General features: G+C 38.4%; 10 protein-coding genes and 1 pseudogene across 14 annotated transcripts; 5 read left to right on the top strand and 6 right to left on the bottom strand.

Moving 5' to 3' along the window:
• Positions 1–3,079: 3,079 nt before the first annotated feature.
• On the bottom strand, positions 3,080–101,385 carry abca12 (ATP binding cassette subfamily A member 12). The gene is made up of 71 exons (XM_088353015.1): positions 101,182–101,385; positions 97,396–97,473; positions 97,211–97,304; positions 93,131–93,275; positions 92,008–92,129; positions 91,803–91,876; positions 91,459–91,629; positions 87,599–87,792; positions 87,294–87,412; positions 87,100–87,200; positions 85,918–86,064; positions 85,662–85,813; positions 85,426–85,559; positions 83,795–83,925; positions 83,237–83,401; positions 82,947–83,158; positions 82,736–82,869; positions 82,476–82,590; positions 79,031–81,652; positions 77,487–77,599; positions 77,307–77,362; positions 76,989–77,116; positions 76,782–76,912; positions 76,454–76,596; positions 74,924–75,088; positions 73,702–73,919; positions 70,362–71,291; positions 70,167–70,273; positions 67,738–67,844; positions 66,978–67,177; positions 66,799–66,875; positions 66,456–66,586; positions 64,193–64,363; positions 61,082–61,246; positions 60,810–61,002; positions 60,597–60,736; positions 58,865–58,984; positions 58,683–58,773; positions 57,680–57,859; positions 55,787–56,075; positions 53,708–53,822; positions 51,946–52,275; positions 51,780–51,849; positions 51,563–51,697; positions 49,707–49,865; positions 49,299–49,482; positions 48,715–48,933; positions 46,998–47,194; positions 43,890–44,047; positions 41,807–42,040; positions 41,585–41,729; positions 38,671–38,917; positions 34,177–34,266; positions 30,893–30,980; positions 30,100–30,227; positions 29,896–29,983; positions 29,689–29,797; positions 28,789–28,843; positions 26,396–26,573; positions 26,165–26,280; positions 23,271–23,433; positions 21,682–21,941; positions 20,247–20,448; positions 18,848–18,957; positions 16,486–16,636; positions 13,011–13,145; positions 11,785–11,888; positions 11,542–11,634; positions 11,292–11,397; positions 4,732–4,869; positions 3,080–3,665 (listed from the first exon to the last, which is right to left on the bottom strand). The coding sequence occupies exons 2-71, from the start codon at positions 97,459–97,461 to the stop codon at positions 3,549–3,551; spliced, it is 13,377 nt and encodes a 4,458-aa protein (XP_088209141.1). The 5' UTR covers positions 97,462–97,473; positions 101,182–101,385; the 3' UTR covers positions 3,080–3,548.
• Positions 101,386–103,581: 2,196 nt separating this feature from the next.
• Positions 103,582–116,548, bottom strand: pofut2 (protein O-fucosyltransferase 2). Its single transcript, XM_088352635.1, has 9 exons — positions 116,342–116,548; positions 114,939–115,192; positions 114,669–114,813; positions 114,439–114,549; positions 113,625–113,691; positions 113,417–113,542; positions 110,591–110,771; positions 110,335–110,458; positions 103,582–105,453 (listed from the first exon to the last, which is right to left on the bottom strand). The coding sequence occupies exons 1-9, from the start codon at positions 116,500–116,502 to the stop codon at positions 105,300–105,302; spliced, it is 1,323 nt and encodes a 440-aa protein (XP_088208761.1). The 5' UTR covers positions 116,503–116,548; the 3' UTR covers positions 103,582–105,299.
• Positions 116,549–121,708: 5,160 nt separating this feature from the next.
• LOC148352628 (tubulin alpha chain) lies at positions 121,709–128,809 on the bottom strand. Its single transcript, XM_088352245.1, has 4 exons — positions 128,658–128,809; positions 124,292–124,514; positions 124,064–124,212; positions 121,709–122,781 (listed from the first exon to the last, which is right to left on the bottom strand). Exons 1-4 carry the CDS (start codon positions 128,658–128,660, stop codon positions 121,807–121,809), a joined length of 1,350 nt encoding a protein of 449 aa, XP_088208371.1. The 5' UTR covers positions 128,661–128,809; the 3' UTR covers positions 121,709–121,806.
• Positions 128,810–135,413: 6,604 nt separating this feature from the next.
• LOC148352627 (tubulin alpha chain-like) lies at positions 135,414–141,582 on the top strand. Its single transcript, XM_088352355.1, has 4 exons — positions 135,414–135,440; positions 138,394–138,616; positions 138,703–138,851; positions 140,573–141,582. The coding sequence occupies exons 1-4, from the start codon at positions 135,423–135,425 to the stop codon at positions 141,545–141,547; spliced, it is 1,365 nt and encodes a 454-aa protein (XP_088208481.1). The 5' UTR covers positions 135,414–135,422; the 3' UTR covers positions 141,548–141,582.
• Positions 141,583–146,018: 4,436 nt separating this feature from the next.
• On the top strand, positions 146,019–149,227 carry LOC148352626 (tubulin alpha chain). Its single transcript, XM_088353597.1, has 4 exons — positions 146,019–146,121; positions 147,622–147,844; positions 147,925–148,073; positions 148,155–149,227. The coding sequence occupies exons 1-4, from the start codon at positions 146,119–146,121 to the stop codon at positions 149,130–149,132; spliced, it is 1,353 nt and encodes a 450-aa protein (XP_088209723.1). The 5' UTR covers positions 146,019–146,118; the 3' UTR covers positions 149,133–149,227.
• Positions 149,228–149,401: 174 nt separating this feature from the next.
• LOC148352625 (tubulin alpha-1C chain-like) lies at positions 149,402–154,970 on the top strand. Of its 2 annotated transcripts, none has more exons than XM_088352191.1 (4): positions 149,402–149,676; positions 150,314–150,533; positions 153,444–153,592; positions 153,673–154,970. In XM_088352191.1, exons 1-4 carry the CDS (start codon positions 149,674–149,676, stop codon positions 154,648–154,650), a joined length of 1,350 nt encoding a protein of 449 aa, XP_088208317.1. In that variant the 5' UTR covers positions 149,402–149,673; the 3' UTR covers positions 154,651–154,970. The 2 variants fall into 2 exon arrangements, with proteins under 2 accessions (XP_088208317.1, XP_088208318.1); XM_088352192.1 differs by lacking the exon at positions 149,402–149,676 and adding an exon at positions 149,745–149,843.
• A 1,131-nt stretch (positions 154,971–156,101) lies between these two features.
• On the top strand, positions 156,102–171,415 carry dnajb2 (DnaJ heat shock protein family (Hsp40) member B2). Of its 4 annotated transcripts, none has more exons than XM_088352680.1 (11): positions 156,102–156,345; positions 160,063–160,159; positions 161,566–161,675; positions 161,746–161,799; positions 161,890–162,006; positions 162,912–162,983; positions 163,071–163,194; positions 165,675–165,745; positions 167,403–167,768; positions 170,965–171,029; positions 171,143–171,415. In XM_088352680.1, the coding sequence occupies exons 2-10, from the start codon at positions 160,095–160,097 to the stop codon at positions 170,991–170,993; spliced, it is 1,008 nt and encodes a 335-aa protein (XP_088208806.1). In that variant the 5' UTR covers positions 156,102–156,345; positions 160,063–160,094; the 3' UTR covers positions 170,994–171,029; positions 171,143–171,415. The 4 variants fall into 4 exon arrangements, with proteins under 4 accessions (XP_088208806.1, XP_088208807.1, XP_088208809.1 ...); XM_088352681.1 differs by having other exon boundaries at positions 170,965–171,034; XM_088352683.1 differs by having other exon boundaries at positions 156,104–156,345; positions 167,403–167,687; positions 170,965–171,034.
• Positions 171,416–174,667: 3,252 nt separating this feature from the next.
• On the bottom strand, positions 174,668–210,184 carry ptprna (protein tyrosine phosphatase receptor type Na). The gene is made up of 24 exons (XM_088353131.1): positions 209,876–210,184; positions 205,350–205,400; positions 200,941–201,051; positions 200,750–200,855; positions 200,549–200,675; positions 198,989–199,184; positions 198,792–198,926; positions 198,593–198,721; positions 198,146–198,180; positions 196,479–196,726; positions 196,328–196,414; positions 194,319–194,398; positions 194,159–194,223; positions 188,800–189,009; positions 185,868–186,128; positions 184,422–184,569; positions 184,275–184,348; positions 183,795–183,872; positions 181,310–181,429; positions 179,486–179,652; positions 178,936–178,989; positions 177,157–177,221; positions 175,494–175,567; positions 174,668–175,413 (listed from the first exon to the last, which is right to left on the bottom strand). The coding sequence occupies exons 1-24, from the start codon at positions 209,949–209,951 to the stop codon at positions 175,342–175,344; spliced, it is 2,769 nt and encodes a 922-aa protein (XP_088209257.1). The 5' UTR covers positions 209,952–210,184; the 3' UTR covers positions 174,668–175,341.
• A 14,313-nt stretch (positions 210,185–224,497) lies between these two features.
• LOC148352622 (U2 spliceosomal RNA) lies at positions 224,498–224,627 on the bottom strand (annotated as a pseudogene).
• Positions 224,628–228,221: 3,594 nt separating this feature from the next.
• Positions 228,222–234,385, top strand: desma (desmin a). The gene is made up of 10 exons (XM_088352633.1): positions 228,222–228,860; positions 229,312–229,372; positions 229,592–229,687; positions 230,220–230,381; positions 230,489–230,614; positions 230,692–230,802; positions 230,989–231,098; positions 232,233–232,285; positions 232,567–232,658; positions 234,001–234,385. The coding sequence occupies exons 1-10, from the start codon at positions 228,298–228,300 to the stop codon at positions 234,040–234,042; spliced, it is 1,416 nt and encodes a 471-aa protein (XP_088208759.1). The 5' UTR covers positions 228,222–228,297; the 3' UTR covers positions 234,043–234,385.
• A 1,877-nt stretch (positions 234,386–236,262) lies between these two features.
• tmem198aa (transmembrane protein 198aa) lies at positions 236,263–262,183 on the bottom strand. Its single transcript, XM_088353113.1, has 6 exons — positions 261,989–262,183; positions 258,222–258,460; positions 256,081–256,293; positions 250,545–250,668; positions 241,831–242,120; positions 236,263–239,787 (listed from the first exon to the last, which is right to left on the bottom strand). Exons 1-6 carry the CDS (start codon positions 262,125–262,127, stop codon positions 239,638–239,640), a joined length of 1,155 nt encoding a protein of 384 aa, XP_088209239.1. The 5' UTR covers positions 262,128–262,183; the 3' UTR covers positions 236,263–239,637.
• Between the last annotated feature and the right edge of the window lie 14,808 nt (positions 262,184–276,991).

The following is a 276,991-nucleotide window of genomic DNA, read 5'->3' as shown; positions in this document are numbered from 1 at the left end:
CACTAAAAATAGCCTTCTCTTTCGGGTGCCAAACGACTCTTCAGGTTATTTTTGTTTTTTAAACCCCTACATCAGTGTTTTTCAACCCTTTTTGACACAACACACACTTCCTTTCATGGAAACAAATCGGAGGCACACCTTCAGTAGAAAATGTTTAAAGATGAATTGCCAGTACCAGTTTCATGTTGCTGATTTTTTTACTTAAATTATCATGTTGCCAAAATGACAGTATAAAGTATAGGTATAAGCACTTTGGTACACTGAAAGGACTGTTGTAAAGGTCTGTGTAAATAAGGCACTGTGCAGTTACATTTTTATCATCATTTGTGGTCACTGTAGGTCAGGAGGTAAACCAATTTATTCATTTTGGTTAATAATTTTGCTGTGATTTGGGATTGTATTATATGTTTCATCTGTTTAAGTTTAGCTATATTTTATGCTGTTTTTCTTATGTTGACATTTTTGAGATTTTCCTTGCCCTAATGTAGGTTTTAGATCAGGGGATGCTGTCATAATAGTCTGTAGTTTGCTATAATCTGTGGTCTGTTCAGCCCTTTGAGAATCTTTGTGATTAAGGGCTATACAAATAAACATGACTTGACATAGCATACTCTCGCTGTAATACACTGGAGCCTCCACAGACTCTGCTGCAAATGACGCTAGCCTAGCGAAAGAGGGAAAGCGGAGGTGGCGAGAGCAGTGCTAGGAATCATAAAGACTGATCCATGTCAAGGCCTTGGAGTATTTCCGATACTGACTTGACTTCCATCAATCCACTATCTGCACCGCTTATCCTCAGTAGGGTCGTAGGGATGCTGGAGCCCATTCCAGCCATCTTCGGGCAGTGGGCAGGGGACACCCTGACCAGTCGCAGGGACTGACTTGACTTATATTCTTATAAAACAAATCACACGATTACAAACATTTAAAAACACACTAAAGAAAACATAGTTGTATAAAGAAAAGAAAATACAGCCTTAATCAGAAAAAAAAACTGACCTTTCTGCCTCTCCCTGATGCAAAATCATCGATTAAAATCATCACAAGTTATCTGCTCCCCTATTTCCTGATTAATGCTGATGAAAGCAAGGACAGTGAGCCGTTCCTGAGACATGGTTGACTATAGATACGACTTTATCAACTTCCGATTTGAAAAGCTTCGCACTGCTCGAGCCACCGTGACTGGCAGAGTGAGAAAAATGCGCAGCAGTTGGCCTGTGTTATGAATAATGTGGGTTATTTGGAAGACATGAGCTGCCAACTATTTTTTAAATGTATATTAGTAATACAGAGAATATTCCTCATCCCCCAGTCAAAGGTGAAGTGTCCCCCAAGCTGCCCCTCCCCTATGCTTTTCCTCGTCCCAGCCTCAGTCTCTCCGCACACCCTCGCAGCAAGCCCATTCGACTTTAGGCATATTTTTAACAGAAAGACGTTTTTTTGGTGCACATTTATTGTAATTGTTTTTAATTTTTTAGGAACATCTTGTGCAGCCCCCTCATGTGTCATGGTAAAAATGCCACCCCAGAGGCTCCGATGTAATACAGTGAGAGTATGTTAAACAGTGGTTATTTTGAACAACTCTTTTACCACCCAATACAATTGCTTCGTTATCATCAACAGATATTAGTCCTCATTACAGCTGCATTGAATCGAATGCAACAATAATCGGCCTAGTTTAATAGTAATAGTGTTTCTGCTAACCGCAAAGTGTAATGTGATGTTCACAAATGTGGAGTGACACTCCTGGACACTGTTAAAAAGGATTTGGGTTCATTTGAGTGAAAAAAAAGTCTTAACCACTGAAGACGAAAGACAAATCCGATGTCTCGCCGTGTGTTTTTTTTCTGGAACCAGAGCTATATTCGGTCTTTGGAAAATTAGAGCTGGAGAGAAGCAACGCAGTTGAGGACATTTATTATGTGTCAAAATAAATATAAAACAGAGTGCTCTGGGCCAGTCTGATGAGTCAAAAGGGCCTCGGACATTGTTGACCAGTTTCTATCGGAAAAGAAAGGGGTGCCGATTTGCAAAATGTACCATGAAACTAACAGGCTGGGATCTCGCCTTACAAGGCAAAAAAAACTATCTCAATGAACAAGAGACTTCTGTTAAAACTTCAACTAGCTGAATTTTAAAGGTTGCATGATCATTGCTGTGAAAGTACTGATACGAAAGGATACAGCAAGTAAATGCTTCAGTCAAATATGTGGATGAACATAAGTGCATTTATAACAGTAAAATGAATAATGTGATTATCAAAGTAATGCTCTGATGATCAAATAGTAAACCTTATATAGCTGGAAAACATCTCATCTCATTAGCTGCACCGCTTATCCTCAGTAGGGTTGCGGGGGTGCTGGAGCCCATCCCAGCAATCATCGGGCAGTGGGCAGGGGACACCCTAAACTGGCTGCCAGCCAATCGCAGGGCACACAGGGACAGACAACTCGCTCGCTCATTCACACCTCGGGACAATTTGGACCAGCCAATCCACCTGAAATGCATGTCTTTGGAATGTGGGAGGAAGCCGGAGTGCCCGGAGGAAACCCACGCAAGCACGGGGAGAACATACAAACTCTGCACAGGAAGTCTGGTAGCTGGATTTGAACCCACACAGGAGGTTCCCAAGACTGCGACGCGCTAACCACTGCGCCACCGTGGTGCGCGCTGGAAAACATGTTATCGGGAAAACATGCTCAGTCAACCATTTGAATAATCTAACACCACCTAGAAATTCTGGGTGTTAAGCACCCTTATAACGCTCGGGAAAGTCCGGAAGCGCGAAGTTATTCGATGCAGGCTTCTGATTACCTGCGAGTATGCAAATTCCCTTACCAGCCGAAATTTCCAAACCGAACGGAGATTTCGAAATCTGAATAAAGCAAACTTTTGATTTGAAAAAAAAAAAAAAAAAAAAAAAAAAGATTTTTTTGAAAAAGTTGTCGGCCACCCGGCCAGACGTTTTGTATTTTATACGCCCGACGTAAAAGATGCACGCCCCGGGCATCCGGCAGACGTTATTTCAGACACTGGGTTTACCTTTAGATAATATGAAAACCTTTATCGTTCAAAGCAATTGCTTTAAAACAGTTTTATTGAATCATGAAAACATATGAATACATTCAAGACCATAATTAAAATGGCCCAAGAGAGCACAAATATTTTGATCATTCTTTCTTGATAAATCACAGGCATTAAGATAAAAAAGTGCACAATACCCATATCTTTCTTATTTTTTGTGTTTTGTGCATATAAATGCTATTAAGAAACATTTAAATCAAAAACAAAAGGATATAATTTTTCAGACAACTCCGAATTACCAAGTGAACTTTAAGGTGGGCAAAAATAAGGGTTAATAAATATGTATCTGTGCTGGCAAGTAAAGGTGTGAATTAAAACGACATCAAAATAAGAGTCACATTGAATCTTAAGAGAGTTGCACTTGATTGTCATGTAGCCCTCTTCTTTCATAGCAACTACATAAAAAAGACGTAGTACAAGGATATACGGTTCTCATTTCACAGCAGAAAGAACATCAGTCAGCACTATGTGTCCCAGTCTTTGGTGAAGTCCAGGTTGTCATCATCATCGTCATCATCTCTTTTGTTCCCAGTTGCGATGGAGTTCATTTTAAAATTTCCCATGGCAAAGTTGATGAATACCTGAAGAACAAATGATTACAATATTAAGAATGGTTTACTGTATTTTTCGGACTTCAAGGCGCACCAAAAAACCCCAAATTGGCCAGAAATGTGAAAGTGCGCCTTATAATTGGGTGCGCCTTACATACCGCAGAATACAGTGGCTAAAAATGGGAAAGGCATACAGTAATAAAGGTGTACGTTACTACACCGGATTTTAGGGCATACCACCATATTTGTGCAATAATTGATCAATCGATAATCATTGCTAATTCGAAAAACATAGTATGCAACAGGATTTAAACCCAGACACTGTCATTGAGAGCCAGAGGTACAGATGACATACAAAAAGGCATTGGGGTTTTACACACGTTTTACATTAGGAGCCAGAAACATTGAATTGCATAATGCATTGGGTTCTCCATTAGGATAGGATACACAGTTTATCCGATTCTGACGAATGTTGGAGAATGGAGTAAAGAGAAAGTTATGAGTTCAATCAAATATAAATCTTTTTAATGTGTTAACATTTTTAGACTTTTGAAAATTGGATTGAAGACATTTTAGTGCCATTTAAGGCTTTATTTTTAGAGTAAGGAATTCAATTCCTTTTAAGACTTTTCTAGGATCTGTATGCCTTTTTCTATGAAAAACAAATGACAAGAAACTATTTTTGCGGGGTGCACCTTATAGAGCAAAAAATACGGCTTTGAATTCCCAATGATGGCCCATTTTCTGCTTGGCTTCTCTTCACTCCCTCTTTTTTTCTTTTTTTATTCTGGTATATTCCATTCCCAGAGGCCCCAAAGAGCAGATTGTAGAAAATCAACACTGGGTGCATAATTTTTTCTTCCCGACTCATATAGCATTTATTTTCCCTCAGGCGTGCCCTCCAACCTGCCAGCTTCCCTCTTGCCTTAATTTTACATTCCTTGCTCTTACTTCAGCTCTCCCTTTGTATTTCTCGACGTCCCGATTTAGCTTCTGACCACTTTTCAGAGACTCTGCGGCATCTTTTACTGCATGGACCATAGTTGACTCAGTGCAGCCCGTACCCCCGACCCATCCCACCTTGACCCAACCTTACCTCATCCAAGGTGGTCTGGCTGACGGAAAAGTGTTTGATTTTCAGCGACGTCTTGTTGCGCTCCAGCTGCTGGAAGATGTCAGCCACCCCCCCTGGTGCCGCAGGAACATGAAACTCAGCCATGGAGGAGTGCTGGTCCTGAAAAACAATGAGAAGAACATCAAATGTCTGTAATTTTAACATTCTGACACAACAAAATCTCAGAGAGACATACAATTATTTGAATGCTGTTAAATTATGACCGATAATGTTTCTATAAACAAGTATGAAAACGGGTCAGGGTATAAATTGCTGAGAACGGTGTGGAGGTAATAAGCATGTCTCGGCACTCTGTACAAGCCTGTCAGGACCAGAACAGAAACAGGACCCAATTGCGTTACGTTTCTCACAAGTTTCAATCGATCCGGTGTTCGCTAGGCGCGGGAAGCAGGTCACTCTGACCGCGGAAGTGGATCTTCCGTGGCGAGCGATGGCGATGTCGGGAACGGAAAAATGGGACAGTAGCCGGGACGGGAGAGCAAAAACATGGTCGGGGTTGTAAGCGAGTTGTAAGCCAGGAAAGGAGAGACGACGTGGTCGGGGACAAAAAGAGGTCAAAAGCCGGGACGGGAGAGTAGACGTGGTCAGGATCAATTACAGGTCGAAGCCGGGGGACAGACGGGATTAAAAAACAGGTGGAAGTCAGGGTCGAAAAAGGCTTGCCTGGTGTTAACTGAGGTTCGCAGACGGACTGAAAAAAGGTGTCCCCTTTTAGGAGTGGGTTTAAATAAGACAGGGAGCCAATCAGAGTCCGAGGCACTTGGTGCCAAAGGAGCAGACACAGGTGAATCACATTGGTAATCATGACACAAGCCAACAAAATATTGAGCTCTGTCAAACCACACTGTCTTTCAGTGACATGCAGGAGGCACCACCCAACCCCAAATAGTCACCCATAACTCCCACCAACCCTTACCACCCCCCAAACACCTACCCGCCGGCCCATCCCATTATTAGTTATAACAACCTAGAAAAATGCAAAGAAATGCATATTAATCTCCACTAGAGTTAAGATTGGGTTTAAAAAGTTTAGCCAGACCTGACCCGAGTTGTGGATATATATACCTTCCAAACCTGAATTATTAACTTGATTTGATAAACTTACTTACGATTTTGCTCGTAATTTGGTTTAGGGAAAAAAGGTGAATCATATTTATTGTATCTGTTTTTAAACTGCACAATTCTTTCATTTGATACATTTAAGAAATTGACATGTTGTCTTGATTTGTGTCCCCACTAGTCATTAGGGTGGAATGGTGAACCCTGAAGTCAGACCAGTTGAGTAGAGTGCACACATTTGTTCAGACTACAGACGCTGCCCTACTTACAAACGAGATACCTTCTGGACGATCGTTCGTGATTTGAATTTGTTCGTAAGTTGCTTCATATTTTGTATGGAAGGGAGGCATTAGGAGGTAGAGCTCGTCTTGGGATTAAGAGATCGCAGGTTCGATTCCCTGCTCCTCAGTGTTATATGTCGAAGTGTCTTTGGGCAAGACACTGAATTTCTAATGCCCCCAATATGCAGGTAGGCACCTTGCATGGCTGACTTCCTATTGGTGTGTGAGTGTGTGTGTAACCCCAACCCTATTGGTGTGTGAGTGTGTGTCTGAATGGGTAAGTGCGAAGCACATTGTAAAGCGCTTTGGGAGGTCTTCATTGACTTGAAAAAGCACTATGTAAATGCTGACCCTTTGCCAATGTATGTTTAAGGTTTATATAAGTATGTTTAAGGCTAATAAAGATTAAACAAAAATAATATGCTCAATAAACATAAATAAAGTTAAGTTTAACCTACTTTTGGAAGATGAGCATTAAGAGGTAGGTGACTTCCTCCTCTATGATGGAAAGTGGCCGAAAAAGCGATCCAACCATTTTCTCAACCGCATCAAGCTTTCCTATTCCACTTTCATTTCAAATGAAACTGCTCACCTTTTGTTTACACTTTACACCAAACATATCGAATGGATGCACAAGATATTAAACAATGAAAATGTCAAAGTTCTTAGCGCGCTGGAGATACAGCACAGTATGTTTACACACTAACTCGGAAGAGGAAGCCAGATTTCTTCTTGGGGATGGATATCTGGGTGAGCTGGCGGAAAGGCGCACTACAGTACTGCCCTGTACTCGGAAAAAGGTGCATACAATACAAAATCTAACCTACAGCAATGTGCGGATATTTTTCGAAATCTCGGAAAAAGCGTTAGTATGTACTAGAGGTAAGATCGGGCCCAAAAAAAGCACCCGAACCCGACGCAGGCCCGAGGGGTATTAAACCCGACCCGGACCCGACCCGACTAATTAACTGGATTTGCAGGCCCGGCCCGAGGGGGCCCGAAATTACATATTTTATTTATAAGGAGGGGTGATTTATGATAACAAATTAAACTCTGCCTTTTGTTACAACATCTAGGCCTAAGTTAAATAAAACTGTATAAACATTTACATCTTTTATATTTCTGTGTCTGCACTGCAATCTGTCATTGACGGGTTTTTTTTTGAGATAGCGAAAACATTTAAAGGCGTCCGTCATTTTGACGACTTGATCATTGGGCCATATTCCACAGCAGCAGTAGTAGTACGCCTTTAAGATTTTAGCGCGGCACTTACATTGAGAGGGGGTGTTGACGTGTTGTGTGCCCTTTTCCGACTCCTATGCAAATTAGCCCCCCCCCCTGATCGTATTCTATATAAAACGCTTATTAAAACAATAAAGCGAGCTAATTATAATCATTGGGAGATCACGTTTATTTAAACAATAAAGCGCGATCGTATTCTACAAATTGCGTTTTTTAACGCGGATGAAAATCTCACCAACGTCAATGTACGCTTCCGACAAAAGCGATCGTATTCTATATAATACGCTTTAAAACAAAATAAAGCGAGCTAATTATAATCATTGGGAGATCACGTTTATTTAAACAATAAAGCGCGATCGTATTTTACAAAATGCGTTTTTTAACGCGGATGGAAAAGTCACCAACGTCACTGTACGCTATGATTTCCGCAATCACAACTAATTGTACACAAATAATATTTATTTGATTTACTATAATATCCGTATGTAATGTCTTTTTTATTGTGAATGAAACCCTGGTTGCATTGGATCCCGCGGTGTAAACAAATTGTTGTTTTTCATTTAAAATCGGTGGGTGGGTGGGCGGGGGATTGGATAGGAGTCGGAAAAGGGCACAACAGGGGCAGAGCAACAAAGAACAGAGACGGGAGTCGAAGGCAGAGTGTCAAATAAAGGTGCCAACGGACGCTGCTTTAATAACATGTAAACTTGCGATAACCAAAACAAACACCCGAGAGTGGCTAGAACCGGTCGAATTAAGAGTCCCCCTAGGAACTCGCTAACTAAACAATAGTTCCGTGGGTGAATTATGTACAACCCACTACAGTATAATATATTAGACAATAGACAGAGACAGGAATGAAGAAGTTCTTTGAATTGTCTTGAGTAGAGCGCACGCATTCTGGCATCAGACACTGCTGCTGGATTATCAACTGACGTGGTTTAAATGTGTATTAGTTAGCGATTTAGACTACGAGGTCCTGATTTATGATAAACATTTTTATTTATTTTAATTATTTGCATCAGAACACACAAAACAACCTGCTTTAAGGAGCATTGAAACAAAATAGGTCTAAGTAGGACGAATTTCAGGAACACGCTTTCAGAATAATTTAACATAAGAAGCACGCTATAAAATAGAATGTTACCAATTTAAATAAATAAATCAGCCAAGGGGAAAAATTTAAGAAAAACACTATAGTGTTTAAATGAAAAGCAAAAACTTAGTGAATATGTAATACAATAAAAAACTACAATAAAACATTAACAAACAAATAAACCTTACAAATTGCGTAAAACATGAATATAATAAAAGTCTTTAAGCTTCTGCCTGGTCATAGTCGGCAAATTTCGGCCTCGTGTCTCTTGCTCTCCTGTAAAATAAATAAGGGAAATAATTAGAGCCTCAGAAAATAATTAAAATTGTGATTTGAACAGCAGGATATTACTTACGCTGTTTAGCCTATATTCAGTGGTCATCATGCAGGAACAAGATCGCGTCCACTGTGTTAGGTTTCAATGTTGTTCTCCGCTGATCTATGGTGCGTCCAGCTGCGCTAAACACTCGCTCGCTGCTGCTGCTGCTTGCGGGTATGCACAACACCGATCTGGCTAACTTTGCAAGCTTCGGGTATATACTGGAGTTTATTCTCCACCAGCCAAGCAAATCTCGATCATCAGCCATTACATGCCTTTGACTAATGTACTGGTTAACCTCATCTCGAACAGAAGCATCATCGTTGTCATCCGCGTTTTCCCACTCAGCGAAAAAAGAACTTTTTCGTTTTGCTGCAGGCGGAGAAGGGGTGCTGGTGGTGTGAGCCTCCTCCTCATCCTCGTTTTCCATAGGCATAGGGTTGGCTTCTGAAGATGAAGATCCTTCATCTTCTTCCAGGAGTGTGCGGACATGTTGATGCACCTCTGACACTTCTGTCGGTGTCATCATTTTGAGTCTGTTGAAGGTCGGCCACAGGAACAGTGCAACTTTGTGCAAAATATGTATTTTGATTTTTTGATCCAAAAATTCAGAATGCCTGTGGCGCACAAACGCCTGCTCGGGATTATCTTTAGAACTGGGTTGGCAGTGCTTTCTCAGCTTCTCATTCCAGAGGCAAACTAAATTCAATGTGGTATATTTATCTCCTCCCAGCTCACGTTGTGCTGTATAAAAAGGCTCTAGAAAGGAGATCAGAAAATCCAACACGTCTGGCGCAATGTTGTCCATGCGCCCCTCCTCTCCACGTAACTGCAGCTTCTCACACAGCTCAGTATAGATCTCCTGCACAGACTTGAGGGTCAAATAAACGGTGCTAAATCTGGTGTCGCCCATCTGCAGCACTGTTTTTGACAGCTGTGCTGCCAAACCAGACTGTTTGGTGAACCGGACAACACTCTTGGCTGCGCTTATGGTCTCCCCAATCTCGGGTGCGTTTTCAGACAGTGCGTCCTTGTCCAGCCCATGTTTGAGTACCGTGTTTAACACGTGGTCAAGGCACGCGAGGCGTTTGTAGGGCTCCTCCAACGCTTTCACCATGTTGCTGCCCTGATCTGTAACCCACACTATTCTGGCTAAATATGACGGTTTCAAACCAAATTTAGTGACCAGAAGCCGGACCAGTTCTCTCCGTATGTTCTTGCCCGTTTTGGCGTCTTCTGCTGGAAATAAAGCAGTGGTGAGGGTTTTTCCAACCAAGTTGAAGTCCGTTCCAACAAAGTGACACGTTATAGCAAGATAACTCATCTTTCTGAAGTCATCCGTCCACATGTCGGTACTCATGGCAACGCCACACCCACTTGCCAGAGCTTTCTTTACGCGCTCAATCAACACGCTCCTTTTCACCTCAGCCTTCTCGGTGCACGCCTTTGACACCGTGGTGTAGTGGGGCAGAACTGAGTCGACAGGTATACGGCCAAAAGTTGACCCAACATTGATTAATTCTTGGGCCAAACATTTGAAACCTTCGCCACTAACTACTGAGAAGGGTCTGATGTCTCGACAGCAAAAGTCTACACACTTGTCTGTGATGGCTTGCTTAGCGCGAAGAGGGACTGTCTTTGGGACGAATGATAATATAGATGTCTGACGTTCATTACTTTTGCCAGGACAGCTTTTTAAATGTCTGATTAGCGCCGAGGTCCCGGTCTTTTTGCTATCGTATGCAAGCAAATTGCCACATTGACACTCAACGAAGCCAACGCAAGTCCCCGTATCATTTTCTACTATCAATTTGAAATTGCTCCACACTTCACTCTTACCAGAGTGGATTTTCCTCGTCAGTTCTCCTCTATTGAGTTTGTGCTTTACTTCTTGTTGGTTTGACTCCATATCGGGGACACCAGGCCAAAATCACGCGAATTTGCGGAGGGGAAGATTATTAAGAGGACAGCAATGCATCACGTCACGTCACGTGCACAGAGCAATTACAGCTCCTTCTCCGTTTTATCCAAATTATTTATTTTATAACAAGTATTCCTTGGTCTAGTATCCATACATAGTTTAAGTATATATTTTTAATGAACATTTAACACATTATTAATTAATTTAAAAAAAAAAAAAAAAAAAAAAAAAAAAAAAGCCGGACCGAACCCGACCCGACCCGACCGTATGACTGACATTTCAGGGCCCGACCCGGCCCGAAATTGCCTCGGGTTCGGGCTCGGGCTCGGGCTCGGGCCGTAAATCTTACCTCTAGTATGTACCGATTTTCACAACTCGATTGTTTGTTAGTAGGGGCGCGTCTGTATATAACTTGCATTAGCTTAAACAGTATTAGGTAAGAAAAAAATCCCATTTCTTCATGCACAATACACAATACTAGTATTCCACATTTTACATTTCTAATTCACAGTAGGCCAAAAATGCAAAACGCAGTAGGGAAAAAAAACATTCATGAATCGCCAATGGAGTACATGTGAACAAAAAACCTCTCACACAGATTACCTTCAAATAAGTAGTGGGAAATTGTCTCTGCATGAATCCTGTGATTGCCTCCACATCAGCGGCAGACTCTGCCAAGTACATTTTCACAGTGAACCCGCTGCCGAACCTGCACGAGACGGGCCAAGTGTTAAAGGTTTGAGCGGCGGGGGCACGTTTAGTCAGATGAGGAAATAGCCACGGCAATTTCAGAGCAGGTTGTGGAAAAGGCAGTACTTGAATATGAGAAGAAGAAGGTTGAGGGGCAACCAACCTGTTCTTTATATGCTGCAAGGAGCCCAGGCAGCGGAATTGACCTTTCACCATAATGGCCAGGCGGCCGCACAAAGCCTCGCACTCTTCCATGCTGGGAGACGGACACAAAGTGAGAAGTTAGAAGGTTAAGTTTGGACTGAAAATAGGGCATAATATACATTGAAGCCCTTTCTTTATGAAAGAAAATCTCTTGAATTTTTAACAATGTTCCTGACAGGCAGAAATGAGGCCATTCTCTTACCTGTGAGAGGTGAGGACCACTGCGGACTTTCCTTTCACCTCTTCGGAGATGATTTTCCACAAGTGTCGCTTGGTGCGAGGGTCCATGCCTGAGCTCGGCTCATCCTGATGTGTGAGAAATGGACTTTATGGAGGGCTGGGACTAACTATTATTTACGTTTTCAATAGTAAAGATCTCTATTTTTATGGGTAATAGGGACCAGAACCCCCCACGAAAAGTCAAAATCCACAAAATAGTGTCACATGGCATTTTAAATTAGTCTGTTTATTGTTTTGAGGCGCACCCTCCCGACTTACTGACAGAGAAAGAGAGAGAGAACAAATCAAATTTAAATTAGTCAATGCTTTTTTCGGGCGGCCGCTTGATTAAAAGCCTTACCGACTGAGTGAGAGAGAGTGAGAGGTGCAAACAAACTCTCAGCGAGATGCAGGGGAACACAGAGCAGGTGTCTGATCACAGTGCAGTCTAAAAGACCCTATGATATGAATTGGCCAATCGGCTTCAGAGATCTCAAGTCAAGAAGTGCTGGCCTATCAACGTAAATCTTCGCTTGACTTGAAAAGCGCCAGATTATAAGTTACTGACCAATTTGGGTTTTCTTGCGTGCGCCTTATAGTCTGGAAAACATATAATATTTGATTATCGTTATATTTAATGAATTAGACGCCATGAAAAAAATATTCAAATATCAAAAATAAAATTGAATGATAAGAATGAAAATGTTTCTTTTACCAAATTTTGATTTTTAAATTTTGGTTCCACTAAAATTGTTTGATCTTGATTTGATGCAAAGATAACCACTTTTTTTTATTATTAAAAAAAATAAAAAAATAAGAATAAAATTGCCGAACATTACGTTTTCAGAAGCGACGAGGGTTTCTGATCCAAAAGGTATTCAAACGATTAGAAATCGGCATGTCCAATTTAGATTTTTGAAGTTATTCGTACTCCTACATGCTATTTATTGACATGACAGCTACTCATAAAGATAGTGGTTCCTAAACAAAAATAGCCAAAAATACTAGACAAAAATGCCATTATTTGCAATTAATTTGTCAATAGTTCAATTATTTGCTGTACCTCTAATGCCACTAAAACTCAAATCAAGCTTAAATGTTCCTTTTCTAATGATCAGATGTTGAAATAGTGCTTTCAAGGCCATATGAAAAGTCAAAATGGGAACAAATAATTGTTCTTTTTTTCAATGAGACGACGTGTGTGCTCACCAGGAGGAGAATCTGTGGATGTCCGATGAGAGCAATGGCGGTGGAAAGCTTCCTGCGTGTGCCGCAGCTGTAACCACCGGTGGATATGTTTCGGTGGTACACAAGCTCCAGCCTTTTTAGTAGGTATTTCACCACCTGCAAGACCATAAGAGGGGATTATTCTAAAAAATTCCAAAAACTAATGTTCAAGAAGCATGTTGCAGGGCTGTCATTTGAAAGGTTTCTATTGTTTTATTTTAATCCTTTGTAATTCTTTGCTGCTTTGCGCTTCGTGGCCTCAGTGTATCCTAGGATCGTATCTTGCTGAGAGTTGCTGACAGAGCACATTTTTGGGGGACTGGCGGCTCGTTTTGCCTTGCTGTCAACCAAAAAGTGAACTGTACTCCATTATCCTCGATCCCATACTGCTGGGAGCTAGGACCGGCAGAGTGCACTTTTGTTGGGCTTTCCGGCTCCTTTTTGAATTTATTTCCACTGAAATGAACTGCACTCATGGGGCCACAATCTGTTATCCCCAATGCTATATTGCTGTAAGCGGGGGCCGGCAAAGGACAATTTTGTTGGGCCTGGCGGTTGTTTATAAACCACACTTCTACCACGGTCATTAATCCTTGATCGCATATTCCTGTGAGTGGCGACTGTCAGAGTGCACTTTTGTTGGGCCCGGTGCCATTTTTTTGTCTTTAATTCCAACATTATCCCTAATCCCATCCTGCTGCAAAAGCATGGTCAGCAGAATGCATTTTTGTTGAGAATGGCGGCTCTTTTCGCCGTGCTGTCAAGCAAAAAGTGAACTGCACTTGTTAGTCCGCGATCCCTTACCTTCAATAACATATTCCTGTGACTGGGACCGGCAGAACACACTTTTGTTCGGCCTGGTGGCTTTTGTTTTCATTTATTCCTGCTCAAAATGAACTGGACTTTTGTGGCCGCGATCCATTATCCCTGATCGACTACTACTGAGAGCAAAAGCCAACAGAACACTTTTTGTTTAGGTTCAGGACGCTGAAGTATGCCATTGTGCCCCCCCCTAAAATGAACTACACTGTTTTGACCAAGATCCATTATCCCCAGTCCACATTAACTGAAAACGGGGACGAGAGGGCAGATTTGTATCATGCGTGACAATATTTTTTCTCCCGTTCTTTCTACCTAAAATTAACAGCACCAATGCAGCCACAATCCATTATCATCAGTCGATTATAGTTGCAAGTGGGGACCAGCAGAGCGCCTGTTATAAATGGGCCATCTCCAAGGCCTTAAGTAGGGCCTATCAATGTAAACGTTTCATGGGTATAATTTTAAAAGATTTGATTTTTTATTTTTTCCTACATGACAGCAATGTCTGCTCACCCAGCCCATGAAGCCTGACATAAAAAACACAGCATTGTGAAATGACTCCATTAAGGTGCTCGTCATTATCCACAACAAAGGAAAGGAGACTGTCAGTGGGGGACAAACATGACAGGAACTCTTTGGTCAGGCCTCATCTTCATCTTTGTTTATTAGGGCCATCATCATTTGGCCAAAGCAGCGTAATAACATCATTGGAGACTTCCCGGGCGAGACGGAGCCTTTTGCCATCATGTCGCCTAAAATGCGTGTCACGTACACACTAGCTGTGGTTATAAGCTAAGAAGTCTACACATCCTGTAATCTTTAGCATGATAAGAAAACTACTTTCCTTACATATTTCTTTTCATTAATGAGATGATTACACATTGCTAAATTACATCTTATTACTCTCTATATGCACTCCTCTGAAAAAGGATGATTCAAAAAATTATTTACAAAGTCTCTTTTGAGTAGGAATTTGGAAATGTATTGACGACATGCAAAACGATCGTGGCTGTCGTATAATAATATATTAAAACTATCAAAATACCTTTTTTTTTTTTAGTTCAACAACTTTTTCTTCCCTTACAGCACTTTGTGTCAATGAAAGGTGTAGTATTTCTCTCTTTTTACATAATATTTTTAACAAAACTACTGTATTTTTTATGATTTTTATGATCATTTACTAAGTAAACATGGCAAAAGACCAAAAATATGAGATAAATATTGTTCACACAACAGTAATGATAGTTTTGTATGTGACCGATAGAGTTCCAAATTCCTATTCAAGGGAGGCTTTGTTGAGAATTTGTTTCATCATCCTTTTTCAGAGGAGAGAAAGAAAGAGAGTAATAACATTTGATGTAGCAATCCATCCATTATCTGCACTGCTTATCCTCAGTAGGGTCGCGTGGCAGTGGGCAGTGGACACCCTCAACTCGTTGCAGGGCACACAGAGACAGACAACTCACTCACACCTAAGGACAATTTGAACCGGCCAATAAACCTGAAATGCACGTTTTTGAAATGTGGGAGAAAACCGGAGTGCCCGGAGAAAACCCACACAACCACGGGGCGTACATGCAAACTCCACACAGGAAGGTTTGATCCCATGACCCAGGGATCAGAATTTTCCGCGGATCCGCGGATTTCCGCTGTTTTTGAACCCCAAAGGCATTCCGACTTTTTCACTTTTTCTCTTGCGTAGCAAACAAATTCAAAATCCGACTGTCTCACTCTTTCCTTTATTGCTCTGGCGCACCCTGGCGGCCGTTAGAAAAATTGGCCGCATTGTTGCTCAAGCTGCAGGGACTGAACTGCATTTGAACTTATCTTGCAGTATTTACAAAAAAATCAGTTATGTGGGAAAATTATTTTAATCTTCTAAAAATGTTACTTAAATGATAAATATAAGCATGGTTTTGGACAAGTAGATTGCGTAAAACCCAGGAGCTTGGGGGGGGGGACGGTGCTCCGCCCTGCTTTATTCCTGGACCCTGGCTATTTCAGCTGAAAATGAAAATCTCCATTCTGATCCCTGCATGACCTCAGAACCGTGCCGCGGACGCGCTAACCACTCAGGCACCGTCCTGCCCGCAATGAAGCCATGTGTTGAGATAATCTTTTGAGGTTTTTGAGTTTGGAAAATGCTTAAATTCTAAATAAAAGAAATATGTAAATTGGAATTTACACATAATGCTGGATGAATGAATAATGCAATACAAGAAATATGAATACAATAATTGAGATATTTTAAATAAAGAGAAAATAAAAGTAGAAGAATTTACAAAACAAGCACTAATCATGTTTAAACATCAATAAATGCATTTAATTTATATTATACAATTTATAGTCATAAAATAGATTTGCATACCTATCTATATCTTACTTTATTTATAGGTTGATTTATTGAGAAAAAAACACCTAAGCATTATTTACATTTTTCTTTTTGATTAGTGGATTATGGCAATGATCTATTTTTTCTTAGGTGTATTGCACTTTAGTCAACTGAAAGCCACTTTCGTCTTCATCACCAAATTCTCTCATTGGCATAATCTATTTCACTTAAATTGCATCAACTGGTTGAGTCAAACTATTGTCAAATTTTTGAGATTTCCAATCAAAAAGCTTTTACTCTTACCCTGTCTATTTCTCTCTTTGAGATGCCTTGTATGCGGGCGTAAAAATACAAGTGCTCTTCCCCGGTGAGCAGATGATCCAGTGCGTCCACCTGAGGACAGTAGCCGATGTTAACTCCCTTGTGCCTGCACTCCATAATGTCTACCAGACTCCTGTGGGAACACACAAGAAATGCAAAAAGACGTTTTTGACAAGTAGAAGGAAGTCCAATGGAACAGACAATTCTCAATCCAAATTTAGCTATGAATTATGAGATTTGCTTTATAATTTCTACTGTTGTGTATAGTCACAAATCAAAATGGGATGAAATGTAATTACTGTATCACTGTTTATGATTTTCAAACCAACAAAGCACTTGCTGAATTCCTTCCCTCACAAAGGTTGATCTGTCCCTTCTCATATTTTACATAATCTTCACCACAAAAACCTCTATCACGTTTTTGTTAATTTCAACAAGGCGTTTGACAGAGTATGGCAAGCCGCTTTGTGGGCCACCATGCGGAAGTACAACATGGGCCAGAAACTGGTTAAGACCATTGAACAACTGTATGCCAATGCCAACAGTGCGTTACTGATTGATGGTTTCATTCGGGCGTGGGTTCAAACCACAGTTGGTGTGAGACAAGGCTGCATTTTCTCTCGAACTTTATTCAACATCTTCCTGAGAAGGATCATGACCAAAGCATTCGACTAACATGAAGGTAGCATCAAGGGACACAACATCAGTAAGCTCCGTTTTGCTGATGATATTCTCGGAATGGCTGGAGAAGAATAAGGACTCAGAGACCTGATCAATCGGCTGGATGAAGCATCAACCCAGTATGAAATGGAGATCAGTACAAAAAAAAAAGTAACAACCCCCAAGGTTTTATCATAAACATCAAAATCAACCATCAAGAGCTTGACCTGTCACTAAATTTGAACATGTTAGGCGGCAGTAGTTTAGCAGGTTGAGTGAACCAAAGAGGTCGCTGGTTTGATTTCCAGCTTCTCAGAGTAAATGTCGAAGTGTCTTCAAGCAAGACACCGAACTCCTCTAATATGCAGGTAGTCGCCTTGCATGGCTGACTCTGCTATTGGTGCGAAGTGTAATGTGAAGCGCATTGGAGGTCATCAGTGACTGGTAAAGAGCTATATAAATGCAGTCCATTTACAATCTTGGACCTATCATATCAAAAGAGAAACTAGAGACCATGGCAAGGAAAGCTCAAAACCCAGTTGCACTTGCCTGATTTAAACCCATCTGGAGGGACACTATCATAGCTCTGAAATCAAAGATCAGACTCAGGCAAGTTACTTTTATCTTCCTCTACGTTTGCGTGACATGGACTCTCACAGCAAAACTGGAAAAGAAAATCCAGGCCATGGAGATGCGATGCTACAGGAAACCTCTAGGCTTTAGCTACTTAGCCCATGTGACAAAGGAAACACTGCACACCATCAGAGGGCACATTGGACCCACCAAAGAACTGTTGGCAACTGTGCACGGACGAAAACTTCAGTGGTATGGCCACTTCACAAGATCATCAAGACTGACCAAGATAATTCTCCAGAGCAGAGTCCAAGGGGGGCAGGAGGAAAGGAAGACCAAAAAGAACTGGGCCGACCACATATAGGAATAAAATGGTGCCACGACCCAAGAACAAGCCACGGATCGTCAACAGTGGGAGAAGGCTGTCCAGAGTTGTATCCTCATTGGTGCGACGACGACCCATGCGGTTAAGGGAGCGGTAAACCGTGGTGTACTAATATATTCATGTATAAACATACACAGTATATGTCGCCTGCTTGTAAGGCTTATATAAAGCTTTACATATTTTGCGGCCAAAAACATACTGTATGTTTTTTTGGGACGGGGTCCAATATGACTTTTTCAACATTTTTGGTTGTGGGTTGCGTCGTGGTTGACAAACACGCTCCCCTAAAGGTGCCAATTATTGAAAATAATAGCTAACTAAACCAGGGGCAAAAAATCCCTGTGATGAAAGCATAAAGTATAAAGGGGCCAAATGCATTTGGGTACAATGGACCAAACACTGTGTGCAGTGTAGCGTGAGGATCGACATAAATTAGCTTTAGTCTTTGTGACCTAAGTCTTTCCAGTACATTCAAGGTGGCAGCTGTTACATCCAGCTATTGATCGGAACACGCTGCGTTCATGGAATAAATTGTTATTAGCATGAGGTCACTGTACACATTATCCGGCTGACACTGGCGTCGTCTTCCAACAACAAATTGCACAAGTGCTAAAACGTTCATCATCGGAAATGATGTGTCAGCGCATTTGCAGAGAGCCATATGCTTCCATTTCGCTTGCCCGGCTGTGCTTTTAAAAACTAAAAAATAATGAATGAGAGGCTTACCCGTCCCAGTCCCTGATCTGCGCCGTGCCGTCTGTGGGGCTGACGTCTCCGGTGAGCATCTTGAAAGTTGTTGTTTTGCCAGCTCCGTTCACTCCGAGTAGACCGAAGCACTTTGGAGAAAGGATAAATTATTTATTGACCCAGTTGACAAAAAGTTCATTATGCTGGAACTTTTTAAATTACGCAATTCAAATAAATCGATAGAAGTGCAACAACTAATCAACAACTAATTAAAGGTGTGGTGCATTTGAGGTGTCTTAAGAGTTGAAAGTACAATATTTTCTCTATTAATTATGTGTTAGCAATGGCCAGCTGAGTTCAAAGAGCATATATAGAGTATATATATATATATATACATATATATATATAAAATTCATTTTCCACCGCTCTTATCTGCTTTTTTCTTTGACCACCGCTTGTTCGGGACTCGCAACACATTAGGAGGTAGGAAATGGGGCAGGGGTAGGAAGGATGGAGAGTGATTTAATGTTCGTTCCCGGGTGTTTTTGGATTTTTCATAACTTGCTTCTCTTGTAAAATGAGAAAAAAATATATGACCTTAAAAATAATCAAATTGTACGGTGTTTTTTTTAATCCAGACACAAATACAATTTAAATATACAAAATATGTTTTCACTATTATTTCATAAGATTTTGACCAGACGTTGGCAATTTTACTTTAGATAATAATCTGCTATTTTCTCATATATCATTTGGCAAAGCAGCAACTTAATTGTATTGCTTTTTTTTTTAAAAATATTAATCCAAAATATTACATTGCTAAACCTATGAACTATCGACAGATTCCTCAAATATTAAAATAATGATTTGTCAATTTGTGAATTCCTACAGCCATTGCCTGTTGCTCATTTATGCCCAGAATATTCCGTAAGTAAAACCTTTGAAGAAATTGCTTATCTCAAACCCCTCGTCTCATAACGCGGATATAAAAAACGAAATTGGGGAGGCAAAAAAAAAGTTGTTCCTCAACCCAGCTCTAAATATAATACTTTAAATACAATTGAGCAAGAACTAGAAATATATATTTATGTAGTAATCAGTTAAGGGTCTTCAAGGTTTAGCTGGTCATCATCCTAATTATCAACTCGATATATATCTTAATTGTATCATATTAAGTCTTCTGATTGCTTTCCCATAAAACGTGAGAAAATGGGGAGGCAAAAAAAAAAAATGTTCCTCAACCCAGCTCTAAATATAATACTTTAAATAAAATTGAGCAAGAATTAGAAATATATATTCATGTAGTAATCAGTTAAGAGTCTTCAAGGTTTAGATGGTCATCATCCTAATTACTCAACTCTATATATATCTTAATTGTATCATATGAAGTCTTCTGATTGCTTTCCCATAAAACGTGAGACCATGCCGGAAAGATTACCTCTCCAGCCGGAATTCCGACGGAAAGCCTTTTGACTGCATGGACATTTTTGTTGAGATGCTGATAAATTTTTGTAAGCTGGTTGACTTGTAGGATGTCTGTGCCTGCTGCCCCGCTGGCCACACGCCAGCGCTCAGCTGCAACATCTTCATCCTCATTCTCGACCATCTGGGGCACCTTTTTCCTTCCCAAAATTGCATGCCTGTGAAGAGAAAATTGTTGACAAGATAATGAACATCACATTCCGGGTCAAAACATTTTGTTAGACAACATTGTACCATTAACTCATTTGTTGCCAGCCTACTTGAAAGGAAATTCCACATCTTTAGCTTTCAATGGCTATAGACATGAATACTGTATTTTCCTATAAATCGCTCCGGATTATAGATTGCACCAGACTAAAAATGCATAAATGAGAAGGGAAAAAAATATACAAGTCACACTTGGAGTATAAGTGACAGTTTTTGTGAGGAATTAATTTGATGAAATTCAACACCAAAAACATGAATGTCATCTCGAAAGGCCATTTAAAATTAAAATAGAGAACAACAGGCTGAATAAGTGTAATAAGAGTTATTCAGTTCACTCTAGCATACTGGTCATGCTTACCAAACTATCACTTTCAACTTCAAATCTCTAAACTCAATAAAATCTTCATCCTCTGTGTCACTTTTAAACAACTCCACCGCTTCCTGTTCTACTTCGTTTACGTCAGACTCATCATCACCTCCACCTTTTACCAGTCCTTTAAACGTTTCTCGCTAACTCCAAACCATTTTCGGCTGCATATTTCACTATTTGCATCTTTTAATCTGCAGAATGTGATTTTCTTTTCGGTGCCATTTTTGTTCAGCTCTTCTTAGTTGTCTTTAATAAATTACCGGCAATGTGGAAATTACCAACACATGCCTAGAAAGCCCTCTCGTGATTTAATGTGAAAATAACGTGTGATATGACTTAATAATGTGTTAACATTTTCACACATTAAGTTTAGGAGGAAAATAACATGAAATGAAATGAAATGATCTGCATTTATATAGCGCTTCCCAAAGCGCTTTACATTGTGCTTCACATTTCCCAATAGCGGCCGTGATCTGTGCAGCCATGTAAGGCGCTAAACTGCTTATTGGGGGTATTGGGGGTTCAGTGTCTTACCCAAGGACATTTCGGCATGTAACACGGACAAGCCGGGATTCGAACTGGGATCCCTTAATCCTAAAACGATCGCTCTACCTCCTGAGCTACTGCCGCCCCCAAACATGAGAAATTATATAATAATGTCGCCCCCCCCCCAATTAAAACTATAAAAACATCTGCAACTTATAGTCCGGAAAACACAGTAATCCTTAAATCATTCCCCGCCATCGACAGCTAGGGATGTTAAACTTCCATTTACGAGTTGTGTTAACAAAAATCAAAATTGTATTTTGCCAACCTGATCTTGCGTATGATGGACGTGTTCAGTAAGAGTCGCAGAGCAAAAAAGAATAGGCCTTGGATGATGGAGGAGATGAACATCCAGCCAAGAACTTCTGTGGAGAAGGGATTCTTGTAGGCCTCAATTCCGTAGCCACTGAGGATCTGAACCTCAACATTCATTCTGGCCAGCTTCATCAGTCCATTTCCAAAGTTGAATTGAGGGAAGATCAAGAAGGCATTGCTCAATGCTTCGAAGATACTCAGGATGTTCTCTTTCTGAGGGAGACCACAAATAAATCATTATATAAGACAATAGCTTGAACTATACTGACCTACCTCATAATTGATGACAAGACAATGGTAGCTAAACTACGCCACTAAGGCCAAAAATAGCTTAATTATTTTTTCTTAATATATTAAATTTGTTTTATATACCGCAACTAAATGGTTTGTTCCAATTAACTATTCACAGTCAAACGGGTAACAATGATACTGATTAACACATTGTTTTTGATTGTATACATTTTATTTAGCCTATGGAAGATAAGTATGCTCATTTTTCATTTAATTATTGTATTTTACATACTTTTTTTTTTTCAACTTTTTATCCAATTTAAGCAGTATTTTACTTATTTAACTACCTGTATATTTAAAATTGTCTTTCTCGTTAAAGTTACTTACAAACAAGAAACACATTGTTCTTTGTAATTCTCTAGCTGATCCATTGGCAGGTAAATATGCTAATTGTATATATATATATATATATATCTCATCTCATTAGCTGCACCGCTTATCCTCAGTAGGGTCGCGGGGGTGCTGGAGCCCATCCCAGCAATCATCGGGCAGTGGGCAGGGGACACCCTGAACTGGTTGCCAGCCAATCGCAGGGCACACAGGGACAGACAACTCGCTTGCGCATTCACACCTAGGGACAATTTGGACCGGCCAATTCACCTGAAATGCATGTTTTTTGGGGGGAATGTGGGAGGAAACCGGAGTGCCCGGAGGAAACCTATACTGTATTCCTTTTTTTAGCAACACACTTAAAAAACAATATATTCAATTTATTATTTTTTATTCTACTTGGTTTCAAATGGTCCAATTCAAGTGAAATTCTAAATTAGATCAAAACTTTTTGTATCATTTTTAAATGTAATATTTATATATTATTTCATAAGAGCACTATCATTTCTGCTTCAAATACTCTTAACTTGTTATTCAAGTAAAATAGGAAAAACAATACTTAAAATGAGCAAGATTATATGTTGGTAATATAATATCTTGTTATTATTATATAATCTTATTTTAAATGAATAAAAGTCGAGCTAAATAAGGAAAACAATAATTAAAATAAGATACAGTAGCCACTAATCTAGTAAAGTTGTGTGTATTTTTCTACTATTTGCGATCTTAAAGAAAGCTCTAAGTTAACATATTTTGGCATTGCAACACACTTAATTTAGTGTGCTGAATAAAGGAGTTGAAAAAAAATCCACATGGACCTTCCATTATTTGAGTAATCAGTTTGATAAAGGGCATTACAGTTCCCCAGGGTCATTAATTAATCATGAACATCATTACATTCATTCCACAATTAATGCTGACCTCTAGAGCCTTTGTTGTACTTTGAGCCAGAAAGAAAACGATGGAGGTGGACATGATGGTATTGGTGCTGATGAAGAGGTTAATGCACACGTAGGAGATGAAGGCTGTCTCTGTGTCCTTGAAGACACCCGACAAGAGATACATCCACGGAAAAGTGGCGAACCTAAAGAGTTGATGAGAAAAGAAGTTGACATTAAAGGTCAATATTTTAAATGCCGTTCTTTTAAGACACAATGCTACAAAGAAGTGCAGGAACTGACAAACACTCAGGCTCTAAAAACACTGACAAGATGTGGAGGGTAAACACTGAGTCATGAAAACAGAGGAAGATTGATTACTTCTTCCTTTAAACCCCCTTCCACAAACCCTTTTTTCTATCCCCCTTTCACATAATCTGTTTGTTTACTTGATTGGCTCAAAACAACACAAACAGAGCTTGAAAGCGTGAAAGAAAGGAAAATAGATTAAAAAGGAGGAAAAGTAGCACAGCACAACAAATAGAGATCAACAAAGACGTTGCATCTGGGAACCGAGCCCAAAATCCAAAAAAAGGTGCTGGGTAGACACAGGACGAGTGCCAAAGCGTCGCAGTGAACGGCAGCATGACGGCAACGGACCAGACCAGGTGGATTTGTCTGCCAGATGGAGGAATGTGATTATTCATTGCTTGGGAGGGAGACATCTGTCTGATAAATGAGTCGCACAGTGCTGACTCGGCCCGCTGAGATCCAGTGCTCGTTGGCAGAGGAGCGAAACACAGGAGGGTGAACAGTAAATAGTAGAATTAAAAAGATGTAAATATTGCAGAGGACTGACAGATGCCATGCTAGATTCGAATGCAACGGAGAGGAACGATTACGGACGTTAAAGTGTTTTACAAGCCAAAGGATAAAGGATGACCTTCAATTGAAATTGCTATCGTGTCGGTTTTCAAATCTTGGAAATTCAGACACAACGTTTATGTCCACTTTAATAGGTGTTACGCACACTTTGTTCAAGGGCAAGAAAATAAAATATGTATTCTAGCTTTTCTCTTAATTCTGTATATAAAATACTTAAAAAGCGAACGTGAGATAGATATTAAACTTCAGTTGTGCATAAAAGCAGGGAGACTTGGAGTTTCCAGATGAATAGACTGTGACTCATCCCTGCTGTTGTCTTCGGGCATAATGACCCGCCACTGTATTGTTAAAACCCCAGGATAAATCCTTTAAATGATATTTTATTTAAAAGTTATAATATATACATAATGTTATATATATATATATATATATATATATATATATATATATTGCTCCTTAAAAAATGAAATGATGCTCCATAGAATGAGGAAAACATAAGGGTTAAGCATTGATCTTGATATTTTAAAACAAATTAAAAAAAAAACATGGAATAGGCATAGCCAGTCAAAGGCTTCTGCTTCAGTCTATTCCCTTTGGACACATAATTATGTATTATACCATTATATTGTACAGCTGATTTTGTTCGAATATGTAGATGTTTCCTTTTGTCAGTGGTTGACAATTTTGGTGTGTGTGTAATTTCTAAATGGGCAGCAGTGGCTCAGGAGGTAGAGAGCTCGTCTTGGGATCAAGCGATCGCAGTTTGAATCCCAGCTCCTCCATGTTACATGTTGAAGTGTCCTTGGGTAAGACACTGAACCCCTAATGCCCCCAATAAGCAGGTTAGCGCCTTACATGGCTGCATGGCCGCTATTGGGAAATGTGAAGCACACTGTAAAGCGCTTTGGGAAGTCTTGACTTGAAAAGCGCTATATAAATGCAGATCATATCATTTCATTTCATTTCATAAATCAAAATGTAAAAATATATATAGTAAAACCTTTGACCCAAAGAAGAATATGTTTTCTTAATCAAGATATTGTTTTTCATATTTTGGTACAAAGCAATGTTAAAATAAGCAAAAGTATCCAACAAATCAGATCATTTTGATCTTTAAGTATCTTTCTTATTCATTAAAAAAAAATAATACTTTAAAACAATGTAGTTAAATAAAGAATTCCTAATATTCTCAAAATGCATTTATTATTAATGATAAAATAATCAAAATACATGTACTTTATTCATATTAATTTTGACATTTTTAACAAATAAATATATATCACAGAAAGTACATGATTTAGGCAAAAATAAATTAAAAAGTATTGATATTGGAGATTATAATATGTATTCGTCTAAATCTGAACGAGAAAATTCAAAAGCATGTGAATTATGACGGTTTCATAAATGTTCAATACACGCACCACCTACATCGTGGCATATGTCAAATTTGTAATGCAGCTCCTGCCAAACACGCTGAAGCATATCTTGGGTAGCCGTCTCCATCAGATTACCATTATTATTTTTTTAAATACAAATTATCTGCTCGTTACTCAGTATAGGGAAATACATATATCATACCTCGGTTATCATTTTTTTCTTAAACACCCTGTACACTATATATATAGCTATTTAGCTAATTTTATAAAAATGTAGGACAATATCCAAGCCTGAGTGTTTTTCCCTGCATACCCTTTCATGTTTTGTTCAGTTAGAACCAGTACGTATTCCAACATATCCTCCGTCTTCCCCCTGTCACGTTCCTGTATGTCTTTTTGTAAATTGAATGGTTTTATACGGCACTTTGAGTTGCATTCTCGGGTCTGTTAAGTGCTATAGATATACATTTTGATTTGATTATTCTTAAAATTATGTTATCCTATTAGATATCATTTTTTCTCAAGTGGAATGTTTCAAAAAGTAAGTTTTTTTTTAACCGTATAAATACAACAAAATCACAAACATAAAACTTAAAATTCGCTTAATTATCTGCAAAGTGAGAATTTTTCTCTTTCTTTGACTATGTTTGTATACTGACGGAAAGGCTCAACGCACCCGAACAACACCAGAAGCAGCGAAACGGCAGCCAAATTTTGACGGTCAGTGAAAGACGGAACCTGGAAGGCCGCGACCACAGCAATGGTCAAGGCGACAGGAATCAAATAGATGATCTATGGAAAAAGATCCAGGTCGTTACTCACTGCTGGCAAATTATTTGATAGTATCGGTTATTAAACGGATGAGGTGGAATTTGTGTGATTTATGGACTGGGCAATTAGCTGTTACCATGTCATAAAGGAAGTTAATGGCCCAGTATAGTGGCTCACTGATGCCCGAGATGTGCTGCAGCCTCTTGGAGCCGCTGTGATGCTCGTCCACGACGTAGATGGCGAAGCTGGCTGTGGTTATCGAATAACCGGCGAGCACACACATAGCCACCAGAATCTGGAGCATTCCTAAAGTTCTGCGAAGATGAAATTGGAATCATTCAGAAGAGCGCTCTCATGAACAATATCACAGCATTTTATGAATTGATGGGCCGAGTTTGTTGCCATCTAATGATGAACACTAGATTTTGCGAGGCTGCTGTTTGCACTTTCAATTTGTTTTGGTCTGGCTGCACACACATAATGCTATCATGGTGCTTACTTGTTTTTCACAAAAGTTTTTAAACCCTTGACTCTTTCAACCAAAAGAGGCCCGGCCATCAAATTAGCCTTAGAAAAACAAAACAAAAATGACAGAGACAATATGACAGATTACTTGATACTTAACATTCACACGACCACAAAAATAAAGTCAGAAATTTCTGTCTTAAATATTAACTCATTCAGTGACATTGATGACTATACCAGTAGAGGCCATATAAATTTTTATAGCAGTGAATGAGATAAATTAAGTTATGTAAAATAGTCAACATTTTTCAACTTATTAGTGTATTATTGTTACTTTTGGAATAAAATTGGCAGATTATTTTAAGTATGGATTTGACTTAAGATGAGGTGGCCTGGCAGGGCTTGCAAGGGCTTTCTCTGCTGGCCTAAAGAGATCTGAATCATGTGATTTTCATCATATTTTGTCCATAAAAACTTATTATATAATTCCAAATTGTCCATCAGTTTCCTTTAATTGCTTTTCCCCTGGTTGTGCTGCTTCCAGATGTGTGGTTTCATAATTAAGTATTTAACCAATAACAATTAAGCCAGGACTTGTTGCCAGGGTCATAAATCTACCCGAGGGCCTTCACAATCAACTCTGCAGGCCCTGAGGCATAAAAGAAGTGACGAAAGATGTTAGTTTAGCCAATCAGATTCAGAGTTGGCATAGCCAGGGCATTCTACCGGGCTTCAAAAAACATTTTAATACAAATGTCAGCCATTTTTTTCAGAAGTAAAAATGTTATATACTGGTAGAGTATCATATCGTCCTTCCACACACACATCTGGAGGAACGAAAGCATGACCAACTTGGATTTTGAGGTGCTTAACTTCTTTGGGTGTTTGGGCATTTGGGTTGGCCGTGGTCCAAACATTTTTGTGTGTTTTTTTTGCTACTTTTTCCTTTTCTTTTCTTTTCTTTTCTTTTCTTTGTTTTGGTGTATGTGTTGTCTTAATGTCGGTCACCCCTCTATTGGGATATGACCAGGGTAGATAGATGGAGTATCATATATATATCCGACAATATTGATATGAAAATATCCATCTAAATAGACGTAAGCAGATTGGTATTGATTAATCTGTGAGCTCAAGCATGATGAATTGCATCCAGAATTTCCTTTTGGGAATCAATAAACCATCTACTGGTCCTATTTTTGTGAAGGAAAATGGTAAAAATGTATTCCTCTCAAAAGTATCACACAGTTGATCAGAAAAATCCTTATTGATTGCAAATATATTGAGTGCAAAATCCAACTCAAAACACGTTATCTGTTAAAACATTTTTTCCGTCATCACACTATGATGGTTTCCTTTGCGACTTCTCCAGCCAGGCCAGAACAATCGCTCTAATCAGCTGCTTGCAGCTCGAAATGGATAAAGCCAAAGCTGGCTGAGTGACCAAGTGGGAAGGAGTAGAAAAAAAAGGAAGGAGCTTTAAGGAAGCCCCAATTGCGACACATAGCCAGCAGCAAATGATCAGGCTCATTATCAGCATAGGCAAGCTCTTGCTTGGGCTTCAGTGTGAACCCCCCTGGGCCACCACACTGTGAAAATCGTGATTCAGTATTTTACTGTATAAGCCAGCTGCATCTTTAAAATGTCTGAGGGCAAATCAATACATCAATATTGGCACGGGATGAGGAGCTTGCCCTGCAGTAGCCTGCCAGGCTTGCAACTTCAAAAAGCTATCAATGGATACAAAACTAACTAAAGGTCAGAGGGTTGTGCCATAGATGGAACAAACTAAGCAAAATGAATTCTTTATTTTATACTCTGAGTTTTCCGGTTGATATGCGACCACCCTGCCAAGACATCATTAAAGCGGAACTTTAGTCTATAGCGCAAGTGCGAACCACTTATAAAAAACAAACTTCAGTCTTTACATAACCACTTAGGATGAACTGAGCAATAATGAAGTGGATTTTCTATTGAGTGAAGCCAAAAACAACATAATTACACCATAATAGCTTTTTGCATCGACTGATGTGTTTTGTTACTCAACAAGTAAAAACATTAATTTACATTGAGTCATCGTCATCTGTCCGGCCAAAGTAGGGATGGCTGTATGTTGAAATTGCTGCAACAAAAGAGGAACAAATGATTAGTTACATAACAAAACCAATTACAATAACAACACATTGACAATTGCAATTATCAATTATCTATACACTCAGATCCAACAAGCTCTGAGTTACAGTGTTTTAGGTGCACAAGAATGAGATGACGCATCACTGGGCAGGTTCCAAACTTGAGTGGGAAGTCTATTACATAAGGCTAAGAACTTTTCTGTCCAGAGCCAAAAGATCATTACTGTCAAACCCAAACTCCTGGGAGCTCAGGGATTATGTATTGCAGAACAATTGATGCACTGTAAAAACAGTGGTATTGACCACTTTTAACAAATTGATCTATCTTTCTAGTCACTTTGAACAAAAACAAAAATACCTATTTTAAATAAACCATATGATCTTTGTGAGGTTAAGTTATTAAGTAAAAAAAGCCACATTTTGCATTGTTTAAAAACAAATAGGCCCATGTTTTGTTATTTTAAAGAGAACGACCCTTTTTCGGGTGAAAGGATATATAAAACTACCCAAGACTTTTATGCTGTTTTATACAAAACAACTACATTTTTGAATTTGTTTTAAGCTGAACTGTTTAGTGTTGTTTGTGCAAAATAAAGAAGAAATCTAGAATCAGCATGTGCACTTTTGACCTAAATTGGGATGGTTTGGAGTGTGTTATATCTGCGTACAATTACTGTAGATTTAAAATAAAATGTTGGATGTGATATGTATAGTGGCACAATGTACGAAAGTGTTAACATCAGGTTTACTTAAGCTACAATATCCCCTAGATACATGTGATAAAAACAAGAACATTGAAGTTCTTTATTTATTACTGCTTCACATCATTAGGTACCATATTTTTCTGCATCTTTGTCTGCTGGAAGTTTGGCGCGTAGGATGATATTGTTGAGGCTGTTTAAATATGCTGGCATTGTGTGGTAGCCTTCAGGGTTGAACCAAACCTACACACACACACACACACAAGCAAGATTGTAAGACAGTCTTAATAAATAGTTTTTCGTCAGCAATATAAATACAATTAAGTAGAGGGGAACATCACCTTGGCTAAAGTGGTGTTATCAGACTTGGCTTGAAGATCCATTTGCAGGTCGGATGGGAACGGCAGTCCAAACTCAAAACCGCCGTACCTGAGATTAAAAAAAAACTGTTTAGGGAATCTATCTTTTTTCAATGCCTAACCGGGAGCGAAGGATATGTCCAGGTAGGGACGTTAAGAAAAAAAGGGTCGGTATTCTTCCATTACCTGTCCCTGATAAAGCCATCAGCCGTGGTGAGCAGGTAATTCTCTACATTGATTCCACTTATGTTGTAAACTATTTGCGAGGATGGGATCTGCAAACTTGCTGGCTGGAATCTTTCCCCATGACAAATCTGGAAATTTGAAACAAAAAGAAGAAAACTATGGTGACGGTGGGGAGAGTAATGGGATGTATTACTCACTTTGTTACCTTGTGAAAATAAAATATAAACTTTATTAGAGTGTCCTATACCATAGAAAGATTCTGGAGGGTCACCAGGGTTTAATTGGTCTCATTGTCTTATTAAAAAAAATATATATTTTTTTCAATGGATATAAATGAGAAGTTAATCAAAATAATTCTTATATTTCTCATGACATAAATGATCTGCGAACAAACACAGCTCTATGAGCCGTCTGTTTGAACTGATCGATGAGAGCTGGCTCCTTTTGTCTCACGGTCTCTCTCTCGATGTATCTCTCCCTCAGTGTATCTCGCCCACAGTGACTCTCTCAGTGTCTCTCAGTCTCTCTCTGTCCCTCTCGTTCTCTCTCTCTCTCTTCCTCCCTATTTCTTATGATTTAATACTTTACAAGGGCAGATATTTATCATAGATCTAACTTGTTGATTTTCCTCTCAAACTGCACCTAATCAATGCTTTTGAATTTATAATGTACAATCTTTTTATTCTAAGGGGGCATGCTGAGGACCTATATAGATTGTCCATCGACCAGGGTCTCACAAAATTCCATGGGAAACACTGACTGAATATATTATTTTTTCTTTACTGTGCTCTACCTGTTCCTTAATGGTACACTTGCAGTTGCTGAATGATGTAGAACTGTTTCCTTCCGCCGTCCAACTGTTTGTTTGGCTCTGGCAAACCCTTAAAAAAAAAAAAAAAAAAAAAAAAAAAGATTTTCAATGGTGAAATGGAGGTTCAGAAAGAACACGAGAGCCAGTCACATATGCCGATAAGTAACTTCGCAAGACTTCATGTGATGGAGTCGAGGCTAAAAGCCCGCACGCAGGAAGGTCGAGAGCAAAGCACTCGGGCTCTCGCTAATGCAGTTAGTTGAGGAAGGCACTCAAGACTTGACTACCTTTATACAAGCTAGAGAATAAGACCCTGAAATCTTTACTGTGGCTGCGAGATATTTATTTTGCAAGAAACTCTGGATCATAACTGCAAAACATTGCAATCAAATGTTTTGTTCAATTGGAAGATAATTATGCAAATTTAAAATAATATATTGGATTAAAAAATATCAAAACATAGAGATAGCAATATTTTTTTAAAATGTTTTCTAATAAAATGAGAAAAAAGTATTCAAAAAGAGAAACTTCTCTCCGAGAGGAAACAGTTTTTTGTTTTTGCGGGGAGTTACAGTGATTATTTGAAGTTTTAAAGAAAAATGTTAATAGTTTGTCTCATTTAAAATATATATTTCGAATTATTTCATTTATTTTGGGGGTAATTTTTCTACTAATCATGAAGTAGTATTTCTCATTTTACCGTACCAAATTTGAAACAAAGACGTTATCTTAAAATGCAAAAAATAACACCTAAAAATATCCAATTTACCTGCATCTGTTTGTTTTTTGTATTGCAGAGATTAAGTGCAGTTTTTTTCCAACGTACAGGTGATTTTGCCTCAAATAATGTTTTTTTTGTACTAAGAGCATTTTTATACTAAGTTCAATCCAGCATTTTCTAATGTATTTACATTCCTAACGGTTTTATAGTAAAATAAAAATAACAAATGAATAGAATATTGAGGGTAAAACTCTCGAAAGATTGTAAAGTTATTTGATGTCGAAAATACAAAATTGTACAAAAGCAATTGAGAGGGATCTTGAAAAATGGCCACATATAGTATTATATACAAGTTCAAGAATAGAGGTAGTTAAGGTGGGTGTTTTGACATGCTCTTTTACTATTTCCAGTCCCTCCTATTATTGGTTCCCAGATGACAATTCATTAAATGGGATAAGTGGATATCGGGGTTTATTTGGGGTGGGGAAAACCCCCCAGAATTATTCAATACTCTGCAACTTCCCAAAGATAGATGGGGGTGGCTTTGCCAAGCATAGAGGAATATTTTACACGGCACAAATTAGACCCTTGATTTATTGGTGTTAAGATGGTTATGTTGCAAAATGGAAAAGAATAGAATTAGGGAGGGCCAACATGGAGGTACAAAATTTAATAGCATATAAAAAAATGTTCAAAAATGTAGGTAACCAGCAAGGAGAAATAACTAATAATACAATTCAAATATGGAGTAAGATAGTTAGGAAATACAATTTGGAAAGGGAGGCAAGAATTCTGACCAGGTTTGCCCTCGACGACAAATTTATCCCCGGACAGAATGATAAAGGATTCGAACAATGGGCATTCAAAGGTATTAGACCAATATTTGTGATGGTTGAAAATGGCAAGCTGTAGAGTTTTGTGGAATTAAAAACAAAATTGAGGTTACAGGAAAGTGACTATTTTTGTTACCTTCAATTAAAAGACTACTATTGAAAATAAATAAAATTGGTGACTAGTCAGTCATGAGTTCATAAACATTTTTGAAAGAACATAAAACTTTTAAAGCAATTTCTATTTTGTATGAATGTTTAATCGCATGTAGTGGGCATTCATCACTCTATATTAAAAGAAAATGGGAAAAGGAGATAGATTCAAAAATAACAGAAGATGAGTGGCAGAGTTTAAGTAAAACACAGTGCCATCCACCAACTCCCGGAATCTAAGGGACTTCACCTGGAAAAATGTTGTCAGAATTTTTTATTGCCCCCAAAATCAGGAGAGGTTTTTCCCAGGTTCAACAACCACGCTGGAGAACATATGGACCACATCCATATATTCTGGGATCTCATGCTTTATAAAAAATTTTGGGATATGAAATACCTAAAAAAAATCAATGTTCTCTATTTAGTACATTTTACAGAATAAATATTACAGAGAAGGGATGAGTACCTGGTTAAAAAATTACTGACAGCTAGCAAAAAAGCAATAACAAGAAAATGGCACAAACAAGATCTCCCCACTGTGGAGCAGTGGGTGCGCACCGTGTAGGAAATATTTGTGATGGAGAAGACCACATTTGGAATAAGAGTACAGGAGACCCAATTCACAGACAAATGGGGAAAAATTGATAGACTATTGGGAAAATAAGGACACCACTTATGAACAACGAAGACTGGACTTTGAAGAATTACTTGAACATCCCCAACACCGCAATGTTATTTCGGTTTTTGTTCGGGCTTTTTTGGGATAAGATTATGTTTATTTGAAGATTTTTCATGCAGACCCTTTTGCCAGGTATGATTGCAATCATCAAATCAACGGTAAGAATTTAAAGTAAAGTTATGATAGCTTTTGCATTATGTATTGTGCTTGGTCACTCTGAAACTGTCATTGTCTTGATGCTAGCAATTTCAAATTTCTTTGTGTTGAAGATAGCAGTCTCTAATAATGCAATATTAATGTCTCACCAGAGATTGTTTATTGTTGTCCTGTCAGAAGTGGTGCAAGCTTTCTGACCTGGACCAGCAATATGTGAGTTTAAATCTAGCCGATATTGGGTGCTTTGTTTCTCTAGAGCGGATACACAAGAATGGATTCAAATATCGAATGTCTGGAGCAATGCGTTTTCTCTTTTTTTATCTTTCGCTATTTGAAGGCAAAACATTCAATCTCTATTGCGCCGTTGCATCTTTTTTACATTCCTTCTAGGGAGCTTTAAAACGGCACTGAGGTGTACTTCATGAGTCTCAACACTGTGATTCAGTGGCAGTAAGGGGAAGATCTCTGCAATAAACGGGAGGTGTTTATGGAATACAAATTATGCTATTGAGCTGCAAGGCTCTGCTGTAGGCATTCACTCACATACAAAGCGGGGCTGAGAAAAAAAATAAATAATAAGCACCATGCAAGAGGACTCAGTCGTTGAATTTAGAAGGAGGCAGACTAGCAAAATGAAACAAGGTGGAGGCAAGGATGGAATGACAATGAGTTTAAAAATAAATTGCAGTTAAATGTGGAGGCTCGTGTGTTGCCTGTGTTTACATACGGGTTGTTTGAATGGTCAAGGCAGCTGTTGTCCATTCCTGGGAATGACGTCATTGTATCCGCCAGGTCGCTGGATTTTGCATTCTGGTTGCTGTGGAAATTCAGAAAACAAATTAAAAGAAATTGCCACATTGGTATCCCAAAAAAAAAAAAAAAAGAACAAAAACAAGCTGCGATTTCAAACAGACATACTCAGCATTTATTCATATATTGTATGTGTGTGTGTGTCTACTGTACAGAGATATACAGAGAGCCTTTCATCTGGTCTCTGAGACATTGTTAAGAGAAACACAAGACAAAAACTGACTGCATTGCGTCAAACAATAACTTGCAGTTTTGAATATGTCCTAAGAACAATGCCAAACGTAGAACAATGAGGAAACCCATCCTGAGACACAGCCACGTCGTTTAGGGCAATACAATAAAACAAACATAATTATTTGTATTTGCAGAAGGTTTTTTTTGTGATTTATATGAAATCTAACAGCAACGTTTCCATATTCAGTTGCATATTTTCAGTAATTAAAAAATGAATAAATAAATAAAAATAAAAAGAGCAGATAAACGTAGTACATTGCCCCGTGCCCACAGCCAGAAAATAGCTAGGATGGGCTCCAGCATCCCCGCGACCCTAGTGAGGATAAGCAGCACAGAAAATGGACGGATAGAACATAGTTAATTATTTAGAGAGAGATAGAGATCGAGACAGCAAAATCAAGAGTGAAAGAGAGAAAAAGAAAGAGAAGGAGATAGAGATATAGATATAGATGTGGAAAAAGAGAGAAAGATAAATAAAAAAAGAGAGCAAGAGAGAGATTAAGATGGATAGATATAGATTGAGATAAAGAGAGACATAAAGAGAAAGAGCTATGGGAATATGATCAATCAATAGAAAGATAGAGATAACTGGAGAGTGATAGACAACGAGAGAGATAGCGAGAAAGACAGAAAAAGAGACCGACAGACAAACAGACATAATAGATTAAGTCATCTTGCACTACAACCTGAAAAGAACCAGACATGAACTTTGAATGGTACCCCAACATTTTCTTCTATATCCTCGATCAAATAGCGCCAATCCTCAAGACAACCTCCCTTTGCGCTTTTATTATTATTCGCTTTAATCGTGCATTGCATGGACACATATTTTTATTTCCCTGTCGGAAATGTCTGTCCTTCAAAAGACCTTACCTTTGCGATACCTGAAAAGTGATGAAGGGGACATGCTGGACCAATTCAAGCAACGACATGCATCAGCCCTCATTAATATTTCATCAAAAAGAAATTTCCTTGTCGCAGAATGGGCTGTATTGATTTTGGTGCCTCCGAGAGGTTTATTAAACAACCGCAAGGTTGTCGCACGGAACTTGTTGCAATGCCTGGACATCAGTTTTTAGTTGTACCTGCTCCTCTACAGTTGTAACATCAGAGTTGACTGTCAACCAGTTTAATTAGAAATTGTGATTACCATTTAACAGATGATTAAACCATTATTTATCTCCTTTCACTGGGGTGTGTGTTTCTTCCTTGTCAGTTTCCTTAGCTTCTGCCTAGTAATGGGAAAAATGAACCACAGCTTCGAAAATTGTGTCGATTAAGAGTGGGCGTGACAAATGAAGTCCCGATCAAAGCGTGTGTCGGTGACAAAGCACCATTCTGGGCACATACTCTGCGAGCGGGTTTGGCTGGATACCAGGCCCGACCAATCGCTCACCCTTGCAGACGTGTTACACAGGTAGAGAAAAGACTTAAATCCGGGGCCAATGTCTAGTGAATAGGGATGGAAATTTTGGCTAAGCTAAGCACTAAAAACAGCAGGCTCTTGCAACTCCCAAACATATTTGTTTGATGCTTTAATCCATATACAGTATTACTAATAATTATGTGAAATTTTGCGCAAAAAGGATTTTTAAAAAGGACGAAAAATAAAGCAAAACTAAAAAAGAAAAAGAAGAAAAAATAAATACAAAGAAAAAATTAAACAAATTGTTATTCTTCTAAATTATAATACCATTCATTTTTTCACTCTGCAACGAACTTTAAACAAACTTTTGAACCTTTTTTTACGATGAAAATTTAAAGTCAAGGAATTCAATCTCTGAAAAACAAACAACACAACAAAACGAAAATTAAGAAGATGTACTTTTCAGTGCAATGACAAATAAACTAAACTATGAAATACCAGAACACACTTTACATTTTTAACATAAAAAAAGGTAATGGTGAAACACATTATTTCCATAAACATGGTGAACAAAATATTTTCTGATCTAAAAAAAGGTACAATAGAAAAATATGTAACTTTTTATAGAATATATTAAATTAAACACAGAGCCCATAGGAAAAAATACATATTGACAATTTAAAAGAGAAAAAAAGTGTCTCAAAGAGAACAGGCTCATGATTGGTGGGGAGCCAGCTCCTGTCGTGCAATTCCAAAAACCGTCAGCCATATTATTCCTGAAGGACACAGCTCTTATAGCAAGTTGAAGTGTTAAGGAAAGACTGATACAGCGAGAGTATTGTTTTTTTAGTTTGTTATACTTAAGATAGTTAGTTAGTCATTCATTCATTCATTCATTCATTCATTCATTCAGTTAGTTAGTTCATTCATTAATTCACTCTGTTTAGGCTAGAGAAACCTTGTCCACAAGATGTAAAAGATTAGGTCCCGAGGCATTGAATACAAAATTTTACTTTAATAAAAAGCCATAAGAAGTTGTTTTTAAAATTATATGCATTCATTGATGTTTTTTGTTGTTGCATAAAAACAAGTTATCAAGATTTAATATAGATTTTTCAGGACTTGGTTGCTCTACTCCAGCAAAGGTCAGTAAGTAATGAATCAGACATTGAGTAGTGAACCAATGTGTGACACATGCCACCCAATGTCTCATTGCTTTACGAGGCTTCACTTTGCCCATCACAACGTCTGCCCTCAACTTGTATTTACTCATGGTAGCATACTATAAATGTTGGGGGATATGCTTAGATTCACTAGCAAATAACATCGCGAAGGAGCCGCTACAATTAGTGGCACGGATCTGGCCGCCAGCCTTATCTGCTATAATCGCTTAAACGGTCAGTAAGAATAACCGCTGGTCTTGCTAACACAGCTGTTAGCATCACTGACGCGGATACTAGTATCAACCTCTTGCATCTCCAGGGATGCTGGCTGTTGTAGCAAGCATACAAATGTAATATTACAGCGGCTGTGAAAGTGCCTAATCCTAATCACTGAATTACCCGATTTATAGATAGATAGATAGATAGATAGATACTTTGTTCATCCCCGAAGGGAAATTCACATTTCCAGCAGCATCCCTGAGCTGAGAACAATCGAGAACAATCGAAAATAACACGGGAGCTGCTGGAGTGGCTGCCATTCGTGACGGCGCCGGAAGAAAAGATTCAATTTGAATCATTTACAAACAAACAAACAATTGAATCATGTACAAACAAACAAACAAAATATTCATGTTTCAATAAGTGGAGTGTTAATAAAATATTTCTGATACTGATATAACCAGATAAAACTAATTTTAAGTTACCTGTCCAAATGAATGTTGTGCCATCTCACCTTTCCCACTCTCTCTCCTGCAGTTGACTTGCTGCTGCTCGCTCCTGAAACTAATACTTACCTCTTTGTGTATTGCCTGCATATTGCTGAATGATATTGAATATCGATTCAGCAGCTTTCTCCGAAAGACATTCATGGGGAACATTTCAAATTTAAACAATTCATAGATTGTAGCCATTTAAAATTTTCTATTTATGTTGACAATCTGTGTATCATTTGTCCTTGCAACATCTATTGCAGCCTGGTCATCCTGGGAGGGAGATTTTATAGATGACTTTTGAAAAGGCAGTAGGTTTTATCCCACTATCACATTATTTTAAGTCGCGGTACCGGAGATGAATGTTAATTTTATTGTCCATTTCACGTATCACAAATGACAAAAAAGGTATTGACATTGTAACATGTGAAATGCACAACAAAATTAACATTTATCTCTGGTACCATGACTAAAATAGTGTGATAATGAGATGAAGCCATTTTTAATATACTGTATATCACTGGTAGTCTAGTGGTTAGGATTCCGAGCACTCAACATTCAATGTTCTGCGTGTGGGCAGCATACCTGTCAAACTCCACGGCTCCAAGCGATTTTCCCGTACAAAATAATCGTACACTATATATATTTTTTTTCTGAATGATGCACGATGGGAAATCCCCAGGCTGCAGACACATGCGACTGACAAATTTGCGTTTTTCCGTACAGATTTCCTTGTACGCCGTACTCGTCTTAAAATGCATAAAAAACGTACTTTGTACTGCAAAACCGTACAGGTTGACAGGTATGGTGGGCAGCAACTTTTGTCTGATCAATCAGTAAAACCTTTTGTAAAATGTACGCCCGAACTTTAAGTTATTTTTTATACACTAATAAATAAGGTTGAAAATATAAATAAGCAGACGTGGTTAGAGACTGACCTGAAAAATGAGTAACTTGGTTTGAAGTTGTAGAGTGCAGGGCTAAGCTCCATCTCGGGATAATGCCACAGGTCGTTTCTGATGGATCCCAGGCCCATTGCAAATATTACAAAGACGACAGGAAGTAGGATCTTGGTGAGCAGGCCTTTGTAGTCTCTGCGGCTATGATGGAACCTCTTGATCAGTAGAGCTTTGATTTGCTGCAACGCAAGGGCCATGCCTTGTGCTCTGTCTGAACCAGTCAATTCTAAACAAGAACAAGAAACGATAAATGAAACCAAAAACAGGTCAAGCATGGTATTTCGAGGCTGGGTTTGTTATATTACAAAACTTTTTATAGATGATGTACGAAGGTCATTTTTTTCATGTTTTATAGAAATTAGAAACTACAGATTAGATCATAACAGGATGTGTGCGCATTGTGGACCCCAAAAAGTGTTTGTACGTAAGAATCGCAATTTCAAGGAACAATTTTTTTGTAATTCCTTGTGGAAACAAGCCTGTTCAAAACTACCGTAGGAGCCAGAGGCAGCAAGCCATTAAAATAACTGACTGGCTGGAGACATCATTAGGAAGCCCTTATTGTACCAACCCAAACAAAGTTACAAATTTCCACAATCTATGTTATATTCCTAAGTGTACTGTAACAAAGTTCAATGCTAAGCCAATTCGACCCAACGCACGAGATGTTATTGTTAAACCCAAACCAAGGCTGTGACTTATCACTTTTTATGGTATATCCATTTAGTAAAGTTTGTATTATATACTGTACAAGATTATGTTGATATAGATTTTCTCTGAAGTGTTCAAGATTATTTCTCTTATGTGATGATGAGATGTGATTTATGTCACATATAAACACTTGTTATAAAGATGAGATTACATAATTGGATTAATGTGAAAAATGTTTGGATCGTCAAAGGAACAGAACCAAGATAAGCTTTGGCTTTTTCCCACCAGCTCTTTTTTCCCTTCTGTTTTGTTTATTAAAGCTGTTGACAGAATCTCACGTAAAAGCTCTATGCAGGAAAGGACAAAGCCGACTGTACTTCCTCAGAAGGCTGGCGTCCTTCAACATCTGCAAAAAGCTCCTGCAAATGTACCATGAGACTTCTGTGGTAAGCGCCCTCTTCTATGCGGCAGTGTGTTGAGGAGGCGGCGCTAAGAAGAAGGATGCCTCTCGTCTTAATAAACTGGTGAGGAAAGCGGGCTCTGTTGTGGGCACAGAGCTGGACAGCCTGACAACTGTAGCTGAGAGACCGGCACTGAAAAAGCTGCGGTCAATCATGGACAATTCGTCACATCCACTACCAAGCATCATCTCCAAACAGAAGAGCAGCTTCAGCGACAGATTGCTGTCACAGTCTTGTTCCACGGACAGACTGAGGAGATCATTTCTTCCTCATGCCATGAGGCTCTTTAACTCCACCCGGGGGAGTAAAAGCCCACATTAAACCACACCCCCACATTTGCACATTACCCTATTTTTATTACAATGTGTATTTTACATAGCACTATTTAAATACTCTATATCAACATGTTATATTGGGTATTTTTGTATTCTATTTCTTTTATATATTTTATTCTTCAACACAAGGATACTGCTGGAAGTGTGAATTTCCCTACAGGAGATGAATAAAGTATCTATCTATCTGATTTTCAATTCATTGTAACCTTGTATCTGATAATCATGTGTTTTTCCTCAATGAAAAAAAGTCAGTCAATCAATCAATCAATGTCCGCCCATTTCATATCTGGTAAATTTTTGTAGTGTTCCAGGTTCGGATTCACTTAAATGGCAAATGCCTCAGTAAGTGTAATTAGCTCAGCTAATATACTGTAGACTAATTCTTCTGCTACTATTGCTAGCCAGAAGATTTTATAATAGTTTATCAATAATAACACACATGAATAATAATGTTAATAGTATTTCATATCACACATATTAAATAATAATGCATTATTATATTGTTATATAGAATGTAGTTATTATAGAATAATTGTTGTTATTATTATTATAATTGATTCCATCATCTGAGACACTATTTTCGTCAAGTTCACTAGCTAATTTACCTAAAAGCTAATTAACTTTATACTTACCTGATAAGAACCGGCGGTGTGTACGAGGCGAAAAAGTAACACACAAAAGCTCCACAAAGTGGCTTGCACAATCTTGAAGCGCCGATCAAAAAAACGTATTTTTGGGGGTGACTTTGATCACTAAAATAAAGTTGTCATCTTGCTGTTTGCATATACTATGAGCTTATTTAAGATGTAAGTATCTATTTCAAATGGCTGGTATGAACTTAAATAAACTTCGCCTTTCTGCCTTAACAATGCACGCACAGCTCGGCTGTGTCACACTTGTTAACAAACACGGAAAGGGGTCTATTGTCATGATGACTGATTACATTCACCTGTGACTGCTTGTTTGGCGCCAGCTGCTGCTGGCTACCTGATTGGTTCCCCGTCCTACTTAATTCACTCGCCTGTTGTCAGTCCGTCAGCGAATCTCTGTTTCCACAAGCCAAGCATTTTTGACTCTGACTCCCGTTGGTTCCCGTTTTCCCCGTTTCTCTCCTGCTACCACCCTTTTTTGACCCCGACCACGTTTTGATCTCCCGTCCCAGCTATCGACCCGTTTTTTTGACCCCGACCACTTTTTGAACTCCCGTCCCGGCTAACAACCTGTTTTTCCGTCTATTACGCTACGATCTCCCGCTCTGGAAGATCCACTTCTGCATTCGGAACTCGTTCCGATTCTGTGAGCGGCTTGCTTCCCGCGTCCAGCGAGCACCTGATTGTGGGCGCTGCCTTTCCTCTATATCTCAATAAACTTGTGATTAACGTTACGCATCTGGGTTTTACTTACGTTCTGGTCGTGATATCTATAAAAACAGATACAAAAACATACTCATTTGGTCAGAACTGAAGGTCATGTCACTTGGATCTGCAGGGAAACTGTCCATGGAGCCGGCATCTGAAATGGTCTCAGAGATAGAATAAGGTCTGTCCTCCAGCACACTTTCCCTTTTTTCTTCAGTCAGCTGGAGGAATACCTAGAAAAAAAAAAGTCAAGTATACTAACAGTGGGTGTCTAAGATATAAAAGAAATATTCGATGCAGGTTAGCTTACTTCTTCCAAGGTGGTATCAGATATACCGTAGCCTCCCAGCTGCAGATCATCAAGGTTAGCATCCAGCGCCGTCAGGAGGGAGCTATACGAGGGGGCAGTGGATGAGGTGAACGGGGGCAGCGAGTAGACCAAATCACCCCCATGGGCCTCTTTTAGCCGCGCTTCAGGTACATGTGCTTGGATGAAGGCCTTCATTTCTGCGTCGTCAAAGCTCGCAGATTCCGAAACCTGCACCTGTAATCGATATAAAATAATGTAAGTATTAATATTGAAATTGTTTTTTTTTACAGGGTAAAATTGAAAACAATTCAGATTCAGATTCAGATTCAGATCTACTTTATTGTCATTCTAGTACACGTGTATACAGAACGAAATGTCGATGCATCTGACCCCCACAGTTTCCTTGAATGTACAGATATAAATAAAGTTGTATTGTAATTGGCTACGTATAGTATTTTACCATAGTGCCGATAGTGCAAGAAGAGTAGCTAACCAGATGTGCAAAATGGGCAGTCAGGTTAACAAGTCAGGTACACAGTAACATTAACACTGTAACAATAACGCTGTAATTACCATAGTGCAGAGAGCAATGTGCAATGAGTGGCAAGCTATAAAAAAACTGCCAGTAGTGCAAAAAGTCAGATTAGCAGCCGTTTAGATTTAAGTTAACTATATGTTAGATTGACCATTTAACAGTCTAATGGCCAGGGGGACTAGACTATTGCGGAGCCTGGTGGTCCTGCACCGCACACTGCAGAACCTCTTCCCAGAGGCTAGCAGAGTGAACAGTCCATGATGGGGGTGAGAGGGGTCCCCGGTAATGTTCTTAGCATGGCTTTTATTGGCTTTTATCTTGAGTTTAAGTGTTTATTGGTTGCAGAATAGCAGTGTGGGGAGATTTCAAGCCAATCATTATGCCGATCATTTTTTAAGAGGTGAATGCAGTCAACTAAAATAAATCATGTACAGTTTGAAATGTTACAATAGCATTTCTAGGAAAAATGACCTTTAAGTATGAACATAACCTATACTTGGGAAATATAGTATTTATTTAGGCCAGGGTTGTCCAAACGCTTTGATTAAGGGCCAAATTCACAAAAGAGGAATGATGCAAGGGCCATTTGAAAATATGTTGTCTTTAAACTTAAAACAAATAAACCTGTCGAGAAAGCAATAATCCAATTTTCATATAGTAAAGTTTAAGTTAGGGCTGACAAAATATACAGCTTAAAACATTTCACTCAGAGTATATAATATTTGCTTTATCTCAAATTAAATGAGTTAAATGAGCTCCAAAGATTTAACTTATGGGTTTGGGATCATTTCAAACTTTTCTAGACAAATAAACAATTTTTTTCTTATATGTGGTAGTTAAAGTCAGTGCTGAAAAAGAATTATAGCTAGAAAGCTTTACTTTAGAGTAATATTGTCACACGCCGCTGCTCGTCGGGCTCATCTCTGAAGAGCTAGATGATGCGTTACACCAAAAACAACGGCAACCAGATGATGAAGGTGCTGATCTAGTCAGATCAGGAGGCTTCTCCTCCTACTGGTAATCATAGAGACCAGTACTATCTATTTCATGTTGGGGAGCAAACCCCTTCCCCAAAAAGAAACGCCTAGAGAGTGATGGGTGCCACCAGGGTGTACTCGCCCAAGAGACACCACAGGAAGTGGAGCACCAATGACCCTGGTGGTTAAGGGCTCCGTGATCGTGAATACTGAGCTATGTTTATCTTAAACTCAAAAAGGAACTTGAACTAATGTGTAAAATCAGCTTCCAAGATGTGATGTAAGGATTTGGTAGGATTTAAAGCTCTTCTATATAAAGAAACAACTTTTGATCAGGCAATCTAATTTATACTCACCAAAGTAGTGAAAATATTGATATTCACTTTTTATCTTTTGTTCTTTTTTTGAAAACTAGCAATGTGAGACCTGTCCAAATTTAATTTTGTTATTCTCTGTGAGCCGCTGAAAAATGTTCAGCAGCCCAACAATAGCCTTCAGGCCTCTGTTTGGACACGGCAGATTTATGCACTTGAGACACGTGAAAATATTTACAGTAGATCATTAGTATGACCTTTTTGGTGAGGGTGAGTTTGTAGCCTTGGCCCAGTTTATCTTTCAGGTAGAAAGGGGAGCCGCAGCATTTTAACCCTCCGCGTTCCAAGAAGGCAATGCGGTCACTCAGCATTTCAGCTTCATCCAGGTGGTGGGTGGACATGATGATCGTGTGCCCTGAGAAGAAACGCAAAAATAAATACAATTATTTGTGTATGCGAGTATCTGAACACCCAAGAGCAAAGCGCTCAGTCTTTGCCAACCTGACTGCGTGGGTCAGCGAGGTAGTAACAAAGGTTTACTCTAACTCTTCGATTAAAAAAAAAAAAAAAAAAATGCATCTGGGCTATAAAAAAAAAAGAAGCGCACAGAATTTTAGTGCTTGTTTACCGCAAGAAAAATATCTACAAAAAGTTATCCTCAGCTCCTATTACTTTAAAGCCAGTGAATGTGAATGTTAGAGAATAAGAGATAAAAATGTTACTTCAAATGAGCAAAATTCTTGTTACACTATATATTTATATTACTTTCCTGGTAAAACAAGTTGGATATGATTTCAAAAATAATAATAAAGCGACAAAATAATAAATTCTTACTAGAAAAAAAATAAGGTACTACTTTTCTTGCTTACAATACATTTGATTCTATGTTTATCTAGTAAAACAAGAAAATCAGTATTTGTTTTCTTATATTACGATTAATTTCATTGCTTATTTTGATCAAAAGTGAGACATATTCCTTCTTATAGTGAGAAAAGTGATGTTCGCTGCCTCAAATATATTTTTTAATGTAAACTATTTTCTTTCCTATTTCAACGGAAACAATAAGTTAAACATATTATGTAGTAAAAATGAATCAGTTAAAAAAGTTAATCATATAGTAAAATTCAAATAAAAAATTTGAGGCTCATAACAGATTACTTTGTTCATTTTAAGTGTGAATATCTCATCTCATCTCAACAGCTGCACCGCTTATCCTCAGTAGGGTAGCGGGGGTGCTGGAGCCCATCCCAGCAATCATCGGGCAGTGGGCAGGGGACACCCTGAACTGGTTGCCAGCCAATCACAGGGCACACAGGGACAGACAACTCACTCGCTCATTCACACCTAGGGACAATTTGTACCGGCCAATCCACCTGAAATGCATGTATTTTAGACTGTGGGAGGAAACCGGAGTGCCCGGAGGAAACCCACGCAAGCACGGGGAGATCATACAAACTCCGCACAGTAAGTCCGGTAACTGGATTTGAACCCACACAGGAGGTTCCCAAGAACGTACAACTGTGCCGGACACGCGCAAACCACTGCGCCGCCGTGCTGCAAGTATGAATATATTTCACTTTAATTGAAATCATTGAAACAATAAATTTCAATGAGACAATAATACTACGTATAATAAGGACGCTAATATTAGATAAAATCATAGTCAAAATGAATCTTAAGAACATTTTAAAAAATAGTAAATAACTGAAATAAAATGGTTAATGTCAAGTAAATATGAGTTGACTTATTTTATGAAAATTTTCAACTTGAATTAGTCTAGTGGTTCTCTAGTGGTTTTTACTGTCCTAAAATAAAAGGAAATGGCACCTTCACTACATTAAGGGACAGTGGTGCAATCATTGTCGATGTTTTTTATTTTTTAGCATTTAGCATCCACAATTTACTCATAGCACAGAGTTTGAGTATAAAGTTTAGACATGAAGTGTAGCAGATCCTCAAGTGACCCCAAGAAAAACATTTAACAGTGAGGAGGAAACAAGAGAAATAAGACAGATAAAGAGAAAAACGAAAGCCACCCAGAAAGAATTTTGTCAAAGCACTGCAACCACGGTGGAAGAAGAGGAAAGATAAGTGTGCTTGCTATGTTTAAAAATGGTGGCAGTAGACAACAAGACACCAAATAAATTAGGCCTCCACTAAAAGATATTAACCCCAATCATGATGATAAAGACGGCAGCACGGCGGCGCAGTGGTTAGCGCGTGTGCGGCACAGTTCTGAGGTCATGAGTTCAAATCCAGCTACCAGACTTCCTGTGCGGAGTTTGTATGTTCTCCCCGTGCTTGCGTGGGTATCCTCCGGGCACTCCGGTTTCCTCCCTAGGTGTGAATGAGCGAGTGAGTTGTCTGTCCCTGTGTGCCCTGCGACTGGCTGGCAACCAGTTCAGGGTGTCCCCTGCCCACTGCCCGAAGATGGCTGAGATGGGCTCCAGCACATCCGCAACCCTACTCAGGATAAGCGGTACAGATAATGGATGGATGGATTGATGATGATAAAGACGCTTTAGGTTTTTTCAGTGAAATCATGCTGAACAAGGGCGTAGATTTTGCATATATGTTGAAGTGATGTGCTACTACCAATAACAAGCAATCATTGTTTTGTCCCGAATAATCTTATGGATTCTTTAAAAAAGGAGGTTTCCTTTTTCCATGACAGAAAATAGTTGAGAAGCCCTAAATTAGTCCTAGATTGTCCTACCGCAAAGTTCATTAAGCATTATGGTGTTATCATATAAGTTAGTAGTCTAGTACTAATATAGCCTTGCTTACTTCACCTTTTTCTTAAAAAGAGAGCAGTTAAACCAAAATAGCTATGCATGCCTTAGTTCAACAGACTCTTCTATATGTATGTAATATTACTGGGCAGTGTTAATCATCTCAAGTAGGTATTTATATGTGTCCACAAAATGTCAAATGCCAGATTTACATCTTATTCCATAACTACTTGGTCCCAAGTGTTTTCTAGCTGACTCCAGTTATTTAATCAGTATTCCACATTGCATTTAGGTGTAAATGTATTGTCAATGAGGGAAACAGAGTGTGTTGTGATTCTTGTTGGCTGTGTGATAACTAAAAGATGATCTTTTCCTGTACCAATTTGACATTCAATTTATTTTTTACGTACAAGGTAACCTCACCACCTGACGTATCGGTTTTGTTCAAACATTTTATAATCATAGAGTTCAAAATTTGGCGTTTTTTCCTCAAATGGAATAAATGCAAGCGCACATTTTTTTTTAGTAATTTCATTGATACGATTCAAATCGGTAAGTCCACTCCATGTACTGAGGAAACACTTGAATTTAGCACAGTTGTCCAAAATCACTCAGCCAAAAGTAGAGACTTACGCTTTTTGTTTTGGATAACAATGTCCCAGATGCTGCGCCTGGAGCATGGATCGACGCCTGTGGTGGGTTCGTCCAGCACCACAACACGGGAACCGCCGATGAATGCGATGGAGATTGACAGCTTGCGCTTCATGCCGCCTGAGAGAGTGCCCACCCGCTTATGTCTGTGAGCGTACATGCCAGTCTCTTCCAAGATTCTGAAAGACCAATCATTTGAGATAAGTCTGACTGTAACATGCATTTAAATACATTCTGGTTCTCCAGGGGAATTGCTGTCCACCTGAAGTACCCACCCCAAGGACCATGAGACTCACCCCTAAATCAACTCAACTCTATCTATAAAGGCATTTAAAACAGTCCCAGGTGAAAACAAAGTGCTGTATACAAATGAAACATAGTTGACAGAAAAACCTTTGTCATATATTTTTAATATATAAGGCGCACTGGACTATAAGGCGCATAGAATTAAAATTACAGTAAGAGCTACCATATTTATTAGTGTGTAGCCATTGCACATTTTATACACCTAAATGTATATATTAATACACCAGTAGTTATTGATCAGTCAAGAATATCACTAACCAAATTGCAAAAGGAAGCAAACCCAGGTCGTGGAGATAAAAACGGTGGAACCTAACCATTAGACTACCAATGATACAGATGACAGATGAAAAGGCATTTGGTTTTATCCTATTATCTCACAATTTTTACTCAGGGGGCCAGAGACAAATTTTATAAAATAAAAAAAAAGAGCAAGGCATCGTAAAAGCCATAAATAAATGCAAAAAAGCATGACGAGGGAAACAACTCTGGTGTATCTGATGTTGAACTGGACTTTGCTTATTTAAATCTTCCATGATGACTTTGCTTTCTCCATTCTGTAACATTTGTCTTGGGTACAGTTAGTAAAAAAGAGTGATAATGATACAAACACAAATGCTTTCGCATGTATTATCTTTATCACTAGGGGTCTAGTGGTAAGGATTCAGCTTTCTCACTGCTGCGGCCATGGATACCATTGCAGTCAATTTTTTGCAATTTTGGTGAGCAATGTTTTTGCAAAAATAGGGTAGCATACCGTAAAACCTCGTGTACTAATGCACACAAATAAATACTGTATTTTCCAATTTTAGTATTTTCTGGTATGTAAGGCGATTTTCAAATTTCTGGGAATTTTTTAGATGCTCCTCATAATCAAGAAAATATGGTTAAAGTTTAAATAAAACAGACTAGAGAAAAATGCTCACGACACCTAACCGGCATTAGTATTCTCTTTGTGCACCTAATGGCCTTATAAGTACCTCATAATATTGCCCTGCTCTTCAGATCTTAAATCGAAATCCATATTTCAGGAGTAACAGGTGGAACAATTACGTTATCTTTACCGCCGGAGATGCATATAAATTAAGTGTGGCTATAAAACGTGCTTGACTGCGGCCATGTTTAACTTTTTCTCCAGTGTATCGTTGGCATTCAATTCTAGCCACGCTAACAACTTCCCGCATTTCATTTTTATTAGGGGGGAGATACTGTCAATGGAGCGAAGACCACTGTTTCACCACGGCTGATGAAAACTAAAGGTGGTAAAATACAATAGATTACATTATTACATCATGGGCTAGTCAAAACATGATCCTTAGGGTCTAGTCCAACCTAAATAAAAGCAATATAATGTAATTGTAGGAATTCATTGAAAGGTGAATGAGACAACACTTACGTTCGGACCTGCTCGTGCAATTCCTTCTGGGACCAATGCGGGGCTTTTATTTGTCCGTAAAGCAGGAGGTGCTCTTTGGTGGTCATGTGATCGAAGAGAACGTCGTATTGCATGCAAACGCCAAGATCTTTGCGGATGTCATCCAGGTTGCTTTGCATGTCTTGACCATACACTTCGATGCTCCCGGATGACGGAGGGAAGAGGCCAGTAAGGAGGGACCTAGCCACCAAGAAAATGTCATATGGGTTACTAATTGAATTATTGAAAACTGTCTGTGACATTTTTAGGCAGATTTGTTGAGAAACATGGCACGAATTTCAAGCATCTAAAAGCGCTTCACCCTAAATTCAAGCACTTTTCAAACCTTGAAAACACTACATTAAAGTTCATCCATTTTCAAGAAATTTCCAGCACCCGTACAAACCCAGTTTTATCGGCTCATACCTTATTGAGAGATTTTGTAACAGACCAGTTCATCCCACCCAAAACGCCTACTACAATTTTTTTTATCAAATTAGGTAAGTACACATGCAGTAGAATCAATACCCCAAATTGATAAGAGGGTGAAAGAAATATTTACATACATGGTAGTTGTCTTGCCAGCACCGTTGTGACCGAGCAGAGATGTGACATGGCCCTCATAGAAAGTAACGTTCAGGTTTTCAACGGCTACCCGGTCACCATAGATCTTTGTGAGACCGTGAAGGGCAACACCCACCGGAAGATGAGAGAAGTCCTCACCCGCCTGACAGAAAAGCTGGCTCTGGCCTAAGAAGAATGGACGAATGCAAGCAGTAAATCAAAGAACCAATGCACAGGACATAAATAAAGAGAGTGGGAGAAATATAGTTGGGTGGAAAAATGGCTGACCATGAAAAGAAGTGCGACAAGACAACAAATGGAGAGACAATCCTCAGGAAAAGAACAGTGGACAAGCAGTCTCAGAGGATGTGTCTCTTGTAGTTGTTACAGTGTAATTGCTTTTTCCGTACCTTTCCCTTTGTCATCAGGCAAGCTGGGCCGGTTTATATTCATGGTGTTGATGAACAGACGTCCTCTGTTCCCCTTCTGTGACTTTACACAGCAGAAAAGGTCAGCCCAAAAGGAGGTTGTAAAGGGAAAGTACCACGGAGCCGGAATGCCATATTTCCCTGTTTGAACAATCGCAGACACACACATACAAAAAAGTGTTATGCAGGTAGAAAGAAATTATTTTTTTTCAAAGAACATTCATTAAGTAAAATAAATCATCTCCAATTAAACTCTTTAACAGACTCAAAATGTAATCAATACATTTGTCACTAATCTGAAGACAGATGTTATTAGCAATTTTGTGTTTATAGAGTGTATTAAAAAAGCAGTCATTCATACTACTCAATTGTACAGAAAAAAAGTACACTGAAAAACACAATTTAATAATAGCTATTTTTCCAAATAAACAGTTCATTTTCTATAGAAAAGTAATTCAGTTAAGGAGTTTTGTAGTTTTAAAGAGGAAGATTTAAAGTAAAAAGATAAACAACACTAAAACATAACTCAATAATGAAAAAATACCCAAAAAAGTAAAAACATTTTTGGTCCAGTAAAAATTAAACTAATATTTTACCAAGATAAGATCAAATATTAAAAACATAATTCAGGTAATAAAAATACAAAACAGTTTGCGGCAAGGTTTTCTTGTTGCTGGCAGATACCACTTTTGCATTTATCAAATATCTTTATAGTTTTACATGTAATTTCAGAAATATTTTAGTAAAATTAGCAAAACAATCTGCCATTAGTCACTTAAGATATTTTCTTAAGTATCTACTTTTTCTTAAAGTAATAAACATCTAGCACTGATATAAAAGTAAAAAACTGATTATATCGATTATTTGAAAAACATAAAATAAGCAAAATGATCTGATATAACAGCTAAGTGTGCTGTATTAGTCGAATCTATTTAGGGAGAAAAATACTCTCAATAACACTAAATATGTTGATGAAAGCAACATATTTATCTGAATAGTTTTACAACATTTGTAACTTTGATAAAATACAAAATATAAGATTTAATAAAAGCAGAAATATGAGCCTTACTGCTATACTATTTTCTATTCTATCTATCTATCTACCTTGGTCATATCCCTCAAGAGGGGTGACCGACAGCAAGACACACACATACAATAACAAAGAAAATAAAAGGGAAATAAATAGCCCAAAAAAACACACAAACATTTTTGGACCATGGCCAACCCAATTGCCCTAACACCTAAACAAGTTAGGCACCTCGGCACCCAAGTTGGTGATGCTTTCGTCCCTCCAGATGGAATGGGACACCAGAAAGCGGCCATGTCACTCGGGTCAGGGTGACACAACACACTCTTTTGTTCAACAGCAGGGCCCGACAGCTTTCACTGGTTTACCCCTGCCGCATCATACGGGTGCCCAGCCCATCCTTAAGAACGCGTCCACAATCCCACTATCCTTTCACAACACCTCTCCACTCCTTTCTATCACCAACAAGAGCTCTAGCTTCCATTATATTTAGACCTCTTTCCTGCAGTGCACTCATAACACCAAACTATTTTCTAAATATCAATTATATAAGAAAAATTAAAATAAGCAAAATTATATATCACAGAATGAATTTTTTTATTATTTCCTATTTATCTACAAAAAGGGTTGATCTGAACAAAATGGCCAAAATGTAAAAGCGAAGCTGCTACACTATTTTTTCATAATACTTGAATTATATGCCAACAGAATCATTCTTTTGCAGCGAGTTTTGAAGAGAATGTTGACTACTCATCTACAACATTTGCATACACATGACTCTCAAGTTCACAAATTCTATTGAATACTTTACCAGGGAAGACCATGCGGATATACGCTCCGACAGTAAAGTAGATGAGCGAGTCTATGAGCATCATCCAGCAAAGCCAACCAAAGGAGGCTGTGTCTCCAGATAGGGGCGATGTATAAGAGTTGCTCCACTGAATTCCTAAAAAATAAAGCACAATCAAACATTTTATTGTTTGCATTGTCCAATATATCGGTTTGTAATTGAGGTGAGGAATTCATACCTTCTCCTCGGGTTTCGTATATAGATATGTACTGACTGGCGTAGCTGAAACAGCATGGGGAAAATAAGCTCTGTGAAGAAATTAAGTAAAAAATAAACAAATGTGTCTGTTACTGGAAAGAGGTACGTGACAATCAGGAGCTTAAATGTTAGATGTGAAACCTCACCAGGGCACTCTTTTGAAAAAGATTAAGACTGGACTCGACAGCCATGACCACAATAAACGGGAAGAAGGCAATAATATAAAGGAGGCTGCCGCTGAGCCCGGCAATGTAGGTCTTGTCGAAAAAGGAGCTGATCAAGAAACTGAAGGCCAGGATGGTCAAGCCGTAGTTGCAGAGGTACAAGAAGAGGATGAAGCCGTTGCTGTGTGCGAGGATGCCACCGTGTTTGAGGATTAACGTGAGGATGATGATGGTCACCAGCAGGTGACCGGCACACTCCAAGAACCAGGCCAGGAAGTGGCTCAGGGGGTTCACACCCATCATCTTCATATACTGGAGATAAAAGTGACCAAAAACTTCACAACATATTCAAAAAACAAAAATCTTGATTCACTGTCACAAAACGTAGTAATTTTAAGTACTATTCCCGCTACTTTAGCATTTTCACCGGAAAAACAAGTTCAAAACCTAACATAGCATAACATGGCATAAGTACTTTTTGTAAAAAAAGAAAAAAAAAGAAAAAAGAAAAATAATACTTCAAATGAGCATATAAATATGCAGTTTTTAAAATACTCATAGATCGAAAAATTTGCCTTGGCTTTATGTAGCATGAGCCCCATCTAGAGGAAGCCGGACCTGTTGCTGCTACGGGTAAACAAAAACAGGAAAAACCTAGCAAAAGGCTATGCAAAAAAAAAAAAGAGAAGAAAAATGGTTCGTTTTGGTCACTGAGTCTCCGCGGTTCGGATTCTTCCTTGTGCTTTTCAATACCCGTTTTCTGTTGCACTACACGATACAGTGACAGCTAGTGGTGGAATAAAATAGAATAGCATTTTTAACATGCTTTTAGTGAAATATAATATATTAAAAATTGGGAAAAATACTGTATATTTTCCTTGTTTTCTGGTAAACTAAGAAACATAACGCATCAAATGGACAGTATCCTATTTTACCTTTTTTTATTAAATAAAGCAACATATAATAAAAATAAGTGGATCTTTTTCCTCATTTCAAAGATTTTTGTATTTAATTTAGAAATAATTCTTAGAATAGATCACACAAATATTTGAAAATAATTACATTAGTAAAAAATGAAGAAAAGAAAAGGTAAAAATACTACATTTACGATGCGTGTGCAAAGACGTGCATTTCTTAGCAGGACTGGAATAAACCTTTTTCATCTTTCTTGGGATTTGGGTTGGCATTTGAACTGTACTTAAAGAAGGCCTCAATTTACAAACGATACTAAAAAAATAAAACAAAACAAAAAAAAGAAATGGAGGGATGAGCATTACTTCACACTGCAGCACTCCCCTATCCCTAAACCCAAGGTGTTCCACCCAGAACAGCTTTGCTAAAAGTAAGATTAACGGGGATGGGTGCAGTAAAAAAATAAAGTATAAGGCCTCTTTGAACTCAGTTGGACTTTTTCAACACATACTAAATAGAGAAAAGATTTTGTCCCCTGCCCACTGCCCGATGATTGCTGGGATGGGCTCCAGCACCCCCGCGACCCTACTGAGGATAAGCGGTGCAGCTAATGAGATGAGATGAGATTTACCTTTAAACTTTTTCACGGAGCCCTCAAACGACACCCTACACCTTTAAGATTTTACTTTGTCCGCCTGGAATTTTTGTGTTGTAGAGAGTTGAGGTGGTGCATAATGATCGTTATAAAAGCACACAAAAATAATGACAAAAACTAATGCAGGCAGTTTCTTCTATATGCGTAAAGAATGAATTTAAATGATTTCATGTTTACCTCATGCAGCCCGAGTTCTCTTTCATGAACCAATTTCTTGACAAAGTCAGCCACAAACAGAACCCAGGCTAACATCAGCATGAGTGGGAAGACTAAAGTGATGGCCTCATGATACCTGGAGAAAGCAAAATCCAATCAATGTATGAAAGGAAAACATTTGGTCAGCAACATAGTTTGTCAAAAACACCTTTCTTTTTTTGCTCTTTTTTTAATTAAAACTAGTGAATGCCTAAAGAAAATGAAAGAACAGCCACTGTGCTCAGCAACCAGAAACTTTGTTGCACGTTTTCAAAATGTAAATGTCAAACTTCCAACTGTCAGATCGCCTAAAATGTACGTACACGGCGGGGCCCGGTTTGAGTGGCGCGTGTCACGGCAAAGCAAACACGCTATTCTGAATATTCATGCACCCTTTTCAGAGCCAATTATCATATGAGACTTGCCATGGAATGACTACTTACTGACACTCCCAAGTGGCGGATGAATAATGAGAGAGTTTGCATTATTCCACATCAATGCCTGAACTTCTCCCTTGAGACAACTCACATCTTTTCCTTTTTGTATGCGTATGCACACCAGAGCAGACTTACACTGTGCTAATTTCAAATAGCCTTCATGTATATTAATATACAAGTGTATATACAACATACAAGTGTCCAAACCCATTCCGAGGAAGGAAAAACTGAAGGACAAAAGGGGAACTTTTTAACTATTTTAACTGTGATCTAACAGGAATTCAATAAATGTACATGATAATCCGCGTGTATCGTATTCATTTATGTAAAACGAGCATTTCTTTTACCTAAAAATAAATACGGAAAATAAAGTTTGGGTGCGCATTATACACAAAGTGTTTTCATATTATCGAAAAACATTGGTTGTAACAGAAATCGAACTCGGGTCGTGGCGGTGAAAACGCTAAACCTTAACTATTGGACCCGCAGTGATATGAATGAAATATGAAAAGGCTTTTGGTTTCATCTATATATCACACTATCTTTAGCCACGTATCAGAGACAAATCGTAATTTCATTGCGCATTTCACGCCTTACAATGACAATAAAATTGTCACTTACAATGTTTAGAGTAGAATCAAATGTATTCTCATTATAACATGTGAAATGCACAACAAATAGACATAGTGAAAATTGTGTGACAAGATCAAATCTACTGTCTTTCATATGTCATCCGTACCACCTGGTGGTCCAGTACTTAAAATTTGGTGCTCTCACGACTGCCATCCGGGTTCGATTCCAGTTTGGAAAGTTCAAACAAGAAAATGAGGGGTGCGTAATACACAAGAATATGTAGTAGTTCTGTTTTGTGGTCCTTATCGCCTGCGAGCAAAGCAAGGGTGGTGATTATTATTTAGTATATATATATATATATATATATATATATATATTTATATATATATATATCAAGAAAAGAGTGAAGGAGTTTGATTATGAGCATCATATTCCACAGGCAGTCAGGTAGGTTACCCTAGATGCGAAAAATACCAAAGTAAGCCGAATTAGCACATTTGGTTTTGTTGACTCTCAGAAAGACATTCTACTCCCCCAAACCAGAACAGCATTGAATTTCACTCTCTCAGGCTAGAAGGGCATTGAACATCAACACCATATTTTATAGGCACCCAGGTAGGTTACCAAAGATGTTACAACAGCCAAAAAAGCTGCCTTGGCATTTTTGGGTTTTCTTGACTTAGCAGCTTTCCAAGAAAGACATTCCACTCTCCCAGACCAGAAGTCAAAACCGGTTTCATGTTCCAACGCGGGTCATGCACTAATGGCGCACAGCCGTTCTAGTTATTTTGTCTTTGTGTCTTGTTTTTTGTACTAAGCATTTTTGTGTGTTTTGTTTTATTTTGCATGGGCTTAGTTTATTTTTATTTGTTTTATATATTTATGATTGTAATTTTGTAGTATTATAATTTTTTTTTTTTTAATTTTGAGTATGTGTTTTTTTTGTGAATTTTAAATGTGTGTGCTGTGGGCCAGGTCGCTCAAATGTGCAAGACAGGCCTAAAAAGGTCCACTAAGACAGCATGAATATGTAGTGTACACAAAAACTGACCTATCACGAAGATAGCAGGGATATGGGAAAGGTTGTAGTTGCACAGCCGTCCCAGAGACTTTTCCAGTTTGCATCTCAATGATGGCCCGGTCAATGCTCTCCTGGAGGTACACAAAGGCTCGGTTGTACCGCATGGTTCTCCCCGAAGATATGTGGGTGTCCTTGGTAAAGTAAGTACTGCGGACTCTGTCTGTCCGCATGACGTTGTCCAAGTGCATTCGGATGGTATAGCTGACTTTGGGTGGCAGGGAAGAGGACTTTTCCTCATTGGCCAGATTGAAAATGACACCTAAAAACAAACAAGACAATTTTACTGTGACTAACATAACTTCCTAAGTTATTTTAATTTTATCAGTAAATAAAGAATGTGTCGCACAGTTGTATTGTGCACTACTTTATCGAACCAAAAGGTTCAAATGCGCTTTAAGCCAGGGGTATCCAACATGGTGCCCCCAAAGGACAGCCGAAGAGCCCACGGACTTGTTCTAAAAATAGCTTACCAGTTCTGGATCATTGTATTTTATCCAGTAATTCTTTTTTTTGTGGTTGACTGAGTCTATTTAACTTTACCTCCAATGATGAAGGTGGTAATCACATCATACACACATTTTTCATGGCCAAATTCAAGCACTTGATGACTTTCAAAGCAAATATTCCAATTTCTCCTATCAAATTACATTTAAAAGAAGAAATCCTGTGTGAAGCATGTATTTTGTCAAAAATATTTCTACGCTTTACGTATGCGATTTTTGCTCTTGCGTGCTCATTTATCAAGACATATGGTTTTTAGCTCTTGAGTAAATCGTGAATATATTTGTGGATCTGAACAAGTGTGTAAATATTTTTAAGAAATTCTCTCCCTATATAGGTGTTGGGCAAAATGACGGTATATGCAGCTTATATTTTCAGTTGCGGGACGTTCTTTCCATTACAATTTACCACTGCAGCATGCACCTGTCCCGTAGGAGGCTGATGCTTCTTAAAAAATAGCATACAAACTAATAAAACGTGCCGGTCATCACAAGAGAAGAAGAAATGCAAATAAAGGGCTCAGCTACTTGAAAGCACTGTAAGCGTCATTTTTAAGCAGACCTGTGAGACTTGGAAACAATTTCAAGCATTTAAAAAACCTTCCCCGCTTTCAATCTTTAAAACACAGCATTAAAAATCAAGTGTTTTCAAGGATTCAAAGAACCTGTACAAACCCTGATAGCAATAATATAAGCTATTTTAGAAATGCATATCAAACTGCGCTAATTAGTAAAAAAAAAGTAGCTCTAAGATTGCATTAGGTCGGTGAACCCTGCTTTAATCATACCATAACCAACCAGATTTTAGTTTGGGGATATAAGAGATATGGACTATGAAGTCAAGATTATTTACTAAAATTTTGCAAGTGAAATAATAAAAATAATCCGTAACATTCGCATTTTTCCACAAATGTGAATTTGTATGCATTCATTTAAAAAAACAAATTTCAAAATAGGGAGTAAAACTTTGCTAGTATAATGTTTTAAAATTGTATTTACTATATTTTTAATTAAATGCACAGATAAAATAAAAAATAATAGTTTAAATAATAAATGTAAGTATTATCTTTATTCAACTCAAAAAAATAAATGAATAATATTGTTTATGCTTAAAATGGAAAAACATTTTCTGCATAATCTATTTTTAAAAAGATTCTACAATATACAATTTTACTGTTTTAAAGTGTTATTTTTATCATTTTTTTTACAAGAGAAAAAAAATTCAAGTTAAAAAAAATTGTTGAATATAGAGAAATAATGCTCAAAATGAGCAAAATATCTTTGCCAGTGGGGGTCAAAATGTATTTTCCTTTATTAAATTATTCATGCGCGAATAATTTAATTTGGTGTAACATTGACTCACTTCCATAAAGATTGCGGTCCTTGGCGAGCGCCTGAGCGTTAGCGTCAAGCTGTTCTGCAGATTGGTAACCTTGGTAACGGTCAAATTGAATGCAAGACGAAATGTTGACCATCAGGGTGGACAAAGTGGTGATTTGATCCATGACGGGTTTGTTTTTCTCCAACATTAATGTCAGGTTTGCTATAACATGAAAAAATAAAATAACATAATTTTCCATGTACAGTAGGTAGACAAAATAGACTAAGGCTACATTCACACTGCAGAGCTTGATGCTCAATTCCGATTATTGGGTGGAATCCAATGTTTTTGAGAGAAATAAATGCTACTTGTGTGCAATCTCCTGTGTGAATGCCAGAAGTATCTTGCATGCTCACAAGAGGACACTTGATGTCACACGCATTGCGCTCAGTATTTGCGGAAGTACTCATGGATGTTACCAGAGGAACGTTTTACCCACAAATATTTATTTAATTCAAAACCTCACTTTATCCCCATTATATGCTGTACGTATGGTGTTATTTGAATGTAAAAATCGTTAACTGCCACTAGAGGTTACTATGGCTTTGGCAAAGAGGGCCACTGCTTGTTCAAAGCAGTGACTTCGAGCGGCAGTTGTTATTCCAGTTGTATGCGATGCGATGTTAGCTGTTCCGTGAGTTACAAAATAAACAAGTGTTCATTTTCCATTAATGTGTTAATTCATGTGTTTTTCTCTGCTGTGGTTGATGATTTTGCCTCCTCTCGCCTTGTCAAACAAAGAATAGTGACGTATGTTCCCCATGGATAACGAATGCGTCTTGAGCAATCACACAGAAGTTATATTCCAAAAGATTAAATGTGTATTGGATTTAGGACCACATATGAAAGTGGCCTTGGACTGGTGGGAGAAAAAAATGATATATTCCGTTCAGAAGGAATTTAAAAGAAGGGATATAGGTTGTTGATTTCCCTGCAGTGTGAACCTACCCAAAGTGTGGTTGTAACATGTAAAGTTCTCACTCACAAAAGCTGTTGAGAGTCTCCTTCATTTCACCGACATCGATGTCTGTCTGCAGTTCAATGAACCGTCTCACAAAGGCGTTGTTCAATGAATTCTTGAATACATGCACAATTCAAAATAAGGGAAAATCAGGGAAGAAAAAGTTGAAGGATCTGTTGCAAACTTGCGGCCCTGAGATGCCATACCTGAAGCATCGGCAATGTTTGGCTCAACATCTCTGCGGATTTCAGGAGGTAGTCGGACGATTTGAGCCAATCATCTGAGTTCCTCTTTAAGTTTGCGAACTGTTGCAGGGTTGTATTGGCCTTGAGAATAATGAACAGGGTGATAAAATGTTATTCACAGTTATGACCATGCTTCAAAATGTTTGTTTGTTTGTCTGTCTGTGGCACAAAAACAACTGTACAATACAGTGATATACATAGAAATGTGCCAAAAGGGAGTAGCACAAAGCAAAAGCTTTTAACTGCCTAACTCTAGTACATATTTTTCTTGCAGGAAGGACATATTCAAAATCAAAACAAGAACGCAAAGGAAATTAGGAAAAAAAAAACTGCAATAATACCACTAGCAACTCCTATAAAAGGTAATGCGGATGCTTTTTGTGTGTTCAGTCTTCAGCAGTGATTTTGAATACCATTTTGTCTGACCGATACAATGTCTGAAATTATACAAACTTTTTTAAAACAAAATTTGAAACTATTTCCCGGACTTGAAGGTAAACCAGCCAAAACATGCTAAGCAATAAGAAAACAACACACAAGTCACATTTTGGGGAGGATTTTTTTTATAAAATCCAACACCTAAAACATATATGCCATATTAAAAGGTAATTTAAAATAGGAATTAAAAAAGAGAACAACAGGCTGAATAAGTGTATACTAACATTACATGATTGACATGCCTGGTAATTTCAGTACCGACATAACTTATCAAGAACTACTCAGATTTTTCTAGTTAAAGAACATGTTAACTAAACTATCAGCTTCACTCAAAATCACTAAATACAGTAAAATCTACATCCTCTGTGATAGATGATGCTCCGCTTCCTCCTTCCGCATCCGCGTGGCTTATGACAGTCATCGTAACATCCGCTTTTCACCAACTCAAAACTTTATTTCTGGTGCTCTATTTAAGTTTTCAACTGCATACTGTATTTCACTATTTGCAACTTGTTATCTGTAGGATTTGATTCTCTTTTCTGTGGCATTTTTATTTCAGCTCTTCTCAGTCGTTTTTATAAATTACCGGTGCTGAAAAATGTCACCCCCACAACCGGGCAAGGTTGAAAGCATCAACACAGGCCTGGAGCGCCTTTTTGCCATTTGATGTGAAAATAAAATGAGAAATGATGTACCAGTAATCAAAATGTCAAAGTCAATGATATAATAATGTGTTAATAATTCCACATATTAGACTTACCGGCATATAAGTCGCCAAAATTTGAAAAAAAAAAACTGCGACTTATGGTCCCGAAAATACGGTACCCAACAACTTAGATTAGTTGTTAAGTACCGTATTCCTCTAAAATGATTGGTTATTTGTAAAAGGAAATGTTTGGTCTGAACAATGTTTACATTTTGATTTTGATTTACGAAACTGTGACTTATGATGCTTGGTTTTAGTAACAGTGAAATGTTTCATTTTTATTCAACACAAATAGATAATTGTTTTTCTATTTTGGTGAAAAAACAATTAAAACTCAGTAAGTATTTACTGTTAGAGGAATTTAAAAGTGTTTACAATATTTTACAAATAATTTGATTATCAAGTAGAACAAAGTAAGAATAAAGTAGAATAAATCAGCTAGCTGTGAATTCTTTCAAAAGCTAAACAGATCATTTGACTTCATCAGTTCTGTCAGTGATTCTTTCGTTCTTTTCTGAGTCAAAAACGATGTTGGCAACTACTGAATACCTTTTCCATAATAGTCCTCGTGATCGGTGTGTCGGGTGTGAAGAGGATTTTTCCCATCAGCATCGGTTTGAGGAACGCCCATGCAATAGCTCCCCCTGTGGTGTTGACCATGTCTAGGTACATGTTCATGCAGTAGGGGGCTACAAACAAAAAAAACAGGATACATCATCATCTTCCCCACAGTTCTGCATGAATGCAAACTTTCTAACATACTGGCATTTCGTGGAATCTTAAACCTGTCGATCATCTCCTCCCTCCATTGGCTGCCAAAAACTTGGTCGGGCCTTGAAACACTCGGAAGGGTGGCCAATCCAAAGAGAGGCAAGATACCATGTCTGCACATGACTTGAGACATGGCGACAAAAGTACCTCTGCTAGTGAGGCGAGACCTCATTTGTCTTGAAGCCTGGTGAGATAAATAACATTAACTATTTTTGTTTTTTAACAAGCATGCGGAGATGTTTTGATAAATATATTTCACAGACCAAGTAAAACTCTCTGTTGGCCAAGAGATTGAGCTCCTTGACGGAAATCATGTAACCTTGTAACTGATCGATGGCGGGAAGAAGGTTGTCCATCATGTGGATGATGTTGCTAAGCATCTCAAGCATCAACCGCAACAAGTTTTGAACTTCATCCGACAGCACAATCTGAAAACAAGGATACAACTTTACAAAGTGGTACTGCAGTAAAGTATTTCTAAATTCTGTATCTCCATTTTGAGTAAGGGTTAAGTGGGCCAAGGTGTGATTGTGTATGGTTGTTATGTTAAATAAAGCCCGACCAAGTACTCTTTCGAGATTTCTGGGTTGTTTTACACATTTCCGGGAACCAATGGTTTGCGAGACATAAATGGCGCCTTTCATCTGAATCAGGGATAAAACAGAACTTGCGCAATTATTTACTCTATTATTACTTTATTATTGTTACATGCGGAGAGGCTTTTGGCTCTTGCGAAGCTTGGACAACTCTGTGTTGTTACGTGTCTTGGTCCAGAATGGATAGGGCAGTCTTAACCACAGATTACAGTCAACGTGTCACAATAACAATAATAACTAAATACCCACATTTCCCAAGCTTTAAACCCTGCAGCTTATGCAATGATGCGGCTAATTTAGCCATTTGCGCGGACATTCAAAGAAGTTGAAGACGGCCAGGGGATGTAATGGTAAGTTACCTTAGCGCTATAGTTATCGGGTATCTTGTTTCAGACTGATCGAGGTGTTTCTCTGGTGACTACATTTTGAAATATCTTGAATCCCAAGTGTTTAACCTTGCCAAAAATATGTAGGATGACATATTTTACAGACTGGTGACATTGTACGTATTTGTTTATCAAAAGTTTGGCGGCCAGAACGCTTCCCTTCTTACTACCATTTGACTTACGGTAAACGGCAGATACGGAAAAAAAATTCGGGTTGTCAAAAAATATCCAGATATTGCTGTAAGTTAGATTTTGTATTGTGTGCACCTTTTTCCGAGTACAGGACATTACTGTAGTCTTTCTTTCCACCGCTACCACCGTATGGCACTGTGAGAGCTCACCCAGCATCCACCCCAAAGAAGAAATCCGCTTCCTCTTCCTACTTCGTGTGTAAACATTCTATACTGTATCTTCAGCGTGCTAAGAACTTTGACATTTTTATCATTTAATATCTCTTGCATCTCTTCTATATGGTTGGTGTAAAGAGGAAAGAAGAGGCGAACCGTTTTTTTAAATTAAAGTCGAATAAGAAAGCTTGATGCGTCAATTGTATATATTTTTTGTTTGTGTTGTTTTATGATGGATGAATCAACCCTCTGTCAGAGTGTGTGTGAGAAATAAAAAGTTACAAAATACTCAAAAAGAGAGCTTGTTGCGGTTGGGAAAATGGTAGGATCGCTTTTTTGCAGCCACTTTCTACCACGGAGGAGGAAGTCGCTGTTGAAGCTCATCTTTCAAAAGTTAAACTTAACTTTATTTATTTTTATAGAGCATAACATTTCATTTAATGTGTATCTTTAGTACAAAACAATACAAGTTACTTATGTAAGCCTTAAATATACTTATACAAACCTTAAACTAAAACACACTTAATTTAGCACTGAAGCAACTTACGAACAAATTCAACTTACGAACGATCTCATTTGTAGTGTACCGTCTTTATTTGTATGACTCATGCTTCAATGGACACGTGCGGCTGATAATCAGGTTCAGCCAATGTAGGTACAAAATGTTTTTTCCTTAAAAAATGTACTAAGTTTGGCCTATAATCAGGTGCGCGTTGTAGTGCGAATTTTACGGTATATAAACTAATGTATAGTTTATATTGTATTAACAAACCCCAAATAAACAAGCTAATTTGGTTTGGAAACCATCCCAAAATGAAGTTGTTTAAAAAAAGTTAACTCAAATTGATTTTGATTTTTGAACCAATTTGGGGTATTTCTTTTTAAAGTACGCTATGGGTGAAAAAAAAAAGATCAGAGAATGGATGTATGGAAAGAAGATATATTTTAGGAACAAATATACATATTTTAAAGAAACTTTCTTTGCTGAGGTTTTGACTTTTTCTAATGTGAGTGAGTCTTCAAAATAACCAAAACATAAATATATGAAAATAATCCAATGACTCATAAAGTCTTAAAGATGAATTGAGGTTTTCGTGAACTAATAATATACATGCTTCAATTTGAATCAGACGCTTAATTATTCAACCCATTATCATAAAGCAGCTTAAAATGACGTGACCTGGAAACATTAATGGCTGATTCAAAAACATAATAAATGGCGATGTTCTAAAATGAGGGACTCAATAATTAATGTTTCTCCGACTGGAACTGTGACAACACAGCAAATTAGAATTATGGAGATAAAGATAAGATCCTGCTTATGAGTGTTCAATAAAACAGCCATTACAACACAGATGGGAACTTACCAATAAGTTACTAAAATAATCATACTATCAGCTATTTAACACAAATTCAGACTTACATATCTCATTTACAGTACGTTCCGAACGATAAAGCGCACCTAAAAATCCCAAATTGACACAAAATTTGAAAGCGAGCCTTATATACCAGAAAATACAGTGAATAAAATACGATATGCATAGTCACAGTTAAATAATACTGCATACGGTAACTGTTTTGCCTTTGAGAAATATATAAAGTGATCTTCGAATTACCTCTTACGGTCAAAAAATTAATCGTTAGTCTCTTAAAGGAAACAAAAGAGAAGCGCAGAACTTTGACGGCAGCAAAGCACCAACTTTCAAACGCTCATGGCAAATGCGCTTTTCTTGTTGCTTCGGACAATAATTGTCCCTAAGTATGAAACGTATTTTGATTACCTAAATGAGATTTTTGTTCATGGAAACGTATTGTACAAAATGACCTACTCTTGTTTGAAATGTTGTTTGATGATACGGCATACGCTAACTGTTCTGCCTTTGAGAAGCATATCGAGTGGTCTTTGAGTGCCCTCTTTTAGTTAACATATTAATTGTATGTTGCAAAAACTAATATTAGTTGTGAAACAAAAATCCATAATTAAACTTATGTTCTATGAAATTAATTTTAATTTCTTAAAAAAAATCAATTGAACCATCTCTTACTCTAAGGAGGAACTTTTCCAAATCCACATGTTGAAGCATTATCACCGAGAAAGTATACCACTCTTCAGGGGACATGGAGCAGAAGGCTTGAAACACCAAATCGTTCGGCTCGATGACGCTTAGAATGTCAGGGGAATTGCAGTGACGTAGCTCCATCAACCAAGAAAGGATCTGTGAGTTGAACGCGTAAAAATAATGAATAAATTAAAAAAAACACAATTACCACATGAAAAGTAATCATCTAATCAACAGAAAATACACAAAATAGTAGCCCATTGAAAATGTTTCGACATGTTTATGGGATAAATAATCCTAGAAAAAAAACCACCAAATTAATGAAAATGAAGTTCTAACAGAAAACGAAAAACTATAAGTGGAAATAGCATACAAATGAAATCTTAATAACAATGTAAAAATAGAAAATCCCCCCCAAAACATTGGCAAGACCATTTTACATTAAAATAAGCATGCCGAAAAATAACAAATGAATTTAGATAAAAATTAAAACATTTAATTACAAAACATACAAACAAATACATAATATACCGTTATAGATGATTATAAAACGTAATATAGTAGCAATATAATATGCACTAATATATTAAACAAACACATGGAAAATCCACAAAAGACAGCTTAGACAAGTCTGACTGAAAAAGTGCGTGAATTTTTTTTTTATTCATATATATATATATATATATATATATATATATATAATTTTAACACTCGATTAAAAAAATAGAAGTGGAACCAAACAAATAATTAATAACATTAATTACTAATAGCTTTAATTAATACATTATCCATCTATCCATTATCTGCGCCGCTTATCCCCAGTAGGGTCGCAGGGGTTCCAGAGCCCATCCCATCCACCTTTGGGCAGTGGGCAGGGGACAACCTGAACTGGTTGCCAGCCAATCGCAGGGCACACAGGGACAGACAATTCGCTCGCTCATTCTCACCTAGGGACAATTTGGACCGGTCAATTAACCCGACATGCATATTTTTGGAATGAGGGGAGGAAACCAGAGTGCCTGGAGGAAACCCACGCAAGCACAAGGAGAACATGCAAACCCCACACAGGAGGTTCGATTCCATGACCTCAGAACTGTGGTAAATAAATCCATTCATTAAAAAAAATCTATTTTGATTTAAATACAGGGATCAGAATGGAGATTTTCATTTTCAGCTGAAATAGCCAGGGTCCAGGAATAAAGCATGGCGGAGAACCCCCCCCCCACCCCCCCCCACCCCCCACACACACACCAATCCCCCCCCCCTGAACACCCCCTCCCTCCCCACAAGCTCCTGGGTTTTAGGCAATTTACTTGTCCAAAACCATGCTTATATTTATCATTTAAGTAACATTTTTAGAAGATTAAAATAATTTGCCCACATAACTGATTTTTTTGTAAATACTGCAAGATAAGTTCAAATGCAGTTCAGTCCCTGCAGCTTGACCAACAATGCGGCCAATTGTTCTAACGGCCGCCAGGGAGCGCCAGAGCAATAAAGGAAAGAGTGAGACAGTCGGATTTTGAATTTGTTTGCTACGCAAGAGAAAAAGTGAAAAAGTCGGAATGCCTTTGGGGTTCAAAAACAGCGGAAATCCGCGGATCCGCGGAAAATTCTGATCCCTGTAAATAATAAGCAAGAGTAAAATAAACTATCATTTAAATACATTTAGGTCAAGAAATGTGCATTTATGTTTCATAACATGATAAATATCCGACTTCTTGCTGCTACAGGTTCCCAAAAACCCCAAAAAGGCTGGGCAGAAAATGAGAAGTTAAATTGAGGTATACATTTTTTTATTTTGTATTTTACGGTTTTCTATATATAAAAGGGACAAGTGTGTTTTATTTAAAGCCTTCTATTGGTAAAAACAAAAACATTCACAAAAAAAACCCAATATTCATTTAGATAAGAAGCAAGAGTAAAAATAACTATCATAAAAACATGCATTTTTTCAAATACTCTTAGTACTCAATACTCAAGAAGTTTGTATTTATGTTTCATAACATGATCCTTATATACATGTAGATGACATAATCATCAGATTTCTTGCGGATTTGGGTACCAAAGAAATTCAAAAAGGCTGGGCAAAAATGAAAAGTAAAATGGAGCGTTTAGTTCACTTTTTGAGTCACCATAATTTGTATTCTTTCTTGTGCTTTTAAGCACTTCTTTTCGGTGGCACTACACCATACAGTGACATCTAGTGGTCAAATAACTGTTCCTTTAATGAATAACTGCTGCTCACCTCTAAATTGTTTTGGGGCAAAACTGTATCCATGAGTATCTGAAGAGCGACCGGATCAAAATCCATGTGCTTCTGAATATCCTGGAGGAAAGCACTTTCATTACGCAGTATCTCCCCAACTGTTATCTTCCCTGGACAAATAAAAACATGAAAAAAATAAATAAGATATAGATAACAAGATAGCGTAACTGCTACCATATTCGTCATCATCATCCTCCACTGCTGACAACGTGCATTCAGATAAGGTTAACCACAAAAGAAAAACTGCTTTTAGCTTATATACCATTGAGACATATGCATAATATGAAACCACACAAATACAAGTTTTGGGTGATTGTTTCACCTTGAGATGTAAGGTTGATGTTGAGGGAACCAAGGCTGCTGGTGTCAAAGTCAAAACTTTGACTCAGCACGGAGGACCTAACAGCAGACACAAGAAAACATTGGGCATATTGTTTAGAAAATATACCTCTGGCTCTATCTAATTTATTGAGGTATATAGCACTACAAAATGATTTGTACCAATCGGTGTCCTTGTTATAGGTGCTTGGGTCCCCGACTAAGGTGTGGAAGATGGCATCATTTAAATCGGTAGTGTTGACCTGTGCAGCCTCCAACAAGGCTTGCAGGCCAGGTAGAAGACTTTTACACAATTGACCAGGTTCCAGGAAGAAGAAGCCCACGAGTTGACGTCCAAACTCCGTCTCCTCCATCAAGCAAAGCTAAAACATGACGACGACCATAAAGAATATCAGAGTGCTTCCCACCAAATACACAACAAACATTTTAACACTTTGAAATCCTTTTCTAGAAACCATTTGGCATCTTCATTTGAATCTAGGGCACTAAAAAACTATTATTTTAAATACACGGTTAATCAGTGTACTTTTTTTTTTTTTTTATTCAGTTGTCTTAATTGATTCTACAACATCAAAAATATACAAGGTTTGGATATTATAAACTTTCGGATGGCCTGACAAATCTGTTAAATTTCTATACGATACTGATCATGTATCCCTGAGTATTGTATGATGCTGATATTATTCGATCAGATACCAAGATAAATAATTGAAGTATGGAGCACAGCACATTTTGATTCAGGTTAACTTTTTAATTTAGAATTTTTTTTCCAGCTCCTCCTGATTTCAGGCCATCTTTGGCCGATTATTTGCTACATTAAAGACGCTGCAGGATGAAAAAACAAGAGAGGAAACTGAAGTGGATCTTATATTTGGATCAACACACCCAAATAGCAAATAGCATCTTCATATAGATTTCAAACCTGAGATCTCAGTTGATCAAGCCATTCTAAAAACTGTGGATCACTCAGGTCGGTCTGAAAAAGCACAGCAGTAGTATGGAGGATCTGCTGTAAGTTCATCAAAGTCTCTGCAATGAGAGAAAAATAGGTTCATAGTCAATGAAGGAAAAAGAAGCAGGCTAACGTTGGCCATTCAAGTATGGTATGTGCAAAAAGGTTGTATAGCATTTCACTGAGGCTTCACTGCCACTTAAAATGTTTCTGGCAAACATTGGTAAGCAACCTGCTGTAAACTACAGAAAAAGCCTAAAACTAAGGAAACAGACATGGGTCGACAGTATGTCATCGATGTCATGGCAGGATGTGTAACTACACTGAAATTAGACAATCTTTAATTTAATGCTAGTCAACACCTCAAGGCTTTGCAATTAAAACATGTGTAGTACACCGTGAAAATGTAAATAAGCGCCAACATTACGGACAGGCTGTTAAGACATGTTCTCTCACAAGCCGAGACGGACACCAATTACAGCGGAGGTCAAACGTGTGCACTTCTCCAAGTCAGTTAGAGGTGAGATGTTTTTCCCGGGCAGATAAAATCATTGTTTGAACTCTGTTTTGTTAATGAGATTTTTAAAACAGGCCGAATGGCTTTCATTTAAGGATTCGGAAACTGAGAGAGCTTGGCTTTAACAGCATCAAAGTCAAAGTCATTATCACGGCAACGGCGGTGTCACTGTTCGAAGAAATATATTCAGTTATATCAAGTTCGGTTGACAAATTGTTATAAAATGTGATTACCGTATTTTCACGACTATAAGGCGCACCTAAAAGCCTTTATTCTTTTCAAAAGCTGAACATGCGCCTTATAACACTAATATATTGAGTCGCAAAGTCTCGCAACTAATGCAAGGAGCCGCCAATTAGATTTTTCCCCCCTAGTAGTAGTCCGCGGTGTATGCTGGGATGTTCCTAACTGTCAATCATCATTTGAATCGGTCACTATTGGCTGAAGTTATTTGGAAGTAAAAAAGGTGGGTCCTTTTTAGCATTTACCGGCTCGCATAGGCTAAGGGGGGCAAAACAAAGCCTGCTATTGGCCAAAAAACCCGTGAATTTCACGATTGGTTGCTCTACGGCCTGGAGACATTTTTTTTTTACTCCTGTAGTCTGTATTTGTAAACAGGAATTATGGGGCTAAACAGACAGCAAGCAACAAGCAACATCCATCGATGCAGATGCTTCTCGGCAGATTTTTTTTTCCTTCGGCATTATTGCATGTTTTGGAGTGTGAAGACTTTTTACACGGTGGGATTTTCTGCACTCACAGATGTAAGAGGACCATGGTTGCATATTACTAATTAACGTGATGGCTGCAAGACGACTTTGGTGAGCTACCCCGGCTTTATATTTTCCAAGTATCTTGTTTCGGACTGATCTTGATGAATCTGTGATGAGTCTATTTTTAAATTAAATTCAAATCAAAGTGTTATTTGTCATATGAACAGTAAAGAACCACGTTTCCCTGCACAATGAAATTCTTAGTTTGCTATCCACACAGTTGCCAGTGAAAAAGAAAATAGAAAATAAGAAATGGTTGGCATTTCTTGAATACCAAGTTTTGATTTTGATGTCCCTTTCAATTTCATCCTTAAAATAAAATGTATTGATTTAAAGTGTGAAAAATCTAAGTTAATGATGAACAAAAATAATAATTTTGTCTCTTATAAGTAATAAATCTGGATGTAGATGATTTTGAAGTCAGCTATCTGCTTTCACTTAAAAAAAGGTAATATTTTTTAATTAACATCCAGAGAAATTATAGGCCAAACACATTATAAAATGATATCCAATGTATGTCTTCAATTTCAAATAATGGTCTGTTAATCCAGTTCATTGATTAAATTGACAAAATAATCAACAAACTAATTGGATGTAGTGCTACTACCAATAAAGAGCAATTTTTTGCACACATTGTATGATTAGCAATTGGTTTACAGGTAGGGTGTGTATTTTGTGTCCTTAAAACCTGAAAGTAGAATATGTTCTCTATTAAGTATGTGTTAGCAATGCCCAACTGTGACACGCAACATATTAGGTAGAAGGAAAGAGGGGGGGGTGTTTGCATAGTGACTGACTTTATGATCGTCATTGCAGTTTTTATTAGAGTCGCATGAAAATGGTATAAGTAAGAAAAGGCTGGATAAGTCCAAACACCAAACCAAGGCCCCCAAGAGATGAAAATAAGTAAATAAGTTTAGAGTTTACTCAAGACCGTCTAAAAAATACACTAATTGGCTCATGCATTACTGTATGAACTATCTGACTAAGGCTGCAATCATTTTTAAGCCAGGTGAGGGCGACAGAGAATGAGTCATGTGAGTTAAAAAGTAGATGCAACTTATTGCAGTTTAATGATTATCATAAGTAAGATATAGCTTAAATCTTACCTTCGGATTCATTGGCAAGGGCTCTTGTTATATTTTTAAGCTGAATAGCTAAAGGAAAACTATCCGGCAGTAAGTCAACAGCATCTCTCAGTAAATCCAAAGAAGGCCTAGGAAGGTACAACACAGAAATGCAGCAAATTAATGTATTTGTTTAAGTGAATATCAGCATCAGTTCCTGTTAGGAATCGTACTCACATTTGAGAGCCAGCAGGGAGGGTGGCATACGAGAGGATCTCGAGAGCGGCGTCAATGGCCTCATCCCGTGAGCCGTTCAGAGCCCAAGGTATGTCTCTGGTAGTTCCCTTCACCACAATGTTTAGATCGGGATTTGAAAAGAACATGTGAGCCGTTTCCATCATTTCCTCTGGAGAAGGAGCAGACATGGCATTGAACATTGCTGGGTAGTCAAAGTATATGAAGTCCAGGAAGTCATTCAATGGGTCAAGTTGGGGCACCACTGCAATTTCTCGCTTGTGTCTGCTGTTCAACGCATGGCTACTAGGAATCAGCTCTTCCAGGTGGTGGTCCATTGATGCAAAAAGCTCGCTGCTAAGGAATTGCCTCAACATGACAAGGATGTTTTCCATTAACTCTTGCATGAGGTGGGTAATTTCAGGAAGCTCTACACCCATCTCAGTCAGCGTGGACAACAAAGGCCCGAGGAGCTCAGACAGCTCGGGCAGAGCTTGGGTCAGGAGGTCCAGTCCAGATTCATGTGAAGATGCCAACCAGGCAAACATCTCAACCATCTTCTGCATGAGTACTTCTCTTGCATCTGAGGCCAGAAATAGTTCCAGGCCTTGGTAAACTGTCGGCTCTTCCCCAAAAACCTTCAAATAGATGATTGCTTTAATAGCATTGTTGACCATGTCCAAGAAGGATCCGTCCCTGATCCCAGATAAGTCGCCCCCCACTATTGGAACGATATCGCTGAGGCTGACGTTCACACAGGAGAGGAGGACCGTAGCAGCCTCCAGGAGAATGACTTCAGATGAGTCGGCGTCTTGGAGGAGGTGGTAGTTGTTCAGAATGTGGCTCAGAGCTTCCTCCATAGCATCCACGCAAGGCTCCAGCTCAGGTACCGCTTCCAGCAACTCATCGGCCAAAGCTTTTAAAGAGGATAAACTGCAGGGGAAGAAGGTTAACATCAATGACTCTCTTAATTTGGTTTTCTTATGGCCTCAATTGCAAGATTTAGAAGCGTGGAGAAATACAAGATTTAAATATCTGTGAAGAAGCGTTTCCAAGGGCAGCAGCGGTTTCTTTTGTAGGCCAAGCAAAACATGTTTTAATGCTAAGGATTATTAGCATAATTTTAGTGATAGCCAAAGTCAAATATTCATTAAAATACTCTGACCCTGTAAACAAAAAATAATATTTTTACTGTAATTTGAGATCTTTCAAATCTGACTCTGAAGAAGTTTCCAAAATACATCACACAGACTTATCACTGTCCAAATTTGAACTGTAATAATGTGGTTTAATTTGGAAAAATAGGATCAAATCACACCTTTGCACTTTGAAATATGTTGAGATGTGTATCAGAGCTTTTTGGAGGGAAGATATGTATCTAAGAAGCTAATGGCATGATTGCTTCATTGGTAAGTTAATTAAGATGCATATAAAATGATATTTAAAAAAAAACTGTAAATCGGCCCTGCAAACCAGCCATACTAATCAAATGCAATACCACGGGCCGTATTTTCCGGACTATAGGTCGCTACAGAGTATAAGTCGCACCAGCCTAAAATGCGTAATAAAGAACTAAAAAGATATATGTAAGATGCACCTAGGGTACAGGTCGCATTTTTGGGGGAAATTGATTTGTTAAAATCCAACACTCAAAACAAACATGTCATCTTGAAATGCAATACAAAATTAAAATAAAGAGAACAACAGGCTGAATAACTGAACAGTATACTAATGTTACATGATTGACATGCCTGGTATTGTCAGTAACGGCGTATCGTGATTAAAGTTATTCTGATAACTCTAGCATAAAGAACATGCTTACCAAACTATCAGCTTCACTCCAAATCACTATAAATACAATGAAATATTCATCCTCTGTGTCACTTTTGAACAACATTTCTGGAGTTTCGACTATGTGCCTCTCCCTCTCCCATGCCGCTTACATCAAATTCATCGTCACCTCCGCTTTTTGCAGCCTCAAAAATGTATTGCTGATTTTTTTCCCGTGCCATTTTAGTTAAGCTCTTCTCAGTTGTTTTTATAAATTACCGGTGTTGAGGCAGAAACAAATAGGGACAGCAGAAACACGGGGGAACGTAAAAACAAGGAGCATTAGGGATTATGGCAACAGATTCAGAGACATCAGTTATTCCCCATCTGTGGCCTCAGTGCTGAGAAGTGTTATGTTTTGAGTTACAAGAATGATCAGTGGCAAATGTGCTGCTTTGAACAAGTCTAAAGCACCTGCCGGTGTTCAAAATGCTTAAACTGAACAGACACAACACGTTGTATTTGTTCAGTTATGTAATAAAAGTACAAGTTGATAGAGGAATGTTAAGAAGACTATGCAGTCCCTATTTCACTCACTGCCATTGACGCCTATGGACATCAAACATACATGTCTGTACTCAGCAGTAGTGAGGGTGAATACTTAAGAAGGGGGTTTTTCATTAATGCTTGTCGATCACACACATCTTTGTAGTACTGGTCGAACGTGGGAAAAATTTGTGTTTAGAATTTGTTGGGACACGCTGCCATCAGCAGTCAAATGCAGCATGTCAGCATGAACACCCCCGATGATAATGCAGCAGTAACAAATTGGAGACCCTCAAATTTTTAAAATGAAACAATTATAAACAAAAACAATAAAGAAAAATATAACATTACAATTACAAAACATGTTTTAAAATTATTTTCACTTATGATGTAATGAGCATTTGATGATAAAGAGTTTAAATAAATGCAATATATACATTTGTATTTACATCTGTTTGGTGTGAAATGCATGGATTTTAAAATATGTCTTACAAATTTAAACACAAGAAAAATAATGTTAATTAACATACTATGCGGGTATATTGTGGAATTTTTATTATTAACCACAAGTGTATTGGTTTGCATTATTGAGTACTCAGTATCTATCGTTTTTCAATTAATGAGACTGCAGTACAATAGTACTATGTTATTTTCTGGCACCGCATCAGTGTACAAAAATATCGGTAATAAGAAAAAACGGACTTGAATTTAGTCATGAGTTAGACACTTATTACAATTTGACTATTGTATTACATATTTTTATGTCTTTGAAGTTATTTGATTTATCTAAGCGTGCATAGAAAAATATTGTCACCATTCAATTACACTAATTAGGAAGGTTTTTTTGAATGCTAGACTGCCCTTGACTTTTTTTTTCATTCGTTTTAGATTTTTTTGTGTGATTAATGTATTCAAATACGAGATGGTTTGCACTCTTCTGCAGTTGATAGATCATTGGTAATTTTGTAGGTAGTTATCATGCTTGGAAAAGTGTGAGCTTTAGAGAATATATAGTGAGTGCAATCACCTGTTTTGCAACTGCTTAACTTGGAGCTGTTCTTTCCAGTGAAGCTGAGCACTCGGGCTGAGTGGCTGGCCCAGTAGCTCAAAGAACAGATTGGAAACATTGGTGAAAATATGCTCCATCACATGTGATTGGTTCATATAAACTTGATAGAGAGATTTTGTAGCATTAACGATCCGAGCAGCAGCATCACTGGCGGTAATTGGTTCCAAACCCATGTGCTGAAAGGAAAAAGGTACTTAGCAAAGTGTTCTGTGAATCAACACTGCCACCACCAGGTAAAAATGGGCCCAGCACTGCAAAAATTGTCCTTCAAAGTTCAATTATGTGAGGGTAATTCTTTATTTTTTTATTTTATTACACTATGATTTTTTTTTAAATTCCAGGGTAAGATAATAAAAACAACAAAAATACTTACTATTATATAAGTAAATATAATTATATTTAATTCATAACTCTTTTAAGAGTAAAAGAAAAGAAAACACTTTGAATGAGCAAAATGATCTTATATGTAAGCTATAATGCCCAGTAGTAAAATTGGTTTAAAAGATATAAGACATCAACATTTCTTGTAAAATTCCTATTTACAATGAAAGATTTCTTATTCATTTTAAATTTATCTTTTCATTTTACAGAATTTACCTTAAGAATATTTTATTAAAATAAAGAGAATACATGAAATAACCAGTGAGTTGATACTTTTTTTGAAATTATATTTTTCTTATTTTTTGTAGTTTTTTTTTTAGTAAAAAGAATAATATTTCAAATTGACAAAAATATCATATACTTGATTTTAAATGTGTTTTTATATTTACATATTTCTTGATATTTTGGGTAAATTAAGAATATTTGCAAGGTTTTCTTATTTTACCAATTTATTATAAGATTGCTTTCTAGTAAATTGAGAAAGAAAAACGAAAAACAAAACAAAAAACAAATTACATTGATAAGTTGATTCTGTTTTTAGTATTGGACAAATGCAAAGGATATTTCCTAGGATGCCAGAATAAAAAGGGGGAAAATCAATGAACAGCAACATGATTGGCCGATAGTCAAAACGACAGGCAACAGTGAGTAAAAATAAGGAACTGGGATCCTATAAAATCTCCTTTTGCACGTGACCAATAGTAAAAACAGAATAAACCTATTATTTATATATGTAAAATGAAAATTCTACCAGATTTTCTACAGTGTGGGCAAAATGATTTGTGCTCGTTGAACTCACGTTCAGGTTGAGATGGGGGCAGATATGATCGGAAGCATAGTTCTCCAGAACAGGCCACAAACTTATTTCACACCAAATTTCAATCGTGCCATGACTTAAACCGGCTGCAACCCTGATTGGCTCCCATGCTTTTAAAGCTTCACTGCAGTCCAATGTTCCATTTGCCTTGAAGAGAAGTCAACAAAATAGGACAATGTCAATCACCTTTAATGTCTTGTTTCATGTTGTCACCTTTCATCGAATTCCACTGAGGAAACCAGTTCAGTTAGTGGAGGCCGTGACTAGCGCAACAATACACAACAAAAGAGTCTCAGTAAAAGGCATCAGCACGAAGGATACTTGATAATCTGTCTTCGTGCAACGACACAATGAAAATGGCACAAGGCTCACACAGGTATCACCCCTTCTCATCACTGGACACCCACACGAAGAATGAATGCAAAATGATCTCAAACTAGGTGTGTCCCTTGTTGTGTACAGTAGTCTCCAGAAGCAAAGTCAGTTCCTTAGTTTTTTGTTTTTTGTTTGTAGGGTGAATACTTGTTTTTAGACCAAAACATTGAGTTGAGAAAACCAGCTTTTTATTAGTTATTAAATGTACTAAAAAACTAAAGGCCGTATTGCAGAGGAGCCTGACTATGAATAAATGGGCGAATGACAAAGAGCAATATCACTGATCAAATTTCCTAATTATTTACCTAATGAGTTAGCAGGATATAAAATCACTTTTTCTATGCGTAGAATTTGTAAAAAAAAAAAAAAAAAAATCATTCGAACAAAGTTTTGTACAGGTTGGATTGGCTTTGTGGTATGATATATTATTTTACTTTTTAATTTATATAATTATCTTTGGAACTAACGCACATAGGCATAAATACATTTTAAATAAATAAATCCCCCGTAATAACCTAAATATCTGAGTGGAAAATTAGAAATAAAAATACTTGAATGATTCACAAGATATTTAGTCAAACAATACATTTTAAAAAAACATTGCATTACCACCTTCACAAAGCAGCTTAGTTTTTGTTCATTTTGCCCAAAGATTTTCAGTTTTCTGTTGGTGTCAGATTGGAATATGGCGCAATATTGTATGGATGTAATCCAAGTACAGTATGTAATGCCGTGCTTCCTCAAATATTTTTTAATATTTATTTTACTATAGTATCGTCTTGTTCTACAAAACTGCTGTTAAAAAGCTACAGTCAAGTCATGTTTATTTGTATGGCCCTTAATCGTTGGCTCGGACGATGAAAATCACTGCCACCCACTGTCATATACCTGAAATCACACTCATTAGATTGGCAAAAAAAAGGTTAAACACATCTCCCCTTACATGTAACTGCACTCTCATTATTTAAGGAGGACCAATATAGTGTCAAATATTTATTCATAAAACATGTCTCAAACTGTAAACCACAAAACAATCTGAATATAAATAAATACGCAAAGCAACTTGGACAATAAAATATAGGATATAGTTAAGGCTTTTATAATCAAAGTGAGTGACTCAGCATAGATGAAATGTACCTGCTCGACAGCAAACAAAGTTTGTTGTATGGCGAGCGGAATTTTTTCAGAGATCTCCGACAAGTTAAAATGACTGCTGTTCACACTCTGTGCAATTTCTTTCATCAGGGTAGCTACAGGTTTCTCAAGGCTTAGTAGCATCACTATGGAAAAGAAAACATTCAATGGTTGAACAATCAGAGACTCTAAAAATAAAGTGAACATTGTGAGACAGGTGTAATGTGTATGAATCAGTATTTATCCGATTGTGTTTGCCATTGCTTCATATGTTGTAGTTAAATTTGTCTTATTGTATTTCTATCTAAAAAACTCTGAAATATTTACTCACCGTTCTCAACTTGCACCGTGTTTACCATGCATGCTAGGATTTTTTCGAAATAGGGGAAAGCAGACGTGACATTGTCCCATGGTTCTGTTTCACTCAATGTTGAGAGTAAAGCCTCCAATATCTCCTCAAGCCTGACCCCAAACAAAATAATTTTGGCTGAAAAGAAGACTCACATACCAGTGCCTACTATTTTCCAATTTAATATACCTGTGCCACGTCTCTTGGACAGCAACTCCAGTCGAAATCTGCTGAACTACTGGACTGATGTGGGAGAAAACTTCCACAGATTGAGTCATGGTACCAAAGCTTGGAGTAGTCATGAAAATCTGCCAAATCTGTTCAAAAAGGTACGTTTTTTAGATTGCCCGTGATAATCGGAAACAAGAATGTTCATGACTCATAGCAATGACAGAGACCATATCAGCCATTTACACCTTGTGATTGCCTTTTCAGTTTGTACGTGCTTCACAATTTTACACCAAGCTTGTCTAGAATTTGAGGAGAGAGCTCCTTTTAAATTCTTACCTGGTCAAAAATAGCCATCAAAATGTTCTCTATTTCATTTGCTAGGCTTGTGTTGCCTGAAACCACAAAAGTGAAAAAAGAAAGATTTTCCTCCATTGTCAAGCACAAACACATAATGACTTTTTCATAATAGAAGAATGCAACCACTATTCCATCAGAGTTAAGATTGAAGCGATTTACCTTGGCCGAAGTCCAAGATGGCAAGAGTGATGTTGATGGCAATAGATATATAGTGCTGAGCTGAACTGTTAGGTGGCAAAAGGCTTTGGATTGTCACCATTTCATTCAAAATGCTTTAAAAAAGAAAAAAGAGCATTTAGAAAAAGATTTTAAAAATTCTACAATGTTAAAAAAAGCATTATGTTGCACGTGTGATATCATTAGTCAAAAAGGCTGCAGAATCAATGGGAAAAAAAAAACATTTTGCTTCGGGCACTTAGTATACAAGACAAATGTGTATTTACGACATGTCCTGGAGTATAAGAAATTTAATTTTTAGGGTATTAAACAACACCATCTTTTGACAAAAGGAATTACTTTTAAGCCAAGATGATTGATTCAAGCATTGATGAAAACAGTGAGCTTTCTGCTTGATCTTAAAAGTGAAATATTTTTTAATGGATTAATCATTTAACAATCCATTTGGGTTACGAATAATCCAAATAGTCAGAAGTTTAGATTCTCAACATTAAATATTTATATTTTCATTTTTATCTCTTCTCGTGATAGAAGACAAAAACTCTTTGTGTTGAAAAGAAACATAAACAATTCGGATATAACTAATAATCAAAGTATTTGTCACAATTGGGTTAATTCCATATTTTCAAAATTGCCTAAGGGTTAGCACACTTGGGTATGTATCGTTTTTAAAAATGATCCACTGTTTTTTAGGGGAGAACTTTGGAGGGGATACATGGAAAAATTCATTGCAGCCGTAGTTTAGGCTTGGCATTAAAAGGGTATGTAAATACACATTTACTGGAACAAAATTACTATATGTCATTCGAACAGCCACTCAAAGTCAAAAGTGTGACATATCCTGGGAAATATGCAAGTTATTTATTTCTTTTAAACTCAACTAAATTATTTGTATATAAAGTTTTTTTAACATAAAAAAAAAAAAAAAAAAAAAAAAAAAAAAAAAAGTTTATACACAAGGTGGCCTTGGGGGTATGGAGCCCGCCCCGAGACTGGGAGGTTGTGGTTCAAGCCTCGGTCGTGTCTCATACCTAAGACTTAAACATTGGTACCCGTTGCCTCCCTGCTTGGCGTTCAGCATTAGGGGTTGGAATTGGGGGGTTTGGTCACCTAATGACTCCCAACACCTCAGTTTGGTTGAGCGAGGGGGCTGGGAATCCCCTCCTCTGAATCAATCTCCCAAAAAGAGCCAGAAATGACTCTAGCCACCTCCCACTAGGGAGATATGGCTATGGTATATATATATATAGTATATATATATATATATATATATATATATATATATATATATATATATATATATATATATATATATATATATATATAAATCACTAGCATTGGTTATAACAGTATTCAAACACAGGTCAGGACAGTGAGAGAGTTGAACTCTAACCACTGGATCACCAGTGATATGGATGACAACAGAAAATCATAGGGGTTTATCTCATTATCACAATATTGTCTTTGTAACATGTAAAACCCACTAAAAAATTAACACCAACATTAACACTGAACATAGCACTTACATGAGATTAAAATTGTCTGGTCCACTGGCCTCCAGGATGGTCTTAAAATAAGTGTTGACCACTTTGACCCCAACAAGCAGATAGAAGGCAATCTCATCTGGCACAAACTGCTCTACGACGATCTGGGTTCTGTTCAGTACGTCGAGGGTGAGGTTGAGCGATGTAGCAAATGGTAAATCCTGTTCAACGAAGAGGATCAATGCGCTTTGGACAAGTTGCTGGATGTTTTCCTGTGAAGATTGCGACAGCAAGACTTCGTCTTCAGTCAGAATTTGCATGAAACTTTGGACTGCTTCCATGATGGCAGAAAAGAGGTGGTCAAAATGTTCGTCTCCTGGTTGCTCAAATATTGTTACCGCTTTGCTCAGAGAATTGGTAATATTGGATATAATTGAGAGATAATCCCTCTGTTCAACGGTGAGATAGTTAAACATTGTCTGTAAAAGCATGTGAAGGTCCGTTATAGGAGTGGAAACATTGATGGAAGGGTTTCCCCACTGGAGCATATTGGTGAAAACTGTGCTGACATTGGGTTCTGACATCCAGTCAAGGATTATATTAAGGTAAAGTTGAATTTGTTGCTCGATTTCATGTAGCTGGGTTGTGTTCAAGAGTGGCGTCAAACCAAAGTCTTGAGAAGTCTCATCTTGAACTTTTAAATTGATTGTGATATATTTCAGAATTTGCTGTAAAATCTTGACAGTTGCTCGGCCAATTTTAGTCACACCCGCACCATCAGTTGGGTTCTGGAAGTGCTCAATCTGGTTGTTGATGAACAAAGTCAAGTTTGTCTGCTCTATTTGCAACATGACTTGTAATTGAGTGATGGTGAATATGGGGTGAATGAAGTCTGACACAGAACTGGCACTGGTCACATTTTCCAAACGTTGCAAATACCAATGCATGATTTGCAAATATTTGATGGTGACTTCCTCAGAGTATGGTACCGACATGGCATCGAGGATTTGATTCAAAGGTTCGGGGTTGGCGGCAACTTTCAACAGTCCTTCCATCACTTTGATTTCGTTCATGATTTCTGGAGTACTGAGATTGTTCACCTGGAGGCCCATTTTAATATTATTCAGGGTATCGTTAAGAACATGTATGACAGGCATTTGAGCATTGGAGCTGAAATTGACTCGGCTGAAATCGGTTGTGGTTTTGTTGACAATCATAGGGACAAGAGAGATGATGGATGTATGATTACGAAGAGCGGGTACATTTACAAGGAAATGGCTGGCCTTGTCTATTACTCCTGTAAGACACTGGGCTATCACTTCTTGTGTGTTGTGCTGTTCAAAACACTTTGAAACGTCGGCTATATCCATTATGTTTATTAACAGCTCGTTAACATTGGCGGCTCCTGCAAGGTGAGCGATGTAGTTGAGCTCTTCAAGCGTGACATTAGACTGTCTTATAGCATTCTGTATATCAGGGATTGTAATATTTGGCATTGCTATAATGAGCTTGACAAAATGAACTGTCCGATTGAATACACCGATGTAGGCAGAGTCATCCGGGGACAAAATGAGAGAAAAGAATGCGTATGCGACATTTTCATATTCATATTCCCCATTTTCCAGGAACTTGCTGGAGATATTGATGGTGACATTGAGATTGGTTGACAGTGTCACGTTGACAATTTCGTCGAGGAATGTGAAAAATTCTGAGATTGCAGACGAACATTTGTGTTCTGACGCACACAGAGAAAATTGATATTGCAATGATTTGAAATTTTGATAATACAAGTAGGTTTTTTCTTGCAATTCTGGTGGCAAGAATGCAAGAAATGTTTCTACCACTAGATCTAGGGCAGCTTCAGGGCCAATTTGAGATAGGTAATCAAGGCTCTCCGGGGTAAAGAGGTCGATTAGGTCAGTGAGAACCTGGTGGAGATGAGTTACTTCGGCTGTGCTCATTTCCCCGTTAGGTAACAAGATCTGTTGGATCCGGCGCACTTTCAAGAGAGATGCAACACTTTCTTGAAGCTGACGAATATATCCAAGAATTATGTCAGTTGGGTTTGAGGAATCAATCACTTCACTGAGAAGCTCCATAGCGCTAAGGATAGTCTCTACAATCCCAGATGAAGTTTGGTTGGTAAAACGTTTTAGGGTCTCTTTGAGATGAGCCACTTCTACTGGGTCAAAGTAATTCGAATAAGTAAGTAGGGTGTGGCCCATAACATAGGAGAGAGCCATTGTGAGGTTTCCCTCAGAGGAAAGGAATTCCACAATTAAACGCTCCAATTCTGGCATTGTTGGGTCAGTCTCGTCAAAGGTAAAAATGTGCTGGTTGCTTCGACCAAGCTTCACGGCGGCGTCAATAATCATGGAGGCATTGACTGAGTCGTTGCTGAGCAGCAGAGGCAGTAAGGGGGACAGGCCTGTGGACTCGAACAGCTCACTGATGATGGGTAGCATGACGTCCGGGTTTGAGATGTTTTCATCAGGGAGCGTGGAGACGGTCCAAACAAAGTGGTTCAGTTTGTGAATCAGGTTAAGAAGGTAAGTAGATAGAGCGTCACCAGTGTGAATTCCTTGAGTTAATTGTGACTCTGTCATATTCTTTATGAGGTCCCCGTACACATGCTGTAAGAGGTTGACTGTCGCTTTGAGACCGCTACAGAACGTAGAGAAAAACAGAAAAGTCTGAGTTACTGGTTAAACAGGTGAAGTTGTAGATGTCATTAAGTACCAACAATACAAATATATGTACATATTCCTGTTCTTAACTACAGTTCAACAAATTTCACCAGCGCATGGGAGTATTGATTTTTAAGAGATAGAAAATGGAAAGTGGACTAAATAAGGCTGGGCAAGACTTGAAAAACACAAATCATTATTAAGTTTCATGTAGGTATCACCACTTCTTACTTCTTATTGTGACAACATGTAGTGAAATTGACACTTTTAAAAATGTAACATGGCTCTTGAGTTATTAAAGTATTGATTTGTGTTAACGATACAAAGAAAAAAAATCAACATGACGTACGTTAAAACTACTGCTTAATAAATAATATATACCATCTAAATCTAAAACTTGATTGAATAAGATTTGGACAAAGAAGCAAAAAAAAAACTGAGGTAGTATAAGAATTAAATAGTAAAAATAAGTACCAAAATCATCTTTCAAAGTTATGAAAAAATAAAAAAGTTTCTTCTTTTTTTTTGCAGATAACTTTGCAAATTGTAATCAAATGTTTTTGTTATTTAACCAAAACGATTTAATATTTAAAATGAGAAAAATGACCCGGAACAAGAACATTTTATATAGAAAGATGAAAACTTTGTAATTAATTCTACATTTATCCTGAGTGTATTATTCTGACAAAATGAAAATATTTCTTAAAATAAAGACATTTAAGATGAGACAAATGGTTCTGCTACCTTGTAAAAGATCATATCATATTTGCTTATTTTATCTATTGTTTTTTGCTACTTACTTTATAAAGACATTCTGGTTTGGTGATGTCGTAGCTTCAATGAGAGTTTTGACAAATGTGTTCCAAACCAAACCGGTATCACACTCAATGTTGAGGGTTTCGATATCATAAGAACCTGAAAAAAGAAAGTGTAATATGTTTCTATTAGATGTGTATAGAAAAATGCTAAAACTGTATTGTACATTTTGTCTGTACCAGGCACAAGTCAGGAACAGTATTAGTATAATATATACTCATACAATTACATGAATGCAACTCACAGTTTGCTGGCTGAGTAGTTACACCAGGTCTGTAGTTCAAAACCCAGTAAATCATGTGGAAATAGTTTTTCATCAGAGGCCACTGTGGACTGTGCTCAATCGTTTGCCCCAAATTTACCATGAAAAAAAACGCACTGAAAAAAAAAGAAAGATCAATATGAAACTTTTCATTTAAGCTATGTGAATTTTTTCTATTTCTTCTTCTTCAAACCTTTGTAGAAGAGTCTCTGTTATATCCCCTGAGCCGTTTGCCGGCTGCCAATTCAACCAAGAATCTGGACCTAACTCTGAAGAAAACCAGTGCAAAAAGACTCCAAATTCCAGGGAGCCGTTATACAATTTGTGCCACTCGGAGAGAATCATAGACAGAGATACATTGAAGTCTTTTCCTTCTTCTGTAAGGATGCTGAACAGCTCTTCTCCCTATGAAATTCAACATTAGAATATAATTCCCCCCACTGTATTCAAGTTAAAATAAATTAAAAGTTCCCAAAGTATTACTTTTTCAATCAACGGCATCCAATCCACCAGAAGGAGATCCTCGAGCTTTGTGGAATTCTGGCAGATGATAGATTTCCACACCTCAAACGAGATGGTTTCACTAGACAACAACCACTGGATTGGGTCCAGGACCTCTTCACATGTGATATGCTGTGATGTTAAACCCTGTTGAAGCAGAAGCCAGATAATTGTGGTGATTTATTGCTGCTATTTGTAGGAGACGATGTTCCATCACAATGGCACATATTACATGCATTATTTGGAATTTACATTTCCATATACTCTTTGTGTGTTTTTGAATCTTACTTTGTATTGTATTTGATTCTTAAAATGCGATTCAAAGACAAAGGCTTTTCTATTCTCACGGACATCAGAAAAGTGAGGTGAAACTAAATGATAGCCCAAAAAGGAGTTACCAGAAAGATTTCCAGATTGAAAATAAAAAAATAACCGAGTTGGAAACTACAGTACTATTACTGGGAATTCTTATGTAAACTACTTATCAAACAAAAGCAACGTTTACATGGTAAGATTTGTGCACATATGACTGATGAATACCTTCATTATTACTTCAGTGATGCTTTCAAGGACCTGACCAATCCAAACACCTGCCCCAGTTTGGTTTGTAAGCAATGTTAAATAAATGTGTCGAATTCGATCTGCATCAGTGAAGATGTTTTCCAGCATGTCTGCAAATCAGGGGAAAAAATAATTAAGAAATTATTTTTAAAAAAATAACAATATATATATATATATATATATATATATATATATATATATATATATATATATATAAACTTGTTTTTTTTATTGTGACAAAGGTTACAAAATCAGACATTTACGGTAATTCCAACTCCTTGACCACACCCACTTATTTACTGAGTCTTTTGTATAGAAGCTTAATAAGGAGTGTTTTCTTTGTCAGCCTGGATTGAGTTCTCTTATGCAAACCCTTCCCTTTAGTAAGAAATCAGTTGGCTGTCCCCAGAGAAAGGGTGTGGACATTTTCTGTTTAACTTCAGGTAATACTTGACTCAAAGAGAAATATAGCACATTAAAACTAGTGCCAGATCTAAAGCAAATGTGGATGTGATGTTTTAAGGGACTCTAAAAACGTATAAAATGTGTCCTGTGTTTTTTCCTTTGAATCAAAATTCTGTATTGATCTCCCATTTCTAACTCAAAAATGTAAAACTGTCTTGAAAGGCAAAATATTATCATATACAAATTATTTCGACAAGTAATCCAATATTGTGATTTTCGTCAATGGATTTTAGTTCAAATCAAAATCATTTTTACTCATTAGTAGTATTACTACTATCACTAATGGATATTGTTAATAGTTCATGGAATTGAAATTATAACTATAATTATTACTATTAGTAGTACCAAAAATGTATTTTTTTCTTTAATGGCAGTACAAATTAATGTTCAAAAATACCGATAGAATTTATTCAAAATAAGACTTTATTGCATGTGTTTTATATCCCGTACAACTATTTTTTTCTTTCACTCCAAGACTAGTATGAAAGCAATCATTGATGCCTATTGAAGTGAATACATTGATTAGCAAAAAGATGCAAATTTACCATTTACAATATTATAAATAACCGTTTCTTTCCGTGTAATTGACTATTTTTGTAAAATTCTAAATTAACATTAAGCCATTAAGGTTTTTGTTTAAACAAAAGATAATAAGGACCCATTGATTTTGGTGTCATTTATTTGGTTTACAGAGAAAAATATATATATATTTCTAAAGGAAAATATTTTAATGAATCCGAAAGGGTTGAAGAACGTTTTTTACAACCTTTTTCTTTCTTTATTGTGAAACATTGAACATAATCTGAAAAGCAATACAACAGTTGTTTTTTGGCCTGTAAAGAAGTTTTCTCAAATAAAAATGAAACTAATTTCTGAACTCAAGATATTGGTTGACTTCTCAGTCCAATGACAAGGCAGACAAGGTAAGTGTAAATATTGGCCTATCGTTTAAAAAGTGCACCCAAAAATTAAGGAAATTTAGACGACTAGGTTATCTGAGCGATATCTCTACACACCCCTAACTTACATGGCTTTTTTCTTTCTCTCTCGCACTTTTTTATTTATCGTAATTCCTAACATCATCGAGATTCAATTAAATTAACATCAGTTGAAGCCGATTACATATATGTTTGCATGCATTTTACCCTCAACAGTATGAATGGAGACAGTTGCCATTTCTATGGACTGCAAACCAACTCTGAGGATGTGCTGAACTATCATGTCCACGTCGGGATGAATTTCACTCAATTTCAGCACCACTTCACCCACTGTCAAAAATCTGCCAAGCATTAAATCAGTCTTAAAATCTCGTAGGATAATATAGCAGTGTTTGAAAATGAGCTCATACACAAAATGTCGTGTATGAAAGCATTAAACTTACAGCTCCTCCTCAATGCTCTGTGGTTGTGTATCGATATGATGCCAGTGTCTTGAGATGCCCCTTGGGAAGGCCTCGCCCATGTAACTGTGGAGAAGGCCTTTGAAAAATGGAATATCATGGGGAGCAACATGCTTACTCCAAGCCAATAATGCCTGGGAGAAAAGGTTTAACAGACAAGAAAAACTCAAATTAGCTCAGGCCAATTATACTACAATTAAATAAATTGAATGACACAATTGCAAAGACTTCAGCCTACCTGCTGGGCCACCTTGTTGGGACTGATTGTGTCTAAAATCATGTCCAACGTACCAGTCATGCACATGGTTGTGAGCCACAAAGGGTTGCTACTGTTTTGGCAAATGAAAGGATGCAGAAGGTGTCTGTCTAATGTAAAAAACATAACCTGAGGAAGAAAAACATGTCAAGCCTGTGTAATATTTGCTTGATGGGTAAACAGAATAGCATACACTCAGAAACATGTGGCTTTGTCCAAAAATGAACAGACATAACTAAGTATACCGTAAACAACAGATGAGCCCGAAATTTCTGCACTCAAAATATTTCAGCTGAAAATGACCTTTTTTTTTTTTAGTCGGTGGGGTGGGTTGTTGTATCCCTTAACCACTAAAGTCATAGGGGAAGTCTTGGGCAAGTACGACCTGCTTGTACCCATCCTTCTCCAGGCCAACAAATGTTTCCATCTGGTCTCTGACCAGGGACCTCCCACGTGTTGGGCGAAAGTGCTTACCACTGCAATACTTGCGTTATATGCATTTAAGATCTCGAAGCCGTTTGATCTCATCTGTTGTACTTTGTTGTCCGACAGGAATGTTGTTTACAGTAAATGTTCCTTTTATGATGAGAATTTATTTAAAAAAAACGTTAAATCAGCGGGTATTAGTATGCGAGTCAGTGTTTTATCATTTTAGATTGTGCCTTCCTTAGCACTCAGCGCAAAATGAATGTTTTGATTATGATTTTATTTTTTATTTATGGAGGGTAATTTGTTAGGTTGCTTCAGTTTTCAGTTTCTTGGCCAAGCGTATTCGGTTTGGGCCCAACTTTACATTTCGGACCTCGACAACCTTCATTCAGTTATTTTTTCATTCATTAATTGGTAATTTTGTTGAAAATTTCCAAAATCATGAGTTTGAGATTTTGAATTTAACAGATTAATATGACTTACTCAAAGGTGTTGCAAAAGCTGATGTCGATTCAGAAGTAAAGTAACAATCATTACTGTATAACTGGTAGAAAAATTGTGCCACCACACTGATGGTGAAATAGGATAACCCAACACAATCAAAACACAAATGTTACAAAAAAAATTGTAATATAGTAAATATGAAACAAAACACTCTCATGTTAGCTATATATAAAAATACAAATAAGAAAACAGGCTGGTCTCTTTTAAGCTTTCTATGACAGCAATACATACCCGAGAAAGTGGTATTCGTACATATTGCAGAACCAGTTCCGCAATTCCACTTAGTGAGTCATTTTTCAGCATCACAATATCTCCAAGGGCGATGGACACATCTTAGCAGAGGGAAACAATAGGCTTATTATGCATGAAAGTTTTGCCTGGAAATTGTAGCATGCTAAAGTCCAACACTTGTGGTGCTTGGTTACCGTTGCCAGGCCAGTTTTGAGCATAGTGGATCATGTTGATGCCAGAGGCAATTAACGGATGCAGTACAGAGACTGATTCCTCGGTTTCATTGAAATGGCTCTGGATAACATGCATAATGCTATGGGGAGATAAAGGGGTGAAACCACATAAGTAAGCTTTTATGTCCAAAAAGCCAAATTAGATTAATGCATTTCTCTTGTTGTGCTGTTTTACATGTGAATTACACCTTCAACATCAAATATTGAATAAAATGCTTCTAGTATTTGTACTAGAGTATTGCATTCCTAAATTACGGTATAATTACCGCTGAATGTTGGTGAGAAGGCCTGATGTAATATCCAACATTTGTTCAAGTGATCCAGCAGACAAGAACTGGGGAATAGCAAGGAGGGTCTTCCACAACGAGCTCTCATTCTGAATTTCTTCGAACACTAACGTCACAGCCCCCAAAACCTTTGCCATCTCCTCGGGGTTTGTAAGTAATTCCTCTTTCAGCATCTGTCAATCACATGGAGATTAGGAATCAAAAACAGGCATTGAACTGTTTTGTGTAGAGTTAAACTGTAACGACAAAGCCATACTAAAACAATATATTTCAGAGGTCACCACTAGTCTAACAGCAACAAACTGGTGTTTTTAATATGTGAAGCAAAATCTACCCGTTTAGATGTATTTGTGGGGAGGCAATTTTGAAAGTTAGTGTTGAGTCATGTCAAGACCTCTCTTGATGACCAATCACGGTTCTACGGTGGCAGAGAAGTGCAAAACACTTTTACATTGTGTAAAACACTTTTACATATTAGATTTTTTTTTTACATTGTGTGAAAAAAAGTTTACATTTTAGAAAACACTTTTACATTTTAGGAAACATTTTTACATATCAAATAACAAAATAACAAGTTTGGAAACAAATGAACATTTCGAAGAACAACTCAACAAGATACAAAACAATGACAAAACCCAAAACACCTTTAAACCTCAAATGTTACCGGAAAGAGAATTTCCCAACTCAAGGGCTCAACCGGAAGCAATGGCGAGAAGCAGCTGATACGAGGAGCTAATGTTGATAGTGAAACACAAGCAGCGATGACATGGACAATGAATGTGTTATGTTTTGCCCGTTTTGTGGCGAACACATGAGCAGCTTAACGCCGTTTTTCTTTTCAAGTGGTCGGTCAACATTAGTTCCTCGTATCAGACGATTCTCGCTACCACTTTCGGTTGAGCCCTTTATTTTGGGATTTGTCAAAAGTGTTTTGTGTCTTGTCAAGTTGTTCTTTGAAATGTACGTTTGTTTCTAAACGTGTAATTTTGTTTTATGATCAGTAAAAGTGTTTTCTAAAATGTAACAGTGTTTTGCACCTCTCAGCGACCATGCGGTTCTAAAGCAGAGCAAGGATCGGTCATGAGCTGAAACCTTAGCACCATCAATATCATCATACCTAAAAATTGTCAGAATGATGGTTCAAAACAAGTGACTATTCCTTCTTACCTAATTTTTTATCTCGACAAAAAAAAAATTGGTTTTGATAATGAAAAAAAAAAGTTTGATTGTATTTGTAAGGTATTTTATCAAAGTAAAGGGCTAATAAATGCAGGAAATAAGGTGCTGGACATGTGGTCTCATCAGGCCATCATATTTTCACATCCAATCCCATTTTTTACATTTTCATGAAAAAAAAATGCCGATTTGTCTCAGGTTTTACACATTGTATTGTTGTTAGAGAGTAAAAAGGAAAAGGATGGGGGAGACGTCTGAAACTGTAAAATATGTATCGTGGTACAAACCATGTAATAATTTCTTCGAATGATTGAAGAAGGGTGCAAAGTTATTACAGGTCTTTTATGAGCCTTTGGCTTCAACCTTTTTTTTCAAGGTGATTTATTATTTTTGTTGTGTAATGTTTGTTGCAATGTGATTAAAAGGAAAAAGAAAAAAACAAATACAAAATACAAAATACAAACCCTTTGGGTTTCCATCTCGTTAAAAATCGATATATTCTTTTATACAGTATTACGATTTCGCTTTTACACACTAAAGCTTCTTTTAGACGACAATTAAATTTGGAAACTAAGTTACTTTTTTGGCCATTATTATCAATGATCATCAATGTTGACATGGATTGGTTAGCATCAGCCATATTAAAAAAATGTTAACGATTTTTCATATGTCGAAAGTATGGCCAGGGGAACAATTTGAGACCCGTTTTTCCGTGGCCCGAATCACACATTAGAACTTAAATAGCAACTAAAAAAATGTGATTTCATACAATGTACAGCTTTACTTTTAACTATCCAATGATTCAAATTGTTTATAGATCATGTTTTTAGAAATGTATTTTGTTTTTGGTTTACAAAACCTAAAGGAGAAGACACACAGGGGGAAATAATGTTGCTTTTTTAAGAGTGCTTGCTTATTTTAAAATGAGTATGAAAAAGCTTCCCAGAAATCCAAAATCATATTTCACATACAATCGTTCATTTTTGTAAAATTGAACTAATATGAACTAAACTAATAAGCTACTTTTCGGACTGTAAGGCGCACCTAAAAAAAAAAAATCCAAATTGTCCAGAAATTTTAATGTGTGCTTTTTAACGTCTTAAATAAACGACTATGATTGCAAATGCATACAATATTTATACATGTGCGTTACTACACAAGGTTTTATGGTATACCAGGGGTAGGGAACCTAAGGCTCGGGAGCCATATGGTGGCCTTTTTTCATGAATACATATGGCTCCGAAATAAAATGTAACTATTGCACATCCCTCTGTGGTGTTCCAAAGTCAAGTGATTTCAACCCGATTTTGGTCCATATAAAGCCGAAGCAACTTAAGGCAGAGGTTCGATAAGAAACCATTTAAACTGATAAATAAAAAAGCTGGCAAACAACTTTGATTGGGTGAGCAGTACAGGTGGGCGGATCCCTGCACACAGCGCAAGGTACTTCCTTCTTTCTCTCGCTCAGTGCAGTCTACACCGAAAGGGAATATGACGATATGCTTATCGTTTGCAGTAATTTGTGACATTTTTATAAAAGAACTTTGCATGCACATTGTTTTGAAACCGTTAGTAAGGACAAAGTTCATGGAAAAAAATTGCCTCAACACTCTTAACTGAGGGAGGAAGACAAATTGTAAATGGCATATTTACATTAATTTGGCACACAGGATTTGGCATTATTATCATTTCATACATTTGATTAAATCATCAAATGACACACTGAAGAATTAGCTTTTGTCTAGAGAGCGTATTTGGCAGTTTTTTCAATTTTGTCTGAAAATATAGATGTGGCTCTCTCAATTTCTTTTTAAAACATTTTTGCTTTTGTGGCTCTTTGGGTCAAAAAGGTTCCTGACCCCTGTGTTATACTATCATATCTGTGCAATGATTGATCAATAAAAAAAATATCGCTTATCAAAATGGCAGAACATTATGCAACAGGAATCAAACCTGGGTAGCTAACATTTGAACACTAGACCACTCATTAACACACTATTTTTACTTATTGTGCAAAAAAGGAATGTTAAGAGTGATTGTGAAAAGAAATATAATTCCTTTTAGTTTGTCATCTGTATCACTAGTTTCTGCGCTTTCACCAACACGTCTGGGTTCAATTCCTGGTGGATACAATGTTCTGGCAAATTAGCCAGCGGCTGATCCATCATTGTACTTATATATACCGTAAGTGTATAAAATGTGCAATGGTTGTAGAAAAATAAATACGGTAGCTCTTACTTTAGTTTTAATTCTGTTCGCTTATAGTCCAGTGTGTCTTAATTATGACGATATCTAACAAAATAGCATTTTTGCCGGTGCGCCCTACAATCCAGTGTGCCATAAAGTGCTAAAATACGGGAAATAAAAAACAAACATGTGGAAAAAAGCAATTAGAAGAAAAAATGTGCAGTTTGGTCACAGAGACTCGGTGGTTTGAATTCCTGCTTGAGCTTTGTCGCATGACACAATACAGTGACATCTTGGGGTCAAATATTGCACAGTGTCTCCTTAAAAAAAAATCAAAGTGGCCCTTATATCCTTTAATTTTCCTTGAAGAAAAATATATGCACACCTCCAGTTAAGCTGGAATACGGCATGTTCCCCAAGGAAGAGGCTTCTTGACATACACAAGTACTAAAGACACACAGACATGTTGTACACACCTGGTTGAGTGTTGTAAGAAAAACTTCAAGAATAGTACTGTTAGAGCGGCAAAAGTTGAGCGCCGCAATGCCGAGGGTGCCAGGTTCCGAAGTGTTAACAGACGCCAGAGTTAGGGCACAGAGGGGCCGCTTTAGCACATTCATTGCCTCCATCATTATGTACAAGGACTCCTTTGGGGTAGGGGAGGGAAAGTTATTCATAGTCAATCACAGTGAAATAACAAAGTAACACTATGTTTCTTTCCCAACAATTGGCAATAAACATGAGGCTATTGTTCATAACAGTTTATAATAACCGACATTTCCTTGATCACACCTAGAGTTAAGATTCCAGCAACGCCTACCTGATCCCTTACAAACGTTGTGTTTCTTGTGTGGATGACAGAAGTATTCATGTGGTTTCCTTGCCTAACCGCTTCTGTTACAAAAACAATGAAAGCAAGTAATCACCTATAGTTGTGCTTAAAGGAAGTTTTTTCAGAAGAATTATTTTTAAAATATCGTGAGGCATAAATGTATTTGAAGTACAACATTCTAGGGATTACTTACTCAATATTTCGTCCAATTTGAAAGGGATTTCCTCAGTCGTGTTAATTGGCAATGAGAAACTGTGTGAGTCACCCCCTTGAAGCAGCTTTGCTAAAAAAGATCCACTTGATGATAGAGCTGACCTGCAAAAAGCACAACATGAGATGCAGGGAACTTTCCTGATATAACATCTGTCCTTTCAATTTGGAAAAGAAAGTGAATCAATTTCATCAGAGTAACAATTACTCAATGTTTGTTTTTTAATAGATTTGGTTTTAATGCATTTCTTTGATTTTATCAAATAAATGAAACATACTGTAATTAATAATATTGTAATGAAGGTAAACTTGAGGCAGTATCCAACAACTGAGTAGTCAGGTGGTGCGTCATTCTCCACAGGATTCGCTTCATCCAAATACATTCGCTGCCCTACTTACGAAAGAGATCGTTTGTAAGTTGAATTTGTTCGTAAGTTGCTTCAGTGCCATATTTTGGATGGAATGTATGTTTCAGGTTTATATAAATATGATTTAGGCTTGTATAAGTAACCAGGATTGTTTTGAAACACAATAGCACTACAGCACTGTCCTCTATTCGGAAAAAGGTGCACACAATACAAAATCTAACTAACAGCAATGTCTGGAAATGTTTCGACATCCTGAAAAAAATGTTTGTATCTACCGTTTTTCGTAAGTTGAACGGTCGTAAGTATGGGAGCGTCCGTAACTCGTTTTCATAGTAGGCTAATATTATTAATATAGAAACATACAGCATGTGTTGCAATCATGAGGCTTATATAGAGTTTTTTTATTTTTTTTTGCAGCTACGGATTTATTTTTTATTGTTTATTCAGTATGGCTCTTTCAACATTTTGGGTTGGCAACCCCTGTTTCATACACAAAACAAACAGTTTCTTGTTTGCGAACAATACGGACTTTATGAGATAAGAATAACTGTAAACACAGATAAAGCATGTTCCTCATGAATTGTCCATTCACGTCTTGCTTTAAACCAGACAAACTCACTTGAGAATAAAAAGTCTGATGACAATCTACAGTATATACAATTTTCCAAACATCAACTGGGCGGGCACAGGCGATTCTTTACCCCAAGCTAATAGCAGGCTTCTGCTGTAAGAGGATACCTTTCATTATCGGTGGATCTTTTGGTAAACTTTGATTGCTTCTCCAGTCGTGACGTGTTTTGACATCGACTGTCCGTATTGCACATGAGGGTCTGCAAGAAAGGAAAGAAGCCGGTGCTGGGGAGGTTCCGTGGTGCTACGTAACCTAGAAAACAAGACAGACCGGACCGAGCTCTTGAGACACACACCTTGGAAAAAAACCCTGCTATGGTTATTAATAATCTACTGGACAGGACAATGAAAGTGAATTGCCTGAAATATATTGGAGCATTGAAAATAATATGAATCACAGAGTTGGTATTCAAAGGCAATGCAGATTTGAACCAGGTACTGTATGTTCCCACTTTAATGTAATAAAAACTTTTTGTTCAACCACTGAAAATGTTAAGATGTTTGCAAATAGTATTTGTGATTATTTTTATTTGATGGATGTCCTTTTAGAAGTAGTGTTTGATTTTGAATGACAAATAAACAACATAGAGGTGTTAACTGTATATCCTACAAGAAAACACTAAATTCAGGTGGTTTTACTTTTATGGGAATAAAAAGTGCCTTGCAAGTGAAATCAGTTTGACAATGATGTAAGACTACCAACTAGTTTATGATCTAAAATGGCCCAACCAGTGATTGTATTATTGAAACCATATATATATTCAGATACAGCTGATTGACCAACAAAGGAAATCATTGAAAGAGTCTCCTGGGGTTCCATTTTTTTCCTGGCCTTCCTGCTAAATATAAAAGAAATATAAACGACTCACTCAGAAAAGAATATCACCTCACAGAAACATCAAATAAGATGTAATTAAGCCACCTAATTAAAAGTAAGGTAAAACATACACAAACATCGAAAAACTAGACCTAAAAAAACTTTAGGCAAACGTTAAGGTGATGATAAGACTTAACCCAAAATAAAATCAATCATTCAAACAGCTTGGGCAAATATCACAACTGAAAGGTTCTACAGTATGTTCAAATCAAATCATCTGTAGAATTGATTGTTTTAATAGTCTTTTGGCTGGAGTACGACAAAGAAGTTAGATTAGGCCAATTAAGAACAATTGAGTTTTGACCATAAAAAAGTAATCCATCCATACATTATCTGCACGACTTATCCTAAGTAGGGTCGCGGGGGTGCTGGAGCCGATCTCAGGCATCTTCAGGCAGTGGGCAGGGGACCCCCTGAACCGGTTGTCAGGCAGTCGCAGGGCACACAAAGAAATACAACTCACTCGCTCATTCACACCTAGGGACAATTTGAACCGGACGATTAACCTAACATGTACGTTTTTGGAATGTGTGTGGAACGGAGACCCCGAATGTGTATGAGGAAACCGGAGTGCCCGAAGGAAACCCACGCAACCACATGCAAACTCCACACAGGAGTAAGGTTCGATCTCAGGACCTCAGAACTGTGCCACACAAACTAACCACTGCGCTGCCGTGCTGCCCTAAAAAAGTAATAACTGAAAAATTAACCTTCCGTAAGCACCTGTTCTATATTTGTAACGATGGTATTCACAATTTAATTATAAAGGATAACATATGGAGATTGATTAAATATCTACTCAATCTCTAAACAAAATGTGCCTTCTTGAGAAGTGCAAAAAAATACTATATTTTAATAGTCTTTGAATCAGTAAATAGTTAGGTACTGATTATTGTAAGAGAATGCTAATAGAATATAGTTCCAGCAAAACTCAAGTTTAGGTCCAGGTTTTATAGCAAACATGGGAGAGTTGCTTAAAGATGCCCCGATTAATAATTCTATTCAGTTAAACATTTGACAATTTTTTATTACAACTCTTTAAGCTTTTTATTCAATAATATTTGGTATATTATCTTTTAATACATTTACCGTAAAATTCGGACTAAATGCCGCAACTTTTTTTCCAAGCTTTGAACCCTGCGGCTTATGCAACGATGCGGCCAATTTATGCAGTAAAGGTAAGAGTGAGACAGATGGAATATATGTGTCGAAGAAAAAGCAAGTTTGATGTAACTTCGCGCTATGTGTATGAATAAAACAAGCATGAACAGACCCTCATCAGGGGAAAGGTGTCGATAGAAAGGGAAGGGCTAACTACCATATTGGGAACCATTTTATGAGTGTGTTTATTTGTAGACGTAAATAATGTGGCGAAACGAACGGATTAAAAGAAGCAGCGTCCAACGAAGCGGAAATGTTTAAGGCGGATTCCTATGTATCTGTCGACATTATTGTGTTTTTTACATGGATTGTCTATGGTTTGTCCTATATGTAAACAAAGCCATTTTCACGGGCATTCAAATAAGTTGAAGACGGCCCAGGGGACGTACTGGTAAATTCCGCCGGCTTAAAAGTTTTCGGGTATCTTGTTTCAGACTCACTCTGATGTTTCAGACTGATCATGATGTTTCTCTGATGAGTACATTTTGAAATGGTAATCATATCTTGAATCCCAAGAGTTTAAGCTTTCCAATGATATGTGATATGGCTTACTTCTGTGACTGGTGACATTGTACAGACACGTGATTGTTCATCATGAGTTCGGCGGCCCACCGGCGGGTCGTCGGAACGTTAAGGGGTTAAGTTACCGTATATACTTATTTTAAAAATTCTGTGTACCGTCTTCCTTTGTCAATATCTCGTTTCAAAGTGGCCACGCGTGGTTTATAGTCAGGTGTGGCTTTTGTATGCATTTTTTTTTTCCTTTAGAAATGTACTGGGTGCGGCTTATAATCAGGTGCGCTTTATAGTCCGAATTGTACAGAAATGATTTTTGTTTTAAAGATGTTCAAATGTTGTGTTTGTAAAAATGGTTCAAGCTCCGCTGCATACATTCTTTAATCCATTTGAAAAAAATCTTGTGACTTGTCTTTAATCATTGACGGGTTTGATTTGTTGGAGCCTTGCTTTCGAAGATTTTTTTAAAAGTAACTTAACAATTGATTTAATGCCAGTCATCTTAAACAGAACATTCAGCTGTAGTTAAATCGGAATAAACCATTTGTATTGAATTTCTGTACACGCCTGTGTCATTGTAACATAATCTTGTAATTAGAATGAAAAGATATCGTTGAAAACAAAAATTCCATGTAGTAGAGCTCATTCTGCACGCATTCAGGCCAGTCTTATAATAACTAAGAGGGTTCATTATAATGAAAAGTTACATCACATTTTAGGATCAAAATTCACACATTTAGGAGGAAGTGGCTAACACTTTTGTAGACTTTCAATGAGTTTCCTTGATGAATAGAGCGGGACAAAAATAGTCCAAAGGTTGCTTGTCAACAAATTTTTTTGTTTGAGGATTTTTCTTTTTATTTACTCACACGGTGAAAAAAGAATTGTAAAGTTGTTAACAACGTCAAGATACCCGAAAAAAAGTAATTTGAATAAGTCAGAAAAAATACGGTTGTGTGATGAATTATACTTATTTACTTATTTATTTTTTAACAGTTGATTATTTGGTGGAGTGAAAATAAAACATTTGTCGTTAATAAAAAAAAGAAAATTTGTAGTTTTTTGTTCATGGCAATCCATTTTAAATATAAAAGAACATATCAGGAAAACAATCAGCGATGAAACAGGTTCGACCAGTATAATAGGCGAGAGTTCGTGACTTAGTAAAGCCTTTTGTATTATTTTGTATATCCTCCTACTGTTATCTTATTGTACATATTTTGTCTGTAATCTTAGTGATTGCCTGTCAAGTGAATGTTATATAAATATACAGTGGGAACTCTCTACTTTGCGGTTCCACGTTCGCGAGTTCAGAGCTTCGCGGGTCTAAAAAATAATAATAATAAAATTTTAAAAATTATATATTTATTTATTTTTTCTTAAGCATTTTTGAAGGGGCGTCGCTACTTCGCGGATCCACGTTCGCGGGTTCAGAGCTTTGCGGGTCTAAAAAAAAATAATAATAAAATAAAATAATTTTAAAAATAATAATAAAATATATATATATATATATATTGGAAGCATTTTCACTTTTCGCAGGTGGTTTTGGTCTCCATTAACCGCGATAACCGAGGGATTACTGTAGAGGAGGAAAAAGGAGATGGAAACAACTCGACACGGATCTTTTCACTTACAGGAGTCACGAAGCAGTGGTGGGTAATGACTGCGGGTCACGGCAACAATGATAAAGATGATCAGCGGCCAGATAATCAGAGTCAGCGACCAGACCTAGGAAAAATAACCATTTGGTTTCATTACTTGAGATCAATGGCCGCCATGAAGTTTCTAAAAAAGAATAACAAATCTAGGCAACACTCACTGGACGTCGAATTATATTCAGCCCATTTTTCCAAAGAAGAAGCTTGACTTGCTGGAAGAAGCCCATCTTTGGACGAGCCTAAAATGTATTTTTTCACAATTTTATAGATGTATGTAAACATCATGTTTAAATTGTGTTTATGTGTAAACCTGTATCATACACAGAGAACATGACAGCTGAAATGTCTATTGTAGGGGCTTCCAACGTGGTGCCCGTGGGCACCAGAGTGTCCTAGAAGGAGGGGCTCGAAGACCTGTTCTGAAAATAGCTCACCAGTTCATGGTCATTGGGGTTTTCAAGTCAAATTATTTTTTTTTGTGGTTTCTCACGTTTCGGTTTAGATGCTGCGTATTCAGAGTGCTGACAACTCCACACTCCACATCACAACAAAATCTTGTAAAATATCCATTTATTGGCTTTATTAAAATATTTTCTAATAGATTTGAATAAAAAGAAAACAAAAGTGATCAGGGGGAAAAAGGTGATCTCTCGGACTGACTTATCTTGGTGTGCTAGATCTTCTGCATGTACCAGCTGAAGAAAAGTTTGGACTAAAATATATTCCGGAGTAGCGTAAAAATTATGCTTTTACTGTACAGCTGAGATTTTCCATATTGCTAAATTTGGGGGATTGTACTCCTTTATCATGTTTGCTTAATTGAAGTCAAGATATATGACAAGTCACATTTAATTACACTTAAAATCAATATATTATTAGACAGTAAAGCGGTCGGGACCAAGACAAGTTCTGACATTATCCTGTCAGCCATTTTTCCTTTTAATTTGTATCAATTGTTTTGTAAAGTTGTTGATTTTGAACTGATTGAATACAGGAACAGCGGAAAAAAATAGTCATCAATAAATCAATTAAATACAAAATGAATTAAAACAGAAATAGGTTTACATATGCATATTGTATAGTTTTTTTCCAGTTGCACTTCACCTCCACTTTGGACTCCTAAAAAGTGTTCAATGTTTGACAGAAAATTGAGATTCGTTTGAAAAAAAAAAATCAAGATTTGTATGACAATACAATGTGGGTGCAGTGCCCACCAGAAGAAAACTGGCTATACTAGTGAAAGCAGTCTGAAAAAAGGAAAGAAAAAAATAAGAAAACAAAAAAGGAAAAAAATAAAATAGAAAAGGAAGAGAAAAAAAATAAACAAGAGAATTAAAAGAAAATAGTCAAAGAGAAAGAAGGAAAAAGCAAGAATAAAATAAGATTATATCTACTATCTATCTACCCTGGTCATATCCCTCATGAGGGATGACCGACAGCAAGACAAACACATACAAAAACAAAGAAAATTAGAAAAAGGGAAAAAGAAGCAAAAAACATACACAAAAATGTTTTGGACCAAGGCCAACCCAAATGCCCAAACAAGTTAAGCACCTCGGCACCCAAGTTGGTCATGTTTTTGTCCCTTCAGATGAAACGGGACATAAGAAAGCGGCCATGTCACTTGAGGTCAGGGTGACACAACACAATCTTCTGTTCAACAGCAGGGCCCGGCAGCTTTCACTGGTTTAACCCTGCCGCATCATACGGGTGTCATCCCCATCCCTTAGAACGCGTCTAAACATCGCACTATCCTTTTACAACACCTCTCCACTCATTCCTATCACCAACAAGAGCTCTAACTTCCACTATATTTAGACCTCTTTCCTGCAGTGCACTCATAACACCATCCATCCACATCAGTCGCGGCCTTCCTCTTGTTCTCCTTCCATTTACTTCTGCTCTGTAGATCCTCTTCAACATTTGCTCCTCATCCATCGTCTCCATGTGTCCAAACCAACACACGCTTGCTCAGTTCCACTACTACTCCAGTTCTGTCTCTCACAATTTCATTTCTCAATCTATCCAATCTTGTCACCCCTAGGATACTCCTCAACACTTCATCTCAAAAACATTTTCCTCTTTTTTTCCCCAATAAAATAAGAAAAAGAGGAAAAGGAAGAAGAAAAAAAAGTACCTAGGATGAAAGAAACAAGAGTAAAAGACAAAAACAAGAAAACAGGCAGGAACTAAGAAAAAAAATTGAAAAGCTAGGAAAAAGAAAAGATAAAAAAGGGAAAAAAGAAAAAATGCAGGAAAAAGGAGAGGTTTGGAGTGTATTACTATTAATCATGTAGCATTCTGCACAAAATAAACTATTACGTGTTTGAAAAGTCTATTACTCTTTACTATATTATAATAACATTTTTGTCGCTCTGCCGTAAACTTTTAACTCATTTAAACTGGAATCCCTGCAGGACACCACAGAATCCCTGTTAAAATATTCACGTTACATTGCAACAATATCATACCTGTCAACCTGTTCGTTTTTATTATACATTATACGAGAAAATATGTACGGAAAAACGCAAATTTGTCAATGATGGGTACCATCCGGTATACACAGACTATCACGAAACGGCAAATCAATCAAGTCGAACAAGTTCGCCGTGGTAGCCTCTATCTCGGTGTCTTTTTTTTCCGTTGCAAACGAAGCGAGCGGTTTGATGATACTGTGCGCATGCGTCTGCCGCCTGGGGATTTCCCATTATGCATCATTTCGTGGTAGTTGTGTAGTGAAAGGAAGTTCGTCTCTTTTTAGAGAATCGTCTTTTTCGGCTCAACTCAATAAAGAGAGCCGGCTCTCATACGGCTCACTTGCTTTGACGCATTATATCACGAATTATTCTGTTGTTTAAAGAAGTTAAGGAAAAAAAGGAAGTATAAAAGGAGAAAATGAAAAAAAGACAGGTTTGTGGTGAACTTTTAATCAGTATATTACCAACAATAATTTATTGCAGAAAATGAATTCATAATCTGAATAAGAAAATTCTACTTAATTATATTTGCATGTATTTTTTCCTTCTACGGTTAATGTCCAAGCTACTTAATTTTTGAACTTTTTTCATAATAAACCTCATTTATGTCGAGCAACTCAGTATCTCACAACTAAATGTTATTTAACAAAATATATGATATAACGAAACACATGTACAATATAACATGTTAAATTACATAAATAAACACATTTGGAAAAAAAATATGGTTTAAGTTTATTTTGTATTTTGCAAGGGAAAATACGACAGTTTGTAAGCGCATGGAGCCGTGGAGGTTGACAGGTATGCAGGGTTGGGTAGGGTTACTTTAACTTGATTACTTTTAATTACTTTTGGATTACTCCCATACAAAATATACTGATAAAAGACAAAATAAACTAAATATGAATAAAATTACTAAATTTTGTGCAGGCTTGGGGAGTAACGGAATACATGGAACGGCAAAAATGACGTTGGCAAGCCGTTTGGATTTATTTTCATTTTGTTTCTGTCGCATTTTATGTAAGTTTTGCCGGAGATCAAAGACAGGAGAGAAAGCTTACCACGTGTGGTGAGTCATAATTTTATTCATATTTAGTTTATTTGGTCTTTTATTAGCATATTGGGTATTGGAGTAATCCAAAAGTAATTGAAAGTAATCCAGTTAAAGTAAAACTACCCAACCCTGCAGGTATGCAATATATAAACTGCAAAACACAAAAAAAGACATTTTAAAAACTCAAATTGTGAAACACATCCCTGAAAAATATACTGAAAACAATCCTGTGCGAACAATGTTGAAGGTGATAATAGTTGGGCATTTGATATGTATCACGCCCCTTGGGACTCATTTCTGGCAACGGCCCTAATCCTTAGTAAATGTCATTGTTTTATTTGTCTTAAAAGTTCAACTACAAAAGGAAATTTGATGTAACAAGGGATTTAAAGACGAAAATGTCGATAAACACTCACCTGTTATAGTCTGTTCTCCCACTGTTTTTTGTTTCTTCAGTCAACGTGCAAGGAAAAAAGACACCACCACCACCCTTCGTCGACTTCTCGGACAACGACTTTTTTAACGTCTTTCAACTTGCTCGCTTCTTAAGTCACTCTTTTCCAAAAAAAAAAGGAACAAAAAAGTGTTTTAAGTTCCGCTTGTTCACCTTCCGTGGACGATGTGACTGAGGCAGGGGCGGGAAACAGCGTGCACCTGCTCGCTATGTAATCTCGGTTCGGGCGTGGACCAATCAGAAGTGCGCATTTAGTTCCGAGTTCTTTGAGTTGCCACCCGCTCTTGTGAAATGTTATTTTTTCTTTCCTTTCTAAAAATAATCAAGAATATTGAAGGGACAGTGTGTATTTTTGCGCCAAAAAATGTTACAAAAAAGAAGAAGAAAATAATATTCAAGGGACAGTGTTTTATATCCAGGGTTGGGTAAAGTTACTTTAACTGGATTACTTTCAATTACTTTTGGATTACTCCAACACAAATATGCTAATAAAAGACAAAAGGAACTAAATATGAATAAAATGACTAAATTTTGTGCAGGCTTGGGGAGTAACGGAATACATGGAACAGCAAAAATGATGTTGGCAAGCTGTTTGGATTTATTTTCATTTTGTTTCTGTCGCATTTTATGTTAGTTTTGCCGGAGATCAAAGAGATCAAAGCCAGAAGAGAAAGCTTACCACGTGTTGTGAGTCATTATTTTATTTAGTTTATTCATATTTAGTTTCTAGTGCCTCCTAGTGGTATAAAATCTTTCACTCAGTGAAAAAAAAAAACATTAATTCGACTACATGGGAGAAATACCTGAACTATCATACCAGTGTTCATTTTTATATAAAAATCATATTTGAACATATAAACAAGCATTTTTTAAAATACTTGACAGTCCAGATATTAGCATTTAGAGGGAGCTGCAGGGTTTAGCTGCCATCTTGCTACAAAGGCTACCCTCTTTTTTCTTATTTTCTATCTTTTTTACATTATTCCTTTTTTCACATAAAGAAACAGAAAAAAAATCGAACGTCGTAAAATAATATATTCTGAGGTAAGACAATTTTTGCTCATTTAAAGTAATATTTTTGTTATTTTTCCCTTCTCTTCTTTCTTTTTCATAGTTATTTTTCTTTATTTCCTTTTTCCATTTTTCCTTTTCTTTTTTCTTTTTTTCTAGCTGATTTTGTTCCCCTTTCCTTTTTCTTCTGTTATTTCATTTTTTCTTTTTTATGTATTTTTTGTAGTTATTTTTCATGTTCCCCTTATTTTCCTTTCTTTCTTTTTTCCACTTTTTTTATTTATTTGGTCTTAGTGAACGGCTAGGCAAAAAAGTGGGCAAAAACAATGTTGTGTTTTGGTCAATTTGAGTCTAGTTTGTATTATTTCCTGTTCATTTAGCACTCATTTTCAGTTGCACAACACCATACACGGACAGAGACATCTAGTGGTATTACACACTGTACATTTAAAAATCAATAATGATTTAAATAAGCTAATATTTTATCATTTAAACATGCATTTTGAAATCCTCCTAAGTCAAGTAATTTTTACTCATTTAACTAGCATGAGCACCCCCTAAAGGGAGATAACATAATTGTCATCTTGCTGTTACGCACGCCTAAAAACCTCAAAAGACTGGACAAAATAATAAATAAATAAAGCGCGTTCGGTCCCTTTAGGTCTTCATAGTTTGTACTCTCCCTTGTGCTTTTTGGCATTCGTTTTCAGTTGCACTAGCCCGGGTTCTGAATTAAACACAAATAATTGAAAGCAATTTACTCTACGTTAATTAAAAGTTTAACACTGACAATTTTTTATAGCAGGGGTAGAGAACCTATGGCTTGGGAGCCATATATGGCTCTTTTCATCAATACGTACGGCTCCGAAATAAAATGTAACTATTGCACATTTCTCTGACATGTGATTTGTGCAGTCTACACCGAAAGTGAATATGACGATATGCTTATCGTTTGCAGTAATTTGTGACATTTTTACAAAAGAACTTTGCATGCACATTGTTTTGAAACCATTACTAAGGGCAAATTTAATGGCAAAAATTTGCATCAACACCCTGAAGGTGGAAGACAAATTTTAAATGGCATATTTACATTGATTTGGGACACAGGAGTTGGCATTATTATAATTTCATAGATTTGATTAAATCACCAAATGACACACAGTGAAATAAAATGTGCTGAACAATATGCTTTTGTCTAGAGAGCGTGTTTGGCAGTTTTTTGATTTTTTTTGAAAATATATGGTGTGCCTCTCTTAATTTCTTTTTGAAACATTTTTTTGCTTTTATGGCTCTTTGGGTCAAAAAGGTTCCCGACCCCTGGTTTATAGAGTGAGGAACAAGGACACAGAAATTAAATGTTGTAGCGAAATGAGTTCCTCTTTTTAATAGAGAATACAGAACAATTAGCTGAATAAATATGAATACACTTGCTTGTGATTCTTGTGATTCAGGTCTAAAATAATAATAATCATGACTTGACTCAAGTAGAAAAAAAATAAAAACAGTATTTAGAAGTAAATTAAATCCTAAAAAAATAGTTTATTTCAATTATTTTTTAAAGTGTGACCAATCAAAAAACATGGGATGAATCACCTCTCATAATGGTCACACGAAGTAATATGAATATGATAAATAAACAACACAGAAAATGCCACACTGATTAAAATTTATCAAAAAAGGCAGTCAACCTCCAACATTTTTAATATACTTGCTTGCTGGCTTGCTTAAAAATGTAGTTTGGGCGTGTATACCCGTCTCTAGAACTCAATGTTGTATTGATAACAACATAGTATTCCGATTATATTGCTTATTTAAAGTAAAAAATCCACTGCAAAATGACTTTCTTCAAATATTTTACCGATTGGAACCATTTAAAGTTGACCTGAAAATGTTTTATGTGCTACCCCGATTTTAGCTAACCTGCATTGGCTCCCTGTTAGCTTGAGATGTGATTTTGAAGTTCTGTTGGTAGTATACAAAATCATGGATGGACTTGCTCCCTCATGTCTTTCAGATTTAATTTTCCCCAATGTTCCGGTCCGGAGCCTTCGCTCTGAAAACACGAGTCTACCAGTGATCCCAAGAGCCAAGAAGAGATCCGCAGGTTGTAGAGCGTTCTCCATTCGGGCCCCGGTGCTGTGGAATGATCTGCCCCCCAAGATTCGATCTGCAACCTCAGTAGAAATGTTTAAATCTAAGCTTAAAACACACTTCTATTCTATAGCATATGAATAACCGATATTTTACGCTGACAATATCTGTGTAAAATGAAATGATCTGCATTTATATGGCGCTTTTCAAGTCAATTACTTCCCAAAGCTCTTTACAATGTGCTCCACATTTCCCAATAGCGGCCTTGCAGCCATGTAAGGCGCTAACCTGCTTATTGGTGGTATTAGGGGTTCAGTGTCTTACCCAAGGACACTTCGACATGTAACACGGACGAGCAGGGATTCGAACTGGGATCCCTTGATCCTAAGACGAGCGCTCTACCTCCTGAGCTACTGCCTGTGTATTATTTGACCTCATGTAGGTTTTAGATCAGGGGATGGTGTCATAATAGTCTGTGGTTTGAAATCATCTGTGGTCTGTGCAGCCCTTTAGGACTCTTTGTGATCAAGGGCTATTCAAATAAACATGACTTGACTTGACAACATTATTTTCTATTTGTGGCATTCTGGTGAAAACACGGTGTTCCAGAGGTATTGAGAACATCTAGACACAGAAAACTTTTGACAATTACTAAAGAATATTCTCTAGGTTCTTATACTTGATGACATGTCGAACGATGTTCAATGTGGGCACACGAAAATCATAACAACAGATAAATGTTTCTCAAAAACACAATAATACTGTTGAGACATTTGGAGGGCCATGGTCCTCTTTTAGTGATAAAAATGACAATACAAATACAAATATGGCAGAAAGGTCAGTCCCTCCAGATTCACACAACTCAAACAGGTCATGAACGGTACAAATATGCTTTACCAAAAAGTAACAGTTCAAATACTGGACCGTGTCATAACAAAACACTGTTTTTGGCACTTGTATTGAAAACATGAGTTGACGTCAATAAACGATTTTCCAGTGTGATGGTTGTTCGCATGTTTTCTCAGCGTCCCCGCAAAAACGGTTGTAAGTGGTTTTGGGGTTGAAGCCGAGTATTTCACGCTCTTCGTGGATGCGGAAGGAGAAAGTTGAAACAGACGTTCCAATGAAGAATCTGGATTAAAAAAAAGTATAAGGTTGAAACAAAATAATAAGTCAGTTGACAGTGTCGGACAAACTGGTTCTTGTGGTAAAAGTTAATTTAAGAAGATTCAGAGTAGCAGGTGATTCATTGTGTTCATGTTAACAGTTCGGCTCAATTCCAGTAATTTCCTCTCTCTTACCCACTTGATCTTGTTTATCTTATTCCTCCCTCTTGCAATTGTTTGGCGAAATGACACATGACATATGACACAATTGTTCATTTCTTTTTTGGGGGGGTTCTTCTTTGAATTTCACTTTATTCAAACAGGTTTCAACTACAAATTTTAGTGCTTAACTTGCTAACCCACAAAATAGGTTGCCAAACGAATACTGCGCTTTACTCTTGTTATTCTTCCTCATTTTCATGGCACCACTATCATTTTCTCTGTCTCGCAGTGCCCTCAGTAAGAATTTACAAACGCAACACAACATAAACACATATAATTGGTACATACCCTACCATGGTTACTTTCAACTGGTTGGTAACTGTTGCGCACACTCGCATTGTAAGTGGTGATGGGATAATGTCAGAAGCCGCGAGTGATTTTATCATGCACAATAGCCGTTTAGGTGGGAGGGTGCCCTCATGAAGGTGGCTGGTGGTTGGCGGCACACATGCTGTCGGATGCAGCCATAAAACTGGAAAAAGTATGACGAATGACATCCACACAAATGCCGACTGAGTAAGACGCCACTGGTAAGGAGCTGATTAAATCAATTTTTTGCCACTTCCTTGGGGTACTCACACTGCCACAATCGTTATTATTTGGTCTAATGATTGCTTGTGAATTTGCCTATCGTTGCAAACAAGTAAACAATGTACTGGTAGCTTACGTGTTGAAAGATTTTATACATTTGACTATAACGGAATTTATCAAATTAACTACAAAATAAGTACATGTACTCAGTTTGATGTAGTAGAAAGATTCACTGACTGTTTTTCTTCAAGGTACATTAGAAGGTTAGGCTGTCTGGAATGCGTCAGACGTCTTTTGATAACAGAATTCCTTTGAATGCTGACGGGAGAACGCCAGACGCACAAGGACAAACATCCGCGACGCCCTTCAGCGAGCCGGCGGAGCGCCCATCGGAGGAAGAGTCAGCACGCCCATGGGAGGAGTCAGCACACCCATGCGGGGTGGCCGATGCCCCAACGTGTCAAAAAGACGGAAAACGCAAAGAGAGAGAGACGGGGGATCAGATCGGAGACGAGAGATGGGAGGCTCGACGAAGACTAATTAGACTAATTCGACAATAATTTGGCTAAATTCGATGGAATTCACTTAATAAATACTTTAAGAAAATAAATCTGCCCCCATGTGAAAATGCCGACTATCTTTGTTCATGTTCCCATTAAGAAACGAGCACGCATTGTTAGGAGAATACATTTTGTGTTTGGTTAATGGAGTCAGATAACTAATTCGAACAATTTTGGTAAACGCTACATTTGTAATATAGTTTAATTCCTAATGTCCACATCCTTGTTTAGAGTGATGCATTTTGGGAAATGTAGAATAGCTGATACTGGTTGTTTTTTGGAATTATTGAAATCATGCCCAATGGTTATGCAAATGATTATGTAAAATGCTGTTGTGGCTAATCACTCAAGTGCATTATATATTTTATCTACAGTATATACTGGTCCTTAATTTGTGTTTTCAATAAATTCATAGCTCATATATCATTTCTATCTATATGGATGCAATTATTTATATTTGTATTTATCTATATGTATATTTAAATCAAACAATTATAGCATTATTTAAGTCTCCACCTACAAGTTTATGACATATCAAATGTGTACATGGAACTAAAATGATCTACCTATTGGAAACCTTTTGAGTTGTTTCTGACGCTTGCTCACTTGGCTCCCCCCTTTTCAGAGGGGGAAAACAGTCAAAGCTAAACAGTAATGCTGAAGGGGGTGTGGCTAGGGAGAAGCTAGGGTGCTCCTGAACTGACTTTGTGAACCAGGCTTGTGTCACTCACTATTCTATGTTTCTATGTTTTTCGGATGATTCGGACTTTCTAACCCTCATTGTGAACACACTTTGCTAGAATAAGGAGTAAACTATAGGAGAAGAGGGAGGAATGGAATTTAGCCTTTGTGTTACACGTGGACTAAATTTGGTCTGTTGCAGACTTTATTTAGTCCGGGACTGAATGTCTAAAATTGACTTGTGTTCAGCCAATTCAATGTGATCCAAATTTCCTCTCAAAATAATCATTGTCATGTGTTTCCTAGGGCAGCACGGCGGGGCAGTGGTTAGCGCTTGTCTGGCACTGTTCTGAGGGCATGAGATCAAACCTGCTGTGTGGAGTTTGCATGTACTCCTCATGCTTGCGTGGGTTTACTCCGGGCACTCTGGTTTCCTCCCACATTCCAAAAACATGCATTTTAGGTCAATTGGCCGGTCCAAATTGTCCCTAGGTGTGAATGAGCGAGCAAATTGTCTATGTGTGCCCTGCGACTGGCTGGCAACCATTTCAGGGTGTCCCCTGCCCACTGCCCGAAGATAGCTGGGATGGGCTCCAGCACCCCTGTAACCCTACTGAGGATAAGCGGTGCAGATAATGGATGGATGTCTTATGCAACGTGGTAAATATTTAGTCCAAAAAGGGTGTATTTCCCACATCCTGAGGGCGGCAGTAGCTCAGGAGGTAGAGTGCTCGTCTTGGGATCAAGAGATTGCAGTTCGAATCCCGGCTCCTCCGTGTTACATGTCGAAGTGTCCTTGGGTAAGACACTGAACCCCTAATGCCCCCAATAAGCACGGCCGCTATTGGGAAATGTGAAGCACACTGTAAAGCGCTTTGGGAAGTCTTGACTTGAAAAGCGCTATATAAATGCAGATCATTTCATTTAATTTCATCTTGAACTATTAATATTTCAGCTTTCCCTTTTCAACTAAATAACATATTTTGGTCAAAACTTGACCACTTGTTAAAGTATTTTCAGCCAGTTTTGGCTGAATGGGAATCTACGACGATTGATTGATTATTGAAGAGCCAATTAAAAGTATCCCTGGTTACTTGTTGAGGCCATAAAAGGACTTCCAAGATCATAGATAAATGCGCTGGATCAATGAAAATGTGTCTCTTTATTCTTACGTTCGAGTTTGTGTTTTTTCTTTGATATGGATGTTGGTTCCTAATAGTGTTCGAGAGAAATCTTGCTGGAGAAAAAAAAATCAAAGCTTGATTTGAGCCATAGCTTTAGAGGGCAATATTTCTAGCCGTTTCCTTCTTACTCCCCCTTGACTTGTAACTGATTGTATCTGTTAACCTCACATGTCAACAAGTCATGTTTATGTTGCACACAAGAAGGTGTAGAGGGATTGCCCCTTGCTTTATCAGGCTGAAAAAACACAAGTGTCTGGAATATCCCAAGATTGGCAACTGATAATAGCACAATACACTCCAAGAGTCCTATTGATTAGAGGTTGACCAATTACCCGGCAGGCCGATTATACGCACGGATATTTGGGGGTTTTACGTATGTCAATATTTTCATATATTCAAAAAGCCCATCCATCCATTATCCGCACCGCTTATCCTCAGTAGGGCCGTGGGGGGGCTGGAGCCCATCCCAGCTGTCCTCGGGCAGTGGGCAGGGGACCCCCTGAACTGGTTGCCACCCAGTCACAAGGCACACAGAGACAGACAATTCGCTCGCTCATTCACACCTGGGGACAATGTGGACCAGCCAATAAACCTGATATGCATGTTTTTGGAATGTGGGAGGGAACTGGAATGCCCAGAGGAAAACAGCGCAAGCACAGGGAGAACATGCAAACTCCACACAGGAAAGTTTGATCCTATGACCTCAGAACTGTGCCGCACACGCCCTGATATTCAACAGGCCGATTTTATTTATTTAAAAGAAGCCGAGCCTCTCCTTCCCTCTCTTCTTCTGTCCTGCCTTCAGCCTGGGACGCTACTCACGACGCGCCTTCTGATTGGATAAGCGAGCAGGGGCAGGGCCACTGAAGCAGAAACTGTTCCCACTTCGCATTTACACATTGCACACCTGAGCAAGAGTACAGACGTGTAGAAAATAAACACAAAAAGACTGAGACAAAAATGTGATAAACGTTCCAGTGCTCTACATCTAATGACTATTACTAACGTTAAAGAGGCAGGAGAAACATATCAGAGCGGAGTAAGCGTATAGCAAAAAAGTGTAGTTAACTCATTTTAGGAAAGCATGTTCAGGTGAAGACTGATACATTAGATCTTATCTTAACATTAGTTTGTTAACTAGGCATGTGTGTTAATTATTTAGAGAGAATAAAAAGCATGCTAACGTGGAAGGCTAAGTGATTAGCTGTTTCCATAACATTAGTTCTTCAATATAGCTCTAACAGCAGTGCTCACACTTTCAATTTGCGAGCTCCGTTGATATTTTGATTGCTTTTTGCAATAATCATTTTACTCTTACATTTTTGTGCAATTTTTATTTCATTTCATTTTATTTACTAATACTTTATAAATTCCCGGAAGTTAATTTTTATTTTACTCTACTAGAGTGATACTGCCAGGCCTAAGAATGTCCTGCCCTTTTTGTTTTAAGTTGATTTAAGTCATATTGACTGTATTTACATTTCTACTTATTTATTGTAAAAAAAAAAATCACGAAGCTATATAAGGTTTAAGTTATATTTAATGTTATAACAAATATATATTTTTCTTTTTACAATACTAAAAAAAATCGTACGCCAATTTTTAAGGTTTTACAGCAAATGAATGTCCACTAAAAATACCGGTTATCTGCCTCCTCTTTATACTAATAATCGATATCAGCCCTGAAAAACCCATATCGGTCTATCCTTACTATTGATGGCCAGTTTACCTTGCATGGGCACAAATCCACTGATCGATGATAGCGACACCCCCGTCTTTAAAAAGCTCTAGGTCCTCGGTGGACGGTTTGTATCGCACCATTTCGGGCAACAACCTCTTTAGCTCCTCCAGTTCTGTTGGAGGACGCAGAATCGAATGAGGTTATCTTCCAGGATATGTTCTAATTTCAAAGGTGACTCACTTTTAAAATAAAAACAACAATGTACATTTGACTCCACTTGTGCATTTTTAATGAGCTACGTTACCTTCCTCGTCTGCGTCGGTTGCAACAAAGACTTTATCCAGATTGTGCTTCTTCATTAGTTTTCGTATTTTTTTGACTGCCCCCTTGAGGCTAGGTACGTCCTCCCGGTGACCCCAGATGAAATCCCTCCTCCGCAAGTGGACCCCGAGGTATGGGCCGCCTATAGCAGAACCCAGTTTGACCTGAAAAATTTAAATTTGGAAATTGTTATTACCATTACTCCACAGACTTCCCAAATGTCCACTTACTTTCTGGTAAGCAAATATGGACATGTCATATTGGTTACCTCATTCCTTCCACTTCTTGTTTCTCTCAATTTTCATTCTAGTTCAATTGATTAAATGTAATGACCAAATTTGGTAGATCCAAGAACTTCAAAAATATATATGGTGTGACTCAATTCTACTAGTTTGTGTTCTAAAGAGGATTTAAGCTGATTATTGGTTTTTATACTAGCTAGCCATTAAAGTAGCACAGCAAAGAACACGCTCTTACCCAATTGGCCCCAAATGTTACCTATCTTATATTTCCCATTATAGACATTTTAAATATAACTATTTTCTCTATTAAATAAAATAAAAATATTCTTGAAACAGGTCAACTTATTTTGTATGGAAGATGGAAATTAGTCGTTCTTACTTTTTTTTTTTTAACTAAAAAAACAATTTATAATTTTGCGAAATCGAAAATTAAAAAGGCAACATTTTTGCCAATGAGTTAATATAATTTTTTTATTATTTTTAGAATTACTTAATTTATTTCACGAGACAAAAGTTACCATTTTATTAAAATAATAATACTTGGAAATAAAGACAGTTGTCCGGGTTAAATAGTTTTACTGCTAAGAACACAAATTAAAAATATAAAAAATCAGAACGAACACATAAAATAAAAAAACATTTTCTGCTAACGGAGTAATATAGTAAAATAAAATAAAAATAACTAAAAATCACACATTTTGCATATAAGTAAAGATTTTTTTCCTCAGAAAATTTCCTCCTATTATTTTAAGTATTACTTATCTTATTTTACCACAGAAAATTCACATTTTATTAAAATAAGAATACTTAAACAACTTAAAAATGCACAATTTTCTAAATATATGTTTTGTACCTCCTAAGAAACTGAATTTTACAAATAAGGGGAAAAACACATATAATAAAGATAATTTAATAATAGAGTAAATGTAAAAAATAAAACTTGAAGGCATTTTTTTTGCCAATAACTCTAAAAGTCTATTTTTATTATTTTAGGAATTACTTATCTTATTCTACCCACCAAAAGTTAACATATTTTTAAAATAAGAATATGTAAACTTCTTAAAGGTGGGGGGCATCGTTTGAATTGTCTTTAAGAAGTTGAAAGTACAATTGTTTCCATTAAATATGTGTTAACAATGCCCAATTGAGTTCAAAGAGCCTTAATGTTTTTCCCCACCGCGCCCATTTTATTTTATCTTACTTTTGTCATCAGTGTTCCGGCCATGGAGCGCATTACGTTGAAGGAAAGGAGGCTCGGGGTGGGGGAGAGTGATTTCACGAGCACGCTCGCAGTTTTCTTTTTTTTTTTGTTTTGTTTATTATTCTAGGATTAAAATTGTGAAAGTAAGAAAAGGAATGCATCAAATACTGCCAACCCAAATCCCCCAAAAGATGAAGAAACGTAAAAGTTTATTCAAGCGCGTCTAAGACAATTACGTCCATGCAACAAAAACTGCATTGAGAATTTCAGCCAGAAGATGGCAGCAGCTAGTAAAATATTTTAAAGGCATACATTTCTAGATATATTTTTCTATCTACTAGGAAAAAGAAAAAAACATAAAACTAGGGAAAATACTACTACAGAGGTAGTACAAAAGAAATACTGCAAAAATACGAGAGCGATACTACAAAAATGCTACTACGAAAATACGACAAAAATAAAACTACAGCAATACTTTACTACAGAAATACTACAGGTGAACATCAACAAGTCTACTATGAAAATACTACAAAAGACAGCACAAATAGTACAAAAATACGGAAAAAAATAATAATAATGTATTTCTACAAAAACACCCAAATCATTAAAGTACTGTAATACAACAAAAATACTACAGAAATACTACTACGGAAAAACTAACAAAAAACTATAAAAATAGTACAAAAATAAAACCAGAGTAATACTACAAAAATACTACTGAACTTCAACCGAAAATCTGACTAAAGAAATACAAAAAAAAAAACTTTTAAAAAGGGCTTTGAAAACTAAATGAAATTAAATGATATGATCTGCATTTATATAGCGCTTTTCAAGTCAAGACTTCCCAAAGCGCTTAACATTGTGCTTCACATTTCCCAATAGCGGCCGTGCAGCCATGTAAGGCGCTAACCTGCTTATTGGGGGTATTAGGGGTTCAATGTCTTACCCAAGGACACTTCGACATGTAACATGGGATTCGAACTGAGATCTCTTGATCCCAAGACAAGCGCTCTACCTCCTGAGCCACTGCCGCCCCATAACAAATGGAGTGCTTGAAACAGGGAATTTATATATGATTTTGCTTTAGTTGTGATTTTTTTCAAGATCAATTTGATGAGAATAATCTAGTTCAAAAGAACTATACCATGCAAATGCCTGCATGGATATTTATTCCCAGATAAAAAAAATCGGCTCTTTGGACAAAACTTTTGAACCGGATGCAACCCCGACTCCAAATTATTGCCCACCCCAGGAGTAGAACATGGAATGAGTCCTAGTCGGTATGCAAATGATCAAGTAATAAGGGGCCCAATATCTAATTTTGCTAGGGGCCCCATGAAGGCTCGGGCCGGCCCTGCTGACTCACCTTCATGCGAGTCCAGTCTTCATTGTAAACCGTGTGGTCGCCATCATCTGTCGAGTTGAGGTACTTTGCTCTAAACTCGTCTCCAATGAGCCGCAAGTGTTTGGCAAACACCATACTGCGGCGGCTCTATGGTCAAGAAACAATACATGTAAAAAAGGTTATTGTATATGTCAAGCTTCTTGTAATGTAACAAAAATTTGGGGCTTACATTCCAATAATCCTTTCCCGCATAGTGATCATGGAGAAGTGTCTCCGCTCGGTCAAGCATTACTGAGCTGCAGATAAGTAAAGAACAAGTTAGACTTCTTATAAATGCCATCTTTATCGGCAAGCAAAAAAAGCCTGGTCAGAAAATTGAGTAAAAATATAATTAAAAACAGTCGATTATTTTTAATTTAAAATCCTGTCCAAATGGCACATGACTTTGCTCCCTTAAAATATTTTTAAATGTCTATTTTTAAGGGACAGTGTGTATTAGTTGACTACTATGTGTATTGTGTAGTTCAACTGAAAACAAGTACTAAAAAGCACAGGGAGGAATACTAACTACAGAGACTCAAAGTGACCACAAAGCACCATTTTTCATCTTTTTTTGCCTAGTCTTTAGCAAAGTTTTGAATTTATGACTAGCCGTAGCAGCAATATGACGGACAATTATGTCAGCCCCCTCTAGGTAAGACTTGGGTTATGTAAAATAATTGCAATTACTCGACCTACAAATATTTTTTAATGCACATTCATTTGCTTAATTATCATATTCTTTCTTCTCAGTTAATTGAGGGTTTGTTTTTACTAAGATGTGTCGCTAAATATCACACATTGTTCCTTCAAAGCTTTCTCCATTATTCATATTACCCAATACGGTTACCACCACAGCATCCAATTAGATGCTCAATAAGATTAATAGCAAATAAAATATTTTACAATTATTACTTTTATTTGACACTACTAGTTTTTTAAATTTGTAAAAGCTGATTTTTTCCAGATAATGACACATTGTTGTACTCTAAAAAAGAACTCACGTCACTGTAATGTTCTTTTGAAGAATTGGGACCATGATGGAGGCATGACCTTGGGCTGACAAACAGGTTACGTTTCGAGCTCTCGTCTCTTCGTATCCCCAAAACCAGCCCCTTTGAAACAGGTCGAAAAAAAGGAGGAAGAATTGTAACAAAATTTAACACAGAGATGATCGTTGTCATTTGCTTTTCGAGCATCACATGTATGTTATTGTTAAAAATCTCTGTGTTACCTGTAGTAGCCTTGCTTGTCTTTGTTGTACATCAATTTTTCAATGCAGGGCCGCTCGTCAACCTTTTCCTCCCATTTCCCATCAGTCCATCCCTCCGCATAATTTTGCAGGACTACGACCTGATCAATGAACGGACCTCCATTTTCTAGAGCCGAAATAAATAGTTTGTAATGTGAAATGCTACACAGGATTGTAAAAGCTTGTCCTATCAAATTTATTTAAAATAGATCACAAAAGGTACCGTATATGTGTGATTTGACTAAAGCTCACCAGCAATGAATTCCTCATACTCTATCACAGGGATGTTGGCCTGCAGGCTGGTGAGGCTGAAGAACTCTCCCCAAGGGATGCGGATCTGATGGAGGTTGGGGCTCTGCCAGTGGTACATGCGACCCCAGGGGGGAAGCACGAGGACCCAGTCGTCACCGTTCTTCCTCAGAGATTTAACAAGGGTTGCAACGCGTATAAAAACATCCCGCCGCAGGTTGAAACCCTCTGGAGGGTTCACATCGTACAAAAGGTATCTTGGACACAGCAAAGCAAGTGATGAAAGTGTGATTATATTCACATACAATGAACACTTTGAATTTAGACACATTTAATGCACTTTTAAGAAGTTTCAAAACGTTCTGACTTTCTTGTTGAATAGTTAACCCTGTCGGATAGTTTTTTTACATCTGTTCTTGTGTATACAATATTTGTTTCCAGGGTTGGGTAGAGTTATTTTAACTGGATTACTTTCAATTACTTTTGGATTACTCCAATACCAAATATGCTAATAAAAGACAAAATAAACTAAATATGAATAAAATTATGACTCACAACACGTGGTAACCTTTCTCTCCTGGCTTTGATCTCTTTGATCTCCGGCAAAACTAACATAAAATGCGACAGAAACAAAATGAAAATAAATCCAAACAGCTTGCCAAAATCATTTTTGCCGTTCCATGTATTCCGTTACTCCCCAAGCCTGCACAAAATTTATTAATTTTGTTCAAATTTAGTTACTTTTGTCTTTTATTAGCATATTTGGTATTGGAGTAATCCAAAAGTAATTAAAAGTAATCCAGTTAAAGTAACCCTACCCAACCCTGTTTGTTTCATACCGAGATAGATTATAGTGCATCAAAGTGACTCTGGACTGACATAAAAAACAAAAGGCGATTTTTTTTTCTACAAAGAGCAAGAGAAATCTTAAATGTAAGGTTGTTTTGTTTTGTTGTTTTATACAGAGCAAATCTAAACGCAGAAGGCAATGGCGCATAGTTATGATGTCATTAAAGCGACAAGGATAACTGTTCGCTCTGTTCGGGCAGTTGAATATATAATATCGCTTCCAAAATGTAACAACATTTACAACTAGACCGCCAAATTTTGTTAAAAGCCAGAGCCCTTTAGAAAACTAAATAAAAGAGCTCTGCTTTAAAACTAGATGGGTTATTCTTCCAAAGATCCTTAAATACTGAAATTTTCAAACGGGGTTTTGTGACGGCATAACCCAAGTATGACTTTCGGTGTAATTCTAACCATATTTTGGATAACAACTTGGGATGTCTACGAGTCCCCCAAATCAGTAGGCACCACACAATGATTAAACCAATTTTCCAAATCAGTCCATCATTTTTAACATTAGCAAAAGCAGCTAGCATAACAGAACATGTCATTATTCTCACCGTAGGTCCCTAGCGGCGGCGACGGGTACAGAAGGCGTATTGCTTGCACTAAAAACGTCCTCCTTATTCGGCGTTTCAATCCCTGCAGCCAAATTAGAAAAACTAAATATCCAAAGAGAACATATAACGGCAAAAGATAAACAGGTTTCTCTGAACGCCATATTTTCTGAGAAGGGACGCACTTCCGGAGGTAGAAAAAGCGTTCGTGGGTTGCCTTGACAACCGTTTATATTTTACTAATAAACTTTTAAATTCCCAATTTTGATAGTAAAACGTAAAGCTTTATTGACATGGACATAATTTCCATGCTGTGCATTTCATAACGCTTTCTTTTGTGACTCATTACCATTTTAGATAGAAAGCAAAAGAATGAGGAGTTTGTTAGTAAATGTTTTGATTCCACAATGGTATTTTGCAGAAGTGTCGTTGGCTTTGTTTTTCATTTCCTATACTGTAATTTGATTGTTTTAAATTTGGTCCAGTTTGTTGTCATACATTCTCCGCTAGGGGACGCTTCGACACAACACATGTGTAAACATAATAGATGGTTAGATAGATAGATAGATAGATAGATAGATAGATAGATAGATAGATAGATAGATAGATAGATAGATAGATAGATAGATAGATAGATAGATAGATAGATAGATAGATAGATAGATAGATAGATAGATAGATAGATAGATAGATAGATAGATAGATAGACAGATAGATAGATAGATAGATAGATAGATAGATAGATAGATAGATAGATAGATAGATAGATAGATAGATAGATAGATAGATAGATAGATAGATAGATAGATACTTTATTCATCCCCGAAGGGAAATTCACATTTCCAGCAGCATCCCTGAGCTGAGAACTGTACAATAATAAAGCCAAAAGAATGCAATATACAAATACCCAGTGTGACGTGCAAATGCCCACTGTTCTAGTTAAGCACGAGATGAGTACGTCTTTTCTGAGTTTGAATCGTCCCTACACCTCCTTTCGGGGGTCTGTGTGAATTATTACATAATACTATGACTTCTCCATACATTTACAATGGGGACAAAAAGCATACAGCCTCCATGACGAGGATTTTCTGTACCACTGCCACTGTGAATATGCACATATTTATCATGTATCATTAATATATTCTTGAACGTTTTTAACCTTTTTAATTCACTTTACTTGCACTGATAGGAGGAGACCTACATTTTTGTTTTTCTTACTTGTTGACAGCGGCATGGCAGATGAGTGGTTTGCGCATCTGCGGCACAGTTCTGAGGTCATAGGATCAAATCGTGTGTGGAGTTTGCATGTTCTTCCCGTGCTTGCGTGGGATTTCTCGCGGCGCTGTGGTTTCCACCCACATTGCAAATACATGCATTTTATGTTGATTGGCTGGTCCAAAATGTCTCTAGGTGTGAATGAGTGAGCTAGCTAGGATGGGCTCCAGCTTCCCGTTTCATTATGTTTGCGCAAACTGGACAAGCTGATGCAGACGATAAGCAGTCACGGGCAGTGACCGGTTTCGAGCAGTCTTTAGCGGTCTCTAGCAATGTTCCCTCTAATTTTCCTTACGGGTCTGAGCGTTCACACAAAGTCGGTGAGCAGCGCTTGAAACAACAGTGAGCAACCATAATCCCAAGTGTGGCAAGATAATTAATTATCAAACATGTCCAAAACTTGACATCAAGTTACATTTTGCTGAGTTTCCAGCAATGCAAAATTATTTTTCTCTTTTGAATGAATTGACTCATATACTATTGCAAAGGTTGTACGGCCTGCAAACGTCGTCTGTTCTTACAATTCTTTCACAAGATATCCATTTATTTTTATTTCCTTTGTCCCATAATATTAACATTTTTGGGGGCTTATTTAGTCAGTTGTAAGATACAGAACTGTACTTAATCACATTTTTTAGTGGAAGTACAATGTTGGCAACAAGATTCACTTGATATAATTGGAAATGATTTGAATGCAACACAAACTTTTTCTTCCTTTTTCCGGGTTTTTTTTCCTTTAAAAAAATCTCATTGTGTTTATTTTTTCCGAGCTACTACTTTTTTCTTTTTGTTCTCTATTTAGTTTTTTCCTACATTCCTTTATTTTCTTTTTTTCTGGCCTTGTTCTAAATGTTTCCTTCTTTTTTCTCTTCCTTTTGTTTCTTTTTTTTCTCAGCTTTTCACTACTTTTTCATTTGGGTATTTTTTTCTGTTGTATTCTATTCCCCCCTTCCTTTAAGTCATTTTGTGCATAAGTTTACATAATATTTGGTCATGTTGGGATTAAAGAAGCAAAAACAACCCGAAGAGCCGTTTAGGACCCGGAAGAGCCGGTTCCTTTTAGTGAGCCGAGCCGAAGAAGCCGGTTCCTCGACAAACTCTACTAACTTTACTCAACTTCGTTCTCCTTCGACTTGACTTAAAAATACCGCATTTAGGACACAACGTCATGCTTTGTAACTTTGACTTGAGTCGCTTCTTAATTCGTAATTTTGAGCCCTGATTTTTGTGCGCTGGCTAGATTTTCTTGTGCGCTGAGAATGTGCGAGCAGTGCGCAATTGCGCACGCGCGCAGCTTAGAGGGAACACAGGTCTCTAGTGGTATTCTATGGGACTGCTCGTGAACTGGATTCTTGATTAAAAAATAACTTTAATATCGAAAATATTGTGTTTAAAGGTGCTCGTATGTGGAGGTACCACTGTATTATAATCCACATGTGTGTGCAATTTTTTTTTCTCTTCTGTCTCTCACTGTCATACACATCGTGCCGTGTTTCCTCAAAACCGCAAGAGTTTGTGTTGTTATAGAGGAGTGTGTGTGACGGCACACCAGTACGCATGAACGGAGTGGTCTTTGGCCGTTGACTTTTGTTAGTTTTGGCTGCTATGCGCCTCCTTCCCTCAGCCCCATGTCCCTCATTTGTCTTTTTCCTCAACTGGAATGACAAATGAAGCAGACACCACAATGAGAAAAATTGTGCGGGGAATTTTGGTCTTCTCTTGAAAGATGTTTAATTTATGGAAGAAATGACATATATTTTGCATTACGAATGCATGCCGGTGTGGGAACCCCAATAAATCTATAGTGAGATTTTTTTTTTGTGTGTGTGTGCGTCCGCAGAAGTTTTGAGAGTAGTTTGTTTTAAAGTGGCTGTTCTTTTGAAATTAGAACTCTATACAGCACCTATTTTCACACATTGGCCCTTGTGTTGATCTTGATTCATTATTCTATCACAAGCACATGGCCCGGGCATTCCCGGGCATTTTCCTTGTGCGTGGTTGTTGTGTCCGTGGTTTGTTATAAAATTTTCAAAAGAAATCATTGCATTAATCACGGTGTTTGTTTAAATCAAAGACTGGATTTTACTGCTTGGAGTGGTCGGTGGTCAGGAGCTTCAGTACCTATTTTGGATGCTGGAGGGCATTAGAGACACTATAATAAATCTAAACCTCAGTAGACACTCAAAAAAAGGCGAGAAGACATCAATGGATTTTAAACTTCAAAGGAGCACAGAGAGAAAAGTTACCAGTCCTTTTGCCCTAGACACCCCTGCTATAGAGTATCATGTCACATGTTTTCTGTATAGCCATGCAACAAATTAATAAATATATTAACCGTATGAACTATATTTACAAGTAAAACCATATTAAAATGCCTTTTGTTGCCTGATATGGGTGATATTAGAATGTTTTTCTCTTTTCAATAATTGTAATAACTTTACTATTACTGCAGATTTTGTTATGACCTATATTTCATGTTGATGATAGATAGATAGATAGATAGATAGATAGATAGATAGATAGACAGATAGATAGATAGATAGATAGATAGATAGATAGATAGATAGATAGATAGATAGATAGATAGATAGATAGATAGATAGATAGATAGATAGATACTTTATTCATCCCCGAAGGGAAATTCACATTTCCAGCAGCATCCCTGAGCTGAGAACTGCACAATAATAAAGCCAAAAGAATGCAATATACAAATACCCAGTGTGACGTGCAAATGCCCACTGTTCTAGTTAAGCACGAGATGAGTACGTCTTTTCTGAGTTTGAATCGTCCCTACACCTCCTTTCGGGGGTCTGTGTGAATTATTACATAATACTATGACTTCTCCATACATTTACAATGGGGACAAAAAGCATACAGCCTCCATGACGAGGATTTTCTGTACCACTGCCACTGTGAATATGCACATATTTATCATGTATCATTAATATATTCTTGAACGTTTTTAACCTTTTTAATTCACTTTACTTGCACTGATAGGAGGAGACCTACATTTTTGTTTTTCTTACTTGTTGACAGCGGCATGGCAGATGAGTGGTTTGCGCATCTGCGGCACAGTTCTGAGGTCATAGGATCAAATCGTGTGTGGAGTTTGCATGTTCTTCCCGTGCTTGCGTGGGATTTCTCGCGGCGCTGTGGTTTCCACCCACATTGCAAATACATGCATTTTATGTTGATTGGCTGGTCCAAAATGTCTCTAGGTGTGAATGAGTGAGCTAGCTAGGATGGGCTCCAGCTTCCCGCGGCCTTACTGAGGATAAGCGGCGTAGATAACGGATGTTTAATGACAATAAAAGCTATTCATTTATTCAAGTGTGGCAGTTCCCAAACCATCCAGTGCCCAATTCAGGAAAAAAGGAAAATAAGTTGAGGAGAAGCAAGCTTGGAGGAGGTCTTGCCCTGGGAGTAATTTAGTGTAGAGATAAAAATTTAACAAAGATAAATAAAGGGCCGTATTAGAGATGATGGAAGGGTCATACAGTATTCTGATGAAGATAAAAACAAAATTGTCCATGTAAACGTATAAAAATGAGTCTGAACTGCAAGCATCTGCACACTTTTCAGGGACAACTTGACAAGTAAGGTAGCACCAAAAGGGGTCTGGGGTTCATACTCCTTAAACAAATCATATGATGTAGAAGAGCTACTTTCCCAAATGCACTGTCCATATATGTATTTCCTGATTTAAAATTCCACCAACTGCCCTTCAAAAGCGTCAGAATTCCCTCCACCTTGAATGTTACTACTTTTTTTAGCTGTATTTTAGATGACATCATGCAACAGACTGCAACTTGGCTTCACTGCAGGTATGGGTTAGGTTTTGTAAGGATTATTTTTGTTTTGTTATTATTTAAGAAACAGGCCCCTTAAGCTGCTTACGTCCAATAATTTGTGGTTAGAATTATATTAGGTATTTATTCTTAGTTTTCATTATTCTTGTTTTTAAATAACTCACAATAAAAGTGGATTTTCTCCTAAATGTAAAAAAATGTCACTGTTTTGACATTACAAAGTGTAATACTGAAGAAGGTTTACAGCAGTCATATTCCAACTAAAAATAAACAACAGGCCAAATGATAGGTTACGTAGTTATGTTTAATGGGTAGAAAAATTCCAGAGCTGAAGATGGATTATTATTGACATCTGATAACCATCTAATAAAAAGCCAGACGAGTCTAGTATTCTTCACCCTCCTCCTCATCTTCATAGGAGTCAATTCCTACCTCTTCATAATCCTTCTCCAGAGCTGCCATATCCTCTCTAGCTTCAGAAAACTCTCCTTCTTCCATTCCCTCTCCAACATACCAGTGCACAAAGGCCCTCTTGGCATACATGAGATCAAACTTGTGATCCAGGCGGGCCCAGGCCTCTGCAATGGCGGTGGTGTTGCTCAGCATGCACACGGCCCTCTGTACCTTGGCCAGATCTCCTCCAGGTACGACAGTCGGAGGTTGGTAATTGATGCCTACTTTGAATCCAGTGGGGCACCAATCCACAAACTGGATGGTGCGCTTCGTCTTGATGTTAGCGATGGCAACATTAACATCTTTGGGCACGACATCACCGCGGTACAGAAGACAGCAGGCCATGTATTTGCCGTGACGTGGGTCACACTTGACCATCTGGTTGGCTGGGTCAAAGCAGGCATTGGTGATTTCGGCCACTGAGAGCTGCTCATGGTAAGCCTTCTCTGCGGAGATGACTGGGGCATATGTGGCCAGTGGAAAGTGGATACGAGGGTAGGGCACCAAGTTGGTCTGGAACTCCGTCAGATCAACATTTAGAGCTCCGTCAAAGCGAAGAGAGGCAGTGATGGATGACACTATCTGACTGATAAGGCGGTTGAGGTTGGTGTAAGACGGACGTTCAATGTCGAGGTTCCGACGACAGATGTCGTAGATGGCTTCATTGTCCACCATGAAGGCACAGTCAGAGTGCTCTAAGGTGGTGTGGGTGGTCAGAATTGAATTGTAAGGCTCCACCACTGCTGTGGACACCTGAGGTGCCGGGTAGATGGCAAACTCAAGTTTGGATTTTTTTCCATAATCGACTGAAAGTCGCTCCATGAGAAGGGAGGTGAAACCGGAGCCAGTGCCACCACCAAAAGAGTGGAAGACCAAAAAGCCTTGGAGACCGGTGCACTGGTCGGACTGCAGAAAGACAACAACAAAAAGTTGGATAAGTTTACCCTGAAACATTTGTGTCCCAGGTTATTATCATTGTACAATCATTATCAGAAACATTGTTTTCTGATTTCAGAAATATCGGTTCAAAGATAACTCCTTATATCATTGCATACAGTGTTTAACAACGTTTATCAATAACAATACAGACAATTCAATTCAATTCCCCCTGTCCCCTTCAAAAAAACAATGACTGGTCACTTGGACCCATATTATTATATTCCGAGATAAAACTACTTTTCAGAGGCATGTTTGTCGGAGCCATGCAATGTTGTTGCAAATTTAAACAAAAAACATTATTATCAAATGTTGTGTTTGTGTGTTAAATTCTTTCCTATTTTTTCCCCTTAATTTAAGCATGATTTTGTGATTATGTGTTTTTTCAGAGGCACAGTGTGTAGGATTTGATGCCTTTTAGTGGTATAAGAAAACCATTCATTGAACAAACAATGTTAATTTAAATAAAATAGACAAATATATGAGCTATCATATGAAATTACATTTTTTTAATTGGATTGAAAAACTTGCATTAATTTAACTTAATATGAGCCTCACGTAAAGATAGCTGACATAAATATCTTTTTATTATGGGGACCCAAATACCTCACAAAAGATGGGCAAAAAGTGAAAAGAAAATTGATGTGTTTTGCTCACTTTGAGTCTCCATAGTTTGTATTTTCTTGTGTTTTGGGCACTCATTTTTAGGATGGACGACAACACAGCGACATCTCTTGATTAAATAATACACATTGTCCCTTTAACATATTATTTAACGTGTTTATTCATAACAATTATTTGACTTGGTAAATTGTATACATATTTTTTTTTATTTCAAGAAGTATTTTTGTTAAGAATACATTTTTTTAAAATAAACAATTAGCCATTATCTGCCATATCAGCCAATTTTACTTATATCAAAAGTAGTTGTTAGTTTTACTTCAAGAAAAAAAATAAATTTTCAGAAAATATTCAAAATGATAAATAAGATAAAATAAAATTCCTGACACTTGGGTAAAAAATAATCTATGATATAATTTAGCATTATTGGTATCAATTTGGAGAAGCAGGGATATATTGGTTAAGGGTATTGGTAGATAAGCAGTTATTGTGCATATCTATACATTTTGCTCTCATCCAACAATGTATTTGAATGCAGATTTTCAAGATAATTAGAATTCATTTTATGAAATATACTACTTTTCAAAATGTAATGAAAACAATAATAAATACAAGTAGGAATGAACCCCACCAATTTGCGGATCCTGTCAAGGACGGAGTCAATTAACTCCCTGCCAACGGTGTAGTGTCCACGGGCATAGTTGTTGGCTGCATCTTCTTTGCCTGAGATCAGCTGCTCAGGGTGAAAGAGTTGGCGATATGTGCCTGTGCGCACTTCATCTACAAAGGTGAAAGACAAAAAACCTTGAAGTTAATACAAACTATTTGTGCATTTTGGAATTAGTCCTTCAGTACTTACCGACAACCGTGGGTTCCAGGTCAACAAAGACCGCCCTTGGGACATATTTTCCTGACCCGGTCTCGCTGAAGAAGGTGGTGAAGGAATCATCGTGGCCTCCAATGGACTTCTGGGTGGGCATCTGGCCATCCGGTTGAATTCCATGCTCCAAACAGTAAAGCTCCCAGCAGGTGTTTCCCATCTGGACACCAGCCTGGCCAACGTGGACAGAGATGCATTCGCGCTAGTAGAGGGAAAAAAGAGGACACAACAAATAAGTTTGTTGCAAAGTCAGTTTTTTTTTCTTTAGTTGTCGTGGTCAAAATTGTTGACAGTGCTAGGAAATTGAAGCTTTGTGTCATGATTACCGATGTGAATCACCTGTGCCCGCTCATTTGGCGCCAACCGCTGCGGGTCCTGATTGGCTCCCTGTCTCTATTTAAACTCAGTCCTGTCAATCCCCTGTTGTCAGTCCATCTGCGAACCTGTTTATACAAAGCAAGTCTTTTTTGACCCTGACTCCCGCCTGTCCCATTTTTGCTCCCGTTTGTCTCCATCTAAGACCTGCTTTGATCCCGACCACGTCTGCTCTACTGTCCTGGCTTATGACACATTTTTGACACCCACTACATCTACTCTCCCGTCCTGGCTTACGACTCGTTTCCGACTCAAAACCACGCTTTGCTCTCCCAGTCCCGGCTACTGACCAGTTTTTCCGTTCCTGACACCATCATCAGTCGCTACGGAATATCCACTTCCGTGTTTCGGATCACAATCCGAGTACGAGAGCGACTTGCTTCCCGCGTCCAGCGAGCATCGGATCGCGGGCGCTGCCCTTACTCTTTCTTTAAATAAAATTGTGAGAAAACGTTACACAATTGGGTATTGTTTCCGTTCTGGTCCTGACACTTTGAGAATCTTTATATAGCACTTTGCAATGTTTTTTAATGTATGTGCACGGGGCTCCAGGTTACATTACAAAAACCTTTGTTTTTTTTACAACTACTATACTCCGAAACCAAAGAACAAACCCTTTCAATAGGACCATCGGTTCAGATACCACAAACAGAGTTTTAAAGTGCCATGTCCTAGTTCTAAGTGCAATACCCCCGGTTTTAAGTTTTTTTGGTATAGCAATACAATGATAATAAAGGAAATTCGGAAATTGTAACGGGAAAGAGACAATTTATGTTCCAGCAATTGACAGTTGGAGCACCCGTGTTGTGACATCATCCACTACACAGCAGATTAACACCCTCATGCTTGAGAGTCATCCTTCTTGTTGGACTGGATTAGCAGGAGAAACGCCTTTAGTCTCCATCCTTTCGAATGTGGGAAATTGTAATATATACGTATCCTTCACTCTTTCAACCCTTAACTATAATGGTTTGAGAAGAAAATACACAAGTGTATATTTTATATGATCTCTTAACCTTTTTTTGTGGTCCTAAATTCAAAACCATTTTAATTTCTTGGAAAAATAGCAATAAAATTCGAAGGGAAAATTGCAAGTTGTTGTGATTACAGTTTTCTAGGTAAACTCTAGTTTGGTTTATTTCTTACTCACAAAAAAAAAAACAACAACAGTGCAAGGTGGAATATAAGCCCGTTTTGGTCAAAACCTTGACCAAACTGTATTGTTAACATTCGAGCCAACCAGAATATTTCGATCGTTTTCGATGCAAAGTTGGCGTCAGTCCCATTTTAAATCCAGAAATATAAAACTGGAAATTCATCCAATAGATTTCCCTAAAAATAATTCATTCAAAGTGCGTCCACTTATTTTGATAAATATTTTGTTTTTAGAGTTTGGCTGAAGAGCAAAGCCCGCTTGTTCTTCCTGTCTACAGGAGGTGGTCATTTTGCTGTCCATTAAAAATGTTTCCTAGGTTCTAGGACCCAATCACGGTTTTTCTGAAGCAAAATCGTGATTGTTTTTTTCCTGAGACCTAAGAAACTAAGATGTCAACTTCATTTGGCTACTTATACAGTAGAAAGGTATTGAATTGTTAATTTTTTATTGAATCCTGTGAAATCTTAAAGAGACATTGTGTATTATTTAATGCTTCGCGCTGGTAAAAAAACAGAACAAACAAGCAATATTGATTTGAATTACAAGCAAAAATATAGGATCTGTCATACAAACATTGTTTTTTAAATACTTATAGGGTAGGTCAAGAAATTAGTATATATTCTACAGAACATAGAGCCATTTTTGGTGGCATGGCGGCTGGGTGGTTTGCGCGCAGCCTCACGGTGCAGAGGTTCAGGTTAAAGTTGAGCTTCTGCAACTTCCCCAAATGGAGTTTGCATGTTCTCCCTGTGCCCGATAAGCGTTGAAGTTGATGGATAAAGCCATCTTGTTACTAAGGGTACCCCCGAAATTCAAAAACCTTGGCAGCACAGTGGTTAGCGCATGTGCTGCACAGTTCTGAGGTCATGAGATCGAACCTTCCAGTGTGGAATTTGCATGTTCTCCCCGTGGTTGCGTGGGTATCACCCGGGCAATCCGGTTTCCTCCCACATTCCAAAAACATGCATGTTTATTGGCTCCTCCTACACCTACACTGTTTTTGTTAATGAGCGAGTGAGCTGTCTGTCTCTGTGTGACCTGCGACTGACTGGCAACCAGTTACGGGTGTCCCCTGCCCGAGGATGGCTGGGATGGGCTCCAGGACCCCCACGACCCTACTGAGGATAAGCGGTGCGGATGATGGATGGATGGAGTCTCCATAATTCGTATTCATTACACACAGTGTCCCTTTAAATTAATTTCCAATAATGTAATAAATCAGAAGTAGAAGGCTAGCTTTTCGAGGGTTTATTTATATTATGGGGGTGTAGTTACTTGTTTATTTCTGTTGTTGAATACAGTACAACTTTAATTAGTTTTAGTACTGGGACTTTTATTATAATTTCAATTCATCACAAAAAAATTTGTCCAAATAATATTTCAACTCTCGCTTCTTTTCCCAAATTTCCCCCTTTCCTTGGAGAGCACGTCATTGGAAAGTCAAAAAAGCTCTTTGGGAAGATCTCGGGAATCAACATCTATCAAGTTCGTTAAAGCTTATGAAATCCATGTTAAGATCCGTTCAGCTCCCCCGGTGTTCTGTTTAGCCCAGCCCAGCTAACGTGACATCATCTCATTTTCCAGGTATGCAGGTCACTGCGCAGCAGCTATTTTAGGGCCCTCATTTTGAGAGATGACACCAAGTAGCAATGCGGGTGTGAATGTTTGAGTAAACACTGCCAGGCAGCCATAGAAATAGAAAGTTTAAAAAAAAATGCAGTATTTAAAGGGCCAGGGTGTATTTTTTAGTGCCTCCCAATGGTAAAAAATGTCATTAACAAGCAATATTAATTTAGAAAATAAACAAAATTCATGAAATATCAAAGAAACATGCATTTATTTTAAACATTTTTTTAAAATACTTGTGTAAAAATCACCATTTTACATAACATGAGCCTCACCTAAAAGGAGCTGACATAATTGTCTGACATCTTGCTGCTAAGGGTACAGAAAAACCTAAAAAAAAAAAGCATCGTTCCTTGTGCTTTCTAGCTTTTGTTTTCGGTTGCACTACACAATACAGTGACATCTAGTGGTCAGATATTACACAGTGTCCCTTAAAATAATTGCAGTCTTTTAAAAAAATGCATTAATTTGTGCATTGCTTCTGATCAGGCACTAAACTTTTCTATGTGAGTAAAAAAGGACGTTTTATAAATAATTTTTACATTTAAATTAGCATTACTCCGCGTGTTTCTCCCTCGATTACGTCACTCGGTTTACCCGTCAAATTTGATTCTTTTACTTTAGCTTTTTAATGTTAGAGGGTCTATTTGAGCAGGGTTGGTTCCCTCTGTTCATTTTTTTCTGTTCAGCTAACAAGCTTTGTTTGCACTACACTGTTCAAACAAGTCTACATTCAGTTTTTCCGAATGAATAAGATGATCTTTGCCTATGGATTTTGTTTAACCACTGACATGTTCATTTTAAATTATTTCACAAAATATCTTTTGCCCATGCTTAGAAATAGTGTTAGGTGGTTGCGTCGTCTGGATCCAATCTGACTTGTTTCTGCCTGTATGTTTTTGACACACCTACATATCTCACTGTCTTGCACTTTGTCATACTAGAGCCCTTAGACACCAAAAATAGCTTTGACCTAGCAATACAAATTAGTACAAAAAGATAGACGGTACTTTTTTAAAAAGACCCTTTTAATTCAATGAGAATGGGTCACGTAAGTTCAAGTCGCTCTTCCTGTGTCAGAAATAGATTTCTGTCCAGTTGATTGGTGGAATTTGTCTCATGACCTGAATGAGCAGGTGACTAATTCAGAAACCTCAAAGTCATAACGCAATGATAAGGCATATTTACCATGATAGCTGCTAAATTGATGGTCCTCTCCGCAATCTGTGGGTGACTTCAATTTAAGCGGTGCCTCTCACAGCAGTCCTCAATGTGGTCTGGGTGAGTTCAACTGCCAGATGCGCAGCGACGAGAAGCTATATTCGACTTCAAACCACTCCCACCTGTCTTCTTGACAGGAACTTTGAGTGTGCACCAGCATTAGGTGCTGCCAATGGTTTTTTCTTTTTTCTCATAGTAAACTGATCCTTCACAAGTGCAATGTTTACTACAGACAAGCACAGGCCTCCAATGCTTAATAAGGATTCTTACAAAATATGTATCCTCTATATTAAGTTTTTTTCAGTGCATAACGATTAACAAACAAATAGCGCTGGCGTTGTACTTTGGTGAGGTTGTTGGGGCTATGGTTTGTTGAAACGTCTGCATAAGAAACCATTGCTTCAATCAAGGTGTTGGTCCCTATAGAAGATTGGATTTGGCTGCTTGGAGTGATCACTGTCTGGGAGCTGCAGAACCCAATTTTGTCCCCAGAGGTTCTTAGAGAGCCCACAAAGGCAGATGTTTATGCATTTTGTTGGTATTTACTAATAGTGCCTTGACAGCAAACCAAGCTAGAGATAGAGAGGTTTAAAGTACAACCGTGTAAAATTTCACGAAATACATTCAGCCGCTTCGAAGCTTATAAATCACATACAAACACACACATGTTGACAATACCTGTGTATTGTTTGTTATTGCAACATCCGTTGCAGCCTGGTCATCTTGGAAGGGAAATCACCTCATGGGCGGTCCCTTCTCAAGGTTTCTTCATTTTCCTCACGTTGAGGTTTATGAGTTTTTCCTTGCCGTCATGTAGGTTTTATATCAGGGGATGGGGTAATAATAGTCTGTAGTTTGCATTCTCTGTGGTCTGTGCAGCCCTTTGAGACTCCTTGTGATTAAGGGTGTCACAAATAAACATATCTTGACTTGACACACACACAAACCAGGATTTATTTAAAAAAAAAAACACGTATTTTTACGACCATAAAGTGCACATAGAAAGTTTCAGATTTTCTTCAAATTGTGCGATACATTCCATAGTCCATTAAGTCTCAGACACGGATTAAAACATGCATTGCAGGAGTCCTCCTCATATGTTATACTCAAAAAGGTATAAAAACTTGCTAATGTTACTTTAAAAAAGTTCACCATGATTAAACCGTCTCAGTATTTTCAAAATTCAAAATGACAAGTTAAACCAGTTCGGTGGCTTATTTCAACCAGTAGATGAGCTGCCAATGTATTGTAAGTAAAAAAGCTGTCATGATTACTTATGTGACTCACCTGTGCCCGCTCATTTGGCGCCAACCGCCGCGGGTTCTGATTGGCCCTTTGTCACTATTTGAACCCAGTTCTGTCTGTCCCCTGTTGTCAGTCTGTCTGCGAACCTCAGTGTATGCTAGGCAAGCCTTTTTTCGACCTTGTCTCCCACCTGGCCCGTTTGTGCTCCAGTCTGACCATGTCTGTTCTCCCATCCCGGCTTACGACCTCTTTTTGTCCCCGACTACGTCCACTCTCCCGTTCTGGCTTACGACTCATTTGCGACCCCGACCACGCCTTGCTCTCCCAGCCCCAGCTACCGACCCATTTTTCCGTCCCTGACACCGCCATCGCTCGCTAAGAAAGGTCCACTTCCGTGTTTGGATCCCAGTCCGAAACCAAGAGCGACTTGCTTCCCGCGTCCAGCGAACACCGGATCGTGGGCGCAGCCCTTCCTCTTTCTTTCAATAAAATTTGTGGTAAACGTTTCCCAATTGGGTCCTGTTTCCGTTGTGGTTCTGACAAAAGCATCCTAATTCTGGAGTTCCTCCATTTTCTCATATTATTCTTATTGTAAACTCAATTTATCATATTTTTTTATTGCTATTTTATTTATGTGATTAATTTTCCTTTCAAATTCCATCTCTAATTTGCCGGGAGAAATCTGAAAATGTTTCTACTTTTTTTTTTTTTAGTATCCTGTTTTCTTAATGACAATAAACAAGATTTATTACTCTCCTCATTAAAAAAAAAAAATTATTGACCACAGACCTGTACTTTTCATTGTTGACTGGTAGGAGGAAATTCCATATTATTTGGACCCAATGTTAAACAGTCGAACCAATTTAAATTCATTTTTCTACTGTACCCAAGACTGACATATGTCTATAGGAAAAAAAAGAACATGTCAGATGTTCCCATATGGTATGGGTGAGGCAGCTAGCTAAAGGAAATTACAAAAGTGGCGGAACCTGTTGGTCAAACTCATTGACCCGGGTAAAATTATTTTCTTTCCCCAAGCATGTCGTTTTGCCAACCTACTCTATTTTTATGAGTCTGGTCAAGTCATTTACATTTCTATATCCCTTAAATGTTTCAAAGGACTGGACAGGCCAAGATGACACCATCCCCTGATCTGAAACAGACAAGCGGGCAAGGAAAAGCTCAAAAACCTTTAGCATGAGGAAAATAAGAGTAATTTTGGATTGAAAATAAAAAAACTGTTAATATTTTAATACCACACTAGAAATTATTTTTACCTGCTTTATAATATTTTATTATTGTTGTTGTATTTTTTCTCTCTCTTTTTTCATCACAGTAACAAGATTAAAACCAATTAAAAACATATCTACAAATTTACGATGGGATCTAAATTTATTTATAAATCTTGATTCGTGTGTGTGCCACTGGGAGTTTTTAGCTAGGTTCTGTGTCAGAGCACCCCCAATAATAACCAACAAAACTTATTAACTGTCACGGTTGCCCATTCGGTATCACTCCCGTCTGTATTGTCCTGTCTGGTATCTTGCTCCAGTCTCCAGTATTCGGTTTCGATCCCGTTTGTCTCGTCCTGTCCGGTATCTCGCGCCAGTCTCCAGTATTCGGTTTCGATCCCGTTTGTCTCGTCCTGTCCGGTATCTTGCTCCAGTCTCCAGTATCTGGTATCGACCCCGTTTGTCCCATCCTGTCCCGTATCCTGCTCATGGATCAAGTATCCGGTATTGATCCCGTCCTGTCCGGTATCCTGCTCGTGGATCCAGTATCCAGTATCGTTCCCGTCCTGTCCGGTATCCTGCTCGTGTAACCAGTATCCGGTATCGATCCCGTCTGTCCCATCCTGTCCGGTATCTGCTCGTGTAACCTGTATCTGGTATCGATCCCGTCTGTCCTGTCCGGTTTTGATCTCTTCTGCCCAGCGATTGCTGAATCGCTGGCGTCTGTGTTCCCGCGCATGACTGCCCCGTTCCCGTAAAATATAGCTTGTGTGAAAACGTTACGCATCTAGGTCCTCCGTCTGTTCGAGTTCTGATATTAACATGTGCCTTCCTTGTGGCAACCCAAGGCTCCAGCCTACAAGGCTGGCTGTACTGGATGGGCTGACATGCACTTTCCTATTGGGAGCAATTCTGAACAACCGTTACCTTCTAGTACACGCCCTGCATTCAGTGGTCTCACCTATAAGGCCAATCTGCTAATTACCTAGGGGCTTTATTTGAAGGGATTCAAAGTGCTCTTTTTTCTCTCAATTAGGCACAGAACATGCAGTGGTCATCCCACAATCATGCATACATTCCAAAATATTCCATGATCCAGGCATTTTGAGAAATAAATGTTTAGAGTAGAGACCTCGTATCCTCTAGAGCTGTGAGATCTCTGGATGACACAGAGAAGCAGAACAAACTGCGCGTCCTGTTGAAAAACAGACATTAGTTGTAGTAATCGGCAAAAATTATTTCATTTAGAGGTAAGCAAAGTCAAGACTAGGTGGAGCCCTGATTTTCTTGGGAGCGCTGAATGGCAGATTTAAACTGTTTGCCCTCTGCTACCTACAATTGTAGAATAAACTTTTTGTTTTTGTTTTTTACCTTATTCTCAATTTCATTAAACCATTTTACAGAAGTCAATTAAACTCCTTTCTGCTTTTGATTACCTTGGTTGCCAAATAGTGTACAAACGGCTCTGGAGGTGCATGTGGCTCTTTTGGCACTCCTAAGTGGCTCCCTGGTGTTTTGTCAACAAACCCTGGCCCCCAACAACCTCGCCCAATGACAATGCCAGGCACTGCTGGGGAATTCTGCATATTTGAATAAAAACAGGGAAAGAAAGGCTGACTCGTAAAAGCCAAAGGATATCGCTGTCTCATCCCCTCATGTCTTTACACCTTCCAGACTAGTGTGTTCAATAAATGATAGAGTGTAAGTACAAAATGGTAAATGGTCTGCATTTTTATAGCGCTATTCAAGTCAATGAAGACCTCCCAAAGCGCTTTGCAATGTGCTTCACGCTTACCCATTCACACACACACACACTCACACACCAATAGGGGAGTCAGCCATGCAAGTCAAGTCAAGTCAAGTCATTTTTATTTGTCTAGCCCTTAATCACAAAGAGCCTCAAAGGGCTTCACAGGTTATTACACATGAGAAGTTTAGGTTATTCACATGCTATAGAGTAGAAGTGAGTTTTAAGCTTGGATTTAAACATTTCCACTCAGGTTGCAGATCGGATCTCAGGGGGAAGAGCATTCCACAACACCGGTGCCCAGGTGGAGAACGCTCTAGAACCAGTGGAACACTTCTTGGCACTTGGGATCACCAGAAGACCGGCGCTCTCAGAACGAAGGCTTCGGGCTGGAACATAGGGGGGAAACAGGTTTTTTGGGGCATTAGGGATTCAGTGTCTTGCCCAAGGACACTTCGACCTACAACACGGAGGAGCCGGAGGAGGTTCGAACCTGCGACCTCTTGATCCCAAGACGAGAGCACAATTGTGTAAAAGAGAATGTTCATTCAAATCACGTGAAATAACTATTCAGGGCTATGCATAAAAAAATGCAGATTATATTTTGTCATCAAAACAACAAAAACACTCATGGCATTGGTTACAAATTAAAACTGCGCTGGAAGGACTCAAAAGAGCACTGCACTTAACGTTGACGACCAGAAGGGGGACACCAAGAGCAATATTTCAGATATAGGGGGATAAATACCGGTACGTACATACAGTATATTGTGGGAATGTAAACAAGGATATTCTGTTCATTTTCTACAATTTGACAAAAAAAATTCAACGTATGGCAGCTGCAGTCCATTGTTGCTGCACAAGGAATATTTTTGTGTGTGCGTGTGTCAATACTAGGGGTTACTAAGGTAAGGGTTTTATTTAAGAGGCATGAGCCACAATAAAACAAACAAAATTTAAATTATCCTGTCACAAACGCCCCCTTTATATGGTACATAATAGTAATCCTAATCGGATCATTTTAACAGTCCCTTTAAACACTGTTGTTAAACTGCTGTTGACAATTTGGGCGTAGCCTGTACAGTACTGTACTCAAATAACAGAACTGGGTCACTGCTTAGTGGCTACAGTGAGTCGTGTACTTAGAGGTCTAAAAACACTGCAGCTTTATTGCTCTTTTTTATGAAATGTTTCGTGTTTAACACAGTGCATACCACCTTATTCTAAACATCAATATTTCCTGATGCCTAATCACTAAAAAGGCAGTTTGTCTTGCTTGAATTGTTCCTGATATTAGTTGAGGCGTCAGCCTTGGAGTTATGTGCAGTATCAACAGTTTAGTTTCTCTCAGTCAGCAGAACAGCCAGCGGCTGTGACAGTGCTGCAGTGTTAGCCAAATGAAACCCAGAAACACAGGATGTTTATTTTGTGTTGAATCATTCAATATTAAAAGTCAAGTCAAGTCACATTTATTTATATAGCCCTTAATCACAAAAATGCCTCAAAGGACTGCACAGGATTACAATTACACCATTACCTGATCTTAAACCAACAACCATCTACTGAATGTCTGACAGCAATTAAAATAATGTAAACTACAATCAGTTCCGAGCACCCACTTGCTCATTTGATATGGGCAATATTTCTGCTGACATTTGCGTTTACACATCTAAGCCCCATTCGCTCTGTGTGCTATTCAGTATCCATGTGAGGTGAATCATGTCAAGGCTATTAAGTGTCTTTTTTTCGCTAAAGGGATGAAATGACAATGGGGAATCATAAACCACCCTGTATAGTCTGCTTTGTCAAGATCAGAATTCATTCCAAACAGAGTAGCGTGGGAAAGTGATAAACTGTACTTTCAAAACAAATCTTAAGATGTAGAGTACAGTATTTTCTGGACTATGTCACTCCAGAGTATAAGTTGCAAGGGCCAAAAATGCATAATTAATAAGTCAAGTCGTGTTTATTTATATAACCCTTCATCACAAAGATTCTCAAGGGGCTGCACAGACCACAGACTATTGAAAACCACAGAGTCCATGCATGATTTTGTATAATACCAACAGAACCTTAAAATCACATCTTAAGCTAACAGGGAGCCAATGCAGGTTAGCTAAAATCGGGGTAATGTGATCAAACTTTCTTGTCTTAGTTAAACGCCTCGCTGCCGCATTTTGTACCAGCTGAAGGCTCGTGATTTAGGACTTCGGGAGACCGGAGAGTAGTGCATTACAGTAATCGAGACGGGAAGCAATAAAGAAGAAACATAAGTTGCCTTTGGAGTATAAAGTCGCATTTTTGGGAGAAAAGCATTCGTTAAAATTCAACACCAAAAACAAATATGTCATCTTGAAAAGCAATTTAAAATCAAAATTAAACCGAGAAAAACAGGCTGAATAAAAGTATGCCTGGTAATGTCAGTAACGACGTGACATTATTCATATAACTCTGGTAAGAATGTTCTCTATGCTAAACTATCAGCTTTACCCCAAATCACTAAGTCCAATGAAATCTTTATCCTTGGTGTCAATTTTAACGGTAAACAACTCTCCTAACCCGGGAGGTAGACGATAAACTGCTTCCTCATCTATGTTGCGGTCCAGATATAAATTATCAACTCAGTTGTAGAGTGCCATCTTGCGGTTAAGTGTGGAAATGACATGTGAACTGATAAATCGGTAATAAAAGATTAAAACTCACTAAAATAACAATGTGTTTAATATGTTCACGTATAGGTGTAACCAGGGTTGGGTAGGGTTACTTTAACTTGATTACTTTCAATTACTTTTGGATTACTCCAAAACCAAATATGCTAATAAAAGACAAAAGAAACTAAATATGAATAAAATGACTACATTTTGTGCAGGCTTGGGAAGTAACGGAATACATGGAACGGCAAAAATGATGTTGGCAAGCTGTTTGGATTTATTTTCATTTTGTTTCTGTCGCATTTTATGTTAGTTTTGCCGGAGATCAAAGAGATCAAAGCCAGGAGAGAAAGCTTAAGCCACGTGTTGTGAGTCATAATTGTATTCATATTTAGTTTCTTTTGTCTTTTATTAGCATATTTGGTATTGGAGTAATCCAAAAGTAATTGAAAGTCATCAAGTTAAAGTAACCCGACCCAACCCTGGGTGTAACTGAGTTGAAATTTGATTGTTTTGAGTTTTTTTTCATTCTCACAGAATCTGCGTTTTTATTGCATTACTGTTATAACTCTGGTACCGCATTCATTTGTCAAGCCATGTGACTGTCTTTTTCGTTTGGCACTTTATGGGCTTCTGCGCTTGCTGTACCTTCAGCTCTATCACCTCGTGCTGAAGATGATTGCAGTCGTGCACAGACGCCCTGACTTTTGTATTGTTTTGTTTACTGAATGCAGGCAATAAACCGAGTGACTGTGAACCCTTGTGTCACGCATGATTGAGGGTCATTACATAAGTCTCGCCAGGGAGTTGTTGTCACACTGAAAAATAAATCTTACTCTATTGCTTGAACATTATCCTTACTATTGGTGTAAAGTTTCTGGGTTTAATACGTTTTAACTTTAAATAAGATTAGTATAGGTATTTTTTTTTCTTCCTAATCTAGGTACAAAATATTTCTTGAAATTTGCCAAATCATGTAGCATGTCCTTGATATCTTTTTATTCATTTATTTTTGCTCATTTAAAGCTTATTTTTCAATTCCTGAGTAAAAATATTTCTATAAACAAGGAAAATAATCGACCTTAGGCTGGATATAATACTTTTACTTATTTTTGATAGTTTGTCGGAATAAAGGAAGAAAATAATTATTAATAATATTTTTTCAAATTGAGCAAAATAATCTTTTTTTATTTTTTTGTTTTGATTATTTCAAGCATTTTTTTCCATTTTCTATGTAGAACATATTTATTTAAATGAGCAAAACCACAAGATAAAATACTTTTGCTTCTTTTAGGTATTTTGTCCAATGGAGTTAGTGTACAGAATATGCCCCCAGCCGACTCCACTAACTACCAACGGCCATGCTCAGGAAGTGACCAGACTCTCCAGGAGTATAATAAAGATTTGAAACCCTAAAGTTTTCATATGTAATCTAAAGATGAATGATCTGCACTTGTGTGTCATGTTAATCCCAGGTTTTAGTTCACCGGGTGTCAAAGTGAAAATTTGCCTATTATCAACAATTTATAATTATTATAATCAACCAGTTGGAGAACTTTATTTTGGAAAGCAGGAACTCACTGGTGACTAAGACCACACCTCTTGACCAGGACTTCCCTACCTATAAAACCAACATGCAAGCCCCAAACTCTCTCTTGCTTCTGTGCATTATTTGTGTGTCTCTACTATTTTCCTTCCAGACTGATCAATCATTATCCATATCAATAAACTGTCAAATTAATCATTTAAAGCTAAAATTAAGATATGTTAGGAGTATTCTTTCCTTCATGATAAATGTCAGACACAATGCGAGGCTATGTCGAATTAATTTCGATGGGAAACTGTGAGCACTACCTGCTGGCCGAATATTAGCCACTGAATTAGATTATGAATTAAATAAATATAATTCAAAACAATTACTCTTTAGTAGAAAATATTTTTGTAAGATTAGCAAAATGACTGACCCTTTATTAGATAACTTTTTGGATTATTTAAACTTCTTTTTTCATTTCCGTGTAGAAAGTGTTTGGCGAAATGAGCAAAATAATAAACCAGGTGCTAGTTAAAATATTTTTGCTTATTTTAAGTATCTTTTTTATCCAATCCGTGGAGAAAATATTAATTAGGAATAGCAAAATACTGTACCAGGTCTTTGATATCTTTTGTCGTTGTTGCTTCTTTCAATCATTAAAAAAGAAAAAAATCCGGGTAGATGGATGATTTTTCTAATTTTATTTGAGAAACAAGTTAAAAAAAACTTGAAATAAACACTTTTTGTTTGCCAAGGATGATAATTTATGCTCACGTGCACTGTTTATTATTTGGTGTTGCATTTAAAACTTGGAAATGTATTATGTTCTAAGTCCACATGAAGTTAATGTTTGACCAGTGTGATATCTCATATTATACAACTGCAGATATTGCACTGTGTAAAAGAAAAGAGCTTTATGGTTAATTCTCAGAAACTTTCTCTGTGAAATGGATGGATTATCACCCTATGTTTTCAGCTAGAATAGATTCAGAACCACATGACAAAGCCTTGGGTGGTGACATCCTTGCACATTGTGTTGTCTATTGAGCGGATGAACGTATCATTGTCCCATCAGCTGCTTCTCTGATTACGGCTCATATCAAATCACTGCTCACGGGTACTGTATATAAAGTCAAGGAACGCAAGATCTAAATCTTCTTGCTGACACCTCAACGTTGGAAAAGAGATTGACAATGGTAAGTACAATTTAAAAAAACAACAACTTCTTATTAATTGCATGATCACAGGATGCGTGAGAAGAAAGTGCCTTTTGGAAATATGCATTCTCTCCCTGCAGCGTGAATGCATATCAATACACGTAGGCCAAGCTGGGACTCAGATTGGAAATGCATGTTGGGAGCTGTACTGCCTGGAACATGGCATCCAGCCGGACGGCCAAACGTCCGCCGATAAAACAAGCGGCGGTGGAGATGACTCCTTCAATACCTTTTTCAGTGAGACGGGGGCGGGAAAGCATGTCCCAAGAGCCATTTTTGTAGACCTGGAGCCCACTGTCATTGGTCGGTAAACAGGCAGAATTCTAGCGTGAAGAAAATATTAGGCAATGTATTGACAAAAAACGGTTCCGTATTGTTTTCCATTGCAGATGAGGTGCGTACAGGTACCTATCGTCATCTATTCCATCCGGAACAGTTAATAACAGGGAAGGAAGATGCTGCCAATAACTATGCCCGAGGTCACTACACCATTGGCAAGGAAATCATTGATCTGGTTCTGGACAGGACTCGCAAACTGGTGAGACACTTAGTTTATTTGTATAGCGCTTAATCACAAGAGGTCTCAAAGGGCTGCACAGACCAGGGACTATTACAAACTAAAGACTATTTTTACACCATCACCCAGATCGAAAACCTACATGAAGGTAGAATTCCAGCATCATGAAAATAATTAAGGACGAAACAATTCTTCATGGGGGAAACATCAAGTTTGTACTGTATGAGTAACAGAATATATATATATATATATATATATATATATATATATATATATATATATATATATATATATATATTATAAATAAAGATGTTTTATAACACAAAAAAATAGAAAAATAAGTGATGTTCAATTGGCACACTATTTTGCTTTTTTATTTTGAAAATTTTAGAATTTATTTTTTGTGCGATTTGTACAAGAATATCTTCTATTATATGCATTTTGTCAGGACCAGAAAGGAAACAGGACCCACTCGCGTACCATTTCTCACAAGTTCGGTTAGAAAAAAGGGAAAGGGTTGCGCCCACGATCCGGGGATTGCTGGACACAGGAAGCAGGTCTCTCTGAACGCGGGAGTGGGACTTCCGTGGCGAGCGATGGCGGCGTCGAAAACGGGAAAAAAACGGGTCAGTAGAGATGGAAGAGCAAAAGCGATGTCGGAATCGGAAACAAGTCGAAAGCCAGGAGAGGAGAGTAGACGTGGTGGAGATCAAAAACGGATTCTTATTCGGGACGGGAGAACAGACGTGGTTGGGATCAAAACAGGTCGTAATTCAGGACGGGAGAACAGACGTGGTCGAGATCAAAACTGATCGTAGTGGGAGACAAGCAGGAGCAAAAAAACGGGACAGGCAAAAAAAGCGCTTGCCGTGTAAGAACAGATTCGTAGACAGACCAAAAAAAGGGGACTGACAGGACAGAGTTTAGATACTGACAGGGAGCCAATCTGTCAACAAGCTGCAGCTGGCGCCATACGGGCAGGGCCAATTGGGCGCCTTGGCAACTGTGACATATTTATATGTAGTATTATTATTGATGCATGGCATCAATGTATTTTTATAATTACATTTTAAGTTTATTCTTATTTTCATTTATATGAAGTATCTGTATTTTTATCATTTTAAGAATAATCATGAGATTTATTGAACATAAATTTATTTCCATGTATTATAGTTTATTTGGTTATTTTTTTATTTTTGAATATACGATATTTTGTTTTCAACTACTAATTGATTCTTTCTAATTTCATCCAAAGTATTTTCTAAAAATTAGGCAAGATTCTCAGCCATATCACACGTAAGAATGTTTTTACGAACTCCGATAAGTTAATTGCTTAATGCACCAAATAAAAAAGATTTGATATAGTAAAACAAAAACTTTAATGTGAAAAATGAAATCGGACAAGCTTTTTTTTCACTCACTCACTCGCTCACTCACTCACTCACTCACTCACTCAGTCACTCACTCACTCACTCACTCACTCACTCACTCACTCACTCACTCACTCACTCACTCACTCACTCACTCACTCACTCACTCACTCACTCATTCACTCACAGACACAAGAACACAGATACAGATGAACAGCCAAAAACAATGGAGAGTAAATGGGCGTGGAACATAAAAAAAACAAACCTGAAACTGAATGAATTTGCATTCTTATCAATTTAACCTCTGTAATAGATTTTTGGATTGTGACTCTTGGACAGAAGTCATCTTCTTGTGTGCTATTATATTTTCAGGCTGACCAATGCACTGGCTTGCAAGGATTCCTCATCTTCCACTCTTTTGGCGGAGGCACCGGTTCAGGTTTCACCTCCCTCCTTATGGAGCGACTCTCAGTTGATTACGGGAAAAAATCCAAGCTTGAATTTGCAATCTATCCCGCCCCTCAAGTGTCAACTGCAGTGGTAGAACCCTACAATTCCATTCTGACCACCCACACCACCTTGGAGCACTCTGATTGTGCCTTCATGGTGGACAACGAAGCCATCTATGACATCTGTCGTCGGAACCTTGATATCGAAAGGCCAACTTACACTAACTTAAACAGACTTATTGGTCAGATTGTGTCTTCCATCACCGCCTCACTCCGCTTTGACGGAGCCTTGAATGTTGACCTGACGGAATTCCAGACCAATTTAGTGCCCTACCCTCGTATCCACTTCCCTCTGGCAACATACGCTCCAGTCATCTCCGCAGAGAAGGCCTACCATGAGCAGCTCTCAGTGGCCGACATCACAAACACCTGCTTCGAGCCGGCCAACCAGATGGTGAAATGTGATCCCCGTCACGGCAAATACATGGCCTGCTGTCTTCTGTACCGCGGTGATGTCGTGCCTAAAGACGTTAATTCCGCCATCGCTGCCATCAAAACTAAACGCAGCATCCAGTTTGTAGACTGGTGCCCTACTGGTTTCAAAGTAGGCATTAACTACCAGCCTCCAACAGTCGTTCCTGGAGGAGATCTGGCCAAGGTGCAGAGGGCTGTGTGCATGCTGAGCAACACCACCGCCATTGCTGAGGCTTGGGCCCGCCTGGATCACAAGTTTGATCTCATGTATGCCAAGAGGGCCTTTGTGCACTGGTATGTTGGAGAGGGAATGGAGGAAGGAGAGTTTTCAGAGGCTAGAGAGGATATGGCTTGCCTGGAGAAAGATTACGAAGAGGTGGGTTCCGACAACATCGCAGATGACGACGAAGGAGAGGAGTATTGACGCAATTTATGTAGTGTAGTAGTGTCCTGCACAGATATACACTAGTTGATATGATACGTTTATAGTTCCGCAGACATTCAAAATAAGGAGAGAAAATTGTGCATTTGTAACTTGCTGGAAGAACAAGTGCGGACTGTACAAGAAAAACTCTCATGGTTCAGAGTTCTAAATCTGAGCCCTTTCTTTTTCTTAAATTTCCTACATTAAAAAGATCCAATCTACCCTAAAGAGGAAATCAAAGACCAGCAACATTATTAGTCGACTGTGACAATGATATAAACAATGAAGAAAAGTCAAAATAAGAATGATGAGGAATAATACTCAAAATAACAAACTGATATCCTATGCAATTTCCTTTGTATGTGTTCAATATTTAAAACAGAAACACTTAAATCTGTCATGGTAGTCATGGCGCCCAATTGGCCCCGCCCATATGGCGCCAGGTGCGGCTCGTTGACAGATTAGCTTTCCTTCTATTTTAGCTCAGTGCTCTCACTCTCCCTCTGTCAGTCAGCCAACGAACCTCTGCCCCGCGAAACGCGGGTTTTGACTCTTTCCGGCTTCCTGCCTGCATTTCCTGTCCGGTATCGTTCCGGTCTATTTTTGTTCTGTTTATTATTCTCTCCAGTTTTCGTTCCCGTCTCGTTTGTCCTGTTTAATTTCGATATCCTGTTTCGATATCAATCCTGTCATTCCACGCCAGACTGCTGCCTAACGTGCTTGACTCCCCAATTCCCATAAATTAAAAGGCTTGTGTGAGAAACGTCAAGCATTTGGGTTCTCGTCCTGTTCAGGTTCATGACAAAATCAGCCTTTTGTGCAGAATTTCTACATTAGAGAAAAAAATATATAGAACAAGAAATGCAAAAGAGTTACAATTCCCAAGCGTTGTTTAAAAAGTGGCCAAGTCTCTTTTCTCAACTATAGCAGGTAATGTTTGTTCCTGATACAAGATGAGAAACCTACTCCCCCTATTGACTTCCATTGTACTTTAATTCATGTTTGATCCTGTGTAAACTTTGTGTTAAAGATTTTATGAAATTGATTTAAAAAAACAAATAAAAAAGTCATATTGCATTTAACATACATGTGTGTTTAAATGTTTTAATAAATAAGACTTGTATTTAGGCAAATACTTATTTTTCCTCCAAAAGGCAATAAAGCAGGGGTGGGCAAACTTTTTAGGTGGCGGGCTTCAATGGGTTCAAAAGATTGGCAGAGAAGAAGAAAAATGAATTTGTTATAGGGTCTCAAATCCATTACCTTGGCAATGTTGTTTGTTTTTTGGATCCCTTAACCACTAGGGTCGTAGGGGCACCAGTTTATGTGGTGTGTCTTGGGCAAGTACAACCTGCTGGCTCGAATCCCTCTTCAGGCCAACCTTGGCAATACCTAGTTACTTCTTCCGTATCCATATCTGTGTGAATGTAGTTGCAGACAAGTACATGTTATAAAGTTTCATCAAATTGATTTGGAAACCGTTTGAATTATCTATCCATCCATCCATCCATTATTCGCAGCGCACCGCTTATCCTCAGTAGGGTTGCGGGAGTGCTGGAGCCCATCCCAGGTATCTTCGGGCAGTGGGCAGGGGACACCCTGAACTGGTTGCCAGCCAATCGCAGGGCACACAGGGACAGACAATTTGCTCGCTCATTCACACCTAGGGACAATTTGGACCGGCCGATTAACCTAACATGCATGTTTCTGGAATGTGGGAGGAAACCCGAGTGCCCGAAGGAAACCCGCAAGCATGGGGAGAACATGCAAACTTCACACAAGAGATTCAATATCATGACCTCAGAACTGTGCCGCACACGCGCTAACCACTGCTCCGCCGTGTTGCCCCCCCCCCTTTGAATTAAAGTAAACATATATTTGTTCCTCATTTGAGCACTAAATTGATATTACACATTGAAAAACTGAAAATGATTTAGGGCTAGGTAAAAAGTTTTTTGTATATTTTCACATGAAAATCATGACAGAAAAATGCTTCAAGAAAAATACATTTTTATAGAGACACTCAAGACAAGAGTGGCACCAAAACAACAATTTTATTAATCAGATATTTTTCAACATAAATTATCATCATATATTTACTTATTAAAAAGGCTGGCAGACCTCTAGGCTGTAGTTTGCACACTCCTGCCCTAAAGTCAAACTCATCATATGACTAAATAGTCATAAAATTGTGATTTTTTGGGGGGTTGAAACTTGCAAAGAGATCCTTTCATTGTGCAGTGTCAGAGTTTCTTTTGTGTACCACCCCCTCACGTATACATCACATGTGGAATGTAAGTTATGAAAGAGTCCAATGTCAGTTATAAACCATTCAGCTGTGACAAGGCGAGCTCCGGGGCGAGAGAATAACTGACCGACTTACTTAGTGTCTTCTGTTATTTATCAAGATCAGGGGTGACAAACAGGCAGCCCGCGGGCCGGATAAGGCCCGCTAAGGGATTGAATCCGGCCTGCGAGACGTTTAGAGAAGCGCAAGAGAAAAATGAGCTGCAGGTTGAAATATGTCCACTTGATGTTGCCAAAAGCATGTGCCTCTCACAAACGCTGTACTTTTTCTCTCTTTCTCTCTCTTTCTCACTTTCTCTCTCTCTCTCTTAGTCCCTTTCACTCCCTCTCTCTTTGTTCCTCTTTGTCTCTTTCTCTCTGTCTTTTTACCTTCTTTTGCTCTGTCTTTTGTCATTTTCTCTCCCTTTTCTCTCTTTCTCTCTCTTGCCTTCTTCATCTTTCTTTCGCTCCTTCACTTTTCTCTCCTTCTCTCATTCTATTTCTCTCTGGATTTTGTTCTTTCTCGCTCTTTCTTTCCCCCCTCTTTCAATATTTCTCTCTTTATCATTTTTCTTTTTCATGCTCTTTTTCTCTCGCTCTCTCTTTCTCCCTTTCTGTTTCCTTATCTAACCCTCTCTATTTTTGTCCCCCCTCTACTTCTCTTGTTTCTTTCTCTCTCATTTTCTTTCTCTCTAATCTACTAGTCCGGCCCCCGAGAAAACGTTTGTTCTATTGTGTGGCCCCCGAGTTAAAATGAGCTTGACACCCCTGATCTAGATCATCCTGCAGTCAACAAGTGAATGTCTGGATGTAACTCTACTGTAGCAGAGAGAGAAAAATCTATAAATGAACAATGAATTAGTGTCCCTCTTTTTACATATTGCAGGAGGTTCTGGTCCCTATTAATCAAAGTCAACGAGGGATTCAAGTATTTTTCCCGTTCTTTAATGTTGTTGACCAACTTACTTCGTGAATAATTTGTTTGTTATTATGAATCACCTGTCCAACTCTGTCTCTGCCTCACAATGTTATCTTTTTAACCAACAAACACATACACACACAAACACATACACACACATTTTTTTCCTGGTATTTTTTATTATTTAAGTGAAAAACATATATTTATAAAACATCGATGAGAGTGATATTACATGCGTGGTTGTGGTTTTCTTTAATTGTAGGATGTAAATGGTGAAAGTAAGAAGAGGGCTGTTTCAAATGACAATGCCAACCCTTCTATACATCCATCATCTGCACTGCTCATCCTCAGTAGGGTCACGGGGTGCGGGAGCTTTTCCCAGGTATCTTCGGGCAGTGGACAGGATACACCCTGAACTGGTTGCCAGCCAGTCGAAGGGCACACAGAGACAACCGACTCACTCGTTCATTCACACCTAGGGACAATTTGGATCGGTCAATTAACCTGACATGCATGTTTTTAGAATGTGGGAGGAAACCCACGCAAACACTGGGAGAACAGGCAAATTCGGTGCAGGAAAGCTGGTAGCTGCATTCAAACCCATGACCTTAGAACTGTGCCACGGACACTCAAACCACTCATCTGCAGTGCCGCTCCAAATGTCAACCCAAACTCCAAAAATGATGAAAGAGGAAGATTATTCGAGCGCGTCTGAGAATTTCACGTACTTGCACCGCAACAAAAGGAGCTGCTATGGCAATGATTATCTTCTTGTTTTTTTTTTACCTCACTGTGAATGTGTGAACCTGGAGTGTCATGCCCAATTTAGTTGTCACAATATGTTAAGTTTGTAACAATGACAAAGGTATATTCTATTCTATTCTATTCTATTCTCATCTCATCAGCTGTACCGCTTATCCTCATTAGGGTCGCAGGGGGGCTGGAGCCCATCCCAGCCATCTCTGGGCAGTGGGCAGGGGACACCCTGAACTGGTTGCCAGCCAATCGCAGTCTATTCTATTCTATTCTATTCTATTCTATTCTATTCTATTCTATTCTATATATGGTGTGGCTCTCTCTCTCAAAATGTTTTTTTAAATATTTTTGCTCTTATGCCTCTTTGGGGTCAAAAAGGTTCCCGAACCCCATAACATCGAATTTTAGTTAAGTGACATTTGTTAAACCCCCTACTCCCTTTTCCCACCAATGAGCATTGCAGCTGTTACCGGAAGTTCCCTGCGCGCGCACACGAACCTCACCCCTTCCCACCCTCCTCCCGTCTATATAAACTTTGACCATCCCCCCTCCTCCGTACTTCGCCTTGTCTCTGAATCATCCCCGTTGGTCAAAAGACAAGCAGTCAAAAATGGTGAGTGACCTGTTCGCTTCCGGCCCAATGTCGCATTACTGTCAATTTTACATAATAAAAAACCTGATTTGATTTATATAACTCTCTATTTAGTGACGTTTTCATAGTTGAGTTTGGGATGACAATTAACGTTTCGTAAATGTATACCTATATTTTAGTTCGCCGACTTTTAAAGTTTGTTAAAGTCTCTATTTGGGTTCTAAACTCAAACAACTAATTTGAATGTTTTATGGTTGTTAACTGTTTTGGAAATATATTAAAAGTGTTTTGGGGGAGGTGATGGAGGCGTCGACGTGGTCGTTCCGGGTAACGGGACTAGGAGTGGTCCATCGTCACAAGTTTTGTCTCCGCCATTTTTTTCCACCCAATCCTTCTTCGGTGCTTTTTCCTCCTTTTCTATTTTTTTTTTCCTTAAAGGGAAAGGTTCAACCCTGCCATGACGCAGCACTATTTGCAGCTGGGGAAGGGAGAGGCCACTAAAAGAGAACCTCCTTCCCACATTTTCGTTTGACAACTTTTTAACTTCTTCACCTTGGCAAAAGATGTAGTTGCTTTAATCGACCCACTTCAGATCATGTTAAGGTTTGGGACTTTAAAGAAAGAAATTCAATCTTTAAGGCTTTATTTGGCAATTCATGAATCAAGTCTCTATCACATATACTAAAATACTTTTATTGCAGTCCAAATATGTTAGTTGAACATTAGTTCAATACAATCACTGGGGAAAAAGTCTAATCTGGTTAATCCCCTGTCAGGAAAATGTTGCGCTCTATTTTCCAAAGTAAAGGCAAAATGCTGTAGGCACCGAAACTCTAAAATAAGCCTACCAAGAACTCCAAATCTCCTGGTTTGAGGAGAAGGCACACCCTAATGAGAAGCCTGACCAAATGTACTGTTGAAGGCACATTATATTATGTTTATTCCAACACATTTGGGTCAAATCAAAATGCAACTCCAAGTACTGTACTAAAACCTTCAATGTGCATTAAGGGGGAAAACTTTTCCTCACCCAGCAGTCGGTAAAGCCAAATAAACACTCGGGCACGCACACAAAAGATTAAAGGGACAGTCAATTATTGAGTGTCTCATCGTGTCAAGAAAGTCATTAGAAATGGCTTTAATTGGCAAAAACCCTGAACTATTATAAATGTGCATTCTTTTAAATTTTCATTTTATATACTCCAAAGTAGGGGCGGGGGGGTCACTGTGATATTTTTGTGCATTTTTAACATTCGTTTTCAGTTTCACGACATCCTTTTTTAATAAATGTTGACCTAATTGGAATGTGTTTTAATTTAAATGGTGTAAAGACTTGGATATTATCCAAGCCAAAGGGTATCATAACTTAAACAGATATTTATAAAGAAGTTTTGTATCATCAATTAGTTGTCTAATGCTCACAATGGGCATGCTTGTGAAGCTTTTAACCTACCTAAAGGGTCAGTGTATCTAATGGCTGTCAAATGTATTTTTAAGTAATGCATATTTTCTTCCACACAGCGTGAGTGTATTTCTATGCATGTCGGCCAAGCCGGAGCCCAAATGGGCAATGCCTGTTGGGAGCTGTACTGCCTGGAGCATGGCATCCAGCCAGATGGTCAAATGCCCTCTGACAAGACGATCGGGGGAGGCGATGACTCATTCAATACCTTCTTCAGTGAGACCGGAGCTGGGAAACATGTACCAAGGGCAATCTTTGTTGATCTGGAGCCTACCGTCATTGGTGAGTAACCATTGTGTTCCCTTGAAGTATTTATGTCTTTGTTTATTTAATCAAATATTATTTTATTTTCTATTCTGCAGATGAGGTGCGTACAGGTATCTATCGCCAGTTGTTCCACCCAGAACAATTGATCACCGGCAAGGAAGATGCAGCCAATAACTATGCCCGGGGGCACTACACTATTGGCAAGGAGATCATAGACCTTGTCCTAGACAGGACTCGTAAATTGGTACGTACCAGTATAAAATCTGAAACGTTTTTTTTTTTTTTTTTTTTTTGCGGATATTTTGGACTTTCTTTGTAATTCTAGGCTGACCAATGCACTGGCTTGCAAGGATTCCTGATCTTTCATTCCTTTGGAGGTGGTACCGGCTCCGGTTTCACCTCCCTCCTCATGGAGAGATTGTCCGTAGATTACGGAAAGAAGTCAAAACTCGAATTTGCAGTCTACCCCGCCCCTCAAGTGTCCACTGCAGTGGTGGAGCCTTACAATTCCATCCTGACCACTCACACCACCCTCGAGCACTCTGATTGCGCCTTCATGGTGGACAATGAAGCAATCTACGACATCTGCCGCAGAAACCTTGATATTGAAAGGCCAACTTACACTAACCTGAACAGGCTGATTGGCCAGATCGTGTCTTCCATCACCGCCTCTCTCCGCTTTGATGGTGCCTTGAATGTTGACCTGACAGAGTTCCAGACCAATTTGGTGCCCTACCCTCGTATCCATTTCCCTCTAGCCACCTACGCCCCTGTTATTTCCGCAGAGAAGGCTTACCATGAGCAACTGTCTGTTGCCGACATCACCAATGCTTGCTTTGAGCCAAACAACCAAATGGTCAAGTGTGACCCCCGACACGGTAAATACATGGCCTGCTGTCTTCTGTACCGCGGTGATGTCGTGCCTAAAGACGTTAATTCCGCCATCGCTGCCATCAAAACCAAACGCAGCATCCAGTTTGTAGACTGGTGCCCTACTGGTTTCAAAGTAGGCATCAACTACCAGCCTCCAACAGTCGTTCCTGGAGGAGACCTGGCCAAGGTGCAGAGGGCCGTGTGCATGCTGAGCAACACCACCGCCATTGCCGAGGCCTGGGCCCGCCTGGATCACAAGTTTGATCTCATGTATGCCAAGAGGGCCTTTGTGCACTGGTATGTTGGAGAGGGAATGGAGGAAGGAGAGTTCTCGGAGGCTAGAGAGGATATGGCAGCCCTGGAGAAGGATTATGAAGAGGTCGGCACTGACAGCATTGGGGAAGATGACGAGGAAGGAGAAGAGTATTGAGCAGTGAAGCTGCCTGGTCTTTGAAGTTGCAGTACACGTTCTAAAATGTCTGCGATCCTGTTGCACAGTTAATAAAGAGTTTTAAAGCACTTCAATTTTTGACTCTACTGTTTTTCATGAAAGGGAGCGTGTCAAGTGTTCACATTTTGCATGATAACTCGTGATAAGCTTAAAGGCTTAACCTCATTTTTTTTCTCCGCATTGAAAGGCTTTTACCTTTTGGCAAATGGGATACTGGTGTCCAAATTGAGATTCCGGTTTACTGCAGATAAGGAAAATAACCTTAGATTTATGAGTAATTTAAAAAATGATTTAAAACTACCACTATGGCTGACAATTTTAAATTAATGAGAAATGTGTGGTACTAATGGAAATTGCCTGACATGTAAAGCCCTCTGATCGTAAAATGAGCATTGCGGATGCTGCCAGAAATGGACTGCGGTTTCTGCTCCACGGCAACAGATATCCCTCCGTCGTACAATCTTCCGAATCCTGAGGAACAAAACCGTTTTTTTTTTCATTTGGAACACAAGCAGACGATATGGTGAGTGATCGCATTCCAAGATGACGTACAGACGCTCGCATTTTTGTGGCGCTCCCGTCCCTGCGCCTAATAGCATTTTGAGCTAATGCTGCATTCATGTGACGTGGGGAACTATGTTAGCTCTAAAGTGAAAAACCGCAGGATCCGACGCCGCTTCAAAATAATCGGTAAAAATAACATTAACTTTCCATTTCTCTTAACCTTTCATGCATAATTTATTTTAATTAAATGAATGATGAATTTTTTCGTGCCTTAAGTAGTAGAGTGGTGCATTTAATTATCAAAAAAGGGGCATTTTAAAATAAGATTTTCCGGACTTCAAATGTGCTTCGTTCAACCAAAACCCTTTTCACAATACAGTCAAACCTGTATATATATTTAGTGTCAGGAACATTATGTTCTATTGGTGGGCTAATCAATTTGTTTCTGCGCTTTGGGAACGAATCGTGACAATCATTGGTATTTTAGTTATGTAAGTACAGTACACCTAATTCGGAACACTACTCCACGATAAAACTACTAATAACTATAAATTTGATGCGGAGGACGTCGCAACCGCATTCATAAACACTTTATACATAAATACATGTCAAGTTACACAAAACATTGCAATATCTCTACCCTCTCGTCCAACTAGCGTGAATGCATCTCATTGCACATCGGCCAAGCTGGAGTGCGTATCGGCAATGCATGCTGGGAACTTTACTGCTTGGAACATGGCATCCAGCCAGATGGATGGATGTCGTCCGAAAACACTACTGGAAGAAATGAGACGTTCAATGCATTCTTTCACGAGATCGTAACTGGGAAGCATGTGCCAAGGGCCATCCTTGCTGACCTGGAGCCAACGATTATTGGTGAGTGACTTGCAAGTTATTTTATTTCCTTTACAGAAATAAAAAATGTCTTCTATCGGCAAAGGACTAAAAATAATTTCAAATGTAGTTCAATGGTGATGTCATCATTGCTTCTTAAGTGACGTTTTATTAAAGGGGCATTGTGTATTATTTAGCGCCTCCTAGTGGTAAACAATAAACTGCATTCATAAGTAAAATATTGTAATTTACGTTATTTTTGTAGCTGTTGCATACCTATTAACCTCCATGGCTCCATGCCCGTACAAACTGTCTTATTTTCCCGTACAAAATTATCGTACACCATTTTTTTCCCGTAATAATGCATGATGGGAAATCCCTAGGCGGCAGACGCACGCGATTGACAAATTTGTGTTTTTCCGTACAGATCTCCTTGTACGCCGTACTCGTCTTAAAATGCATAAAAGACGTACTTTGTACGGCCAAACCGTACAGGTTGACAGGTATGCTGTTGTCGTCGTCGTTGTTGAGTCACTCAAGGCACCTAAGGTAATCCATAATAGCGCCAGACTCGCTCATGGAAGGCTCCGTAGTTCTCCGAAGGAGAGGGGGCTGCGACTGTCCTGTGCCGCCAGGCCTGACGGGGTGCGACGCAAGCAAACCAAGCAGACGAAGTCTCTAAAGTCCTTAGTACGTTCGGACAGGCCGGTGCATTATTTACGGAAGCCCCGTGGGCAGGTAGTACAGGTGATTGGGGTGTGATCGCAGCGAATGGTTCGAAAGCACCACTGGCATTTGGACTGGGGGCTAGGGTTGCTCTCGAAGTCGCCCGCCCTAAGAAGAACAGAGAGAGGAGAGTAGAAGAGAAAGAAAGACAGGGACAGATAGAAAGAGAGAAAGACAGACAGAGTAAAATGCAAAAAGGGGGAAAAGAGAGTGAGAGAGGTGGGGAGAGAGTAGGAAAGAGAGGGATAGAGAAAATGAGAGACAAGAGTGTAAAGGGGAAGAGAGAAAAAGAGAGACAAAGAAGGAGAGAGGACCAAAAAAGAAAGAGAGAGCGAGTCTGAGTGGACTGAGTTGGATCCGTAAGGCTCCCCCGGGAGAGAGCCCTTCGCAGGACACCACGGGAAGGTTCCTAGTCTTTGTCCTGCGGTATGCTGTTGTATGGGTTCACGAATGAACCCTTAAAAATAGGACGTTACACGAGAGAGGTGCGAGGCGACAGGTGCGGAAGTTTTGTGCTTTGAGGTCAGTCTGTGTGTTAACGTGAATGGTGTGAGTCACGACCAGCTGTAGCTCTCGTGTGAATGCATATATTGCTTGCAATTTTGTTATTAAATTGGCAACACATCTCAATCAGCAACGGAGTGCATCAGTGATCACATCGAGGGGCATTACAACGTTGATTTGAATAATAAGCAAATACATGAACTATAACATGAATTAGTTGACCGCCACCTTGCTGCTAAGGATACTCTCAAAGAGCAAAAATCTTATGAAAGGCTAGGAAAACAATTGAGAATCAAATGGTACACTGTCAGTCTTTTTGTTTTGTTTTTTTGGTTTGAACAATTTTATTGACACTATTAACAGCAAATAAACAATGTGAGGTTTGAACAATTTTCTCGAGATTTTCGTTTTATCTGACAATATGACGTTTTAACAAATTTTTTCGACATCTTTAACAGCAATTAAACACACAATTTCACTATATCATATCCCAACAATATGAGTTTTTATCGACACTCTTAACAGCAATTAAATACATTCACAATTTCATTATATCATATTCTAATAATATGAGGTTTGAACAATTTCAGTCTGTTTTTATTCTCACGTGTGCTTTTTGCACGATACAATACAGTGACATTTAGTGATCAAACAATACACAGTCACACTGTCCCTTTAAACCACTGGTTATCAACTGGTCTGACTTCATGACACACCATTCCACCCTGATGACAATCTGCGACCCAAATCAAGAAAATGTCATTGCTTTGGTTCAGGCGAGGGCAGCGCAGTAGTTAGCGCGTGTTCGGCACAGTTCTGAGGTCATGGAATCAAACCCTCCTGTGTGGAGTTTGCATGTTTTCCCCGTGCTTGCGTGGGTTTCCTCCGGACACTCAGGTTTCCTCCCACATTCCAGAAACATTTCGGGTTAATTGGCCGGTCCAAATTGTCCTTAGGTGTGAATCTGCGAGTGAGTTGTCTGTCCCTGTGTGCCCTGTGACTTGCTGGCAACAAGTTCAGGGTGTCCCCTGCCCACTGCCCGAAGATGGCTAGGGTGGGCTCCAGCAACCCCGCGACCCTACTGAGGATAAGCGGTGCAGATAATAGATGGATGGAAGGTTCAGACGATAGTCATCAAGATCTAAGACGCTAAATCGAAAAAAAAACACACGTATCCTAACGAAGTAAGCAATTGTGTTCTGTGATGCATTCAAAGACTAGACTTAGTCAGAACTTTCATAAATGTTATGGGTACACACAAAAAACAAATCCGTGTGTAAGGCTGGGACAAAAATGAAGAAAATTGTTGCAGTTCATCTCCAGTTTGTATTCTTCCTTGTGCTTTTTGCACTACAATGTACAGTGACATCTAGTGGTCAAATAATGCCCACCATCCCTTTAAACGTATGCATTAATTAATCATATTGTTGATGCAATGGCAAAGCCTTATGAACTTATACGTTATTTAGGAATTTAGATGCTAGATTAAGTAAAACCTAACAAAGCAACCAGTCGTGTTCTTTGATGCGTTCAAATACCAGACTCACAGTCAGAGGTTTCAAACATACTGTGAGTATCCACAAAAACAAAAACCTTGTGAAAGGCTGGGCAAAAAGAAAAATGGTGCAGTTTCGTTTCCAGTTTGTGTTCTTCCTAAAGCTTTGTAGTACTCGTTTTCGGTTGCACTAAACAATACAGGGATTTTTTTTATTTTCCCCACAGATGAGTTTCGCACGGGTACTTATGGGCAGCTGTTCGAACCAGAGCAGATGATTGCAGGGAGCGAGGATGCATCCAATAATTATGCGCGTGGTCACTACACTGTTGGCAAGAAGATCATTGAGCAGGTCCTGGACAGGATTCGAAAGCTGGTGAGAAAAACGTTGAGACACGTATTGCTGCTTGGGACTATCGATGTGGCCCAGTTAAAGAGAACTCATTGCTTTTTCAGGCGGATCAATGCACCAGCTTGCAAGGATTCCTTATATTCCACTCATTCGGTGGAGGCACAGGCTCAGGTTTTACCTCCCTCCTCATGGAGAGACTCTTGGTGGATTACGGTAAAAAATTAAAACTTGAGTTTGCTGTCTATCCGGCCCCTCAGGTGTCCACAGCAGTAGTAGAGCCCTATAATTCTGTTCTGACCACCCACAGCACCATAGAACACTTTGACTGCACCTTCATGGTGGACAACGAAGCCATCTACGACATCTGCCGGAGGAATCTCGACATCGAAAGGCCGAGCTACTCGAACTTGAACAGGATTATTGGCCAAATTGTGTCTTCTATCACCACATCTCTTCGCTTTGATGGAGCTTTAAATGTTGACTTGACGGAGCTACAGACAAACTTGGTGCCTTATCCTCGGATACACTTTCCTCTCGCCACATATTCACCAATCATCTCTGCAGAGAAGGCCTACCACGAGCAACTGTCCGTGGCCAACATCACCCATGCCTGCTTCGAACCAAATAATCAGATGATCAAATGCGACCCTCGTTATGGAAAATACATGGCTTGTTGTTTGTTGCTGTTTGTTGGTGATGTTTCGCCGAAAGACGTCAACTCAGCCATTGCCACCATCAAGACGAAACGCACCGTCCAGTTTGTGGATTGGTGTCCCACTGGCTTCAAAGTGGGCATCAACTACCATACACCTGTAGTGGTTCCAGGTGGAGATCTTGCCACGGTGCAGAGGGCTGTGTGCATGCTGAGCAATAACACAGCTATTGCAGAGGCTTGGGCCCGCTTGGATCACAAATTTGATCTAATGTATGCCAAGAGGGCCTTTGTGCACTGGTATGTCGGAGAGGGAATGGAGGAAGGAGAGTTCTCGGAGGCCAGAGAGGATCTTGCGGCCCTTGAAAAAGATTATGAAGAGGTTTGTAATGACAGTAATGAGGAGGATGAAGATGGGGAGGAGTACTGAAGAGCAGCAATATTCCTTGTCAGTGTAACTTGTCCTGTGAAGTTGTTTGCGCTGTGTAAATAAGCAAAAATTGTAAATGTTATTACCATATGAATATTCGGATTGACAATTTGAGTTTATCTCGGTTACATGATTGACATATTTTAATTTACATAGATGACGGGTCCATGATAGTAATCTTAATCATTGCAAAATATCTCCATCTGCTGAAGACAAATGGAACTGTCAACGGTTGGTCATTTACATTATTTTTGATGTCATACATTTTTTACACACAACTGTTACTATTTTTTTGTAATAAAATTAAAATATTTACATCATTTCACTGTTGGCTTATCGTCTTTTTGCATGTCGCGTGAAGGTCGAGTTTATCGCACAGCAACAGGTTTATGTTGCTTTGAGGACACAACAAAAGTGGGATGTTTGGCGAACGACTGATAAATGGCTTTTAAAAAACATCCAAAACTTGTCATTATTTGGTAATTATGTGTATATCTTGTATGTTGTAAATTTTAGCGGCATACAGTACACCAAAAAACCCGCTGTTCGTGGATTTGTTTTCATTTAGAATCGATAACAGCAAATTTACGGATTACATTGAATGCCACAATTGTGGGCGTTGTACAAGACTCGTGTTGCCTTGATAACAGATTAAAAGTGGGGAAATAGGAAACCCTGAACAATAATCTGTCTCATCCCAACAAACGATCATAATTTGGATATTTCTTTTTCATTTGTTTACTTTAACCACATTGTTACAAGCCACTGCTATCCTTGGCCTTGTTTTCCGTTTGCAGTCACAGGGGTGTATATTGAACACCGCTTTCAATGGCACTTAGGTGCTTAGATGACAGGTCAAAAGTTGGAAGTCGGGAAGCTCTTGATATAATCTGTTCAATACAAATTTACTACAATACTCATTGGTTCCTTTTATATAACTTTACTTCGTTTCTTTTTACCACAGTGGTATAGGATACCGCAGTCTTTGGCGGCGGTTTCCTCCGTAGCTTAAAATGTACGTGTTTCATTGAACGCTGCATCTATGGGCGTTGGTGAAGACTTGTTACTTCGAGGACTGGTTAAAGTGGGAAAATTTCCTGCCAAAAACATGTTGAATACAAGCAGAGAACAGTAATTTTTGGTTATTTCATTATATTTTGTTTCATTTATTTTAATGCTAGTAATATAACACAGCGCCGTGTCAGGTGTTGTTTTTCTTTGGCAGTTATGAGATGAGACGTACGTGTTTCGTTGAACGCCGCTTTTTAAAATTTGGGATATCTTGACAAATCTGTTTGATATAAAAACACAATAATTTTGTGTTAATTATGCTATTTCACCTCGTTTAATGACACCACACGGATATAGGACCCTGCAGTCCTTGGCGATGTTTTCTTTTTTTCGGCATAAGTTTAGAATTACATGTTTTAGTGAACGCCGCATTCATGGGCGTGTCTAATGACGTCACTAAACTCCAGCATGTTCTCGACGCTTTCTTCAGCTGATTGTGACGTAATAATAACAACAGGGAGGCGAAACGAGTCCAGAGAAAGCAAGTTTTCACAAACCTCCGGAAAGGATCGCAAAGGCGACTGGTCCTGCGCTGTTCCGAGGAACAAGATCAGATTATAGAGACTTCTAGAAAAGACGGCGATCTCTGTCAACAACCCTTACGTCTCTTGACGGACTCATAAGGTAAGGTCAGGTTACACTTTCTAATTAAAAGTCCTAAATAATTATAGTTTTTTTTAGTCATTTTGTGGCACTGAACCCCACATGAAAATCTCAAGAAGTTAAAATTCAACATGCCATTGTGGGGATCTCAATGCTCTCAAAATATACTTATTACTACTCCCAAGGGCCTCCCGGTTGCATGCAGTGGTGGGGGGCGGTTGCTTCTGCATCAACTTGGAAATCCCCCCCCCTTCAGTGCTGACATTTGTAGCAGGATGACACGAGAACCTCCAGAGTCTAAAATTGTCAAATGCTAGCTCACCCTCCAATGCATTTAAAGTATTCCTTTGGTAATTGTTCACATGTCAGGAATATGAATAGATCAGGGGTTGGCAACCCAAAATGTGGAAAGAGCTCTATTGAACCAGAAAACAAACATACGTTTAAAGAGGCGAAAAAATAAAATGAAGGCTTTCTTCAAGCTAGAGTGGGCTAAATGTGAAAATAGTCAAAATATATATGAGTAAATAAAGTACTTCAAATTAAAAAAATGTTTTTTTGGGGGCCAACCATGTCCGCATTGTCCTTTTGTATGTCCACAATAAAAATACTGCTATATAAATACTACAAAACTACTACAACACTAAATATCAAATTTAGTAAGTAAAAAGAAGCACCTAATATCATTTTGTTTTCATTTTGGAAAAAAATAAGTAACTAGACAACCTACTACAGTAAAAATATAATACAAAAATATTACAACAGAAATACTACAAAATACAACTACAGTCAAATTACAGAAATACGAAATAAATACTTGAAAAATACTTACTATGGAAATATGACAACAATACCAGAAACATATTACACAAATACTACTATGGAAATATGTCAACAATACTTTTATATAAATACTTCAAAAACACCATTACAGTAATTCTATAATACAATAATACTACTATGAAAATACGATGACAGAAATACTACTAAAATACTACGACTGAAACATTATGACATAAGTACTACAGAAACCCTACAAATATACTATTATGGAAATACTTCAATACTCGTGCTGAAATACTAGAAATTACTACAGTAAAACTCCAAAAATGAACTTATATTCTATTGTTGATGCAATGGCGAAGTACAAACATTCTACTTTGAAAATACTACTGTACAAAAATGCTATTTTGGAAATACTTCCCAAACACTTTTACTGAAATACTACTGCAATAATACTAAACAAACTATGGATATAGTACATCAATTATACTTTGGTGGAAATGCTACAGAAATAGTGCAAAAATGCTACCATGAAAATATGACAAAATTACTACTGCGGGAATACTACAAAATACGAAAAAAATAAAACTACATAAAAACTACAGAAATCCAACTGCTGACACACTACAAAAATATTCAAATTATACAACTACAGTAATACTACAAAAACAGAGACCTAATACATTATTTTGTTTTTTTAAAAGGTCACCATTGAATACATTTATCTTTAAAAACAAATATAAAGAAATATAACATAAGATTCATTCATGTATATTTATTCATAATTGAAAACATTGGAAGGGTCTCCAGGATCAGCCCCTTCGCCAAAAGTCCATTTCCCCTTGGTTACCCCATCCTTCATTCAATCACAACTATTCTTTTTATTTAATTTAGTTTAATATAATTTGCTTTTTATTTGTTTCGTTTTCATTTGTTTCAATATATTTTGTTAGTTTTGCCTTTTTTTTAAATTTGGTATCCATATTTTCTGTTGTATCTGTTTATCCATTTTTAATTCAATGAAAACTTCCTTATTTAGTAACTATTTGCTTTTTTATTTAATTAAATCATGCATTTTTTGTTAATTTAATTAAAAAAAAGTTCCTGTTTGGCTGACTGCTTGTTAGAATATCTGTCAACAGTCGTGAGCAAACAATGGCCCGCGGGCCACCTGCTTTTTAGTCGGCCTCGGCAATTGTAAATACTAAAAATATTAGGATAATTTTATGATTAAACGATGTACTAGTAATAAAATATTTGTCAGAACCAGAACAGGAGGAGGACCCAGATGCGTAATGTTTTCACACAAGCTTTATTTTACGGGAATGGGGCAGTCATGCGTGTGAACACAAACGCCAGTGATTCGGCGATCGCTGGGCAGAAGAAGTAAGACAGAAGTCCGGCGTGGAAAAACAGGAAGCCAGAATTTGACGGGATCGATACCAGATACACGAGCAGATACCGGACAGACCGGGTCGATACCGGACAGGACGTGACAGCCAGGATAGATACCAGATACACGAACAGATACCGGACGGACGGGGTCGATACCGGACATCACGAGACAGACACGATCGATACCAGATACTGGAGACTGGAGTCAGATATCAGACAGGACGAGACAGACGGGATCGATACCAGATACTGGAGTCAGATATCAGACAGGACGAGACAGACGGGATCGATACCGGATACTGGAGACTGGCGCAGGATATCAGACAGGATGAGACAGGATGAGACAGGCGGAATCGATACTGGATACGGGAGACTGTAGCAAGATACCAGACAGGACCGATACCAGACACTGAGGCTGGAGTCAGATATCAAACAAGACGAGATAGACGGGATTGATACCGGACAGGATTCACAAGCAGGACAGAGTCAAAACACACATCTTGCGGGTGCAGAGGTTTGTTGATGGACTGACAAGGGGCGAGTGAGAGCACTGAGCTTAAATAGGAGGGAAGCCAATCAGGCAACGAGCCGCAGCTGGCACCAAACTGGCGAGGCCAAGTAAGGGCAATGGGCAACTGTGACAATATTGTTGTTTCTGGGCCATTCTTGTCCCCAGTGTCCTTTTATCTACTCCCCTGGTAATTTTTTTTTTCATGAAGCATTAAGATGAACTTCACTTGAGACCAACATTCAAAGAGCATTTGTCAGTAATTGCAATAAAAAAAGAGTGTTTATTATATTTTTTGACATATTTATCAAATTTCATGCAAGAAAACAACCTGAGCTAGCCCTTTTGCCTTTTTTAATGCATATGATCAAATTTAATGCTTAAAAACAAGGATTTAATATGTCTTTTGAGTGATTAAAACAATTTGATGAAATTAATCTCTTCATAAACAAATATAAAGCAAAATACAACATTTATGTGTGGATACATACATTTTGATTAATAGAGTCGAATGCAAGTAATTGGATAGATTTACATGATCTCTTTTCCTCCTTAGGTGCCGATGTATCGGATCTGATTCTATTGACCGATATAAAAAACATACAAATCAAAATTAATCTTTTTTTTTCTTCTCAAGTTTTCTTCATTTACTTCATGTTAAGGTTTTGAGGTTTTCCCTGCCCTCATGTAGGTTTTAGATCGGGGGATGGTGTAGTCTGCAGTTTGCAATAATCTGTGGTCCGTGCAGCCCTTTGAGACTCTTTGTGATAAAGGGCTATACAAATAAATATGACTTGACTTCAGGCCCGGGCCCTCTGCCAAACTTTGTACCCCATTGTAGCCCGAAACCGAAAAAGTCCACCCACCACTGCATTAGAACAAAGTTTGTACAACAGGCACATGGTGCGAAGATAATAAATGCAACTAATCCATCAACATTTTCAATTTTGGTTGATTCAACAACAAAAAAATCAATCTTGGTTGACCATGTTTTGTAAATCTGCCACTGCCTTCTAAAATAGTCCTTTTTTTTGTATTTATTTGTGACGTAGGAGAGTGTTGCAGGAGGTGGACTGGAAGCGTCATGGTGGATTACTATAACATTTTGGGAGTGTCCAAAACAGCCTCTCAGGATGACATCAAAAAAGCGTGAGTATTTCCGTCCTTCCGAACGTCACCGTAAAATAAGGATTCCTGCTAATTGTGAGGTTTAACTTACTTTTGGGAGATGCTCTTCAAGAGGTCCTCCTCCGTGGTAAAAAGTGGCTGAAAAAAAGTGTTCTGATCATTTTCTCAACCGCATCAAGCTTTCTTATTCCACTTAAGTTTCAAAAGAAACAGCTTGCCTCTTCTTTACACTTCACAACAACCATATTGAATGGATGCACGAGATATTAAACAATAAAAACGTCAAAGTGCTAGCGATATAGTACACGTTGTTATGATCACACACAAACCAGGAAGTAGAAGCCGGATTTCTTCTTCGGGGTAGATGCTGGGTGATCTCTCACAGCGCCACACGGTGGAAAGAAGCACAACAGTATTGTCCTGTACTCCGAAAAAGGTGCACACAATACAAAATATAACTTATATATTATATATATATATATATATATATATATATACCAATATCCGGATATTTTTCGACATCCCAATTTTTTTTTTCCTATCTACCGTTTTACGTAAGTCGAATGGTCGGACGTAGGGGAGGGTCTGTCCTGGGTAATATTTTGTTTGTAGAAAAATAGTTGAAAAGCAAAACTGCATCTGTTTTCATCCAACTCTAAAGGGGATAACCTCATGTGCAGCCCCTTCTCAAGGTTTCCTAATTTCCTCATGCTGAGGTTTTTGAGTTTTCCCTTGCCCTCATGTGGGTTTTAAATAAGAGGATGGTGAAATAGTAGTCTGTACAGCCCTTTGAGATTTTTTTTTGATTGTGGGCGGCCAAGCAGCTGACTGGTCAAGCGCGTCTGCGGCTCAGTTCTGAGGTCATGGGTTCGAATCCAGCTTTTAGCCTTCCTGTGGAGAGTTTGCATGTTCTCCCTGTGCTTGTGTGGGTTTTATCCAGGCACTTCCAAAAACATGCATGTCAGGTTGATTGGCCGGTCCAAATTGACCCTAGGTGTGAATGAGCAAGTGAATTGTACGTGTCTGTGTGCCCTGCGACTGGCTGGCAACTCGTTCAGGGTGTCCAGCACCCCCGAGACCCTACTGAGGATAAGCATTGCAGATAATGGATCAATGACTTGACATGTAAGAACTTGCACTCACATTTTAGGCCAGTCTCCAAGCACTATACACTATACGTTTGCCTATTTATCCTGACTTTCATACATCTAATTTTTATTTTTATTTTCGGTCTTTATTATGTGTTCATCTTGTGTCATTTCTCATCTCAATGCAATCAATGTTTACTAGGTTGTTAGCCAGGACAATAAAGACCTATTCTATTCTAATGAGAAATGTGTTTATTTTATCATGATCATAAACTATTCAGCCTCATGTGAACAATCGATTTACAGTTTGGCTTGCATTTTTCTCCTTGTTTTTCTCAGCTACAGGAAACTGGCGCTTAAATGGCATCCTGACAAAAATCCAGACAACAAAGACGAAGCAGAGAAGAAGTTTAAAGAAGTTGCTGAGGCATATGAAGTCCTGTCCGACCGTAAGTCGTGCAGCAGTTTGCAACATCATTGTGCTGATAACTGAAGCGTGATGGTGTCTGTTTCTCACAGAGCGTAAACGGGAGACCTACGACAGATACGGAGCTGAAGGAATGAGGCACTCGGGTAGAAAACAGGCTTCTTCTTTTCATTTCCATATTTCACCCTCTCTGCCCATTCACATTTGAATCAAACTATTTTCTTCCCATCCACCAGGCTCTAACAATCCAGGCTTCCCTTCAGATTTTGGAGGATTCACCTTCACATTCCGCAGCCCAGACGAGGTTTTCAAGGAATTTTTTGGCGGGCAGGATCCTTTCGCTAGTTTCTTTGGTAAACCCTGGACAGTCGGTTTATATGATTGCTTTAAGTCTGGCAAAATTGCTTTCTTACAATAGTACACTTGTCTGGATGAGACGATGCTCGGTGATTCAATTACTATAAAAAAAGGACCATAAGCTGCACTTATTAGTTGCAATCATTGTTTTGTAAAGGACAAAACATTTATTGCATAAATATTTCCTTTGACGGTTCAGAGTTTCAACGTTTTAATGACAGTCTTTTCTTCTCAAACCTGGCAGTAACACAGCAGCAACATTCAGTAATGCAGCAGAAACATGGCACTAAAATAGACATTGGTAAAAAAAGCCAATTGGACGTTTTTTTGTGTAGTTAGAGCACCCCCTCGTGGTCAATTTGTTTGTGGCCTTCCATTTGTAACAGGCATGTTTTCGGCCACCCATAAATGTTTCACAAGACTTGTGCAAGTTAACGAGTATTTATTTGTTATATGTCTTTTTTTTGGTTTCCATTAACAGATTTAGGACCAATATAAAGTATCAGTAATTGTAAATGTTATATATTTCATTTTGTCAGTGTTGCTTGGGCTATCTGGACAAAGCTAGGGGTATAGCACCTCACCAAGCACACCGCTGAGCGCTGCAACATGGGTGCGCTACGCGAGAAGGGAACTGAATCCAAAGTGAAAATCATCCACCGGATGACACAAAGAAAAAGAAACAGAGAACAATGACCGGTAGATAATAATCATCGAAAATAATTGTAATTAGTACGTCCTGGTTCGGATGTAATAATTGACAAATGGGCTGTACAAGTGGAATGTTCAAAACGTGAAAAAAGTAGCATCTTATAGTCTGAGTTTTATGGTGACTGTTATAGTAAAAACTGTTTCCTTGCCATTTTGGTAATTGATAATCTGTGGCTCTATTTTTCCTTAGATGACTTCACATTTGGGGGTTCGGCCTCCCGCATGGGCCCTAACCGATTTTTCTCTTTCCCTTCAGCTGGAGGTGAGCTCCTAAGACACAGTCAAAAATGTTATTACAAATCTACGATGAGAAATTCTGAGTATTAATCCCTCTTTTGTTATTCTACAGCTGAGTTTGCATCTTTTTCCTCTATGGGTGGTTTCCAAGACATGGGAAGTATGGGAGGTGGTAATTTCAAATCAGTGTCTACTTCAACCCGTATGGTAAACGGAAAACGGATAACTACAAAGAAGTAAGTGTTACCTACCTTCCCACTTTACTTCCTTCTTTCCTTCTGTGTTTTACTATGGTCTGTATTTTTTTGTTTGTAAATTTCTACTTGACAGCAAGTGGCAAATTAGCAGCCCCCTGGAATAGATTAAAAAGGGATGACTTCCTAAAACATTATTGGGACATTTTATTGGAAGAATTAGACTTTTATTATGTTCATGTTCAATATATTGTTCAAGTCCCTAACCCATTGACACTGAACTCATTCACCGCAAATGACAGCTATAAACATTTTTGGCATTCCTGTATGACATTGACATTTGATTGTATTCCAATTGTAATAGTCTTCCCCAATAGTAAGCTGTCAAGAAAATCTAATAGGAAGACTACGCCTGCAAGATCTCGAGTTAAAAAAATGAAGGAAAAAAAACAACAAAATTAGAAAAATAATCCCCTATTCAAGTACGTTTTCATAATTCTCGGGGGGGATTTTTCATGTTTTACTAGACCAGGGCTTGGCAACCCAAAATGTTGTTCCTCCTACATAAACCATATCATTTTCCGTTATCAAACCTTTATCCTGACCTCCATAGTAAATAAACAAATCATACGATATATTAAAATATACTTAAGTATTATAAAAATATTTAAAGCATGCTTTTCTTATTTAAAGTATATTAAAGGAAAACAATAGTTTTGCAGTAAATATTTCTAGTCAAGTCACATTTATTTGTATAGCCCTTAATCACAAAATGCCTCAAAGGACTGCAATTGCAATGACACAATCCCCTGATCTTAAACCAACATGCGGGAAAGGAAAAACTCAAAACCTCAGCGTGAGGAAAAGAAAAACCTTGATAAGGGGCCTCACAAGGATGGAATAGATTTAGCATTGGGTAGCAGTACACAAACATAGTGAACATCAATAAAAGAGAACAATAGGTAACATGTTGAAATTTGTCCGGAAAATCCATAACAGCAACGACGCAGCTTCTTCCCAACTCTGCCGGCCGGTCGATGCAGGCGTTGACATGCCTCAGGTCCAGACGATGATTCGCTGACTGAACTTGTTCTTTTTCCGTTATTACTTTTTTGTTTTACTAAAAAAACAGGTTAACTTGGCTAATTCGAGGTTTTTTGTTATTTTTTAAAATATTCTACTATATTTTTTTAATTTATTTTTTATGTGAAAGAAAAAAAAAACATTTATATTAACATCTCTGGTCAAAAAGGACAATAAACAGATATAGCATACGGTAAAACATGGTTGTCATTTTAATAACATCAATTAAATACGACAAATGGAAAAGATGACTACTTTTCGAGATTTTTTTGTTTCTATAAAAAGCTGAATTTTGAGTATTCTCTTGAATAATAAACCTATGATCGGAAATATATTATTTATAATTAATCAAATGAGCCACTCAGTTGTGTAAACAGTAATGCGGCCAAATTTGAGCAATTTTGGTAGTAAAATAGGAATAATACTACCGCAAAATCTTACCAAAATAAGCAGAATTTCCTAGCAATTTGGCAAAAGAAAATTTGGGTGTAAAATCTTTCTTACATTGAGCAGTGGTTTATATCCCTATAACGTTTTTCTTTAACCAACATCACCCTTTTCTTAATTATCATTAATCATCTAAAAGTCTGGGTCGAATTCAAGCAATGGTTGCTAAAGTCCTCTGTGTTTTCTTCAAGTTATTTTCCCAAAGCTTAAGGCAAAAACTTGTGTAAGAGAAATGATGGTCTAAATGTGCCTTTTATACTATATACCCAATTTATCCTTTACTCTTAGTTGTATATATTCACTCAAAAGGTCTGCAGTTACTAGTTGTTTTCAGGAACGAGCGCCTTCAAGGTCAAAAGCATAAGTTTCCCAAGCCGAAATAACTTTTTCTCTGAAACTTGGAGGCCACTGGTCTCCCTATCTGTTTTCAAACAGGTACACAGAACTCCTTTCTGCTAACCCATACAAACTTGAAGGCCACTGGCAATATTCTCAAGACTCCTATCTATTTTCAAACAATGAACTGCTCTGATGTATCGTTTATTATACTCGCACGTTATCTAGCGACCAACATTATACAATGCATTTAGATATGTGATCTCTGTTTAAACCAATCAGATTAATTTCTTGTGTTCATATAAACAAGATTCGTAGTTTTCTTCTTGTGTTTTATAATAAATGAGCTTCCTGAAAAAGGAGGTGGGTGTTCTTTTTCCTTGACCCGATTCTGTAAGCACGCACCTCCAATGGAAAGGACTATCAAAACTTAAGTTTCCGACTCAGAGTGTGTTCTTTTCTTCTTTCTACTACAATCTCAAGTTTGAACCTTGACAACTTATAATGCCCAACCGTTTTCATTTGGCTTGAATGTCTGAATCACAGCTTACATCCAACCAAGTCCTCTGGATACGTTTTTTTTTCTTGGGGAAGTTGTCACAAACATAAGAACAGGAGGAATTAAAAAAAAAATCTGTACTTTGTTGTTGTTGTAGAATGAAAGAGAACGGGCAGGAAAGAATAGAAATCGAGGAAGACGGCATGTTAAAGAGTGTGGTCATTAACGGTAAGTTCAATTCTTCACATTTTCTCAGTGAATATATTGATTGGATGGGAAAAATATCGGGTCCTTTTTTTGTTGTATCCTGGTATACTCCATTAAGGTGTGGTATATTAAGAGCATTGCAGCAGAAAGAAAGTCATAAACACAGCCCAGAAAATTATTGGCTTCTCTTTGTCTGCAAGACATTGCCGATTTCTCAATAAAGCAGCAGGGCCATCAACATTATAAAGGACTCTTCTCAGCCTTTACACAGGCAGGCGCTACAGATCTCTTAAAACAAGAACCAACAGGCTCAGACAATTTAAAGGGCCAACACCCCCCTAAACAAGTGAAGAAAATATATATCATGCTTATCCATTGAACAATTAGTGTAATTGATTACAGAGCGCAGCTGATTAAAAGCTTCATGCTTACATTTGAAACTCATTTTTTTCTTTGTACAAGCCGAACTGGGTTTTAAGCTACTGGCGTAGTCCTGGTACACGCCTGGCAGCGACCACCTGTGGATTTTGGGGTTGATGGTTTTGGTTGCAGAACGGCAATGGCGCCGCACCCCAACATACCTAAAACCGTTTTCAGCGCTACTGCAAGTTGTTTACGTCACATGTTTTCGGATCATGTTGCCATTCAAGCTAGAGATTACCGGAACGATTATGAAAATGGGTAAATATTTACTGCTACGCTGAAAGAAAATACAAATGAGGGCTGTGCCGAGGAAAATTTTGTTTTCATTGGTGGGTTCATGGACCAAATTAGATTCACTTGTTATCGTGCTTTGAGGATTAAAGGAAACTCCAGCAACCCGACAATTACAGACAATACAAAAAGACAACTGTAGCATTTTTGATAATAGCTGTTCAATTTGGATGTATTAACTAAGGACTTGTGGGTGAAAATGTTGAAATATAGTCAGTACGTAGTCAATATTTAACAAAATACTGTCAATACCCCTGTTTTGTTCCTGTCATGTATTATACAAATAATGTTGTCAAAAACATTGACTAATCTCTCCTCTTGAAGGGCATCATAAATGTTTGCCAACATCATCACAGTGTTTTGTATTCAGAGTGCATGTGTCGTGGTTAAGGGCATAGTGCTGTTTTCCTGTCCTCCACACACTTAAGGTGCCCTTGCACACCTGATTGATTTACAATAAGGGAAGTTGTAATCAATCCTAAAAATTATTTGCACCTCTGTGAACTGCCCATTCATTTTCTCGGTCTAGTGTTGTTGGGTAAAATATTTTCCTTGCTGAGTGGTTAGTGTGTCTGCAGCACAGTTCTGTAGTCATGGGTTCAAATCCAGCTACCAGCCTTTCTGTGCGGAGTTTGCATGTTCTCTCAGTGCATGCGTGGGTTTTCTCCGGGCACTCCAGTTTCCTCCCGCATTCCAAAAACATGCATATCAGGTTAATTGGTCGTTTTAAATTGTCCCTAGGTGTGAATGAGCGAATGAGTTGTATGTCTCTGTGGGCCCTGCAACTGCCCAAAGATAGCTGGGATGGGTTCAAGCACCCCCGCGACCCTAGTGAGGCTAATGGATGGATGGATTACTTGTTTATCCTGGAGTTCTACATCTAATGTCGTTATCAACAATGTTAACTACATTGGAATCAATGATATAGAAGACAATTGAATTCTTGTTTCTATTTCCCTTCCAGGCGTGCAGGACGAAATGGCCCTTGCACTGGAACTCAGTCGGCGAGAGGAAAATCCCCCTAACCCCTCCATCGGGAACAGATCGCACCACGGACCAGGGCAGATCTGGCCTAACGCGTACACGACGGGCGCGCAACGTTCCTTCAGCGCCGCTCCCTTCTGCCATTTCGGTGGCGTCGTGGAAAGCGATCAAGAAGAAGACGATGAAGACCTGCAGATGGCTTTGGCCTGCAGCTTGTCAGAAATGGAAAACCAGCCCAAAGCCACCCCTGCAGACTACATCTCAGGTGCCCGGGGAGGGGGCGTAGCCGCGACTGACCGACGCATGGTTGTTGAAAATGGGGGCACGCCAAGTCATTCTGAGCAAAGTAGGGAAAGCGGCGTGAAAAAGAAAAAGAAGCAAATCTGCAACGTGTGTTAATGCAAAATTTTATTGCATTTAGCTGTCAAACTCGGTTTGGCTCCGGGACCAGGTCCAGACTTTTTGTTTTGAGGCATAATATGATCTCAAAATTTTTAGCTTTGTTTTTCAATATTTTGCTTCATTATTCAGACTACAATAGTAGCCTGCATATTATAATCATGGATGTCAAGGGATCTTTTATAATCACAACATATTTTTTAAAAACAAACTCAATTTTTTTCTGTTTGGCAATGGATCTGTTAACTTGTTTATTTTAACAGTTGAGTGAATGCAATTTTACCCCTGAAACAACTCACCACGCTATAACAAGACAACACTGTCTTCCAGCTGCTGGAAAAAGCATTTAGTTTGTATGTATTTAAAAAGCATAACTTTTTATAGAAATGACCTAGTGACTTTTTTCTTTTTGACATTCTCAGAAATCTATGGCTGCCTGGATTTAATCATCCAACGCCTTAATATTTTTAAATAGGGTCAATGGAAACCTGAGTTGACCTTAAATTTTCTACACCAAATAAGTGTTAAATGCGAGAGCATTAATGATATTTAATAAGTGTGCATATGTGCCAAATATTTAAAGGGACGGTGTGTATTATTTATTCCTTAAATAATTATAACAATAAAAATATATAAAATTGTGATATGCAGTGTTAAAGTAGTTTATTACATTTACAATTTTGTTGATTTTATTTTTCATGTTGATATCAGTGACTATAAAAGTGAATTCAATTCATTTCTATTTAATTTTCACATTATGAATAGTATTCATACAATTAGTAGGCATAGAGCGTACTTGTGTATTGAGATGGAGATGCAGACTCATGGTAGAGGGCGATAGTGGGACCTGATTTGGCGCACACCTATTTACCTGGTTAAAAAACAACATTGATTTAAACAATAAGCAAAAATACATTAACTCCTATATTTACATGCATTTCTTAAAATACTCATAGGTTAAGAAATTAGCATTTATTTCACCCAAAATGACCCTCACCTCAAGGGAGCGGACACAATTGTCTGACATCTTGCTGCTACAGGTAAAAAACCCCAAAAAGATGGAAAAAAAAAGTAAAATGGTGTGTTTTGGTCAGTCTGTAGTTTATATTTTCCCCTTGTGCCTTTTAGCTCTCGATCCTGCTTGCACTATACAACGACATCCAGTGGTTAAATAATACACACTGTCCCTTTAACTCATCCACTGCTAACGTACTTAAATGCCAAATGTGTTAAAATGACTTATACAATATATATTTTTTAATCAATTAAATGATTGTTGGTGGTGTGTGGTGCTTGTGGATGTAAGCACTAATTATTTTATGTATTCACTTTTTCATACAATTTCGCGTGTACTTACATTTAAGTGTGGACTAATGTTTTTAAAAGCACTATAGCTAAAATTTGACAAACTTAGCTTTGCCCAGCAATGATCAATTATCCTCAAAAAGGACCACAGAAATTTCTCTCAAACTGGTTTGCTTTAAAAAAGCTCAAATATTGTTGTGCAACGTGTACCTCTGCAAAATTATCATGGGAGAAAAAAACAATGCTTGGTTTAAGCAGAGAAAACAGCAAAAAACAAAACAAAAAACAAAAACAAGTCTTATTTAAGAATGTATTTTTTAAACTTGCCTTTTTATTTGCTTTTGGCAAAATAAATTTATTTAAAATATTTATATTAAGCTATATATGTATTTTAAACTTATTTATCTAACTTATTTTTTCTAGTAAAATTGGTACAAGTATCTGCTATTATATTATTGTTATATTTTTAACTTGTATTTTACTTGAAGAATAAGAATCATTAAAATTAGAAAACAATTTCTAGACACTAAAATAAACATATTACAAATTATATTAAAAAAAAAGAATGCATCAAATGAGCAAAACTATCTACAACTGAGACAGGATTTATCTAAATATGTATGTATACAGTGAAGAAAATAAGTATTTGAACATACTGCTAGTTTGCTATTTCTCCCATTTAGAAATCATGGAGGTTTCTGAAATTTTCATCGTAGGTACATGTCCACTGTGTGAGAGATAAACTAAAAAGAAAAATCCAGAAATCACAATGCATGATTTTTTTTAACGATTTATTTGTGTGATATAGCTGCAATGTATATATATATATATATATATATATGCAAATAAAAAAATCTAATTGTTGATGCCACTATATAACGTGGCTGGATAAAAGTCCTCAAGATTTTTATTGGTGCCCTTGCAAAGACTAATCACTGCAGTATATTATGAACTCATGACTTGAAAATTTTGTTGAAGAAGAAATTAGACCAAACATACTTCAATTACTATTTCATTCCGGAATTTAGTAGTTTGTATTCACCGTTTTCGTATCTGAATGTAAAATGAAATGAAACGATCTGCATTTATATAGCGCTTTTCAAGTCAATGACTTCCCAAAGCGCTTTACAGTGTGCTTCGCATTTCCCAATAGCGGCCTTGTATTACAGCCATGTAAGACGGTAACCTGCTTATTGGGGGTATTAGGGGTTCAGTGTCTTACCCAAGGACACTTCGACATGTAACACGGACAAGCCGGGATTCGAACTGGGATCCCTGATCCCAAGACAAGCGCTCTACCTCCTGAGCTACTGCCGCCTCCAAGCTACTGTTCACATTTCCTCACTATACCGAACGCTATCGAAGAATTTCTGCAAAGAAATATTGCTAAATGACTGCGGGTAACATCCGATTTCCGATTGGGATCGGTTCTGACCATATCCATCACAATGGCGCCATCTGCTGCAGAGACAGTATTTAGTTCCCTGGTTGTCAAAATTGTTGTACGGGTTGCCGGGCTGCTACGCACTACGAAGCCGAGAATTGAATTAAACAATCTGGAAATGATAACCCGCTGTTTTCCCTGTTTTTCTATAATTTATTCTAAGTATTGTTGAAAATGCAATTAAAATAAAGTTTGGAGCCAAAAGGGTACATGGAATATTTTTTTGTGTGTGAGTATTTGAATTGACGAACACAATAATACTTAAGAGCACTAATGCACAGATAAGAGTATTTCTGTTGTATCATCGTACTAGAAAAAATATTCTTTCGGCAATATGCCTTAAATCGCATTAATATCTGAATGTTATTTGTAAAACTCCTGCTTGCCGTTACAGACTCAGACTTTGAGGCTTTCACCAGCTAACCCGACGCCGTGCCGTGACCGCACCTTCATCTTCGGGTAAAGTGTGTACTGTTCTGTGTTCTACGTCATATAACTTTAAAAAAAACCCACACATTTTCGTTTCCATTTTCTTTCCCAAATGATTTGATTTTTTTTCTTTCTTTTCACAGGTTCAATATCCTGTGACGCGCTTGCTTCTGGCTTTTTACAAGATGAATGACTTTTACACTGTTACACAAGTGGTTTTTGTATGAAAAACTGTGAATAAGCATCCCACATATGGTGAAAGAAGCTGATTTGTCTCTGGATTCATCGTAATTTGTCTGTTGGTCGTTTTGAGAAAGCTGAGAGAACACTGGTACCGATAATTTGTAACGGACAGTAAAAGCAGAAAGAAAACTTAGATTCACATATCATAATGGAAATAAACAGTTTCCGTCTCACTTTGTGTCGCAAAAGATGGTTTTCCTGATCTGAAACTACCAAAAGTTGATCCTGCCCCTCTTTAGAACCCAAAAAGACAACTGGAATTTTCACATTTTTCCATATTGCTGCATCACATCACAAATTTATTTACAAAATCAAAAAAATACATTTTTTATAGATCTTTTATCTGCCTGCTACATTAAATGATAACACCCATTAGAGGGACGTATTTACCCGAATCAAAGTTGCACGGAAATTAAAAAAAAGAAAAAGAAAAACATGCACATTTTGAAGTATGTAATGCATCACAGAAATGTAGACAATCATTGGGAACTCACTTTCAAAACATCATGAAATTGACACACATTAGCATAAATTCAAATGTCACACAGGCACTGTAGATGTACTCATTTGTTTTTGAACTTTTCATCAATGTTCATGTTCACATTTCACTCAAGTCGAAAAAAGCATCTCAAAGTGAAATTGACCAATGGTGGAGGTTGGAAACCCATTGTAATTAGCTACTGCCACTCAAACCCTCAGTACCCCATATAAAATATTCAACATAATGAAAAAATGGTAGTTATTACTTATATGTAATAAATGCGTATATGGTTAAAAAAAATAATAATGAACATACAGGTCGAGGAAATGTAACTACGTTTTGGTGTGTTGTGAGTTTAGCTGGCAGAGTAGAGTTAGTGGGTGGATGCATAAGGGAGGAGACGGGGATTCAAATTAAAACAAGTTTTAAAACTTCCACCTGCGACGATTGTCATGCCCTTAGAAGACTTTGTTGCTTTAATCCCCTCCTTATTCGTAATAATTCACCCAATCTTTGATTGATAACGGCCATGTATCTTCGCAATGGTACAGTGGAGTTAGAGGGGAGATGCAGAGGGGGGAGGAGACAGTGGATCAAAGTCAAAACTGATTTTAAAACTTAGTGAGTAGTGTCATACCCTTAGAAGTACTTAGTTGATTTAATGGCCTCCTTATTTATAACAATTCTCCCCTATCATCGATTGATTACAGCCATATATCTTAGGGAGGGTGTTCTTTATTATTTCAAACTTCTTTTTATTGTCATCATTTTGCTTCGCTCTTTAGCATGGCTGCAAGTTTTAGGACTTAAACAAAAAACTTTTGCACAAGATTCTGAACTGAACGAAGAGAAAAAATTGAGCATTGTTGGAGGGAGTTCAGCCAATACCATATGGGCAACTTCATGAAGCCGTGAAGCAACCAATAGCAGACTTGCATCTTATAGGACATCGACCAAAAGCTGACAGGCACCAAAGAGACGTATGAAACACTGGACTCACAGTCATATGCAAACACCCCGCAAGGTTTGATTGGAAATGCGGATTGTCGTAGGGATGGGAGAATATCGTAACGAGGGGCCGAAAAACATCTTATTCCACACCGTAATGTAAAAACATCGTAAAGTGGGGACACCATAACCAGGGGGTCTTCTGTTAAAAGTGTTTTTTTTTCATGAAACGAATGATATGAAGTTACAGTACAGTTAAAGAATATTTTCTCCATTCCTAAATTATATATTTTTTGCATATTTCACATACAAATATTTATGATCATCAAAATTTTTTTAAATGACACAGAGAAAACCCAATGAAATACAAAATGCAGTATTGAAATCTTAAATCCATTTATTAGGCACAAAAAAAGTAACCGCGACTAACCACAATTTTAGGAAAGCTGATTTGAATTCCACACCCTACACCCAAAACAGATTTCCACCACCTGTGTTGAATCAAGAAATCACTTAAATTGAATCTGTTAGACATAGGGAAGTAGGCTACAAAACTCAAGAACACAGATAACATGCCATGTTCCTAAAAAAAATCAAGAATAAATTAGAAAAAATGTGATTGAAATCGATCAGTACGGAAAAAGTCACAAACCATTTCCGAAGCTGTAGGGCTCCAGTGAACCGCTGTCAGAGCCATTATCCACAAATGAAGAAAACTGGGAACAGTGGCAAACCTTCCCAGAAGCGGAACAACTGAGGTTACTCCAAGTGAGGGACAATCATTCAGGAGGTTACAAAGGAACCTCCAAAAGCATCCAAGGGTCTACAGGCATCACTGGCCTCAATTAAACCATTGCTGTTACTAAATAACAAAGAGTTGTCTCACATTTGCCAAAAAGCATCTTAATTATCCTCAAGCCTTTTGGAAAAGCATTTTGTAGATTGATGAGTAAAAAATTGAACTACTTTTCATCTGGCGTAAAAATGGCACAGCATGATGCCAACAATAATGCATGGCAGTGGCAGTGTGATGGTCTGGGGCTGCTTTGCTGCCTCAGGACCAGGACAACATGCTGTGGTTGACAAAAAGATGAACTCTGGCGTTTACCAGAAGATCCTGAAGTCCGACTATCAGTTCGTAGCCTCAAACTCAAGAACTTCTGGATAAGGCAGCAGGACAACGATCCGAAACACACCAGCGAGTCTACCTCTGAATGGTTCAAAAAACAATGAAGGTTTTGGAGTGGCCTAGTCAAAGTTTTAAATTTATATTTAATTGAGATGCAGTGGTGTGACCTTAAACGGGCAGCTGAGGCTAGAAAAGCCAACAAGGCAGATTTATAACAATTTAGCAAAAAAGAGCGGGACAAAATTCCTCCACAGCGTAGTGAAAGTTCCATTAACGATTATCGTAAACGTTTGATGTCTGTTATCGCCGGCAAAGATAGCCCAACTCGCTAATAGGTTAAGGGGGCATTTACTTTTTCAAATAGGTTTTGATTTTTTTTTGTGCTTTGTTTAGAGCAAATAAGCCCAGCACAAAAAATGACTTTGACATTCTTTGTTTCAAATAACTCACTTAAGAATGGGTGTAACGACTGCATCCCCTTTTGAACTGTTCATGTACCATAATGAAATCTGATAACATGAAGTTTTGAATGTAAATAAAACATCCAAGGCAATGTATTGATAAAGTAATGTTCTCACCGTACGTAATTATGTCGATTGGAGGGACATTCTCAAGTACAGAAGATTTCTCACTTCTTTGGCTTTGTAACATGTTTAGCAACTTCAAACACCGTCATCCGATCCTGGTGGTCTCAGATATCTGAGACCTCACCCAAAGAGGCATGATCTGGTCAAGCGCACCTAGTCTATATAAAAAGAGTGGCTGTCAATCGTTGGTCCTCTTTTTCTACTACCTGGCTGACTCGCTACGCGTCAGCCGCGTGCGGGCCTGCACTGCGGCTTTGAGTTGAGCACGCGGGTCATACGTTGCGACCATCCGGAGCACAAGACCAAATCTCTCCGTAACAACAAGTAAGGGGATGGCTTCAGATTTAACACCATGTTTGCTGTTTCTTGGGAATTAGCTTTTTTTTCTGTACAAGGGAATCTCCCCAAATCGACTACCATTATAGAGGGAAACTTTCTTTTTGTGCTAGTAACTTTCAGCGGTTGAAATCTCCCCGCTTCCCCACCTTTTTTTCTCCCATCATTGATTCTCCGTGTTAATAAATTGTGTGTGTGCTATTTGAAACAGCCTGGTTCATTGATTTCATTTTCTTGGGATTAGTATTTCATGTCAGAACTCAAAGAACTCAAAATAATAACATGATTTTATCAGTGTAGGTAGTTCTAGCATCTTTCAGAGAAAAAAATATTTATAGTGGAGCACAAGCAACACCTAAAGTCAAATTTGTTAACTGGATGTAGTAAAGAATAATTAGTTTCAGTCCTAATGATTTCCAAAATTAAAGCTAGAAAAATCCCTACACTTGATAAATAGAACCAACATTTTTACCGCATTTTGCAGTTTGATGATCTGAGAACTTTGTGAGTGATAAATATGCAAAAAATACAGATTTCAAGAAAGGGGACAAATACTTTTTCACAGCACTGTATGTTTAACAATGCACGATATTTTTGGGCAGGTTTGTGTCCGCCTTCTCACTGTGGCAAGGCTTTCAAGATGGCGTTGACCTCCTCGGCAACGGCTGTCAGTGCAAATTCAAACTGGTCCTAATCGGGAGCAAATTCAGAGTAGTGAGGGAAAAGTCCATGGGAATCATCAATGGAAGAATACGATCTGTAACTGATACCTTAGTGCTGACCAGTCCGGGTCTCTGGTCTCGTATGTGTTCCAAAGTGGCAGCGATGTCAATCTCCTTCACTCCTAGAGACAGAAGGAGCCAGAAGTTTGATCTAGTTTAGTAGTCATTCTATTTTTTCTCAAACTAGCATTTTAGGTAAAACAAAGCACGAAAGGGAAAATTATGAGTTTTTTGTACGTTTTTATTTATTTATTTTGGTTTACTGATTAATGCAAAAGGTCACCGTATGAAATGCATTTCTAAAGTAGTAACTTATATTAATACTATTTCGTGATGATATTGTGTTATTGTCAGAGATCCGTAATATCGAGTTACATTTACTCTGTTACATTTACTTGAGTATGTTTTGGGACATTCTGAATTTCCAGGAGAGTTTCTATACCTCTATATTTTTACTTTTATTTGAGTACATTAGTAAAGAAAAAAACTATACTCTTACCACGCTATATCAGGCTACATTGAACCCGGTATGAAATCCCCTCCACATAAGTGCATGTCTGTCTGTCTCTGCTAAGGCACAGTTATTTTGTTAGAGACCTCGTTTCTTTTACTTAGATAGCAGGCTACTCAGGTGCTCTTAGGGAGCTACCTGGTGCTCGCTGGGCATCACGTTGGAGACTCCTACAGTGGAAACTCGGTTTTTGAACGCCTCTCAGTTGGAACAAATCGGAGACCGACCAAAGATTCCGAGAAATTTTTGCTTCGCTGTTTGGTCAAAAAATCGGAGTTCGAACGCCGGTAATGCGTGAGTGCGTACGCTAGGGTGCGATGCTGAGCGGCGTACGGGTGTAGATCGCTCTTTTCGTGACCAACTGTTATCGCGTGCGGACGTGCTTCGTTTTACTTTCGCTTTTGATATAGGTGTATGAAGTGTTTTAGCCCCTAATTATGCCTCCGAAGAAAGTCAGTGCAAGCAGCAAAGTTGCTACAGGTGAAAAAAGAAAAGTAGTGCGTACAACTATTGCATTTAAGAAAGAAATAATAGCAAAATATGAAGGAAGTGTGCGAGTGTCTGATCTTGCTAAGGAATACCCCACGGTCCAACTGCGCCTTCTGCTGACCACCACAAAGGTAAGAAATCCTATTCATAATTCTTTTCTTTATCCTTTTATTTATTTTTACACGTTCATGTTAGCGTAATCTTTCGTACGGAAGATTACGATAACGCGAACGTACGATTAGCCTGGGTTAGCTTTATGTTTACGTTAAACATTCAAGGTAAACATTCAGCGTGTTTGAACGGAGACCCCTTTCCAATGAACCGCTCACCACTTGTTGTGGAGACCCAGGTGCTAAATGACTTGTAAACGACCTGATTTTTTTATTTCTACGCGTTCATGTTAGCGTAATCTTTCGTACGGAAGATTACGATAACGCGAACGTACGATTAGCCTGGGTTAGCTTTAAGTTTACGTTAAACATTCAAGGTAAACATTCAGGGTGTTGGAACGGATTAAAACGATTTACATTATTTTTAACGGGAAAAATGATTTCGGTGATCGAACAAATCGGTTTTCGAACAGGGTTCTGGAACGGATTATGGTCGAGAACCGAGGTTTCACTGTATTTCCCAATTATGTATAAATATTCATTTAATATGAGGTCCATTGACTCAAATGAGATTTTGTGTGGGATGACAGAGTAGTCTCACCTTTAGCCATGCGGTTCAGCACCATGTCGATAAGGATGTATGTTCCGGTCCTGCCAGTCCCATCGCTGTGGAAGCGGCACAGAAAAATAAGTTTAGAATTCACATATCGAAAATCCTTTTTTTCTAAATATGCCAAACTACATTTGTTTGGTTTGTTTCAAACTATATTTAAGTAAAGTCAAGCATTGTAACTAGTAATAGGTCATTACCAATAGGCCAATCCTATGCCAATATTTTGAAGTACCAGTACTCGCAACGGCTATCGATATTGGTAACGGCTGCTATAGTTGTGCCCATGTATATACCATACCTAAAGGTACATTGTGTAATATTTGACCACCAGAGGTCACTGTGTCTAAGGCGAAAGAAAACGAAGTGCCAGCATAGCAGCAAGATGACAGACAAACATGGCTGCGACTACGAGGTACAAATCCCGCTATGTATGAAAAATAAAAAAATCTCAACCTATGAATATTTATAAATATAAACATCGGAATTATAGTTCATGTATTTTTGCCCATAATTAAAATGAATGTTTTTTTTATATATATATTTTTTTTTACTGAATGACGGTTTTTTTGGACCACTAGGCGGAACTAAATAATACAAACTGTACATTTAAGGCATGTTTATTAAATTGTGTGTTGTGTACAAAATACAAATATGTATATATATATATATATATATATATATATATATATATATGGTTAGTCAGATCTTTTAACCACAAGGGTCGTAGGGCCACCATTTTCTGTGGTGTGTCTTAGGCAAGTACAGCCTGGTGGCGCCCATCCCTCTCCAGGCCAACATATGTATCCACCATCTGAACTTGGTATACATATTAGTGGTGGGGTACTGACAATTTGAGTACATGTATTGGTACTGGTCCAAAAACAAACTGATATGTACTATATATTATTTATATCGTCTTTATTTTTTAGAGGGATTGCCTATTTCTCATTGATTTTTTGTTGAGTAGTTATTGATACTGTTTTGGATACCGTGTACATTTTGTTTTTATACATGTAAAAAAAATCAGTTTGAAACTACCCATAATATTTTTTGTTAAAATTAATTTCATAAAAAATTGGGAGTAACTTCCAACCTCTAATTTCAAATTTCTTAAACAGCCGCTACAGGTCAGCTTTTTGCTGGTATCAACCACTGATGTGGTTATTGTACTGTTGTCTTAAAGGGACAGTGTTTACTATTTAGTGACTCCTAGTGGTTCAAAATACTTAAAAACTTTCATTTAAATAATTGGCAAAAATACATTAACTATCATACTAATGTTTTAAAAAAAAAAAAAATCTAGGTCGAAAAACCAATACTTGTTGCCGCCATGTTCGTCCCGCATCTTGCTGCTACACTGTGTTCTCTGTCACTGTTTACCATTTGCATTATACATTAGCATTAGCTCAGGAGGTAGAGGTAGAGCGCACATATTGGGATCAATAGGTCGCAGGTTAGAATCCTCCGTGTTATATGTCGAAGTGTCCTCGGGCAGAGATTGAATCCCTAATGCCCCCAATAAACAGGTAGGCGCCTTGCATGGCTGATTCTGGTGTGTGAGTGTGTGTGTGGATGGGTAAGTGTGAAGCACACTGTAAGGCGCTTTGGGAGGTCTTCATTGACTTGAAAAGCACAATATAAATGGAGACCATTTATCATTTTTACAATTCACTGCCATCTAGTGGTCAAATATTACACACTAGGGCTTTAAAATGTGTCTGTTATTTGCAGTATTCACCCTTCCCCGTTATTCTTTATTTTTATTACCTGCAGTGAACAATAATCGGGCAGGAGCGACCTCTGTAGCATTTGTTCACCTTCCTGAAAAGCATCAACAAGAGGGAATAGGAGAAGAAAATAGAGGCAAAAAAATACAAGAATATATTACTGACCTCTTTCTTTCACTCAGCAAATTGTAATTCAAGTGTTTCGAGTGGGAGATTTAGAGAATTATGCAACCGGAGTTCTTTGAAGCTTACAATCGAATTAAAAGCAATTAGCAAAAGCGAAAGCAGGGGAAAATGTCTGTAAGCCCCGCCTCCACCGTCCCTCTCGCGGTAGCCAGTCACAGCCGCCGATGCTCATTTTTGTGACTATGCAACTGGAGCCAGAGTACTAGCTGCAAACCGCAAAAATGACACCGGGAGATGTTGGAGTGCCAACGTGCACATCTGCTGCAGATGTGCACCAGGGCAGAGAGAGCACGAGAAGGAACGAGTGGATGGGCGGCGTTGAAAATGGCAAATGGCGGCGAGGGGGTGGAGATGTTTTTTTTCCCACATTTTTGTTATTTTTGGTGGAGATTTCCCTCCCCTACCTGCGGAAGTCCAGCAGGGGCCGCGTGGAGGTGGGAATACCATCCGCTGGCCAGCTCAGCAGGTGGAATTGAGTCAGGGTTCTGGTCTCCTGTGTCTGGACGTTCTTCAGGTAGAAGCTGCGAACCAGGAAGTCCTTGCACCAGATGTGTTCTGATACCAAGTTGACCTTTCGGTGAGGAAAAGAGAGTTGATCTCAATTTGAAAGTGTGTCTATAATAACTGGTGAGTTAATAAGTGTGGTAAGTGTGAGAGGTCTTTGAGAAGTAATTTATGAAGCGCAGTTTAGTCAAGTCATGATTATTTGCATAGCCCACAGGTGTCAAACAGGCGGCCCGCGGGACAGATCAGGCCCGCTAAGGGATTGAATCCGGCCCGCGAGACAACACTCAGCAGAGAAGCGCAAGAGAAAAACAAGCTGCAGGTTGAAATATGTCAACTTGCTGTTGCCAAAGCCAGGTGCCTCTCACAAAGGCACTGTACTTGTATTTCTTTCTCTCTCTCTCTCTTTCTTTTAAACCCCTTTTCTCCCACTCTGTCTCTGTATCTTTCACTCTCTGTCTTTTTCTCTTCCTTTGTTGCTCTTTGTCTCTTTCTTTCTCTGTGTCTTTTAACCTCTTTTGCTCTAACTTCCTTTTTTCCTTGTCTCTCTTTTTTCTTTCTCTCTTCATACCCTTCACGCTTTCTTTTCTCTTTTCTCTCCTTCTGTCTTTCTATTTCTCTTTGGATTTCTTTCTTCCTCGCCCTTTCTTTTCCCCCTCTCTCACGACTTTTTATCTTTTGTTTCTCACGCTCTCTCCCTCTCTCTCTTTTTCTTTCTTTGTCCCGCCCTCTCTCCTTTTCCCTCCCTCTTTCTCTTATTTCTTTATCTCTCTTTTTCTTTCTCCTTAATCTACTAGTCCGGCCCCCGACAGAATGTTTGTTATATTGTGTGGCCCTCGGATTAAAATGATTTTGACACCCTTGGTATAGCCCTTAATCACAGGAAGTCTCGAAGGGCTGTACAAACTACAGGAAATACTTCACATGTGCTCTCACACTTTATATCATACTCTTGCATAAACACTAGTATAGTAGTGTAAGTGAGAGACTATGATAATTAGTGTATGGGACTATACTAGCGTAGATGAAAGAGTATGATTGTAAGTGTGTGTGACTATACTAGTGTATGAGAGAGTAGAAATACACGGGTTCCCCTGACGTTGTGTCCTAAATGTGGTATTTTGAAGTCGAGAAAAAGTTTGTGTTGCATTCAAATATTTTCCAATTATATCAAGTGAATCTTGTTGCCAACCTTGTACTTCCACTAAAAAATGTGATTAAGTACAGTTCTGTATCTTACTAAAAATAAGCCCCCAAAAATGTTAATATTATGCGACAAAATATATCAGGAAATAAAAAGAAATTGATATTTTGTGAAATAATTGTAAGAACAAACGACGTTTGTAGGCCGTACAACCTTTGCAATAGTACATGAGTCAATTCATTCAAAAAAGAAAAATCATTTTGCATTGGCGGAAACTCAGCAAAATGTAACTTGATGTCAAGTTTTGGACATGTTTGATTATTAATTATCTTGCCACACTTAGGATTATGGTTGCTCACGGTTGTTTCAAGCGTTGCTCACCGACTTTGTGTGAACGCTCAGACCCGAGAAAAATTAGAGGGAACATTGTACTAATATATTTCAAAGAGTATGATAGTATGTGTGCCTGACTATGATACCAAAAATGAGAGTGTATGGCAGTGAATGTGTCACTATAGAATTAAGAATTGTGCTTCATAAAGCTTGATTTTGCCGTTACTCCAAACAAATCGAACTTTACCTCATAGATGTGGTAGAGGGACGATCCCTCATCAGGCCAGTATCTTTCACTCTGTTTTTCTCCGTCCTCCGCCAGAGCCGACATCATCACGATCACCGTGCAGCCGTTCTCCCAAACCATCTAAATTATAGAGGGAGAACACATCCCAGCACAATTTTGCAGCATTAAACATAATTGACACTCAGGTTTGGCATCTAAAAGTATATAGTTAATAGCAAAATAGTTATATCATATTAGAATGAGTTAAGTTAGCAGCACAGGATCTCCGCAGGGGACTGTTCTCTCTCCTTTCCTATTCACTCTATATACATCGGACTTTAAGTACAACTCTGAGTCCTGCCATGTGCAAAAGTTTGCCGACGACACTGCGATCGTGGGATGTATCAGAAACGGGCAGGAGGAGGAGTACAGGAAATTGATTCAGGACTTTGTCCGATGGAGCGACGCAAACCACCTGCACCTAAACACCACCAAGACTAGAGAGACGGTGGTGGACTTCAGGAGAACCAGAACTCACCCGGTTCCTGTAACCATCAAGGGAGAATGTGTAGAATTTGTCCAGACCTGCAAATACCTGGGTGTGCAGCTGGACAACAAACTGGACTGGACTGCCAACACAGAAGCTCTATGTAGGAAAGGGCAAAGCCGACTTTACTTCCTCAGAAGGCTGGCCTCCTTCAACATCTGCAAAAAGCTCCTGAAAATATTCTATGAGACAGTAGTGGCAAGCGCCCTCTTCTATGCGGCAGCGTGTTGGGGAGGCAGCGTCAAGAAGAAGGATGCCTCTCGTCTCAATAAACTGGCTAGGAAAGCGAGCTCAGTTGTGGGCAAAGAGCTGGACAGCCTAACAACAGTAGCTGAGAGACGAGCACTGAAAAAGCTGAGGTCAATCATGGACAATCCATCGCATCCACTACACAGCATTATCTCCAGACAGAAGAGCAGTTTCAGCGACAGACTGCTGTCACTGTCTTGTACTACGGACAGACTGAAGAGATCTTTTCTTCCTCATGCCATGAGGCTCTTTAACTCCACCCGGCAGAGTAAAGGCCCACATTAAACCACACCACCTACATTGGATATTACCAAATCTTAATGCAATATGTATTCTGTGTAGCACTATTTAGTTACTCTACATAACACGCTATAGTGGGCATTTGCACGTCACACTGGGTATTTGTATATTGTATTCTTTTGGCTTTATTATTGTACTGTTCTCAGCTCAGGGAAGCTGCTGGAAATGTGAATTTCCCTTAGGGGATGAATAAAGTATCTATCTATCTATCTATCTATCTATCTATCTAAGTGCTCAAAATTTTTCAAAAAAGGAAAAGTCAACAGTATGGACACTTCTTTTGAGGTTTTGAATAAATAAAATGTATCGTAAAACTTAGTCATTTATCAAAAATTATTACCCCAAATAATGTTCTAAACCAAATTTGCTGGTATAAATAAATTCATTTATTCTTTTTTTTAATCTTTCGACAGGCATTTATTCAAATAGATAATAGCAAAAATCTACTTTTAAGTAGTCATCAATACCAGATACTAATACTGAAATCTTCGCTGTACCACTTTCATGCTTCGTACTTTTCGGCCACAGTGCATCGGGGGTTAAAAAAATGTGCGATCCATTATCCCCAATCACATATCGCTGCCAGTGGGGCCTGGCAGAGCACAATTTTATTGAGCTTGGTCGCTCTTTTTTGCCATTATCTCATCCAAAATGTGAACTGCACTTGTGTAGCTGTGATCTATTATCCCTGATAGCATAATGTTGAGAACAGGGATAAGCAGAAGGCACCTTTGTTGTGAGGTGTACTATTCTGGCCTGCGGAAAATGAGATGTGCGGTTGTGGCCACGTTCTATTATCCCAGGTTGACTTATTAAGAAAAGGGAACCACAGAGTGCATTTTTTCTTGACTGCTAAAGCATGTCATTGTGTCCCGCCTAAAATTGACTGCATTGTTTTGGCTGTGATCCATTATCTCCAGTCTTCTGTTTTTTTCTCTCTCTGTTCCTCCTACCTAAAATTAACAGCACGTGACTATTAACCATGATAACTGAGGCAATACAATAATACATATTGTCGCTATTATTTAAAATATATATATTTCAATTTCTTCGCATCTGTAAGGCATTTTTACATATTTTTAGTTAAAAACCTTTCAATCATGCAAATAATAAGAAAATGGAAAAAAATAGAAATAAGTCTAAAATAGCAGCGCCGATATATCCTTTCTCTTATTTCTATTTCCCCGTTCCTGATTATAAAACGGGCATTAGAGGGCAGCTGATACGGATATTAGCCAGGGTCAAATTACGCAGATATCGGCATCGATACTGTTATCGCAGTATTGAATTAGAAATATTTTTTGAGCATGTCTTAAGACCTGGTAGTATGTTTGTCACCAAAATTTGAACACCTTAGATGTTCAGTGAAAAATCGTGTGACGTGGGAAGTTTATACAATAAAATACTTACCTGCCAAAAATCTGTGACTGTGTGAGACAAAGGTCCCTGAGTGGCAATATAAGCTGGCTGGCGAGGGTCGTGATCAAACTGTTGGTTGGAATAAGGAGGCGGAATTAGTGCATGTATATACATCCCATCTTTTTTCAAACATTTCTCAAAACTTTTTGGAGCCAGCAGGGCAGCTCTAAAGAGCCAATTGCGTCTCTAGAGCCACAGGATGCTGACCCCTGATATGCATTAATAATTAAAATGGTCATTGATAACAATGTAGTGAACATTGTAAACATGTAATGAAGACTTACATGAGAAAACTTAAGATAATAATGCAAAATATTTACAGTGTAGTGCTTGGAATCTGGTCTAAGCATCAATAATGCAATGAAAAATAGCATTTAGCTGCAAATATTACCAAAATAAATTGAGAAATAATAATGTATTTTTCTAAAAAAAAAGGCTTGTGTGCTTGTTTAGGGTGGTGATGGCCCTTACAATAAAGCTGGCATTAATGTAATCCTGTTTCCTGGGGTTTATATCCCTTTTCAGCTTCACACGCGAGTGATCATCTGCATAGAAAAAAAGAGAAAGAAATCAAGAATACGGCACGCAAAATGAGGAAAGTAAAAAAACGGAACTGACATGGAAGTGCTTCGGCTTGTCGGTTTTTGGCCATGTTGTTGGCTGTTTGGGCGGCAGCCACCGAGCTGGGGTCAGCCTGGTAGGAGCAAAGAGCCTCCCACTCCTTTTGGAGACGGTCCTTGTTGCGAAGGTGGTCCTCCATGTAGGCCTGGAGAGATGCAAGCCATCAAAACCAGGGACGATTTATACGAGTCATGGACTGCCATAAATTCCCAAGTATGTCAAAAAAGAAGCGAGTCATTTATATCAACAGTTATGATTTTTACAATAAATGTAAACAAAACGCTCCCCATAAAATGCTAATATTTTTATTTCACATTTCTTTTTTTATTAATTTCTAAACAGTATGATAATTAAGTAAAATGCATGTTTTTTTCCATAGATCCCACTTAAGTTTGTATTGCACGGTGATTTGGTTCAGGTGTAAAACTGCAACTGTTTAAATAAACAAGTTCAATGCCAAAAATGAAAATGATTTCTTTTCCTAGTGTCGGGGTTTGCACACCTTTTTCATGGCCAAATTCAAGCACTTTTTTGCAAAGCCAATTTCATAATTTCTACCAGTAACATTAAAAGAAAAAAATCTGGTGTGAATCATATATACACAAATATATCTGTGATTTACATTTGCCGTTTTTAATCTTGCGTGTGCATTCATCAAGACGAGATTTTTAGATATTGAGTAAATTGCAAATATGTATTTGTGGATCTCAATAATATGTATGTAAATATGTATAGGACAAAACTCTCCCAGTATATGTGTTGGGTAAAATGAGGGTAATATGTAGCTTAGATTTTCAGTTGCAGGAAGTTCGTCCCATTACAATTAACCACTGGGAAACACTACCTTCATTTTCTGTGCGGCTCTTAATAAACGTCTATAACAGATAGGTAATCTTTGCACTAATCCACATTTCACGGTACCCTGTTTAGGTGTTACACGCACTTGTTCTTTTGGGTGCAACCGGGGTTATTAAGCTTCATAAGAAAAAACCATACAAACTAATGCCAGCTGCCATTAAATTAGGTGGGAAGAAAAAAATTGAATGGCAACGTGAAGCCAGCAGAGAGCAGTTTTAAGCAGACAGGGCAAGAATTTAAAGAATTTACAAGCACTTCCCCTAAACTTCAAGCACTTTTAAATCCTTGAAAACATAACATTAGAATTCAAGCATTTTCAAGGATTTCAATCAACTGTATGAACCCTGGTTATAACAATTTCATAAAGGTTTATATTACACCTGTATTCTTTGTAAATGAACGTGTTATTCTTATGAAATATCCCTCTTGTTATCCATGATGGTAACATTTAGGCCAGGCTACTATGGTAGACTGAAGAAAAAACTGAAAAACTACAGGAAGCTAAACACAAAGTCTGGTCGTCTGAGTCTGAGTGTATTATCCCTGACTTATACTACTGCTGCTTTTGCTTGGCCAAAATCGTACCAGAATCATGTGCCCGGTGGAGATGTCCATATTGGACTGGGCTGGTTCCTCGCTCCAGGACGGTGTGGAGCTATGGGTGGAGGACGGGCTGTGCTGGGGTCCGTCGCTGAACTGGGAGGAAACGCTGCTAACGCGGGATGTATCCGTCCCCCTTCGACCGCCGGCACTGGCTGCAGAACCTGCCACGCCGCTACCCGTCGCCCCAGCACAGTCCTGGCGGCACAGAGATGATTTGGATGCCATGTGCTGGCGACATAGCTCCTGGATTTGCAGTGAAAATAAGAAATTCGTGAAAAGGTGCAGATCAGATTCGAAGCGTGCATAGAACAGGGGTGTTCCATACGTCGATCGCGATCTACCAGTCGACTGCAACGACAGAGTGGGTAGGTCGTGAGGCAACTAATGACTCTACTTTTGTTTGGTCAGAATGAAAATTTATGGGCGATCATTGCGGAGTCAAAACAAAAGGCTTTGTTCTTCACCTGAGAACACTATGGCTACCATGTGACTGCAGCTCCGAAGCAGCGACGCGAGGGCTGCCTCTCAACGGCTCCGTCTACTTCCTGTGTACCATTTGGGGGGCATTGCAATAGCCTTATCCTCTTCTCACTATAAAAGATGTCACTTGATTGACAGACAGAGAACCCGGTGTGACCTTTTCTAACGCATGGGTCATCAATGTGCACACAATCCCGCCAAAAACGATCCAAGTTACCGAGCAGTGTTTGCTACACCAGAAAATGTTACTCGCAAAAACCAACAACAAAGTTCGGTTTGCGGCAGATCTCTTCAAAGACAGCGATCAAAGCGGCGCCGCCGCCAGCGGCAGCCTTTCCAGCAGCTCCGTGTTATTTCGCACTTTTTGTGATTTATTGTTTTAAGTGTCTGCTTCTATCTTTGGTGTTCTTCGTCCCGTTTGACAACTACACTTTGGATCACTTTCTATCCTATCGTTATGGGTTTTAAAGCACAAAAATGTGTTTATTGGAGGAATCAACTCCTTGCCCTGAAGAATTCTCGTGCCGGCATGATGAGGGGGCCCTATTGTGGAGCTAGCTAAGTGGCTAGCGGCGTTATAAGTCTTCGGTACCGTCCGTAATCATGGTAAATGTGAACTCTCTACCAAATAAGACAGACAAACTGGCTGTGCTGGTGAAAAACATCAAAGCGCACAGGGAGTGCAGTTTAGCTGTGTTTTACGGAAACGTGGCTGACGTCTAGCATCCCGGACGCTAACGTGGCCCTACCCGGAGGTATCCAGCTTCAGCGCTGTTAGACATAGACATGAAAGCTTGCGGGAAGCGGAGAGGAGGTGAACTCGCTAACACGAGGTGGTGTATCCCTGGGCACAAAGATTCCCATCTGCTACAGGGACGTCGAACTTTTGGACTAGCGTGTGACGTCATCCACTCCGCTGTAGCTAAACTACAACAAAGCACCCCCATTACTCTGTTAATAAACAACGAAGGAGACTGCTGGAAATAAAGTATCTATCTATCTATCTATCTATCTATCTATCTATCTATCTATCTATCTATCTATCTATCTATCTATCTATCTATCTATCTATCTATCTATCTATCTATCTATCTATCTATCTATCTATCTATCTATCTATCTATCTATCTATCTATCTATCTATCTATCTATCCAAGATGCTGAATGATCTTAACGCAGAGCTGCAATGGAAGACAAAAAAGTTATCCATATGAACAGGCATGATCAGCTCAGATCATTATTTCAAATAAAAAATGCAACGTCCCTCTTTAAAGCTGCATTGGGTGATTTTTAAAAATTTAAAAACATGGCTTCAGAGCAGAAGACGCAAGAAAAGGCATGCTCGCAGGTTACCGAAGGTCAGATAGAGAACTGTCAGAGTTTGCTATATGCTTCTAAGACTTTGTTTTACTGGAGCCAGTGGCCTCATTAATGTGCTACCCTTTTCGGGATGATGCTGAGGTTTATTCGATGGCATCAAATGGAGGGGAACTGTAACTTTCCTGGAATGGAAGATGAGATTTTAAGACTACAAGCTGACATTTAAGTAAAGTCCAGGGCTCATGGACAGTTCTGGGATTTGCAAAGGAAAAGTACTCCAACATGAGGAAATGTGCTAACTACTTGACTCTATTACTCAGCTCCACCTATTTGTGTGACATCCTTTTACCACATTAAGTCCAAATACTGTTCCACCATGACTGATGGTCATTTGGAAGTATGCTTGAGGCTGGGTATCAGTACCTACTGGCTAACCTTTACTCTGGTGCTTTTTTGCATTTGTGATACTTCCGATATCTCAACAATGCTTTCCATAAACACAAGAGCACTTTCTTGCAAAATAACATTTTTGCAAGAACACAGAACTTATGCATAAACAATTCATAAACTATGCAAAAACTTTTCAGCGGCTGGTGTTTTCGGTGACGGGAGGACACGATTTGAGTCACCATGGTGATTGCGTTCCTGCGGACATGCAGAAAACTTCCTCCCCGCCCTGATGATTACAAAGGGACTCGGTCATCTATTTTAGAAAGGAAAAAAGCTCTGCCTTTATCTATCCATATATTCACTTTTCTCACACACTGCTTCACAACCTTCTCGCTATATGAACAGCCTACACTCAATCGCTGGATTCAGGAAGCAACACTGGGAAGTGGAGAATCCTTCAATGTGTGGACGAAGATCTGATCAAAGCCATTCCTGCCAAATCATGATTTTTCAAACTGAAATCATTACCAAAGGCATAATACTTACTGTTGAGCAGCGCCAAACCCTTCATGATACTCCTTTTAAAAATAAAACAAAAAGGTATTTTTTGTTTTGGCCCTTTGGGACAAAGATTCTGAAAATATATTTATACAGTATGCATCTGATTGAGTTAAGGATGTGTAGTAAATATTAAAAATCAAGTGAATATATATCGCAGTCTCACCTGATAATCAAAGTGTGTTTCGGCTCCTCCCTCGGGTCCCAGACCTAGTTTGCCATTGGCCACTTGGTGAGCGTAGTGCCTTAAGCAAACTACAGCCACGGCCACGATTAAAATTCCTCCCACCACTGCCATGGAAACCAACGTGACCACCGTCCCGCTGGAGCCCTGCGACACTCGAGTGACCTGAGGCAAACCCTGCGTATTGGTTCTCTGGAAAGAACACAGAGATATAGTATGAAAAATGGCTGCTGTACATTAAGCAGAACACAACTACAGTTGTACTTCTTTATCAGGCATTTCTAAACACTAGAATTTCAATACACAAGTTTTATTTGGAACAAAATTCTTGCTCGTCTTATGAAGGAAAATTTACGTCATGAGCAGTCCCAGGTTATACCACCAGAGACTGCTCAAGACTACACACGCCAGCATTAGCTGGTAACAGTTTGCACACAAATACTACAAGGAAAAAGTCAAAAATGATATGCCGAATTTTTGTGTCTGTGATAGCTCATTTCAAGTTACAGTAACTTTGATTTTTAAAATTTACAGTAAGTGCTCAAAGATCATCAACAGTCTCTCTGTGTCATACCCCTCAACCTCAGCCAATTTGGGCCCTTACTAACGATTGAAAATTCCCCTTATCAGCTGATAATCAACCTTACAAACACAACATGGCACCTATTTACAAAACAAAGATAATTTGTGCAAACAAGTTTATTATATTTACCAGATTAACAACTTAAACAATTCTTTAGCATCTTCCTTAGTTCTTTTCCCACTGGCAGTCTATTTAGTGTTGCTGATTGTACGGGGCAATGCAGGAATTTGCAGACTTCATCAGCAATCTAAGATGATGTTTTCATCTGCTACCATTGACTGACACAATCCACATTAGACCCAAAATGGGAGGATGAGCTTTTTAAAAATGTTTTCCTCTTAACAAAAAATGTTATACTACGATTGGAAATGATCAGAAAACATAAATTACATGGAAAAGTCAGTCCTCCCGCACCCCTGACAACAAACTCTCCCGTACCATCCTCAAACCTCTGTTATGCCGACTTCTTCCATAGTAAGTGCTCATATTAGACTCACATTTTATTCTATAGTATCTTATTTATCTTATGATTGTATTTATGATGTTTAACTACTATTTGAACGTGTTTTAAGTGATAGGGAAGAGCTATTAAGGGTGTCCTTACAAAGTTTAAAGTTAAATATTGTCTTTAATACATATGTGTTAACTATGCCCAACTGAGTTTAAAGAGCCTTTACATATTTTATTTCACAACGCCTATCTGCTTTTATCTTACTTTTACCCTCAGTGTTCAGGCCACGGAGCACATTACAGTGAAGGAAGGAGAGTAATTTCACGCGGATGCTCGAGGGGTCCTTTGATTCTAGGATGAAAATGTTGAAAGTAAGAAAAGGACTGTTTCAAATACAGGCCAACCCAAACCCCCAAAAAGAAGAAGAAAAAGAGAGACACGTACGAGCACCGCCATACAAGCAACCTAACAGAGGCTGCAATTAGGATTTCAACCAGCAGATAGAGTCGGCCAGTATATTTTGAAGTCACGGACACCATCTTTAACTTTAATGCTTTTGGGCGATCTGGAAGGAGATTTTTGAATTATTTCCATCCAACTATTATCTGCACCGCTTATCCTTGGGAGGGTCTCTGGGGGTGCTGGAGCCCATACCAGCTGTCTTTGGGCTTTGGGCAGGGGACACCCTTAACTGGTTGCCACACACAGGGGCCACACAGAGACAGACAACTCGCTCATTCACACCTAGGGACAATTTGGACCAACCAATTAACTGGACATGCATGTTTTCGGAATGTGGGAGAAAACCGGAGTGTCCAGAGGAATCCCACGCAAGCACAGGGAGAACATGCAAACTCCATACAGGAAGGTTTGATCTCATTACCTCAGACCTGTGCTGCACATGCGCTAACCTCTACACTGCCGTGAATTATTTCATATCGAGAAAAAAAAACGCTTGTCACAAGCAATTCAAGCTATGTGCAGAAACCTGCAACGAATTAAGCTCGTATGAAGAGGTGCCACTGTACAACGTTATATCACTTCCTCCCACACAACAAGACAATCATAATAAAATGGACTTTTGTTGATATTCCATTATTGAGCAAGGGAGAAAAAAATCGCTAATGATGACTCACGGAGGCAGTGAGTGGGAACAGGGGAATAGGTTAATGACACCTGTTGTCATAGCACCCCAGAGTCCGGCGCCGCAATGGGGGAGAGGAGACAAAGCTCCATGGCAACCCGTCAAATGCTGCCCTGTAAACTGTGTTGTCACACAAAAGCTCTCAGCCATGCACAGAGGGGATGGGGAAAAATAATGCAAGAGACTGAAAAATGTCAAACGGTTTTGATTACCGTAATTTTCAGACTATAAGGCGGACCTAAAAACTCCAAATGGGCCAGAAATTTTAAAGTACTTTGTATAACATGTCCTTATAACATGGTTGTATACAGTAATCCCTTGCTAATTCAGTTTATCGCTAGTTCAATGAATTGAATTGTCTTTATAGTCATTGATATCAACGCATTGTGCTTTGCATTTTGCAGAAGACTGCAGAAAGCAAACGCTATCGAGGGGGCAGTTTGTATCGCCCGGCGTTCCTGCCTGTGTGTGCAACTGTGATAGGCTGGTGTATGCTGTCAGTCAAACAGTGAGGCTGACGCACGAGTTAATGTGGCCACCAAAACAAACTGTGAAGCATAGCAACAGCAACTATTAGCAGCGCGTTGTGTTAAAATTGAATTTCTCAATTTAATTGTACTGAAAAGAAAGTCATAAGAGCGCAAAGAAATGCTGATCACCAGCAGGTGCTCCGTGGATTGTTATTGGGTCCAAGAAGCGAAGGAGTCATGTCGGGAGAGAAGGCACATGCGAGGCTGCAGGTCCGGCCTACTGGCATGGTTAGACCAACATCTTTCTTAAGCCACCCATGCCAAGCCTGTATCTTACCAGTGCCAGTTACATTATACCAGCTCAGTAGCCTAGATGGTAGTGTGCCCGCTTTGAGACTGGGAGGTCGCTGGTTCGCGCCTCGGCCGAGACATACCTAATTGGTATAATGGCGGCGCCTTCTGGCTGCGGCTGCATCGACTCGCTACAACGGGTCAGGTGTATCGACATTTCGTTCTGTGTACATTGTTACAAAGAATGACAATACAAAGGAAATTATTATTATTATTATTGTCTGAAACAGATGATCTGGAGCTACAACTCGCAGGAAACCGCTTCATCTGGGACGGTTGTGTTTTGATAAAGGCCTAGCTTAACTCGAAAATATCAGATGATAGCAAGAAACTAGCCAGCCGCTCTCCAAATCGCTTACCTTGGGAGGTACTGGTCCGCAAAAACCGAGGGATTACCATACTTCCGTATTTGTGAAATTATTGGTCAATCGATAAATATTGCTGACCAAAATCGTAAAACTTTGTATCTAACGACGTGAGAGTGCAGACACATTTCCACTTGACTATACGGATGACATACGAAAAGGCATTAGAACATATCACCTTATCACATTATTTTTACTCACAGTGCCATCAACATGGCCTCATGTTGATGAGTTATGCTAATGGGTACATGCTACAAAGTGATGCTAACGTGTAAAAACAGTGTTATTACTACGTCATTACCATGAATGTGTTTTTAGACCTCCACAAGGCATATCCTTGTTGGTAACGGTTGTGGGTCCATCTCAAATGAACTTTCCAGTACCGGGGGGGTTTGGGGGGGCGGAGTCCCCCCACAGAACCAAGTTAAAAATTTCAAATACATCTCTCTGAGTTAAAAACTTTATGCTAACTCATAATGCTAACAACTCAACGCTACCGGTTCTCTATCAACATCTGCCGGATCAATCACAACTCTTACAATTGCCGCGGGAATTAGTTATTATTACTTTACAATTTTGACTTTAAATATTATGAGTATAACAGGATCTTTTTTCAGGAAAATTGAAAAATAATGTTAATATGACTTAATGAACTTTTCATTTTTTTTATCACAAATAATCTAAACCAGTTTTTCTCAACTGGTGGTTCAGGACCCAAAAGTGGGCCTTGGACTTGTTTTCAGCAGGTCATTGGCCTATCCTTGGAAAAATAATGCTAAAAACTAGAAACAAAAGGGGGTCAACTACAGACATTCCTAGTCGATGGTGATAATACCGTGATTGGTCTCTTCCACCTGTTCGATTAATTGATGCATTTAAGGGAATACATCTCATTTTATTGTAATTTTGTTGATTTTATTTCCTTTTTCTGCCCAGAATATTGGGTCACAAGAATTTTCATGAAAAGGGGGAGAAAAAGTTTAGGTCGAGGAAGAAAAAAATTGCAATATATGTAAATGCCATTGAAGCGCAGCTGGAAGGTCCAATAAATGATTTAAAACAGTTATATTTGTATTTTTTTATCAGTATTTTAATATTCATTAACCACATAATTTAAATAATTAGCGATGTTTAGGTACACTCTCTATTAATATTTTCAATTTACTTTAGTTTGTGGCTTTTCAAAGCCATTTTTGAATAATAACAATAATAATGTTGCATTTCGAAGCACCTTTCAGGACACCCAAGGTCGCTGTACACATAGGAGACAACATCTCATCTCATCTCATCTCATTAGCTGCACCGCTTATCCTCAGTAGGGTCGCGGGGGTGCTGGAGCCCATCCCAGCAATCATTAGGCAGTGGGCAGGGGACACCCTGAACTGGTTGCCAGCCAATTGCAGGGCACACAGGGACAGACAACTCACTCGCTCATTCACACCAAGGGACAATATGGACTGGCCAATCCTCCTGAAATGCATGTCTTTGGAATGTGGGAGGAAACGCAGATGATCTAAAGAAGGCATATCTGAAGAGGTGGGTTTTGAGTCCGAATTGGAAGGTGAGTGGGCTGGCAGAATTCCGGAGGTCAGGCGGCATTGAGTTCCAAAACTGGGGGGCAGAGTGACTGAAAGCTCTGCTCCCCATTGAGCTGAGACAGGCAAGGGGTATAGGAGGAAGGAGGATGATCTTATATGCCATATAGGCTTACATGCGAGTATAAACAGTACTTTGGAGTTGTTTTGGTTTTGATGGTTATTTTGTTTTTATACGTAAGGTGAATATATTTCACTATATCTGCTTTAAACTGCACAATCCTTTAATTTGATACATTTGAGAAGTGGATTTTTTTTGATGATTTGGGTCGCAGTTTGTCTTTAAGGTGGAGTGGTATGTCCTCAAATCAGACCAGTTGAGAACCAGTGATCCAATCAACTATACCCAAAAGTGTATGTGTGAGTATCCAGTATCTCGCACCTCTCCCACGCCAGTCTGCACAATCTTCAAGCCCGTCTCCGACTCCAAGAAGTTCTTTTCCGATTCTGTATTACGAAAGAAAAAAAAGGCCCGTTTGTGTGTTGGCGAGAAGAAAAAATATAACAAATCTGCAGAGGCGTGTTTGTTTTGCAAGTCTTACCAGCTTTGGCCGCCACCTCCGCAGCCGTCATGTTGTGCTCATTTTGGCGCAGACGGAACGTGAGCGCCGGCCCCACGATGCTAGCGCCACAAAGCACACAAACTGTCAACTTTTTGTTTGTCTTACTCTACAATAGTGGTCAGAAATGTAGGGTTCACGAGCCAGTTTTGTTTCTTTTTATGAGTACATCTGGCTCAGAGATATAAATCACTATTTTTTTTAGGACAGGAAGTGCAATACTGCGTTTTCACCACTAGTGTCAGGAACGCTTTAGCGCTTTGTGTATAATTTAGCCCCTCTTAGTGGTAAAGAACTTCATTCCTTTAAAAAAAATAAAATAAACAAGATTCATTTAAAAATACAAGAACTATAAAACAAACATGTTTTTTTAAAGACTCATAGGTTGATAAATTATTATTCATTTTGCATGAGCCTCACCTTGTCTTTAATTCTTTCATTTTCTTATTTTCTCTCTGCAATTCTATATCATTTTTCTTTGCTTTTTTATTTGTTCTTCTAATTATCTTTTTTTCTTTTTTAAAATCTTTTTCTGTTATTTCCCCATTATTTTTCTTCTCTTTTACTTTGTTTCTTCTTTTCATCTGTTCTTTTCATTTTTTTTACTCTTTTTGCCTGTGCAGCCCTTTGAGACGGATAAACATGACTTGACTTGTTCATTTTCTATCTTTTTCTTTTTATCTTTTTTCTTTCTTTCTCTTTGCCTTTTCTTTTTTCTTTTCTTTCTTTGCAAAACACAGAGTAAAAGAAAAAGAGAGGAAAAAAATGACGTTTGGTCTCTTTCAGTTTCCGTACTTTGTATTCTGCCTTTTTTTTTTTGCACTACTCGTTTTTACTTGCACTACACAATTCAGTGGAATCTAGTGGTCAAATATTACACACTGTCCTTTGAGGCTGGTAAAAAAAATGTCTTTGGGAATTTTTCTGGGTTTAGCCAATTAGCTTTATCTAGAAACTCATGTGAGTGCGGCATCCACATTTACAAATTTGTGTAGTTTGCGCAAGTTATGAGAAAATGATAAATAATCAACAGCACGCTAGTGGACTATTAGGAAGAGTGTTTGTAAATTTAAAAGATTTGAAAGATATCCAATAAGCTCATCGATGAAAACGAATGGAAGACAAATAATGCCCACTCGATTTCCAATGTTAGAACTGTGACCATGTCACATAACAGAAGGTATATACATGTGTATCCTTTTCATTTGCAGTATATTGGGATGTTTTTACAAAAGAACTCTGCTCGAACCTTGTTTTGAAGCTATTTTCAGGACAAATAAAAGGCTCGAAGGGTCTTTGTCCAGTAAAAGTATTTTGTATACATTTGTAACTATATTCAAATTATTTATATATTTGAATCAACAGAAAAGTAGATCGATATAAATTAAAATATAGGTATATGAAAAGTAAGATGGAGTTTATCAATATGCTATACAAAAACCAATAAAATAATGTAAATTGAATTATTATTTTAGTATTCGTTCAAATGTCGATTGTTAAGCACAAATATTTTCATTATTTTTAATATATTTTTAATTCATCGGAATGCAAGGAAAGCTGTCATGTCTTGATCTTCAACCCAGGGCCCGAACCAAAATGTCAATCATTAAGTCGGGCCAGGCAGGGCTTCTTTTGCGTCTTTTGTTTTTCCTTTGTGGAGGATATGCACAGCATGCACCTACTTTTACTCAATTAATTATTTAGATAAGTGAGAGAGACACATTTTAATTGGAATATTTGTTGATATGAGACAAAAGCTCTGGCATTATTATTGTTTTGAACATTTTAGAAATCATCAAATGTCTCACAGTGAAATCAAATTCTCTTAATAATTAGCTTTTGTCTGGAGATAAAATATAGCAGATCTATTAAATTCTGTCTTAAAATATATGGCGTGACTTTAATGAAAAAATAAATCTAAATATTTTGCATTCAGGACTTTTTGAGTCAAAAAGGTTCCCAACCCCTGCCCTACAATCACATGCGCCTACCTTAAATTAATGAAGCTACTAGTTGTCAAGTGTGTTTTCTCAGCCAGTAACTCCAGAAGCTTCACACCATCATACAAACTCAAATGGCTGAGAAACAGAAAGAGCACGTTTAACACCAGGAGTTTTGATTCGGGATTTGAAACGGACTGACCTCTGGTTGGTGACAATGTAGCCGTATTGCTCTTTGGCCCCTGTTGCCTCCACGTCTTCATTTTCCAAAATTGTTCCTTCACCAAGTGCAGCTTGCAGGGGACGTGAGGTGGATGGAGGGGGCCAGGTGTTTATCTTTGTGGGCGTGGTTACAGCAGGTTGGAGGACTTTTGAGGTGTCAGGTGTAACCGAGGCAAGCGTGATCTTCTCTGGCTTCCTTGGTGTTGGGTCTTCTTTTAAGCGCTGGCTCTGTGTAGAAGAAGGAAATACAGTTTTACTTAATTTCCTCTGCGGTTCATGAAGACGTTTATTGCTTTGCAGGTATACCGTAAATTCCGGACTATATACTATTTGTAAATATGTGTAACCATGTATAATATGTATTTGCAACTGTATATTTTTGTAATGTATTTATTTGTATTTATTTTAGACACTTATTCTGATATGTTTTGCACAGGCGAATGAAAAAGAAGGGGCGGAACAAACGCGGGGTAATGGGAAGTGGGGTAAAGGTGAGGAAAAGAGAGACCTGTTTGTGGACGCGGCGGACAATAGTGGATATATATTTTTCCTACCCTTACCTTTGGAAATATACACTTTTTTCCTTGGATAACTTTCAACGGGACCCAGACTCTGCAGGTCTGCATCAAACCTTAAATACCGGTATCATTTTCCGTTCATTTTGCCGGCTGTGATTTTTGGACTGTGTACTTTAATGAAGGACATTTAGTTTCAATCGCGGGACTTAAAGTCGGGTTTTGGTTAATTTTGTGTTTGTTTTACATTTTTAAATGTGGGCGCATGCGGCTTATATACAGGTGCGGCTTGTGTAAGTACAAAATCGGTTTTCTTCTTAAAATGTGGTGGGTGCGGCGTATAATCAGGTGCGCTTTATAGTCTGGAATTTACGGTAGTTTTTATTGAGGAATGTTGTTTCCACTAGATCAGATTAAAGTCCTATATTTTAGTGATGCCGGTAAATGTCCCAAAAATATACTGCACACTTCAGAATTTTGTCCTTTGCGTTATACTATTTTATTAAATTAGGATTGTTTTCCCTCAATGTTTGAATACCAGCATCTTTCTTTCCGTTTCTGAGACATAGGTCTTTCTGGTTTAACTCTAGAAACAAGGGTGACGTCATCCCCAAACTTTGATAGACGCATAAGAACAAAGAGATGGACAACTATACAAGTTTCGAGTCCCGAGTTCATGTTCAGTTTTTGAAGTTCAGAAGGTTCTGATCATGGTCATAATTCTTAATACCAAACCCTAACCGTACCATTAAGCCCAACCCTAACTTCAACCCTAACCCCAACCATAATTTCAACCCAAACCTTAACCCTACCCCTAAACCCGACACTTTACCCCAGCCCTAGCCCTAAGCCTAGCCCTAAACTCTAGCCCTAAACTTAGCCCTAACTTTAATCGCAACCCCAACGTATATCCCAACCTTAACATCAATCTTCTACCCTTAAACCCTAAGTCTAGCCCTAACCCCTATCCCTAAACTTTATCCTAACCCAAATTGCAACCCTAACCTTAACCTCAAACCTCTATACCTAGACCCTAACACTTAACTCTAAAAACTAACCCCTAGCTGTAACCTATTAACCTCAACTCTACACCTAATTCAAAACCCTAACCCCAAAATAGATGGTGACGTACCTCCTTGAGTTTGACGAGGTCTTTTTCATTTGCTCCTGAGAATGAAAGAGACAGAAAATAAATGTAGAGGATAATGGTGTCCTAAAACAACTTACCAAAATCAATTTAGAAATGAGGCTTCATGAAGCTTCTGAAAGATTTGTGTAATTGTTTAAGTCCACTACACTGCTCTCCAGTTGGCCAGTGCATAGGCAAAAGGTAAATAGAAGAGTGAAAATAATAACACAAGTGCTTCTTAGAGTATCATGAAGAAGTTTCGTTAGAAATTTACTATAGTTGTTGCTCATAGTTTAACCTTATAAACACCTTAAATGGATGACATATCCACTGCTCTTTAAATGAACATTTGAATGTAGATAAATGGGAAAAAAAAATAAGTCTTCATGAAGCTTCATTTTTCCATAACAACCATATCGTCCAGATTTCCTGAATTAACTCTATTCATACCTTCTGTCTTGTCCTGAGCTTGCAGCAGTTGCAATATAAGGGCTAATTTGTAGAGCTGCTCCTGGCTGAGCTCTTTAGGGTCCACTCCGTACTTCTGCAGGACGCCTGACATTTTTTGCAGCAAGCCCTCTAAAAATTCAAACGCCGTGATCTTGAGAAGGAACAACAAACTTAAAACCGTGGTTTGTGGTTTCCTCACCACTGTCTCCTGATTGAGGGACCCTGTGCTGGAGCGGCGGTTGTCTGTTTCTGGATGCAAGTCGCTCCTCTATAGAATAATCGTCCGCGTAGTCCATTGGTGTCCCCATTTGCATGTCATCATAATAAGGCACACCTAAAAATATGTTATTAAGTAAAAGTATCCAGATGCTCCTTCGCTTGATCTAATGTCTTTACCTGGGGATGCCAATGAGGCGGAACCCCGAGCCCGATAGGAGGACGGCGAAGACGCCAAATAAGCAGACAAAGCCTCTTGGAGGAGTTGCCTGTCACGTTCTCGCTCTCTCTGATTGGTCTGCAGCCATGGCAAAGGGCGGGGATAGCTTCCTTCTCTTCCAATGAGAGATCTCTCTTCTTCGTCTTGGTACCTGTGCTGTTATGGGAGAGATCTTTGTAGTCATGGGAAATTCAAGCTTCATGATGCTTCATGAATGACTTGTGATGTTTCATGACACCTCTAAATTTTGGTTTAATGATACAAGCTAGTTGCAACTATATTTGATTGAATTTTAATGCTATTTTCAAGAAAAAGTGTTGAATTATTAATATAAAATGTATCTTCAAGGTACAATGTGTATCATTTAGTGCCCAATTTGAATACTAAGCAAACATACATTAACTATCATACCAATGTTAATTTTTATTTCTTTTTAAATTAAAAGTTGAATTTTTTTAAAATTTATTTTACATAGTTGAATCCCCACTTAGTTCGCTTCCATATTTGTCTGGCATCTTGTCGCCGCACTGTGCTCTGTGGCACTGGCCCTCCCTCACAACAGACAACACAGTGCCATCTAGTGGTCAAATATTACAAATTGGGGCTTTTAAAAGCAAATCAATGCGTTTAAAAAAAAGAATCAATGTTAAATCATTACACTTCTTCTTAAAAAAACGTCCCGGTTTTGGCATCATATTAAATATTATATATCTTTATATTTAGATTTGGGCAGCACCGCGGCGCAGTGGTTAGCGCATGTGCTAAGGTCCTGGGAACCTCCTGTGTGGGTTCAAATCCAGCTTCCGGACTTACTGTGCGGAGTTTGTATGTTCTCCCCTAGCTTGCGTGGGTTTCCTCCAGGCACTCCGGTTTCCTCCCACATTCCAAAGACATGCATTTCAGGTGGATTGGCCGGTCCAAAATTGTCCCTAGGTGTGAATGAGCGATCGAGTTGTCTGTCCCTGCGATTGGCTGGCAACCAGTTCAGGGTGTCCCCTGCCCACTGCCTAATTATTGCTGGGATGGGCTCCAGCACCCCCGCGACCCTACTGAGGATAAGCGGTGCAGCTGTTGAGATGGGATATTTAGATTTGTTAGCATTAAATTTCAATCGAAAAATTGACAGTAAAAATAATTTCGAATCTTATATTCCGTATTTAAAGACAGGTTTGTCTTGTTTCAAAATTCAAGCACTTTTCAATTCTTGAAAATTGTTAAGTTTGTTACTATTGGACAAGTGCAAAGAGATTTCATTTGATGCCAATTCCTTTTTTTGGACTATAACCTTGAAAAAAAGAGGGGACTCGGAGGAGAACTTCAGGAAGGGATGGAATTTTTATTTGAGAGCTTTTCTCCAAGTCATCCTTGCAAGTTCAAAATCCAGTGATGTCTTCTGTCCTTATTTTGAAAGTTTAGACTTAAAAATAACACACGATTAAAACGCAAACATTTTGTAGGATTTCAAGCAGCTGTACGAACCCTGGTTATAACGTATTCCTAAAAGTTGGTATTACACATACCTGCTGGTACGTGTAAGGGTTGATGTCGAGTCCCTGTATTTGCTTTGGCGACTGAGGAGGTTCAACAATCCTGTAGTCCACGTATTTGCCCGTAGGGTACCCTGACTTGGAGACGTGCTGCTTGGACCTGAGGAAACGGAATATGACTGACACAGTGAGGATTATGGATGAAGTAAAGCGAACCGTGCAGACAAAACTTACGAATGGTGTGAAGAAGTGTTTGGTTTGGATGATTGGGAGATGTGAGGAACTCGCTTCAGTTCTTTGGATAAAATGGATTGTGTGATGTCATCCTGCCAGGAAAGACCTGTACACAAAGTCGGCATGAAAAATACTGTATATGAAGCACTACAATTGTTTTGTTTGAATTTTCTTAGGTATGATAAAGTTACCTTGTAGCATGAGCTGTTTAAGGACTTCCTGCATTCGCTTTAATACAGGAACTGACACTTGGTACTGGACCCGGTCCTGCTTAGAACTGAGACACTGACCAAACAGTCCATCTGAACGCATACAACAAACACATGCTCAATTATCCACGTGAAGTGTGTTTTTTCACCTGTATTTTTTTCAAACCAAAAAATATTGCTTTATTGGTAGATAATTATTCTCAGTTTAATGATTATTTTTATGATTTTACTATTTTTATTTATTTTATTTCCCTCTCTTTTAACAGTTTTTCCCCATTGTGAAATACATGAGAACAACACTTAATTTTATTTAAGGGTTTTCATTATAATAATATAAATCAATATTATAACAATACATACTACTCTACATACAGATTACACAATGATTTTATGTCTTATTTTACAATTTGTTTTTCTTCTGTTTCTGGTAAAATAAGTAAAAATATACAAAAGCTAATACTGCACATTTTAAGTATTATCATTAATTTAACATAAAACATCTCTCAGGATTTTGTTCTCATTTGATTATATTTTTACAATTTCTATTTTTTTTTAAACTTGTTTTTTTTATTAAAATACACAAATACTAACTCTAAGGATTATTTTTCTTCTTTTACTACATTTTTGGGAATGTGTTTAATCTAAAAATAACAAAACTATTTAATCATGGTGAGAATGTAATAAATATTTTTGGGATTATTTTACAATATTTCTGTATTTTCTAACTAAAAATAACAATAATATTTGGTTATAAAAATAATGAAAAAGGTTAAAGATTATTGTTCTTTTCATGAAAAAATAAGAAATTACTAAAAAACGTCATTCATATTTTGATATCTTATGAAATGTTTGATGATTTTTCTTGCCATTTGTATCAATATATTTTGGAACTTGTCCTTTTAAAGTAAGTAAAATAATTCGTTTTCTGCTATTGCAGTCGGCGAAAAATTTTGCTTATGTTAAATTATTGTTTATCTTAATAAAACACAAATTTTCAAGCATTGCGTTTTTTTCTTTAAGTATTAGTTGTTAAAGGAGCTGCTTGCGGAATGATTGCAGGCCTGAAATGTCCTTTTTTCTTCTTTTGTTGATTACATTTTTTTTCTTGTTTTGATTTTAAATATGTCTTTCCTGCAAGAAAATATGGAATAAACATACTTAAAAGATTAGGATTCGCTCTATTCCATTTGGAAACATGCTTATGTATCACACCATTGTATTATACAGCTGTTTGCAAATATTAAATAATTTTTCCTTTTTGCCCCAAAAAAGGCTTCCAACACAAAAAACCTTTTTTAATAAGCAAGAATTTCTGACACCAGCCATATCAGACAATGTTGCTCTGCTTGACGATTATATTTGATCATTTTGCTGGAAACATATACAAAAACATACACTAAAGTAAGTAAAATGTTAATTTGAAAACCCCAAAAAATTAGATTAAACATAGTGGCATTGTAAATGATTAGTTTTTTACGCATTGAGGTTATGTGGTTTAGAAAGTGAATGTACAATACATTGAATACAGTATTATTAGGTAGGGCGCCCGCTTTGAGACTGGGAGGTCGCTGGTTCGCGCCTCGGCCGAGTCATACCTAAGACTTATAACATTGGTAAAATGGCGGCGCCCTCTGTTGGCTGCGGCTGCATCGGCTCGCTACAACGGGTCAGGTGTATCGACATTTCGTTCTATGTACATTGTTACAAAGAATGACAATACAAAGGAAATTATTATTATTATTATTATTATTATTATAATCATTGTTATTATTATTGGAATTTTCTTTTTTGATATTTATTGATAGCAACATATTATGCATTGTTTCCAATGAGAGAAAACATATATATTTACAATGCCTAGCTTAAGTATTGACCCCCAGGAACTTTTTGTCATATCTCCACATATCAGGCTTTAAACTTAAATCTTAAAGTTGGGGCAATCTGTGCATAAAACAACTATTATATAATCATACTCTTCATAAATCTGCATAAAGTATGGCAAGAAGAGAGCCCTATCTGAAAGAATACCATAAAAAAGCCTGTATGGGGTTTGCATGAAGCCACATGGTAGACACAAATACCATATGGAACATGCTGCTCCGGTCAGATGCGACCAAATTGATATTTTCGGGCTAAATGCTAAGCATTACTTTAGGCTGCACATCACCCTGAAAACACCATCCCTATTGTTAAACATGGTGGTAGCAGCATCATGCCCCGGGGCGTATTTTCTCCAGCAACGATTGGAAAGATCGTTAAAGTAGATGGGAATATGGATGAAGCTAAATATAGGGTGATTCTGGAAAAAAATCTGTTGGAATCTGCAAGAGATCTGAGAATGGGGTACTGGTTCACCTTTCAACAGGACAACAACCATAAGCATTAAGCTAAATCTACAATGGAATGGTTTAAAACTAACAAATACTGCAAAAGTGTTGGAATGGCCAAGCCAAAGTACAGACTTTAATCCTATAGGACATTTGAGAGAAGGTCAGAAAAATGCTTTGCGCAAACAATCACCATCGTACCTTAAGTAACTTGAGCTGTTTTTGTAAGGAGGAATGGGCCAATATTACTGTTTTCAAGATGCAAAACTTAAGCAGACATACCCAAAACGACTCGTAGCCGTGATCACAGCGAAATGAGGTTGTACTACTTTTCAATTCTTTATTTGTAAGCACAATATAAAATGTTAAATACATTTTTTTTTACGATTGTTTTGTTGATTCTTAGAAAATATTTTGAGTTTTTTAGTTGAAGCCTGAGCTGACAATTAGTCAACAAGTTCTTAGGGGAGCCAATACTTTTTTCAAGGCACTGCATATTTATATATATATATATATATATATATATGATTTCGCCTACTGAAATAAAACTTGCCGCACTTCACTCTGTTTGCTACCTTCTCCTGCGAATGAAATATGCAAAGCTTTCCCGATGTTACTTTTCTGCCCAATGCGGCCACAGCAGCACTTTACATGACTCATGCAATTGAAGTGCAGCCCACAATTGGACGCTGATTGCCACAGTGCCCCAATCAACAATGGCCTTTTGCTGTCGCCTTACGAACATTTCGTTCTCCTCTAAAGGTTGCCTTGAAGCAACGACCACACACTTTTAAACGTCGAATAAATCTACACAGACGTCATTATTTGAAATGCTGCTAAGTTACAGAAATTCTGCAGAAAAATGCCCAAAAAGTAATTTCCAAACTGCAATGTGAGCCGATGAGTGAAAGCGAGATTATATTTTTCTGGCGCAGCGATGAGTCACTGCAGTCTCTCGGTACGCCCTCTCGATTTGACACAAACCCGCCTGGGAATTGCTACAATGGGCAGATTAAAGGGGATTAATTTGATTTATTTTGGATGCTCATCATACAGCAGAGAGTTTATTCATATTTTTCCGCCCAGAAATATTTTCATGTAGAAAAAAAAAATCTATTTAGAAATACATTAACTATTGTTGAATATTGACATTCTGGTGGCATTCTTTATTTATTTTTATGGTTTTAAATTGTAATAATTAAATATAACTATATACAATTAACATTTTGAGAGGTTGGAAATCTTAAAATTGGAAATCACAAAGTTATAAGACCACAAAGGTGTGGACATTTCATAGTCAAAATATCTCAAGTGTAGATTAATTTATTTCTAACCCTATGGGTTTAGCAGACCTTTTGAGAAACATGTCAACAATTTCAAGCATTTACAAGCACTTCACACCAATTCCTTACAATCTTTGAAAGCACAACATTAGAATTAAAACATTTTCAAGTATTTTAGGCTCCTGTACGAACCCTGTAACCATTTGCTTCCTTTGCAATTATCCTGTAACAGAAATGCCCAATGCAAGGTGAATGCTGCATTATATTATGCAGAAATCATTGATTGTTGACAACGTAATATAAATTATTGGTAGATTACTTTGTCAGACAAATCCAATCCGGCATGTGCTGATGTTTATTGTTACGGGGAATTACTAATTGACAATTCCGATGACTCTCTATAGAATTGCGTGCTCGTGAATGGAATGACTAAAAGCACCCAGGATTGAATGATTGGGTTTTCTTTTTTGATCCAGTTTCTGAACATTTGGTATTGGGTGCTATGAAGTGCGTAAGCCGGTGTCAGTGACTCATCACTGTAGCACAACAACTGGCGACGTGATGTCAGTGTTGCCATGGAGACGGTAGAGCAAGAGGCGGGGACTCCATTAAACTGAAGCATACGGGACGAGGAGGTAAGAGTGGGAGAAGGACGCACGGAGATGTTGGGGGAAGAAAAAAATCCTTGACTCGATTTGTCATGGTTTTATTGCAAAAGCTGGTCAATATTGCACACAGTAAAATAATGGCTTGTGTTTGTGTGTTTTTGTGTGTTTCTCACCATCCGAGCAAAACTGACCCCTTGAGCACAGTTTTCTCTCAAACAGGCAACCTGAGGCGGGAAAAATAAACAAAGCCCACAGGTGAATTCGAGAAAGTCTGACATGGTGATTTTCATGCACAATTAAAAACCTGTGTGAAAAAGACAATCAATATAATTGTTTCTCTAAGATTTCATTGTAACCTTGCTGTTCAGCTTTGATTGATTGAATAACGGAATAAATCAAACTTCATATAGCGCTGATGGTATTTTTTTAAATCCTCTAGATGTGTTTAAACGGACACTGTTTAACATTTAACGACTAGACATCCCTGTATTGTGTAATGGAACCCAAAATGAGCGCTACAAGCTACAAAGAAGAATACAAAGTATGGTGGCTCAAAGTGACCAAACCACACCATTTTCCTTTTCATTGTTTTGCCCTGCATTTTTGAAGTTTTTGGGTACCTGTAGCAGCAAAATGGCAACAAACATGCTCCCTCTAGGTAAGCTTCTTGTTTTGTAAAATAAAAGCAAATATTTTGACCTACGAGTATTTAAAAAAATACTGTTTATATGATAGTTCATGTATTTTTTCTTTCTATTCAAATACAAATTGTTTTTTTACTACTAGGAGGTGATTTCCCTTTAAAAATACTGTAATCCCTTGTATATCATGAGTATTAGGGACCAGAACCCCCTACATTGCGCAAAAAACTGCCCCCTCATTTTTAACATGCACTCTGACGACCCCCACTCACATCAAGAGTCAAAGGGGATAATGGATTGCAGCCGCACATGTGCAGTTCCTTTTAAATGAAAAGAACTGAAATAAAAACTGCCAGTCATGACACATATTTGCTCTGTCGGCTCAGCAATAGAAGGCTAGGGATAAGGGATTGCAGCTAAAACAGTGTGGTTCATTTTAGGTGGGCGACAAAGTCATGCATTTAGCAGCTTGAACCAAAAAAGAATGTGTTCTGCCAGTCCCTGTTCGCTTTAATGTGCAACCAAAGATAATGGATCAAGGCCACAAGCATTAATTTCATTTTATATGCGTCGGAGGGCAGAAAGTTCCTTCTGCCAGATCTGCTCGCAGCAGTACAGGAAAGAACGGATAAAAGGTTTAAAGAACGGAAAAAAGCCGTCATGCATGACGACAAACTTGCTCTCGCAGCTCATGTTCTCTGCAAAAGTTGACTGGAGATAGTTGATTGCAGCCAATATATTGCAGTTTATTTTAGCAGGCCACAGCCTTCAGCTGCCTGAACCGAAAAAAGTGTGTTGTGCCGGCCCCTGCTCACAGTATTAGTCAACTGGTGATAAAAGATTGCAGCCACTACCACCAGATCACGGCTGCACAAGTTTATTTCATTTTAGTACGAAAAATACATAAAAAAAGAGCTGCCAGGCCCGACAAAAGTGCACTCAGATGGTTCTCGCTCAAAGCAACATCAACTTGGAGATAATGGATCCCGGCCGCACAAGCGAAGCTCACTACCCAGCGATACACTGAGGCAGTGATGTCCAAGGCGCGAAGTGGTTAAGGACTACAATGAAAATATTGTGCATAGTGTTACCATTGCAACTGCCTTTATGCGCTTTGTGATGTTTCATTTTAATATCATTAGTCTAAAATGTTTTAAGAAATGAGTTAAAAAACAATTAAAGTGAAAAGAAGCGGTATCTAATGATTGTCAACAAAAGATTTAACCTCGACAGACAAAGGGTCAACGCTTTACATGTATTTTGAATATTTATGAGCACATTTAGTTCATATAAAACGGACTCAAAACGCCTTCAAGGACAGCAAACCTCATGGTGTTCTTTTACGAGTCCCTGGTGAATGATTGCTCAAAGCAACAGAAATGGAAAAGATACGCTTTCAGCATGAATGGATAAAACAAATGTTCTTTTTCCTGCAAGGTTTCACTGACACTCGCCCACCTCTTTTTTAACACAATGTTTGTTTGTGAAAGACAATTTGCGAGAACATTGTAACAAAAACAATTTTCATAGTAATACAATCTTCAATATCAAAGGCTGATTCAAACCTTATTTACATATTTGATATTGAATATACTGATTGGGTTCTGAAAAAAACTTTCAATACCAGAAACAATCAACCCAGATTGTAATATTAAAATATATATTATTGAATTTTTCCACAAACAGCAGTCAACATTTTTTTCACATAGATTTACACGACAACTAGTTCGTATCTTGTGATTTATACTCAAGGAATTCACAAAATTAAAAAGTTTACCAATTTATTTGTGATATATTCAGTTGCAAATGTAGTATTTGACCATGCATACTGTATATAATATATTTATTTGTATTGATTAATGTATGTATGTATTTGTGCACGGTATGTATTTATTATGCATCTATATATACTGTATAAACGTCATTCATTTAAACATTTAGTATGCACACTGTTTATAATTTATTTAATTGTATCTACCATATTTTCCCGACCATAAGGCGCACATAATTTAAATTTTAGGGCGCTCCCTATTGGTCATTGCACCTCGTCTCTCATGCAGAATAGCGGACGAACACCAGCTTGGTGGCCTTGGGGTTTGGCACACGCTCCTGAGACTGGAAGGTCGCGGGTTTGAGGTTGGCCGAGTCAAGACTCACAATACATTTGGGTGAAATCCCATGTTTTTTGTGAGATTGTTCACATTTTCCAATTAAATGCCACTTCTATGCGTCTCTTGTGTGAATGCCATAGGACGTGTGATGTCAGACGCAGTGCATTGTTAGCGAAAGTGCTCATGGATGCTTACGCCGTATCTATTCGAAAGTTATTGTGTTGCCAGAGGCGGAACAGAGTTCCCCCAAAAGTATTATTTACCGGAAATCCATAACCTCACTTTCCCCCCATTAAATGCTTTCCGTGTTTTCGTCCGCCGTAGTGTGTTGATTTCTACGGCAAGCGGAAAAACGTGGAAATGGAGCAACAGGCGCGAGAGAATTGAAGAATAATGAATCGAAGGTTTGCAAGTTGGAGAAAACTGAAAAACGAACTCCGACAAGTTTTGATCCGTGTGATTTACTTTGTAATCAATACTTTAAAAACCACAATCAAACTCAGTATGCTTTTCTGTTTTGTGCCAAAAAATGACCCGACCATCACCCCGGCATGAAAATGTCCCCCCTCGCGGTGCAAATGTTACAAAAACATCTTCTTATCTATATTTGGGTGGAATGTACTAGAACAGTGAAGAACAGATAATTTGCACCTTGTATGCACAAGGGTATACATTTCATGCGAGCAGAGGGCACCCACACCTTATCGTTTGGTACGCCCCCTGTAGTGTTCAATTCGGAAATAGAACCAGTTACTGAAACTGCGCCCTTTTCTGCCGTATGGTCTTGAAAATACGGTATTCATGTATGTATTCATTTTTGATTTTATATGTACATGGTATATGAATTATTCATTCGTCTATTTATTTTTTATGTTTCATGCATGCTGTATAAACTTTATGTATTTATCTACTTGTTTAGTATGTGTCTATGCATACTGTATATATTGTATTCATTTATATATTCATTTATTTGCTTTTTTCTGTCTATGCATACTGTACATACTTTATTCATTTAACTGTTTTTTATGTGTTCATGCATACTGTTTATAATGTATTTGTTTGTATTTATTATGTATGTATGTATGTATGCACTAATGTATGTATGCACTAATGTTGTACTTGCCCAAGACACACCACAGGAAATGGTGCCCCTAAGACCCTAGTGGTTAAGAGATCCAACCAACCATGCACTAATGCCTGTGCATGCTGTGTAAAATGTATTTTAATTTATTTATGTATTTATGTATTTATGTAGTTATTCATTCATTCACTCACTCATTCATTCATTCGTTCATTTATTTATTTATTTGTCATGCTTATTGTACAATATATAATGTATGTATGTATGTACAGTATTTACTTATTGTATCTATGTTCATGCATACTGTATATAATTTATTTATTCATTAATGTGTATTTATTGATTTGTTTGGATATGGATGTATTTATTATGTGTCTACGTACACAGTGAACAATGTATTCATGTATTATGTTGCTATGCATACCATATAGATAGATAGATAGACAGATAGATAGATAGATAGATAGATAGATAGATAGATAGATAGATAGATAGATAGATAGATAGATAGATAGATAGATAGATAGATAGATAGATAGATAGATAGATAGATAGATAGATAGATAGATAGATAGATAGATAGATAGATAGATAGATAGATAGATAGGTACTTTATTCATCTCCGTAGGGAAATTCACATTTCCAGCAGTCTCCTTCGTTGTTTAGAATTTATAACATCGTAGTAGTTTCTTTACTTTGTGAATCAAGACAATTTAAATACATATTCAAATTAATACAAACTCAAAATATAGCACACTAAGACAGAAGCATGAACACAGCTCAGGCTGTCAGTTAGAGAGGGAAATGGGAGGGGAAAAACACTCCACCATGCAGACTTTGCTTATTTGTCTTTTTCATGATCTTACCGTATCTGTCAGACATCCCTTGGTGAAAGATGATAGTGAGAAGAAGCAGGATTCGCCATGTCCTCAGATGCTGCATGGTGCGTTCAAGTGTCACGGTAGATCACAATCAAGAATCTTTGCTCTTGTTTCCCTTCTTTTAAATCCTCATATTGTAAAACGGTTCGAGAGCCAGTGTAGGTGGCTTGCGTTTTGAACAAAATCTTTTTTTGAGGGAGCAAGAGAGAGCGACTGTCTGGATGCAAAAAGTGTGAATTGCTCCCGTTGGGAAAGCGCCAACTGAGGTGGGGAGGTGGGCGTGGCCAGATTCATTGCGGAAATAACGTAAAAGCGAGTGAACCGTGACCCGAGCTGCAGGTGCGTCATCGCAGTCGCAAATAGAAAAGGGGGACGGCTACCTTTATTTACATGGCAACACCTGCTCTCTCTCGCAATTTTCTATTGCAAAAACCCATCAGGGTTAGGGGGGTTACTTTATAAATGTAATCCGATACAGTTACTATTAACCTGTTGAAAAAAACGTAGTCATTTACGTAATCTGGATACCATATATTTGCAATAATGTAACTAGATCACTTTCCTTTACATTTTCCTTTCTGTATTTCTCTAATAGCAAAATTTGCTAATGAAATACAAAATAAACTATTTGGATTAAGATAATAATAAATAGATGGATAGATAGATAGATAGATAGATAGATAGATAGATAGATAGATAGATAGATAGATAGATAGATAGATAGATAGATAGATAGATAGATAGATAGATAGATAGATAGATAGATAGATAGATAGATAGATAGATAGATACTTTATTCATCCCCGTAGGGAAATTCACACTTCCAGCAGTATCCTTGTGTTGAAAAAAAAATAAAATAAAATAAAGATATAGAATACAAAAATACCCAATATAACGTTTTGCTATAGAGTATTTAAATAGTGCTACGGAAAGTACACTCTGTAATAAAAATTGGGTTATATGTTAATGTGGGGGTGGGGGTTAATGTGAGATTTTACTCCCCCGGGTGGAGTTAAAGAGCCTCATGGCATGAGGAATAAATGATCTCACGCTCTATGGCTTCTAGTCATCCCTCTCTGTCCTTGTAGTGTCAGTAATTGAACTTGGGATAAACACAATTCAGTCTTCTTATGGTTCAGATCCTACCTCTCAGATTGGACGCACTGTATGAACATGGTGAAATGCCATCTGAGCCCTTTAGTGTTACCTATGGTGTTCCGCAGGGTTCAGTACTTGGCCCCCTTCTTTTCAGCATTTACGTGCTTCCATTAGGTGATATTATTCGCAAGGATAATATCAGTTTCCATTGCTATGCAGATGACACTGAACTATATCTTCCGATGGAGGAATCTGCCACACTAAACTGTGGAAATTTGGAGACTTGCCTCATTGAGATATAAGAATGGATGTCACTCAACTTTTTGCGCCTTAACTCTGAAAAGACCGAAATGTTAGATATTGGTCCATCTGAATGTCGTGACTTGTTCTCAAAAACTGCTCTGAACATTGACAAATGTAATATCACCCAGAGTGACTCAGTCAAAAACTTAGGTGTCATATTTGACCCTGATCTGTCCTTTCAAACACACATTAAGAATATTACTAGAACAGCTTTTTTCCCATCTTCGCAACAATGCTAAAATTCGCCCTTTACTTTCTCAGTCGGATGCGGAGATTATACTTCATGTGTTTGTTACCTCCCGTCTCGATTATTGTAATGCACTACTCTCCGGTCTTCGGAAGTCCAAAATCAAGAGCCTTCAGCTGGTACAAAATGCTGCAGCGAGGCTTTTAACTAAGACAAGAAAGTTTGATCACATTACCCCGATTTTAGCTAACCTGCATTGGCTCCCTGTTAGCTTAAGATGTGATTTCAAGGTTCTGTTGGGTGTGTACAAAATCATGCAAGGACTTGTTCCCTTACATCTTTCAGATTAAAGTTCCCCCTATGTTCCGGTCCGGAACCTTCGCTCTGAAAATGCTGGTCTAATAGTGATCCCAAGAGCCAAGAAGAGATCCGCAGGTTTGAGAGCGTTCTCCATTCGGGCCCCGGTGCTGTGGAATGCTCTTCTCCCTGAGATTCGATCTGCAACCTCAGTGGAAATGTTTAAATCTTAGCTTAAAACACACCTCTATTCTATAGCATATAAATAACCTATATTTTATTTTGATAATAACTGTGTATTATTTGCCCTCATGTAGGTTTTAGATCAGGAGATGGTGCCATAATAGTCTGTAGTTTGCAATAGTCCTTGATCTGTGCAGTCCTTTGAGACTCTTTGTGATTAAGGGCTATATAAATAAACATGACTTGACTTGACTATGAGTGCATGATGTATGTTAGTGTGAGACTCATGTGAATGAGTCCATGAATGAATGGATGCTTGAAAGGATGCAGTGGAAGAGTGCTCCCAGGCATTAAATTGCATTCATCATTTCATTTCATTGCCTGTGACTGGCTGGTAGCCAGTTCAGGATGTCCCCTGCCCACTGCCTGAAGATAGCTGGGATGGGCTCCAGCACCCTCCGCAAACCTGGTGAGGAGAAGTGGCGCAGAAAATGGATGGATGGATTTCATTTCATGGAATTTTATTTGTTCATACTTGTTTGTTGATGTTGTTTTGTTAGTTGCACTTTGGTTAAAATACACTTTGGGCAGCTCCACGGGTGGAAGGGGGGCAGGAGTGGGGCGGACCTGAGAGTGAGCGCACCACTCCGTGTGGATGTAGTGAAAGAGAAGCACCTCCGCACATGGCAAATATAAAAAAGCTATTGCGAACGAGGAAAATAATCGAAATAGTTAAAACTAACGCACAAGGGACTTTGGAACACATTATGTAGTTGTTCCCTGTTTTTTTATTTCATGTATTGTTCCGTTAGAACTGGTTAGTGTTGGAACATTATATAATTGTTCAATCCACTTGTGACTATTTTCCCTGCATTGTCCTCTTCCATATTTTGTTCTGTTAGAGCTGACTAGTGGTGGAACATTAGTATGTTGTTATATCCACGCGTGAGTGTTTTCCCTGTGTTTTCTTTCTCTCTTGCTTTGTTCTGTTAGAGCTGGTTGATGTTGGAACATCATATAGATGTTCTATCGGTGCCTAAGGATGTTACCTGCGTCCTCTCAATTTCATGTTTGATTTAGTTACAACTAGTTGGTATTCCAATTTATCCCATTACGTCTAATTTTATTATTTTATTTGTATACAGTGGCTTGCGTAACTATTTGGTCCCTTGAAATTTGTGACCTTTTGCCACATTTCAGACTCCAAACATAAAGATATAAAACTGTAATTTCTTGTGAAGAATCAACAATAAGTGGGACACAATCATGAAGTGGAAACCACTTTATTGGATATTTTAAACTTTTTTAACAAATAAAAAATGAAAAAGTGGTTTACAAAATGATTCAGCCCCATTGAGTTAATACTTTGCAGCGCCACCTTTTGCTGTGATTACAGCTGCAAGTCGCTCGGGGTATGTCTCTATCAGTTTTGCACATCGAGAAACTGATATTTTTTTCCCATTCCTCCTTGCAAAACAGCTCGAGCTCAGTAAGGTTGGATGGAAAGTGTTTGTGAACAGCAGTTTTCAGTTATTTCCACAGATTCTCAATTGGATTGAGGTCTGCACTTTGACTTGGCCACCTTGATATTTTTTTGGCGAACTATTCCATTGTAGCTTTTGCTTTATGTTTTGGATCATTGTCTTGTTGGAAGACAAATCCCATTCCCAGTCTACGGTGTTTTGCGGACTCCATCAGGTTTTCTTCCAGAACGGTCCTGTATTTGGCTCCATCCATCTTCCCATCAATTTGAACCATCTTCCCTGTTCCTGCTAGAGAAAAGCAGGACCAAACCATGATGCTGCCACCACCATGTTTGACTGTGTTGATGGTGTGTTGAGGGTGATGAGCTGTGCTGCTTTTACGCCGAACATAACGTCTTGCATTGTTGCCCAAAGGTTCATTTTTGGTCTCATCTGACCAGAGCACCTTCTTCCACATGTTTGGTGTGTCTCCAAGGTGGCTTGTCACAAACTTTAAACAACAATTTTTATGGATATCTTTAAGAAATTGCTTGCACCTTGCCACTCTTCCATAAAGGCCAGATTTGTGCAGTATACGACTGATTGTTGTCCTATGGACATATTATTCCACCTCAGCTGTAGACCTCTGCAGTTCATCCAAGGTGATTATGGGCCTCTTGGCTGCATCTCTGATCCGTTTTCTCCTTGTTTGAGCTGAAGGTTTAGGGGGACGGCCCGATCTTGGTAGATTTGCAGTGGTCTGATACTCTTTCCATTTCAATATTATTGCTTGCACACTGCTCCTTGGGGTGTTTAAAGCTTGGGAAATATTTTTGTATCCAAATCCAGCTCTAAACTTCTCCACAACAGTATCTCGGATCTGCCTGGTGTGTTCCTCATTCTTCATGATGCTCTCTGCGCTTTAAACAGACTTCTGAGACTATCACAGTGCAGGTGCATTTATACAGAGACTTGATTACACACAGGTGGATTCCTTTTATCATAGTTAGTCATTTAGAACAATGTTGAATCATTCAGAGATCCTCACTGAACCTCTGGACAGAGTTTGCTGCACTGAAAGTAAAGGGGCTGAATCATTTAGCACACCCACTTTTTCGTTTTTTTTTTTTTTTAAGTTTAAAATATCCAATAAAGTGTGTTCCACTCATTGTTGATGCTTCACAAGAAATTACAGTTTTATATATTTATGTCTGAAGTCTGAAATGTGGCAAAATGTCACGAAGTTCAAAGGGGGCAAATTGTTTTGCAAGCCACAGTATCTTTTTTCTTTTAAGTCTTTTACTTCATGTTTATCCCGAGGTGCCGCGTAGACTCTCCTCGTAAACAATGTAGACATTCTTGTTATTAATGACCAAATAAAACAATTCTAATCTATACTTTTAATGTTTTGTTCATATAGAGCTGGGGTGTCAAACTCATTTTAACTCGGGGGCCACACAATAGAACAAACATTCTGTCGGGGGCCGGACTAGTAGATTAAAGAGAAAGAAAAAGAGAGATCCCGGCGACCCTACTGAGGATAAGCGGTGCAGATAATGGATGGATGGATGGATGGAAAAAGAGAGATAAAGAAATAAGAGAAAGAGGGAGGGAAAAGGAGAGAGGGCAGGACAAAGAAAGAAAAAGAGAGAGGGAGAGAGCGTGAGAAACAAAAGATAAAAAGTCGTGAGAGAGGGGGGAAAGAAAGGGAGAGGAAGAAAGAAATCCAAAGAGAAATAGAAAGACAGAAGGAGAGAAAAGAGAAAAGAAAGTACGAAGGATATGAAGAGAAAAAGAGAAAAGAAAGAAAAGGAAAAAAGGAAGTTAGAGCAAAAGAGGTTTAGAGACATAGAGAGAGAAAGAGACAAAGAGCAACAAAGGAAGAGAAAAAGAGAGACACAGAGAGTGAAAGAGACAGAGTGGGAGAAAAGGGGTGGAAAAGAGAGAGAGAGAGAGATAGAGAGAGAGAAAGAGAGAGAGAGAGAGAGAGAGAGAGAGAGAGAGTGAGAGAGAGAGAGAGAGAGAGAGAGAGAGAGAGAGAGAGAGAGAGAGAAATAAATAAATACAAGTACAGGGTTTTTGTGAGGCACCTAGCTTTGGTAACAGCAAGTTGAAATATTTCAACCTGCAGCTTGTTTTTCTCTTGTGCTTCTCTGCTGAGTGTTGTCTCGCGGGCCGGATTCAATCCCTTAGTGGGCCTAATCTGGCCCGCGGGCCGCCTGTTTGACACCTGTGATATAGAGCTAGTTTGCCTTTCAACATACACTGCGTCTTCTGGCTTTCACCTTTAGTTCATTTAGATATTGTTTGTGTTTGATTTAAGTAAACTTTATTGTTCTGTTTCTGTACATTGACACTATCCAAACCCGACACGTTTTCTGTAAAGATGTCCTTATTTAAAATCTCATTCCGTTATGATGTGACGTAGTCAAGCACCATTCAAACTTTTTTTTTTTATCCTTTTCCCCCCTCTAGTGGTTATGGCTGCACAAGCAAATAAGGCCTGAGCTAAAGAGTTCCTACGATGACAGCCAGAAATCGACTCTATTTGTTTGTTGGGTAAAACAGTAATACACAAGTGTTTCTTGTACTGGAGAAACAGAGAACCGACTAGGTATGATTATAAAAAACTAAGTAGACGAAAAGCCTGAAAATTTCAAATACCAGATTGTTGGCCTTGAGCCAGCTATTCACACATTTTCCCTATTCTCAGTTGGCTTGGGGTGGTGTGAAATTAATGTCTCATATTGCCATATGCAGTGTTCATTTTACCTCCGAAAAGTGATGGGTCCCGGGGACTCGCATGCTCAAAAATCTATGGGTCCCAACAGAGATCTATGGGTCCCCAAAATTTAGTGTGCTCCATGCCCTTACAAACTGTCGTATTTTCCCATACAAAATACAAAAAAATATTTTTTTATTTATGTAGTTTAACATGTTATATTGTACATGTGTTTCCTTATATCATATTTATTGTTAATGAACATTTTGTTGTGAGACACTGAGTTGCTCAACATGAATGAGGTTTATTATAAAAAAAGTTCAAAAGTGTTGGACATTCACTGTAGAACGAAAAAATATATGCAAATATAATTAAGCAGAATAATACATTTTCTTATTCAAATTATGAATTCATTTTCTGCATTAAATTATTATTAAAAGGGATCACCACAAACCTGTCTTTTTTCATTTTCGCCTTTTCTACTTCCTTTTTTTCTTAACTTCTTTATTCAACATCTCATCTCATCTCATTAGCTGCACCGCTTATTCTCAGTAGGGTTGCAGGGGTGCTGGATCCCATCCCAGCAATCATCGGGCAGTGGGCAGGGGACACCCTGAACTGGTTGCCAGCCAATCGCAGGGCACACAGGGACAGACAACTCACTCGCTCATTCACACCTAGGGACAATTTGGACTGGCCAATCCACCTGAAATACATGTCTTTGGAATGTGGGGGGAAACCCACGCAAGCACGGGGAGAACATACAAACTCCGCACAGTAAGTCCGGTAGCTGGAGTTGAACCCACGCAGGAGGTTCCCAAAACCTTAGAACTGTGCCGCATACGGGCTAACCACTGCGCCGCCGTGCTCTTTAATGAGTTGAGCCGAAAAAGCCGGTTCTCTAAAAAGAGACGGACTTTCACTACATAACTCGAACCCGAGATCGGCGTGCAGACGAAAACTCGAACCGCGAGACCAAAACAACAATGGCGGATCTGCTTGACGAAAGGTTTGGAGTGCGGTAAATCTTTGTGAAAAAATGATAATGACAATTTCGTGTCAAAAAAGTTGCGTCCCAGGGACGCACGTTGATTTGACACGATGCGTCCCCAGCAAAAATAATGCGTCTAGGGCGCAGGGACGCGGGAAAACGAGAACACTGCATATCTGTAACGACCCTCTTTCATGCACGACACAAGGTTTCACAGTCACTCGGTTTATTGCCTGCATTCAGTAAACAAAACAATACAAAAGTCAAGGCATCTGTTCACGACTGCAATTATCTAAAACATTAAAGATACAAAAAAACAGGTCATCACTCAACAGGCCGCACCTCGTGGCGTGTTTGCATCACAACATGTTGCATCATCGTTTCAAGCTGTATTACTTTACTTCTTATTTAGAGCTTTTTTTAATATACATCATTTAGCACAACATATATATCTTTATATACAAAAATAATTTGTGAAAGCAGCTCATATATCTAGCAAAATATTAATTTTTTTATCCAACTGATATTGGGCACATCTTACCTTCAGCGCGACGCAAATTAGCTGAAGCTACGGCAAGCGCTGAAGCCCATAAAGTGCCAAACGAAAAAGACAGTCGCAGACGCCCATGACTTAACAATTGAATGAGGTACCAGAATATTAACAGTAATAATAATAATAATAATAATTTCCTTTGTATTGTCATTCTGTGTAACAATGTACACAGAACGAAATGTCGATACACCTGACCCGTTGTAGCGAGCCGATGCAGCCGCAGCCAACAGAGGGCGCCGCCATTTTACCAATGTTATAAGTCTTTGGTATGACTCGGCCGAGGCGCGAACCAGCGACCTCCCAGTCTCAAAGCGGGCGCAATGCGCAGTGGTTAGCGCTTGTGCGGCACAGTTCATGTCATGGGAACCTCCTGCGTGGGTTCAAATCCAGCTCCAGACTTCCTGTGCGGAGTTTGTATGTTCTCCCCGTGCTTGCGTGGGTTTCCTCCGGGCACTCCGGTTTCCTCCCACGTTCCAAAAACATGCATTTCAGGTGAATTGGCCGGTCCAAATTGTCCCTAGGTGTGAATGAGCGAATGAGTTGTCTGTCCCAGTGTGCCCTGCGATTGGCTGGCAACCAGTTCAGGGTGTCCCCTGCCCACTGCCCGGAGATGGCTGGGATGGGCTCCAGCCCCCCCGCGACCCTAATGAGGATAAGCGGTACGGCTGATGAGATGAGATGAGATGAGACCACAAAAACACAGATTTTGTGAGAATTCAAAAAAACATTCAAAACAATCAAATTTCAACTCTGTTACATATGGCTGAATGAAATTAGAAAAAAGCTCAAATCATGTGGTTTTGTAAAAATAAATGTCGATTGTAATAGCTTTTTCTTGTCACATTTAGCCTGTGGCGACCCAACGGACAAACAAAAATACATTTCTAGCTGCTTTGCATGTTACACATTTGTATGCAATCGACGAAGGCAAACACACGGGCATGCCTTTAGCCTCCTTTCCTCGTCCTTGACGCTCTGGTATGGCAGCTCAACGTGTTGGCATGTGTGTATACGTGTTTTTTGTGGTTGCTAGGCAACATGCATCCAACACTTAAAACGGATGAGAGCAGCTGGACGCCATCGTCTGTGCACGTTATCGGCCTGATTTTAAACACGTGATTTGGAACCTCGGACTGTCCAGCTCGGTAGTCGCATGTCTAGACGTGACACAGCATCTATAGCACAGGTGTCAAGCAGGCGGCCCGCGGGCCAGATCAGGCCCGCTAAGGGATTGAATCCGGCTCGCGAGACAACACTCAGCAGAGAAGCGCAAGAGAAAGCTGCAGGTTGAAATATGTCAACTTGCTGTTACCAAAGCCAGGTGCCTCTCACAAAGACACTGTACTTGTATTTATTTCTCTCTCTCTCTCTCTTTCTCTCTCTCTCTCTCTCTCTCTCTCTCTCTCTCTCTCTCTCTCTCTCTCTCTCTCTCTCTCCTTCTCTCTCTCTTTCTTTTCCACCCCTTTTCTCCCACTCTGTCTCTGTCTCTTTCACTCTCCGTGTCTCTCTTTTTCTCTTCCTTTGTTGTTCTTTGTCTCTTTCTCTCTCTGTGTCTTTTAACCTCTTTTGCTCTAACTTCCTTTTTTCCTTTTCTCTCTTTTCCCCTTCTCTCGTCATAGCCTTCGCGCTTTCTTTTCTCTTTTCTCTCTTTCTGTCTTTCTATTTCTCTTTGGATTTCTTTCTTCCTCTTGCTTTCTTTTCCCCCTCTCTCATGACTTTTTATCTTTTGTTTCTCACGCTATCTCCCTCTCTCTCTCTTTTTCTTTCTTTGTCCCGCCCTCTCTCCTTTTCCCTCATTCTTTCTCTTATCTCCTTACCTCTCTTTTTCTTTCTCTTTAATCTACTAGTCTGGCCACCGACAGAATGTTTGTTCTATCGTGTGGCCCCCGAGTTAAAATGAATTTGACACCCCTGATCTATAAGGAGGCCGTGGTACCGTGATAGTTTTTTTATTGACCCTCGTGACCATTAACTGATACTAGGCCCTGTTTGTTACTTTTCTCATGAATAAGAAAGGAAATGTATTAAAACTGAAAGAGATAAGAGAGGTTAAAGATGCCCCTCTAGAGCATTTAGTTTGAGGTTTTTATTACAAAAAAATAAAAATACTCTGGACCTTTGAGAACAGAATGAGGCAGTGAAGATTTCACAAGTGCGCATTCAAAAGGCTGACCATCATTTGAATACAAATAGGGTGGAACACAGAAGTCAGTGGAAAATTTCCAAGGCACTAGCTTCACACAAGTACTTCACATAGATTGAATCCTGCAGGTGGTTTAAAAAGACTCGAGGCCTACCACCTGACAGTAAATCTGAACAACACTTAGAACACTGTAGCGACGTTACAACAACTTCTGTAGATAAATAGATGTATTATGTTTATAAGTAAGTAAAAAAGAAGTAATGAGTATATTCAAATGTATGTTGCATTTTTCTTTATTATTATTTTTCCTTGCCTTATCCATGATTAATCAGGGGTCGGCTCCCACACACACACACACACACACATGCGACGCACAAAAAAGCGTTTATTTGAGGAATCAACTCCTTGCCCTGAAGAATTCTCGTGCCGGCGTGATGAAGGGGGCCCTATCGTGGATACAGAGCTGGAGCTAGCTAAGCGGCTAGCGGCGTTATAAGTCTTCGGTACTGTCCGTAATCCTGTTAAATGTGAACTCTCTACCAATAAGACCGACGAACTGGCTGTGCTGGTGAAAAACATCAAAGCGCACAAGGAGTGCCGTTTGCTGTGTTTTACGGAAACGTGGCTCACGTCTAGCATTCCAGACGCTAACGTGGAGCTACCCGGCTTTAGCGCTGTTAAGGCAGACAGAGACACAAAAGCCTGCAGGAAGCAGAGGGGAGGCGGACTCGCTATCTATGTGAACTCGAGGTGGTGTAACCCTGAGCACAAAGATTTCCATCTGCTGCAGGGACGTCGAACTTTTGGCCGAGCGCGTAATAAACAACAGAAGCATACTGCTGGAAGTGTGAATTTCCCTTCGGGAATGAATAAAGTATCTATCTATCTATCTATCTATCTATCTATCTATCTATCTATCTATCTATCTATCTATCTATCTATCTATCTATCTATCTATCTATCTATCTATCTATCTATCTATCTATCTATCTATCTATCTATCTATCTATCTATCTATCTATTTATCTATCTATCTATCTATCTATCTATCTATCTATCTATCTATCTATCTATCTATCTATCTATCTATCTATCTATCTATCTATCTATCTATCTATCTATCTATCTATCTATCTATCTATCTATCTATCTATCTATCTATCTATCTATCTATCTATCTATCTATCTATCTATCTATCTATCTATCTATCTATCTATCTATCTATCGCTCTCTCTCTCTCTCTCTCTCTCTCTCTCTCTCTCTCTCTCTCTCTCTCTATCTATCTATCTATCTATCTATAATCTGTGGAATGTGTAGCTCTTTGAGACTCATTGTGATTAAGGGCTATACAAATTAACATGACTTGACTTGACTGAGTCGTGGAGCCTCAAACTGTTCAAATGCACGCTTGTCTACAATTATTTTTTCTCAAAATTTGGTAATGTTATATTTTCAAGGCAAGTGACATCATTCTGTTGTCAAAGGCCTGACCATTAATATTCCCTGACTTGTTTGAGACATGCTTTCCCCCCGGCCGGCCGTGATGAGATCTGAGAGCTAATTTAAGTTTGTTTAACTGGCTGACTGTCATCCCTGTATCGGATCTCCTTAGTCAACCGGGAGCTTACTCATTTTCTCTTCCCGATTCGTCTGTGAAAGCCCCTCGGAGGAATTTGTGGCAAGATGCTTCCCGCCATATTGTCACTAGATAGCGCAGTCAATTTTTTTAATTTCTTATTTGATCATTTCCTTTCCATAGCGATACAATAAAGAGAATGTAAATCACCGGTGGAATACATTGTCCTTATAAATGTATACAAAATTTTACATTTAATAACCCGTTAACTTTTTTCTATTTCATATTTGGTTTTGGAATAGGAAAGGCGGATACTTGCCTTATCTTCGTACAGGATGAAATTGTTCTGAAAACATTTTGGAATCGTTAAAAAAAACTGAAGTGCAAAGAGTTCCACACACCTTGTATTTAATTTTAAGATCTTTTGGTTTTTTTTGTTGCACAAGCGTAAACCCATATTCTGCCGTTTTTAGTCTAAAACCAAATCTCAAATGAAAAAAACGTCTATTGGTCAATTAAAGTCAAAGAGTGTTTACATTTTTGGGAACACCCTATATCAGGGGTAACCAAAGATGTGCCTGTGGGCACCAGGGTGCCCCCTGAGGAAAGCTAAGGTCCATCCATTACCTGCACCGCTTATCCTCACTTGGGTCGCGGGGTGCTGGAGCCCATCCCAGCTATTTTCGGACAGTGGGCAGGGGACACGCTGAACTGGTTGCCAGCCAGTCGCAGGGCACAGAGAATTACAACTCACTCGCTCATTCACACCTAGGGACAATATGGACCGGACAATTAACCTGACATGAATGTTTTTGGAAACCGGAGTGCCCGGAGGAAAGCCACGCAAGCACGGGGAGAAGATGCAAACTCCACACAGGAAGGTTCGATCTCAAGAACTCATAACTGTGCCGCACATGCGTTAACCACTGCGCTGTATTTAAAATGCATGTGCAACCTGGTGCCCTTTTGCGCTAAACTGGGTGCCCTTTGCGCTAATTAGCACCAATAAGTAGCTCTCGGCTTGAGAGAGGTTGGAGACACCGCCTGTATGAAGACAGTACTGTACCAACTTGGATGTAAAATTTTTGGTTTTCAAATGTAACACATGTGAAATATAATCAATACAATCAAATCTAAAATAATAGATTTTTTCTTTTTGGGACCTGGTGTTTTAAAAATAATCCACACCATTGGCAGATGCCACTTCTTATTTTTAATAAATATTTATTATTCTTATTTTACAGTTTTTTATTTATAATCATAAATGAAACTTATTATTTATTTTATTTTTTTAGTTTATTTAGTGTGTTTTTGTAATGTTACAGTTTTGACTTATTTTTATCTACTAAAACAATAATAACTCATCCTTGAAATTAGCAAAATTGCTTAATTTAGGTTTTTGTCCCTCGTGAAAATGAGAAAAAAATACAGTATTAGGGCTATTTTAAGTTCAATCTTTATTATTCAGATGTTAAAAAAAGGTTTTATATTGTTACTTTCACATTAAACAAAAATAATGTCGGTGGTTGAATTGGAAATTCTTTTTTTTTGTTTTGTGAAATAAAATAAACAAACGTAATCTGATATTGCAGATGGCAAAAAGTGTGCTTACTTAAATTGTTTTGTTTGGACAAAAATAGGAAAGAAATACAAAGATTCTTACAAAAATATACTGCGAATGAGCAAAATTATTATCTATTAGATATATCAGACAATTCTACTTATTTTAATTGAATTGTCTTAATTGTCATTGTTATCAATGCTGTGATAACATTGTAAGATTGGACATGGCACTCCAGGGTAAACAGATTTCGAGAAGAGAAGAAAAAGAGAAAAAGATTATCAGGGTAAAAGGCAGAAACAATATTTACAACAGTTACATATCTGTAATCACAAAGAAATAAAAACAGAACGCCTCCATTTTAAGTGCAATCTGTAATAATAAGAAAGAAAATTATTATTTGGGGGGGGATTTGGAAATTTAGAAATATGTTCTTGTTCAGATTCAGATTCAGATTCAGATTCAGATCTACTTTATTGTCATTCTAGTACACGTGTATACAGAACGAAATGTCGATGCATCTGACCCCCACAGTTTCCTTGAATGTACAGATATAAATAATGTTGTATTGTATTTTGGCTACGTATAGTATTTTACCATAGTGCCGATAGTGCAAGAAGAGTAGCTAACCAGATGTGCAAAATGGGCAGTCAGGTTAACAAGTCAGGTACACAGTAACATTAACACTGTAACAATAACGCTGTAATTACAATAGTGCAGAGAGCAATGTGCAAGGAGTGGCAAGCTATAAAAAAAAACTGCCAGTAGTGCAAAAAGTCAGATTAGCAGCCGTTTAGATTTAAGTTAACTATATGTTAGATTGACCATTTAACAGTCTAATGGCCAGGGGGACTAGACTATTGCGGAGCCTGGTGGTCCTGCACCGCACACTGCAGTACCTCTTCCCAGAGGCTAGCAGAGTGAACAGTCCATGATGGGGGTGAGAGGGGTCCCCGGTAATGTTTTTAGCATGGGATAGGCAGTGCTTCTGGCCAATGTCCTGAATGGAGGGAAGTGTAGTCCCGATTATTTTCTCTGCTGTCCTCGTTACCCTCCTCACACTACCCCAGTCGGTAGCGCTGCAGCCTCCTGTTGGTTCATTATTCCAATTAACTCAGAGTTTTTGAAACAGTAATTTCTAAAACTGTCTAAAACGACTCAGAAAACATTTATTAATTTTTAAAATCTATTTTCTTAACCCATTTAAAGTGTTTTGACTGTTATAAACTCTTAACATGATTGCTAATGTCGGCCAAACATGTGCTGTTCTTTAATATCAACACCCTTCAGAGTAGATCTGATTTTTGTATTCTAGGAGATTTCATAAAAAAAGAAAGGGGCTTTAAAATAGGTTGGAATTTATTGGGGTTTTGGGGTTTTTAAGGGTTATTGATCTATCTTCGTTATTCATTATCCATTATCCGTTATCGGTCAGTTCATAATACGCTACAAAGCCTAGGAGCCGGGACACTTACTCTCAGCCAAAAGGCCAAGCTAAGGTCCTAGCCCTAAAGCCTTGCTGCGATCATTGCGAATGCACCGTTCCCGGAGGTACTGCAATACCGGGCCGATGCGTGGAGTGGACAGAGCAAGCTCATATTCCATCTCCGAAATGCAAAAATCAAAGATAGTGACTTAGTCAAAAACTATAGAAATGATCCTCCTCAACTTCTTCCTCATAACTATCGCCATCACTGTCGCATGCCGACACATCTAGACTGAAGCGCTGTTATATATATATCCCAGGGCTCTCTCCTGTTCTCCTTGCAAGTTAAAAATCCCTTGATGTCTTCTCTCCTTAGTTTGAGTGTCTACTAAACTAAAAGATTATCAGTCCGCTATAGACGTCAACGACCCAGTTGGGCTTGGCTGGCAAAGATATACATACACATGATTTGACAGAAATTGCCTTATCATCCATCCGTTTTATGCCGTACGCCTATAACCATCATATCCCATGATCCTTTGGGCATGAAGGCCGGACAAGCTTGTTCAAATGCTATAAATAGTGTGACACCATCGGCAGCTGACAAATGCGCCTCGTGAAACGCGACCACGGGCACAGCCACACGCAAGGCGGCCTTTGAACTACTGTACCCTGCCACTATATGCACATTAATGGCTCTATATTCACATTAATGGCTGAATACTATCTTAAAAAGAAATTCCCAATATTTGCTTTTATACACTGAATGAGGATAATCATGACCTGCTGGCTTCCCCTTTTTTATTCAAGTTTTCATTCACTCTTTGAAATAAGTGAGCTATACAGAAACCACATTTGAAGGAAACATTGTGGTTTGTTGCTATTGTGATGATTATTGATCCCTTTGCTCCTTACTGCAACATCAGTGGTCGATAGACAGTATGTCGCCATAGAATTATAAATTGAAACCTTCCCCCTCTGCTATTAGTTGAGCTTTGATGTCGATGCACACGTTTGATCTCTCGGCTCAAAGATGATTCAGTATGCAATAAAAAAAAAAAATGTTAAGTCCAGCGGTTCTTAACTATGGTCTGGCTAGAAGCCCCAACATTCCACGCCAATAAAATGCTTAAGTACTGTATATACTCATATCCCACATCGCATGTAAGCGAACACCCTAAAATTTGTTTTTAAAAAGCCACATACTAAAAGAAGTTCGTACCAAAATTATCAAAATGTGACGACCAGAACCGAATCAAGACCCAAATGCGTAGCGTTAACCAGTTTATTGAATAGAAGGAGGAAGGGTAGCGCCCGCGATCAGGTGCTCGCTGGACGCGGCAAGAAAGTCGCTCTCGCAATCGGATCGTGAACCGAATACGGAAGTGGATCTTCCGTGGCGGGAGATGGCGGTGTCAGGGATGTAAAAACAGGTCGGTAGCCGAGACGGGAGAGCAGACATGGTCGGGATCGAAAACAGGTCGTAGTTGGAGACAAACGGGGAGATCAGGAACAGGTGGAAAAACGGGTGCAAAAACAGGACAGGCGGGAGTCAGGGTCAAAAATGCTTGCCTTGTAACAACAGATGTTCGCAGACAGACTGACAACCAGAGAGTGACAGGACTGGGCTTAAAAAGGGACAGGGAACCAATCAGATAGCCCGCAGCGGCTGGCGCCAAATGAGCGGGCACAAGTGATCCAAATCGGTAACCATGACAAAAAACATCGTGTACCTAAAAGAAAATAATTTCCTAATTGTGTAGATACTGGTAAAAAATCTAGAAATACAACATGCTTTAAATCATTTACTGTACCTTCAAGCAGTGCCTCAATGGCAGACAATCGTAAGATATTTTCATATTTTGCAATCTTATCCTACTTCGAATCGATTGTCTTTGTCACTGTTTTCCATTATTTCTTCCCCTTATTACGAACTTACTTAAGACCCATTCAGTTGGGCATGAAAAGGAAATAATTATTCAAAATCACAATAAAATGAGATGTGGCCCTTCACACAATGGGGCACTTTCAATTTTTTTCTCATTTTATTGAAAATATGTGGACCAATATATACAATACAAAAAATACCTAAAACATTTTACTTTGTTTTACAATAAAAAATACAAACTAGAATAGTGTAAAATAAGAAAACTATGACATACTAAAAATGGTTAGATATAATAAATTTGGAATTTATTGTTAAAATAATATTTGCCAATCAGAAAACCATTAGTCTTTGTCAAAGATCCGCAGTGAAACTCATTCGGGAGGTATATGTTAAGAGAAAATATTTTATTGTGTATACATCAACTAAAATAACCCTAACCCTGATTCAAACGATAAAACTGATTACAAAAGCTTCATGAAGTATCATTTTCCATTCATAAAAAGCCTATAATATATGTAGTCACCTTCGACTTTTTCTGGTGACACTTAACAAATCAGTTTTTACGAATAACGACGCTCAAGGAAATCCTCTATGGAGCTATTTAACCTTGTTCTTTCATTTACTTAATATATTTTGGATACACAAAACACAAACAGCAACATGCTGTTGTGTGATATTTTGGAGATCCCCGATGGCAAAGATAGGGTATGTGACCTTCTTGGCAGTACCTCAAACTGCACATTACGTAACAGCTATAATTCAAGCTCCCGACTGGGTGGCAACCAACACTGTGAATGTAAAACTAATGCTAAATCACGGATCATATAACTCTCATAATCTTTACAATGTATATCTAGTAACGATTGTCACAACTCTTACTAGAGGAATGACTTTTCCTCTTCTGCATGTTTGTTTTAAAGACCGGTTGTGAGAAAACAAAGAGCAGTTCCTTTAATTATTTTAATGACAGAACAGTCTGGACACAAATAATCCACAGCAAAATGATTGTAGATTGTAGTTGATTGACCATTATTTTATTAATAGAAGGGCAGTCCTGAGAACAAAAAAACATAAGAAAAACAAATGTTTTGATTAGGCTGAGGAGAACAAAACTAAAACCGTGGAACTTTCCAATGGAGAGAGCTGTGTTTGTTGAAACCGACTCCAACAGTAACAAGGCGAGCTCAAGCCACGTCCTGCTACAAAATAAAACTGAAATAATAGAGAAACCTTACAACTTTGATATTATCAATTAAAGAAGACATGAATTAAAAATTGTACACACATGACTAAGTATAGGCAGTGACACATTTCAGTATTGCAACATCATCTAGACCAGGGGTCTTTGAAGTGGTGCCCTCGGAAACCAGATTGATCTAAAAATATATCATTATCAAGGGACTATACAATTTAACATATTACTTAGGATTGTCGAAATGTTTGTTAACAAACACATCTCTTAATTTTATACGGACAAGTATGTGTCTGTTTTATGCCCAGGCACACAAGTACTTGAAACCAGACCCGTTGGACAGCTGAATGGGGGTCTGGCAGCAGGAGGCCTTCAGTGGTACGTTCGAACAGCTGAGTGGCTACTGAAAAGAAGGGAAATGTCAAGCATTGGCCTGCGGGGAATGCATGTAAGCAGTTGGAAGTTTTAAAACAATTGTATTTAGCTCCACGAAAGTGAAAATCCACAAATATAGAGATGCAGTGGAGGGGATGTTTCCTGTAGAAATTGTTTGGTGCAAACTCTGCTGAAAGATTGGACAATTCTTTCAATATAGTTCAGAAAACAAATGTAGACAAGGTGGAGTCAGGTGGTAGCAGGACAAAAGCGGTAATGGGAGGCCATGGAGGAGGTGTCGGGGTGACGGTGGGTGTGGCAAAGCTACAAATAGCTGTGCTCACAGCCGGCGGACTCTTCACTTGGTTTCCCTCCCGTCCACCCAGCAACCTGGTTGGGTCTTGGCTCCTCGAGTAACTCCGCTACACCAAATAATACACCAGCAGCCATGAGCCAGTCCTACTCTTCGGCCCAGACGGCCTCTTCGTACAGACGCACTTTTGGTTCCGGCGTAGGTTCTTCTCCAATGTCTTCCCTGTTCTCCACTCATGGAGGAGGAGGTCGCAGCTCCTCAAGCCATACCACTCGTGTGTACGAGGTGAAGAGCGGGGCTCCACTTTATTCCAACTACAGGATGTCTTCCGGCGGTGCCGGGCTAGGTGCCTCCAAAGCTATGCGCACTTACGGCGAAAAGCTCGACTTTGACCTGGCCGATGCAATGAACCAGGACTTTCTCAACACGAGGACCAACGAGAAGGCTGAGCTCCAGCACCTCAATGACCGCTTCGCCAGCTACATCGAGAAGGTTCGCTTTCTGGAGCAGCAGAACGCTGCTCTTACAGTGGAGATCGAGAAGCTCAAGGGCCGTGAGGGACCCGGACGGGTGGCGGAAATGTATGATGATGAAATGAGGGAGCTGAGGAGACAAATTGAAGCTCTTTCCAATCAGCGCGCCCGTGTGGAGGTGGAAAGGGATAACTTGGCAGATGACCTTCAGAAAATAAAGCTCAGGTAGGTGATGTGAATGGCTAGAGGTCTAACAGAGCTCAATAAAGCCAATCCAACAGTTGGTCAGGTTATTCTCAAATCGTTTTTGTTTGTCACTGCTGTGTTAAGAACAGAAAACACGGTATGAGGGACTCCCCATCAGCAAAATGTGGGGGTCCATTAGGTTTATGTCCTTCTTTACTTCACTAATTGGTAAAATTATTGGATAAAATCTCACTACCGTCACGTTTTAGGTAGTTGTGAGAAAAATAAGCATTCGTCAATGAGACAGCCCGTTAGTACGTACAGAATGATTATGTTTGTTTTTCAATAAAACGCTGCGAAACATGGAGAAGGACATTGACTTATTTTATTATCTAATGACTAAGGACTAGGTCCCACTCACGTGTATCAGTTGTTCGATATCTTGTGGGATCTTTCAAGTCTCATTGTTTCCTGTCTTTCTTTTCTGTAGATTACAAGAGGAGGTTCACCAGAAGGAAGAAGCTGAAAACAACCTCTCTGCCTTCAGAGCTGTATGCTTTATTAGAAAACTATTTTTAGATCATTACTACAGGTCTCAAATCCATGTAAAGGAAGGAGGAACCCTTGAGTACCTTGACTTTAGACCTTGGCACTTCATAGATTTCCTACTTCCTTATCCTGGATTCGACACTACCAGATACTGCTGTATCCCCAACTAATTTAAAGTCCACCTCCCACTGACATTACGATTTTCTTGATTCTGTCTTCAGGATGTGGACAATGCTACTCTGGCCAGGCTGGACCTGGAGAGACGCATTGAGAGTCTGCAAGAGGAGATTGGCTTCCTCAAGAAAATCCACGAAGAGGTTTGTAGAGCAGTTGTTCAAAATATATTTAGTAGCTGTTGACCAATGTACAACGCCTGTAAATAGACTCAGTCAGTGGAGCAAGTGTCACAGAAACCCTCAAGCATTTGTTTTAGACATTTAACTATAACTCATCTGCAAATATTTCCAACATTCCAGTCAGTTTAAAAAAGTGTATAAAGAGGTGTTGTTCTTCTGACCTTTGAGCATCTCTCAACTATAGACCACTTGAAGGGAAAAGGTCAGCTGTTGTCCACATCCCTAACGGGGTGCAAAAGGGAGTGTATGTATAGGAACAGATGCAAATCTATTTATACCGTTTGGTTGGTCCATAGGGCAGCTGAAGGCAACCAAGCCTTAAGCAGTTGTGCCTAATTAAACAAGCCGGATATCTTTGATAAAGACACAGCTATTATTAGAGAGTACTGTCCAGTCTATAAATAAAATGCAGAAATTGCATCTACAGTATAGTTTACACTGATAGCGGAAGGCTATTGTTTATGGGTCTTTTTGTAAATGAAATTATGTGCAGGAGATCCGTGAGCTGCAGAGCCACATCCAAGACACTCAGGTCCAGATCCAGATGGATATGTCCAAACCAGACCTAACGGCAGCTCTGAGAGACATTCGCATGCAGTATGAAACCATCGCTGCCAAGAATATATCAGAGGCCGAGGACTGGTACAAGTCTAAGGTGAGGAAACTACATCACCCAACAAAGTCTTGGCAATCCTTGGGAAAGTCCAGCAAACCTTTGTTCTAGAATCCTATATTTTTAAGTCTCTTAACCTCTTTCATCAGGTCACAGACTTGAACCAGGCCGTCAGTAAGAACAACGACGCCTTGCGTTCCGCCAAACAAGAATCCATGGAGTACAGACACCAAATCCAGTCATACACCTGTGAAATTGACTCACTCAAGGGAACTGTGAGTGTGTAACACTGTTTTTTTTCTTTCTCGTCCGTTGGGACCAATCCTTACATAATTTCTCGGTTCCCCATCAGAATGAATCTCTGCTGCGTCAGATGAGAGAAATGGAAGACCGCATGGGTCGTGAAGCCTCTGGTTACCAGGACACTATTGCACGTCTGGAGGACGATATCGCCAAGATGAAGGTCTATCCACAATTTCAACAAATCATCATCTAAATGATACGTGTATTTGAAATATAAATGAGGGATAAATTAGATAATCCAATACTACTCACTAATTGATAGTGAGCGTATGAACCCCCTGCCACTGTTTGTTTCAGATGGTTTTAGTTGTCAAGATGCTTGCTTGATATTGTCGTTTCTTTTCAGGATGATATGGCCCGTCACCTGAGGGAGTACCAGGACCTGCTCAATGTTAAAATGGCTCTCGATATTGAGATTGCCACCTACCGCAAGCTGCTGGAAGGAGAGGAGAGCAGGTGTGTTGTTTTCTATAAAACCTCAAAGTTGGATCTATAGATCTATGGGTTTGATTAAAAAAGCATATTGGTTGGTAATGTCACACTATAAAAACTGTTTGGGTCAAAAATGGACCAACCTAATATTAAGGTTGATTTGATTTAATGTCATGTGTTGTTTTTGCAGCAACAACCCCCACATTAGTAGTATAATGTTTTGTTTTTTGGCACCAAAGAATCCAGCAAAAGACCCACCAGAATTGCTTAATTTTATAACTAACAATCTGTGTCATTGTGTTTAAATTAACCCAATCACCTGGGTTGTTTTGTATCAAAAGACCCAGGTGTTGGGTTGGTTCTATTTTTTAACCAAGTGTTTTTAGAGATTAAAATCTTCAGATTCAGATCTAAAATTTGAAATGATGAAAAATGTCTTTATTTTTCATTCAGTACCAACTATCAGTGCTGATTGGGACGATAATCGCTTATCATATTTCAAACCATTGATGAGTGATGATTGGCTAAAAAAAATCCACAATGCCCAACCTTTTTAATAGATTCATCCAGGTTTTTTCATAAATAAGGTCTTATAAAATGGCAAGATTAGAGGTAATTTTGATGGGCGTAAATACCAAAATAAATGTTCATAGGGGCCAATCAATAGCTTTTTAAAGTGTGTTTTGGAACAGAAAACGTAATGCCATTAACTTTTCAGGGTCTATTTAGGAAAACTCGTTATGCTAAACTTTGAACCGAGAAATCTGTGGACTTTATAAATCAAGAACATTCACAAAAATACTGTTTATAGTTGCTGGGTGCCCCAAGAGTTTATAGACATTTGCAAATATACTTATTAATTCCTCATTCTTTACCCAACAACTAAATCAATGAATACAAACAATTTACATTTCTATTATTGCCGTAGATCCTGGTTTTGATAAGAAATTGAAATAATGTTAGTAGCCTTGATACAACACAGGCATGCCTTATCACCATTGTAAAATAAGAACCTTGAAAATATGTTCTATGTTCTAACAGTAATTTTTGATGACAAAAAGATTACACTGGATACTACTCTACTTTGTCGTGAAATCAACCTAATCCAGATTCATATCACATTACAAACTCTATTTTTTGTGGTATTTTATTTTCCAGGATCACTACTTCTATGCCTGTACAAACTGCCTATTCCGCAATTGGATTTAGAGGTAGGTGCAACAGCCGTCTTTGCATAACATCCCTGTAGGAAAAACATCATCAACTCAAATGAAGAGACAAAAGACTAATTATAACGTAGGACCAAACATGGGAGTTGCTATTTTGGGCCACATTACATAACTCTGGCGCCCCCCACTCAACACTATGTGGGGTTATATGACATAAGCCAGCCCTTGGGGAGTTCATATAGCTTGTGTGTGGGCTGAGCTGTGAGTCCTCAGTGTCACAAATTAAAACAAGTAAAATGCTAATATGATGTGTTTCATCACAGAGACCAGCCCAGAGTCCCAGCCTATGCGTCCCTCAGAGACACACTCAAAGAAGACCGTTCTCATCAAGACCATAGAGACACGTGATGGAGAGGTTGGAGGCAACACATCAACGCATACACTTTTAATATAAGCTATTTACAAATGACCCATCATCATGTTTTTTTCATATCCAGATGACTTATTCTGTGAGCCAGGGCGCTAGTGCCCGATGTGTAAGTGGGGCTTAAGGATTTCACTTCTTCTTTAAATTTAAAGAGATGGAAGCAAACTACTAGATTTTATTCCAAAAAATGTAATCACTTTGAAACACTGAAAGGTGATGCTGAAATAATAATGGGCCTGAAATCTTGTGGTTTGCATAGTAGAACTTGCACGATCACTAGCACCGGTTACTCTCATCAGAATTTTTTTAATTGCAGTAGTATCAAAAAGATTTTATGTAATATTTCATCCATTATGTTATAGTTATAATGTTTTAATCACAGAAAAACCTGAGAGGGAAAAACAAGAATAGATCTGGAAAACTGAAAAACAAAAAACAAACAAAAAAAAAACGTTTTAGCAAAAGAAAAAACAAAATATTGTATACACTGAAATAAAAAAAATTGGGAAAATGTCCAAAATTCTCAGAAAAACAGAAGCTTGTGCTTTTGTTTATTAAAATTCTGAAAAAAGTTTGAAACAGCAACTATTATTGGATTTAAGACTAAATAAATTAAAGCACATTTATTTAGTATTTATTTCCATGTTTTATATTTAGTATGTTTAATCACAAAAATAGAAACTATTCAGGAAGAACAAAAACAGAACTGAAAATGTAAAAAAAATATATATATTTTTTACGAAGATTAAACATAGTGCAAAATATTGGATTAACTGAGATAAAAACGTGTTGGAAAAACAGTTTAAGAACTCAGAACAGCCAAAGCTTGTGCTTTCTTTTTCTGCAATTTCCCAAAAATTGAAAACAGCAAATATTGGATCAACACAGAATAATAAAAACAAAGAGAAATGTCAGGAAAAACTGAAATACTGACATTTTTAAAGCAAACATTGGATTTACTGAAAATGAATATTTAAGAAATACTGGATGAATACTTAAACAAGTATAACCCAAATACTTGCTTCGAAAAAATAAGTTGTTGCAACATTTTCTAAGGATATTTTTTTAAGTTTTTGTAGACATGCTAATGGAGGACACCCCCACACCTCCTCCAACTTTCCTTTAACAAAAACACTCTAATAATCCTACTGCTGTCAGCCTAATCCCTTCTCACCCTCTTACATCTTTTTAATGACGCAAGGCACTCAACAATTGATAGGAGACACTCTCCTATATTATCTACAACACACTTTGATCTTTAATGCTGGTCTAAAAATATATTCTTCACCAACAATCTAACCTTTCTGATATCTCTGTTGATTTTTTCCAGGTTGTCAGCGAGTCCACACAGCACCAGCAAGACATCATGTAAACAGGATGGGATCCCGCTGAAACTATTATTTACAATAAGTAAAAAAAAAAGCATAAAAATAGCAAATGTAAGCATCTTCCCTCTTCTGTGTAATGGTTTATGCAAATCCTGTAAGCCTTCAGGCATTGGACACAGTGAGAGCGAATCGTTTTTGACTGGAAACAGAATGGGTTGCGTTGGTGTTGGATGAGAAGAGGGACTAAAAAATGATCTACAGGGAAAGGAACTAAGTCATGTGTGGCATGATCTTGGCTTTTGTGCCGAGAGCGTGTTGTGTTTTCAAGGGCAACCGTGTGGAGCTGCTTCACTCTGAAATCGAAAATTAAAAACATCTGTAATCACATTTTGTCTGAATTTTTCTTGTGATAGCATACTTTGAAATGTAATACGTTTTTGGGTATTGGAGTGTCTGGTTCAACCCTGCGTCGCGTTCCCACTCCTCTACTCTGTCTTGTCATGGCTTTCAGACTATTTTTTAGTTGAAAGCAATGATTGTGAAGTAGGAAATATTCATTTAGAGTTTCATTAAAACAACAACAAATGCGCATGGTAGTTTTTATCATTTTGCCGACACATAGCTTTCAAATTACATGTAGTATAAATGTTAAAAGGGCAGCACGGCGGTCGAGTGGTTAGCGCGTGTGCGGCACAGTTCTAAGGTCTTGGGAACCTCCTGTGTGGGTTCAAATCCAGCTACCGGACTTACTGTGCGGAGTTTGTATGTTCTCCCCATGCTTCCGTGGGTTTCCTCCGGGCACTCCGGTTTCCTCCCACATTCCAAAGACATGCATTTCAGGTGGATTGGCCGGTCCAAATTGTCCCTAGGTGTGAATGAGCGAGCGAGTTGTCTGTCCCTGTGTGTCCTGTGATTGGCTGGCAACCAGTTCAGGGTGTCCCCTGTCCACTGCCCATTGATTGCTGGGATGGGCTCCTATGACGCTGATGTGGATGACGTCAATATTCACTGTGGAATTATGGGACAACATGACTACAGACGCCTCCCGACTTACATACATTCGACCTACAGATTCCGGCAGCTACGATGGTTTTTTTCCGGGATGTCGAAAAATATCCTGAAATAGTTTGTATTTTGTATTGTGTGCACCTTCTTCCGAGTAGAGGACAGCACTGTAGTGCTTCTTTCTGCCACGTGGTGCTGTAAGAGGTCACCCAGCATCCACACCGAAGAAGAAATCCGGGTTCTACTTCCTAGTTCGTGTGTAAACATACAGTACTGAATATCCAAGAACTTTGACATTTTTATTGTTTAAAATCTCGTGCATCCATTCAATATGGTTGGTGTGAAGTGTAAGGAAGAGGCGACATTTATTTTGAAACGTAAGTGGAATAAGAAAGCTTGATGCGGTTGAGAAAATGGTCGGTACGGTTTTTTTCGGCCACTTTTTACCACGGAGGAGGACCTCTTGAAGCCCATCTTCCAAAAGTAAGTTAAAATCAACTTTATTCATCTTTATAGAGCATATTATTTTATGATTTTTTTTTAGTACAAACCAGTACAGGTTACTTATACAAGCCTTAAACATACTTATATAAACCCTAAACATACAAAATATAGCACTGAAGCAACTTACGAACAAATTATTTGTCTGTATATGTAATAATAAATACAACTTTAAAACACGCACTGAAAAAAATAATCCGATAGAAAATATATATTTTAAAATTTAATATAATCATTTTGCTTTCCCCCTTAAAAAAAGACATCAGATTGCAGATGCGCAAACTGTAGCCAGGTTATTGTTGCCCTGTTGTTTTTAGCAGGTACCCTGTACCTGTTGTTTGTTTGTAATTACATATATTTATTTTCATCTGTGGTTCATCTATAAATTAATGAAAAGTGGCTAAAGTCCAAATAAATAAATCAATGCCCAACATAATTATGTTTACATTAAAACATGAATTAAATAGTCTTACCTGAAGCAGGTTTGTATGACTATGCTGTTAGATAAAACAAAACAAACAAAAAAATAAATAAAATAAAACACCAACAACGTTTCAACATATTAAGATATGAAAAAGAGGTTTATCAGTAAAAAAATATAGACTATCCACTACCTGGTTTCTTTTCCTGCACCTGTTGAAGATTTACCAAGAGTAAGAATCTCATAATATTATACTATTTTTTTGTAAAACGAGAATAAAAAAGCCCAGTCACATTCTTTGTTCTTCGCAAACTGTAAAAAAACAACAATTCCAGAATCACTTGTATGTCATTTAATCATGTCATAGGTCCATTTAAAGACATGCATAATAATATCAAATCATTTTATGGCAATAGGGTGACACACTATCTCTTTAGAGGCTCACTTCTGTCCCATACAAAATACTGAGAAGGTCAAGAAAAATATTTAAAAATATTTACTACACCAGAAAAAAACAGCTAAGAAAAGGTATATATTTACCAGACCATGACATAAATGTGACAACAGCAAACGTTCATCGCAGTATATTTAAAAAGTACTTACATTATGTATTCCACAAAGTGTGTTCCCTTAAACATTTCCTGCTGTATCTGAAGAGTGGCTGATTACTTACATTTATTATTTTGTTTACACCAGAGTAATTTTGAATTATTTATAAATTCAACACCGACTTTGAGAAACTACATACCTGCCGACTTCTCCCCATATTTTACATGCTTTCTAATCATCTTAAATTGTGTATACCATTTAACAATTTTTGTACATGAAAACATTATATACTACTACCTATAAGCAATCTTGAATTTAATGCAAAAGTTGCAGAAAGAATTGCTCGTGTTACTTATTTGGAAAATAAAATGAACTTGTTTCCACAAATTATCTTTGTTTTTATTCTACACAGTCTGTCTTGCTGTGAGTAAATAGGTACCAACTGTTTGGATGGTTTATTATCGCTTAATAAGCGGAATTGCAATCATTAATAAGGGGAGCAATCGGCTGAGGTTCGCAAGTATAGAAAAATATAGCAAAATTTGACCAAAATGCAAAATTATTCCATGCCTTGTCAATTCCCTTTTTGTGCTAAGTTTTAAGAAATCCAAAATAAGTTAAACCTATGCTGCTATCCTTTACGTACATTTGATGAAATAAACGTCACAAATCAATAAACGTGCGAGTCAATATCCCACAAGACTTTATGCAAAACTAATACTGCAAAAAAAAAAGATAAATACACAAAAAATACAGAATTTTTCCAATGTTGATTTGTTGTATCTGTGCAGTCCTATTTGCAAGTCGACATATTAAATACTAGTACCACTAAATTGCCACGAGAACACATATAACAGACACACGGACACGATAAACACGCATAAAAAACTTCAAGGAGGACACTCGTGCATTGAGGGAGTAAAAATGCGCGCTTAACCCCAAAAATCAAGTGCAAGGCTTGCCGACTTGAACTCAACAACAAAATCTATGTTTAGAGTCTTGAGTAATAAATTCATTGCAATGATGCACACAAAAATAGGTACAAATTTGCCCTTCATGAAATTTACACGCAAGTTTCGGTATTTCAGGTCACAATAATACAAAGTTCAAAATAAGAGCGTAAAAATGCCAGGCGAGTCCATTATAAACGACAGATGGTGCTATTGTAACTGCCACCATCTCTGTCTGACATTTCAACGTATTTGCCATTTCCTCGGAGGGGAAATTCGCCAAATAATGATCAGAGCCACATGTTAAAAACAAAAACAAAACAAAAAAAAAGATTAATAACAAGTTGACAGTTACTTTTACATACATCCGGAGAAAGAACATTTCTCCCCTTCTTTTAACCAAAATTTGGTTCAGTCCATCTTTTGCTTAAAGGACCTGTGTGTGTGTGCGTGTGTGTGTGTGTGTGTGTGTGTGTGTAGTAAACCAACATGATTTCATGACATGTTCACTGTGGTGCTCAAGATATTTCAAATTATTTCTATTGAAAGACGTTATTATTTTAAATAAGTTAATAGAGAGGACTAAACAAATTTCTGCAGTGGATAACAGCAGTCTGTAAAAAAATGTTTTTTTCTCACCCAACATAACAATTGAAAAGCAATGAAATATAAGTTGAAAACAGGAAGGAAAAAAAATACAATAATTTATTTAATATTTATTTTACCATTAATTAGATTTCTTTTATAATTTATTTTTGGTCATATAAGAAAATTATTTAAATAAGCAAAATTAAAAACATTTTTTTAGTTTTCAATGTTTGTATCGTATTTTACAGTTTGTTCATGAACATTTCTTTGGGGTCAAAACAAAAACAAAATGTATATTATTCCTCATTTATTCCATGAATTATTTTGGGCTAAAAAGAAAAATAACATCTGAAATGAAATCTTAAAACTTACATCTAAAGTAAAAGTCACTTTATAAATGTATTTTCGTAATCATTATAGATAAAACAAAAATCATAAAAAACTGACCTAAATTGACTGAGAACAAAGAAGAAAATGTGTATTTTTTTCCCCAATTTTAAAATTAATTTAAGGAATTAATTTGGGTAATTTAGGAAAAATAAAACCCAAAGTAGATTATAAACATTAAATATAAAATAAATAGCTTTTTTTCTGAGTAATCAGATTAGAAATATTAAAAAGTGAGCAAACTTATGTGAAAACAAAGAACAAAATGTGTATATTTTTCCTAGTTTCATAATTTATTTCAAGTATTAGTTTCAGTAAAATATGAAAAATAACAACCAAAAAAGAGCTAAAAGTGAGGAAATAAATAAATATATTATATATATTAATATTCCTTTATCTAATTTAGTGCAATAATTATTTTTAATAAAACAAGAAATATAAAAAAATGATCAGAGTCATCTGCTATCAGCAAGATCAAATATATTAATAATTTTAACTAAGATTACAATAAAACTAATCAAAATGAGCAAAATTATCTTTCTTGAAACAGGAAAACTTTGCTTGGTACTATGGTCGGATAAATCTGTGAATTCTAAGTCACATTAAAAAAAAACAACAACAAATTTACAGGATCTTTCATGAAACAAGAAAACTCTGCTTGGTAGAATGATAATTTGACTTTTTACCTATACTGCCAGGGCCCCAAAAAAGTATGTTTGACGTTTTAAACCGCCACTGACATTTAATGAGTGACAAAGATGATAATGGTAACAACATTTTTGAAAACACTTGTTGGTTAACTTAAGATGCAAAATCATAGCCCCGGGTCCGGCGAAAGACATTCTTCCATCCTCCTTATAAATATGAATGTTAGGGTTTGTTTCGGGCTCGGTCCATCAACTTTAGTTAATTGATCTGGCTCGAGATGGGTCGGGCTATAATAGCTGCGGGTTGGGTCGGGCTGGATTTTTAAAACCTGATCTTACCTCTAGTTGACTTTCTACAAGGGGGGGAATCTTTGACAGAGGCTTGATGACACCTTCCCTACAAACCACTTCATGGTCCAAGATAGTTCTGGCACAGAAAAAAAACACTTCTTTTTTTTGCAGGCTCTTCAAACATTGTGAAAAACAGGCAACAGTCCGACACAACATGCAATTAAGTTCCTGTTGTTCCTTGTTTCCTGTTGCATTCATGTGATTCAAGTTTTCACAAACCGATACTCCCATTCGCAGGTATCAGATCCGAACTGGTGCTCCGGAAGCGGCCGTGAGGGGCACCTGAGAACCGCAATCGTAGTCCAGCTCAGCCATCCTGGAGCGGCTCATTCGACTGTGGGAATATGACCGTTTGTCTGTTTGTCTGTCCCTGAAACTGCGAATGTAGCTCTGTGGATAGAAAACAGAATATGGGATGTTTATAACTTACACCCTGTATTTATATGTATTGGTTTCCCAGCATTTAGACATTTAGTTTCATTTCTTAAGTAGACATTTTTTAAATGTTCTTACAATTTCAGTTTAATTCCCCTTTACCTGGTATTTTTGCCTGAACGCCCAAAAAGGTACAACACAAGTAAAACTAAAGCTGTACTTGAACCATTTGAAGGATCAAGATAGTCTGAACACTTTGACGTTTTCTCCTTTACAGCCAAAATCTGTGGTTAGAGCCCTTAACCACTAGGGTTGTAGGAGGACTATTTACTGTGGTGTGTCTTGGGCAAATACAGCCTAGTGGCGCTCATTCCTCTCCAGGCCAACCTATGTTTCCACCCAGTCTCAAAACGGGAACTCTTTCACCTTACACAGAAATAAAAAGATTTTGTGTCTGCTTATTTTTTTCTCTCCTTAAATCTTCCTGGAAATTTAATGTAGCAAAGTGGTGTCACGGTTGCCAGGGCGCCCAATTGGCCCTGCCCGTGTGGCGCCAGCTGCGGCTCATTGACAGATTGGCTTTCGGTCTATTTAAGCTCAGGGCTCTCATTTTTCCTTTGTCAGTCCGTCAACAAACATCTGCCCCGCAAGAGGTGGGTTTTGACTCGGTCCTGTTTCCTGTTGGTCATTCCTGTCGGGTATTGTTCCCATTTATTTTTGTACTGTTTAATATCGATTTCCAGTATTAGTATTAGTTTGTCCTGTTTATTTTCGATATCCTGTTTCATTATCTATCCTGTCTGTCCCGTCCTGTCCGGTATCGACCCCAACTGTCCGGTATCAACTCGGGCGATAGGTATCGATCTCGTCAGCCTCTGGCTTCCTATCATTTCACGCCAAACTGTTACCTAACGTGCATGACACCCCATTTCCCGTAAAATAAAAGGCTTGTGTGAGTAACGTCACTCGTTTGGGTCCTGATCCTGTTCTGGTTAATGACATGTGGTTGGTTGGACTGACTAACACAAGAGGATTACAGCCCTTCTCGGGGTCAACCTCAAATTTGACAACACTTCTAAAAAAAATGAACATTTTACTGAGGATTTTCTAATGCGAAATCCAGGCGAACGAAAAGTATGCGATTTTGGTGATCCTTTGGAAAAGGGTTTCTATTCTAAAATGCTTCAACACACAAAAATGATCTTGGGCTTGAAGGAAAATTTATATATTAGTCTCACCAAGAGGAAGCTGACATAATTGACCGCCATTTTGCTGGTTCACTCCAGTGGCGCAATTTTGATGTGATTTTTGGATTTTAAAAGAAAAGTGCATTTTCTTTGCTTGTTTTGTCTTTGTTGTGAGTACTTAACCAGTGGATGGATTATATAGCCGCACACGAGGAACACCTGAAATATAACAATATCAAAACGATTTTATTCAAATATTTTTTAAGAATAACGACCCATGGTATAATTTTAGACTTCAGGGTTAATGTAAGTCAAGTAAAGTTTATTTCCATATCTCCTAATCACAGGAAGTCTCAAAGGGCTGTACAGACTACATACTATAGTTACACCATCCCCTGATCTAAAATCTACATTAGGACAAGGAAAAACTCAAAACCTGAGCATGAAGAAAATAAGAAACCCAGTGACATGCTTTCAACTTAAGTGAACAGTGCCCTCTTCTGGGGAGCATTATTATGGTGGTTATCTGCTCACACGAGTATCACAGGTGGGTGTGCGGTTTGCAGCTTGCAAACTTTTGCTCGCATTTATTGACTAGTTAAAACTAGGCTCTGATTGGTCGGCACAATTAAAAACCCAAACTGCGATTATTCTGGTTGGCCGAACACCCCAACACTCAAATGACAAAGGGGAACTATAAATCCTTGAGAAAAAAACGCAGTGTCTTGTGATTACACAATCGCACTATGTCATATTGCAATATCGATTAGATTTCGGTTAATCGTGCAGCCATACACTGCACTACACAATAAAGCGATACATTTTGTGTTAAAAAAATACAAATTGTCCCTTTAAGCAAAACATCACATACCGGCGACAGCACATCTCCTTCGAAGCGCTTTTTGGGGTTGGGTTTGCGATGGTAGCCCGGTTCAGTTTGAGGAGGTGGAACTTTGGGGGTGTTGGCTCCCCGAGCCGTGCGATGGGGCTGGGACGTCCCAGGGTGGTGATACTGCTGGAGGCTGTTGGCCTTTTGTTTTTGGCCGCTCTTATGGCTCTGCTGTTTTTTCTTCTTCTTGGTCTCGCTCTCCTTTTTGAGCCGTTCTTCTCGCTGCCGGATGCGCATGAGCTGAACCCGCCGCTGTTGTCGACTCAGGACCACTGGAGAGACCACAGAGATAATTGGAGGAAATATGTTATTCATTTCTTTGGGAATTGTGTAAGTTTAAACTTGAGTAAACACTCAAAATAAAGAAAATACATCAACGGAGGACAGGGAGAGAAGCCTTCAGATATATAAGTCCGGCCCATTCAAGAAGCTCTCCCCCGAGTCCTTTCTTTTTATTACAATCAATAACTAGCAACTGAGACTCAGCTCTACCAATGTGCCAATCAATGTTCCCGCTAATTTTCCACGGATCTAAGCGTTCACACAAGGTCGGTGAGCAACGCTTGAAACAACAGTGAGCAACGGCAATCCCCAGTGTGGCAACTAAGTCATTATTAAACATGTCCAAAACTTGACATCAAGTTACATTTTGCTGAGTTGCTGGCAATGTAAAACATTTTTTCACTTTTGAATGAATTGACTAATGTATTATTGCAAAGGTTTTACGGCCTACAAACGTCATTTGTTTTTACAACAATTCTTTCACAAGATTTTCATCTTTTGACGCATAGTACTAACATTTTTGGGGGCTTATTTGGTCGGTTGCAAGATACAGATCTGTATTTAATCACATTTCTTTAATGGAAGTACAATGTTGGAAACAAGATTGACTTGGTATAATTGGAAATTATTTGAATGCAACACAAACTTTTTCTTATTCCTTTAAAAAATCTCATTGCGTTTATTTTTTTCCTAGTTGTTACTTTTTTCTTTTTGTTCTCTATTTACTTTTTTCCTTTGTTTCTTTCTTTTCTTTTTTTCTCGCTTTTTTTCTGAATTTTTCCTTCTTTTTTTCTCTTCATTTTGTTTCTTTTTTCTCAGCTTTTCACTACTTTTTCATTTTGGTATTTTTTTCTTTTTGTTCTATTTCCCCCCCTTCTTTTAAGTCATTTTGTGCACAATTTTACATAAAATTTGGTCGTGTAGGGATGAAAGAAGCAAAAACAACCTGAAGAGCCGTTTGGGACCCGAAAGAGCCGGTTATCTTTAGTGAGCCGAGCCGAAGAAGCCGGTTCTCGAAAAACTCTACTGACTTTACTTTTCAACTTCGTTCGACATTGACTTCAAAATACCACATTTAGAAAACAGCGTCAGGGGAACCTGTGTATTTTTACCTTCATGCACTTTAACTTTGACTTAATTCGCTTCTTAATTAGCAATTTCGAGCCCTGATTTTTGTGCGCTGGCTACATTTTCTTGTGGCTGAGAATGTGCAGGCAGTGCGCAATTGTGCATGCGTGCAGCTTAGAGGGAACTTTGGTGCCAATGTGTGACCCAATGGTCTTAATTGGTTCAAACTGGATGTGTGCAAGAGTGCTTTTTGTAAGGAAGGCATACAGCAATGACAGTAACAGCAACTTGGCAGGTCAGCTCAAGTCTTATATTTAATATCCAACAGGCCTGATCCAAAAACACTCCTGTTTAATTGGAACATTGACACAATGGCATATTTAAACAATAATTCACCCATTTGAATGAAAAATGGAGGTTTGACGTCAATAGCTATAGGCAGTGTTGGGACAAAAGCATTGCAAAGGAGCGTGTACCTGGAACGCAATTATTTATTTTGATAAAGAGTGTTGTTACATGTTATTAATTTATTTTGTTACTGTACTGCTGATCATACTTATTGTATTCCTACGTTATTCTGCTATTTTAGAAATGGAGAGGATTAGTTATAGTATCCTCTCATTGTAGAATATTTCTGCTTCACTTACATAGTCATATACTGTATGTTCCTTGTTCCAATAGAGGCAATCCCTCTTTACATTTACCTCTAAAATACAACTACATACTGTTATTGGGGCGCTGTGTCAAGTAGAAAGTATGAGGGCATTGAATTTCGCCTAATATATAAGATATATACTTGCATCTAAGCCAAATTTACAACTATAAAATGAATTACTATCAGGGAGCAAGCTATGCAAGGGTTCATGCAACTTTGCTTTGGCCAAATTTAAACACTTTTGGAGAACATTCAAACACAAATTTCTATAGGACCATTAAAGAAGAAACCCAGTGGGAATCATCTATTTTGCAGATCCACAACTACATCTGTGATTTGCATGTGTAATATTTAATCTTTTATGTGCATTTATCAAGACATATGAAGGGAATCTCATCTCTCATCTCATCAGCCGTACCGCTTATCCTCATTAGGGTCGCGGGGGGGGGGCTGGAGCTCTTTTCAATCCTTGAAAAACACAATTTTCAATTTGAAGGATTTCAAGCATCTGTAAAAACCGTATCATATGTGCATTTGGTTGTGAGTCACCAATAGCAAATGATAGGCAGCGCATTAAAAGTGGGCGTAGCTTAAACAGGAACAACAAACCAACAATAAATCAATGAGGCAAATGTGAGCACAGAATTTAGGGTAAAAATTTGCTAAATTTTGGTCTTTTATTCGTAAAATTATTTTTGCATTAAACCATGCCTGGAAAAAAAAGGTATTGGACAGTACCCAGAAACAGAAAAGGGGATCTTAAAGTGGTTTGGAAGCCCATAGACAAACTTGATATGGAGTGTCTGGTTAAAGGTTTAATTGAAAGCTCTCAAGATTGCATAAGCCAACAAGTTCAAAGGGTTCATTGCCTCCATAGGTTTGTGTACAAGTTTTCTTCTATTTTTTTTGTATTATATGCAGGGTTGTGTAGGGTTACTTTAACTTGATTACTTTGAATTACTTTTGGATTACTCCAATACCAAATATGCTAATAAAAGACAAAATAAACTAAATATGAATAAAATTACTAAATTTTGTGCAGGCTTGGGGAGTAATGGAATACATGGAACAGCAAAAATGATGTTGGCAAGCTGTTTGGATTTATTTTCATTTTGTTTCTGTCGCATTTTATGTTAGTTTTGCCGGAGATCAAAGAGATCAAAGCCAGGAGAGAAAGCTTACCACGTGTTGTGAGTCATCATTTTATTCATATTTAGTTTCTCTTGTCTTTCATTAGCATATTTGGTATTGGAGTAATCCAAAAGTAATTAAAAGTAATCAAGTTAAAGTAACCCTACCCAACCCTGATTATATGTATATTTTAAAGCAGCTTTTAGGCGAGTATATACAAAAATTTGTAACTAGATAGTTACTTTAAGAGTAGCACGCTATTTTCTTGGTGTCAGAACTCAGGGGGGGGGTAAATTAATTACTTTTAAAATGAAGTAACTAGAAACTGATTACTAAAGTACGCAACACTGCCTATTACGTATTTTAGTACTATATTTGTAAATCCATCTTGAAGCCCTGCATTTCTAGGGATGCAAACTTTCAACCGTTATCCTTTGTGTAGCCTATTGTTTTGCTTTTCTTTGTTCGAGCACTCGGATAACGAGGCACCATCTGCCAGAGAATTGCTTAATGACCCCCCCGTTTTTGTTTCCTCAGCTAACCCTCTGTGCCCCCCCCCTGGCAAAATACCACTTATTGTGTCTCCCTGCAGAAGAGGGTCCTCGAAAGTGTAGAGAAACAAAACGAAATGAAGAGGAAGAAGAGGCAATTAATTTAAACGGAGTGCTAACGTGCCACACACTTTTTAATGCGGGCCGTGTGATTTCACTCACCCAACTGAGTGCCCCGTTGTACGCAGTTCACACGCCTACCTTATTCCACGCCATAACACCGGATGTCAATGCAATCATTTATAGCTGTGACCGGGATGTCAAACTCATTTGAGCTTGAGGGCCACATGGCAGAAAAAAAACATTCTAAGAGGGACTGAACTGATAGATTAAAGATAAATATGATGGCAACAGAGACAGACAGGCAGACAGAGAGATGAAGAGAGGAAGACAGAAAGAGAGAAAAAAGAAAGAAAGGGGGAGAAAGAAAGAGAGTGAGAGAGAATCAGAGAGGGAGAAAGAATGACATAAAGAGAGAGCAATAGAGAGAGAAAGAGAGAGAGAGAGAGAGAGAAAGAAGGAAAAACAAAAGACAAAGGGAAATGAAAAGAGACACAATGAAAAAAGAAGACAGAGCAAGAGAGTGAGAGGGAAAGAAAGAAAAAAAAGTGAAAGAAAAAAAATGCACAGAAGTCACCACAGCCCTGCGAGTGAGCTCCAGCACCCCCGCGACCCTACTGAGGATAAGCGGTGCAGATAATGAATGAATAAATGCATGAATGAAGTCACCACATTTTTAAATTAATCCGTTATTAGTTGTCACAAAAAAAAGACTGATATTGGTTCAAGTGGCAAAATCTCTGCAATGATATTCGACCCAAATGATTGTCAATCGATCCCTGTTCAATTATAGTTTGAGTTAGCTGATATAATTCGTTAGTTTCTTGATCATTTTATCACAACTAGATTCTACTATAATTTTTTTCAATGCATTTACAAAATAATGAAAAAGGCCAATTTACTTTTGTTTCAAAGTAATGCACTTTAAGGTAATTTAGAACTTTTATGAATAATATTTATTTTAGTATATATACATATATATATATATATATATATATATATATATATATATATATATATATATATATATATATATATATATATAAACAAAAATAAATATAAATATAAACAAAAATAAATATAAATATATATATTAAACCCACTCCTATCTGTCCCCTTTTGTCAGTCCGTCTGCAAACCTCAGTTAACACTAGGCAAGCCTTTTTCGACCCTTACTCCCACCTGTTTTTTGTTCCTGTCTGTCCCCCGGCTTCGACCCGTTTTGATCCTGACCACGTCTACTCTCCCATCCCGGCTTTAGACCTCTTTTTGTCCCCGACCATGTCGACTCTCCATTCTTGGCTTACAACTCGCTTCGACCCCTGACCACGTTTTTGCTCTTCTGTCCCAGCTAAGGACCCATTTTTCCATTCCCGACACCGCCATCGCTCGTCACAGAAGATTCACTTCTGCGTTCAGAGTGACCTGCTTCCTGCATCCAGCAACCACCGGAAAGTGGGAGCAACCCTTTCTCTTTCTTTCAAAAAAACGCAACGAAGGTGGGTCCTGTCTCTGTTCTAGTCCTGACAGAGAATGTCAACTTAAAATGTTTAGCTTTGTTCTTCACTATTTCGCTTTGTTATTCAGCCTATGTTAGTATCCTACTTTAGATATTATAATCACAGAAGACAAGGGATTTTTTACAATTTATTTCCAATCAATGAGGGGATACAATTTTCATGTTTGGTGTTGAATTTGTTTTCTGATGTATTTTAACACTTGAGTTAATGCAGTTTTATCCCTAAATCCAACTCACCACGCTACTCAAACTCAACACTAAGAGCTGAAGAAAGCATTTGGTTTGCATATACAGTGGAACCTTGCTAGTTCACGGTTCCACTTTTGCAGGTTCAAACCTTCGCGGGTCTAAAAAATATACCTTACCTTCTCAATAAAAGCATTTATTGACTTGAGCAAGCGCGAGCTTATGTCAACTGAGGACACGGAGTGGACACTCTTATTGTGAAGGGGAGGGGGAGGCCCTGACACAATATTTAGTCATGGTGAGTTACCGCTTCGCTCACCCCCCCTCCTTCAACTCCTCCCACCTCACCCCCTTCTTCTGTGGCGCTGTTTATCATGGAGGAACTCGGCGACGCAACGCAAGTATATTCTATTCTGTCACATTTCATCTCAAGTTTGACTTTATTATACCAAAGGCAAGCGGTTGTTTGTACTACCTAAACACGGCTAATTATGTGTGGTTTCGTGTATTCGTTGTAAAAGCCGTTCGATGCTGCTAGCTAAAGTACGTTGTTATTGTCAGAAGGTACCTCTTTCACTTTCATTATAATGAACACAGACCATTTTTTTAACTGTTGTTTCCCAAAACACTTCACAAACACTCATCAAATATCACATTTTCACTGTTTTTATTTTCAATATGTAACCGGTAGTGTTAACTAGCGAAATAAGCTGCAATGGCTGCATGTGGTTGAGAGCGGTTAATACAATCATACTGAATGGTTTGTAGTGGTTTCGCCGCAGTCCTATTCCCTGTAAATTGATTATGTAGGACATGGCTAATCTTGTGGGTCATATTTTGGTACATTCAGTTCCAGTGTGAAGAGTTCTGGATGAGTCACCCAATAACTCCTTACCATCATGCCAGCGATCACTTCGGTTTAATGGCGGGGGGGGGGGGGGGGGGGGGGGGGGTGTACTGTATACCTGTATACGTTTTTTTAAGCATTTTTGAAGGGGCGCCGCTACTTCGCGGATTTTCAGTATTCGCCGATGGTCTCGGTCTCGGACCCATTAACCGCGATAACCGAGGGATTACTGTATTTCAAAAATCATTTTAACTTTTGATAAAAATGACCTAGAGACTTGCCCCTATTTTTTTAAACATACTCCATTTGTTTGACATGCCTGCTGTTGATAATACATTCAAAGTAATGTCTTGTAAATAAAAATCACATCTAATAAGGAATTTGTTATCTATATCCACAGCCCCAATTATTCTTGTGGTCAACAGGCAGGCGGCTACAGACCTCTGGTTGTCATAGCAACGCAAAACCATACTCGGCTTTTCTTTCCTTCCTTGCTTATCAGTCCTTCCTCATGTGCAAACAAACGTAAAATATGCAAAGTAAAAGCCACATGTCACCCCCTAAAGCCCCCTCCCCCACTCCAACTCTAACGTATCGCTCCTACGCATGTTCGCTCATCAGTGCAGAAAAGGGATTTTATAAACAACGCGCTTGTTCTTATTAAAATGTCATGTTTTCCCCAAGATTGTGTTATGTCGTCGGCGCGGATTTATTTTTGTAAATAGCTCGACAGAGCTTTTCTCCCCCCCAACTCTTCCCCCCTTTGACGAGAAGCCTTTACAGCCATTTTTAAAATCCCTTTTAGAAGACTGAGCGCCGTGGTTGGAAAGCAATTCTTCCTGAAATACCGCAGCAAAACCAATCCCAGCACACATTATTCTCTCTCATTACGGTTATAATTACAGAAGCAATTAAACTGTTCAGTGGACCTGCGACGAATGTTTCATTCTTGATAATGTCACAGCGGTTTGGGGTGACCCCATGTTGATTCTCGGAGATATTTTTGGGAACAATTCCACATGCAAGGGTTTAGTTTGTGACTGGATGATAAACCTTTGAGTGGGTGGCAATATTAGACAAAAATATGATGTACACCTTAGATATTCGTCAATACCATCTCCAATTGGACGAACAAACAGGTAGAGTTCAGAAAAAGACGACTGGGTTACAGCGTCCCTGTTTAATATCGGTGTCCAGTTTGGTTCCCGTCTATTTTTGTCCTGTTTAGTATATTCTCCGGTATTCATTCCCGTCTAGTTTGTTCTTTTTAATTTCGATATCCTGTTTCAATATTAATCCTGTCTGTCCCGTCCTGTACGATATCTGCTCGGGCTATTGGTATCGATCTTGTCGGTTTCTGGCTTCCTGTCTTTCCACGCCAGACCGCTGCCTGACGTGCATGACTCCCATATACCATATAATAAAAGCTTGTGTGAGAAATGTCATGCTTTTGAGTCCTGATCCAGTTCCGGTTCTTGACAGTTACGTTTCTTAAATGCCTGTAAATGTCTGCTATTAGATGATGTCATATGAAATGCTGGTAACCTACGGGTTTGGGTCATGGCATCATGAAGATGCCGATATGCTATTGGCTGAACTACCCCCCACAATGCCTCTCTCTCCATTCAGTTCAGAATCTTGTGTGCTTTGTAAAGCCAGTATGGGCAAAACAAAACTACATTTGTTTGTAATGTATTTCGTTGCTGTAGGTCTAAAGACATGGAGTGATGCTAAAAGGAGAAGCAGAAGAATGATAACAATACGAACAAAGCTGTCACGGTTGCCATGGCGCCCAATTGTCCCCGCCCGTGTGGCGCCAGCTGTGGCTCATTGACTCATTGGCTTTCCGTCTTTTGAATCTGTTTTTTTTTTCTCAAGTGCCACAAATTGGAAGAATGTAATGGAAGAAACATTAGATATGGTATGTTTTGGCAATACTGCATGATACGGCAAAAGTAAAGGTATTTCGTCTTTCTTTATGTTTATTTTTCGAATATTTAGATCAATTCAAACCATTCAAACTGTGTACTTTTCAGCTTCATCTTATGGCATCCCCCCACCAATATCTATAGTTTTTCAGTGACTCATTCCAGGTTATATAACGAAGTACATAACGTATTATATACTATTTAATGTAGTTTATTGTTTGTTATAACCCCAAATCTTTCAATTAGCTTCTGGAATAAGCATGTAAAAAACAAAGTAGTAGTGAAAACTAAAAAATAGATCATGACCAGGAGCACATACTGATGATATCGAAAATGTTTGAAATATGTGCCAAGAAGGGTATTACATGACAAAACACAAACGACATGTTAATTGGTGTTCCTTTTGGATTTGTATGGAAAATCTTTTTACAAATTATCAATAACAACAGCATTGTGGTTGTGCACTCACCCTCAGTGTGAGAAAAACCTTCTGCCGTGACTTTCCATTGAATCAGCACTCCGAGCAGTGCCAGGACAGGCCAGACCCCCATGATCACCCAAGTGAACCAGCACACTGGCTTCTTTGGCGCCACCTGTATTCATAAAAAGACAACTGCAATTTTAATCGTTTATAGAAGAGAGAACACAATAATTTTATAAATTACATAAAGCCTGGAGACTATACATACGATCATTCAGTTTATCCATAACTCTTTTTACGAATGATAAATTATTCTCTAAATATTCAGAATTTTTCAACATTAAATAGACGCAAATTTTTTACCTTTCTTTAAAAATTGAAACGAAATATCTTGAAGTGAAACAAAACTTATCGCTGAATTTTGGGAAAAGAAACACATGTGGGCAAAAAAAAGGGATAATTCTATTTTTTTTTTGTAATTCTTTCTATTGTATTTCTTTGTCTTTTTGACATACATTATTTTGCCATCAGTGTCATGTCCAGCATGGTCGCTGTGGCGACCGGCTGGCCCCGCCCCTTTGGCACCGGCTGTAGCAGATTTTCTAATTTGCGTGTGTGCTTCTTAAGGGCGGGTTTTGGGGATTGCCGGTTGTGGGTTCATTGCATTACTTTGCATTATTTTGTTCTGTTTGACTTGAGGAAACCTGTACTTGCCCGTTCTGAGTAAAAGCCTGTTTTGTGAGTATTCCTCGTCTGAGTTCCTGTTTGCCTGTAAGCCTGTTTTTGTTTTTGTCCCTGAGTGTTGGACGACTTTTATTTCCTTAATAAAAGTAACTGATCGTTAACGCGAATGAGTTCACCCTTCCTGCCTCCTGCCTCCGATCTGGTCCGGTCCCGTGACAATCAGTGAAATGCTTTTACTTTGGAAAATAATGATCAACATCATTATTTATCTGTACTCAATATGAACCATAGTTATGAGATGATGACGAATGCATCTATCCATCCATTTTATGCGCTGCTTATCCTCATTAGGGCCACGGGGGTGCTGGAGCCTATCCCCAGTGGACAGGGGACAACCTCAACTCAGTTGCAGGGCACTAGGGGGACTAAAAAACAATTTGGACCAAACATTAAACCTTCCATGCATGCTTTTGAAATGTGGGATGAAACTGGAGTACTAAGAGGAGACCCAATAGGCACGGGAAGAACATGCAAACTCCACACAGGGAGGTTGCAGTAGCTGAAATTGAACCCTGTATCTCTGCACCATGGGGCTGTGAGCTAACCAGCTGCCGTGTCATTCATCATGAGTGCATGCTTTCTGTAATTCTTTTAAAATAAATTTCATGTTTTTCTACAATGGGAACGGAAATAATTTTGACCACTAGATGTCGCTGTATGATGCAGTGCAATCGAAAACAGGTGCTAAAAGCCAAATACCAAATATGTAGAATAAAAGTGAAAAAAAAACCCACACCATTTTAGCTCTCATTTTTTTCGCAGCCTTTTTGAGATTTTTGGGTACCCGTAGCAGCAAGATGGCAGACAATTAAGTCAGCGCCTTGTAGGTGAAGTGCGTTGTATAAAATAAATGGTAACTTCTCTGTCACGGTTGCCGTGGCGCCCAATTGGCCCCGTCCGTGTGGCGCCAGCTGCGGCTCATTGACAGATTGGCTTTACCATCTTTTTAAGCTCAGTGCTCTCATTTTTCTTTTCGTCAGTCCGTCAACGAACCTCTGCCCCGCAAGACGTGGGTTCTGACTTGGTCCTGTTTTCCTGTTGGTATTTCCTGTCTGGTATTGTTCCCGTTTATTTTGTCCTGTTAAATATGGGTTTCCAGTTTCGTTCCTGTCTATTTTTGTCCTGTTTATTCTTCTCTCCAGTTTTTGTTCCCGTATAGTTTGTCCTGTTTATTTCGATATCCTGTTTCATTATCATTCCTGTCTGTCCCGTCCTCTCCGGTATTGATTCCACCTGTCCGATATCTGCTCGGTAAATTGAAATCGATCTCGTCGGTCTCTGGCTTCCTGTCTTTCCACGCCAGATCGCTGCCTAACGTGCATGACCCCCCATTTAACGTAAAATAAAAGGCTTGAGTGAGAACATCATGCGTTTGGGTCCTGATTCGGTTCCGGTTCATGACATTCTCAACCTATAAGTATTTAAAAAAAAAAAATGTTATATGACAGTTCATGGGTTTTTGCATTTTATTGAAATAAATAGTTTTTTATTTCATGAATTAAGTTGTATTACCACGAGGAAGCTTTATATACTACAAGCTGTCCCTTTAACATTCTTCAGTGTTAATTGTGAAACTCATTAGAAGACAAACTAGTTCGAAATTTCCACTTAAGCCAATTTGTGTGCGTCACTGTTAAATTGCAATTTAACGCAGCATGAGCAGCGTAATAGGAGGATCTATTTCCCAGCGCTACATTGTCATTGAATCGTGCGGGTCCGAATGATCGTCTAAAAATGATTAATATGCATAAGCCAAACAGTCAAAACTCTTGCAGATTCATTAATCAATAGAGCAATTTTGCGCACCATCAAAAAGTCATTACCTAAAAACGCCGACGTGAGACAGAAATTAAACGTGATGTTCTATTTATTATTTATCGAGTTAGGGCAGGGATGTCAAACTTAGTTCGGCTCTGGGGGTTGGATCAAGACTTTCTGTTATCAGGTGGGCCGGATCAGTAAAAAATGTCAACTTACATTTTTTAGCTTACCCTCGTAAGTACCCTACATATTATAATCATGGATGACAAGGAATCTTTTCTGAGCAGAACACATTTATTCACACAAAAGGGAATACATTATTTGCCATTGAATATGTTAATGTCAAGAACCGGAACAGGATCAGGACCCAAATGCGTGACGTTTCTCACACAAGCTCTTTTTTTAATGGGAAATGGGGAGCCATGCACGTTAGGCAGCAGTCCGGCATGGAATGATAGGAAGCCAGAGGCAGACAATATCGATACCAATTGCTCGAGCAGATATCAGAAAGATGGGGCCGATACCGGACAGGACGGGACAGACATGATAGATATCAAAACAGGATATCGAAATTAAACAGGACAAAGTAGTCGGGAACGAAACTGGAAACCGATAATAAACCACGGGACAGACAGGATTGGTATCAAAACAGGATATCGAAATTAAACAGGACAAACTAGACGGGAACGAAACTGGAAACCGATATTAAACAGGACAAAATAAACGGGAACAATACCGGACAGGAAATACCAAGAGGAAAACAGGACCAAGTCTAACCCACGTCTTGCGGGGCAGAGGTTCATTGACGGACTGACAAAAAGAAAAATGAGAGCATTGAGCTTAAAAAGACAGAAAGCAAATCTGTCAATGAGCCGCAGCTGGCGCCACACGGGCGGGGCCAATTGGGCGCCATGGCAACCGTGACAGAGAACTATACAGGACAGGAAATACCAACAGAAACAGGACCGAGTCGAAACCCAGGTCTTGCGGGGCAGAGGTTCTTTGACGGATTGACAAAGGAAGAGTGAGCGCACTGAGATTAAATAGACGGAGAGCCAATCTGTCAACGAGCCGTAGCTGGCGCAACACGGGCGGGCCCAATTGGGCGCCATGGCAACCGTGACCGTTAACTGGTTGTTTTAACAGTTGAGTGAATGCAATTTTAAACCTGAACCAACTCACTTCACAATACAAACTCAAGGGGAAGCAATTAAAAAAAACATCATTTTTGCCTTAATTGTCATAGTGGTTTGAAATATAAATACAAAATAAAAGTTTTAGCAGTGCATGGGCAATAAGATTAGACTATACTATAGCATTTTAAACTACTAGGTTGGTCCTACTAAAGCTGAGAGTATATATTTTACCGCTCTCTAGCAGCTATAGGGAGCATTTGTTTTTTATTTACAGTAGTACCTCTTCTTACGGATGTCCCTACACACGAAGGTTTCAGGTTAAGAAGTGCTTGAACGGAAAATATTTGCCTCTAGTTATGCAGGCGTTTCAGGATAGAAACACAACAAAGACAACAAGGAGGAGGACACAGGCATTTTTTCAAAAGCCTGTATCAAATACATTTTAGGAACATTCCAGGAAGTCTCAGAATTCGTGGAAAGAAATCACTCAGAAAAGCATTTGACGATTGTGATGACGTCTGCCACGCACATATCCGAGGCATAGTCAAAAGCTGGCAAAAGCAGACGTCATTTGATCAGTTTTTCCTGAGACGCCAGGCAAAAGACAGTAAACAAAGAAGCCCGTTAAAAGGTAAATTACTATTTTGACCATTTCCTTTATTGTTTGTTTATTTAGATTAGGTACCTCTTGTTTTATGTTTATTGTGCGGAAATCTAATTTCAACATGCATTTTTTTTTAATGTTCTGATGCTATTTTATGATTTCTCACCAAAAAAATCATACTTTTCTGGGGTTTGGAACGATTTAACACATTTACATTCAAAAGGCGCCTCTACTTTCAGGTTACAAGGGTTCTCTCAGAACCAACTGAATCCGTAAGTAGAGGTATCATTGTATTTAAAAAGCATTACTTTTGACCGAAAGTGTCACGGTTGCCATGGTGCCCAATTGGCCCCGCCCACGTGGTGCCAGCTGCGTCTCGTTGATGGATTGGATTTCCGTCTACTCAAGATCCATGCTCTCACTCTTCCTTTGTCAGTCCATCAACGAAACTCTGCCCCGCAAGACGTGGGTTTCGACTCGGTCCTCTTTCCTGTTGGTATTTCCTGTCCGGTATTGTTGCCGTTTATTTTGTCCTGTTTAATTTTGGTTTCCTGTTTTGATATCTATCCTGTCTGTCCCGTCCTGTCCGGTATCGACCCCATATGTCCAATATCTGCTCAGACAATTGGGATGGATCTTGTGGGCCTCTGGCTTCCTATCATTCCATGCCAGACTACTGCCTAACGTGCATGACTCCCCATTTTGTAACAATGACAATGAAGGTATATTCTATTCTATTCTCTTCTATTTCCCGTAAAATAAAAGTCTTGTGTGAGGAACGTCACGCATTTGGGTCCTGATCCTGTTCCGGTTCTTGACCGAAAAACTTGCTTCCTTTTTAACCTACTCAGAAATTTATGGTAGTTTGGATTCAATCTATGAGCCAGGTCCAACACGTGGGCCATATGTTTGACATGCATGAGCTAGGTTGAGTTTGTATGTTTGCTGAGATGGGCTCGGGCCGGTGCTAATGAATTCATGGACAAAGTGCAGTCGGACAGACCCGTGCAATACTTGAAGATTCTTGACAGGAAGCATGCATGACCCTTCGGTTTTCTGCGGTACATCCCATGTGCAGCAAAAGAGTCTCACTGCTTCCCCAGCGGAAAAAAAAATGAAACGCTTGACTGAACATTACCAATGAGTCATCAACGTGTAAATGCAGTTCCGCACCGCTCTATCTGATATCTGAAAATCGAGTTTTCCGAGCCCCGAAATACACTTTGTGCGTTATCTTAAGTCCCGAGCAGAGTAATTTATTCCCAGGCTTGGATGAATGAATCGTATTGCTGTCCTCGCTCGCAATTAAAAGTTCAGCCGATAAGGCCAAGGGAAGCACCTTGAGTCTCTCGAAGACGTACTGCACCATCGCAAAGAGTTCGATGAAGTAATCCACCGTGATGGTGATGACGGCCGAGCCGAACGTGGCGGTAGAGAGGGTGACGAAGCAGCGCTGCCATTGGAGTGTGAGGACGGCAAACAGGGTCCCGGAACCCAGAAGGATTCCCAGAGGAACCCACACCGTTTTGGGGTGGTAAAATTCCTCCATGGCCTTAAAACATATGAAAGATACTTCAGAGATTTGGTTGTAATATTTTTAAAAGGTTTCATGTTTTTTTATGCATTTTCCATGGAGGTTCATGATCTCAACACATGTTTGAATTAGTGATAGAAAAATAAGCTTTCATGAAGCTTCATGAAGCACTTTTAATATATATACACTTTGTCTAACTCTAAAAGACGGCAAACAGGGTCCCGGAACCCAGAAGGATTCCCAGAGGAACCCACACCGTTTTGGGGTGGTAAAATTCCTCCATGGCATTAAAACATATGAAAGCAACTTCAGAGATTTGGTTGTAATATTTTTAAAAGGTTTCATGTTTTTTTATGCATTTTCCATGCAGGTTCATGCTCTCTACACATGTGATAGAAAAATAAGCTTTCATGAAGCTTCATGAAGCACTTGTAATAGATATCCACTTTGTCTAACTCTAAAAACATGTAGAAGACTACAAAATCCAACAACTGCTATATGAAGCTTCACAAAGCTTCATTTCTATATCTACTACTACTACTACTACTACTACTACTGTTTTGTCTATCTAGTACTACTACTACTACTGTTTTTTTCTTCTCCCAAACAGGTGTATTCTTGTTTATTTCAAGTCCTAACGAAAGCATAAAGCTTGATGAACTCTATTTATCTACACTACTCAGTATTCTCTATATTTTCCTGGATTTTTTCCAGCTTCAATGAAAACTAGTAATAGATGGCCATCTTGCGTATAACGATTACAATAATAGGACAAATGCTTCATGAAGCTCCAGAAATATCAATCTCTCCATCACTACTGTTCTCCTTTTTTCTCTCCCAAACAGGTTTTTATTTGAAGCACGAATGGAAATACTTAAGCTTTGTGAAGCTTCACAAATCACTTGTAATAGAGGGAGATCAATGTTTAACCCTAAATGCATCTAGAGGACTGAAATAAAATGTATCACAAATGATTTTTTTTCTAAACTTCAATTATCTATCACTACTGTTTTCCCCAGAAATGTGTATGCTTAATACATCCAAAGTAGAAATGTAAAAATAATGCATCACGAAGCCTCATGACGCTTAATTCAAATCTATCCAGAGTCCCCACAAATGCATAATGACATTTCACAAAGCTTTAATTGTTGATCACTACTTTTTGTTGTTGTTTATGCCAAGTTGAAACTTTAGGAAGCTACCAGTTGCCCACAGGCACTATAGAAACCCTTTTAGAAAACCCAAATAGCCCGCAGACAAGTTCTGCAAATAGCTCACCAGTGATGGGTCATTACCATTGTCTAGGAAATTTGATTTCTACTTGGCATGGTGTTTTAGTGGTTGACTAAGCCTATTTTAACTCTACATGGACATAACACTATAATAACATAGTAAAACCATAGCAATAATACATGTTGGTTTAAGATCAGGCGATGGTGTCATTGTAACCTGTGCAGTCCGTCGAGACATTTTTGTGATTAAGGGCTATACAAATAAATGTGACTTGACTTGACTACATTGTTATTTTAGAAACATATGCCAAATTGGTATCCCTTCGTGCAAAGCAGTAACAAAAAAAGGACTTCTACGTTTCAAAAAGCGTTGGGAACCCCAGCTCTAAAACACTAGATAACCCACAAATGCTTCATGAAGCTTCACTTCTCTTCATTGAGCTTCACTATTGTTTCCTGTTTTTCCCAAGCCAAGTACGGTATATTTGAAGTAGGAAATGGAAATATGAAGCTAAATAAAGCATTATGAAGAACTAGTATTATAGCTATCTGGGTTTAACTAAGAGGACTATAAATATACCACAGAAGCTTCATGAAGCATCCCGAAGCTTCATCTGACTATCAAGCTGTACTGTCCTAGGTTTTATGTTTGAAAATCTGGTCAGTCAATCAAGGAAGACAGTAGATTTAACGTTAAATGCAAAACATCCTCACCACCAACGAAGCCACTCCCACCAAGAGGCCCAGCAGCAGTCCCACCATGAAGAGCCCCACACTGCGCACCAGCATGGTAACCAAACCGCATAGGGTTCCGATCCCGAGTCCGATTCCCACCGATGCCTCCACGCTGAGCTGGGTGTCCATCACTTGCTCCTTGTAACAGAGCATGAAGATGACCACCGAGCCAAACATAAGGCCGGTAAGGAAGAGCACGGCCTTGAAGCATCGGTACCCTACGTGGAGGAAGCCAAAACATTCAGAAAAGAGCCCGAGATCAGTATGCAGGCAAAGTAGCACTCATAAATTCATTTTTTATAGAATGGTAATATAACCGTGCAACACTGAGCATAAAAATCGTTAGGGATGTTGCAGAGGTTGTGATGGTACACAGATCACTCCCACATATTTTGTAGGGATTTAAAATCCCTAATTTGAAAGGCATAATAAACTACATTGGCGTTTACAGTCACAATGACCTGATAAATTGTACTTATTTTTTTCAGCGTTAAAAACATTAAAGTGTTCTATGGCCAATATTTAATCAATCAATAAACATGTTCATCCAACATGTATGTTTGAATGTAGTCTTCGTACATATTGTTTTTCCAGGCTAAATGCAATGAAACAGGAAAACTAATTTAATAATAGTTTTAAAAAAAACTTAACGATGTTATAAAAACACAAATTTTGAAATAACATTTTTATGGAGTCAAGATTAAAATATATAAACAAGTGGATGAATAAATACAAATAGATGAATACACATTTATACACATAAATGAGTAAATAAATAAACATGTTTAACATTTAGCCAACATATATGTCATAATAATTTTAAACATATCCTTTGTACATTTTGTCTTTTCATGCTAACCGCTTAATAAAATAAAAATGTTATTGTTAATGGAGGACATTCAAAATGAATACATAAATAAAAATTATGAATAAATACATATGAAAATAAATAGGCATGAAATAATAATTTTGAGATCAATAAATGAGAAAAAAACAAACAACAGCACACAACAATAAACACATGCATACTAAATAATTAATATATATATAGATATATAAAATTAAATAAATTAAAAAAATAAATGCCATAAAAAAAAATTAAAACAAATACCAAAATTTTAACTGATATGCAATAATACAAATTTATAAATTAGCTGCATGTAGTTGAACATAAAAACAACAATACTTTAACGATCACGAAATACGTAAATACACATTAAAAAAATGAAAAAATAAAACATAAAAAGCAAACATGGAAATATATACAGAAATATATAAAGGGAAAAAATAGATATTTTATGAATTTATTTGATAATACAGACTTTGTAATTCAAATGATGGCAATATCTTAAATCATTATCAGAAAGTTCAAATGCAAAATATGTTCAGATATTTAAGATATAAAACGTATGTGGGTGGTGGGTGGATCTTTTACCAGTAGGGTTCTACGGGCACCATTTCCTTGGTGTGTCTTGGGCAAGTACAGCCTGTACAGCGCCTATCGTTCCAGGTCAACAAATGAAGCAATGATCTTCTCAATATTGGTATTCCAATGATTCTTTAATAGGACATTGTGTAATATTTAAACACTAAATATCCCTGTATATCGAATTGCAACTGGAAACGAGTGCTACAAAGCACAAGGAAGAATATAAACTACAACGTTAACTCAAAGTGACCAAACTTCACCATTTTCCCCCCCTGTTATTTTGCCTCGCAATTTTGAGGTATTTGGGTACCTGAAGCAGAAAAATGGTGGACAATTATTTCAGCTCCCTCTAAGTGAGCCTCATGCAAAATATATACAAATTGTTGACTTTCGTATTAAAACAAAACATGTTAATATGATAGTTTATGTATTTTTGCTCATTATTCAATATATATGTATTGATAAAGGTTTTTTACGAGTAGGAGGTTCTAAATAATACCCACTGTTCCTTTTGAGCTGTGTTTTTTAGTTATTTTCTGTCATGCACCTCCCTAAGAATTGTGCCACTGCCCCCGAGTGTAGTGGTGGTGCAGTTGCACTTTATTCTAGCACAGTTAAAAAAAAAAAAAAAACAGAAGTCAAAAGCGCCCCCCGTGACAGAGCCTCACGCTCCCCCACGGTGGTCCGCCCCACTTTTAGAGAACCACTGATTTAGAGAGACTTATATCCCTCGTTTATCGCGTGTAATGGGTACCAAAACCCATTGGGGCGCACGGAAATCCACAAAAGTAGAATTCCCGCCCCCCACTCACAGCAATGGTTGCCTGGGAATAATTGATATTGTTTTATTTTTAATGAATGATGTTTTTTTTTTCGACACTAGGAGGCACTAAATATTACAAAAAGTCCCTTTAAAGAAAAAAAGGGTAATTTTCACTCCCCAACAGTGTCTCTCAGGTATGTTTTAAGTCTTGGAGTAGTCCATTTAACACACAGGCAGTTACTTTGACAAAGAACAGTCTGATGTGCTCTTGGTGCAACAGCGATGATTCACATTTTTCTTTTATTGTTTTGCGCTCACAGCTTCAAGAGAATAAAGCCAGCGATACACATAAGAAGTCCTTTGTTCTTGGCTGAGTCTCGCGGAGAGCTTTGTTCGATCCCGCCGGATGGACAGCTTGCAGAATTGACTTTAAGGCCTCCATGATGCTTTCCAAGACGCTTTCCGACCAAACAGTGGCTCATTAGGATGCTCCGGAAAATCCAATAGCATCATCAGCAGTCACAAAAGGGCCACGGGTGTTCATTAGCCGGGGGGAACTTTTTCATTTCCGTTTTACAAAGCAACGTTTTAATGTGCTGTTTGTGTTGAAACATTCATGTTTCTTGGTTGAATAAATATTTTAAAGCAATTCTTGTAATTTCTCTTACAAAACAAGTAGAGATGGCTTTTCTCTGGGTTTTGCGGACTCTACATTGTATTTGTCATGAAACCAATCCTTCTCATTGTCTCCTCGCCTTCCTTTTAATATCCCTGGAGCAATCTCGGCCTCCGTACAATCTGTTCCTGTCAGCTTTTGCCCTTTTTCTTTATCCCGTTTTTTCCTGACCTTTTGTTTCTACACGGCGTCACTGTTTTTACTTTGTTTAATTGAGGCTATATACTGTGATAACATATTTTTATGCATATTGTCTATGTCAGTGCAAAATAGTTCTACTCTTCTATCCGGCAGTGTGTTGGGGAGGCAGCGCTAAGAAGAAGGATGTCTCTCGTCTTAGTGAACTGGTGAAGAAGGCGGGCTCTGTTGTGGGCATAAAGCTGGACAGCCTGACAACTGTAGCTGAGAGACCGGCACTGAACAAGCTGCGGTCAATCATGGACAATTCATTACATTACATTCATTACAGCTTCAGCGACAGACTGCTGTCACAGTCTTGTTCCACGGACAAACTGAGGAGACCATTTCTTCCTCATGCCATGAGGCTCTTTGACTCCACCCGGAGGAGTAAAAGCCCACATTAAACCCCAACCCCACATTTGCATATTATTATATTATACCAACACCATTTCCCATGGAGTGTCTCGGGCAAGTACAACCTGGTGGCACCCATTCCTCTCCAGTTTCCATACGGTCTCAAACTGGGGACCTTTTGCGTGCTAGGCGAACATGCTAACCCCTGCAATACAATTATCTTTTCATTTATTTATTTCTAACTCAATTTTTCCAACGGTGGTCCATTGGGGTGCAAACACCAAACCCAACAGTTTGCTAATAGCACAACAATGGAAAAGGCTTAACGGTGTGGCATTACATACCAAAAAAGCAGTAGATGATCCCAAAGAGACAGCTCATAGAGCAGACCACAGAGGGCACAATCTCATATTGCCTTTCAATCTCCTGGTCACATTTCAGCCCCAGCTCAGCCAGGCCTATCAGCCGGCTGGCGGAGGCCATTTCGGCAGGCGTGATGGGAGCCAGCGTCGTAGGACCGGATATGAAGATGTGGTACGGGAGGGGTGGGCTCCTAGATCAGCTGGCCTCACCCATTCAGATGTGGGAAACTACAAAAAAAGGAAAAGAAGGATTATCCACTTTGTACTGGGATTGCTCAGTTGGTGAGTGGTTCAGTGTTTTGTTTTGTTGTTCTGCAAAGACATTTCCAGGTGAAATGATTGCAGTGTTCTTACCAGTGGTGCTCATCAAACGGAGGCTGTGAAAGATTACTCAAGGTGCTGGAGTAAAGCATTTATTTCATTCAATTGATTTTACGGAAACTAAACTTAGATGTACGGTAATCCCTCAATTATTACGAGGGTTAAATTGAAAAAAGAAGCCATGATAGGCAACATCTGTGAAGTAGAGACCTTTATTTTTTTACAGTTATACATTTAAAATACTTTATTATACACTAAAACCAAAGAACAACCCCTTTTACAGACCCAAGTATTGTTCTTATAATATGATGATTTGTAAATATTGTGCTTATTTCTATCCATCTATTTACCAAGGCCACATCTTCCTCATGGGATGTGGCTAGAGTCAAGAACACATTCACACTGACATTCACCAACCATTCATTCCCCTTTGCTCTTCCCAACCTGACACCGAAGATTAAGCCCTTCATCAGCAGAGAGGCCTGATAGCATACATTGGTTATTTATCCTAATACATTTTAATGTTCTTTTTTTCTGTTTTTGCTTGTTCTTTAACGGTGGGGTCCGTCGTTTGAGGTGAAAGTAGAATATTTTCTCCATTAAGTATGTGTTAACAGTGCCCACATTAGTTTAAATAGCCTTTATATTTTTCCACTGCCCGTATCTGCTTTTATCTTACTTTTTGCACCGCTGTTCAGGACTCCCATTAGGAATTAGGAAAGAGGGAGGGGGGACAAGGGGTGGAGAGTGATTGCATGCTTGTTTTTTTCATTAGTGTAACCTGAAAATGGTAAAAGTAAGGGGCCGGTCACACAGCCATTTGCGGCTGAATCACGGCTAAAATTTTGCGTTTTTTTTTTGCCCGTGGTTGCGCGCGATGGAAAATGCGCAAAATTGGCCAACCCGCTGTTCATCGGTGGTATGCCCGCAATTCTCTGGCTTCTTATCATTCCACGCCAGACTGCTGCCTAACGTGCATGACTCCCAATTTCCAGTAAAATAAAGCCTTGCGTGAGAAACGTCACACATTTGGGTCCTGATCCTGTTCCGGTTCATGACATATGTATTTGTAAAGACTATTCTATTATATTATACTCTATTCTAATCTATTCTATGCCATGCTATTTTTACTCGTCTGATTTAGTAACACTCATTGTCTATCATCTTCAGGAAACCAGATTAGGATTCTACACCCTTGTACATAATATTCATAAGTGTGTTCTATTCTTTAAAACAAAAGGAGACCGTCCCCAAAAATAAGTGGGTCACCATTGAAAGAAAGGCTCAACAAAAAACGTGCCAATACCAACGGCACTCGCTGTCATCAAACTTGAATGAATGAAAACAGAAACTGAAAGTCATTAAAAGTCACCAACCCTGAAAGTTGACTATTTTCTTTTACCCTTTCCAGCTAAAACGATCTTACTACCCTGCCCTAGAAATTATTGACACGTAGGCCCCAACAGGGATGACCAAGAAACAATTAAAGAACATCCTTTGACTTGAGGCCCTGGCTAGGGACCTGATTAAACAACACTTCATTGGATTATGTCACGTCTTCCTTGTTGCCATAACAACCTGCATCAATGTAAGAACCTAACGTAAAGGAGGTTGTTTCTAAGGGAATGCGCTATAAAAGAACCAGGCTGTAATGGCTTCGCTTTGGGCAAATAACACTGACCTTTTGTCTTTTTTTGAGTGAGAATCTTTCCTCACAATTTTGGACGCATCTCACCCGGCGTTTTAATGAAGCGAGCACAGAAGCGGAACGGTCTGAAATTGCCGTGCCTTCCAGTTGCCTTGTTTCTTTGGCAAGCCGCCAGAGTTATGACGGAAAGCGCCTTGCTTAAAAGCACGTGGGCGGGGGGAGCAAGAAAAAACGCCGAGCTTAAGCGAGTCTCGCTATTTGTTCCCCTGGAGAAGTCGGCGGTTAAACTCGAGGTTAATGTAAACCATAATTAGGTTGAGTCGTAGGAGTACACGTGTAAATGATCTAAGGTGGAGTGTTGGATCCAAGTGTTACTGGTGATCATCTAAAATAAATACTGATGGCATCTTCAGGTTTTTGAGGAAATTCAATTAAATCATTCAAGCATTTTAGCATGGTTTTTTTTTTATCTGTTCTTCAAAGATAAGGTGACAGAAATTGTGATAATGTCATGTCTTTGCACGGTTGTCATGGCGCCCAGCTGGCCCCGCCCCTTGACACCGGCTGAGACGCATTGGACTGATTGCTCTTGGAGTACTTAAGCGTGCTCCTTTGTACTGTGCGTGGCTGGAACGTTTGTAAAACCTGGTTAAAATCCGTGAAACTTCTGTTAAAACCTGTTACATGCCTAGTTCTGTGAATCTGCCCGTATTTGATCCTGTTTTGTTTTTGGTCTGATCCGTTTGTTTGTTTTTAACAACTTGTCTTTTGTTTGGATTTCTAATCCACTCCGCGACCATTGATCCCCGGATCGAGTTTGCGCACTCTCCTGATCCTTCCCCAATAAATTGTGAGTACGTCTACGCGAATAGGTCCTTTTTTCCTGTTTCCCGCTCTGCTTCGTGACAGATAAGGTTATCAATCATCTATTTTTGCACTTGATACAGTGCCTTGCAAAAGCATTGACTCCCTGTGTGTGAATGTGGGTGTGAATAGTATGGGCGTGACTGTCTGCCAGGGTGGGCGAGCGCACAAGTAAATTCCCCCGAACCAAAACAAACTAGGAAGTGTGGCGACTACTACCTATTAGTGGCCCGTAACATTGAAAATAAATTCATCAATCACATCAAATTCTGCGAAAAGTCAGAATAGTTAAAGAAATGGTGATCACCAGCCAGTGCTTCTTGTATTATTATCGGGTTTATAAAGTGACTGAGGCAGCGTCGGGAGAGAAGGCAATAGCGATGTTGCAGGCCCGCCCTACTGCTATGGCTAGGCTAACAAAAAGCATAAGCCACTTCCTGCTGAGCCTGTATCTCACCAACGCCAGATCCATTTCTTATGAAACGGACGACCTGGAGCTACAACTTAAAATCCGCTGTAATTAGTTATATACTTCCAAGTCATACTATTACTTTCTTATTTGTGTACAAAACTCAATTCCAATGAAGTTGGGAAAGTGTGTTAATTGCAAATAAAAATTGATCCAAGTAAATTGCAAATTCTTTTCAACCCATATTTAAATGAATGCACAGCAAAGACAACATATTTATTGTCTTCACTCATAAACTTTATTGTTTTGGGAGAAAATCATCAACTCTGTAATTTGATGACAGCAACACGTGCCAAAATAGTTGGGACAGGTGTCAATAACTACTCAGAAAGTGGATGAATGGAAATCAACCAACTATTTGCAGGTGAACAGATGAATTAGCAACAGGTGAGAGTTGTTACTGGGTATAAAAAAGGGAGACCCGAACAAGCTAAGTCATTCACATGCAAGGATGGGGCGAGGTTCACCTCTTTGTGAACAACTGCGTGAGCAAATTGTTGTACAGTTTAAAAACAACATTCCTCAAAGTACAATTGCAAGGAATTTAGGGATATCATCATCTACAGTCCATAATATTGTGAAAAGGTTCAGGGAATCTGGAGAAATCACTGTGCGTAAACGGCATGGCCGTAAACCATTATTGAATGCCCGTGACCTCCGAGCCCTCAAGCGGTACTGCATTAAGAACCGACATCAATGTGTCAAGGACATCACCACATGGGCTCAGGAACACTTTGGAAAACCACTGTCAGTCAATACAGTTCGACGCTATATCCGTAAGTGTGGGTTAAAACTTTATGTTGCAAAGCGTAAGCCATTCATCAACAACATCCAGAAACGCCGCAGGGTTCTCTGGGCCCGAGCCCATCTAAAATGGACTGATACAAAGTGGAAAAGTGTTCTGTGGTCTGATGAGTCAGTTTTCCAAATTGTGTTTGGAAATTGTGGACGTCGTGTCCTCCGGTCCAAAGAAGAACAGAACCACCCAGACTGTTATGCACGCAAAGTGCAAAAGCCAGCATCTGTGATGGTATGGGGGTGCATGAGTGGCCAAGGAATGGGTAACCTGCACATCTGTGAAGGCACCATTAATGCAGAAAAGTACATTCAGGTTTTGGAACAAAGTATGTTGCCATCCAAACAGAATCTTTACCATGGGCGCCCTTGCTTCTTCCAGCAGGATAATGCCAAGCCACACACTGCACGTCTCACGACAGCGTGGCTTCGTAGTAAGAGGGTGCGGGTGCTTGACTGGCCTGCCTGCAGTCCTGACCTGTCTCCCATTGAAAATGTGTGGCGCATTATAAAGCGCAGAATAAGACAAAGGAGACCCCGGACTGTTGAACAGCTGAAGCTGTACATAAAGCAAGAATGGGAAAGGATTCCACTATCAACGATTCAACAACTAGTCTCCTCACTTCCTAAACGTTTATTGAGTGTTATTAAAAGGAAAGGTGATGTAACACAATGGTGAAGAAGCCCCTTTCCCAACTACTTTGGCACTTGTTGCAATTATAAAATTCTAAGTTTATCATTATTTGCTTATGGAAATAAAGTTTATGAGTTTGAACATGGATAATCTTGTCTTTGTGGTGTATTCATTTAAATATGGGTTAGAAAAGGTTTGCAAGTCATTCTATTCTAATTTTACTGACATTTTAAACTTTTTCCCAACTTCAATGGAATTGACTTTTGTATATTTGATCTATTCGTTAGCTACCTGCTTTGTGTTCAAAAACTAGATGTTGGTTGTATTTTCTGAAAAGATCAATAAAAACAATAAATATACAAATACAGAAAAACATCTACTTATTTTTCAATATTATTGTAGTTATTTACCATATTTATACTATTATACTAAATAGTATTATAACCAGGTCAATGGCCTTTGGGTAGGGCGCCCGCCCCAAGGGAGGTTGCTGGTTTGCGTCAAGAACCGGAACAGGATCAGGACCCAAATGCGTGACGTTTCTCACACAAGCCTTTTATTTTACGGGAAATGGGGATTCAGGCACATTAGGCAGAAGTCTGGCGTGGAATGACAGGAAGCCAGAGGCCGACGATATTGATACCAATTGCCCGAGCGGATATCGGACAGATGGGGTCGATACCGTACAGGACGGGAAAGACGGGATTGATATCAAAACAGGATATCGAAATTAAACAGGACAAACATGATGGGAGTTAAACTGGAGATATTAAACAGGACAATACCGGACAGGAAATACCAACAGCAAACAGGACCGAGTCAAAACCCACGTCTTGCGGGGCAGAAGTTCGTTGACGGACTGACAAAAGGTGAGTGAGAGCACTGAGTTAAATAGACGGAAAGCCAATCCGTCAACGAGCTGCAGCTAGCGCCACACGGGCGGGGCCAATTGGGCGCCATGGCAACCGTGACAGTTTGTGCCTCGGTTGAGTCATACCTGAGACTTACAACATTGGTACCCAGTAAAACCAAATATAATAAGTCCCTCAAGATATCGTCGCCAAAAGCACATTTGATAAGTGATGCAAAAATGGTGTTTATTTGTACAAATCAACAAGATCCGTTTTCAGTTGCAAAGCGCCCCATGTATATAAGCGACCCCTTACTGAAGCCACGGCAAGAAAAGAAATGGAAATGTCCTCTTTATTGCTAAAGACATCATAATGTTGAGGTTTCCTGCTGCTTTCTTGCCCGTCGCACTTAGGAGCTCTTGTGCTGAGATGCTGCAGTGCAAGCAACATTTCAAAGGTTTTTTTTTCTAAAGCTCGCTTTTCTTCGCAGCTGGAAGAAAACGCGACATTGGCACACAATCTGTTGGACGCAAATCAGAGCTGTTTCGCTGCTTGTGTGCCACTGTGAGAACAATGAGGTAATTGTGTTGGTTTGTTACTTTTAGCTTTCCTCAATCTTTTTATTTGTCAGCTATTACTATTTTACCTTTGTTTACAAATAAAAACACACAGGTATGTGTGGTAATAGATGGGGTTGAAATTGAAAGGGTGCACGAAAATCAATTCCTTGGAGTAACAGTTGATGATAGGCTGAGTTGGAAACCAAACATCAAACACATACAGTCCCACAATTTTTAAGTCTCCAGTTCTCCCCGTGCTTGCGTGGGTTTCCTCCGGGCACTCCGGTTTCCTCCCACGTTCCAAAAACATGCATTTCAGGTGAATTGGCCAGTCCAGATTGTCCCTAGGTGTGAATGAGCGAATGAGTTGTCTGTCCCTGTGTGCCCTGCGATTGGCTGCCAACCAGTTCAGGGTGTCCCCTGCCCACTGCCCGGAGATGGCTGGGATGGGCCCCAGGCCCCCCGCGACCCTAATGAGGACAAGCGGTACGGCCAATGAGATGAGATATATATATATATATATATATATATATATATATATATATATATATATATATATATATATATATGTATAATATGTAATTTGTTGACTCTTCCCTTGTTTTGGGTTTATGTAGTTGCCTCATTTTCTTTTTACTTCTACATGTTATTGTTCTGAGAAATTGTTGGACAATAATCAGGAAGCCTTGCACTTCTTGTAATGCATATTCAAAATAAATGAGCAATAAAAAAGACGTTTAAATGCAAAAGAGGAACATACATGAATGCAGAAATACATAATACGAACACAAAAGAACAAATACATAAATCAATTAATAATAGCAAATATGGGAAGTTTCATTTAATTTAATTCCAATCAATAGTCCTCGTCGAAAGTTATGTTTAATCCAGCACTTGTTTAATTGTCTGTAGACTGCAAAAAAATGGTACTCCATCGGCATAAAATTTTGTTCATTTTCAGTGTAATTTTAAGAAAATTGTACTCATATTTCTAGCAAATGAATAAAAAGCAAAAGCAGCATACCTAACAGTTGGCTGAGAATTTTCTACTATATTAAAAAGTAAATGATTAAAAAAATGCTTGGGAAGCTGCTTATGGTACGTATAAATGTTGCTTGAAATTAGAAAAAGAAAAACCACTAAAAATAAAAAAAACATTTTCTGCCTGTGGTGTAAGTATCTGTTTTATAAAATGTAGGACTCAAAATACAAAATAAGCAGTAATTTTGTATCAGTAATTTTTTATAATATTTAACAATATTTAAGAATAGGGTAATTGCAAGCTTACATATGAGCGTTTCACTATTTCCTAAAAAAAGCAGCATGGTGAATAAATCACAAGAACCTGAATTTAAGAATGAACAGCGAACTTACTATCCATAGTAAAATACTGTTACAGTGGCAATTTGTCTTTTTTTTCGTTTGTTTGTTTTTGTATACATAATAAAGTTAGTTAACGATGTAAAAAAATGTGAATAATCATGTCTAACTATTTCGATCAACCGGTAGGTCATATTTACAGCAGTTTGCCATTGAGTCAATTTTACAAAGCAATGACTAAATCATTTCCCTGCTGCGGTCAACATCATCCAAGCGGCAATCAAAGGACAACATTAGCAAAACCCAAAATATTTTGGCACTTAAAACCCTCCATATGTCAGACAGACGGGCCACAGCTTACGTCACGTTTCAACGTATGGTCGAGCCGCGCTGAGAAGGCAACGTTGTCACGCTAGCTTTGTTTGTTGTTGTAATCCAATTGTCTCTTTGCTTTGTTTAAGCTGCCACGTTTGTCTTGTATGCAGGACATTCAATATGAGAATCTCTCGGGGGGGCTAATGGGGGAGACGTGTCATGATCAGGTCAGGTTGAGTGAGAAATGTTTAAACGATGCATCGATCATTTCATCCGGCCCGCCAAACGAAAATGGTCTATATCTAATGACAGTAAATCTAATGGTAAATAAGGTACTATTGATAAAAACATATTATTAGTGCCGATTTTGTCCCCATTGTCCCTTTGTGTGACTACAACACACATACCAGAAACGAACCACAAAACAAAATATTAAATTTATTGCTTAAAAACAGGGACCTTATTTATTTATTTATTTTTATACAGCAAAAATACGAGAAAATACACCACAAAAATGTTACTACAATAACACCACAACACACAAATACAACCACACAAATATTACAATAGAAATACTATAAAAACTACAGTAACATTTAAAAAATACTAAAAATACTACTAAATACTGGAAACACCACAAAAATACTAATAAAAATACTTCAAAAATACAACTACAGTAATACTATAATAATAATAATAATAATAATAATAATAATAATACACTGCAACAGGAATATTATGACAGAAATACTGCAAAAATACTAATACAGAGCTATTACACAAGACATATTACAAAAATACTGCTTCAGAAATATTACAAAAATACCACTTAAAACATTGTAACAGTAATACTAAAAAAATACAACAGTGATATTACAAAAATATAAAAAAATACTACAAAAATATTACTATGGAAATACTACAATAACACTACAGAACACGACTAAATATTACTATGGAGATAATTCAAAATAATTCTAGAAAAATACTAAAACAATACATCTTGAGCAATATCATAATACAAAACACTGCTAGAGCAATAGTATGACAGTTATACTACATAAATACACAAACAGTAATCTTTAAAAATACTACAGATATAATACAAAAAATCTACTATGAAAATACAAAAAAAAATAAACAATTACTACAAAAATACTACGAGGAAAATATAAAAAAATTACTACTGCAGACTCCAAAAATAAAATTATAGTTGTACTAAAAATTACGACAGATATAAAACAAAAATCTGACTGCAGAAATACTACAAACGTTCTAATTACAGTAATACTATAAAACTATTTATCAAATTTAGTGGTTCAAACACGGACCTTTCTTTGATTGTGAGAGTTTCAAACCCAATTTGATGAAACTAACCCGAACCTTTTAAAAACAAATATAAAGAAATGTAACATGGAGATGTCTTCATGTATATAATATACATGAATGCTCAAATTGGATAGGTGTCCAGGGTTGGCCCCTTGGCCAAATTATTTAACCCAATGTGGCCAGTGACTCCAAAAAGTTGCACACCCCAGTTCAATAGGCTCATTTTGGGCATGAAAAACAGGGGTCTTATAATGGCATTTTGGAGGACATCTTGGAATATTTTAATAAAAGGATTAACATAAGGGGGGCATTGGAATTGGGGGAACAGTGGATTTGTATGCCACTGTTTATGATGTCATGATGTTTAACAAGATGATCGAGTCTCATCCCAACCATTTGTAAATGCGAAAGTCATTGTGTCTGTGCGCCAATTTTCTCATACGTTTTTGTATTAATTTGTTTTCCGTTGTTCATTCAATAGAATCAAGAAAAAGGGCCATCTCTCTGATTAGGCTTTGTCGCTTTAAAGAACATTTAAAGCCAATTTTTCAATTTTTCTAGTACTGTTAAAAGATGAAATTCTGTGTGAACCAATCAACAGCCTTGTTGTTTAAGGTCACTGAGTTTTTTTATCAGTAGGAAGAAGAACGACACAATTTGATAAATCAAAAGCCAGATATTAAGCCAGCAGCTAAATGGGACATACAAAATTAAATATAAAATAAAAAAATAAAATGAATTTATGTGCCCCAATTTAGTAGTATTTTCTGTCGTCTCTGTTTGGTCTATGTCACATCAAATTATCTTGTTCTAGTTTTTGATGACAGTACTAAGAAAAAATAAAACGAAATGGCAAAGCAAAGCCAACAAAGCATGGTTGTAAGCGTCATTTTAAAGCAGACTTGTTTTATTTTTTCTTCATTTGATGCGTGGTGTGGAGTCAGACTGCCAAAAAATATGGCAACAATTTCAAGCATTTACAAGCGTTTCGCCCAAAATTCACTTTTCAAACCCTGAAAACACAACATTGAAATTCAAGCATTTTTCAAGGATTTCAAGCACACATACGGACCCTGCATTGTAAGCAGTTGATTTGTGCACAGAAAATTGAGAGACATTAGTTTAGAATAGCAGCAGATATGCGAAAACATTTTGGGTCACCGCATACTTTCTTCTTTACCCCAGTCGAACAAACCTACACCTCCGAGCACTCGCATTTAAAGAGGCCTCAAGTTTTAGTCACGTGTCTTTTCAGGTCATTAAGTTTGAACGCCGGCTGATTTGTATGGGTGCTTCAACAGCATTCGCTTTCTCCTCACACTCTCTCTGCTTTCTCTTTCGTGCTACAAATCTGTTGAAAAGACGTTGACCTATGGCATCGCCCAGCCGACTCAAAAGAACAAACAACCCTGAATACACTACAGCCAGTTTTAAATGCATGCATGTAGAATCGATAAAAAGCAAGGGCATGGTTTTGGTATGGACAGAGGGGACGTGCCCCCACCAATATCGAGCAAAAATAGTTTTAGTGCCAGCGATGTTATATGATCACTTCAAAAAAGGCCCCTACCAATGCCAAGACTAAACCTACGCCCTTTATATTAAAGCACCAGGTAGGGGAAAATGTGCAATGCTTCAAAAATACTTCTAGAGAATTACTAAGAAAATACTACTATGGTAAATGAAAGTATACCACCGCAGACATACTACAAAAATAAAACTATAGTAATGCACCGAAACAATACAGAAATCCTACGAAAAAAACAACCGCAGAAATAATACTCCATCCATCCATTATCTGCACCGTTTATCCTCAATAGGGTCGCTGGGGTGCTGGAGCCCATCCCAAGGCACACAGGCACAAACATCACACTCGCTCATTTACACCTAGGGACAAGTTGGACTGGCCAATTAACCTGACATGCATGTTTTTGTAATGTGGGAGGAAACCGGAGCGCCCGGAGGAAACCCATGCAAGCCTTGGGCGAACATGCAAACTCCACACAGGAAGGTTAGATCAGAAATAATACTAAAATACTGAAAAAAATACAGCAATAATAATAAAAAATACTACAGATACTGTAAAATACAAATATTCAACTATGGAAATACTGAAAAAATAATGGTGCATATTAAATATACAATCATATTAATACTACAAAAAACTACTGAAATACAACAAAAATCCGACTGCAGAAATACTACAAACATACTAAAAAATGCAATTAAAGTAATACTATAAAATTATACATTAATTATAGTGCTTTGAACAGGGACCTCATACAGTATTTGTCTTTTGTTGTAAGGGTTTCAAAACTAACCCTAACCCTTTAAAAAAATATAAAGAAATGTAACCAGTACATGCAGGTATACATTAATCCATCCATCCATTATCTGCACCGCTTATCGACAGTAGGGTCGCGGGGGTGCTGGAGCCCATCCCAGCTATCTTCGGGCAGTGGGCAGAGGACACGTCGAACTGGTTGCCAGCCAGTCGCAGGGCACACAGGGACAGACAATTTGCTCGCTCATTCACACCAAGGGAGAATTTGGACAGGCCAATTAACCTAACATGCATGTTTTTGGAGTGTGAGAGGAAACCAGAGTGCCCGGAGGCTGAGGTTGCTGGTCTTTAACCCTGAGGTATGTATTCATAAATGATATGATAGTATAGATCTCCAGGCAGCTAGACTTTTGACTAGACTTTTAACTAAGACCAAAAAGTTTGAGCATATTACTCCTGTATTGGCAAACTTGCACTGGCTCCCAGTCCACTTAAGATGTGACTTTAAGGTTCTCTTATTAACATATAAATGTTTGCATGGACTTGCACCCTCTTATCTCTCTGATTTGATTTCCCCCTATGTTCCTGCACGGAGTCTGCGCTCGGAAAATGCCGGTCTACTTTTGACTCCGAGAGCCAAGAAGTCTAGAGGCTCGAGAGCGTTCTCCATCCGGTCCCCGGTGTTATGGAATGCCCTGCCTCCGGAGATAAGATCTGCAATCTCAATGGAAGTTTTTAAATCGAGGCTTAAGGCACACTTCTATTCCAAAGCTTATGATTGATGCCCATCTCATATTCTGTATTGTCCTGTCTTTTTCCGACTGCCTGCCTGGTGGTGATACAAAGGAGAAGAAAGATTTGGAGAGGAATCAGCGGACCAGCGTTTGACCTGAAGCATGCGAACGCCTGCATGGACCAGCTGGTAGAGATGGGAAACTGCGTCGTGGCCGTCATAGACTTACTGGATTAGTTTACAGGCCGGGGGCGTCGCTGCTGTCATGCACTTTCCGGACAAATTTTCAACATGTTACCTAGTGTTTACTATGCTTGTGTATAGTAATGCTAATTGTGATTCACCCTGGTCATCCTGGAAGGGGGATTGCCGCTTGTGAGGTCCTTTCTCAGGGTTTCTCTTTTTCCTCACGCTGAGGTTTTGAGTTGTTCCTTGCCCGCATGTTGGTTTAAGATCGGGTAATTGTGTAATTGTAATCCTGTGCAGTCCTTTGAGACATTTTTGTGATTAAGGGCTATATAAATAAATGTGACTTGACTTGACCCCTTGGCAAATTTTTTTAACCCAATCCTAATAGTTGTCCATTCCTGCTATGGACTACGTTTTAAAAAAAAATCAACATTCAATTTTTTATTTGGGTCTCCGTCCATTTGAAATTTACACCCCTGGGGTGGCGGGCCCACTGTACAGTACGTGTATTTATTGTCGGTGGTCTCAAGCGTGATCTGTCAATAAGCTCAGGTCATTGCTGGAAGGCTGAAGGTGAGCTAGCTAGGGGCTAAAGAGGCTTTGCTCAGATTACAGTTCATTCTCTATTGTGGATGTCAAACCTTTCGAGCACTTTGCTGCTTCGGAGAGAAAGACTCGCCCCGAGCGTGTAAATTGTCTCCGGTTCAAAAGCAGATCGATATTCCTTTTCCCCTGATGCCTCGTAATGCGCCGATTTGGCAGGCTGAAAATGAACGGAACGGACGTGATGACTGAGGGGAACTCTGAATTTTGCTACGTTTGCCCTTTAACTGACTTGCTGGGAGCTGTGTTTTGACGTGCGTTTATTTCGAGATAAACAAAACGATGTTAAAACAAGTTTGACTAGTGACCTTTTTGATAGTGTAGGTGTTTTTTTTCTCTTTTTGAACCCAGTCCGGTTCTGACCTTTTATTAAAAAGAAAGGTATCAAACTAAAGTAAACAAATCACAAAAGTAATGAATTGGATATAGATCTAATTCGAGAACATACTGGGAGAAAAGAAGTCCATACAAAGTCTTCGGCTTTTCCAATATTAGTGGGAAACTAAAAAAAAGTGTTACCAGTATGTGCTAGTTATCCCCAAGTCAAAATGAGAACCCCATTAGTTGGTTGTAAGAATACTTCATGGGTTCCTATAGGATTGTCTTCGGAATCAAACATATCCATTTACGGTATCTCATCTCATTAGCTGCACCGCTTATCCTCAGTAGGGTCGCGGGGGTGCTGGAGCCCATCCCAGCAATCATCGGGCAGTGGGCAGGGGACACCCTGAACTGGTTGCCAGCCAATCGCAGGGCACACAGGGTCAGACAACTTGCTCGCTCATTCACACCTAGGGACAATTTGGACCGGCCAATCCACCTGAGATGCATGTCTTTGGAATGTGGGAGGAAACCGGAGTGCCTGGAGGAAACCCACGCAAGCACGAGGAGAACATACAAACTGCGCACAGTAAGTCCGGTAGCTGGGATTGAAACCACACAGGAGGTTTCCAAGACCATAGAACTATGCCGCACACGCGCTAACCACTGCGCCGCCGTGCTGCCTCATTTACGGTATTTATATATTTAAAGGGACAGTGTGTTTTCTTTTGACCACTGGATGTTGCTGTGTTGTTTAGTGGAACTGAAAATGAACGCCGATAAACACAAGGAAAAATACAAGCTATGGAGACGCAAAGTGACTAAAGTACATTAAACATCTCATTTTTTTGCAAAACTTTTTAAGGTTTTTGGTTACCCCTAGTGGCAAGATCACGGACAAATATGTCAGCCCCGTCTGGTTAAGGCTTCTGTTATCTCAAATAAATGCTAATTTCGCAACCTAAAAGTATTTAAAAATGAAAGCTTACATGGCGGTTTGTTTATTATTTGAATCAATATTGCCTTAATGAATGAAGGTTTTTTTACCGTTAGGAGGTGCTAAATAATACATACTGTCCCTTTAGGATTGAAATGGACATGTGCACATGTCCGTGTAGCATTGTGTTTATGAAAATTACAAATAGTTAAAATGTATTTCATTAACCCAGTTAGTTACAAATATGCATTTCTTGTGTATTTTACCTAATACAAACTGGGAAAACATTGACAAAAAAAGAACATGTGTGAAATTGTAAGGAAGAAAAAAAATGTCTCTTAAAGGATGTGTTTTGTACTCCAGACAAATGAAAACAATAAGACATGGAGCCTTTGTGTACTCTTTAGCATGGAGCCTTTGTGTACTCTTTAGCCTCAAGGACAACATAAATAGTTTGTTTTCTAAAATCAGTACAGTAACATGAATACTGTGAGTTGATTGAACAATTTTCTATACTGCTACTTAAATAATTTATTTGTAAAAGATAATCATCCACCATCTTGCTGCTATGGGTACGCAAAAACCTCAAACTGTCATGATTACCGATTTGTATCACCTGTGCCCGATCATTTGGCGCCAGCGGCTGAGGGCTATCTGATTGGCTCCCTGTCCCTATCTAAACCCTGTCCTGTAACTCTCTGGTTGTCAGTCCGTCTGTGAACCTCTGTTTATACAAGGCAAGCCTTTTTGACCCTGACTCCCGCCTGTCCCGTTTTTGCTCCCGTTTTTCCACCTGTACGTTCCTGATCTCC

The sequence above is a fragment of the Urocampus carinirostris genome, chromosome 14, assembly GCF_059441175.1.
Source record: "Urocampus carinirostris isolate Australia breed hairy pipefish chromosome 14, RoL_Ucar_1.0, whole genome shotgun sequence".
Taxonomy (NCBI): Eukaryota; Metazoa; Chordata; class Actinopteri; order Syngnathiformes; family Syngnathidae; genus Urocampus; species Urocampus carinirostris.
This window is presented reverse-complemented; position numbering and strand designations above follow the sequence as displayed.

Bases quoted from the DNA above. Each gene is read 5' to 3' on its own strand.
- ptprna (XM_088353131.1), bottom strand. From the start codon at position 209,951: ATGCAGCATCTGAGGACATGGCGAATCCTGCTTCTTCTCACTATCATC. The intron at 196,727-198,145 runs GTACGTCACCAT...TCTTCTACACAG, and splicing joins ACCTCGTCAAACTCAAGGAG to AGCCAGCGCTTAAAAGAAGA. The intron at 179,653-181,309 runs GTAAAGTTCGAT...CCTCACCGAAAG, and splicing joins CCCTCTACCACATCTATGAG to GTCAACTTGGTATCAGAACA.
- LOC148352625 (XM_088352191.1), top strand. The intron at 150,534-153,443 runs GTGAGTGACTTG...TTTTCCCCACAG, and splicing joins CCTGGAGCCAACGATTATTG to ATGAGTTTCGCACGGGTACT. The intron at 153,593-153,672 runs GTGAGAAAAACG...TTGCTTTTTCAG, and splicing joins TGGACAGGATTCGAAAGCTG to GCGGATCAATGCACCAGCTT.
- pofut2 (XM_088352635.1), bottom strand. From the start codon at position 116,502: ATGGCGTTCAGAGAAACCTGTTTATCTTTTGCCGTTATATGTTCTCTT. The intron at 113,543-113,624 runs GTAAGCCCCAAA...TCTTGACCATAG, and splicing joins CGGGAAAGGATTATTGGAAT to AGCCGCCGCAGTATGGTGTT. The intron at 110,459-110,590 runs GTAACGTAGCTC...GTCCTCCAACAG, and splicing joins AACCGACGCAGACGAGGAAG to AACTGGAGGAGCTAAAGAGG.
- tmem198aa (XM_088353113.1), bottom strand. From the start codon at position 262,127: ATGGCCTCCGCCAGCCGGCTGATAGGCCTGGCTGAGCTGGGGCTGAAA. The intron at 242,121-250,544 runs GTGAGTGCACAA...TGGTCTCTCCAG, and splicing joins AGGTTTTTCTCACACTGAGG to TGGTCCTGAGTCGACAACAG. The intron at 239,788-241,830 runs GTATGTGATGTT...TTCTATCCACAG, and splicing joins AAGGAGATGTGCTGTCGCCG to AGCTACATTCGCAGTTTCAG.
- abca12 (XM_088353015.1), bottom strand. From the start codon at position 97,461: ATGGGCTTCTTCCAGCAAGTCAAGCTTCTTCTTTGGAAAAATGGGCTG. The intron at 47,195-48,714 runs GTAAGTGTTGTC...TTGGTCTTTCAG, and splicing joins TTGCACGAGCAGGTCCGAAC to AATCTTGGAAGAGACTGGCA. The intron at 42,041-43,889 runs GTCATACTAATG...TATCGATTACAG, and splicing joins AACTCACCCTCACCAAAAAG to GTGCAGGTTTCGGAATCTGC.
- desma (XM_088352633.1), top strand. From the start codon at position 228,298: ATGAGCCAGTCCTACTCTTCGGCCCAGACGGCCTCTTCGTACAGACGC. The intron at 229,373-229,591 runs GTATGCTTTATT...TTCTGTCTTCAG, and splicing joins ACCTCTCTGCCTTCAGAGCT to GATGTGGACAATGCTACTCT. The intron at 229,688-230,219 runs GTTTGTAGAGCA...AATTATGTGCAG, and splicing joins TCAAGAAAATCCACGAAGAG to GAGATCCGTGAGCTGCAGAG.
- dnajb2 (XM_088352680.1), top strand. From the start codon at position 160,095: ATGGTGGATTACTATAACATTTTGGGAGTGTCCAAAACAGCCTCTCAG. The intron at 160,160-161,565 runs GTGAGTATTTCC...TGTTTTTCTCAG, and splicing joins CAGGATGACATCAAAAAAGC to CTACAGGAAACTGGCGCTTA. The intron at 162,007-162,911 runs GTAAACCCTGGA...ATTTTTCCTTAG, and splicing joins TCCTTTCGCTAGTTTCTTTG to ATGACTTCACATTTGGGGGT.
- LOC148352627 (XM_088352355.1), top strand. The intron at 138,617-138,702 runs GTCGGTAAACAG...TTTCCATTGCAG, and splicing joins CCTGGAGCCCACTGTCATTG to ATGAGGTGCGTACAGGTACC. The intron at 138,852-140,572 runs GTGAGACACTTA...TTATATTTTCAG, and splicing joins TGGACAGGACTCGCAAACTG to GCTGACCAATGCACTGGCTT.
- LOC148352628 (XM_088352245.1), bottom strand. The intron at 124,213-124,291 runs GTAAGTACTGAA...TCACCTTTGTAG, and splicing joins CCTGGAACCCACGGTTGTCG to ATGAAGTGCGCACAGGCACA. The intron at 122,782-124,063 runs GTGGGGTTCATT...GTCTTTCTGCAG, and splicing joins TTGACAGGATCCGCAAATTG to TCCGACCAGTGCACCGGTCT.
- LOC148352626 (XM_088353597.1), top strand. The intron at 147,845-147,924 runs GTGAGTAACCAT...TCTATTCTGCAG, and splicing joins TCTGGAGCCTACCGTCATTG to ATGAGGTGCGTACAGGTATC. The intron at 148,074-148,154 runs GTACGTACCAGT...TTGTAATTCTAG, and splicing joins TAGACAGGACTCGTAAATTG to GCTGACCAATGCACTGGCTT.